Here is a 288,358-nt window from a genome sequence, read left to right as displayed (position 1 = left end):
ACGAAAATCACATCATAAACATGCGCACAAGTGATTAATTTATATTTAGGTGTTCTCTTTTCATGAATGAAAAAACAGCTTTGGAAAATAAGAGAAAAAAATATTGTTTGTATTACCAACAAGATAAGGGTCATAAAGGTTTTAAGTCATATTTTAAACAACTTTAAAAATGACTAGGCATCCCAACAAACATTTTGTACGCATAAAGTAAGCTATATGGAAGTAGAGAGTATACCTATGTCGGCTATCTGTACAACTTCCTTTTCGAAATAATCAAAGAACCTACATACATCCGTTGGCTTTTGTATTATTTAAAGCAGCTGACACTTAGTATAATTAGTTGAAAAAGAAATTATATAAGATTTTGATTTATATTTGTACGATTAAATCAAGGACTTGACCATTTCTTTAATATCATGTATTTTACATTAAAAACTTTTTTGATCTTCTTCGAAGTAAATTCCAATAAAAAAAAAATATTTTAATAGAAATTAAAATCTTTACAATTGTTTTAATATTATACATTGAAATTTCTTTAATCTTGTTCAAAGTATATTCCGAAGGAACGAATAGTTAGTCGCTAATATCCTGTACATATAGGAATGAGTATTTCGTAGAGTGCAAGGAGAACGTTAGTGAGACTTATCGTGCTGTTGAGTTAAAAGCCATTTAAACAAGAGCTACTTCTTATACAATTTTTTACCCTTCAACTTTTTAAATTGTAAAAATTTATTTTAACAAATATGTTATTATAATATAATGAGTTTTTAAAAAATACACCAAAAGTAGTTGGGGATTCATCAATAAAAGAGAAAGATGTTAACAACAAGACAATATTATAAGGAAAAGAGAAATTGAACTATAAATCTAACCTTATCTTAAAAGTGATTTTGTTTTATACGTTTTTTGATCCGTATCTAATTTTATATAGAAAATTTTCGAATGGAAAGTAATTAACTATCTTCCCTTATTTATTTCTTTTTTCTGCCACCGATGCAATTTTTTAATGATAGATGCTTTGTTACGCGTCATAATTATACGTTCGTTTATAACAAGTACCCTTCTATACTCATTCATTATTTATATTGCGGTAAAATTACAATTATTAATACAATGTTTTCAATTCAAAAAGGCCTAACAAAGGGTTGGTCTTTCTTAATAAAACGTAATTCGATAAGTATTTTTGTATCTTTTTTTTTTTTTTTTTTTTTTGGACAAATATAACGTGCATTATTTATTTTCCAATCAAATTCATTTCATATTACAGTAGGAAAAAGTACGATTGTAGTCAGAAAATTCCAATCACCGGTTTTGAATATCACCGTAAAGTAGCTACATCAGCTTACCAATAGAAATAGTTTATCAAAAATTTGATTAGAGTTTGTCATTATTTTTAATATCCAAGAATTAATTTTTTTTAAAGACACAAAAATGTTAAGTTTTTTTTTCTTTTCGGGAAGGAGGGTGTGGGAAGGGAGAAAATAAATCATTAAAAAACACAAACACGGATACCACATAATTTAAACTAATGCTAACAATATATTATAACATTAAGAGCAGTGTATGTATTCCAATTGACGCGCTCATTACCAAATAATAATATAGACAAAAATACGTCAACCTAAATATTAAATATTAATTAAAGAAATACTGCTTTTTAGGTTTGGATTCCTATACTATTGGGTTCCATCACTCAAAGATACTCAAAGGATTTCAGGTTTTGTTTTATTTTGGTCAGTGCTAGTTTTAAGCCCAGTGTTTTCTGAACGTTTTTTTACTATTGCCTGAATCACCATCGTTTAGAATTGAAATATAGATTCATTTACTAGTGCATCCTATTTATTTTTAAAATAACCCCAAATCTAATCTCTTTTTCAAATATTCCTTAGTTAAACTATATTTACAGGGTCTGCTTCAAATGTTTAAATGTTTTTTGATTGTTAGGCAGCATCCCAGAATATGACTCACAGTTTTCTTCATTCGTTTGCCACACCTCAAACACATCAATCAATCCTTTTCTTTCTTTTCCCAGATTCCCTATGTATAGTGATCCCGTTGCTTCCCTCTACTTCACAAGCATTTGAGACGTCATCAGGTCCCTATTAAAAATTATTTAACTATATCCCCTAATACTGTTGTTGATAACTCCAGTTCTTTTAAATAGATGAAGAAAGTCTATATGTCTCACTCTTCCATTTAAAAAATTTCCGTTTGAAGTTGATATGTGTGGTTCTTGGTATTTTTGGTCAGGTATTACTAAGACAGGCATTATTATAATTAAAAATAGTAACTATTGACATAATTTAGGTACTACAAACTCTATTTTACCTGCGTTTAGAAGCATTAAACTCCCAATTTGTCCTAGAACTTAGATGAAGTCTTCAAGAGTATCTTCTCAAAATATTTTAGTGAACTAACGCCATCAAAAGCTCGAGTTCCCACCCAACAAAGACATGATAAGTAGTCCCAATGTCCTTATAGGTAACCTCTTCATAAATCGGAAGGAAAGGGGATTTTGGTGCAGAATGATAACGTCGTCCCTATTTGTGAATAAATCGAAAAAACACAGGAAGAAAGACTGTGTCCCTTTTGTAAAAATTAAAGAGAAAGAATAGAGCATCTATTATACTATTGGAATTACTTTACTCAACTAAGAACTGTAATTTATGCATTTATCTGGGATGCGTACGGGATTCACCCAAAAAAACAAAAAAAAACAGTATTGAATGGGGGCTTTTAGATTGAGTCAAAGCTAAAAGGTTCTCCTTATAACGCATGATACAAGTTCTTCCGGGTCAACTATGTTTAGAGGTTAAGAAGAGATAATAAAGATGCATATATGAATTTTTGATGTTTTAGACGAGAAAGGAGCCACGTCACGTTGGGCTCGGAATTGTAAAGGAATAGTAATATTTATCAGGTTTTTAAAAAATAACTGGCTTGATATATAGATGGATATTGTTATGAAATAAATATCATTATTATCAAAATAAAATAAACAAAGTTAATCAAACCCGTAATTACATTTTAATATGTATTGTAGGGTAGACTACTAAGAGAAATGATTGACACTAATGAAATAGTATCTATTGCATGACATTGTTATCATATTTCATTAAGTGTTTAAATGTATTTTCTTTCAGATTATTTTATGGTGTGTTTTTGTAACAAATTTTTCATTCCCTATCTTTGAAGCTTTATTTTTGTTTTTTATAGACCTGTCTACCAATATTTTTTTTCATATAATTGTGTTTTAGTATATCCATTTTTTAGTTTAATAAAATTAAATGAATACCACAAATAATGGCCGAGAAAAAAAAAGAGGAAAGATATATCAGTACGTTTTTTTGTACTTTACCAATTTAACTTAAGGAAAATAAAGTTTACGTATATTCAACCCCGACATGAGTGTATGATGGCGAGGATATATTCGGTACGTTAACATAAAAACAATCCAGAACAAAAATAAAGAAAATGAGGAATGCCAATTTATTTTTTACTTCATATACCTAGATACAGGGAGCGGGGATCAAATTGTCGCCAAAATATTTTTCTACAAAAAACAACACAAAATATACATTTTTTAACTTTTTTATTGAAAATCAAAACTATGACGAGCATATAGGTATAGAGTAGCCATTCATATGATATCATCACCGTTGGCATCAATAACGGCCTCAATACGGGCTCTGAACCGGCCGCAGGCTCTTCTGACCATCTCATTGTCCATGTTGCCGAATCCCTCCTTGATGGAGTCCATCAGGCTGGCCTTGGTGCTATGGGGATGTCTGTTGGTATGTCTCCTGACATAGCCCCAGACAAAATAGTCCAAAGGATTAAGGTTGGGAGAGTTAGGAGGCAACAAATCCTTGGTCATAACAGTTCTCGGTTAACCACTGCATGGAGATTTTGGACACATAGCAGGGTGCTGAGTCCTGTTGCCACACCCAGGGCCTGTCTCCAGTCACCCCTTGGATCCAAGGCAGAACCACCTTCTCCATAACATCCAGGTAGACCTCTGTATTGACCTTTATACCTATTTCAAACATGTGGGGAGGCATAACATGACCTTTAATGCTGACCACCCCGAACACCATGACCATTGCAGGGAACTTGGTCTTCATTACCTTCCTCACATGGCTGGTGCAGGTGGCTATCCACCTATTGTTCTGCTTGTTGACTTTCTGATCTTGACAGAAATTATTTTCATCAGAGAAGAACCACAGCATCCCGGGCTGCTTTGGGTGCTTGAGCTTGTTGATCAATTTTGTTGACTTCATCAGCCTGTTGTCCTTTGCCTTTTGGGTCAAGATCTGGCCCACCTGCATCTTGTAGCTCCTGCACCTTAAATCCTCAGATACACAGTCCCTTATTGTTTTCTCATGGCAGCCCAAATCCCTTCCCATGGCCTTCATGGACCTGGTAGGGTCATCCTCAACCATCTTCTTCACCTTGTCGACAAAGTCGGTGTCCCTGACCTTCCTGTCGGCGCCCTCCTCCTTGGGTACCCTCTTTATGGTGGCATCAACATCCCAGGTGTCCTCTAGCTTTTACGGATACGCTGAACAGTCCGTGAATTCACTCCTAAGGTTGAAGCAATCGTTGAATTGGAGATTTCACCTCCATTATTAACCAATGCCATGACTACGGCGGACCTTGAAAGATCCTCGTTCCACTTATAGCTCTTTATCTCTTCATATCATGACGGCATGATGCTAACTGTACTACGTATTGTCAGCTGACGAGAATAGCTTTCCCATTTGGTAATCGGTTTTTTATTTGATAATGTTGTTTTCATGTTATCAAGGTTTAAAGTAGGCGACAATCTGATCCCCGCTCCCAGTATATGTAGTTCTTCTATGATAATAAAGCAAGTAAATTATGAAGTTTGTCTCTGGAAGACTCATTTTCAATAACGAGTTTTCTGGTATTCTTTATCTCTATTTATCGTGTCGAAAGTTGCAATATGGGACGATAATAACAGTCCTTTTTTTTCAAGCACCAAAATAGCTACAAATACAAAAATCAAATAAAAGTTGGATTATATAAAGCAAATTATTAAACAAAAAATTGAACAATTTTGTTAATTTTTCTTTAAGATAATGTACAAATCTTGATTTGATGAAACATAATACTAATACAAACAGTTAATCATTATTTTTGCAATAGCTTATTTTCTTAATTTTTTTTCCTTTTGCACTCCACATTTACTTAGTGAGATATTTCCAGGAAACTCTTTACATAAAACATGCACTCATTTTTTCTTTATATTTTTTGACCAACTATGGTCTAATTTTTCTTTTTTAGGTGTATTAATACAATAGTTAATAAACTGAAAGAATGAATTGAATAAAAATAATAACGTTATTAACGCCCTAAGGAGTTATTAGAACCTTAATTATTAATTTTTATTCTGAAGACATAAAATAAATTGATGATGCCAAAAAAATATTTTTACTCCTTTAATAATTCATTATATAAATGTTTTATTTCGATTTATCTTTCATTTCAAAACTATGTTACTCTAAAAAATGCACTATATTTTGACCAACTACAGGGAAGAAAAGGAAATATGTATAGAGTATTCCTTGGATATTGTAATGCTTACAACAGTTGCATTTTAAGGTCGCATATAAATGCGATTTTTGGGAAAACTAATTGATGATATAATCTTAAAGTAATTTCACAAATTAGCAAACTTATACAGCTTGATTTTTAAATTCTAGAACGCCTACTTCAAACCAACTATGAGCAATTTAGACAAAAGTTAAAAGCCACCCCGATCTCCCCTAAACATATTTCTTTATAAATAGTACAACTAAAAATAACATGAAAAATAATGATGTTTTGTTATAATTACATTCCCTTTTAAAAAATATGTTATGGCTTTAAAATATGGAAAAAGGGTGATAATCTAATTTCAAATAAACAACTTTTTATTTGATTTATATAAATAATTATATTTGTATATGCATTAAGTCAAAAAGGAATTGTTAATGTAAATTGCTTGCGGTGAAGGAATTCAAAATCATATTTTTTTTCTAGGTAGTCAGCACTATTTTTTATTACTTTGCCAAGTTTGAGTGGGATGCGTTCGTCAGTTTTCTTGTAACAGCTGGATAAGTCCGTCTACCTCACTAGTGCTCTAAGATTTTTACAATGATTTTTTTTTTCTCCTTCCATTCTGATTATTATTGCCTTGTTTGCATGTCATATTTGTAGACCCACGTCTCATCACCAGTTATAATGTGTTCCATGAACGTTAGGTCGGAATTTGCGCAATCAAGTATGTTCGAAAAGACTTGCTCACGGTACTGTTTTTGCAGAAATCTATTGAAAAAAAACTGTGCAGCAATGCATTTCATGCCCAAATTTTCTGTCAGAATGGTACGAACAGACTTGTGAGAGATGTTAAAGAAATGTGAAATGTCCTTTAAGCTTGTATGACGATTTTTTTGTTCAATAACTTCGTTCATTGTAAAAATCGTGGAGCACTAGTGAGGTAGACTGACTTATCCAGCGGTTGCAAGAAAACTGGTCTACAGATCACACTCACACTTGGCATAATAATGAACAACATTGCTGCTAGCCTAGAAAAAAAATGTTCTAAAATCCCTTCCGTACTATTTTACCTAATTAATTCATTTGAGAATGTTAGAAGGATATTTCTATGAAAAATATATAATTGGGGCTCCAACGAAGATAATTTTAGAAAAGTTTGTTTGTTCTAAAAATCAGGACTGCAAAGGATATTTTAACGTTTCATCGTTTATATCACAAGAAGGTTTGTGGCAATATGAATCTCAAATCATTGTTATTCTACCTACATGAGTAAAATATAATTAAACTGTCCAAAAGAGACTCCTTTAATCAATAATTGCTCAACTTATTAGAACTTTTTCTTTCGGGTAAGGAAATTTAGAATAGTATCTCCCTGCACAATATGAATAATGAAAATGGAAAGTATTTTAAGGACTTTATGAAAAATACATTTTAGAAAATTCGAATTTCAGAAATATGTTTACATTTTGTTTAAAATTATTATTATTAATATCACTTCTCGCTCCCAATCTCTTCTGTAAACATTTTGAATTTAAAACCCCAACACGATATATATATATATGAAAAACTGGTACACTTAATTAATAAATATGTCAACTAATGACCCTTAAGATAACGTTACTTCTTTCATATGTCATTTTCTTGACTTGTACTTAAGATTGAGAGCTCAAGTTTTTTTAGTTTTTTATTATTTTTAACTAATTGTTTATGCTTAAATATATCGAAACATGAAATAATTTCAATTACTCAACCTTCCTTAATTATTAAATTAATAATTGTTCAGATTTCAATAAACCACTCATTTTATTACTTGTATGTTTTAGTCAGTCCTTAAATTTTATACATATAACTCACGCCAAATCAGAGTAAGAAAGTGGGGTTTGGTCAAATATACTCTTGTACACTATAACCTATGATTCTGCGCTTCAAACATTACTTTAGAATCATACCCATTTTTCTAAAATTGAAATTGTATGTTATACAATCGAATATGGATGACATAGGACCAGAGTGTATCATATAATAGGAAATTGTCCTTTAGAGAGATAACAAGTCATTTCAATATGATATCTATTATATCTTCTATCTATCTGTAACAGAACATCTATCTCCATAATATTATAGTATACAATAGAATAAAAAAATAGAAAAAAGAACATCATTCAATAGGTAAGTATAGAGCAAAACGCACCACCTATTTACTTTAGAAAATATATGGCTGAGTAGTTATCTTTTTTCCTATCAAGATATCACTTTTTATGATACAATAGATATCGGCACTATATCATTTTTGTCATTTTCACTAATGATGTAAGCTTCCCATTGCTGAGTTTAGCTTTTTAATTCAATTAAAAGAGTGAATTCATTGAGTTGTGCAGTTAGTTATGACGTAATGTTCAACTTTCGTAATGGAAAAAGTATTACTCCTACCACAACCTTTCAAAAAAAATTGTACCACTTTATCTCTATTTTCTACTTTGGTTTAAAGCCTTAGGAAATATAAATCTTTATACTCATAAACGTGAGTATCGCAATTTGTACTTCCAACTCCCTTTTCGAAAGGAATATATTACCGTGGATGCTATCAGCTATCAGTATTTAATACACGTTTAATTCCTTCTCAGGATTATAATACTTAAGGATTTTATGGATTATCTGCAAGTAAATGAGCTCTAACTCATCGACTTGATGCTTGCCTCAGCGACTAGTAAGAAATGATAAATACATATTATACAAAGTGTTATTTTTTTTTCAATTCAAATTTAATTAACAAGAAATTATCATCTACAACAAGTAGTAATCATTATAATAATATCATAGACGTAAGATATACGCAGTACAACCCAAAACAACAAACAATATATTTCCATCAATATTCCCTCTTTATTCCTGTCTTACTTTGACATGCTAGATTAAATTAGATATAAAAAAAACATACACTCAAAAACAAAAATAAAAACGTAATACATTTCAAAATTAACTGATTAAATAATATCAAAACCTATGTTAAAAAAAGAAATTCATAGATTAATATGCTCTATTCCTGCAGAGTTTAACATCTCTAACATTTGCTGGCGCCATTATATTTTACAACTTTGTAAAAGACTTGCATTAAATTTGGAATGTGTGGTATTTCTTATATTTAGTATTTAGTAATGATGTACATGCTTATTAGAGTATTCTATTTTCAATCACGTAAGCAGTCAGTTAGATTTAACTTGTAGTCAAAGATAGTCGAGTATTGCCTTATTCTATGTAATTACAGAATGGAAGTGCCAACTTCTTGAAAAACCTATATTTTTTATTCTTGGGTGATCCCTATCTCTACACATTGGGATAGTCCCTAGCACATGATAATTATAGATTCAAAAAATATGATGATGGAAGAGGGAGTGGGTTTTTGTATTTGCAACCTACAAAGTGTTTTTTTCATTTTCAAAACTGTAACCATTATTCTTTTTTTCTTGAAGGGAAAAAATATAAAGTAATCCAGCCAAAAAATAACATAAAGATTCGTTGCGGAGTTATGTGCATGATTCCTTGATGGAATCGGAGTAGAATGGAGGACAGAATCGCAGTAATTATTTCCTATAGTATTGCTAGTGGGATTGGTCTTTATTTCCTTCTTCTATTAGCTACTTGCAGCTAATTCAATAAAACATTATGACAGCTAAGCTACTTTCTTAAACCATTTTTCTCAATGTCGGAGGGGCTACGATAATTTACGGATTCTTTAGTTTTAGCATACTGGCAGACCATTATAAATTTCATTTATAATGGTCATCAGTGATGCATAAAATCTGAGCTTCCGGTACCTTAAACAATTTTTTTTTTTGATAATGTTCCTTTAATTAGATAGATGGAGTTAAACTGATTAAGTATTAGTAAACATTATAGTTTTACATTTATTCCATCTAACCTAGGAATCTATAGTGGATTCCATACACAAAAAGTTTATTTCTTTCTCTAGGAATGACCGGGCGCGAACCTACGCATATTTAATTCATAAGAACCATTTCTCCTGAGTGTGTTGTCCATTAGCTACGTCGATTCTAACCTATTTTATCGTAGTCCTGTGGCTATTTGAAGAACGTTTATAAGGAGAGCAGCTTAGCTGTTATAATGGTTTATTAGATCAGCTGAAAGTAGTCGTAAGAGGAAGGAAACATACACAAATCACATTTAGGCTGGAATTACTCAGTTGCAAAACCTCGATTCTACTAGTATTCCTACAAGGAATTTCTACTGCCTCCATTTTTCATGAGCACTTGCACTAGTTTTTCTTTTAAACTTATGTGTTTTGTAGGACATATTCCATAAAACTTTAAACATTACCCAAATATTCTTAAATTATTCACAGTAACGAAAAGCAAAGTAAATATTTTTTTTTTTGCTGCGCCCTTTGTATAATGTCTATTTATAACAAACCCCCTAAGGTAAACTAGTACTTTAAGTATACTTGTTTAAAAGTTAGATATGGATCGAACAACCACGGTACAATAGGCAAAAGGCAAGACAGTTAAAATGGGATGTTATTGAACATTTACAAAATATACATATACACAAAAAATTTACTTCCTGTAAATCATCGATTTATGTATTCATCTTTTTATTTAACAAAAATAAAAAGGAAAGCTTATATAATATTATATAAGAAATAATTAAATATGGGATTTCCTCGGAAATATATTAATTAAAATGAAGTTTCTCGTAATTATAAAAACCTAATAAATACCTGGAAAACGGGAAGATGAAACTCCAACGAGGGAAAACTTGCAAAAAATAAATATTTAAATACTGACGGTACAGTATCCAAGAAGCGGCGCTGGATTTATTTGGAAGATTTTATTTGGGATGTGGGTAGAACCGTGACTAGGGATTTTTCTTGCAGAGGGAGTGGGGGGATTTTTTGACAATATTGACAAAATCTTTTTGATTTTTATAAATGCCAAATATGAGAAATAACTCTCATCCAATTGTACGATTTATGAAATTATGTTTAATAGACCTTCTGTTAGTGAACATCCTTTGGATAAACATGGTTAGTGAACAGTCTAAAACATAAAACGAATTTAATTACATGATAAACATTATTTTAATAACTATTTACTTGTAAATATCAATTAAAATGCTAAAACTACTTGAATGAATATAAGGTATAGATAAAAATACATCATTATTTTAAAACAATCTTAACCTCATATGTTTGGTGTTTCAGCAAGATACAATTTGTTATTATTATTTTTTTTTAAAATAGATTTTTATCTTTGATAATATTTCTTACGAAATATTCATTGCTTTGATGCCAATTTTGGGAATCAAATGAGTACCCATCAGTTTTTGGGGAGGTTGCTTGCGTTATATAAAATAATAGCTGCAATAATATATAATAAAGAACAATCCCAGAAATTAAAAGAAGAAACAAAGGAACGACATTTAAACAGAACACTTAATGAAATATTTTAAACCTCAATTTAAAATTTGTAAATCCTAATCAAGACATTCTAAAGACTATTAGAGAATTGCATATAATATGAGTTTACAGGAACAAACTAAAAAGTATTGGCGATAAAATGTAGATTTAAAGAAATAAGAAGCAATTTTATAAACCTCTGACTGTTTAATATCCCAGTTCACTCACAAGGGGGCAAGTACAAAGTAACATAACTAACTTTGGCATTTAAGAAGTGATTTAACATGCATATGCCAAGACGGATGATTTTAAATTACTAAGTTGATGATATTTCTTTTATTCATAAAATCATTTTTTTGAGGGCATTTGAAAAATCATAAGGATGTTTAACATCCTCAAAAATGGACTAATACCATCATTGACCAAAAGAAAAATCAAAATTGTATTTTTAAATAATTTAAAGGTAAAATCAGAGTTTGATAAGTTAAACTTTTTACAAATGCTTGAGTAAGGAAAACAAATATCTAAAATACAATACCGATAGGAAATATAAGACATTTAAAATATTTGAGGGCCGTAAATCTGTGCATGGAGTTGTCTGCAACTATACTAAACCGCAATCAACCAATTTTGATATTTACATGAAGTGTAAAATATTTTTTTATAGTTTTTTTATATATTTGAAAGAAAAAAATGATGGAATTAAACAATTATATAGGAATTTACATTTGTATTTGTTTTCTAAGTTATTAACAATGGTGCAGTGTTTTCAATTCGTGTTTCTTGTGAAATGACCCTAAGATTTCGGCATTATATAATTCATATTGTTGACTAGAAAAATGTTGCACGCGTTTTAGTTAATATTTTCTTCACCTTTACTGATATCAATATTCGCCCAAAATACATATCTACTTACATGCAATTTCAATGAGTATTATTTAAATCATGCAATTTTTAAATAGAGACTTTTCTCAACATCCTTTAAATAAAATTAGAATATACATTCTCATATCCTCTTTGACTCATAAATTAATGCATGTAAGGGCTTGTATAAAAAATATCAATCTAATTATATTTTTCTATATTCTTTGCAAAATATTATACGTTAGAGTGGGTCGTTTTGAAGGGGTATAGATCAACTTTTTAAATGAAAGAAAAAAAAATGCATAAGGTGGACGGAGTTGGTTTCCGAAGTTTCCTCATTGCATGCATATATACTTTTAAAAAGTCTATTTTTTTTCATATAATTGATTTCTTATGAGAGGATTACACCTTTTATTAACTCTATCGTAAAAGAAAAGACCATGGTAATGATTTTTATGAATATAAAATATTTTTTAGGTTTCGATAATGGGGAAAAATTATTATGTGTGAATAAGTGGGAAAATTATTGGCTGACTTATGATGAATAAATTTTGAATAAAACTTTAACATAAAATAGAAAAACAATATTTTTGGAAGCTTTATTTTTATGAACAAGAACGAAACTATTTTAATATTATAAGTCATTAATACAAGGAAAGTTTCTCAAGGAGTCAAATTTATGACAATAAATGGTAATAGTTGAATACATATTTAAAACATTTTCAACTGAATTATGAACCTCTGAAGTACGTTCAATTGTCTGGACATTTCACAAGTTTTAAAATATTGCAATTTTTTTAATACCTCCATCATCAATTTCTAACGTTATGATATTCGACCCACTATATTTTACATAGATTGGAGTAAGATTAGCAAATTATATGATTTTTTTAATAATATGTAGCTCATCTTCAAATAATACCGTTGTTTGTATTTTTATAACAATGGATGATGTCTAACTATGATTACGAATGTTCAAACATGTAAACCATTTATGCATATAGATTGAAATCAGCTTCTTTTTTTGACATTAAAGCATTTGATTGAAAATCTTTTCTTTTTCTGAGATCGAAATCTCCTTGATTTTCTATTTTAAGGAAAGTTGAGATAAAGTACAATGAAGTTTTTCGAACCAGCAACTTTTTAGTACATATTAAATTACTTAATTAAAAATCTCTGAAAAAACTTTGAGGGCGACTTGCAAAGTGGTTACAAAGCATTTGACCAAAGTTAACAAGACTAAGAGGGGTATGTAAAAAAACTATTTTACTTTATTTTATGTCAATCTGTTCATACAAATGTAACTAATTAAGCATATTGTTACATTTCATACTGCAATAGAATTGCCTTGTCAAATTTAGCATTTTCTCTCCCCCCCCCCATCCTTTATCAATTAAATGTCATTCATTCTATTATTACATGCATGATTTTTGATTAGCTAATGAAATGCATAGTGTAAAAAAAAGCATAAGTTATTTGACATTTAGTCTTTCTTTTTTTAAATTGAAGTCATTGTAAAAAATGCATTAAATTAAGAGGGAAATAAAATGTTAAGCTTATACACTGCGGTTTATTAAAAATACCATGTATTTATGTTAAGTCATTTAAAATAATTAGAACCAAACATACACTAGATTGAGGTTTTTTTTAACAACAAATTGAATGTCTAATGTATATATTATATAGCTTTATTAACAAACTAATTATGACATTTCTTATTTCATTTCATGCTTTGAAATAAGTTAATTTTTTTAATTGAAAAACTTTTTAAATTTCCTCATACTTTTATACTCTTAAAGTATATTTTATACTTTTAAATAATAAGTCATTTAAAAGAAGTTGATATAAATAATTGCATTATGACATTAACTTTCACTTGTATTGGATTGGTCCCTATTTATTCAGTCTTAGGACTAGTCCTATCGGTTCTAGGAAACGGTCTGAGCTCTTTTAATCATAAATGTAGTCACCCATTGCGTCAATGATGACTTTCAGGTTGCAGAAAAAGGTCCACCACCCACTACAGATGTAGTCCTGAGTCATGCTGTCCCAGTGCTGACTGACTGAGGCATTGAGGGCCTCATTTTTAAATGATGGACACTGCAGGCCTTCTCTCGACATACACTCAAAAGTTTTAGTCGAGGGGGGTTAGCATAAGGGTTGTATGCGGACCAAAAATGTCAAAAAAGGGTTCAAAAGACTCATTCAAAAGTAGCCTGTCCACCCTCACAAGGCTCTTTTCACCTATTTTTTTTATATTTCTCCGGAGAGTCTGATATAATACCCCGAGATCTCTTACATGGGTGCTCGTGGACGTGAGGGGATTGCCCTGAGCTGTTTTCTTTGCCTCACCTGTGTCCAGTTTAGCTTTTTTTGATAGAACCATTATTCCTCTCCAACGTTTCGGGCTTGCTGACTACGTAGACGGTTGTCTTAGAGACGTCCAACTGCTTGGAGTGTATGAATGGAAATTCGTTGATCCCATTCAAGTGTCATTTTCCAGACTTCTACGTAAGCTAGAGAATATGGTTTATTTTGTTTCGTAACAAATTGCTTATGCTATAATCTATCGAAATATGAATTAATTTTAATCTCTCAATATGCAATTTTATCTTTGGAATTGAATATGTAGCGTGTCAACCTCAAAATGATCTTGAACAAATATCGGAAAAAAAATCCCAATTAATTTTTTTTACTTTATACATATGTTACAGGAAACTTAAGCTAAAATGAGTAATTCGATAGCATGTCCAAACATTGATTGATATGAAGTTACCCCAATACCAGAATGAAAGCTTCTCGACCCGTAGTTCAATTATACGACCCATGAACTGAGGTGAATTTTAGGATATCAAAAGGGATCCTGTATGCTCAGGGAAGCACTTGCTGTGTTGATGAATCACCTTTTGGCCAATGGTTCTCTTACACAACCCGTGGGCCGGGGTGTATTTTAGGATATATTAAGGGTCATTGATACTCAGTATAGACACAGTGATAGATTTCGATCAACCTTGTGGATATGTGGTTCACTTGCATAAGCCGTGGCCCTGGGTGTATTATAATATATCAAAAGGAGTATTTGATTCTATGAATAGTAGTAGATATATATTTGTATCCCCCTTAGGAAGCAGCTGTCCAGCTAAACAATCTGTTGGCCGTGGTCCGTTTTTCAAAATAGAATTGAGATTATCATGACAATTTCTTAACATACAATAGTTTGATTGTGTGAATACAATATAAATTTAAATGAAAATAAACTAAAGTATCAAATTGCTTGGAATAAAATTGAATCCTAATCAAATCCTTAATGATCAATTTGCTAGGCAATGAATTATTTAATAATAAAATTACCCACAATGCTTTCACCTGACCTGACCTTTGACCACTTTACTGGAAATTTTATGGATTGCCCGGGTATTTTGTACATTGCCCTCTGAAAGGAATTTTACACATTACCCGGGCATTTTCAAAATGTCCAATTTTCTATACTGTCCGCAACATATACATAACACCCAACATTTCATATTTGAGTCAATGCTAGACTTTGATTTCAAAATTTTGGGAAGAGATTAAATGTCCAATATTTTATCTATAGTTTAACTATTATTTGATTTTTGATAGACTTATTTTGCCCCAATATAGCCTTTCAAATAGAATTCATCAATTTTTTATTCTTGCATAATGAATATAAATATTTAAGTGCAATTTGAGGCGTCTCTGGAGAATTTAAATAATTCTAGTTTGTTTTTATGTTACCAGGCCACATTTGCTATTTAAAAAAAAAATTCTAAGTTTTCCAGGATCCTGTTCAGATAAAACTTCCCTGAAATTAGAAACCTTAATAAGTATATCGTGTTAAACATTGGCGATTACAGTTCAAATCAGCTTTCAACAATCCAGAAAAATAAAACAAAATCCTACTGTTTGCAAATAATTGTAAAAGCACAAGAATCAGACGAACCAAAATTTGATGAAAAAGCCAGTAAAAAATATTTTTCATCACCCCCCAAATGTCTTAATTTTAAGATCATGTACAGGAATTTTTCAAGATTAACTTAAATCTAAAATAATAATAAAATGTTTGTCATTTATAGCACTAGGAAATATTAGCTCTTCATGTTCAATTTTTTGAAATGAGATATAGGTACAAATTCAATATGATATCGATATTTAGTTACAAGAAAATTGACCCTGCTCTTTTCACCCAGAGAAAGTTCACCTCCCTCTTTTCATCCCAAGGCAAGTTCATCCCAAAACAAACTCATCGAGAAGCAAGTTCACCAATAGGAAATTTCATCCCAAGTCAAGTTCATATCGAGGAACTAACACATTTTTATATAATCTAAATTATAATTATTAGAGAAAGTAAAATGAGTGTGTTGTATTCTACATTTGTAATATATATAAATATATATATTCAATTTTACAAAATAAAAATAAAGAAAGGTTATGTAGCAAATTTGTCGCAATCAGTGGTTAAGGGTTTAAATAAAGTTTTTATCGTTAAACTTAAGAAATTTATAATCTTATTTCAATTAGGAACATTTTTACAAAGAAAATGAGTATATTATTAAATGATTAAATCTCCGCATTAAAAGTTTAATAAAAAATTACATCAAAGCCGACTTTTTTCATTAAGATATATTCCGAATATGTATTGTTGGGGATGAATTTTCCTTGTTTGATTTTGTCTTGGTATTAACTTGCTTGGGGTGAAAAAGGGAAGTGAATTTTCTGGGGTTTAAAAGAGCGCAGTTAACTTTCTGTATATCAAATATTTTATCAAAAAAACACTCTATCACAAAACTACAAATTCAGGGTTATAAAGATATTTTCATGTTTTTTTTTCGAGATAAAATCATTTAGGAACACAGAATGTCAATTTAAGGATTTACAAAAGATTAAATTTTGTTGATTAGTGTAGTTTATAATTATTTACAGACCCTAACATGAAAAAATAATTAAATCTGGGAAACAGTATGTCAGATTTGACCGACGACTGAAAATATTTGGTTATCAAAGGTAAAAAAAAAAAGAGATTGAAGTATGAATTCTAAAAAAGAAAGAGATTTAAAATAACCTGAGCCTCAACTCAAAAATATATATTCGGTCTTTGATGAAGTATAATTGAATTACACGTATACTATGTTGTGTTATTTTTTTTATTTTCTTTCGCTATTTGGAAATAGTTGACTTATATTAAAAGTCAAATACTACATTGTGACTTGGACTCGAGACTTGCAGCTCAATTTGGACTCGAACCCATATATAGAAAAATTATAATTTTACATTCAATGACTCTATAGATGGTATTAACTCGAAAACTAAGACTCAAGACTGGATTTGAACTTAGGTCTTTATTATATTTAAGACATTTTTCCACAACTTTTCTTTATATTCTTTCTGAGAGGTGTATACAAAGACTCCACATACCACCTAAAATATTGGAATAATTAATACATACATATAATATATTTCCCCCAAGAAAACATTTTCACGGTCATTTAAATTATTTCACTGGATTTAAAGTACTTGTTAATATTTATTTTAGAGAGAAAAAACATTATTCGAGTCAGATTAATGAACTTGAAGGGAACACAAATAAAATCTGAGAAATCAAAACTGAATTTGATGGAAGTATTGAAAGATAGGGCTTGAACTTGGAAGCAAAAACTTGATACTCGACTTATAATGACAATAAGTATACTTTTTCCACCTTTGCTATGTGTGACTGATTTGTATTAGTCATTACTAGTAAAGTGAAAATAATTGCATTACTAAGTGTGCGAGAATAAAATTGTATCCAAGTACGCTCAAAATTGGCTATATTTTCACTTCTCTAATTATTAGGAATAACCACTCATTTTCGAATAATGTTAGTTCAAAAAATCATTAATGACTCATTCACTGAAATTGAAAGTCATAATTTTCATTTGGTTAAATTTCCACCATTTTGTGAACAAAATAATTTTTATTTACAGTTTGTCCAATAAACATTAACTTGCTTATTTAAAAGTATTGTGTGTAGCAATTTCGTTACCCAAGTCTGAATTATTGCCAAAACCTTTTATTTGAAAAAACATTGCAGTGAATATGGGAGTCCAATACCGATTCAACACTCAGCAAGGACTCCTTAATGGAAGATGGAGAGTCTGCACAAGCAAAAAAGCCAAAAAAAGTAGTGAGTTTTAGCTGCTTGTCAGTGACGAGGCGTCTTTGTCTAGTTGTTCAAGGCAACTCAATAATATTATTGTCAATTGTACATAGGACAATATATAACATGAAAAAAGTCTAAATATTTATTTTAATACAAACTATAATCTTAGAATAATTAATTTTATTGAGGGGTCTCTAGTTCAGGACCACCCTGTATAAATAATAATTTAAATCCTTTTTCTTTGTCTTGTAAATTAATTAACTTGGCATGGAATAAAAATATATACAGAAGAAACTTGCTAGGTTTTAATTAAATTGAGTCAAAGTGAATATTGTTGAATAATTTTTTTTCTTCAAAAGGCAAACAATATTGAAATCAATTGCTTGTTTTTTTGTTTTTGTTTTCACCTCAATTATCGATTTAAAAAATACAAATATTTACATTATATACACATTTTGAAAGTATGTTGTGTGTTAACATAAAAATAATTTTGAACAAAACTCAAGAAATTGAAAAAATCCAATTTTTTACTTTCTTCATAATTTATACACATATTTGAGCTAATTATATATCTTATATTCCTATTTGTTTGATTTTGTCTATAATTCTTTATTTTAATTAATAGACTTATTGTTTGTCCACATATGGTCTTTCAAATTAAATCTGTCAATTTATCATTCTTTTATTGTTATGATCAATTTTGGATACTTTAAGTCCAATTTATGTGACAAGCAAAGGATTAGTAAAAATAAGTGGTTGATGGAAATTGACGACTTGTCGAAAATTACATTTTTAATCCACTCTCAAGTTTGACGAAAATAGTTATTGATTTCTTCTGTGACCCATATACGAGTATATTCTGGAAGAAATCTTGTTGTAATAATCTTTATATTTATTTAATAGAGATGTACTGCTCCATAAGTTGTTTTAATAAAAAGTTGAGTATAAAAGATATATATATATATTCTTAGATAACAATGTACATCCTTTGTTCTCTTTCTTTTTTCTATTAGAAGAATAGTATTTAAATGAAAGAGAAAATTGAATAATAATAGTCGTATAATGAATGTACTCAAGAATTAAAATAAATGTCTTTATTGATTATTCTTTTGATGACTTCAACTTGTTCAAGGAATCAAGGAATTCGAAAGGTCGTACAGAGGAGCATTTTTGTGGAATACAGGCTGAACTATACATCATCAATTGGCTTATAATGAAATCAATTCGGCATCCCTGGGAGCATTGAATTACGTTTACATAGTCTTAATACGATCAACCAGAAATTAATTGGAGTAAGGTAGATATCATTTTCTCTAATGGAAGGATCCTTTATTGAGCAGATCACATTAAGGACTGGGATAGTGACTTCTGACCTCGCCTATCATTGATCTCTAGACGTATAGTAATTGCTGTTGAAAGTAAGATAATTTTGTAGTAATCACTGTCACCAGAAAGTCAGAATATATTTTTCATCTCAGATGTCACAAAAATTAGCCTTAGAAAATCGTTGATTACAAAAATTCAAATATAGAGGATTAGACGAAAGAATTTTAATGAATGAGATGGAGGATGGAGGGTAAAACCTCTCTTTGTTTCTCATTAAAATATAGAATATTTCTTGATCTCTCATATTTATTTTTTAAAAACTAATCATTCAATGGATCTTTTTAAATATATTAAAGAAGTCTGAGACAGTGATCTCTCATATGTAAGAGGGTGTTCTAAAAAGTTTTTGACCTCAACCTGAAAAGGTCAGCACTCGAATAATAAAGCTAATCACATCTATCTATAATTTTTGAGAGTTAATTACCGAAGTTTAGTTATTTCCTTGTTATATAATAGTCGTTTGAGTGAGTTAATGTGAGTACTTTTATGAATAAAGTTCTGAATTTTTATTCCAGAATTTTCAACATAGTCTCTTTGTAACTCGACACACTTCTTTAGGCGAAGTTTCTGACAGGGCAGGTTACAAAGATAGGAAAACTGAATAGAGTTATTTACATCGTCACTTTAAGGTCAGAAAATTATCATACCATCATTATATGACATAACCGCACTAATAAGTACAGATATTTTTGGGAGTCTTAAGTAAAATAAAGTATTCAGAAGGATAATCAATCCAGTGGTGGAGTGCAAGGGAGAGAAAAAAGGTCTAGTGCCCCTCTGCAATGAATATTTTATAGGGCACCAAATTACAGGGAAAATAAATAAAAATTCGTATAGTTTATTTAAGTCTCCAATATAAAAAAATTGACTAGGGCGGTCAAATCGAAAGCAAGTCTGATATATAATTTTGTAAATCTGTAGCCTCCGCGGGAAAACTTGTGCCACTCTTTCGATCCTGGTCTCACGTTTTTCAATATTTAAAATTTTATGCATTATAAGTAAGTAATGTATTTTAAATGTTGCATAAAATAATGAAATGGCTTTAAGATGGACCAGCGTAGGTTAGTGGACATCACTTTTGGGAAATATTTTTCTTCTGAAATAAATGAATCTGAGTTCCATACCAGTTTGTCTAGAAATGGAAATTTACATACAATATGGGATTGGATATGTAAAAAAAAGGGTGGCAATATGTTATCAATTATTAATAAAGTGGCGTGAAGATTGAAAAGTAATTTAATAACAGAGTTGAAGTTTATTTAAATGATTGACTTTAGCCTTACTCTTTATGTGTTAACTAAATAATTGTTTTTTTTTGTTAAATTAGTTCTTATAAATCTACACTGCATACAATTATGCAGTGTCAAAAAGTCTTACTGTTATACGTTTGATTTTTTGATATTACGTCAATTACAAGGGACATAGGTCGTTGTTGGAAGCCAAAAAAACTGCTCAGATTTGAGTAAAACCAGGATTGACTGAGGGGAAGGGATTGCGGTGTATGAATTTATAATATGCTAAAATATTTCAATTTTGTAGGTGATAATTGTTCCCTTAGAGGTGGTGCAAATGAGTGCAGGTAGAGCACACTTTTCCAGAATCTCATTCTGATAGCATTCAATGTTGGTCCTCTTGCTGCAGTCTACCCATGGTCTTTTTTTGCAATTGGCGAGATTGAAGAAGGATGACTGAGAATTGGTTTGTCTTCTTGACTCTCACCACGCTCATGAGTTGATCACCATCTCTCAACAGACCTCAAACTATCCCCAAGTTCCTCGGCACCCATCTTCTTCGAAATTCCACCGAGTAATTTAGCCACACTCATCTCAGATCTGGGCGACCTTACTTTTTCCTATGGCATTTTTTCCCCAATTTGTCACTTGCACACAGGAACAATAAAATACAACTTACTTTAATTTTTCAGCATTATTAACATCATTTTGTCTTAGCAAACAATTTAATGAACAGCAATATGGTTTTTATTACCTAATTTACAAGCATATTGAAGTATGAGAATATAACAATAATATACTATAGTCGAGTTAAAGTTTGAAGCTTCGTACACAATTTTGAATAAAAAATCGATGCATTTGAAAAATGTAAATATTTATAGTAAGTTTTCGTAAGTTTTTTATATTTATATAGAATATAATTTTATTTTTTTTGTATTTTGGAAATTTTACTATTTTAATAAATAAGATTATTTATATACCTAGTGTTTTAGTATAAAAAACAAGTATTTATAGAAAATCTCAATGAAATTAGTTAGATAAATCAATGAAAAGTATAACACTAAAAAAACCTACGCATATTTGTGCACTTTTCTGAAATAACGATTTAGCTTGGTATCCTACAAGATTGAACATATTTTTCTTCACCAGCTAATCAATCAACACGAGCGTGAACGTTTGCTACATCACACTGAAAGTAATGATTTATTATTGTGATTACTGGATAGACCTTCATTATAATTTATCTAAGTGTGTAATTATAAATAATAAATAAATCTCACAATCATGGGAATTAAACTTACTGCACTTCTCTTATTGATTATAGTAAAGAAATATGATATAAATATCAATAATTTACAATCAATAATATTTAATGATATATTAAAATCTAATAATAGTTGTAGATATCAATTTGATTAATGCTAACATTAGAGAAAAAAACTAAAATAAATTACTGTGATTTGGAAAGAATGTGAAACGATTTTATAATGAATATAGTCGTCACTATGACAGATTGGAAACATGTTATTGTGAATAATAGAATGTAAATGTAATTTTAACAATTATTAGAAACCTTGGAGGCCATGTTAATTTTGAAGATAAGGATATAAAGGGCGTCCTTTTTTACAATGGGATGACATGCCAATTTTTGGTTTAAAAAGCTCCTTCTCAGACATATTGTTTTCATGGCTTCTGTCTGTTTTGCCGAAGTTACCCTACTAAAAAAAATTGACTTAATTATGAAACAGTCTATTGCATCTCCAACAAGATCAACAAAAATTAAACGAGCAATGACATTTGATTCTCCAATTACACATAATGTTAATGATGCTTTAGCTGTATCAATGTTAATGGGTTGGACGCAAAATGCATTTAGGATATTAAGGGACTCACTAAGAGTACAGAATGTGAATATTTTGCCTTCATTGAATAAAATAGCACAAGCCAGAAATGATTGTTGTCCTGATATAATTGTAGTTAGTGAAATTAAAGCAGAATGTTCCCTTAAGAGTATGTTAACTTATTCTTCTACAAGAATAAGAATGTCTTATTAATACAAATACTGACTTAACTTGATCACATGAAAACAATATAATATGTGGTCGATTATATTCAACATGAGGATTTGATGGAGCATTGGGCCAAAAGATATAGAAACAAAAATTTGACTTAAATGTATTTTTAGTACATGTCTTGTACAACTTCAATTGAACATTGAAAATAATATAGTGGGGTAAAATCCTGTCCTATCAAGGAAATTTTATTACAGGCCTATATGCTTACAATATTCAAATGAAACACTAAAGCTTGGTAGACGGGTATACAACAAATTAACTACTGATTTAGAAAGTATAAGTAGACTTTACTTAAAATACCTTTATTTGCGAAGGGAAGGAGATCACATTCAAAATCAAACATAATCTTACAATTACTATGTTAAGTGGAGAGGTAATTAATACCCTACGTCATCTTGATAAAGTAATACAGAAATTAACAAATATTGAAGTAATGAAGTTTGGGAATTCTGTCCTGTATTGTTGGATTCCATTTTTCGAATTTATTCTCCATCTAAGATATAAAATGGAAATAAAAAGTGGAGTGCAAGGACAAAGAAAGAAAAATATTGTGTTGCTTAGAGAAAAAAAATAATTCAAGAAGATTTAAAAAAACAATTAAACTTAATTGTAGATCAACCTAGAGTGGGAAAGGGAACTATAAATGATAGTAACACTGCACGAAGAGCCTTCCAAAATTACTCAAAGTTTGCTAAAATTACTTTAATTGACCTTAAATTCATTGAAATACTGTAATGTGGATAAATATCATGACTACACTATCAAAACTGCCGAAACGTATGCCAATCTACATAGTTGATACCTCTCTCTATCCATAAAGTCTTGATTAATGGAAATCAGGTAATTGAAACTCTTGTTTTTTCAATTTGGCAATACTCTGAAGAAGCTGGAGAAGCATAAAATAAACAAATTAAAAGTGCCAGACTTAATCACATTAGAAAATCATCAAGAATTAACACCCTAACCGATCAGATTCGGCATCTTCTAATAGGCAGTGCCCCCTTTATATCTCACCTCAGAAAATATAATTCTTAATGAAATAAACAAAAGGTATTAGCAGATACCAAATCATTAGTGTACATTTGACTTAATCGGACTAAAAAAAAATATTTTGTTGACTTTTTTTCTCAGCGAACTTTAAGACTTTATTTTCATACACCAAAAAAGTGATTGTAATTTATACAGTTTATGAAATCGATCTGGAGAAATAAAGCAATTTTTTTATTTAACCTTTCAAATGCATTTCAATATATGATATGTATTTCCAACTATGTAAATATACATCAAGGATATACATGAGTATGTATATTTCTGTAATATTGCCATATCTTTCCTATATATTTTATTATTTACCTTCATATAAACTTAAGAAATATGCATGTTTTTGCCCACTGTCACATTAATCAAAAATGGGGAATGCCAATATATAAACAAATATTTTTTACATATTGGAAATATTGATTTAGCATACCAAATATGTTTACTGTCAGATGAAAAAAAAAGGAACCATATATATTCTGTAGTTCGAGTATTGATGCAATTTCACATTTCCCACTCCTCAAAAACTCCTTCTAATTTCACGTGAACATCTCAAAACAGCTATTTGAATCATCTTCTCGATATTGTTTTTGTTCGGGTGTGAGCAAACGCGGCACCCATTTGGAAAACAGATTTTTCATACCCAAATATTCGTTCATGATGGTGTAAACACTATCTTTTGATAACTTCAGAGTGTCAGCTATCTCTTGCAACTTCACTTCGCGAATGTCCATGATGATTTTCAGGGTTTTTCAATGTTATCCAGAATAACCGCCTCATTTGGCCGACCAGGGTGTTCAGCATTGTCCCTACGACCACGGTTGAAATCGGCAAACCATCGCTTGATAGTTGTTTTGGAAAAGGCGGGTTACAAATAATATTTTCAAGCCAAGCTTGGTCTTGAAACGTGTTTTTCCCCACCAAAAAGCCATGATGAATCAATACAGGAAATTGTTTTGAATCCATCGTTTTTAAGAAAGACAAAAATAGCGTCACTTAAAGCCCTGTAACTTGATAAATAATAAACCTAACGTCATGAAAGTTTGGCAGTAACCTTTTGAACTTTTGTACTTCCGAAAATTATTTTGTTAGTGGCACCATCTGGTAGTTAGGCCTGGGACTTATTGCCCAATGTGTTATAACTACTAAATGGTTATCCAGCGTTGCTTGGGCCATAGACATAGCTAAAAATCATATAGACTATGTTAAATCAAATTTTCTTTCGTTTAGATTGGGTGGAGTCGACCCTTAGAATGTTCTGAATAGTGGTTAATTTCCATATTCTACGTTTCTTTGCAATAACCGTGTGTGCCCATTTAAACACCCATAGGCGATGATGGCTCTGATCATAGCTTCGTAGATCCATATAACTCTATCTGAGGTTAACCCCCACTTTTACCCAATGACTGCATTTGGCATGCTCTATATACGGAAATACTTTGCAGCTTTTTCTTTTAGTTGTTCAATCCAAGTGAGTCCTTGATCAAACACAACACTTATGTACTTCTATTGTGTTGCATATTTCATAACTTTTCCATCCAATAGATAACTTTAGAAAGTACTTAGATCTTTATTTATCTGCTTTCGAGAAGACATAGCACTTGATTTTGATATATTAAAGGTGAAAACACTTGTTTTTCTCCATTCCATAACCCAATTTTATAATATCCTGCTTACCATCGACAAGGGTATTAGGATATTTACCACTTATTAATAGAAGAATATCATCTGCATAACTTACAACTTGGGCTGCACCTTCTTTAAACACGGTCAAAAGGGTATCCATAATTATATGTCAAACCATTGGAAATAAAACTCACCCTTGAGGACTACCACACGTGGATTGACGTTGATTTGTTCACCTTTTAATTCAGCCGTGGCTGTTCATGTGTTGAGAAGGTCCATATACCAAGATTTGATGTTTCCTGGTATTCCCAGCTTTGTCAATGCTATCTTTTCAAAGTGAAATTGTATCTAATCAAACCCTCCTGTGCAGTCATAATTAATTGCAAGTGTGCACAGTTTCTGATAGATGGATTTTTCGATTAAATATGTTGCTTGTGACAATGCCGTTTCAGTTGATATACCCTATGTGCAAGCATATTGCAAGTAAAGTCTAGAGATAACTTTTTCTACATTCCACTCTACAGTTCTTCTGAGTCCTTTAAAGATGTAGTTATGAGAAGGTAATTCGTCTAAATGATTTTGTTGAGCTGTAGTCGTCTTTACCCGATTTCGGCAAAAATACAACTTTCATTTCTTGGCAGATCCTTGGTGTGTGGCCAGTGCTGAGAATCACTCTGTTGAGTTCATTTAAGAAAAAGATTAAGTTGTCCCTCAGTTATTGCTGTAATTTTTTCGAGTTTCTTTCACTCCTACGGCTTGATCTAGCAGGGCTTCTCGAGGTGCATCTGGTATTCCATGGTCCTCAGTAGCAGTTTCTGCAATACTGAGAGTTTCTTTGGCCTTTGGAGTATATTTACAATTACTTGTATTAATGCCAGCATCAACACATACATTTACAATTTTATAAATAATGGTAGTTGTTGTGTGTTAATTAGACTTATCAGCATAGAATTCACCATTTTGGTCTTGCTCTATCAACACAGATAAATCACTTTTTTAAGTTACGGTGGCGTTCTGAGGATCCTGAAATCGACCCTTTCCTGCGGAAGCAACTTTTAGGGTGAAGTCGATACCTTGTAGATCTTCAAATGCTGCATGATCCACATCAAGGAGTAGGACTTTTCCTTTATGTGTTATTTCAGATTTTGTCCGTTCGACCTTACCTCTAACAAGAAGGGAGTTACATTGACATGTAAGGATCTGAGGTATCATCAGCAATGTTTCTTGTGATCCCTCTGATAAAGCCAGTAACCCTGTTTTAGGCATTTTTTTCCTCTTGCATTTTCTTCACCTCTCCCAACGAGACTGGCTAGAAAAGTGTATCGTTCAAGCTAACCTTTCATTCGTTTTGTTTCGAAGCATCATCACTGACATAACGGTAGTTCCATAAATACGCGGACTATTTGTCGTAAATAATTAATTGTGTAATAAAATTCGTATGACGTATTTTTTTTGAGAATTATATCACAGAGAATTTATTCTGGTATAAAATTTAATATAATTACTGAATATAACCGTCATCAGCTCCTATGACACCCTCCAAGCGCCCACGGAAGGCCTTGCACACATTGATGATGTAATGGTCTTCCATGGCTGCCCATTGCTCATTGACGCTAGCTTTCAATGAGTCCAAATTCGGTTAGCGGATAGCACAGGCCTTCTTGTCAATTTGCCACCACACACTGTAGTCAAGGGGATTCAAATCAGGTGATTAAGGGGGCTAAATGTTTTTTCCCCATAATGGCTTGTTGGCAGTGAGCCAATCCTGAGTCATTCCAGAGGTATGGGCAGGTCTTCCAGATCTTTTCCCTCCTTGATAAGCTTCTGTACCTTGAACACAGTAGTCCTGGATAGTCGAGTGTCCTTGATTATCTCCTTGACGGACCTACCGGCGTGGAAAAGAGTGACAATCATATGACGTTTGACCTCGTCATTAATCGTAAACGACTTTGTTTGATGCGAGTAAGAAAAACAAAACAAAGCCAAAAGATTTACCGAGTTACTTGTTCTAGAATTTTTGTTTCCGGTCTCGGAACCTCGAAATATAAGCGTATAAAAATAAGTCCGCGTATTTATGCAACTACCGATAAATTACCGCTCTTTTATTGGTGTAGCGATGACCTTCATAGTTAGGTAACAGTTTTGTGGAGGATTTTGTGGTGAAATTAGGAATCATTTCGTTGATATGGTGAAAACTACCAAGACAGACGTGGGTATTTTTGATATTTGATATCCATCATTTTTAATAATATTTTTTCTTTCGATTGTGTATAAAACGGCTGAAGCAATGTCATACAAAAATGGGCAATCTTTAAAATACATTGTGTACCTTCCTTATTTAAATATCACCATAGATTTTGCTGAACAAGCAATTCTGATTCAATCTGTTATTCTGCAAGTATACCAAGAGAAATTTATCCATTGATAAATATGAAATTATCTTCTGTCTACATCGTACTCCTATTCTGAACTTGATGATTTCAAATTGGAACAAGGTGAATAATATTTCCAATCAGCTTAATCAAGTTATTTTGGTTACTATTTTGAAGTTTTGACAAACCTGTTGGTGATAAGTTTTGTTGAATATCATTATTAGTTTTCCATAATTGATAATTCCAACGATTGAGTAAAATCGTTACTTAGAACTTAAAATCTTTTTCATATTTCTTCAAGTATTTTACATCTAAGCTGAAGTTATAGAACAAACCTTATATTTGAATTTTTTTTTAAATGGTCTTTAAGAAAGTCAGATTTTGATGGATGTTTTGTCAATTTAATTTTTAAAATTTATTAAGGAATTTTAATAAAATAAGTTGTTTAGCTTACGTTGAATACGGATTACAATAATATTCTGGGGGAATTTGAGCTCTTCCACAGTTTTTGAGTAATAATTTATACGTAAGGGGCTTAAAAAAAGTTTGAATATGCTTCATATTCAAAATAATATTAATCGGTAGATTTAAACAATTCAATTAATTTTCCTCTGAATATTAAAGCAATATATATTGCAGGTCCCATTTGGAAGTTGGAGGTTTGGAGGTCCCATGGTCGGAGGTCCCCATTAATACCTGAAGACTAAGTTGTATAAATTTTGCAGGTAAATCAAGGTATTTATTTTCATCTTTTAATTAGTCGTCATATCTTGAAACGGATTAACATCAGGACCAACCGTAGTTCTAAAGTCTCAGAGGTAAGTGTTTAAATTGGATAACAAAACAGAGGCCTTTTTGAGTATCTCACAAGAGAATTTAAATATATGTTTATACTTGGAGCTATGTCCAGCTTATCTCTACATCATGATGACAATAAATAAGGCGTTTGATTTTCCAATGTAGAACTCTGGAGTTTTATTGAGTATCAACTCTTGAGCATTTTTAATACCAATTAAACATTTATCACTTTTTGAAACCATCTTAAAATGTAAGGAAACAGTTTTCTCCTTTATATTAATAAATTGAACAACATCGTGATTGAAATTTATTAAAAATTACTTAAAATAGTCTTTAATCGATATTTGTGTGCACGGACACTCTGCCAAATGCTATTTTACCAACCAAATATCTTGTTGACCACTTTGTCACAAAAAAAAAAAAATGTATTTGATGTTCTTTCCCATTCATGTTAATCCTATTTCAAATTTATATTTTAAATAGTTTGTTTATTGTAGTTATTGCATTAATTAAGTTTTCCTTAAGTAATAATTAATTATGTAATTTTCTTTAAAAAATTATCGTTCTAATTTATTTATTAATTCATCAGTTATCATAATTTTGGTTTGTAACGATTCCAATAGCAATTTGAGCCAAACGTTGAAATAATGCGATTTTAATAAATAAATAAATAGCATTTCGTTGGGCATAGTTCAACAAGAATAGAGTAAAATAGGAGTAAAACTAATGGGAATTATAATTATATAGTATTGCAGGATGAATCATAATGAAATATATTTATTATTTTTTTCAGTAAAGTGTTCAGTGAAGCGGCCATTCGGCAAAATATCAATTTGGCTATGTGGTCATTTGGTTCATAATCATTGTTACATATAATTTAACAAATAATTTATAATTAGTGCAATGTTATTATTTTGAGACAAAACGAAGTAAAAAAATATCACTTTAAATTTTTAATTTTTTTCCGAATGGAAACTCAATTGTTATTAAAGAATTTGATTGTGCTAAAATTTCAACTTCCTTTTTTATCATTCAACTTGTTTGTGTAAATTTTTGTATATATTTGATATTCAAATAAGTTGGATCTATACAATTAAAAGTCTTACATATTTGTTGCTTACTTTTGTTTAATAAAGTATAAGCATTATTTTATTATATTACATTGATGAACATTAGAATTAATTGAGTTATTGCTCTAACTTACTGTTACAACGAAAAAATATTTAATATCTTGGGAAAATGAATTTGGTTTTGTATATTGAAAATAATTTTTAACAAACAAAATTCACATATGTGGAGAATCTATAAAAAGTTTTCATTTTGTGGCAATTTTTTGTATTTTGCTGACTTGAACACTAAAATATAATTATATGGTTTTTTTTGGTTTTTTTTAATATTTGGTTTATAAACGTTTAGTAATACTTTGTATATAGAAATTATATTGCATTTGTTGTTATTATACCCAGTTTTTCTTTATTATTTATAAACAAAGTTATTTAAAACATAAATTGTCTATTCCTCGAAAAACATTATGATAGACGAACTTATTTCTATTTTCGAATACCTGGAATTCATTTTCATTCAGTTCATTAAAGTTAAATGATATTTTTTGTATAAAAAAGTGAAATATATCCAAAAGAGTGTATATTCCTTCTGTAGAGTGCTCTTTATTGAATTTTAATGATGCTGTGTTATAGGACATTATGTAGTGCATAAATTATGTTCCCTCAGCATGTAAAATAAATGATACAGAAAATCAACTTGGTCACTTTCAGAATTTGGAGATTGTTTGGAAGGAGAGCAGTTTAGCTGTCTTGACGTTTTATTACACCTACACCAACCATCTGTGGGAGGAAGGAAATAAACACCGATTCCACTCCGTATCTTACAAGAACATAGACTGGAATTTCTGCAACTTCGATCCTTAATTCTAACCCAAGTCCAAGAAGGACATACCTTTATAACTTCCGGGGAAATCCTCATTGCTACTCTCCATCACTAGTTATTACTTTATACTTAGATGTTCTGTCTTCAAAATGGAATAATTATAATAACAGTTTTGGAAAATAAAAAAACCTTGTTCAAATTGCCTACTAAAAATACCTGATCCCCCTTTCTATGATATTTTTTGTGTACTTCTGCAATAATACGACAAATATTTCATTATCTTTTTATTACTTTTTATTTGTTCTATTATTTTTTTTTTTATCAAGTGTAAGTAAATTAATAAACCCTTATACTGTAAGACGGTTCAACCACTTTGGGCCCAGTTCAAATAGTTGAAATAGAAAAAACAACTTCAGTAATAGTATTTAAATATGCAGTAATTACTAACACAGTTCATCAGCCATAACTTCACAACATTTAAATAGTCAAATTTGATCCGCTGATTTCAAATATAGGCTTAGTTTTTCTCAATCCACATCATGCTATTAAAATACTCTAAATCAATTTTTAAAACTCTAAAAATGGTTTTGGAATCTTTCAAAAAAAAATTTATAATCAAAAAAAAAATTTTTTTTTTTTTAATTTTTTTTTGTACCGATATAACAATGATCCAGTGCATTTTATTGGGCCATGTTTTATAACTAAACATGTATATTGAAAGGTTCAACTTTTTTGAAGCAAAATACAATTTTGTTAATAGACAATAAATTTTATAATTTGCATTTCATACAATTTAAATCAACAAAGGTAAATTACCCTCATTTACTATGAGCTTTATGATAAATCAATGATCGTATTTGAATCATTAAGCTTAAAAAACATATAGTTAAGAAAAATATAATAACGAGACGCTTATGATTTCAACTGATTTTGAACTATGCAAATATTTTTATATGTTAGTGAAACATTGACAGGCATGTTTTTACACTTAGAAACAATTTTCGATAAGTTATAAATGTACAAAAATCAAACTATTATACTGTATGGTAATGATTAAATAAATGATATTAAATCTTTCTTAATGAATATACTATTTTTATTAAATACACACAATCCATTGCCCAAATTGTTTAGGCGCCGACCCAAAGACAAATTTTGTCTTAATTATATAGGCAATAACTACCAAAGAAATCATCACTGTTAATCACTGTTATTGATTAGAACACTCACACGTAGTTATTTAGATGTTCTCGCCTGAAAAATGAAAGAATAATATAAACAGTTTGATATATAATAAAATATTTTGACGCTATGACCGATGAGCTAGGGTCTACTGTAGTCTTTAAAACTCCCCATAATTAGCCTTAAATTACATTTAGCCCATATTTCTTGAATATGGCTACATTTTTATTTTTCGATCATTCGACATTCAGCATTATATAGAGTGTAATCTATATACACGCCTGCGAGATTGTATTAATATGTCTATACGGTTATTTATTTATCAAAAATATGTGTAGGATATAAATCAAGGATCACTATATACGCTTAATTATTTTTTTCTACCGAGGTACAACTTCATTAATATTCAGGTCTGGTGTAATACAGGAAAACATCAATATGGATATCTCAATTTGAATACATAATACATAATCGTAAGTAAAATCAAAACAGACATTCATTCATAGTAATTATCAAAATAAGAATTGGAGATTAAAAGGTTACTCAGGAGGGGCTTTGAGTGTAATTTCTATATAAGACTAATCAAATATTATATGTTTTTAATATACAAAAAAAAATTAACAAAAGAAAAAACTACATTCATTCCTCAATACTTTTCATTATGCTTATTAGAATGTCCTCTTTTATTTTCTAAAGTGGTGGATTTGTTGATCGAAATTTATATAAAAATACTATGAATTTGTTTAAAATATAGTTTATAATATTCCATTTTGGTCCTACATATATAAAAGAAAAGTGACTCGGTTTTAAGATTGTTCTAGACTTCACAAATAATTTGATGGTATTCTATCACGGATCTCTCTTGTCTCTTCACATTCTTCGAGTAAGTGACTCACCTTGCAGAAGAAGCATAGTCTCTCCTTTGGAAATTTTCCAAATATATTACCTGTTGTGAGAGTATTGGGGATTATACAGTATTTCATCCAATACAAAGTGTGTTCGAAAAGTTTATTTGGTAGGTGTAATTACATATGTATAACTATGGTTAAATAAAATACTACATTAATACAGTAGATTTATTTAATTTTTAATATATTATATACTGTATGTACTTCTACTAGTTTTTAGCATAAAGCACACTCTCAATGGTGCATACCAAACGTGAGTGGGATTTCATTAATAAAACCATATTGTTATTACTTATCATATAGCAAGTCACTTTTTATTTCAAACTTCCTACGTTCCAGATAAACTTTATTCTATTAATATAAATGTACTCAGTATTTTAATTTCAAATAAGAATCTAACATTGACACACTCTATGTACATCTCACGCTTCATTATGACAATCTGTTTTATGTAGGAAAGTACCTTTGACAGATGTGGTGCAAGATAATTATATAAACTATAAAATCTGTTTTTCAAATATATGTATATGAATAGTTGAGAACAAAAAAGAAGATGATAATTTAATACAATTGAAAAAAATATAGCAATATATTTAACCGTATTTAATGCTAAATAATTTTTTTTATCAAATAACACATCACTTAAACTGTAGCATATGAAGGACATTTTAATAAATGTTAGATTTCCCTGTAAATGTTTTTCTTTCTCTCATCAACTTCCCGTATTTTTTTTTTTCTTGTTTTTTAATAGTTATGTAATTGAGTATATTTGTTCCTCATTAAATGCTAATGACAGGCCACAAAAAAGTATTGTGTGGGGGTACAAATGTGACTTCTATATATAAATTGAATTTGAAATGTGATCTAAAGTAGAGAACAATCTTTATTTTTACAAATTAGATATCTTATACAACCCGGGGGCTGAAAAGTACTGGGCATAAAAAAGATTTTTTTTTCCTTCAAATTAGGATTTTTTGTATTAATATTTTTTTATTCGCTTTATGGTAAAAAAAAAAAGCCATAAAGCCATTGCTTAGCTTGAAATATATGCCTTCCCATCAAAAAGTAGTAAAAATTAACACTCGAAATGGTTTTTCATCCAGTGTTTTGGTAATAAAAAAAATAGCGTCACATGTATCTGGTTAGCAACAAAAGAAAAATACTCACATCCCATTAAATATTTAAGATTTACAGCCCTAACCATACTGATAAAATACGACCTTAATGCTTGCAATATTTTTTAATACTTGATAATTTGTATAGTGTTTCATATTTTTTGAAGTTGTCATCCTTATTCTTTCATTCTTGAAGAGAGAACATCTAAATATAAAGTATTTATTAGATGGTGTTATCATGAAAGACGGAAAGTAATACTGATGATTCGATGTAGAGTTATAAGTTTTATTCCTTGTTCTTATGCATGTCCTCGCTAGATTCGGTGTACGATTAGTGATAATTTATTTTATCTCATATTTAGTCACAACTAATTTAATGAAATATTATCGCAGTTAAGCGGCTATTTTTCCAAACATTCTTGAAATTGTCAGGATGATCACATTAATCTTCAGTTTCCTATATTTTAACATAGCGGGAGATCATATTTAATCCAACTCTAAATATACTCTTGCTGCAACAAAGAACCAATAAAAAATATATTAATCAGGAAATTGTTATTTTAAATCTGCAAGGTCTTAATTGAGGTTCCAATGCATATTTAAAGTGACTTATTTTTCATTCTCTATTTACTACTTACTTTATATTTTTTGACTTTTACTGCTTTACAACACTTACAAACACAATTTCCTTATTTGGGAAATAATTGCTTTCAAATATTTGACAAAGAATGACATTGCAAATCTTGCAAGCAATTTGATTAATGAATCTATACATATAAATTTACAGTACTCTACTTGTATAGTTTACAAGTACTATTTTTTACATATATTAAAGTTAATTTGAAGTAATTGATGTGTGCAATGTATGCTCAATTTTATATTCAGCCCATATACTACGTAACATATAGAACCAAATAATCAAACTAAATCAAATCAAGAAGAGTATTACATTTCTTCAATCATATATATGTACTGAAAATTAGCGTTCCATAAAGAAACAATTATCAACAGCTTAATACAACTACTTATAAATCCTAAAATTTGCTTGTTACACCCCTGCTGAGCAACTTGGGACAGACACTTTGTTACTGACTTGTAGCTAGTACTCAAAATTATTTTCTACAATATTTTGCTCACGTTGCCGCGATGGTCAAAATTAGGGAGTCCTTGCTGAGCCAGGACACTGCATTGACCTCCTATTTGATCATACTCTAGATTGCAAAGTCAATGGGGTTAAGATCAGGTGAGATTTTACGAGAACAAAATCGTAGGAGCCATAGCTTTGCTTTTGTATTCGGTAATGTATTGGGTCCATTACCAGCACAATTTTTTTGCCCGCCTGCTCCGCCTTTTCACCTTGGTCGTAGTAATAATAAAGAATGTAAAATAATTTTCTATTTTTTACTTCCATTGTGGAAAGCTGTAACACACAACTGGATTCACCAAACGCAAAACCTTCAAAAAACATAAACTTAAGTTTTATATGCAAATTATTAGTCGTGAGATATAGCTCACGGAAGACATCTAGCGAAAAAAAATTATTTAACCTTATAAAAAATATGTACATTTATCATTATTTCAATTTTAATACCACTCAAAGTAATGCCAATTTAAATTATATTTTTCTTTTTGGAAATCATAACTCCGCCTCTCCGTTATGTTTTTGTAAATACAGAAAAGGTCTCCCCACATAAATGTTTTACTTTTCAAGCTTTAGTTGTTGTTTTTTTCATTTTGTTTGAAAGACACAACTAATATACTGGTAGTTCTTTACTTTTCAGTTCAATTTTCTTTAGCCTTTTATCCACACGGAGTCTATTGTCCAGTTTGATATAAGCCGAGATCATAATTAATATTAAATACTGAATATGCCCTTGTTTTCTTTAACAACTTTTAGCCAGTATATCTTATATAATAGCCATGACCTTCTACCATGTTTTTTCGTCATTTAGTATTTAGGTTTTCAGTTTCTATAGATTCCTTAGATGTTTTGATAGAGTGATCATGCCTGTATTGTAATCTGAAAAGTTATGATAGTAATTTATTTATGGGAACTGGGTAGAACCAGTTTGTATAAAAAAATTGAGAATAATTTTTTTTGTTCTAGTGTGTTTTTGTACTTGTCGCTATATCTTCTAATCCTAGTTTGAATATTTTTATGTTGCGGATTTCTTGTTCTCATTTTTTTGTAATTGTAAGTATCTCTATTCTGATCTATTACTGTATTAAAGTCTCTCATTATTTGGACTTCGCTAGTTAAATTCTATTTGTCAAAAGTTTAGATACAATAAATTTATAATAGAATGAGTCTATTTTTAGGCAAAATATACTGAATATTATAATTCTTCTTTCATCTCGTGTAAAAGTTTCTAAAGAAAAGTACCATTACCTCAAGCACAAGTTTGAATGATTTTTTAGTCACCAGAAAGACTTCTTTTGAAATATATTTATAATTCCTATTAATATGTGATTCTAATCCCTGTCTTTACTTTCCTTCCCCGTATTTCCAAAACTCTAATGTCATCCAATTTCAATTCTAAATCCCTACTTTTCATTTAAAAAAGAAGATAATTCCTGTCCGAAGATTCATTCTTAGAAGATTATTTTAGTTCTCAATCGATCTTAATCTTAGTTCACAAATCCGAGTGTACCTTATTTAAATTGATATAAGTCAGACTTTGTGAAAATTACTTCTTCTCTCTTCAAGAAAAGAAAAAAAAAGAAATTTCGTTTAAAAAATATATATACACAATTATAGCTTAAATTTGAAGTTTATCATGCCATAAGTTGAAAAAAAAACAACAAAGAAAAATTGATTTAAAAACAACAAAAGTCAAAGAAGTGAGAAAAAAAAAGTTAAAATTTTTTTTCAAACTTATTTAGAAGTTTAATTGAGTTTAATAAAAAATATTCTTAAATTTGTACACTAGCACTTTTAAATTTAGGAGTTTACTCATTTATTCTACATATGTTATCTATCTTAATATAGATAATTCATTCTATTTGACCTTGTTAAAGTATTTTCTTGTCTTTCTTATTGTCAACGTATTTTCCAGATCCATGCATTGTCTGATCTTGAATTAATTCGTAATAGCGTAGATAATTAAGTTAGTACTACGGATCTAAATGTCTTTCATGGGCATTATCATTTAACAATATTGTAATTGGTACATTGTTTTTTACTCATTTTGAGTTGGAAAGACTGCGTATAGCAAGTTATTGTATTATATTTAATCAATGTAAAAGTTTTTTTTTCTTAAAACGAACTTGCAAAACTCAATTCTTGCACTGATAACTCAGGTTATGATAATAAATTAAACCAGGAACAAAGTTTCTACTATAAATGGATTGCTTTACAAATTGAATATGTCTAGACTTTACCTATCTAAAAATTTAGATTTAATAAATAAATATTAATCCCCTGTGTGTGAATATGTTGATATGTTATTAATTGAACAAAGTTAATCTAAGTAGTCCCTCCAATTCTAATATTTGGATTTTGAGTAGAAAAATTAATGCTCCAGATAAGACCCAAGCAATAGAATATGCCATTTTAAATTGCAATGCTCTTATCGCAGAGAAACTGATACAGTTGAAACCCATGAAAGTGTGGCAATTGAGAGGGATTCTCATTTCTGCAGCTACTTGCTATACTGTATTTACTATTAAACTCCTGATAATAGCATGTTAACTTGTAAGTTGGCGGAAAATCTTACTAAATTTCATCTTTCATTCTCAGCAAGATGCATAATGGCTTTGTATGAAATTATTTGCAACTTTAAAAAGCTCAAAACCTATGGATCAAAATAGTCTTTTGCTTATTTTTTCGTTATTCTATTACTTTTTCTTAATTTTATGTTTGGTTTTTTAATTTTTATAAACTTGTTGTTTGTTGATTTTTTTGTCATCGTTTTAAACACTTTTTTTGAGTGCATTTGTGTTAATTTTTCAATGAAAGTAATTTTAAACTAAAATGTTTATTTATTTCTGTATGATGCAAATTTTCTGGTTAGATAAGGGGGACAGAATTTTTTTCGTCTGTTGATGCCTTATTTTTGTATTGTGTACTTAATATATTAGAATTTTGTGACTATTTGATTTAAGAAATAACAATTTAAGAATGAGGACGTCTTACTAAAGCTCAGTATGTCATTTTAAAAAAGAAAAGAAGATTGCCCATTATAATATCTAAACGATATTTGTTTGTTTGTTTATGCCTAATAATTCCAGACAATGAGGAAACCCCTTTCTAAAAATTGATGCAATAATGTTATAGTTTATATTATTTGGCATTTTGTAATTTAATTTTCATGTTTTGTGCCATTATATTTCTATATTTATTTTTATACTAAATTGTACATAAATTATAGTTATTTTTTGCATTGAAAGATCCAGATAAAAAATAAAAGCATAAAGTAAAGTTTACAAGAAAGATTCAAAAAAATATAGTTTATTAAAAAAAATAATGATTTTTTATTAAGCTACATAGATTTATTGATATTAATTAAAAAGTTAGTTTTTTTTTGTTTGCTACAAAATCAGAAACTTGGCTTATATAGGTCATGCTTATTGTAATAAAAATACTAAGGTGCATACCGATTCAATCCAAGGACCAAAGTTTTGGAATGGTGTTATTTATTGGTTTTTTTGTAATAAGTTGTCCATTCCTAAAGACATTCCTACTTTTACATTTGTGATAAATGACGTAACTCTCATTAAATAGTCGTGATGTTACTTATATTCGCGGCTTATGTAAGAAAATACACTATTATATGTAGTTTAAAATATGAGGTTCGGTATATGTTAAATAAGAATATTCAGCTCTGAAATATGATATATACATAGATAGATAAAGAGATTAGAGAAAATGAAAAAAAGAATGTGCGTGTGTCAACAAAATGAAGAGTTACATTTTTAATAGAGTAGACTAAGGGTTTTTATAGCTTTTTCTCATTATTTGATGTTAACACACTAATACCACTTTAATTGCATTATGCTTTATACTCAACTCTATATGGCAATATTGTAATTATACATATGATATTTCATTTTGCATTTCATATTTTTTTTTTTTTTTTTGTAGGATCTGATGAAAATACTGGGTGTACCGATTTTTTTAACCCTTTTTAACGTTGGCTCACCGGCGCTATAGAATAGTCACGTCATAAGAGGCACCTGCAAATCTGCTTTTTGGGAGGCTGTACCATTGGTTTTTCTTTGACAACTTAAAAAAAATTGGTTACTTTTATAAACAAATAAATATTTTTTCTTTAAAGAGACTAATAACTTTTTTTGGTTTTTTATATAAAACGTTTCAGTAGAATCTAAATTAAAACAAATATATTCTTTTTTTTAAACAAGGAAAAATGATTTTTTTTTCGCAAAAATTAAGTAATATAATATTATTTTCACAAGAGGAAATGATTTATTTTGATAGTCATAAAAAAATATCCAAAAGTGGGGGAGCGAATGGCCCCTACGTGAGTTTGTGATGGAGTCATAATGATAAAAGAAAATAATGATTACAGTTTTTGTAAATAAATAACATATATTCAGGGAAGGAGTACTCTCACTAATTGAGGTAACAGCTGCAAAAAGGGTATGTTTCTTTTGGGACTTACAATAGAATTGAAAATAGACATTGGACTAATTCCCACTAATAATTTTGGTAAATACGAACTAAGATTTATGTTTATTTTCTTTTATATAAATACTGAAACATCAAACATACTCATAAATACTGGAACATCACGACAACTATCCTGTTTTTCTCCCAAGCCCTCTTCAAATGGGTAGAATTCCATGTTGAGTATATTCCATGGAACTTGCTACTCCAATAGGATGACTTACCAGCCTGCATATCTTCTACATATAAGACGAACCTTCGTTATGTCAAGCATTGACTTGTAGGAGAAAGATATGTGACCTTCAAAAATACTGCTGTTAATAAGTTGGAATATAACAAAGACAGCATTCGAGGTCAAGGTTTACGACACCCTTAATATCATTGATCTGCTTCAAGGATTATATTTCTTCTCTCTTATTCATTCAGACGTGTTTCGCTGAAGGGTAGGACTTAGAGGTATATTAAATTTAAAATATTAGAAGATATGTCATATCTAAGTTTTATTTCAGTAGAGCTGTAAAAAAATGAAATACACCGTTTTAATTGAAGATTTTTCAGTCTACTTGAAGCAAATATGAATTTGTATGTTCAATAAATGGTTAATGTAAGTACTAGTTGAAAGAATAAATATTTACTTTTTATATGAATGTAACAAAAAGATAAATTCTCTGGTATATTATATAAAGGAATTTTCTGTTTCATTCTATATTAAATTTGTTTTTGAAAATAAATGATAATTTCTCATGGAATGGATATATGTCCTTGCACCAATTTTTCATTTCCTTTATTTTCTTAAACTCAACTTAACCTTAACAAAGGTTGTAACCTGATGTTTCAAATTAGTACTGTTCTTGTCCTAACTCAGTCGGGACTGAAGTCACGAGGGATGGATTTTTACTTTTTTTTAAGATATCAGATTGAATTTTACTTGACCCCATCACAGTTTTCAGGTTTACATATGGATCAACACTATTCTAATTCAAATTTCCTAATTTATATTATTTTAAATACATCATAAATAAGTTATAATCAAAATATAGATTGTTGAAGTTTCTTGTGTTTTGTGTAAAAAAATATTATTCACATCCTACATAGAGGCTTGATCAATGGTTAAAATATAGCAATAACTTATTCCCGAATTACAAAAAGTATATAAGTATCTGAAAGTTAACTATTTCATCTTCATAAAACAGTAATGAAAACATCCATCAAAATGTACAAGAAAATATATCTTTTAGATACAACTTCTTTCTGTCCAGGATAGATTCAATAATTTATTGACATTATACATATTATGAATCGTTTCTCAATTTTTTCAAAAAAAAAAACAATTGTAAATTTATTCACTGAATTTCTTGATCATACTTGGAAAAAAACCTACATATAGTTTTAAAATGATTCATTAGTGTTTATACGAATGGAGCACATACAAGAAATCCTTATTGAAACAAATTATTTGATATAATTATGCAAAACATAGGATAGACCTGGAAAAGTAGCAACAGGTCCCGTTTCTTGACCCTAAAATAAGCTTAAACCAAAAAAATTAAATCACAATTGAATAGTTTGGATTTCAATTATGCAAAAAAAGTTATTTTTAATTTCATTTCCTCTTTGAAATATTGAATAAAAACTTACTTTTAGGGGTTCAAGTAATTTTCGGTAGATAAATATTTATGTAATGATTAATAATGAATAATGATTACTTGTTTGTTTTCTGTAGTTTATATAATTTGAATTATTGATTATTTTGCATCAATCGATATTTTTTTATAATATATTGAAAGTAATAATTCAATAGATTAAAAAACATAGTTATTTAGTATTAAAAAACTCTATTAGTCTAATTTTCGTAATTTATGATGTAATTTGTGCAAAAACTACAAACTGTTATAATCTTTAAGCAGAATCAAATATTAGCAGACATACAGGGTAAATCAGGATAATTAAAATTACATATTTAATTTTGCATTATAATATATTAGTATGTTCATGTTGGTGTAAAAAAATTTCCTCCATTGACCAAGGCCTCATTCAAGGTACTTGTCTTTGTTTTATAGCAACATGGGGAGATCACTTGTAGTTATTATGAACAGTTTTATTTTGCTACATATTGCCTCTGCGGCTGACCCTAGGTAGTCCTTACTAAGTCTAGAAATTGGATTTGCCTCCCTTCGACAATATCCTACACTATAAATAAAAAAGAAGTTAAGATCAGGTGAAGAAAGAAGCAATTTCTTCTACTTCATTTGCAGTGTTTGCAACATTCATGATTGTGGTAACATAATCTCTAAATACAATACTCCTAAGTTAATAGTGCTAAGGTTAACGTGGTCTAGTTCTCGACCACCCTGCATGTTGGTGTGTTTATATCAAACTAGCTCTTTGTAATGAATTTCATAGCAAAAAGTGTTGTAACTCTCTCCGGTCCCTCAATACAAATAAAAAAAGAAAAGTTTTTATTAATATCTATTAGTTTATGTCAAGGACGTTTATTTTTTAATCAATTCTTTTATTTTTCTTAAAAACATTACCCTCAAACGTATTTTACACTAACTAGTGGGAAATATTTGTTAGGGCAAATCTTATGCTGAAATTTATAGCTCAAATCAATCCAACAGTTGAAATAATACAAATCTACATCTCTTAGAAAAAATAATCGGTCATTGGGAGTTATGTTGTTTAAAGGGGAATAGTATAACCTACTGTAAATAGAAAATTGTCTACATCTCGGAGACTAGACAACATTTTAATCAATATACTGTTTATTATTAATAATACTTATGATTAAAATTGGTAATATTAATTAAATAAAATGTCATGAATACCTCATACATGATGATCAACCAAACATTATTAAAAGATGAGTTATACAGAATGGTATTATTGTTTGTTATGAAATAATGAGGGAAAATAAATAATGGCTTTCAATTAATTGAATATTTGGAGAGTTTTAGTTGTGTATTGACGTCGTCAAGAAACAAATACTTTTGTTATGTAAAATTGTAAATATGTAAAAATATTGTAATCCTAGACAAATTAGGTAGGCAATTTATATAATAGTCAAGTGTATAAATGCAAATCTTGTTTGTAATAAAAGCTTTTTTTTATCATTATTCTCTGAGTTATCAGAATGAGCACGGATACTCATAATAAATTCAGGAACTGAGATCAATCAAAATTTTTTTTCATATATTTTGGCTTCTTCAATAAAAAAAAGAAAACGTATATATAAAAAAAATACTGAATACTGGCGAACTTATGATAATAATAAAAATCATTTGGCAATTTACTTATTGTTCAACCTACCACCATTAACAAAAAAGATTATTAAACAAAATAAAAAAGCGGTTTAGAACACAGTTTTACTTAAGATTTTTTGAAAAATATGTATGTAAAAAAAAAAAAAGAAGCTTAATGAGATCACAAATACAAGGTTAATTTAAGTAGTTATGAAGTTTCTCTGCCCTTTTTTTAATGTTACAAAAATCATTTTTGAGTTCTCTTCTGTGTGATGTTCAATGTACTCTTCAGAAGCTTGAGTTATCTCTCGGTCAAAATATACCTCTGAGAGGCCCAACATTACAGATTCTTAAGTCTTTGCAAAACATTACAATTGTTAACACCGTAGGGGATCTTGGAAAATTAATTGGATTTTTGGCTAAGATGCATTATAAAAAAATCGTGTTTGACATAAAGAGGAACCCCAATAAATTACTACGGAAAAAAATAATGTTTCGTTTAAGCGAGAATCAGATCTGAAGTCATCGTTGAAAAGATCTAAAGTCAAATTAATTGAAGTGTGGGGAGACGAAGAGGTCTGAGTGTGACTGCAAAGCAAAGTTGTCGAGGCTTAACGCACATATTTTGTCTTTGGCTGAAAAGTGGTTTACTTACAGAGTCTGTACAGGTACACTTGAAGTGTCTTACATAATGAAACCAGAGGAGCGATGTTTTTTCTGAAAGGTAGATGAGGAGACCACATCTCACATTTTATACGACTGCAAAGCTCTCCGGGCAGCTTTTAATATCGTTGCAAAGGCTGTGGAATCATCATTTGGAGGGAAAATTCTGAGGGACGGCTTTTTCGCTCTGACGTTACAAAAAAAAGTCCTACATCATGTCGTTATAACGAAAGTATAATATTACCTTCATTCCCTTAGAGCTATTAATGACGTCACAAATGTTCCATTGGAAAGGACTAAATTAGATTTTCCTCCTTTAAAAAAAAAAAAAGAAAGTAATTAAACTTTCAGTTTTTTATTTGGTTGTTTTTATATGATTTTTTTTATCGCCACGTACTTATTAAGGGTAATTGAGTGTTCTTTAGGTTATTAATCTTTTTATTTTGTTAGCTTGGTAATGTTGTACCGAAATAAATGATAATTTAAAAAAAATCAACCAAAAATCATGCAAATAGAAAGACTAACTTATCAATTTATAACAACACAAAAATACTGTTTTTTGATACTTAATATGAACTATATGGAAGTGAGGTTTGCTAATTAATGGGATTTTTTACACATCTTTGAAAGTGAAAGGGAAAGAAGATTGATCATAACAAAAAAAAAAAATATTCTTCTTCATTATAAAAACAATAAGGATTTTTGTTCTATTTAGTTATTACTCATTTTATACATTTTTTTAAATATTTTGTTGCCAAAATAAAGATTATCTTTTTTCATGCACCCTAAAAGCATATAATTATGGAAGATAAAATAGTAAAAGAATGAAATATCATGATGAAAACACAAATTAATTAATTAGTAGAAATATCTAAATAAAATTAATTCATTTTGGTGTTTAAAAATGCTCTAATAAGTCTGCCAAAATCGATAGAATTGGCTCTCCTGAGTGTGAATATGTGTATTAGTATTTTAATTCTTTAAACTACAGGGTGTCCACGATATATTGGAACTACTTTAAACTTCATCCAGATCCATAATGTAGATATTCGGGGTTAAATCATATTAATATAGGTTGCGTTAACAATACACTATAACTTCCACCACAATTGTTTTGACAGCAAACCATAGTCATCATGGAACAAGCAAGGAGAGACACCATCTTCGAATTGGCTCGCGTGGGACACAAGTCCTCTGCTATCTACAAGCTTCTTAACTACTCCAAGACCATGGTGTACTGGGTCTTCAATGCCTGGGAGGTTGAGGGGAAAGTCTACCGCAAGGCCCACAACATGAGAAGTGACCGAATCCGCACTCCCTGCTTCCTTGAAGGCCTCCAGAAGTCCATCAAGGCTTCGCCTGGGACTTCCTTGTCAAGGTTGGCCAAGAACCGTGGAGTGAGCAAACAGCTGGTCTCCAAGGCTGTGAATGAGGACCTCGGGTACAGATCATACCGAATGGCCAAACAACACATCCATGAAGGCCACCTGGCTTACCAAAGTGTAAGCGTCTCCTTAATGACCTGAAGTGCCATGGAGGAAGAATCATCTTCTTCTCCGACAAGAAGAACTGGACTGTCGACAAAAGCTACAACGTCCAGAATGACAGGTGGCTTGCCAAGGAGAGAGAAGAAGTCCCTGCAGTCTTCACCACAAAGTTCCCGGGCTCCATTACGAGGGAGTTGAATGCTGTCGATTCCGCGGAAGTCATCAGGCCATGCAAATCCTTTAGGGACAGGATGGAGAAGATGATGGCTGCTGAGGGAGGACATGTTGAATAAATTTATTGTTTAATATCATATCTAACTTTTTCATATTACCAAATACACTACAAATTCCCTTTTTATCAAGTAGGTTGAATTTTAAGATAGTTCCAATTTATCGTGGACACACACCCTGTAAGTATTTGGTTAGATAGGCAATACTTTAAAAAAAAATAGATTTATACTTTTTGACGTTATATTTTGTTCATTTTCGTTATATGTCACATCTTTTAAAATCAAAGATAAAGTTATTAAAGAAACATTTATACGGTATTATTTCCACATAAATATTTTTTATTTACTCACTACCTCGAGAGGGAAAGAATTGCATTTTAAAAATATATATATTTATGTTTTTTTGTTTTTGTTGTTGCCAATTGTTAAATATTATTTAGATATTAATGATTATATACATTGAATTGATAGTTTATAAATATTTTAATCAATAATGGGGTATGAAATAACACGAGATAAAATACATAGAGTGATAATTTAAAGAAAAAGTTAAAGCCGTCGAAAAGAAAGAAGTAGTTTACCCAAAAACCCATATTTTCATGGAAATAAATTATGTTTGATTATTTTCATAGTCTTGGATGGTTTTTAGAAGAATAAAAATGTCCTACTTTGACTCTTTGAATTTCCAACTTACAAACTGAAAGATCATACCTACTACTCTTAAGATGCATTTGTTAGTTAACTCATTTCAAATTTTGAGCAAAGTCTGTCAATTAGCTTGTGATTTTCGGTTAGTGATAGCAGACAAACCCTGTAAATTGTGAATTTTATTCTAGCTGTAATTCAATTCAAGAGTTAATAATTATTTATTATTACAGCTATAAAAAAATGTAACTTATCGTCATCTAAAGAAGTTAGTTAGTTATATTTTTATATAAATGATAAATTTTGTTTAAGCTTACCCTTTTCTGCAGAAGTCTACTTGAAAAAAAAAAAAAGAATTATTATAAAATTATAATAATTAATTTATCGTGTCAATTAAAAAAAAAGAAATATCTTAATCCAAAGATACAATGAAATTTCGTAATGAAAAAATATTGTTAATATACATTTGACATGGAATTATACGGAGGAAGGAGATTGGAATGAGTGAAGGACTTGAAACAATTTTTGAGACACACCACACATATTATTGACATAGTATATTAACTTATATTAACCCAGTTTAACCTAACGTTATAATAAGTGATTTTTTGAGTAACCTGATTGTGATAAGAAAAGAATCCTTATTAAGTTAAATGATTCTCTGTACATTGATTATATTTTTATATAAATGGGTATTTTCGATAAAACCTTTTTTTAGATCATATACAAAGGGAGTTATATTGTTTATGGATCACAACATTATTCTTAATTCTATGAACTTTTTACTCAAGAGTTTAAAAATATAAGTGTTTATATGGTTTAAATTTTAAAAAAATCAAATGAGGGTAAACAATTAATGTAAAACTTATTTTTTTACATAGGTTTTGCTAAGGTAACTGATAGCTTTTTAATTATGTACTATATTTGCTTATAATTGCATATCAAAATACTTTTTTTTTTATCTTTAAGGCCTTAGAATTCCAATTTGGATTCAGTTAAAGAATCCAAATTTCATGGGTTAGCTTATCTACTGTCAAATACCACATACCAAAAATAAGTCAAGTCCGTTTGCTTGTGAAAATTATAACGGAATGACCCATATTTATTTAAATAATATATGCTTGTAGTATTGATTTGATATAACTACCAATGAGATGCAAATTATGTATTTAACCTGAAAAAAATTTTTTTCAAGCTTTTTGCGAAAAATACTATGTTTTTGACTGTTTTTGTGTCAACTATCATTGTTTTCTTGTTTCTTAGCACGGCTTCAAAGAAATTTCCTTGGTTTTCTGTGAGTGTCATAATTTTATGTATTTTCTATAGCCTTATAGCCTTTTATATAGCCTTGCATGCTGCTATGAAGGGAAGGAAATATACTGTAATCCTACGTCTAATCTTTTGAAGGCAATAACAAAAATTACTGTGATGTCAATTATCAATTCTATCAGTTTTCAAAATTATCAGTACTAATCTCTGTCATTCAAGAGATTTATGCATTGATGATCCCTGCTCAAAATTGAAAGAATGCTAGTAACAGCAGAGGAACATATAAAATACTGATCAAATTATAAATACAAAAAGTCTTGCACTAATGTAAATTTATATTTTTTAACACCTTTAATTATTATGGAAATATTAAAATTTACAGAAAACTGTAAAATTATATTTCTATGTACTTGAAAAATAGCATTTCCAGAAAAAAAAAAAAAAAGTTAATTTTCTTAACTTTAGAGACATAAAGTAAACTCTAAATGTCAAGAACATTAAAATTTATTCTTTCTTACATATGAATTGACTCTCTAAAGGTACATATTTACCGACTTGTTAGATTAAAAACCCATTAAAGGACCGAAAAAAAACCTATTCTATGACTCATTCTGTATGCAAAAATGAATAGAAATGTAATTTTTCAAAATTGAAAAAAAAAGAAAAAAAAAGGATTTATTATTCATGAAATCTGCATATATAGGATAAATGCTTATCTAGGGCTTAACCAAATTTCAAAATAAATATAAAGAAATAAAACCATGTTCTTTTTTACTCTTTTAAGAAAATATAAAGATATGACAAACTCTTTTATAGGGTTACTTACTTCAGAAAAAGTGTTATTTTATAGGTATCTAAATGAGTATAATATGTACATGACCTATAAACATTAGAGTTGGTAGAAAAAAATAATTTAACTAATATACGATTTTTAAGATACTGAAAAATTGGTAATACTAAGAAATCTATTTACAACAAAATTTTAAAAGGATCGAACGTTTTTTATAAGCTCCACAATTAACATGAAAATTTATTTATGTTATTTATGGGGTTTCAAATAGTTTTTTGCTATTTTTACCAATCATTGGTATATTTAACTTTACCATACAAGCTTCTTTCTTATTGAAAAATAAATATAGGTCCAACATATATAAATTTGTTATTGTTTTTTCTGGTATATTTGAGTTATTTTTGGAAAACTATAATATTTCAACTTTTTATAACATACTAATTATTAATCATCATCAATACCTAGGAAATAGGTCACAATCATAAAAACAATTATGATCAAATTGTCTTTACGATTAATTAAATGTTACTACCATTTAAAGAATATATATAATGTAATAAGGAACCTCTTAAACGAACTCACTTGAACTCATTTCTCACAAACTGTTTTTATTGTAGTACGCCTCTTTTCCTGCACCATCAATTTCAAAATTCGAAAAAGTTGAACCAATTTCCTAAAAACGATTCACCCTAATGTATATTACAAATATTTATTCTCAACGAGTATATTAAAAAATAAATACTCATTTAAAAATATTTACTGGACCATAAATAATTTAAGTAAGTTGGTTCCTTTAATGTTAACATTTTTTGCATAAGATATTACATCGTTTACCTACCAATCTCTTTTTTTAATTCAAGAAAGGATCACAAATGAAAATGTCAGGTATAGGGATGAGGGCGTGTAATAACGTACTCTGAGAATCATTGTAAGAAATACCTGCAAAAACAGAGAATTAACTCAGTGGAAAATATGCTCAGGGGAAATTGAGAGACGTCCGCAGAGGGTGGCGTTGAGGGGCTCTTCCCCCTCAAAAAAAATTAATGAATTTTCTTTTACCGGAAAATTTAATATTTGAATTTTTTTTTTCAAAATGTATTATTTGAAATTTAATTTAATTTTTCAAACTTTTTTCTAAAATAATTAAAACTACGTGAATACCTATGGAATTTTGAAAATTTTCTCAAAAATTTAATATTTAAAACTATTACGAAAAAAATATTTTTTTGTTAACAACTTTGGCTTTTTGAAATTAAACATTTTTTCACCAGCTGTGAATTTTGAAATTTTTGTGAATAAATGTGAATTTTTTTAAAAAAATTTCAGAAAATTTAATTGTTACAAACTTTTTCAAATAATTTTAAGAAAATTTAGTTCTGCGAATATTATTTAGAAAATGTAGTTTACCAAATATTTATTTATTCAAAAAACAACCCCCCTAAATATAATCCTGCCAAACGGTCTTGAAGTATTTGGGTCATTATTTATTGAGTGATCCTGTTTTTAAACGGATATTTGCCATATATTTATTCCTATGAACGGGTAATCTCTCGTATTTCTGTTTTTATGTGAGTTCTTATGTGTACACAAATGATTAGTAATGTATAAAGTATTATTAAGGATGTAAATATTGCCTAAATTGCGGTGGGTGTAAAAGTTAAAAATAAGTATTTCTTGGTAAGAGCAAAATATGGATCCTCATATTAATTAGTCTTCTCTATTTTGAAAATTTTAAAGTATCCAAGAGTATGGAGCACGATATTTTATAGTGAAATCTGTCTGCAAATGTCTTGTCTCTAAAAATGACAATGTTTTTACTAACGGTAGTTAGACAAGATAAACTTTTCTTTAATGATATATAATTACTTTATTATTATATAAGATAACCCCCCAACAAATTGTCACTGTTACCCCCCGTTTTTCAGGAACCTATCCACCCAAAGTTACCCCATACTAAGATTTTCTTTCATCAAGAATGAAAGTATAATGATTACAACTTCAGAAAACAAAAACATTGTTCATGTTGGTAACTACAACAAAACAGGCACGTCAAAAAAATGCAAAATGATTTTCAACCTTAAATATATGTAATCCCTTCTACTTTTTTAATAGGGCTCACTGTTCATAAACAGGCTTGTTGTTAAGGATAATCTATGTCACATTTTTTATATTTATATATATATATGTACACCTTTTTTTAATTTTTAATATAGTACACTAAGCAATAGTCAGTGATGAATATTATATGAGAAAAAAGAAACCGAAAATTAACATGGTAACCCTGACAATTTGAAAAATATTTGGGAGGAGAGTAGATTGCCTATCTAGTAGTTTTATTATATTAGCTGTAAGCAGCCCTGACATAGTTGGGAAGAAAGTAAGCACAGACAAATTCAACTCCATATATATAAGAGGAAAATAGTCAAGAGTTGTATATCTTTAATTTAAATTTTAGTCCAACGAGGATTTACACAAATAAATCTCCAACAAATCTGCAGTGTTGTTTAGCTTCTTTTATAATCATACGCTAATGTTAAATTCGACTCTGTGTCAATCAATGTTATATATGTATGAAAAGTTTCACTATGGCATCAAATATTCAAAATTAACCCATTATCTTACTCTGTATTTATCAAAGATGAACATCTCGCCAAATGTTAAAATAAGATAAAAAAGAGCCAACGTGGATCGTTGGGGATTTGTACTATAATGTTAATCCTTTAAACTAAGCATGGGGAGAGTTGATCCTATGGATCAGCAAATTCATATTCATCTACCGAATCCCAAGTCATCAATACGTTTGTATTTAATAGTTTTCGTTAATATGGTTAATAATGCAAAGGTTAATTGCTATATTGTTATCGTATTCAATATTATGAAAAACACGACAAAAAAAATTGATGGTCATTACCAAGACCAGCAAAATTCTAAAAACGTTATATAAATTCATACTCACCATAGTTTGATAAAAACATAATTGAAATTATTTACTATATTAGTAAAAAATATATGTTATGTTAATTTGACAGTTTATAATTTTCCAGATTCCATGTTTTAATTATGAAATGGTTTCTATTTAATTCGCTTATTACTTATATTTTCAAACAATTTTTTGAATTGTGTTCATATAAAAATACTTTTTATTGTACCTAAATTATTCATTTTTCCATTGAAGAAAGTATAATTTGTTTAAAATAAAAAATGTATTTAAAAAGAATTAATATTATTTTGTTGCAAATTAATTAATATTTTATATTTATTTAATATCTTTTAAAGGGTATTTCTTTAAATGATAATAATTATTTTTGAAATATATTGAGCTGTCAACGTCTATAATGACCTAAATTTCATCCATCAACGTAGGAAACGGTTCCAATAGCTAAATTAAAGTATCTAGAAATGTAATAAATTAAATAAATAATAATAATACGATACATTAGATAATTTAACGATTCTGATAGTTTAATAATTCAATGTTCAGCTTCATTATCATAATATCTTTGATGTGATTCTCCGTTAAATAGAACCTTTTCGGTATATTTATGTCTGAAAACTCTCTTAAAATCACAGTTAAGGATAGGAGTGTTTCTGTATTTAATTGTGTTCTATCGTGATTGACGGTTTCAGGAAACAATTTTCTCAATTTGATGTATTGATATTAATACTACTAATATTATTACTCTCACTATTCTGTTACGATCATGAGCTAGACAAGAAACAAGAAAATTGTTTTTTTAGGATTTCGGCTACTTTAATTCAATATAATGATGCTTCATTGGTCATGAAAACCTTCAGTCTTTCGACTCTCGGCTTTTGTAACATTTTTCAAATTCATAAGATAAGGACGACCCAAAAATAACCATTGGAAGGACCAACCAACATTGAAGTCATGGATTGCTGTTGAGTCTCTGTAGTTTCAACTAATGCCAGAAATGTACCTACTCTTCCCTTCAAGTTCATTGAATATTTCTTTATTTTGGATAAAACTTCTGTACTTTGAGACTCCATTAACTTGGTGATGTAGAAGTGTGGGGAAATTTACTTTTCCAAAGTAAATTTCCATGAACTTAACAAAATTTAGATGATTCAGTGGAGTCATGCAGAAGATAAGGATCTTTGTTAAATCACTAATAAAAATGGAATGTTCAGAATTGGAATTAATTATGTGACTTGTATATAATACCAAATTCTATTTTGAATGTGTTAAATGTGAGTTCATAATTACAAAGACGCTATGTCAAAAATCTCCAATTCTCTTTGTAAATCCTTACATTTTTACAACTGTTATCAGCGATCCAGAATTTAATATCCTTAGTTAATAATTTATGTCAAACTTCATCACGATACAACTTTACAAGTTTCTATGACTTAATTAAATAATAGATACGTAGTTGTTATAATTTACTTAATTTTATTATGAATTCTGATATGTGTCCTCCTCAATAACATTATAATAATGATGGCAACTTCTATTGCTAATTTGTTGTAATAAGGATTGTCAAATGCAAAACGCCACTTTAAAGGACAAATAATATTCAAGTCTGGCAATAGTTATACACACTCGTTGTTGAAAATTAGTTCTAATGAGACAATCAATCAAATTAACTTTACTTTATTATATTTTTTATAAAATTCTATCGTCAGTGGCTTTTAAACTTACTGCAATTTAGCCAATATTCATGTCCCTAATTACTGTTATATACATGAAGCGCACCTTTTTTGTTTAGATACGCTTTCATTCATCATCACCTCCATTGAAAACCAATTCAAAAATGGAGAGCTGGAAGCAGTTTTATGAAAATATTAATGACAACATTATATCGCAACTCTTCACTGTTATAATCTTTCAAAAAGTAAAATGGCCTATTTATAGTTATATGTAGGTACAAATAACTCAATGTATTAAAGTACCCGCTTCTACCCGAGTATAAAGTTCAATTACATGGATCTACCAGGTTTTAAGAAATATATGCAAAACTCATCCCTGTTCAATCATTTGGAAATTATATGTACAAAATTAATATAACTTAAAAATTATAAATTGAAACGGGGTAAATAGTTCTACGACATTTCGTAGAAAAATCATATATATTACATTCATATGTTTTAATATAAATTATATTACAATAAATATTGTTCACACTCCTTTAGGTTTACTATTAACTTTAAAAAACAAAATTAGTATTTTTTACGTGACTTTATCAAACTTATAAAAGTATTCCATTTACAATATACATACATCAATTTAATATTGTCAAGTCAAAAAATTGAGACAAAACTCTCTTTATCCTCTATACTACACCTACAAACAGTTCTTTTATAGTAACGTAGATCGAAAGGTTTGTTTTTGGACTCTAGAGCTTATGAAAAGTTTGAAAATAGGGAAGCAGTTATTATAACATTATGGAGTATTTGACAGGAAAAAAAAAGAAACTGAAAAAAAAAAGTTTGTTAGCTCTGTTGATAGTTCACCATCAATTGCCAAAGATTGTCTTTATACCATTACAAGATTCTAGTCTGATCTGGTGAGAGCAAGGAATATGGATAAAGAAAATTGCACTCTAACACACACCAGATGGCTTCTGTAGCATCATTTTTGGGGTCTTAATACTATTTATATTGATTTGGAATATTAAAAAAATGCTACGTTGAGGAATTTGAATTAAAGTTGGATAAAGCAAAGAATGACCATTTGATACTTCATTTGTGAAAATATAGCATGGATGATACGCCCTTAAAGGATGAGAATAAAAAAAGTAATAACTGATTCAACCATCAACAAATTTAATCCAAACCATCTTGAAAAGTAGCTACTTCAAGAAAACGGAAGTCCTTTCGATCATCGTGTTTTTCTGATTCGCGGAATTAAGATATTTGTGGAAAAAATGTTTTCTTATACTGTTTTTTTCTTCTTTTTTAATTGAATCAGTTACTTTACATATATATGATCTCAACTTTTCTTAATTTATATTTAAACTACTGGACTTAAGGGATCAAAACATTGTGAATGAATTAATTCACTTTGTCATTCATAAAATTTACTACAGTTAAATATCATTTAGGAAAAATGTTTTAAATCGAATTGTCCGATAATTATTTATTATACATATGTATGATATATTATAGAAAATTTAATTATATATAATTGATGTTTAAATTTGTATTATTGTTTTTCCCAAAAAGATTTATATCCCTTTTTCCAGTTTGTGTAATATTTCAATATTAGTTATTACTACATATGTATGTTTTTTGAACCAATTTGTTTGTTGATGTTTAATATTTATAAATAAAATATACATAATAATAGTTAAAATGACGAGAAAAAAAAGTCGATAAATATCTCAAATACCATTTTTATCATCTTCAAATAATCTAATCCAAGTAGTTAGATAAAATTCTGGGTTTTTTTTTCTATCATGAACCAGGAGTGCAACGAAAGAGAGATCTTATTGACAATATATCACTTGTAACTTCTGAAATAGTTTGCATGGTTGATCCAATACATATATATAAATGTTAAATTCAATTGTGAATAAATTTAAGTAATATTTTTTGGAATAATAAAACATTTTCTGTACGTTTCTTTTTAAATCCTATTTTAGGGTGTTTGGTGTCTTCATTCGTAAGTATATATTATGTATCTTTGACAAACTGCTGAAAATCAACTTAAAATATTTTTTTTTATTAAACTACCAAAATATATTTTCTAAAAAATTGAAAAACAAGAATTCAAACAAATTAATTTTATAATATTGACCCTCTCCTGCCTTTCAAAACAGACTCTGACAAGATAATGTTTCCTTCTCTTGGAATTTGAAATAAGGTCCCCCTGCTAGAAACACTACTATTCAATAAATGTTTGTCCGCGAATTGAGATAGTGTGTTCTTGGTTGTTTTTACCTCAATAAACCTAAAAATAACCTTTATAATCTAAAATATCTGTTTTTCCGGCTTACAACGAGCAAAAATTTAAATACTAAGAATAAACATTGATAGCAATATGAATATTCAAAAATAACTTTTGAAGCAATAAATCAAAATATAACTTTTAAAATATTAATTTTTTAAGGCACTCCATATTTATTATAAAGTTCTATAATTTACGATAGACTTTGGGAAAAAGAAAGCTGAATTTATTAGATTTTCAACATAAGGGTCTTTATTTGTTTTTATTTTTTATTACAAGACATTTACGACGATTCAAAAAAAGATAAAAATACAGTTAATATATTTTTTGAATCCAAAAATGTACGTGTACCTACAATGTATATTCATTTATTTTTTATTTTTAGAATTTTCTTTATCTTAGCTGTTTTCACTTTTATTTAACTCCTGAGTAGTAATATTCTTCTCTTACTGCATTCAAAAGCCTGATTGAACCTTCTTGTGTACTCATAAAAGATAGGGAGAGAAACATTCAAAATTTGTTGCAGAGTTAAAATTTTAAATCCTAGATGGACTGAGAGTAGAACTGGATGTTAATTAATTCTTGTCAATGTCCTTGTTTATTTATTTATCTCCCTTCTCACTGCTGATTGTAACAGATCTCCACACATTTATTTTTCAAATAGTCAGGGGTTCAATGTTCTTTTTGGGTACCTTATTTTTTAGCATTACTATTGTAAATTATAAATTGGTCAGATGGAGTTGCTAGTTTTGCTTTAACTCCATCTGACCTAGGAATTGTTTTGGATGTCCATATGTACAAGCTATATTGCATTAAGGAACATCCGAGTCGCGAACCGACACACATTGAGTTCAAGAGAAAGCTTTCTCCCGAGTGCGTTGCCCATTGAGCTACTTGTTTCAATTTTAACTGACTTAATTATTAACTGACTTGTAAAAAAAATAGTATCTTTACAAACGTATACTGTTTAGAAATCTAGGTACATTGTAATTTCAATGTGTATTTATGAATAATTAAACAAAATGAGAAGAAAAGCGTATGTGGATAAAGAAAGCAAAGGCAGATGCTAAAAGAAATCTACTTATTTTTTATTCCTGTTATAATTAGTAAGAAGTTCTTTATTAACATTGTTAGATTTGTATCATGGTAATGTTGAAAAATCTTCATAGCTACTCATTAAGTTTGAAAATTAATATGAGTAGTACACGAAGGAAAACGAAAAATAAGCATGGCAACCCTGACAATTTGAAAGGTGTATGGGACGAGAACAGCTTAGCTGCCTTTACGTTTTATTAGATATTGTGCTGCTAGTTGTCAGAGGAAGAAATAAACACAACTCTCACTCTGTATTTTGCAAGGACATAGGCAGGAATCACTTAAATGTCGCTCCTCAGTTATAATCTAAGTCTAACAAGGAATCACATTAATTATAAATCCCCAATATATAATCCATGATACTTTTTGTCATTCATGAGCTCACGCACGCAAGCAAGAACTTTATACGTTGTCTGTTCAAGAATGATATAATATTGATAACACCTTTGGATAATAATGAACACTTTTTAGATTTCAAACTACAAAAAATCTCCACGGCGTTTTATGCCATACATTATATCACTCTGCGTTGCGAATAAATTAATCAAAGAGTACTCTTGGAACATACACTCAATGTTTATGAAAACATTTTGTCAACCCACTTTATAAAAATACATATATAGCCTATTCATTGATTAATTTCTTATATGATATTATCACATTAGTAACATTGTTTTGTATTAGACCTAAGTCTGTTGCCCATAAATCTCTTATGTCTTCCTCATCTCAGTATTACATTTATTTCCTTACTAATTGTGTGCTACTCAGAGATTACAATAAAGTCAGAAAATGTTTCCTATTAAATCTTTTCTGAACGTATTAATATTTTATTAATACTTAATCATTCTTAGCATTTCCCAAATAAGCTTCCTTTTCCCAAAATATTAATACATAAAAGTATTATTATTAAATCTTGAACTAGGTACAGTTGTCGTAGATTTCGAATCCAAAATATATAAACTTGAAGGAAACATTACATTAATTAAATTGATAAAATCCTGTCATCCATAAATGCAGTGCCGACCAGTTATCAAATCTTGCAGAGTAGATACGTTAGTTTCTTATTATCTTATACTTCCTTGACTGGTTGATTATGAGATCCCTTACTTTGGTGGTCCTTTCATGATGTTGTGATGTGCATGCTCATGAATGCTAGAGTATTTGCTTGATATATAAAGTCTATGTGGCTGTCACATATGCAAATTATATTATTATCCTTTCATCTCTTCGACTATATCTATAGAACGTTATTGAGTTTTGTGTTTAGTTATAAACTAACAATTATTTAATTTTAGTGAACGCATTTATTGATTTTGAATTTTAATAATCGTTCAGAAAATATAGGAAATAAGAAACATTCTACATTGAGTTTACATCCAACAGCCTTGCAATCATGTAAAGGACATATTGATAATTGAATTATATCTGCAAAAATAAGATTAAAAAATGATTTGTCAATTTTTTAAGTACCTACTTCTAGGAATGATCGCTTAATATACTTTTGAGTGCAATTTGAATACAACCTAATATTTTTCTGGATCTTTCATTAAAAATATTAAAATTAAATTAACTTAAATATATTTTTCTAATTCTTAGTATAGAAATATAAGGTATTTTTTTAAATATTACCATTTTTTATTATTATTAGCACAAAAGCAAATGCACTACACTAAGCTAAATTGAATCAATCCTTTAATACAGTTTTGAGCGCATTTGAAATATAACTTAATATTTTTATAAAACAATCTTTTACGAATTAAGTATTTTCCAATGTGAAGATGTCAATAAAGGACGAGCAATTTTCCACACTGTCAATTTCCTCAAAAGTTTTTTTTTCCAAAGCAATTTCTCAAGAACCAAAAAAATTAAATTCCTCATAAGCATTATCTTTTTTATAGAAGGGCCACTTTTCGATGCGTAGACAAAACGTCAACCGTCAAAACGTCAACCAATAGAACGTCCACCGAAAAAACGTGGACTGGACAAAATGTCGAATAGACTATGCTTCGAATAGACAAATCATCGACCAAACCAAACTTTGTACTGACAGAAGGTCGACCGTAGAACATAAATGGAGGGCTGCTCCAAACGGTGTTGCGATACATCCAATTCAGACATTTTCCACCGGAAATTAACCCAGCAGCACCATTTCTATATAACCTACCAATAACGGGCCCTCCTAATTCCCCTTATTTCGGGGTATTTTCAGTAACCACCGTATCCCAAAATGGGATGAACCCCACCACCACTATTTAAGCAACCACTAAAAGCCCCTCACAACCCATATGTACCCTCTTTCCTAAATGTTTGAGCTGTTCTCGGGTACAACCTGGCCCCAAAATGGGATGAAAACCACCACCACTATTTAAATTTACTACACCTCCATTTACACCTCCCAAAAGGCACCCTAAATTTGAGAATGTTTCGGGTTTCATCTCATTTGGAGGCCTGGTTTACATTGCCAACCATATTAGCAATTTTTATTTAAAAAAATATAGTTTGAAAAGGATAACTTAAAGTAATTGATATTATTTTATATTTTTCATAAATTGTGCATAAATGTTATATAGACAAATAATGATTTTATAAAGATTTTTATCTATTAATTTTTGCCTTCGATCAGTACGGGGAGTTTTAAATATAGTAAAAGACCGTTCAATTTCCACATTAGTAGTTGGAGGCATCTCACATTACCACCACTGATATTATGTTCATTCCTTTTCATTAATGGAAGATCATGATTTCTAAATTTGAGGCAAGTTTCATTAGTCCATTTTGCGCCAAATTAATCCTTCCTGTAATTGGTGGTTTTTGGAGTCTGGCTCCTCACATATCCGATCATGCAGTCATAACTCTAATTTCATCTTATATATACTTTTACCTCCAAATAGAGTGACTAATGAAAGAGAGTTTTTGAAAGTAGATTTTCCCATGAAAAAGACGATTAAAGAATAGGTCAAAGCTGTTATGTAATCTAACTAGAATCCAAATATTCTGTATTTAGTTCGAACCAATTTAGAAGGGTAAAATGAGGTGTATTTTACAAGAAGGTCAATATGATTAAATTTTTTAGTGATTGAGCGATCGCTCTCAAAACCTAATTCTACTCTTCATAAAATTATTTGTAATAGACAGATGCGTCTGCAAGGCGTTGGCTGGAGGGTGGGTTAAAAAGGTATAGATCTGCGGAATTTTTTTTAATGGCAAAACAGGTAAAAAAGAAAATGTTAAACAAACAGAAAAAAAAGATCACTAGCTCAAACTCAATCAATCTAAAAATAATTATTTTTTTTTTTTCAAAAAAGTCTTTTATTTCTTTTGAAATGTTACGTCAGTCTCAAACTGAAACCCTGCAGACGCCCCTGCTAGTGTATTATTCTATACTTCTGAAGGTTTTTTGTAATTAATGCTAGTTAAAAATTACACTCTGATTGGATACAAAATCAAATTGTTTCTGAGTCCAATGAAACTATCCGTGTCTACATGGTTAAAAAAACTATCCAAATCATATCCCTACTTTTTACAAATAAGTGATATCTTTGAATTCATTTATAAAGTTCCTTTAAATGAAAAAAAAAAACAGTTAAATATATTATTATTTTTTGTGAACTGGAAACATAATTAAGTTTGTTTTTGAATGTGGGATGATATTTAAAAAATATACTAAGAATTTAAATCTAATTAATTCGTAAAACCAATTTACTTTTAAATAAATTAATTAAAAACATCAAATACATGCATGTATATTTTTTGAAACATTAATTTTGTGGATATTTTATATACATAATTTATGTTGTTCAACAAAGTATTTATAGAACTGAATATAAACTTTCCATTATACAAAAATATAGAAATCTTCTAAAAAATGAGGACAAAAATGGAGAGAAATATCTAAAATATCAAAGATAATTATCTGACAAACTCCTCAGTGTCACTTTCTATTTATCATGAGCACACTCACACATAGCTACTCAATACAATAATACTTATATTTTGTAATAAAAATCCTGGTTTGAATGTGTTTGAAAAAATAAACCAAAAACCAACAAGGTAACCCTGACAAATATGTCGTTGTAAGTACCCTCATTGTCCTCCGTCAACATCATGTATACATACAAAAAAATCTGACTCAAGATAGTTCTGGCAACTTTATCTTAAACATTGACCTTTTGAAGATGCTTGTTTCATGAAATATACCTTTTTTGACAAAGGAGAACACCAATTTTCTAAATTTATGGACAAATATGTCGGTAGATCTGTCGCTAGTAGAAGAACTAAAATATAATTAATGAAGGTTGTTAGCAAGGATGTAATCTCCAAAATTTGACGGGTCGCATTCAAATGCAATTTATAGAAGGACTATCAAAATGATAATACTTTTTAATACATTTAAGCTATAGAAAAAAACCGTTGTATATTGTTTTAAAATCTGGCAAGTCTAAGTTAAACTATTCTAGAGTAATTTGGCGAATTTTTTTTTTTCATCTATCTATGGTCTTCCCTAATTAAATAAAACATAATATTTGCTTGGAAACTAAAAATTCAAATGATGGATTTACCTATAATATAACGAATGGGTAGATGTATATATATAAAGGCATTCCCAGCGAGTATCGATCACTTCGGAATCATGTCAGTTGGCAAGTAGTTTTATGAATATTATATTTTATTTTTATATATAGCTATACTCGTTTTTTCTTATTACACATTTCATATAGGACACATCTGTTAAATGGATATGTTTTAACATTATAAATGAGCAAAGGAAATTTCTAAATCACATCCTTTGTAATGAAAAATCCAACAAAAAATACACATATTATTATAACAATTTCATTTTTGTAACGTTATACTCTATTGGGTTGAGTTAAAGCTGTTTCTAGACTAACTGGTTTAATGCTATAACATTTCCTTGGTTGATGCAACTTGTCATTTTTTAATTGTTTAAAATTAAAATTCTAGTTCATTTTAAGAGCAAATGTAATTTTTTTAATATGTCAAAATCGAAATTTTTTAAGTTTTTATGGAGTAATTCATAACTTTTTAAAATGTAACACCACTGATTGACTGTTTTTGCGAATGGCTATGAAAAAAATCTCCTTATAGCACATCTAATATTAGATTTGTAACTTTTCGAGAAACACCACAAAAATTTATAGCTTCTTTATTCCTTCCCTAATTTAAATCTCAGATGAATATCAACCTAAATGATGTCTGAAAGTATCGTCCTGATTTTATCATGTCATTTGAGGCGTGGTTTTTACACTTAGCCTGAATATTTTTTCTGTTACATCTCCACCAGTGGGTTAAATATGACTAATTAAATGGTAATCAGATCAAGTCGATAATTTTGTATGATCGATACTTCGTAGCTCCAACCTGTATAATAATATTTTCCATTTTTGATTCGATATGCTTCTGTTTCCTGTTCTCAAAGAAAGGAGGTGATCATGATTTAGTAAAATTGCATTGGCCAGTCCCTGAAAAACGTACCCTATTTAAAAAAAATTATTTCCTTCCCAAAATTAATCTTAATATTTCAATTAAAATGGGAAATTCATAAATTACGTTGTTAGTTTTGGTTCGAGGATAATTGGACAAATTATCTTTTTGCCTAAGGAAATTTTACGCAATGACATTTCCTGATGGCTAGTACGCGGAATAATGATTTTGCAGAAAGAAAATTTGGGAAATATACATTTTTGCTAATTGAAATTTTGACAAAGGACCATTTTGGACATTTGGCCGAAAAATGATATCAAATTTATTGATATATTTTAATTCAATTTAAAAAGACGGTATGATCAATATCTATTGTTTATATGCTATATACGCCATATCATTTTATAAACTCAACACAGTAGTCTATAGTTCGAATGTAATTCAAATCACCACCACCGCATTTCTAAGCAAAAATGACTTCTTTTAACATTCTAGAATACAACCTGGCCCATGGGTTGTGCAGATGAACTGTTGAGTCACGCTACAAAAATATTTTTTTTGTCTCTGTTTCTCCAAGTATAAAGAAACCCTCATAATATCCCAAAATACACCCTCGGCTTCTAGGCATACATAAGCAACAAAGACCCCATCTAATATTTTAGAATACACACGGATCGTGGGTTTTGTATATAAGCTCGTGCATCCCAAATTAGGGTAAATTCTTCCACTGACGCTTCCGTGCGTATCAAGGAACACTCAGGTTGTACAAGGAAAGGGCTGGGCCAAAAGGCACTTTAAACTCTACCCCACTGCGTTTCTTAGCACCAAGGATTACTTATAATGGGTTATGATTCAACCTGTGCATAATCTATCCCTTAAAAGTGTATATTTATAATACTTCAATAGTCCAATAGATAAGAACGAATAATAATAACATACCTATTGCATTTCCATGTATATAAATTTATATTTAACACTCACATTAGCATTGAACAAAAAAGTACAAAGTACTAGTGTAGACACATATGATTCACAACCCATGGGCTGGGATGTGTGATAGCATATTAGAAGGGGTCCTTGGAGTTTAGGATTTCAACAGCGGTAGATTTTACAATACTTTGTTGTCCAGCACTTCACTTGTACAACCTGAGGACCAGGGTGTATTTTTGGATATTTTAATGGTTTCTGAATGCTCAGGGAGAGGTGGTTAAATAAATTATCTTACCTCGGGGCCCACGATATTATCTACACAACCCCTGGGTCTGGGTGTATTCCAGCAAATTCAAAGTGACCCTTGATGCTTAGAAGCAGGGTGGTTCTTGAGTTTAATCTGCTTTGAGGGCCACTAATTCAACTTAACAACATGAACGGTGTGTTATATTTTCGGAAAGAGAATCTGCAAATAATGGAATTTGACCTACCTTGGGTTCCAACTGTTTACTTGCACAGTCCAAGGTGTGCTCTAGTATTTTATAGAAGGCTCATAAATGCTTAGACACGCGGCGACAGTTGAGCTTAAACTGAGTTAGGGCCCAGTGCTTCACCTCTAAACATGTGGGTCGGGATATTAAATTGGGTATTTCATGGCAAGTTTCTTCATCCTTCAATAATTTTATCGTTCTAACATAATATAAGTTGAATCGAAATTGAACTACATAATAATGTCTTGCATGAAATTACCCAAAATCATATTCGATACAGTGATGTTGTGTCACGATGATATACCCCAAAATAATTTTATCTTACAATGAAAATGTACGGTATAATTTTACGACACAGCGATTTTTCTACAATCTTTTTAACACATTCATTTTACAGTGAATCACTACTTTTGTGCAAATGTGATGTTTATTAATGAATATGAAATATTTTTCTGCAAAAGAATATTCAATAACATAACTATATGGAATATATAGCATATGAACAATACATTTTATCATCATCGTATCATTTTAAATTTAATTAAAATATGTAACCGTATATGTTTATAAATTCATTTTTTGTCAAAATATCAGATCAGTAAATTGTCCTTCACCAAAATTTACATTTGGCAAATGCCCCTATGGCGAAATGTCATTCGACAAATTGTCTTCCGGGTAAAATATTTCTGGTCAAAAGTTCGTTTACAGTTAGTTATTGAGTAATTTATGGAAGTTCCACTAATGGTCAAAAGTGATTATTGTATTCTACTAAACTTTAGATAAAAAATGCCCACATTGTCAACGTATTGTCATTTTTGGGCATTGTTTTTTTTTTTTTAACAAAATGTTAATATTTTTATTAGAAATATTTTTTTTTAGTATTTTATATATCTATAATTGGTCAGATTGAGTTGCACTGATTTTATAAACATAAACATCATAATATTACAATTACTCCATCATGCCTAAATATTTTCTGTGAAGTCCATATGCATTTTTTATATTTCCTTTTCTAGCAGCAACCAACTATCGAACCTACGTCGCTCCACAATATTATTTTTACCCCATCAACATGTATAAAAAAAATTTGATAGGAGAATACTTCTACTTAAAGTTAGAGGACTGGGTGAGGGCGCTGAATTAATTCATTTGTAGATAAACATCATTTTGTGAATTGACAACTTTAGGAGTACCTTAATCAGTGATACATCTTTCTTGCCGTCCATGATACTTCCTAATATATGTATAAATGAAGAAAATAGGTAATGGTTCCTCACATGAAATATCTTTTAAGAATTTAAATATTAATTTACAATTATTGAATATTAGTTTACTAAAAAAAGAAAGGCGTAGTACGGGGTATAATCACTTAATCAACAATATTGAGGTTACTATAGTAATAGATTGTGCATTCGTAAGAGGTATGGCTTTGACAGGCTACTATTGAAAGTTATTAAAATTAAGACAAATTATTTAAAGGTGCACAATGCACATGCTTGGTTCGAAGAAACTTAATTAATGTAGAGATAATGATGTAAGTAGGTAATATTATTATTTAAGCATCTTTTATTTATGCACTCTCCTTTTGAAAACTTAAAGTTGATATAAAGTTTTCGGTTATATCATTATTATTATATTAACACTTACTAATAACACTATTCAACAAAATCACACCTTTTTTTTATGCACAAGAACAGCATATGCTCGACTTAATACAGTTTGACCTCTGATTCCAAATATGGCTCTGTTTTTTCTCTCATAGCCTTGTGGCCTGCAGAACAGTGTTGAAGATAGGGATAGATTAAGTTAATATATTTTAAAGCCAAATTTTGATTTTTTTGGCTCTTAGACTGTGTAATTAATAGTTTTTAATTTATATAATCTTGTTATAAGAATAATAGAATTTGATTCTAAAATTTATTGCTTTCTATCAAGTCATGATCTTTATTGAACATCACAGCATTTATTCCAAAAAGAACCAGAAGTGAAAGACACAAAATGAATTGCTGGTAGTTTGCCCATTCTTTCCAACTTAGGAATTGTTCATAGCATCTTTACATGAACTGATTCAAATTCAACCATTCAACATTTAAGACGATGATTGATGAAAAAGAAGCAGATAAATACACAGCTGGCAACGATATACAATTTAAAATTTTCTGTTGGTGAGAGCAACATCGTTACAATTATTGTATTTTTCTTCCTGAAGTATGTCATTTTTTCTTCCCTTCGTAGAGTTTACCTTGGTAATAATTAGACCGTTAAAAATAATCAAAAAACCCGATGCCTTTGCGATTTTCTTATAAATTCCCTATGTCGATTCCGTTTTTTGAATATTTTAAAAATAATATTTTGCTATCCAGGGCGTTCACATAATTATATTTCAGGGAAAAGGGCTTGGTTTTTTCAATGTTTTAAACCAAAAGATCCAAAAATTAAATTTTTTGTGAAGATAATTTCAAAAATTAAATTTTTAGAAAAATATTTTTAAATATAAAATATGATATCTACAACTATTTTTCTAAGTTTAATTAAAAAAAAAAAAAAAAAAAATCCTCAGCAGTTGTATAAAAATAATTTTTTTGTAAAAAAATTGAAAAATTAAATATTTTATTTAAAAAAATTGCAATAGTAAATTTTTTACAAAAAAAATTAAAGAATTAAGGGAATTTTAAAAAATTATCAAAAATTCCAATATTAAATTTTTTTGCAAAAAGCAATTTTTTTTGGGGGGGGGGGAGGGCCCATTTTTTCCTAACTTTGGCAAGTAATAAATAATTAAATACCACTTTAATACTTAGAAAAATGATTGGAATCGCAAATTAAACATTATTTTACCGATTCTACGAAAATTACCCCTGATTCTCCCATTCTGATTCCAATTAATCATCCCAACATTAGTAACAATCAATAAAAATGTGCAAAAAAAAAAGGTTATTTAATTTAGTATAAAGTTATTCATAGTAGCTCTAAAGGACAAAATAGTACTCTCGTATCTTACTAAATTTTATAAAATACAATGATAGAAGCTATGTTCTCACCCGTGATTATTTTTAGATGTAGCAATATTATTTTGAACATTTTCTTGGGATATTAATTACTTATATGATGATGATGCTAGAAAAGATTGTAATGACAATCATCTTGGGGGTGGGAACTGCTGTCCAAAATATAATAAGACAACAATTGCATCTTTAGTGACTATTTATTGGGGAAAAACTTGTTGAAGTACTTAGATACTGATCGCTTTGATATTATAATTGACTCTCCTTTACATATCTCTACAATAATCTAATTGATTGAAGTCAAGTATTGAAGAAAACCATAATTGTTTCATCAAAAAGATCTTCAATAAGCTTTTTGCACAATAATTTGACAGTTTGTTTGTATTTTCATTTTCGCATAAACAAATAAACATTAAACTACAAAAAATGACGGACTACTAAATAAATAATAATTTTTATTTGTGTCAAATATGATGCTTCAGAACTTTTCCTTTAAATATGTATTCACTGTCAAGATGACAATAAAATACTCCATAATATTGAAAATACTTTTTGAAATTGTTCTATTTTGGTAGCCACTTGTTATTTTCTGTTTAAATTCAAAATCTTATTATTAAGATTTCAAAAGTTGCACTAATTACTGTCTCTATAATTATTCATCGTCAATTGCTGTAGATTCAAATAATATGATGACCTGTAAGTCTATCTAAAAAAAGTAAAAAAAAGGTTATGTTGTCACTTTTCATTAGATTAGGTGCAAATAGGTATGTGATGACAGAAATAAACACAAATCCCACTCTGTATCTAGTAAGGAGAGAGGGAAGACTTACATAGATGACCAATTGACAATAATAATCCGAGTACAACAAGGGCTCACATTTATAACTCTAGAACAAATCCTTAGGTTTACTCTTCACTTTCACGCACTAGTGATCTCTATATAATTAATGAACATTGATAACATCATTGAAAAGTATAGAATACATCTATCTATGTGTGTAAAAAGGAGTAGTTGACAAAAAAAACAACATTCAACTACACATGGCCACCGCTCTTCTTGTGTGAGGCACATATAAATTAGTTCATACAGGGACAACTTATCTTATATAAAATTCCAAGAAAATATATATTTTTTTAAATTTTGATAATTAAAAAGTTTTGTTAATTAAAACTAATGATATACATACTTAAATATTTCATACAAGTATATTTAAATTATTATTAAGATAACTTTTCACAAATTAATTGCAAATATAAATTAAGTAATTTTTTAACCTTGAAATTAAATTAATTTTAATTAAGTCTAGTTACTTTAGTATTGATGATGTCTTTATTAATTATTTACTCCAGTTATATATAAAAAACACACTCACACTTAAAAACACGTATTTTACAAGGAAATTAATCATCCTTTATCAACTAGAATTGAAAGAAATCTGATTTACTTAATGGAATAATCTCCCTGTTTTAAAAAAGTAATTATCCATTTTTAAGATAAGTAATTCTTAAAAAAAGGCAGACTAACCTTAATTCCAATTAATAAAACTTAGAGTACGTATTTCTTAAAAGTATTTATATTATAATAATAATATAATATGTTTTACAGAAAAGAGGTATAATCATCTAGGTAGTTAACAATACTAAATTTTAAAATTTTATTTTTAGGAAGAAAATTTTAAATATTCAATTTAAAAATAAAAAAATCAATACCTACGAAGAAAGAATTAAATCTTTAAAAAAAAAGTTTAAAACATTAAATTTTTTGCTCTGCTGCATAATTTGTCAGAATAAAAAATAAAAATTCTAATAGAAAACAAAAAATCATTAATTTGGGGAGGGCGACATACTCTCAAACCCACCCTTTGCAGACGCCTTTGTAAACCCAGTAGGAAATCAAATGGATCATATAACTAAAAAGTTTGGTAATACTCTAGAAGTCATATAAAAAAATAGTGAACTGGAGTTGGGTTATGAGCCCATTAAGTGCCCGCTGTTAAATTGCAAAACCTGAGGGCAAAAAAAGTAAATAGAGTCTCGAATAAGAGGTTCTTTGCCAATTACAATTATTTGGTTGTGGGCTATGAACCTGCTACGGGTCATATTTACATATTTTTTTGTACTTTAAAACCCTATTTTTTAAGTGTTATTTATTTCTAAGAAAATATAAATAAAATTTAAAAAAGAAAAATTGCTTTCAATGCAGAAGAAACTCTGACAAAGACGAAATTCTGACGAAGACGAATATTTGACAAAAACCATGACGAAAAAAATACTTTTACGAAGACAAAACTGTGACGAAGACAAAATTCTGACAAAGACAAAACTTTGAGGAAGACGAAACTCAGACGAAGAATAAACTCTGACAAAGACAAAATAAAAGATAAATACGACAAAACAATGACGATGTCTGACGAAGACATTATTAGACGAAAGCTCACGAAATAATGACAGAGACGATGACTATTGGTTGACGAAGACAAGATGAAGGCGATACGAAACTGAAAATATCTGACAAAGTTAACACTGGATAAAATATGGAGAGAACATCATGTTAGTGTAAAGTAAATGATGTAAACCTGTTTTCTAGGTGTTTATAAAATTGATCCAGACTACATTAGTTAGCCTTGCTTCTCTTGCAGTAAAAGTATTACTGGCATTGTTACAGCCAAGGGTGACAGAAATGAATAGATAAATAAATAATAGTATTGTAAATATTTTTGTTGCATGTATGAAAATAAATATTTAAAACATTTGAAAATAATTTGCAAACTGTATATACGTATTTTTTAGTTTTCATTGAGTTAATGTACTTATTTATGATGAAATGATTAATAAATTAATTAAATATTTTTGAAGAAAATAAATATAATATTGAACAAAATTATATATAAAAATATATATTTGCAATGACTCAATAAAATACTTAATTATAGGAAAATCATCAAATTACATGCACATTGTTATGTTTAAAAACTACTAATGCATATGTATTGGTAATTCAGCTATATGATATTATAGTTGATTAATATTATCGATTATTTGAGTTTGGATCAATTAGTTATTGATTAACATATATTTACTTTGGCCACTAAATATATTGTTAATGTTAATACAAGAATGTGCATGTAAATTGGGACATTTTTTAAATCTTTGTAGCTTAGAAAATTTAAATTTTACTGGGTTTGATTGTACAAGAAATGTGAGGTTGGGTGTTTAGTTTGAGCACATAAAGCTTTGTTCAAAGAGTTAAACAAACAAACATGTGGAGTAAAGGAAAAGCTTGGCCGTTGTCAAAATGATTCGTGTGGGGTACAAGCCTCCCACGATCGTCAAAACATTATTCTACACCTGGCTGACGGTCTATAGGATCTATCACAAGTGGAAGCGAACCAATCAGTCCGTACGGAAGTCATACAAGTCAAAAGGCGAATAAAAAAAAAGGCGAACTTCTGAGGCAAATCCGGCGATGCCGATGACCGTAATAGCAAAAAACCAAAGACTCAAAACGCGGATAGCCAAGCTTAGAACTCCTAAAGATGCATCTTGACATTGAAGATGAAGGAAGTGTGTTTAACACTTCCTTCATCTTCAATGTCAAGATATTATTGAACCTCCACAAGAATAAGCGTCGTCTTATAACTTTCTTGAGCGACGAGAAGAAGTAGACAGTAAACATGGTATACAACAACCAAGTTTTCAGTTTCAGTCATGACGTTGTGGCTCATTGTGTCCCACGGGATAGTGATGCCGCTAATTTTCTTCAACCAAAAAGAGAGGGTTGACGCTGAAAAGTACTATGAGGTACTGAAAGACAACGTCATCATGTGGATGAAATCCAATGATGTGGGCAACGGGTTCACCTTCCAGCAGGACTCAGTCCCCGCTCACAAGGCCAAAAATACCCTGGACTTGATCAAGGAGGAAAACGTCCACTTTTGGTACTCGCAGACTTGGCCCTTCTAACTCTCCCGATTTGAACCCTATGGACTACTTTGTTTAGGGCGAGTTAGAAAAGCAGTTCTCTTCGAGGCCCCACAAATGTTTGCCCGACTTCAAAAAATCGATTGTGAAGTACTGTGCCAAGGTAAGCCCCGCATACGTCGTCTCGGCCTGATCCTCCTTTTGGACCCACCTTGAATAGGTCATCGCTGCAAACGGCGGGTACATCGAATATCCCCTTTCTCCGTCAATCGATGAACAACTTTTGTACAAAAAAGTATCAGGTAAAAAATAAATTTGAAGAATTATATCAATTAAAAATTGTCCAAATTTACATTCACATCCTAATATATCGTAACACTAGTAGAACAAAAATTGTAATTCTATATTTCAAATACATATTAGGGTCTAATATATATTAAAACTAGATGTTGTTAAAATATATATATATGTATATACGCTAAATATAAAAAAATATTTCAAATACTAAATTTTTTGGAAAACAATTTCAAAATCCATAGCGAATTATAAAAATTAAACTTTTTGAAAAGAAATTTTAAATATTACATTTTTAGCTCTTCTGCATAATTCGCCCGAATGACGAAAAAAAATCTTACTAAAAGCAAAAATTATTTCATTAAGGAGGGGTTACAGAATCAAAACATATGGGAACAGCTTAGGAAATTATAAAAACATATATTTAGGGAGCATCTACAAAAAGCCTAGTCTTCCATTATAGTATTATTTTTATTTAGTATGTTGAGTTAGCGATAGTGGAAGAGCCAAGAAAAATAGTATATTAGCGTTTAAGAACATTTTTGGTCTATGCCCCCCCCCCCTTCCTACTCCCCAAAAAATTCCAATAATGGAGCACATTTTAAGAAACGATCTATTGTATAACATAAACCAGAGCTGAATATTTAAAATATCCACTATAGTTTTTTTATTTATAGATTATCCCAGTTCATTTTACAATTTCTTTACTATCTGTATTTCTCATATCTTTGAAAAAAAAATTGAAATTAAATTAATGCTGTATTCAAATGAACTCCTTATTATTTATACAAAACGGATGGATATCAAAGAATATGGTAATATATACTATATGTATATGTATTTAATTTACCTTTGACAAGTCATATTGCATAATTTTTCATAACTTATATTATATTTTTATGCATAAACTATACAAATATTCCTACAATTTTTAAATATAAATAAGATACTATATAGCTTTGAGGCAAGGTATAGTTTGGATTCAAATGGATATAGATGGTAGTCACCAAATAAAAAAAGCATTTTATACGTCTTAACAAAGTACTAGGAAAATACAAACTGTAGTCGGAAAATGGGAGGCGGAGAAAAGAAGACGAAGGGGAAGGAAATTAGCAAGGAACTGTCTTTGTAGGGAAACACCGCCTCGGATCAAGATTTGAAGAATTGATGGATATATAAGGGGAGAATTATAATTTATTTATATGGTTGTGAGAAAGAAGAGGAACAACGAAAATGAATTAAATAGGTTGATGGGAAGGAGAAATTGTACCTACTCAAAGAAAATTGCAAAACACGTGCGAAGTTGTTTCAGAAATTATATACATCGAAGAAATTGGACTTTCATCAGAATATAATGAAAAACTATATTGAACTACAAGATCAAAACACTCTCTCAAAAATATTTACAGCGAAGGAAGTATGGCAGTACGTTAGAGCAAAAAGAAAAAAAAAGAAGCTCCTTGATTGTTGGGGTTCAACGGATAATTTTATCAGGTTTTGACAGAGTTATCAGAGATTTTAGCAGAACTTTTCCAGAAAAACTCGTTCGGAATAGGATTACACGAAGCTCAACAGAGAAAAGGATATCTTTGTTATCGAAATAAAATAAGAATATTAAAAACAGGAGATCTGTAACAATCATGGAAGTAGAATAAAAAATATACTCTGGTATCTTAACGGAAAAACTGAAACCAGTATTGCATAAAATTCTTCCTAAAAACACAACTTACGATCAGATTAGGTAGGATAACGGATAATGTTCCTTAAAGCAGCAATTGGAGAAAAAATCGCTAAAGGAAATTTATTAGTCATTGTTTTTTTTCGGATTTCCATGTAGCATTCTAATTCTTTGAGCATGTGGCATTGTGGAGGGAAATGGGAATGTCAAGAGTTTCTTCCCGTATTTATATATGCAAAGAATATGCTAACATGAGCAAAAAAGGTACTAATATCAATGATGAATCATATAAAAGTCTTGAAAGAGGCACGTGCTCTCTTCTTCATAATTATAAGCCTCCTGCAAAATATGAAAAATAAATATCTAGCGAGTACAAAATAGGAGGACAAAAGGTTACCAATCTATTATTTGCCTATGATAGATCTTAATGAGTGAAAAGTCAATTGAGTCAGATTACAAATATTTTAACTGAGTCCTTAAAACATTTTCTTAGAGTTCGGTTTGAAAGAATAATGGAAAAAAGACTCCAGTCATGACGAATATGGAAGCGACCGACCAACTATTCAGGAGTAATGTTTAGTATAAGAAGCCATAACATTTAGAAATATCATTTCTATGGAAAACGTCTCTCTAAAAAATGTTTTTAAAAAACAGACAATAAAATAGAATCAATGATTTTATAAATTATAAAACATAAGCTCGAAACATCTGACAGAATCAAATATTCTAATACAACGATAGTTTTAAGGATTTCGTAATGCCTATAGTATAATAATGTAATATATAATGAAGATTCCAAGAAATGAAATAAGATGGGCATTGATTATGGTAATATACAAAACATATAGGACATAGGAGATTGCAAATGGAGAAACGCATAGATGGTTTGAGTATAATAGATATTATGATTCAATGGAAACTTTTTCTGTTTTCATGGTACACGAGAGCATTTCATGTCAATTTTCCTTGAAGAAAGTATTTATATGTAACCTGTAAGGGAACTTCATGTACAATAACATTAATATCTAAGCAAAAAGGATTGATAAAAGCCACGAAAACACCTACATACAAACTTTTCATCGGGCGAAGGAGAAAAAAAAAGAATTTAGCGTTTTTTGGTAAAAACAGTTCGTATGATTAACATAATCCATCCAATTAATTACTCCTAAGACAATAACGATGGCTTGGATGGATCTTTTTTGGGTTACATCCAGATAAATGGATCTGAGTCCACTCATAGTTACATTCAAGTCAAATGGGTTTATTACAATGGGAAATCCATTATGTTAAGGAATTTCATCGCTTTAGAAAAGGTTCTTGCCCCTTACTAATTGGATATCATCTCATTTAATGTATTAGTCATTTTGCAGATTTCCTTTAACGTCCAAATATTTTACATCATCATCCGTTGGCTCAAATACAGATCTGCCCCTTTATATCCTATATGAAATCATTGTATACTTCTATGATAACTGAAGATATGCTTAATCAAGATGGGCACTACTGGAATTAAATATACTATGAGGAACAAAAGACTAATCATCCTTCATTTGCATCTCTTCCATTCAAACTCCTTCCAATGTCTACACTATTTGGTTTCCTAATATTCTTAGAGAACTTTTTCATTAATTTGAGGCCTTAAATGTCATTGATGTCCGCAACAAAGAAACAACTCAAATCTAGCTGTATTATTTCTGTAATTCTAGACAATCCATCTTCGCTTCCAATTACATTATTACTTGAGAGTCTCTTTTGTCGTTAATAAAAAGTTAAAATACGATCCTGGAGTATAAATATAATGTGGTGCTCTTTTCTAGATAACTTTATCAGCAAAGCCACAAAACATGCCCATTCTAATTTTATCTTAATATTGAAAAGTATAGTAAAAACGTAAAATTTATGTCGACTACTCTGATTGGTTTAAGTTTTATTCATAAATGTATTTTCTTTGCTGTCGAATACCTTAGTAGTTTTAAGTTTAATAAAATTCAGTGTAGTGCTTACTTTTCTTTGTGCCTACTCTTCTTATTCAATATTTTCCATAATTAAAAAAATTATATCTTCAACAAAAAATCCAAAAGAATATTTTTCGAAGTATAATATTATAAAACTAATGGAGAAAGACCCATATTTGTTTGAAATTATTTACGTTGAATGTAATGAAGAGCATCATTTTCATTGTTTATATTTCGGTCAAATTTTCAAGTCCATAACAATACTTATTTAATAAAGAGTAATATAGGATTTAATAATTGAATGGTGAGGATTATAATAATTATTAATTTCATAAGGAATAATGATAATGTTCTTCAACTTTTATAAAATTTCGCTTCTCTGATTGTATTGTATTTTTCAATTATTATTCAAAATTCAATATAATCTACTTTATTTACAATAATGTGCCCTATCAACTTAAGAATACCCCATACTATATCTCCTATCGCAATATTTCTCTTCGTTTTACGTAAGTATTTATAGACACTATTAATCAAACACAATGGGAAAACATAGTAACATAATCGAAGATCAAGAAGACATATCCGAGAATGTTAGACATAATTTAGAATCTTCATTTGATATATCAGACACACAATTAGATGTTTTTTTTTTTTTTGCTTGAAATTGTTTAAATTAAAATTTAAAGGGTGTCATTGAGGTAATATATAGTAAAATACATGATTTTTGATATGAAAGAAACAATTATATTTTTACTTATGTAGAGTGGAGATCCAAAACTTTAAGAAAAACTTGATTTTTATGAAATTATGAAAAGCAAATTCAAAACCCATTTTTGACAGGTTTAAATACTATATTTAGCTATATTTTTTTATTCAATATGATCTCCTTCACAAGCAATAACAATCTCGAAACGCCAGCGAACAGATTGGCAGCTCTTAGCACTGAAGGTCGTGTTCATCACCTAACACAATGCCATGGTAGAATCTTGGAGCGAATACAAATTTGGATGAGAGTTGGGGCATAAATTATATTATAATCTATAATAATGTTCAAACCTTAACAATTCTCCATTTTGCAACAAAAATGTTCTGTGATTTAAAATGTTTCTTGTTTGGAGGAGAAAAAAATGATTCCTAATTTGAATATATCATGGAATTTTTGCTCCAACAAACAAGACACATGTTATGTCACAGAACTGATTGATTTGGAAAAAAAAGAAGGTTTGAAAATTAAAGTATGCAAAATTCTTAGACATCAATTGCTGATTAGTCAAGTTCAAAACTACCAACCTTGGGCGCGCTTTATATTTTAGTAAATATATTTGAATTAATGAAAATGTACCACATGAATTATAGATAAAACAGCCTCTTAAGATTATTATGATATGTGGTTTGTACCTCATGAATTATAGATAAAACAGCCTTTTAAGATTACTAGGATATGTATTACAATAAATATTTTTTAAACAAAGAAAAATAATATAAAAAATATTTATCTCTCTTGTTCTTTTTTCTTTCCTAGTTAGTTTGATCCATTAGAATGACAAATTTGGTTTCTGTTGTCATTATTATTTTCATAAGACACACACAAAAAGAAAAAGCTTCCAGTAAAACCATTGGACATTTTTCATTTGTCATCAAGTACTTTATCTCTTTTTTATATTAAATAACATCCTTGTTCATCAACCATGTCATATTTATCCATTAAAATGTCCTAGAACAAAGTAGTTTATTTGAAACCGTAGTCGTAGTCAGTAACAAGAGAACAAGACGCTTTTTAAATGGATTTGAAAAAACCAAGACGTTATACGGGTGCATGATTGTGTCTACTTCCAATTTGAAAAGTGATATTTTATATTAAAGTGCAATTATTGTTATTTGTTCATTCTTGGGGAGGGAAAGCTCTAAGTACTTTGTGCATGTACTCTTGAACGAGGGACTAGAATTTAGGATCTAAAAATGTGTAATTCTAGACCAGAGGTCGACAACTACTGGCCCTATGCCATATAGGTCTGCGAATGAAGTTTGAATGGCTCGCCATCTTATCATAGACAATCATCTAAATATAACAAACAAATTCACCTTTACTCTGCAGCGATAGCTATTTGACTCCAACTCCCCAAAAGGTTGCCGACCACTGTTGTAGACTATGTCATCACTTGATACCTTTCGGGGATTGTGTTCATTTATTTTCTCACATAGAATCTAACAATAAATCTAAGAGATGAAAGGTCATGAAAGTATAGCTCCTTTCCTTCAAACATTCTTCAAATTGTTAAGGCTACTATGATATTTTTATTTTTTTTCATAGCAAAAATTCTTAAAACTGCTACTGTATTCATGAGTGTAAGTTCTTGTTTGACTCTAAGTAGAATTAAGGATCGACATCAGAAATATTTCCTGTCTATGTCTTTACAAGATACGGAGTTGAATTTGATTTATATCTATCATTGTCCTCTCATAACTGCTAGTATCTAAAAATATAAAACATAATGACAGCTCAGCTGTTACTCTTCCAAATACTTTTTTTTTAAATTTACGTGAACATTATGAAAATAATAATGAAAACAGGAAAGGCGTCCAGAAAATCCTTTTTTTTTTGGGGGGTGAATTGTTTTTGAAAAAAACAACAACATAATATTAAAGTTTTTGGATAAAAATTCAAAAATTAATAATATTCACAAACAATTAATTTAAAAAAAAAAAATTAAAAAATTGATAGTTTTCACACACAAAGATAATTTTCTTTGAGAACATTTTTTTTTATAGAATATAAGAAGTATACTTTTCGATTTATAAAGTTATTGAAATTTTAGGCAAGAAAAAGCTTTCTTTGGTTTTTTAATAACAATTTTTATTCTATATATGGTCAAATTTTCTGAAAGAAGGATGTGATGGTGAAGACGTTTTATTTTTTAATATCCATGATCACGAGATCTTACATTTCCTAAATAAATATATTATATATATAATAATTCCTTACACGGAACAATAGTAAAAGATTTTTCACATAGCCTATACATATAACACAATACTAATATACACATTTTAATCCCCTTTTTTAGAAATTATTTCATTGTTTTAATGATAATAATTTATCATTATGAAATCTACCAGTCTTTTTGGGGACAATTTGGAGTTTAAGTAGTAAGATTTTGTGTGAATAAAGATTTCTTTTGAAGAATTTGCGGTTACTCTTGTAAAGTATTCCCCATGATATTTCTACTCGATAGCTACGATTTTCTCCATAATTAACCACTTTTCTTGTCTATTCCTAAAACTTTGAATGGGGGTTTTGAACTTGTACTAATGGATTTACGTATGTATTTTTACGGTTTACTTTTCTCTTATCCCTGAACATTCATAATTTAATTATATGTCTAGGTATATAAGTTACATTTAATTACAGAGACATGGGTGAGTATCTAAGATTGTAAATTCTGGGCAATTAATAAATAAATTTATATGGTTCCTGAAGAGTGTATTTCCTCAAGGTCTATGGATACAAGGATACCATCGAAAAACTCAATTGAAAAATGTGTTATCCAGCTTTTCCTAGAAGATTTTTCATTGTCTTAACTGATGCAACTACTTTGATATAATAAAAAGTCGAGGGGTATCAGACTACACCCTTTTCTTTTACAAAATCTTGAAATTTGTTTAAGGCATATAAACTTCCATTGTCTTCACAAAGACGTTTTGGGATTCCTTTTTCTGAGAACTACTTCTTAAATGTTAACACCATCTTATTTTTGTAAGGTTATTTTTTTCTTTATTTTTAAAGTACATAAATCATCCAACAATAATGTCATAGATAATGAAACACTGACTAATCCTTGAACAATTAAAAATATTAATTGGATCACCACTATTGATAAAATGATAACGAAAAAAAAAAAGTTTAACAAACAAATTTCAACACATTAATGTTGCATTATTTTCTGTTGCTCGTTCCTTTTATTTGGCAGACGCGTTCTCATTGTATTTATTTATGTATATGTAATCAGTTTCCCATTTTCATCAAAACATCCAATCATTGACATTGTTCTCTTGACTATCTCTTCAATTTCTTGAGGTATTTCATTTTATTAGTCCATACCGATTACCTGACGACTTTATTTTTACTATCAAGGATTTTATTCTGACTTAGTATTGCTCATTAGTCTCAAAATTGACACAAACAAAACATAATTATATTCTAATGTTTTTCTTGGATAAAGACAAAAATGCAATCAGGGTAGCTGAAAATGTGAATAGCGTTGATGGTCTTGATACTGTAATAGCCAACCACGTGCAATTTTGGTTTCTTCAATTCTATTCCAGTAATTTTGTTGCAAAGATGCACTACGCTCGGCAAGGCCTGTCGAAAATATTAAAAAAAAACTCAAACAATGATTTGACCTTGCAGACGGAATCTGGTGTGACATCGAATGATCTTATATTAGTGTGAAATGAAATTTTATCCTATTATTCGAAACTTTATAGATGTATTGCCTGTGAAGATTCTACTCTATGCATGTAAAGTATCCAATGCTGATTTTTGCGAGAAATTGAAATGTGAATTGGACAACGAGAAATGGCGTTTTATTTGCCTGCAATTTTACTACTGTTTTATGAAAAGGTAAGGGATCAAAGATTTTTTCCCGACATTGCTTTAGCAAATGCAAAATTGCTTTAGTTCCCAAAAAGGGCAAAGATCCAAGCTTTTTTAAGAATTCACGTATTTATTCATATATCCTCGCAAATTGTATTAAAAAGGTGTTCAATAAAATAAGACATTCTTCAGAATATGGCTTTTTGTAGAAATATTGGATTGCGTTCCTTTGACACTGCAGACTCTCTTATAAATAGATACCCAATACTTCAGTAATGGCCATCGATTTCACTAAGGCTTTTGATGGTGTATTGCATCCACATATTATACCTACCCTCAACAGCAAAGTATTTGGGGATTACATATTAGCATGGTTGGTGTTATCTTATCAAAATCATGAACTTTAATTCAGTACAAAAATAGCCTTGAATGTTTTGACACTAAGAGAGGAGTTTATCAAAGTGATCCTGTTTCATCACTGCTTTTTATTAGATGTATTGATGAGCTACTGCATAATTTGCATAATGAGTCCCTTATCAAAGGTTTCAACTTGAATATGTTTCAAATGAAGAGCTTGTGCAACACCGACCATTTAACAATAGTCTATTCTGGAACAGCTTTTCAAAATCTGAAATCGATTAGACCTTGGATGTGTTAAGTTTATTTTCCACCAAAACAGGACTATCAATAAATTCTAAAAAAAACGGAGTTGTATGTCCATATCACGGCTTAATTTTGAAAAGCCGTCACCAGAGTTGAAAATGGCTCAGAATGTAAGAATTTTCAGCCAGCAGCTTAAAAATGAATCTGCAAGAATGAAGGAAAAAAATGTTATTTTCTCTTCTTTAGGTTTGAAAATGTGGAATCAGATCAAGGCCTGGAATGTATATATATAATACCAAGTGCAGTGCATCTCTTTGCCGAAGTCCTCGTGAAATGTTAACATTCTTGAACTATAAAATATGGAACCCACATTTTTTTGAATTTCACAAGAAAAAAAATATCTCCAAAAATATAATATACACCCATTTAGATTATGGAAGCCTAAGCATTCTCAATTTAATTAATTTTTGGAAATCTCGGAATAGCATTTGGATTCGTAAACTATGATACAGGGAACATTTGTTGTATTAATATCTTAATCATATTTTGATCCAGGAAAGTACTGATTTTTTAGATCACCCAAAGGATGGTCTCTTAAAAGTATTATCAATATTGTTGAGACTTTCAGATCGAATAAAAAGTTTTTGTCATGAATCTAGAAGCATTCTGTAGAAATATGAACTTTCATTGAAATGGGTAATGCCGATGAAGGAAAGTTTAAATAAAATTAAAATAACAACCATATGCTTAAATATCGCAGGAGATGACATTTGTCCAAGTTTTTGCTCAATCAAATAGCCTATAAACGCCTGTTTTCGATTTTCAACTCTTATGTGAATCCCCAAAAACCAATTGTCTCTTTCAAGTTGATAATTTCTTCAATTTAAGCAGACTTCATAAGAAACTGTTCCAAAGGTCTTTCTCTTCTGTCCTTCCAAAATTATTTAAACAGAAAAAATATATCCCAAGGAAGCCCAGCATATTGTATAATTGCTATAATAATTAAATTCCTAACCTCTTATGAAAAATGGTTTAAATATCGCTTACTAACAGGCACACTTGAAGTGGCTGACAAGTTTTTCAAAGACGAAAGGACTTTATGCTTTTTCTGCAAAGAAATGCCTGAAACAACAAATAAGATCATATGGGAATACGTCCAACTATATTTGACATACATGGGTATTATAAAACTCATTAAAGAGTGACATGGTAAGAAGCTTGGAAGGATCAACTTTCTTACAACTAGTAAAAACCTTAAAAATGACGCCATTACCACCAAGGCACAGTATAATTTATTTAAGCTAAGGACTATAATAGCCAGTTATTTAAATTAAATCATTCCTATTTTAACTTTGTTTTCGACTACTTTAAATTGCGTTTAATTTGAAATTTTAATTTAATATTGCTATTAAATTTCTACCAGGAAATTTCATTTTTATATATTTGATGTAATTCCATTGTTTTTGTTTTTAATATTGTTGAATAATTTTTAATTTTATAAAGAATGTATCCTAATATAGCCTGAGAATAAAAAATTATTTATTACAAATTACCTTTATCAACTTATTTTCAAATTATAGTTTTTTATTGTTTGTTTAGAAATAACAAATATTTGTTCCAGAACGATATATATTGTGTTGAATCAATGTCAAGTGCTTCAAATTAGTAACATTGAAGGTTTTTACTCTTCTACCGATACGACCTTATAGCATTCCTTTCTTTTTAATTTTTCTCTGTTGGCGCTCACCATACAGACGAAAGAAGAAAAAAATATCCCTTTTAAGAGTAAGATGGTAAAATCAACTAGTTGCAAAAAAGGTTTTGTATAAGGATCATCTATAGACATTATATTCTTTAAAAAATTAATAATAATAGTTTGTGGGGGCAAAAAATGATTATTGGGTGACTATGATACAGATTTATGATCTATATAATGTGAAAATTGAAATGTGAACGAAAGGCGTTTCGTCAATCAGGTCAGTAGTTCAACTTTGATATCTATTCTATAAATATAAATGTATATACCACCATTACGTCTCTAGGTTGTTTACTTAAAGAGACTGACATATCCTTGTAATATCTATTGTAATTAGAATTTTTTCCCCACGTCCTAAGCAAATTCTTAATTTATCATATAATTCCTTTATCCATAGTTTAGAGTATACCATTTCACTTTTCAATGATGAATATGAAAACATATAAAACCTGTCAAATATTATTTTAGATTTTGAATTCATGGGTATAAAGCATAATAACAAAAAAGTATTCAATTTATTCAATGATGCTAATAGTAGGTGTCATATGATCAAATTACCTAGGGAAAATAAAGTTTTATTTACTAAATTTTCTACCTTAATATTATAGGGACTAAACACCCAAGGGAAGTTCTAACATTATCATACATCACTTGTGTAAATAATGCAATTTTTTTGCCTCACCTTACCATATGTAAATTTTTTAAGTTGCCATCCACTTAAAAGTATTTAACTTTTTCATATGTTAATTTAGTAGTTTCTAAGATATTTATTCAGCAATTAACAAATCTTTAACTCTTACAAGTAGAGATCCATAGTGAAGTCAATCACTCAATCCAACTCCCTCCAACTTTAACTACAACCTCCAACCTGACCCTGAACATGGTACAACCCTTGATGAGGAACTCCTTGTTATGTTGGACACAGCCTCAAGAATGGATGTCTGCAAGGCGTAAACATTTTTATGTTAACGTTTATTTAACTCTTTCTCCAAGACTTTCCGAGAGCTAGGAGGCCACATTTACTTTTTCTGAAACATAGTAGTCTTAAAAATGTTTATTTTTGACAGGTATAGATCCGTTTAAAATTATCCAACAAGGAAAACCCGTATTCATTTAAAAGTCTAATATGACACCTTATCTGTGAACATCAACTTAAGATCTCTAGAATAATTATTTTTGGAGTTATTTGCGTCCTTTTGTATGGGACCGGATGAAAGCACAAAATAATGGCCGCACAGTGTTCATATTCGGAGAAAATCTCAAGTATTTTTTTGTATTTTTTTAATACTGGTTTGCCAGCTGAATATGAAGAGCACACTTTCATAAATATAGATATCAGAGTTTCCAAAATATTAAGATCTGAGATTGTTCCGGATTTTTAAATCCCCACCCTGTGTATCCACACCAACAACGTTAAGTATTAAAGTTTTATTCTAGATAGAGAATATGTCTTGCTTGATAATAATTTAGAAATAAAAACAAAATGTAATATTCTTTTTTACAAATATTATTTTAGTTAATAAATTCAATGGTATTAAATATAATGATAAAAAGGTTTTGAATTTGTTCATTGATGCTTATATGTAGTAACATATTTAAAAACTATTAAGTGCAAATAATGATTTACTTGGTTAAAATATCCATTTTAATAGTTGAGTGGATAAATACTATGGTTGGTTGTTTAGAGGGGGTTGATCCAAAATTTTCGAGTTTTGACAATTGAGTATCAGGAACAGTTGTGTATTGGTAGATTAATTATTCTTTTTTCCATATGAGCTCCAGGGAGTGAGTTTCAGAGGCTTCCCATTACATTTTGAAAATGTTTATCCTTTCCTATAATTGATTTTTTATTCTGAAGATGACTAATTCTATTCACTCTGGCGTAAAGATCAAAGCACCCTTTATAATTTTATAAAGATTGATTATTTGTTAAGTATTAACGATGATAAAAGATAGTTTTTTTGTTTGAAACAATTTAAAATATCATTATATTGCCCTTTTTCCATAAGGATGAAAATAATACATTATTCAACAGAAAATACGAAATTCGACATGTAAAACCTATATATTTTTGTGTTACAATGAAAACAAAAATTAACAATTTGACTAATATAGATTATAAATACAAAGTAACTTGTATCAATAATAATATTTTCAACCCCATAAATGATAACCACAAAAATAACTGATTAAAAATATGTATTTTATTTTTTTAAATTATTTTTACTGAATTTTTATCTTTGAAAATATGTTGAAATGGCTTTGAAATTTGGCTAGGAATAGCCTTAAATAGTACAAATATCATATATTCCTCAATATTGATTTCTCAAATTATGATTTTCGACCCATTCTAATAAACACACCCAGAAATAAATATGTACGGTTGTAAATCGTAAGCATTTTCAGAAAGTAATGAAAAGAAAGCTAAATTTTAAATGATAATCATTACAATATTAAGAAAAGTTTGATAGGAAAGCAGCTTAGATACCATGGCGTTTGATTGGATTAGCTGTGAGATGAAGGAAATACACAAAAATACCAATCCGTCTCAACCAAGGAGATAGGCTTGAATTACTTCATTTTCGATCTGCAATTATACTCTGAGTTCAACAAGGACTTCTACATACTGGGTGGAAACTGGAAACTTACACACTTGTATTATATGGATTTGAGAGGTTCTGCGTGATAAATTGGAACTCTTTGTAATTTTAAATGTAACCATTTATGTCAAACACCTGCTACATTTCAATTTGTAATATTGAATGGGAAATGGCATCGCAGCGATATTCAAGGCATAGGCATCAACTCTTCCTTGTGTGGATCACACTCCAACAGAGGTGGTCAAACGGGCGGAAATGGTTCGTATGACCACCTATAATATTAAGAAGATCATAAAAATCTGGTAAAATCCCATCATTAATGCAGATGCACTCAATGGGAACCTTGATTTGGTTTCCGGAGTTTTATAGGCTCACGGCAGTCACAAACAGATAATTTTTCAAAACAAAGCTGTTTTCCTGAGTCCAGGCAATTTTCCCTGAGGGCAACACCGGTCAAGGAATGGGCTGCTATGGACCTGAATTTCATTTTCATTACTTGCAACTCTTTTCACAAGAGGCTTGTTGCCATCTGTGAGGCTAATGGCGGTCGAATAGATTATATAAATTTTACATTGGCTATGGTTAGGAAAAGATTAATAAAGATTTATGTTACATGTATTATTAAAAAATGGCAGGATATTTTCTTTTTTCTTTCAACGTTTCAAGTTTCCACATGGTATAACTCATCAGTTTCATTTATATGCACACATACTCGTGGTAAACACTTTACATTTAAATGCTCTCTCCTCAATAATGATAGCCTTGGAATCTAAAAAAATAATATTGAACTTGCCAACAACAACAACAAAACTTGCCCGTCAAAAAATATTTCTCGATTTACAGCTATAGCAATATGTATCCTATAAGAAATACATTTTTATTGCAAATATACCCACCGTATATTACGAAGTATAATTCAAATAATAAATGCGAAGAACATACTATTAGTTTATATTTAATAAGTCAAAATGTTTTAAATCCATAATTTAATTTCCATTCTACTCTTTTTTTCTTGAGTATCATATCATTTTTTTAGTTCTAATTCTATTTTGGTATCTAAATGTATGTTAAGAAAATTATTATTTTTTAAGTAGATATTTAACTAGGTTCACATAGTTTTGTTTAATATCATTAGTGTAAAAAAGAAATTTAAGTTTTCTTATAAACAAGAAAACTTTATTCCATTTACAGTCTCAAAGAATAAAAAAGAATAGAACCGACTTAGAAAAGTAGTACATACAGTCCTTGAGTAAAATAAGTTAAATTTGGAACTAAAGTAATTTAGTTTAATATTTTTATACATATGTAAAACAATATAAGTAGGTATGTATAAATGTAAATAAGGAAAATATGTTAACTTTTTCAACTACTATGGTGTGTCAACACAAAAACAGTATTGAACAAACTTCAAGAGAATATTTCCCAATTTATTATAATTTACTTCTTTAATATAAAAACCCTCTTATTGACATATCCATGATATACAAATGATTAACCAAAACTGTATGGAGAGGGAGAAGTGCTTGCTCATCTATTCTCCTTTAATGTATTGAAAAAAATGTAATATATTATTAACGGTATTTCTATACTTAGTACTTTATTCTATCATTTTGATGTTACGAAAACATGAATTAAGAATTTACCTGGTTGTTCATGTGGTTGAAAATATATTTTGAAAATATACCTACATATATTAAATAAAAAGAAAATCGCATTTTGTAGGGGCCTTGAAATGTTTTGTGGAAATTATTTGCCAATATAAATGTAAGATAAATAAATAAAAAATAATTGAAAAGCCTCATATTTTTGTGTATAGATAATATCAATCTACTTATTATCTATAATGCTCAAAATTTTGTTCGAAAGTTTACGTTTTAGAACAAAATGTTCCCATCATACCATATTTTTATTTAATTTTTTGTAAAATTGGCAAGAAAAAACGATTTGAACTCATTCTTTTTTTTCAAAAAGGAATGATTAAATTATACATAACTTTCCACAACGATCTGCTGTCAAAATTTAAGGAAAAAATTTCTACTCATTTAATATCTACCTTGATTCTAATTTTCGAATATAATTTCATTTTATCATTGTATTTGACACTGTTGCCAGTTCCAGTAATGACATTAGTCGTATTGTCAACACCAGGACTGTTTTTTAAAGGGATAAATTGACTGGACTCTTAATAGTTTTTTCACATATTCTGATTGCTAATAATTTACCTGATAAAGAATAAGTTCTCCATTTATAAACAATCTGACGAAAATCTGAAAGTGAGTTACCACAAATATCATCATGCTTGTATGAGATGACCGGAAGATTCCCCTCAAAAAGTGTCACCTTCATATATATATATATTTATGTTTATTATAATATAAATTTATTCTCGTACTGATTTTTTCGACCTTAAAATGGCTCTTCCTTCATTAATTTTTCTTATTTTTTATAACTTAAAATGAGGGCATTTTAATTTAACTTGGATTTATATCATTCATATTAAATGAATGTAGTTCCTTATTATGATTAATTAAAACCATTGTTGACCGGGGTACTTTATATGAGATAAGAGAGATGGAAAGAACATGAACATTAGAGTACACCCAGCCAATACTACCACTTCAACATTTAGGAATTTTGTGACTCTGACCTCTCCTGTCAGGGAGGTTAAAAACAACTTACTCTTGAAGGATTTGAAACATTGCTCGGATGATTTGTTTCCTTTTTGCAACATTTATGTTTTATATTTTCCATTTTAAATATATTAAAATTGAATGAAATACCCTCATTTTAAGCTAATGAATAGAAAAGTGCATTACAAATGCATTCAAGGCTAGCAAAGTATATTAAAGAAGAATAGTATATGGGCTCTATTCAGTAGGAATAGGAGATACTTAAGTATTTTTTTGTCACAAATTCGTTTATTCCTCCACATTCTCGATAGTAACATATATAAAAATTTACCCAAATTAGTTTGGCGTTTAATGGGCTCCAAAAAGTCTTTAATTTTAAAATATTTTATTATTCATTAACACCTAAAATGCTGTACTACGGAGTACAATGTAAGCCATAAATATTAATAAAAAAAAATTACACAAGGTTTTTATTGTTAAATATTCCTTTAATACAAACATATTTAATAATAAATAAGACAATATAATCACATCTGATATTGGAATTCTTAGACCTTATTAGATATTTAACTTCAGTCAGAGTCATCCATTAGGATAACATTCAAGTAATAATTTTTAGGAAATAAAGAAAAATCTTTCTAAAAGATATGGAAGAAATAGCATGAATCAGGTCCAACGAAGTTAATAATTGTAGTACCTTAGATAATGTAATTGGGAAACTTAGGTAGATAAAATAAAAATCCCTAATCCAACTCTTATCATATCCTTCCATACTTATTGACCAATGATAAAAGCTTAGACATAATTAACCATACTTAGAGTAGTAAATTCCATGGATTTAATTAAGTGAATTTATTTGGTAATTGGCAATCTGAAAAGGGGTTTTTATTTTCCAATGGTATTCTCATTTGTATTTAATTATTGAGGAGACAACCCCAAGTATTAAGTAAACATTAATTGATGTGCTAATGAATGCTGGAATTTAAAACTAAAGATTTTTTTTGGGGAAGGGGGGTGGGGGTTTAAAAGTGAGTACTTTTTGAACAACAGAGTAATACAAAGTAAAATTAAATTTACTTCCTTCCCATATAACGGATTGTAGCGAATCTAATAAAACTTTACAATAGTTGTTTTATATATTTGATGTAAAAGAAGTTCTGTTCATATAAATAAATCAATATATTATATATAACTACTCTCCTTTCAAACAATTTTCAAATAGACATGCAATTTTCCGTTTCGTTTCTTTTCTCTTTTTTTTGTATTGAGAGTGCCTAAATTTACAGTTTGCATAATTCTTTAATTCTTGAAGAGACAGCAGATGAAGAAGTTTCTATTATAAGTGCAAGACCTTGTTGGACTTGAAATAGAAGTGAAAATAGAAAACAAAGGCATTTCCACTGATGTCCTTGCTAGATACATAGTCGGATTTGTGTTTCTTTTATTTGTCTTATAGCTTTTGGTTTCAAATTATTATTCCAAATAAACTACTTTCATGGCAGAACAAAAAGTGTAGCACGTGTTTTAGGTTATATTTTATACAAGTATTATGTATGAAAATTACAACGATCTATAAATTCATTTTATAAATATGTAAAACATTGCAAATTTTACCTATCTAAAACTGTAATTATTATTATTTAATTTATGAGAAATGGAACCTCTAAGAGTAAAGTAATAACAAGTGCATGCCCTCATGAAAGACGTAGAGTAACAGTGATGGATAGCTTGGAAGTTTTGTCTGTAATTCCCTTTGAAACTCAGAGTGGTATGGAGGATTGATATCGAAGTAACTCCAGCCTTTATCCCCTCACTTTATAATAGTGGGATTTGTGCATATTTCCTTGCTCTTACGACTGCTTGCAACTGATATAATAAAACGTCATGACAGCTAAGTTTCTCTTCCTCCAAATATTATTTCAGTTTCTTTTTTGGTTTCTTTTCTATTCCCATACTGGCAAGTTATATTTTATTGAGCTTTAACTATTACATTGGAAATTATAACTGCTGGAAAATAATTTATGCTGTAATTTATAGCGGATTCCGGCTTTCACTTTTTCAAGTACCTAGGAAGAACATAGACAGAAAATTCACCTATATCATTCCTCAGTTCTACTTTGATTCCAACGTAGACTTACACATATAACTCCCAAACCAATCATTAGTGGTAATCTCCGTCATTAATAAGCACACACTCAGTGTTTATTTTATTCTTTCATTTTCTCTCGTCAAGAATGAAGGAGTTATGATAACAACGTTGGTAAATAAAAAAAACTTTAAAGAGTGCGAAATAAAAAAAATCTCACTCCCGTTAAGATCAAATTTTATACAAATCTAGTTATGAGTATTGTTTACTCATTAGTTGTTAGTGTACATACTTGACTTTAGTGGTGCTATCTCGAGTTTATTTAATTTCTTGTTTATAAGCTTAGATCTGCACCATTTTGCAAATATTATTTTTTAATTTTTTATTTGAATTACATACATTACAAACTCTGTACATTAGTTATTCTCTAACTTTTTACAGTGTTTACTGCCCGAAATAGTATAATACATTAATAATATATCCTAGTACCACCATTATGAATAAATTAATATGCAGTAGCGGAGGCTTAACAAATTTATGACTTTTAGTTATACGCATACCACAGTTTGAGAAGCACTGGTCTAATTTCTTCATTTCAATTTTAGATTGAAACTCTTAAGATTTGATTATGTAAGTTAATTTGTTAAAAAAAAATAATTTGTACACACAAAATATACAAAGGAGTCTGAGGTGCCAAAAATATGTCATTGCAGGAATTGTAAACATAACAGTATTAATAATAGAACGCAAAGAAATTAATAGAATCATCTGGATATTGCTGACTTCTATATATAATATTTTTGATCAAATTGACTATTGTATAATGCAAAAATTCTATATTTTGAAAAAAATCAATTTGGAGTATTTTTTAAAACTGTTTTTTAATGATTGAAACGTATGTGGAGAGATGGCACAAAATCAATTTCAAGCAAAAATTAAGAAAAGAAAAAAGGCCTTACTATTTCATATAAGAAACATATAGTTTAATATTTCATGGTCATATTTAGGCTCTGTATTCAAATTTTCTAAATATTTTGATATGGCCTGAAATGTACAAACTCAATGTGCTTATGTAACTTAAAAAGACTTCAATATGACCTTTAATATCTATTTAATTTATTATTGTCAATTTTTTTCACTATGTGGGGAATTTTTGGTAATTTGATGAAACAGTTTCTAAACTCATTAGAATATTTTGTTGATAGAAATTGACAATAATAACACAAAAAATACAAATGCAATCCATTGTAGGTTGTGGTTTTTTTTTTTTTGTGTTGACAAATCACATTTTTTTTTTTTTTTTTTTTTTAATAAACCATATAATTAGATTTTTCACAGAAGCATCTTAAGTAGCCATGTTTGTAAATTTGCAAATTGATAGAAAATGTATCTTAATGCTATACTAAAAAAATATATTACTTTAATTTTGAGACATTTGGTATCATGAATTTGTACATACTATGTATATACAAAATGTCCTATGTCCATTCATAAACATATTTTATATGAAAATGTAAATGTTGTATATTAACATCATCAGTCTTTGTCACAAACATGTACACTACTGATTAAAGAAAAAGTTATACAAGACAAATGTAGATTAAACATATGTACTCATTAATAAATATCAATGGGTATTTAATTCTTCATTTTAATAAATAGGCAAAAGTATATAAACAATTTATGTGGCCGTCAATAAAGAAGCAAGTTAATATGATTTTTTTTTTTTTAATTGAGTCAAAATTAAATTTTTATCCTTCAACGACTAATTATATTCCATTTCTATCAACAAACTATTATTTTTTTTGAACTTCTTAAAAGTACTGTAAAATATATGGAAAGTAAATAAAATTGATTGTTATAATATCAGAATGACAAATTTAATTTGAAAAGCCATATCGAGGCCAAAATACGTCTCTTAAATCAAAAAAAGGTTTTAAACTGTAGATAAAGTTCTCAAGTATCTGAACTCATCTTAGAAATTTGGATGCAAATCCTAAAATTGTTTAAAAATATGAATCATTGGGATGTATTTTATATGAAGTAATAAAAAATAAATTTCCCTTTTTTGGTTTTTGTTCAACATTTTGTTTATGTTGATGGACAAAATATTTTGAACTGTATACCATAAATAATATTGACAAAAATAACATGTTAATCATAACAATTGGAAACATGTTTGGAAGGAGAGCAACTAAGCTGTCATGCCGTTTCATTAAATTAACTGTAGCCATCTAAGAATTAAAGTAAATAAATACAAATACAGATCCGTATCTTAGAGGGAAATAGTCAAACATTACTGTCCGTATCAATCCTCAATTATACTATGATTTCAACAAACACTTAAATGTATATCTCCCCAACAAATCCTCAATGGTACTCTTCGTCTTTCACAGAATAATGATTACTTTACACTTAGATATTTTCTTTTAATTAATAATGTTAATGGCTTTGTAAAATAAAAAAGAACTGGTCAATTTGTTACTTCAATAAGTTTCTCACTATTATAATGTCATTTTTAACCACTCTAAGTAAACAAATAATCAGGTCAGTTCTAGCCTGAGACCCCACCCCTCCTTAGAAAATATAAAATATATATTATTTCTTTCATTTTTCTAAAAAAAAAAATTCCCTTTACCCTTTCCCTTTTTTCCAAATGACCTTTTTAAGAGAAGGATTGGGTTTTTTACAATAAATTTTGTGCATATATCATTAAATGAAGCTTTTTTTTAGAAAATAAAGTTTATTGTTAATCATTGATGGCCTTTATAAGAAATTTGCTTTTTGTTGTAAATATTCAAAAGTCTACCCAATCAAGAGTGGCCCTAGGATATTAGATCCCAAGAACCCCCAAATCCGGCCTTGATTAAAAATTATGGGCTTACTAAATAAAACTATTCACTACCAACTTATTTTTATAACTACTTATAACTTTCAATCTACTTTATTTTACATGAAAACTTTGACAAAGTAGATAATTATATATCTACATATCCATGTAAATTAATATAAAGCCACTTCTGGACAGTTTTAGACGTTTAATTAAATAGTTGGATTTATTCATAACGAACCTTTTGGGGTCAATTTTCTGAATGTTTTAGATCTGCACTTTTAGTGAATGTCTTTCTGTCCTCAAAAACCTTTTTGACCTCTAAAAAAGTTAAATTAATGCTGAAAATTGACGCCATCAGGCTGATTAGGACGAACTAGACTGTATCAATTCATACATACGTAAAAAGGTTTGATCAATCGTACCTTGGGTTAAGATTGTACCAACTGTAAATTACTATCTTTACAATAAGAAGACTTTAAGTGTAACGTTCAATTTTTTTGAAATATTGGAGAAGCTCAAGTTTGCACCAAAATAGTCCATGATCTAACTGTTGATCGTCTCTTCTGTTGTCATTCTTTAACTTACGAATAAAAAAAAACATCCCAATCACAACTTTCAGTGTGTACATTATTTTTGTAAGGCCCACTAATCCATAGATTGTTCATTCAATATTTTGTTTTTAATCAAATAATGTGATTCACTTTTAAATGTAACATTTTATAGGACAATATAAATATTGAATATATTCAATTATTAATTTTCTTACAAAAACTAATTAAATTAACACTATTATTAAAAATTAAATAAGCTGTGTATAGGTATCACAAATATAAAAGTTTTTTTTTATTACAAGGACATTTTTATCCTATAGCTGCTATTACTATTTTAAAATAAAATTAAATTCTATAAAGAAAAAGACTATAAAAATGTCTTGGTATTTAATTTACTACTATTATATAATATAATTGTATTTAAAATTGGAATGGCAGTTTTTATGGAAAAAAATATAATTCTGAGATATTTTTATTCCTAAACCATAATTAAAATTATATAAAATAGGAGGAAATGAAAGGGGGAGTCAGTCCTCTGTGATAGTGATTCTCAGACTTTATTACTGTGTACAAACTGAAAAAATATCAAGATTTCAAATTAACAACAAGTGCCTTAGTGTCTTAGTATCCAATAATTTGAGATATAAATAAAAACTACATCTCTTTGTGGTCGTTAAATAATAATAATAGAAATACTCCCTGTTATGATTGTGCGTATTCAAAAATATATATTGCTAGTATGTGAAACAATAAAATAAAGTAAAATGACGTCATAAATACCCATTTTATTACACAAAGTTTTTCCGCCTTATTATTTTTATACCTAGCGGCAGTGCTAATGATTTAAACTTCTTAAGTGAGGGAGTAATGCAGATTACCAGCTGAAATTCTAAATATTATTTGACATGTAACCATATAAAGTTTTTTTACTACGTCGCTAACAATAACAAAGACAAAATCCAGGCATTTTCAACAGGCGTCCTCAAAATAATTTTTTGATAACAATAATAAAATTTAGAAGAAAGTAAAAAAAAGAATGACAAAAATATACAGTAATTGCTTGAATCTATGGATTGGATGATGGTATATTTAGTTTAAATTGTGTGTTCAAGACAAATCTCTGATGCACTATTCTTTGATCTCGGATGGGGCGAATCAGTTGTCACCATTGTTTCATCTAGTGCAAGATAATATCGTAGTCCCTTTCCCATCACACACCTTTTCTATCAACTAACATTACCTCCAAATTAAAATATCTAATAGAAAAATTAATGCAAAGATCGATTTCAATATTCCTTGGTTTGATCCTATATTTATATAGGATGTTGTTTGCTTTGTTTCAATTCTGTAACATAATTACTCGTGAAATTTGAGTACATTTTTTAACTCGTTCATTTTTTTTTTTTTTTTTGAGTTGGTAAATTGAAAAATAAAGTTTTTTTCTTAAGACTAGGATGGTCGGCAACCTTAAAAAAACCTAACTTTATTTTTTGTTTCATGTATAAAATGTCATATCCATCTAATATCTGTTGACAGTTACTCACCACATTTTCAGCCATTTTGTAGTCGCAGTTAGTATGTAACAGTCGTTAGAGTGAGTTGATGTGAGTGATTTTGTAAAAATGGACAAAGTTGATTGTATAACTATGATTATATATTATTTTGGGAAAATACAACCTTTAAATAGATTTAAATAATAGAATACATAAAAAAGGTTTTTTGCTCTATGATTTCACGCGTCTAAATCAATCCAACTCAGAGTAATTAAGCCAAACACAAAAAGTGTGACGTAACATTTATTTTGTAGAAAAATACGCCAAGTACTATTTGGACGGGTTACAGAGATGGTAGCATCTCTGGGAGAAGTGTGTAAATTTAAAAGGATACTATGTTGAAAAAAATATAAAAAAATAATCATCGATCTTTTTTTGATGGGATTTTTTTTTTTCAATATACATATGTAATTTATCTTCTTGCATAACATTTAGCAAAAGTAACTTTAACGCATATTTTGCTCAAGCAAGCAAAATTGTTCTTAAAGTCATTATTTTGACATCTTTGACAAAAGAAAACCTTTGAAATTAAAAATTACGAAAAATGTTGTCGTGAAATGGTAAGTAATGGTTATATTTGTTTACGGTGTCAAAAATGACACACTGGCTATTGAAGAGTAATTTGCAATTATTATTTTTTTTTTTTTCAAAATTGTCATGAAATATTAGTAATGCTCTGATTAGAAATATAAATATATAGACTTAAAAAATGTGATGGTGTTAAATATTACACCTTGACCATCCTTGTGTGTCATTATTATTTCATTGATGAGAAATTAAATTCCTTTTTACTACATATATACAAAACTGGCTGGAGCTTTTCGTCATAAATAGGGGTGGGCATCACGCGACTGTGTTTAAAAAGCGGGAGCGAGACACATGGTAATATAGATTTAAAGCCACGGTTTTGGAGGATAAAATATCATGTGATGGTGGTATAAAAATGAAAATCTTTTATTTTTCATGTTACACTAGAAGAGTGAAAATAAAAAGGAGTTGAAATTTTCAAATCCAGGAATGCCTGAGGTACTTCGTGAAAATCATTAAAAAACTTCCAAATTGCTATATTATAGATTTATCCACAAATATTAACAAAAGTCGCTAATATGATGTCATACAATGAGTAGTCAAAAACTTTTGAATTTCACTTAACTCGTAGTAAATTTAGACATTCCGTCTCGAGCCTCTCAAGTTTTTAATAAATTTTGATATAGGGGGTTGTCTAAAAAATGCAACATCCCTTGAACACCTTCATTATTATAACTTATATTTGTGATATTAAGTTAAAAAAGTATGGGTAAAATAAAAAATGATTAATTAAGACGAAAAGTAATAATTAGAAATTTTAATACTAGCTATACACAGAAAGTGAAACTAATTAATAGTAGTTATACACAGAAACTCAAACTAATTAATAGTAGCTATACAAAGAGAGTGAAACAAATTAATAATAACAAAAGACACTAAATATTAAAAATAGATTCAACGAATTATTAGAGACAAATGATAAGAAATTGAAGTTATTAAAATTAAATATTACAAATGGATTCAACAAATTATTTGGGACAAATGTAAATTAAAAATATAAAAAAATAATGAGACATTTTTATACATAAAAAAATATGCTGATTATGAGTAAATCAGCTTTTCCTATCATACTATAAATTCCATGTAGAATCCTCATTTTTCGTCATCTAAATAATTTGTAAAGATAAGAAAAGAAAAAGTCAATTAATATGTTTAGTATTCAAAACGACTTATACATACTTATCTTAAATAAATTATACTTTAACATGTTGGAATCTATGGAGTATACCCAATTCTTAAACCTAAGAAACTTATGTAAGACCAACTATTTGCACGCTATTTGAAGCTTGAACCCTTTGACACTATTCATGTTGTTGTTTTTAGGAATAAATGTAATTTATTCCTAAAAAAGTTATTTGATAAATACTTACTATTATGAATATAATATTTCAATTTTCCATTTTATAATTAGCTTGTTCCTTACACTTTTTACTGACAAACAGGATCTTTTTTTTGTATGAATGGCTCTCAATAACTGAAAATCCTTTCTAAGTCACAATTTAAAATAAGTGTGTTTCTGTAGACTGTCTCCTCGGAGTTTGTTAGGTCTCACAAATCGTTGTACGCTGATTATTCATTTAAAAATGTATTTAATTTTGTGTTGTAATAAACTATTCAATAATAAACTAATCATTAATAGGCTTCTTAGTTTTAACGAGCGTTGGTGTTTTTTCATTACGGCTGTTTAAATATTCCCCGATTACTTTGAAGTTATTGAAATAGTAATAAACTGCTTTCAACCAAGTTTCTTAGCGTGTGACTATAGGTGCTGGAGGTAATGAAATTTGGTAAGAAACAGTAAAGTTATGTGATCTTAGACGGGCATTCAAAAACATTTTTTATTGATGAAATGAGCTCGTTTGTCTTGGAAATTCTTTACGTGAAAGTTCAGAATGTTATATTTCAGGTATATTAGAGGAAACTAGCATTTTTAAGAAAGTTGGTGTTAAAGTTGTCAGAATCATTATGAGTCAAATGCTGTTTGTAGGCATTCATAATTTTGATGAGGAACGAGGACATTAAGAGTCGTTTGACTCTGGGTAGGGGGGTGTAAGATTACTCACATCGGCACATTCGACAAAATATTTTTTTGTCGTCCGGTAGGTAGCTTCAAATTTCATTACCTCCATTAATTACAATCCAGGTGTAGGGAAAACTTATTTTTCGGCATTTCACTCATTTTATTGTACAAACTCAAAGGTACTTGGCCAGCAATAGACTATTTGAAGAGATGTTAGCACAACAATAATTCGAGAAAGTATGAATAAAAAAGAAAAAACGGATTCTCTACCAACTGTTTTCCTTTTCTAATACCTAAACAGTAACTTATTTGACTAAACAGCTCAGCTTTAGTCATAAAAGGCAAAGATTAACCTGAAGATTTGTTGCAGAGTTATTATAGCCATTCCTTGAGAATATAACTAAGAATGTACATTGGAGTGATTCTAGCCTTTGTTCTTATTAATTTCTTTTTTCTCTGATTGTAGCTGATCTTTTGAAAGCTCATGTCAGCTAAGCTGTGCTCCTACAAAACATTCTTCAAATGATCAGGGCTAGCATTTTGAATTTATGTTTCTTATTTGTAACATTGCCAAAAAACTCTCGACTAGTATAACTGGCCATAATTATGGAGTTTCATATTACTCAATATGAATGGCGATTCCTAGAAATAAACTTTTCTTCCTCTGGCATGCTTGGTTCCTAGAATGTCTCACAGAGGTGTTCATCCGTCTAAAATAAGGAAGTTGTCAGCAACCAAAAAAGGTTAAGAATCCCTGATTTAGTCTATGAGCATTTTTCAACCAGAGGGAGCTCGTTTCAAGAATTAAACAATTAATGCTATACTACATAACCAGTTGGTCTTAATTATGAGATATTGCTGCCTTGAGTGTACATATGTATGTATTTATGACTTGATAAAACTTTATAGTGCTTACTGAATTCAAGTTTGATGATAAATAATATAATGTTTTAATATTTTTTAAAGGTGTAATATTATAATTTATATTAGGATTGGGAAAAAAAGAATGTTTTTGGAAATTGACACAATAAAAATACATGATGTTCACATTAATAATTTGCCATAATTTCATGATATACAATATATTTTTTATATATTTTATACTTAAATGTTATTATCTCAGCAATTAAAGAATAATGGTAAGAGCTTTGGAAAATAAGCAAAAGCTATTCAAATTCAGGTTGCAAGAAAAAAAAAAAGAGCTAATATATATCTATATCTCTATCAGGAAATATGTTGTCTCTCAATTTACAAACGTGCATATCTTTTTTATAGTTTATTCGTTAACTTATCGAAATTGGGCATGATATTATTTATAAGTATTGTTTACAAATAGTCCAAATATAATAATTCCGGAAATTATTTTCTTAACAATTCATAATATTTTTTTCCTCTCTTTTTAAAATAAAACATATTTCCTTTAATGGTACTTTAGTACAACTTCTTTAATGGTTATATCAGGTCCATTATATGAACTTTAATGCATTTAAATATACTACTGTAATTGTATTAATGGATTTTACAACATCTTTATAAGACTTTGTACATTGATATGTATTTTAATGATAGAAAAATATAACGAGGATAATCAAAACATGTATTAAAGGTAAATATAGAAAAAAGTATAGAAAAAAGGGTAATCAATTCATTAATCCTTTTGTAAGTCTATTTATTCATAAAATACAAACAAAATAACTTCGATTTAATGTAAGAGTAGTAAAATAAATTCAAATATAATTATATTATTTAAAAGTAATAATAATATTATAATTTATTTGCTGATTTAGATTAAAATAACAATTTCCTTATAAGGGTATATTCTTTGTCAATCAGTAAATCTTTAAAAAATGAATAAATGATCTGATTTCTAATTTTTTCTGTTTTAATTATTTTTTTGCAGATGTAAGCAAATGGAATTTAAATTGCTTTTGTAAGCATTTCAGACAAAATTTTGATAATTAAGTTTGAACAAATCTTTATACATAACTGTCTGTTAGTAAAGTGAGGTATTATTTACTCTGAGATCAATAAATGCTTCTAATTACTTTAAATCTATAGTTGATCGCCAAAAAATTTCAGAATACTCCTGAAAAACTAAATCTGATTAAATGTAACTGTTCATATACCTTGATAATATATTGAATATGATTTATTTGTTTATCAAGAAATTTTCAATCGAAATTTAAAATAATAAACTGTTCTCTTTAAAGGCCCTTCTTTTTGCTTTATTTGATTTTCCTTTTTTCAATGTGAGAGCTGAGGCGTACAATGATAGCTATAAAAAGGTAATTTGGAAGCTATTATTATATACAATACAAACAATATCATCAAACACTAATGAGTACTAATTTGATTCCAAAAATTTCAAATAGTATAAACATTTCATTAAAATTTCCGTCAAAAATAAAAATTAAATGTTCTTACTTAAAGAATAACATATGATTTCTTGTTGAACCTGTTTAACATACATGATATAAATAGATGTGTATCCTAAATTTCGATTTGAAATTTAACAATAAGATGCATAAGCTTAGATCACCTCAACACGACAACGTTGACAAAAATCCTTTTTAAAAAATTATTATTCCATAATTATTTTTTTTGGTAAAAATTTATCACCTATTGAATATTTAGCAAGTATAGAAATTGAAAAAAATTAATAAGGTATCTTCTAAGAAATTTTTAGGGTGTGTGTTTAATTGTTTTTTTTTTATATGGTTGCGATCATAATTATTTCATTCTTGAGGAGATAACATTTAAATATATAGTGTAATAACGAGTTGTTGATTTTATTTACCCATGAATGATGTAAAGAATCACATAGATTTTTTTAGGAAGCTATAATTGTAGATATCTATTGGACTCAGATAAGAATTTAAAAGCCAAAACGAGTAATTTTTGCTATGTGATGGCTTGATACTGAGTGGGGATGGGGTGTACTTCCTTCATATTAGAGCAACTCTTAGCTAATTTAATGACAAGTCATGACGGCTGAGCGGATTACACATTCTTTAAATTGTCAGTGTGACAATGTTCATTTTTTAATTTATTTTTGACGTACCGAAAATGCTTACGATTCACAACTATATCAGTCAAACTTGTGTGTAAAAAACAGCAAAGAGAAAAAAATCATAATTATAAATTCTTAATATTTCATATTTGAATGTTTATTGTTCCTATTTATTCTATATTTTCTTCTTTAGTGTTTTTAAATGTATTACAAAAATTTATCAACTCTTATGATTCAATATTATGTTTAAAATAATAAATGGCTAGATGATTTGAAAAAAAAAATCTTAATATTTATAATATACCGGTAGTTGCATAAATAAGCGGACTATTTGCGTCAAATAATTAAATGTGTAATAAAATTCGTATGACGTATTTTTTTGGAAAATTATGTAATAGATAATTTATTCTGGTATAAAATTTAATATCATTACTGAATATAACCGCCATCAGCTGCTATGACACCCTCCAAGCGCCTGTGGAAGGCATTGTACACATTGATGATGTAATGGTATTCCATGGCTGTCCATTGCTCATTGACACTGGCCTTCAATGAGTCCAAATTTGGGTGGCGGTAGCATATGCTTTCTTCTCAATTAGCCACCACACACTGTAGTCAAGGGGATTCAAATCTGGTGATTGAGGTGGGCAAATGTTTTTCTTCCAAAATGACATCTTGGGAGCGAGCCAATCCTGAGTCATTCCAGAGGTATGGGCAGGTATTTCTGATCTTTTCACTCCTTGACAAGCTTCTGGACTTTGAACACAGTAGTCCTGGATAGTCCGGTGTTCTTGAGTATCTCTTTGACAGACCTACCGGCGCGGTGGCAACCATATGACGTTTGGGCTCGTCATTCATCTTTAACGACTTAGTTTGAAGTGTGTAAGAAAACAAAAACAAAGCAAAAAGATTTACCGAGTTACTTGTGCTGGAATTTTTTACGGAACCTCGAGATATAAGCGTTTAAAAATTAGTCCGTGTATTTATGCAACTACTGGTATATCATAGAATCAACTAACAGGGCATTTTAAACCCACTTATGTAAAAGAAAGTAGTTTTACATACCTAAATTGATAAAAAATGTACTTGAGAGAAGTTATCATTTCATCAAATACAGGTCATTTGAGGTAAAAACGCAAATTAAAAAATTAAAAAAAAACTCCCTATGGACATTTTATCACTCTTTTGCCGTAATGACTCAATTATTTTTTTAATTTCAAGTAGAGTGTAAAACAAGCGACAAAAGTAATTGTGAGGCATCCCCACGATAAATTTACTGCTATGATGATTAATAGCGAATCTAAATGACTGACTTCACCTTATGAAACTTGAACTTTTTTGTTAAGATAACCGTTATACATTTATACATATTTACATTATGTATCCAATAAATAAGTTATTAAGGTAAGTTTCCACATCCATTTCCGGTCCTGTTAAGTAATGATCACCCTATTTCTAAAGACTTTGCTTATAATAATCATCATACCTCTCCACTAATCCATATTTTTTAAAGAAAAATGACCTGTCAGTATTTAAAAAAAACACGAAATTAACATTTTAATAAATAATATTTTGTAGGAGAGCAGCACAACTGTCATGACGTTTTATTAAATTAGCTTCAATCACCCGTGAGAGGAAATAAATAAAAACAAATCCCCGCCGTATGTAGCAAAGATATAGGTAAGAATTACTCAGATTTTGATCCTCAATTTTACTCTTAGTAAACTCAACAACAGCGTTTTCTCTCCTAGAAACAAGAAAGATTTTAAATCATAGAATCTCTTTATATTGAAAAAGAGAATTCGTGAAGTTTGAATATAATTTAAGTAAATTTTTTCGATGTTATTTGTCTATTGGTTCCTTTCTAAAATTTGACACATCTTAAGGTGTATAATTTTGCATATATTTGAACGCACACCTATGCCACCCCATGGATAAGATATTTTTATCAAATATTTTACATTTGTCTAAAAGGTTTATAATGACATGAGAATAATAAATTTATTAATTTTTTATTCTTTATCTTTAAAGTGTGACTAATCATGATAAATAATTTACTCAATTTTTTCACCCTTTGAAGCAAGCATCTTTCTCAATTTTCTCGGAACAAACACGAACAGTATTTAGTTAAATAACATTCCACTCCCTCAACGATACGTTTATCTAAACTCCAATCAATTAATTAATATCTGGATGTTCTTTAAGGCCGGCTTTTTCTTTATGTTATGACCAAGGTGAAATTCAGGGAATTTATAAATGGGTTTGAAGCAGGTAATCCTTTTTCATTAATAAATCCATTCAAAATCTTTTCACACCAAGCCAGGGTGGATTTTGAGGTATGTGATGGGCTCCATCTTGAGTATGTGAGTATATTTCTTTTCTTGAAATATCTCATTAATCCAAAGAAACAATTCCAATATCAGCTGCTGGTATGTCTCTGAATTGAGTTTGACCCCTTATGGAATAAAAAATAAGTGTATACATTGAATCCTCACATACATAAGCCTAAAACATCATTGCTGTGGGGTTCTGACGCTAATAGAGAGTTTAGTTGTTTTGGGTATAAAATATTTTGGATTTTAAATGTAGCTTTGATATTGAAATATTTCTCATCACTAAAAATGATATTTGGGAGCTTGCTCTTTGTAGTACCATTCCAAATAATCTTGCTTTATTCCATGCTATTTGGTTTTTGTTTGTAGCTAAAGGATGACGCTTCTGAAAACGATGCACAGATATCTTCAAATCATTCTTTGTAGTTTAGGATATACTGGCCTGAGAAATACAATATCTTCTCTCCAATTCTCTTTGACGCCGTACATTATTTATTTGAATGGACACTTGGGTGGTCTGGATCCCTTTAAAAGTCTTGGATGGTGTAAAATTTGACTGATATTTAGTTTGTTTAGTTACAAAGATATTTATCGTAAAATATAATTTAAATATTCAAACTATTTAAAAGATAATAATATTTTTGTAAAAATACGTAAAATATATATATTTATAAAAAAAAGGCCCTGATAAGGTAGATACGAGACTTTTTTAATCATTTAGCACATTATTACCTTTATTATTTCTTGCCTCCTTTACCACAAAAAGAATCAGAAAAAGGCACAAAGTCAGTGGTAGTAGCTAGCCAATTGTTTCCCATATGGTATTATTATTCAATAATTGTTGGGGATTCTTCTCAGTACAATATGTTACATTACTTCCACAAAATTGTACTCTTTTTTCTCCTTATCCGTTATCTGAACATTTATTAATTCGATTTGCCTCATGGACGGGGGTGGAGTCTTGCTCCCATGCCCATAGCCTCTTTCCAACCACCTGCTGTATACACTGGAACACTACCTCCTTCAGAACCTTAAGATAGACCCTAGTGTTGACTCTAAGCCTAACTTCGAAGATGTGAGGAGGCATGACATGGCCTTCAATTGAGACGACACCGAACACCGTTATTTTTGCCAGGAACTTTTTATTCATGACCCGAGGCCGATTGAGGGTTTTGGAAGCTATCCACCTGTGGTTCTGGCTGTTGAAGATTTGGTCACAACGTAAGTTATTTTTATCCGAAAAAAACCTCAAGATGTTGGTTTTTTTATGATTGATCTTGTTCAGTAATCTCACATATTTAACTAATCTGAGGCCCTTGGTCTTCTTAGTGAGCAATTGGCCAGTATGACACCTGTAGGACCGGTACTTCAAGTCATTTTTGACACACTGGATGATGGTGGTGTGTGATGTATTCAAATCTGCAGTATTTTTATACATGGGGGTTGTGATCTCCTGGACCTTGCTAATGAATTCATTGTTCATGCCCTTCCTGCAGTTCTCAGGATCGTTCTGATGCTTCTTACCGTTCATTTTGGCATTTTCAGGATAGAAGAAATCTCATAGTTATTAAAAGTTTGATCATCAAAAAGCATAAGTTAAATATCGGCGCATCTTCGATCTCTCTCATTGAAAACAGTGTCCTTTTTTCCATGTTAGAGAGATGTATTTGTCACTGCGCATTTTTTGTAACTAACCAAATACTACAAGAATCCTTAGTAACAGAAAAATCCGTGACAGTACAAATTAATGTTTGTGGTGGTGCTACAAAGTTGAAGCAGATTTAATTTTTCAACCCTGTATAGTTGGGAAGAAATGGTCAATTTCTATCTAATATATGTCCTTGATTTCTGTTTATTTTTAATTAAAAAGTTGTGATAAATAATTAAAATAACAACATGAGCTAATAAAAATCAAGTTGAATTCAATTAATCAACGCTCAGAATATTTATAAGAGAAAATAAGCAGAAAAATCAACTGTTGACCACCAAAAAAGTCTATTTTGTTTAAGTAACACTTTGTTTAAGTTATTTGAAGTAAGAAAGGATCTTTAAAATTCCAGTTAAAAGTCAAATCGTCTAGTTGTAAAGAGTACAAAAAATGTTGTTGCATAAGCTTGTGGAAACAATATTTTCGTGAGGTGAGTTAATGAATTGATAAGCGTCACATAGATGTAACTCGTTTCTACATGATTATTTCTTAGGTAAAGTAGTCATGTATTCTGTGAATTTTAGCACACACTCCAACATGAGGCATCAGCAAATGGAATACAAGCTTTATTGATATAGATATGCAAAAGTAAGCTATTATGCAAGATAAAAATTACTGTTTTTATTAGTTAGTCTAACTAAGCTTTATTGTATGATTTACCCTTTTTTTTGAAAATGTTGAAGTTAATATATGGGAAATATATAATCAGCATGTGAAAAAATAATCATTTCACAAATACTCAAATATATTATTCTATTATTTGCTTTACTTTTTTTTTTTTTTTTTTGTAGCAAACAAGATGGGAAACGTTATTACATTTTTGTATTAACACAAAAGCATTAGTTTGAAGGGATAAACCTACACATATAGCACCCTACAAAAATTAAGTATTTAGTATAATACGTAGATAAACAATAAGTATGGAAAATACAGAGCTTAAAATTTTGCATACTTATTTGTATCTTGACTAACTCAAATATACATTTACTTATAAGTAGGTATTTGCTTAATATAGTTACAATTATGGAAAATAATTTATTATTTTTGCAAAAATGAATTTTATTTTTTTAAAAACTCTGTGATCATTTATAAAACTTACTCTACAATATTCTTAAAAATAAGTATCAGTTTAACTGTATAAAAAATTTAATATTTCAAATCTCATTTTCAAATTTTTTGCAAAAAATTTAATTTTTTCGATGATTTTTCGAATAAATATATTTTTTTGTGAATAACTTTGAATTTTTGAAATTTTTTTCCAAAAAATTTTTTATATTATAAATTAATATAAAATTAATTTTCGAAATTTTTTGTATTTTGCAATAGAGTTTTGAAATTTGTTTCAATAAAATGCCAAAAACCAAGCCCTTTCCCTCTATATAATCCTGTTGACCTTCTTACAATTATAATTTGCAAAAAGATTCTTATTGTTTCTCAATGTTGCTAATAAATTCGTTATTCAAGTAAGTTTCTACATCCATCTTTTTTAGTATTGATAACCATATTTCTAAAAATTTTGCTTATAATAATCTTAAAACTTATCCTTTTTTTGTTAAAAATATGACCTGCCAGTAAGTTAAAAATAAAGAAATCAAAAGTCAACGTGTTTGAGAGGAGAATAACTAAACTGGCATGACGTTTTATCAGACACGCTGCAATCAGCCTTGTGAGAAAGGATATAAACACAAATCCCCCTCCGTTTCTAGCAAAGAAATAGGTAGGAATTACTCTGAAGTTGATTCTCAATTGTTCTCTGAGCCAACGAAAACTTAAACTTATAACTACCAAAGAAATCAGCATTGTTACTCAGAGCATCTCACTCTGAGCACACACAATTATGACTACGTTATACTTATTTAGATGTTATCTCTTCACAAACTATGATAACAGCTCTGAAAATAAAAAGATGAATTAGATTAGAAAAAATTCGCTCGCGTTCTAAGCCAACTGATTTTAAACAACTTATTCAAGGGTGAAACTTTACATTTGGTACTTTAATATATGGATTGGATGTGTATTTAAGCACAAAATTGACCTCCAAGATATGTAGTTTCATAGTAATTTGAGACTAATATAGTTCGGAGTTATGTTTCACGCCTTAAGACAATACGAAAATTGATGATTTGATCAACATAACTTTGTAAAAGTTTCAAATGTTTTATTGTTTCTGTATCTACTTATGAATTGTTGATGTTTTTTAATGTACAAAATTAGGAAAAAATTCTCTTTCTTAGGCACTTATAATCTATTCCTCATTCTCAGTAATGGTAAGTATTGTTTTACATATTATACAAAAATTAACATTTTTTGTAAGCCTATTCAAAAATATGCCTTCTTGTCGACCTATGTTTGATTTTGTATTTTTTCTAAGCAATCACTCAGCTTCATCATTAATATATACATATTCACACTCAAGAGAGTAATAACTATTCATTAGGACTAACTTGTTGGATCATGCAGGGTTCTCAATTAAAAACATTTTTTAATCATAAATGATATTAACATATGCACATAATTTATATTCTGCTTAAAATATAATTTTAAAAAAGCAAAATAATTTTACATTCATTCTTTCTTTTTTTTAAACCTTAATTAATTTACGTGAAATACTCATAATAAATTAAAAGCTGCACTTAAATCATCCAACAATATTTCAAACAATAAAAATGTTTATAGAACCACTATTTAAAAAAAGTAACGAAATTAAAAAAGTTTAATACACAAATTTCATACTACTTATTTTTTATATATTTAACAAGCATCCCAATCTCATCAAAACTCTCTGCCATTTATATTGATCTCTTCGCCATTCCTTGAGCTATTACCTTTTTTTAATCCTTGCTGCGTATATGACAGACTGTATTTTTGTTATCAAGACATCTGTTTTTTGGGTGACTGGATGTTGTTCACAATAGCCAATCACCCTCTGTAATTCTGCAGTTCCATTGTTTTTGTACTATCTTCTCCACTCTGTTAATTAATTTCGACATGGATGGACATAGAAAGAAGAGGTGTTCTGAATTTGCCAAGGCACCAAGGCACAGAAAATAGTAGATTTATTTCCCACAGCTAATTTTTTAGTATAGAGTGAGGATGTAGCCGTTCGATATCAGAACCACTTTCATTAATAAGAAATGAAAGAGTTCCCAATACTGATTTGAGATCCCCGTTATAGCCAAAGACTGCAGTGCTCCTTACCAATTGATGCACCACTGTCTAAACTCTGAGTTATTGCCATTTTCAATGCGTCCACTATTATTTTTGAGGTAAATGTCCCATGTAAAAAAATGAAGAAAGAATGGAGTCAGTAGGTAGACAAATGGTTTGCTATCCCTCCACAAAAACTTTATGGGACGATCCTCACACCCCCAATTAATATTATCCATGGTTATCGATCTCGTTTATCAAAATCCCGCAATTTGAGGCAACGATTAAAATTCAATGGTTCTTCCATGCCCATTTGCTGTAATAGGGTAACTAGGGTCCTTTACCTCGAGTCAGACATAAGATTTGAGAAAGCCCCTTGTCACTTCTAGAAGTTATTCAAGACCACTCTCATTTGAAAAAGCTCCCAACTTCCTCTTTATACAGACTTCTCAGCCTTAAAGTCCATATAATTGCACTACTTCTTAACTTTTGGAGCCATTTTAAATTAAGAGTCATCCATGCTACCTCTACATACACAGATTCTGGACCCCACTTCTTTACTAGGCTAACAAACCTATCTTTTGATGAACTGTACCTCTTTCCATCCTAGATAAGGTCACTCCTCTCTTCTTCTATAAGAGAGCATATTTTTAGGGAGTTTACCTAAGCAAATGGGTCCAGTCATTTTCTTGGTAGTCATTGGCTAGCAAAATATAAGCATAAGTTAAACCAGAAAAAAAAGTATACTAGCGGCAACAATCATTGAGACATTCGCACTTTCTAGTTTGTATAATTTTCTTCGTTTGAGCTTTGCAAATTAAAAATCTTTGTAACATTGTTGTGTCAATTAAAAAGGAAAGTTCTTCGTCAAATAGTTGATGACACAAGCTCAAAAGATATATTCCGAGAACCATCTTCATACTCCTTCGACAGGTCCAAAAGGAAAAATCCAGGACTTTTCCTGCAAAATCTGTAAAAACATGTAACTGTATGTCTAGTTTTCGATAATTAAAGAAGCATACCTTTTCTTCGTACAATTTTGTGATAAAATAATTCCACAAAAAAGACTTAATGTTAAAATGAGCTTTTAAATTTATTTACTCTCCCCTCCCAAGCACTTTTAATACAATAAAATCGTTTAAAATCTTTTCTTCTCCCTCCTTCCCTCCCAACCAAGTATAATGCACTTCAAAAAAGGGACACAACTCAGTTCTAAATTTATAAAAAACATATTCTAAAGTTCATTTGAAATACAGTTCTTTGTATTGCTGTATGTAGGCTTAGATTAAAAGATGTTTCGATTCCTTTGTTAATGCAATCTTTAGCTTATTAAGCAATTTGGCTATTTTGTATGCAATATATTTATCAGTCGATGTTAGTATCTTTACCTTTTAGTACTGCCAGTAGGTGATAATCGATCGAAATATTGTTCAAAATTGTATTCTTTTCTACAATAACCCTTTCTTCGGCTTGAAAGCTCTGTATTCATTTTCTATCTACCATCAGTGTCTCTACCCCTACGAAAATAGGAATATCTTCATCTTCGGTTTTTACACTCATACCATATAAGTTTCGTCCAAAATATCAAATATCCAAGTCCTTCAATTCAGATAAGGAGAATAAATTTTCCGAACCGAATAAAAGTATTTCAAAATAAGGTCTGTTTCTTAAATGGGTATCTCATGGAACGTTTTTTTAAATTCTGACAATCTTGTATTTTATTATTTTATGACAAAAGTTTCATTTAATAATCTTTATCATATATGTACCTATAATGAGTTAGCTTATATCCCTTGGGTTGAGTTGTCTGTTTTTAAATTATAAAGGCCCCACGGGCAAAAATAGTTTTTTTATAACATACTATTTAAGTTTTTTGTTGCGGGTAAGATCGGATATGAAATTCAAAAAGAGAGACATGCAGATTCTTAAAACACTTGTACACTATCAGTGATAATAATATAAATTGAAATTAAGAGTATATGAGGAATATGAGATAATTATCATTTATCAAAAATATATAAATAAATATTTTTATTAAAATGTATTAATTATTTACTAAAAGGATCCCGATATTTTTTAGATTATTTCCGGGAAATGAGAAACATTAATCAGTATAATATCGATATTGAATTAAGGATATTAGTATTGATAACAAGAAAAAAAATCAATATTGATTTTAAAGTGATGAGTTGGAAATATAGATATACTCGTATTATATAATTACAAAATAACCTCTCCAGTAATTTGTTAACTAAAGTTACTGCTCATTTCCCATGATTTCAAACTTAGACATTAATGAAACATTATAAGGAATTTTACAAGCACGTAAGTATTGTGGATTCAATTAAGCCTAAGCTTATTGAATTATTCCCTGTTTTTATACACTAATACTTACCTGATAAATGGAGATCCAATCTATTAGAAACTTATCTAAATAGTCTATGCTTTTGGTATTCTGTATTCTAATACGTAAAATGTTAACATTAGTTTTTTGCTAAAATAAAATCAGTTTTGTACCTACGGAATTTTTATAAAGGTTAAATTTAATGTATTACATTAAATACTAATTGGCATACTAACCTACCAATTTTTAGTTTTGAATAAAGTTGTAATAGAAAAAATACAGTGAAGGGCAGAAAAACATTTCATATCTCCTAGATGCTGGAGTTGATGTGACGAAGAGTATGGACATTGTTGAGTATTCCAGGAGACTTGTTTTTAAGTTGACCAAGATGGAAAAAGGATGTTAGGAAATGAATGAGCATCATTTAAAAAAGGATACAAAGTTCTTGTTATGTTTGGAGAAGAATATAAAGGAAACTCCAGTTAATTTGATGAATAATCTTGCCAACGACTTCTCTGTGGCTTTTAGGACCATAGAGAGGGCTATAAAACAGTTTTGAATTAGTTTCTCTCACAAGGCCCCCACACTACTTTTTGACTGAGGAATTGTAAGTCAGGAGGCTTGAGAGGTACAAGAAAATCCTCACATGGATCAAGGCAAATTGGTCAATTGTGAAAATTTTCTCATACAAGAAGATTTTTACATTTAATCAATTCCACAGCCCCTGGAATAACTGCTGGATAAAAAAACAATAAAAAAACAAAAGAACAGGTCCAAGGGGTGTATGCCACCAAATATCCGGTAAAAACAATGGTCCTCCGCGTTATGGCCTTTGACAGAAAGAAGATACCTCCTCTCTTTTTCAAGGCTGGACAGAAAATTGGCCAGGAAGCCTACTATTAGGTGCTTAGGTACACAATCTTGACATGGCTGAAGACCAACTACCCGGAGAGTAACTATTTGAGGACACAGGAATGTGCCCCTTTTCACACGTCGGCTAATTACCAAAATTTCTGCAGAGATAATACTGCTCGATTCTGGTTGAAAGAAATATGGGCCCTTCCTCACCAGATTGGACTTTTTTATATGGGACACATTGGAGAGGGAAACGTATAGGACCTCACACCCAAATGTCGACTCACTGAAGTCCTCCATTGTGGCTGCATGGGACAACTTGTCGGAGGAGTTTTTCATCAACTCCTATATAGTCTTCAGGCGACGTGAAAAGCTTTTGATTGATAATTAATATGGCTATATTGACTGAAAAAAGTTATGCAAAAACCTTTTCTTCATGTTTTTTCAGCATTATTTTTTTGCTTATTATTGAATATATAAAATTATTGATGTCTTTTCTAAATCCATCTCTCGAGTGCACATTTTTCTGCCCTACCCAGTATATTAACTTGCTCTAAAGAACAATGATTTACATTCTTTACTTATTCTAAAATTGGATTGTTTTTATGGATTTTACTTAAGTTAATTAAAAAAGTTATTTATATCTTTTTTATCAACTACTAAAAATATATGAATCTAAATTGGGATCAGTAATATACCCCATATTCTATATTTAAAGCAACATGTATTTATAGTAACATACAGACAAATCCGAATATTCCACAATAGCATATAATAACAATATACTTATAATCAACATTCTCTCAGATATCAATTTTTACTATCAACATGAAATACTTTGCAGAAGAAAAATGAATAACTAATCTGCATAATGTCAACTTTTTTTTATTATCACCTTCATAGGAATTCATGAGTCTAATAAAAAAATAGAATGAAGAATTTTCACGAGTATCTTTACTTTTTTAAAGGTAGAAATCATAAGCTGACACCATATTTTTCTCCCTATGTTTCTTTTTAAATTCATTTCGCATTTCTTTTCAATCAATACGAATACATATCATGAGTGATCGTCCCCAAGGATACTTTTAATAACAGAAACAAATTTATATTTCATCTTAATAGTACAACTTTGCTTGTTTAGATTATTTAGTATCCAATTTTATATATATAGTTCCGATATAGTCAACTTTTCATTAGAAGAAAAGCAATTTCCTTTATTTGGATTTGACTGTAGTTTAATAAGTGGAAGCAAGCTTAGTTATTGATGAGTTTCCTTGATAATAACGTACTTTGAGATTTGTTTATGAAAAAATATTGTTTGACCTAAATGGAATTAAATACAAAACTTCTTGTTAAAATGTCCTCCTGTGGGAAAGTTTCAAAAGATATCAGATTAGACTTAGTTTTAAAAGTAAAATTAATTTTGTCACGTACCTTGGCTGTTATTTATCTGTCACTCCGACTATTAGAGACTCCATCATCCCTGAATAACTAATCGTCAAAAAAGAAAATCAATAGTGGGCTTAAATTTATGACGTGGAGGAGACATTTTGATAGGGAGATGTTTTTCTTCTGTATATTGTCATTTATCTAATGTTTCTCCTTCTAGAATTTGACTTTGTCCATGGTACATTTTTATATAATAATAATTGTTGCTAATATATAGATAGATGTCCTTAGCCATCTCTCCGATCATACAGTGAGAATTTTGTACAATCTGATCTTTGATGGTCTTCATGACAGCCTTTGTCATAATATTTTTCTTTCGTTCTTGACCAGGCATTCTAGCAATATTTGTACAAATGTTAAAGCGGTTAATAATCTGTTAAAACTGACGTTTTGTGGATGGACATATCCCTGTTGATATATTTGGGAAATTTCCCATGGGAGGACTTTCAAATACAATTTTAGTTTAAATGTGTTCTTTTAAAAATGGAACATGGAGCAGATATATAAATTTTTATTCCTCACTTCCTCCCATATTTTCTCATTAAATATATGTTAATAACTTTTTAATACCAATACCAGTATCAAAACTATTGTTTTCTAAATTGTAACATTCCTAATTATTGGGCAATCTGTATTTATAAGTCAATAAATATGTATTAAATTAATCAATCTTATACAATGAATAAATCAGTAGGATAAGATCTAACATTTTAAATGAAGAATTATTATTGATATTTTAAAAGGAATTTACATTAATATATTTTATTAATAATTTTTTATATATATATTTCCAGGAGATAACAAACATGAATTTGAACTTGTACAACTAGAGAAACAATAGACAATATTTGTTCTTTAAAACAAAATGATTGCTCATGATATTGTCTACCCTATTCTTCTCCTCGCCACTACAATCTTGTTACCTACAGAGGGACAACAACAAATTAATTTTTCAAAACCAATTTCCAGATATCGCCGCCGTGGAGGTTTCAAAGTACATTTAAATTCTCCCCCTCCCCAGTCTTTTTCCCCGACACCGTTTGCATCAACAGCATACCCTGGAGGTTGGGAAGATTCCCGAAATACTCATTTTCGTCAGCCTAAACCTTACTATCCTGCATCAACGTCATCGTCGCCAACAACTTCCTATACGAATCTTTCAAGGAATCGCAACTCAATTCCACAAGTCCCATATGATGGAAAAAAATCCGATCTCAAAGTAGGCATCATTCTTCCTAAGCAAATCTTTCAACAAAGAAGATATCAATCCGTGATTGCTCGTAGCATTGAAAATATTGCCATTGAGAGGAGTAGTTCTGCGCAAAATCTAAGCTATTTTCAACTTGTTAGTAGTAGATATAACTTTGATTGGAAATCTGGATTATTTCTACTCGAAGATCAATTTGATGCAATTAATTTTGCACATATGGAAGTTTCACCACCACCAGCAGGTAGGAAATTATTCCACCATCTTTGATATTACATAATTTATCTTACAGTAAAACATTTAATATATGTTTTAACCAAATAAATATACATTTCGAACAGAGCTTGGCAAACTAGCAAGTTCTTCCTTTCTTATTTTATTATATTTCCAGGAGCTGTAATTCAGTATTTCCCTAGAATAACATCCCATTAATGATACATTAGTTAACAATTTTTAAAGTTGACGTTAGTACATCAAATCATGCGTTGTAACTCATATTTATAGATGAGACAAATTGGTTAACAAATTGACTATGTTAGAGTTGATATCCCGCTTAAAATAAAAACTATACTGTGTCGTAGGTGGCAAAATTTGTATTACATTCAACGTAATTGTGCGAGTCATGTATGTATGTCTTATTTTTACCTTTTTTGCACATATTTCATAATTTATTTAATTGCATTCTATTAGTGTGTTAAATTTATTGTGCAAACAAAGGTAAAATAGTAGACATAGAATACAATGTGAAAAACTATGTGGTAATAAGGATGAGCTTCTAAGATGATAATTTTTTTAGTAATATAATAAAATATATGAAAGGCCTCTAATGAGTAATATGAGACCCACTAATTGGGGTACTATTGTTAATGACTTTATGAATGTTTTTGATATTGTCATCAGGCTTCTAAATCCTCAATTTGTAGGAGGTTCATCTAGAGTGGGCACTATTTTAAATTTTGGCATATATTTGTCTAACTTTGCAATGTAGTAGGTGTAGACGTATATGAAGCCTAACAAAGACATGTATCCCAAGGTATATGTGCTATGTAAGTCATTTTATCAATCATATAACCCCTTTTATGCATTACAACCTTATTACTATATACATAAAAACAATAAATTAATCTAGTTTCATTTATGCTTATGCAACTTTTGTAGCCTGTATTACTTTGAGCATGGGGTAATATGGGCCAATTGCATGTTTTCAATAAAGACTTCTAACTTCAAATACGTTTTTGTGTTCGAGATAAGTCCAAATAACTTTTAACTCACAATATGAAGGTTTTGAGAGAGTTCCGGTAATGGACTATAATAAATAAAAAATGAAGGTGATTTTGAAACAACGTCTTTTATTAACTCAGTTAGCCCTAGTGATACATGAGTAGTTTTTATAATTACTTGCAGGTCCTTCTATTATTTAATCTAGATTGATTGCATAACAACCAGAAAATAATCTATTAAGGCGATTATATTTAAATAGAGTTATAGTTTACTTAACTATAAATACCATTTGTACCTAAAATGTATCATTTTTATCACCTTGAGAAATAAGATACTAACAATATTTCATTATTCAGTTAAAACAATACTTAAACTCCCAATCTACCAAATAAAACAAATAATGATTTTTGAGGTTTTAATGAATAAACATCACAATATCAGACGAAGCTTCTTGAGAAAAAAAAAATTTGGATTTTAATAGTTCAGAATGAATTATTATTTTGAACTTAATACGCGTAGGTTCAATTCAAAATCTTACCCCTATAATGACCAATGAGTTAAATGCATGGTCAAAGTTTTCTGATTTTTTGACACTGGAATTCTTGTCCATTTCTAAGTAAATATATATATTTTTTTATTTGATCAAAATCAAAGATTTTTTGGTTAGAAATTGAGAAAAATGTATTCATTCAAAATAACTAACTGACTTTTTTTTACTGGTAATTATAACAAAAATGGATGAATACTTTCAAACCCTTAAATTAGTTCTTGTCCACTATTTTCAAGAGAGAGTGACAAAAAATATTCATTTTTTTACAATAATCTGCAATATATTGAACAATTGTGATATACAGTATGTCCAAAAATTGATGGTGGTTTTTAAAAAAAAATAATGAAATAACCTAAACAACTAATGTTTTTGGCAAAAAAACTTTATTTACTTCCGAATATGACGACCTTTAAGTTTATTACATTTTTTTATGCGTTTTGGCATCCCTTCATAAAAATTATTCAAAGTATCTGGAGAAATTTTTCCTTAGCTTTTGTCAGTTTTTAGTGACAAAAGTTCATCCTCTGAAGTTACTGGTGTATTTTGATTGAGTTCCCTCTGGACCAAGGCTCACAAATTTTCAATGGGAGACAAATTAGTACTGTTGCCAGGTCAAGTGCCTCTTTTGTGCCTTATTGGAGTGGTGACCAGGGGCACCATCCTGCTGGAAAATGGTTCTTGATGTGGCAGACAAAAGTTTCCTCTTCAAAGGAGGTCCAGTTTCTTCAGTACGATACAAAGTTGACATCACAGACTTGCGAGGATCTCCGTTACGTAGTACTCGGCTGTCACAGTTTGTTTGTGTGGAATCAAGTGAAGATCTGACACTACCTGGTTGCTGATAACTGCCCAAACCTGAGAATATTTCATAGTTGGAGTGAGTTCCACATCTCCCTTATCTCTTGCCCAACCCCGGTCCGTTTGGGAATTTGGGCCTGAAATAGCTCAAATGGACTTTCATCACTAAAGAGGATACATTTCCAGTCATCTGCAGTCCAGTGTGCCCGCTCACGACAGAATTGAAGCCGGGCCTTCCTTTAGTTTTCTGAAAGTTTGGGGTGCAGACGAGGTTTGTATGGTAAAGCATTTAAAGAGGGATTGAGGTAGTTGTGGACAGATGACTTGGATATTGGATAGCCCATTAAAATCAATCTTGTTGCAAGTTTCCTTGGGGATCGCCTCTTTTTGGTCAAATAGTTTGAAATCCCCAGTATGTGAACTGTGCTAATTTTTGTCTTCCTTCCTCGACCCTTCTGATTTGCAAGGGTTTGTCCATCCTTCCTTTTCTTACACTAATTCTCAATGGTACTGAGAGGAATATGTATCGTTTGAGCAACGTCTCTCTGGCTTGATCCAACAGCTTTGTCCCTGGTCTCTAAGGAGTGCTGTCTCACCATTTCGGTTGTTGAATTTTATCTAACATCCTGTCGTGTTTTCTGATACCTTTTATGCTGATGTATGATGCAATCATCAAAAATTATTGCATCAGAAAAATTTAATATTGCCTAATGATTGTATCAGCCAAATTTCATTTTATTCCGACCAAGAATAATGTCTTTTTAAATATAAAACGGATATTTTTAATTCCACCATCAATTTTTGGGCAGGGTATAAATTGTGCTATTATAGCTTTTGATGTTCGTAATAAAGTGGTTTGTTGCAACTGTCCCAGTCTCCCCTACATTATTGTATAGTTTTTAACAATTTATGTTTTTCTTAAGGATTTCTTGTTTACTAAGAAAACCATTTGTATAATCAATCATAGTAAAACAATATCGAGCTTTCTTTTCATGCATTATCAAAAAGAAATTGTCGACTAATTTGAAGTTTTTATTAGAACATTAGAAACGATCAATTATATGAATAATATTGATAAATCATCAAATAACTAATTACACACAAAGATGAAGTATTAAATTTCCATTTACCTATATTTACTTATATTATTGTTTAATGTTATATTTGTGCCTGATACTTTTTTTATGTTTGAGAAAAAAAAAGTAACTCTCCAGGATCACCTCCTTATTTTTCTTTATTTCTTTTTCAAAGATTAGTCATTCTTTTTCTTTTTCTTATTTTTAGCAAATTATACAATATTCTGAATAATTTCGATAGAAAAATCTCATTAAATTTTTCAAGATTCAAATACTTTTATGTTTAACTTAAAAAAGATCATTGCAAAATGTGACCCGTTTACACAAAAGCAAGGTAGAAATATTTTTCTCAATATTGAGTGGGAATCATATTTTTATTTTTCGACAACTTCCTCAATACCTCAATCTCTATCATTTAATCCTTTTTTACTCTTTGGGTGTGCTGCAAATTGTATTTATGGTAGACAATATTGACCATCACAATAAATAAAGATCCATTTTATTTAAAAGGCAATATCGAAGTCACATTAAGTACCACGGTCCAACAATATTTCAACTTATTATCCTAACAGAATTTTAATGTTGCCTTTTATAGACATGTAATGCATATATGGAGAATAAACCTTTCTAAATAACTTTGTAAATAATCAGTTTATTAAATTGAAATTTACTATAAAAAACGTTATGGAAATTCAAAAATTGATATCCCTAGTTTCAAAAATTGATCTATATTTTGAGAATAAAGATAAGAGAGTTGCTACTGTTTAAATATATAGTACAGATGGATTTAGATTTTTTTTTAGATGTTTACATAATTAATACAACTTTTAAAATTTGTTTTTCTAACTGCTTACAAAATTTATGATTTCCTTAATTTGGTCATTAGACTGAAAAGTTTACCCATTCTTGGTTAAATGGCAGCCTACTCTACTACTAAGAGTTATAAAAAATATGATTTTAGACGAACCCGATACTTTTTGTGTTTCCAATCTGAAATGTATTTTCTTTCTCATAAGTTGTGAATGTTAATTCTTGAAAAGATAGTATCTAAGTAAAATGTAGAAATAGTACAATTTCAAAAAAAAAAAATTCCGAGCATATTATAAATCCGTTTCTGATATCATTAATAACATTCTATATAGTATTTTAAATCTTACACAAATCAATCACGAGTTAGAGTGTAATAATTAAAAAACGAGAGGTGATGCTACTCACCTGTAGCTCGACCAATTTTACAGGAATACTAATGAGTCTAACGGATGAGCCGGCGCATTACGATAATTCTAGACGTTTAAAAACGTTCCTTATAGCACCAAATATGAAACAACATGCCATACATTTACAAAAAATTGTTTCGTCTAAGTCTTTGACCATTTTATGACAATCAATTGTAATGATTTAATATTTTATAAGATTATAAGACTAAAATCATAAATTCAAATGGTCATTTTTTGTATCTTGATGGGAATATTTCATAATTGTTTTAATTACTTAGAATCGTCTGTAATAAATAGCTAAATAATTGTCATAAATAATAATACTGGAATAAGAGAATCAGAAATAACACCTTATTTTCGTAATGCAGAATCAAATTCCAAAAAAAGTACTGGATGCCGATTAATTGCCCCATCACTACATGATCACACGTGATCATGAAAGACAGTCAGTTTCTAAGATGATTTCTTAGGGAATTATAAATGTTGCTTGCTCATATTCACGGAGTTGTATTTGTATTTATTCCTCCTCACAATGCATGCCAATGCTAATCTAATAAAACGTCACGACTGCTAATTTATTATTCTCCCGAAGACTATTTAAGTTATCAAAGTAGCCTAAACATTTTTAAACTATACTGTCATTTCATATTTTCTAGAATTTTACCAGTAGCCATCTTTTTTCTTTCTTAACATTCTCTGTTTCGTTTTTACTATTAACCTTTTTTTATTATTATTATACAAAATCTTCAATTAAATATGGTTTTAATGAATATAAAGATGTTTTTATATCCCCTTTGAAATTAAGTGAAACGGGGTTACGAATATACTTACACTTAAATTAGAAACAGCATGTTTCTTCAACTTTTACTTCACAACTAAAATATGTATTTATATTGTACAATATACATATGTAATTACATCTAAATATGTAAATGTAATTTTTAATGTATAAATTAATATCCCCCTCTTAAAATTAATGTTATTATGTATCAAGTGTTTCGCTTAATGGCTGCGTACAATTAAGAAAAAAAATTATTACCCTAACAAATGGTAATTACTTACTATATTCATATTTTAGTTTTATTTTGTTTACCGTAAATATTTTATGAAATTATAATTATACATAGTGTTGATGGAGTCGTTAATTATCCGATTCTATTTAAACTGTGTGTTAATCTTTTAATTAAAATAATCCAAAGTGGACTTTCTATGTCATCAATTTTAATCACTAAAACATTAACTAATCTATATAATATAATATTAAGTATGGTTGTATCACTGTAGGTAGTAAAAAGCTCACACAAGCCGTTTAAAACTCCTGTAGATGGGATTGTAAACGGCTCCAAGGAAATTTTTATGAACTCGAAATATAGAGGATTCTACTATATCATGGTAATTTTGTCACTCTTAATAAATATATCCGAGGAGAAAGAATAAGATAGGATTTGAACATTCTTTGGTTTGGCCTTAGATACCTTCTCTTGGCCTTTTCTCCCTCCCTCTTCTATGAATATATTTTTATTTTCCTTTAAAAACCACACATAGTCATTTTGCATATAAATAATAAGATAACTAATTCCATTATAGATTTAGATCAGTTCATGTGATCAAAAAAATAAAATAAAAGGTTGGCAAAAATATATACATATTGGATAAACTGAACATAGGTCCTGTCTTTCAAATGTCCTATATTTTAAAAGCATCTTTTATATGTCATATTTATGACAAACATAAGACTAAGATTTTTATGTTAAGAGATTTATTCAATTTTACGTATTTTGTGATTCTAAAAGTTATAGAAGAAAGAACCTTTTCTATAAAGAGTGAATTACTACAAAAGGTTATGGTGTTGGCAAATTGTATTATATACTTCTTTTTGTTGCAGCTGTGATCATTCTTTCTTAATTTCCGTAATAACACATCTTTTATTCAAATATGTTTCACCATTATAGTTCCTGCCAAAAAAAAAATTAAAATACACATTCTACTGGAAGTTTCATTCTTGTACGAATATTCTAAAATGAATTAGATATCAGTTACTTTCAGATAACAGAGCAAATTAATATTTGCTTCATTATTTAAAGCTCAAAATCATATAAGTATATATGATGTCCCTCATATTTTGAAAAATATTCTTCTAGGCGTGATTTTTATACTGACCTGAAATGACACTTTTTTCTCATCACTACTGATATCCAAGATAGTTAGAGAGACAATATATCAAACATACTGTTTTGAAGAGAAAAAAATCGAAAAACACTCCCAATTTTGTGACATATTAAGTGTAAATCTTACCAATATAAGAGACAAACTACACATATCGCCGGAGTTCCTTCACTCTAAGTAAGAATAAATTAAATTTATATTCCTTAGGTCAAGTCTGCCTAGCAAGGTATAAAAAAGATGAATGATTCACCTTGTCGTTACATATCTTGCTCATAAAATAGTTTACTCATTTTATTTATTTTGTGACGTTATAAAATTGTTAATGTGTCTAAACTAGTTAAAAATGGTAGGAAACGAATGTGATTACTTGATCAACTATCACCACTTATATATGACGTTTGATTTTGCATTCGTAGTTTTCGTTATCTTCCGATGAAGGGGAAAAAACACACAAATCTGGCTTGCACCTTTTCTAAGGAATCAATCAAGTAGTTTTTTGAAGGATTCCAGATCTCAGATCTGTATATGAAAATCGGGATGACACAAAATTTATATAGTTTTGCCATAAACAAACGGTTACGAGTTTTGGAAATTCTTTTAATAATTCCCAGGATTCGATTGGCCTTCTTTATAATGTATTATATATTTCTCTTAAATTTCAAATCACAGGAGATGTAGATTCTAAAGTCCAAGAAATAATTTAATTATTATTATGAATCAATTTATATATAAATGTTTTTTTTTTTTTAAAGTTTGTGAAAAAGCAGATATAATATGATTCTCAAACATATTTTAACATTGTCAGAATAAATTTAATTTTTTTTTTCTTTATAACTTTGCCAACAAAATATTGCAATACATACAATGACTATCTTCATATATAAAATAAAAAGAAACAATCCTAAATCACAGTCAACTTAAAACGATAAAATATAACAAAATAACTACTGGAAATATTAGATGATTATCGAAATAAAACATGAATAATATAAACTATTAAATATATAAATTTTAATAAAAGATCTCTATACCAGGACTTGAAATAAAAATTTGAGGGGGTGTATTTATTTTGTAACCGGCATGTAGTTTTAAACAAAAAAAATCACGTTCTGGGCGAGAAGACGTCATTAGGGAGTGCAAGAGATGGATGAATACTAATTTAAAATGCTGATATAGTTCTTTAAAAAATATTGTTTTTATGAAAATATACAATCTAGTAAATAATAAACTTTCTTTCCCGATAATACAAACAACTTTAATCACTTAAATAAAGAGATTGGATTAAACTTATGTCTTGGCTCAATAAATAACTCCTGGATAAAATTATTAAATATTCTTAATAATGTATCAAAACAATATAATTTTTATTATATTATATCAAATAGTAGTTCGTTTTAATATTTGAGAACTAAATAAAATATATGCATTACTGAAAATTAGGTCTGAATTTCATATACCAGTAGTCCTTGTTCTCTAGTAAGTAGAGTCCTGATGTTTAATCTGATGTAATTGATTATATATATATATATATGGGGCTACTTCCTTAGAAAATAATACATTTTTCATATTGAGAGATGTAAAAAAGGGCAAAATCCCAACCACGTCTGAGAAAACGTTAGGAAAATATGTTTACATTAAGAAAGGGCATATCCACTGACAGAAAACAGGATTAATTTGATGTGTCGTTCTTTCTAATAACATTGATATTATAAATATTTTGTAGATTATCTAGTTATACTTTCTTTTAAATTACGCTCGCCGGGATTTTCACCTATATCACATACCTATTCATATATTTAGGAATTAGTTATTCTTCCTTACGTTCTCCTAAAAGTTACATATACTACAAGACTACGTTAAGAAGTAGTAGTAAGATTTTTCATTCTTTTACAAAAACCCATTTTTTCCAAATAAATGTAAAAGCTTCGAATTGGAAGCCTACATAAAATACAGAATGTGTATAGTTTTTTATTCCTTTTAAACATTCATTATTTTAAATACAGCTTATAAAGTTTCAAAATGTTCCTTGGCACATTTAATATATATGTGTAATAAAATATAAAACCTACACTGTAATTAACAAACGTTATTACCATTAAATATTAAATAAATATACATATACTTACATATATGTATTTTAGATTCCTATGTACAACATATATGAGGATGTTCCAAAAAGTTTCCCACCTCAACGTGAAGATGGTAGCGCTCTTAAATAAAGGTTATTCACATCTATCTAGCATCTGTAGATAGTTACTCAACAAGTTTTACCAATTTTGGACGAGCAGTTCTTATGTAACAGTTGTTTAAATGAGTTGATATGAGCGTTTTTGTGAAAATGGAGAAAATCCAGCTTCGAGCTGTCATTGAATTTTTATTATTAATACTGCGCCCTTCAAATTCATTCAAAGAATAAGAGACATATAAAGGCTAGTTGTATTAAAATGTGACGCGTCTAAGTCAATCCAACTCGGGGTAAATGAGCTATAAAAAAAAAGTGTCTTGTGGACAATTATTTTGTGGAGAAATGCTCTGTGTACTGTTTGAAGGATTACAAAGAAGGAAATATCACTGAAAGAAGTGTGTAGACTTACAAGAAGACTATTTTGAAAGATAGAAATTCAGAAAAAAACGTATTGTATCTTTGTTAGGCCGGAAACTTGTCAGATCCCGGTGTATGTATGTTCTATCAAAAACGGTTAAAGGCTTTTTTTGCTTTTGTATTTTATATATCTCTAGAATGTCATATTTTACAAGATGTTTTATGAGGAAATAATTTTACAATGTTGGAGTATATCCACGGTAGTTGGGCTGTGCACGAGGAAAGTTGTCACCTTTCATTTTCAAACAAGAATAACCACTTTCTAATGTTTTTTTAGCTACAATTCTTTATGGTTGCGAGTACGCAAAATATTGAATATTGTCTCATTTTCTAATTTAACTGCCTTTGAGTAACTTTTTCATATTCATAAATATTTTATTACTTTAATTTTTATTTCTTAATATTTTATCAAATTGTTTTCTGATCGAGTTAATCAGTTAAGTATTCTTTGAGATATTATAAGCATTTACTATGTTTTGATATTCTTGCTAATAATTAATTATTGTTTTGAAGTTTGCCAAAAAATATAAGTAGAGTAACATTCTTAAGAGTGAAAACTGCATCATCTTACCTCGACTTTCACTAATTTATATTCATGTTTATTATATATTTGGAAATCCAGTAGTTTTCAATTCCGAATATTCTATATTTAAATTTATTTTTATTGACTTAACAATAAAGTCAAAACAAAACTCCAACTCAAAACTTTATAATATAATAACCAACATTTACGTTTTTATAATGAGATTTTTTTCTCTATCAAAATTCTAATACCTGAAGTCCTACAAATTAACTTTCAACTCTAACTACATTCTTTAATTTTTACATGTTGGTTTTAATTAAATTATACGTACTCCAAAAGTCTTTTTTAAACAATAAATGCAAAATACCTCAAATTTTAACAAGTTTTTTTTTAATTCCACTTGCAAACTATACATATCTCAAATATGTAAAACAGAATATTAAATTATTCATCACATTGTATCTTATATTGTCTAAACTCCACTTATTATGAGAGGAATATACTAACAAATGTTTTTGATTAATTAAATATGTTTACTCTTTAAAGTAAAAAGATATTACTTTTTTTATTTGTTAACATATTAATATATGTATAAATGTAGAGCCGACCTTAGACCACTGCAACAACTATTGGGCATAGTAAGCCCTTTATTTGATTAAAAAATGTCATGTTAGAATTTTTTTTATAACTTTTCTTAATTATAAGATCATATGACATGTATTTTATAAAAAAAGGCCGTCCATGTTTTCATTAATATTCAAATTTAAATTCCAGTCCAACCCATATGGGGATTTGGGACCCATGCAATCAATGTGGCTTAAAACATACATCGTAATAGTACAGCTCTCATAATTTGGTATTATGTTAAGCAATAAGATTATGGAACTAAAAAATAGTCTATAGATGGTATTTTACTTACTTTATTCTCATATCAGTATCTGGATATCAAACATATTTTGAGAAAAAAAAATGATTTAATTTGCAAATTTTTATGACTTTTTACTATTGAAGTAATTAACTACAGGATTTGTTATGGTATCTATTCTTAACTTTAGTATGTTTGAAACTGTGGTAAAAAAAATATATATTGATACTGGAGCTCCCTATATTTGTACGTGAAGATACGTCAACATTGGTTAACCCTTTATTATATTATATATATTAAGGGTGTGTCAGCCCTTATTTATTTGGTCCAGTCTATGGACGGGTCCTATCAGTCCTGAACACCGTCGGTCCTATGTACTTTCAGTACTAGAACTGACTTAAAAAAAAGGAATCAAGTTGAGGAACGTCACAATTTTAAAACTGATATGTAGAACTGAAATGGACCAGAACGAGACTGAACTGGAAAAAATTTACAGTCTTCAGTTCCAAATAAGATCTGACACAACACTAATATCTATCTAGAATGATTTTCCTTGTTTCAAAAATGTCAATTAGATTAAATGTGTTGTAACTTGCAATAAAAAAAAAAATGGACTTTACCAACTTGAAGAATGTATGGCCGTAGTGCTAATGAGATTTTAAAAGCCTTATAAATCCTTTTCGTTTCCATATTATTTCTTAAGAAATAAGGATAATTTATAAATATTAATAGGATATGTACAAAGGTTTTCACCTTTGTTCGTAAGAAAATATATTTGTTTTTGTTAGTAATAACATTACTTGTCATTTATTTAGTTTTTTATAAGTATTCTTGACATGTTATTAGAATATGTTAAAATTTTTTTGATTATATCATTATTTGAGGAAGTTTTTTTGCTGTTCATTTTCAAAATCCTTTCATCCTATACAAAAGTTATCAAGTATTTATGCACATGTTACATATTTTTTTATTTCCTAAACATGAATACAAAATATATTTAGGCAATACATAATGGATCGTATAATCATTCAAATATTTGTATTAAGTGATGTAAAATATTTGGCCCGTCAACAAAAAAGTAAGTTAGAATAATTTTTCTCAAAATTAAATCGTCAATCAACAAATTATCCGTATTAATCCTTTTGGTGTGTTACAAACTAATTTTAAATGGCTAAAATTGATCATAAATAATAGAAACATGAACCTCTTGAACTAAATGTGTGTAGCTTGCACCAAGTCGTTCAAAAAGAAGCAAATATACTTTATAGACTTCAAAAAAAAATCTAGGTCAGTTTTAGTAAATCTATAACCTTAATGTTAACATTTGTTCAACCCTACCTGAAAAATTAAAAGAACATTTTAAAAATACAAAATATATAAATTTTGTATGAAACGCCATATTGGGGCCAATATAAGTCTCTTAAATTAAATCAAGGGTTTAAACTATGAATTTAATTCTAGAGTATCTTGATTTATCCAATAAATTTGAATAGAAAAACTATAATTTAGTTAAATATGCACATGAAATATTAGCTTGTATTAATATATGTATGAAGTGTATTGAAAAGAGGGTTTATTATATTTTAAGAAGGACATTGTTTGACAGATTTATAACTTTATATTGGAATCTTCACATTTTTGTTCAACATTGATTTTATGTAAAGATACCATATATATTAGAACAGTTTTATTTGCCAACCTTTTCTCGAATTTTGATTACGTTTGAAGTAACAAAATAACCTATGAGAAATTTCATCCGTCTACGATGCCTTTTTAGATCACATATCTTGTTCAAATTTGATAAAATAAATAAAAATTATTGATTTATCCAATAAAGATTAACATCAAGGTTATTTGAAATAGAAGGTTATACTATCACGCGTGTACGACTGAGGTCTGACTTCCACCACGATTTTTAGAATTGACGTCATAGTGAATAAGTGGGAGATTTTCTTTCCCAGCAATTGGCACGATACATCAAACTGAAAATTCTATCAGAAGTGACGTCATGGACAATGATTGGTTACATATTATGTCAAAATCTATCTGTTTTGCCCTGCAATGGGTACGGTACATCAAATTGGAAATTTTAGCAAGCTCGATTACATAATGGTCTAACCTAGTGTTTATATTAATCCTGATTTTAACAAATGATTATTTTATTTTTGTAAATGAATAATTTTGATAGACATTTATTCAACCTATAAAAATGATAAGTAAAATTATTTTCGAAACTCTCTCCATGGAGCAAAAAAGGAAAACAACCTAAGTAACTTTTGAATATAAATTTATATAATGCAAATGTAAATATATATATATATATATATACACTTGCAATAATTAGGTCATCAAAATTTATGTACCATGGAGCAAACTAAAAATATATATATTGTTCGTAAAGTGATGTGATAGTCTATAGCTAGAAGATGTAACATATTTTTTCACAACACCCTTTATTTGCGTAGCATACCTATATTTTTTCGTTGAATAACAGCATCATCAGGGAGTCGCATTATTTTGCCGTAAGATGGCGCCACTCTCAGTCGCGTTGTTTACAAACTAATATAAGTAAATAATGTTCATGCCTCATTGATCATAATTGAATATTTTTTAATATATTTAAAGCTGATGGGGCATCTACTTCTTCGTCGTTTTGTGTGATTTATGTGCAGATATCTTAAACATATATGTATCCAAAAAAATGATTAATTACATCCCTGTTTTCCTTTTAATTATTACCATAAATATAACAGACATATGAATCTCTGTATAATTACATGTATCTACGCCTTACTTAAACGGTTTTAGCATAACGTAATAGTGATTAAACAAGACAAGGTATGTAAATGAAGGCATGAACGATTGATAATCATTTTGTCTTCTTATGTAGTAGTGTCTTATAGATACTCGACCAATATTTCAGTTTTGGACATAGGATACAAAAATAAATATAATTTTTTTAAAGTAACTTTATTTTAGGTAGTTAAAAGAATGTATTTAATTATAAAAAGAACAATGAGCAGATTTGTATAAACAACACGTAAACTTCTGAAAATAATGAAATTAGAGGCTTCCCCCTTAGCTTAATTTGGGGATAAATGATATAATGGGTGGTTTTTATAAAGTTTGATTCATGAAGTTTTTGAAGATCGAATTAGGCAACTACCTTAAAAAGTCAAATATTGTTTTCAATGTGTCTTTTACTAAAAAGTTGGGATTCTTTATCTTCTTCATGTTTTCGGAATTCTTGTCTGCGAGGGTATCAGTATAACTGATTTATTTAGAAAAATATTGAGCTGAGATAAATAATGTTGACCGTTCAATATTTTAGATAATTTATGCATAAATTTTATTCCTGAAATGTGATTGCAAAATGCTAGTAGTTTGGTATTATTATGTAATCTTTCATTAGCTGATAAATTTTACATAAGTATTGTATTACAGCTATAGTAATTTTTCGTATTTTTGAGTATATATAAATAATATCATCTCATTTTTTTATTTTATTCGACTAACTTTGCGATAAATCTTTTTATTTATTTTTTGTTCACAATTTTTAATGAACGAAACAAATTTCTGACTTATATAAGTGAATTATGTGTCATCTTATGATATATAAATAACAACCTTTAATGATAATTTGTAATAAATTATTTAAAAAAACGAGATAAATGACCCAATGTGATAATAATTTCCTATGTGAATAAACCCTCCGTGACTTTCATTTACATTAACAGTGGATATTTTAGCATTATATAGCTTTATTTGACGTAATAGTTGTTGTATATGATGTTATCAACATTATAGAAAATGAAGTATCTCCCATTTTCATATCCATAGTTTGGACAAATAAAATCAGAAACAAAAAAAAATTCTTTAAATGTGATAACAACTCAGTATCATCCTACCTAATTATATATAACAAATTATGATAGCTTAAGTTTTTTGATAGATAGAAATGTAAACATATTACAGCAACAGATTTAACAGTAATATTGTAGTTTGGGGGGGGGAGAATTTTTTTGCCGTTATATCTTTACTACAGCATAAAAGAATTTAGCAAAAGTATCTTTTCGGAGTTAATATTGTTAAATTTAAAAAAATTCAAGGTCTTTTTGCCGTTAATGTAGTTCCATTAGAATTTTTTGTTGATTTGAATTTAGTTTTTTATATTTTTATTATTTGCTAAAGGAATATGAAATTTGAGTTTTCAAGGAAAAAATTCACTTTATCTTACACTTTGATAAAGATTGTCTGTTTCTTTTATTTCAAAAAACATGAAAATTACCTTTATTGACAAAAATTTTTGCTTTTGTGGCTGACTGAGTTTTTTTTTTTTTAAATAGTTAGTTTCCAACATGGTGATGTGTTATTTTTAATTTTAAAGTAACCGAATAAACGAAAAAAACATCAAATATATTTTGTAGGTATATGTCTTTAGATGAAACAAATATAATTAATTTTTTTCTGTATATCTTTGGAATATGAGAACATGTTTGTACAGACACACAAAAATAAGGAAAAATAGACATTTTAAAAAAAATATTTTTTATATTCTTTATAACAATATAAAAGAAGGAGAATTGAAAAAAAAATTTTTTTTGTGATTTATGTCTTGTTTTTTTTTTTTTAAATATTTTTGTAAATTTTTAAAACTTGCATTGATTTTTTTATTTTATTTGTAGTGTAAGTCGCCATTCTATTCCAATACATAAATACAAATCAACAGCTAAATTTTCACTATTATATAAAAATACACAATTAAATAGTTAATAAAAATTGCAATAATTCATAAAGTTTGAGGTAATAGTACCTTCATAATTAAGACATTAAAAACCAAGGTATTAATTATCCTTTAAATATTTTCAATTTGATCAAATGATAATTTAATGACTGATAGTTCCAAGGAATTTTGTTAGATGACAAAGCCAGCAACAATTATCATGAAAAGGATCTTGCATGAGATATATTCTGCCTGATTTCTTGAAAATTAGTGCATATCCCACATGCTCTACAGTTGTAGGATTAAAGAAATTATGACTATCTGGAATATGTGCATGACAATTTGGATATTCCTTCAATCTCACAACCCCAGTAAAAAAAGTTTTTGATTAGATGTGTTGTTTTCTATTCATGAAAAGTATTCCGTTCACATCTATCAATACTTATTTAAAGTTTGTAAAATTTTTGCATTCTGTGGACCACACATTCTGATATTTTGTAATATAAAAGTTTTTTTCATTTTTCTTGAGATAAAAGCAATAATGAACAAACGATTTCAGTAAAATTTATATTTTATTATGAAAACACCCTACTCTAAACGTTCAAATATTTTAATGTAATTGAAGAATATAATTTTACTGACAGTAAATGAGTATAATTTTTGCTAAGCTTTTGTAAGTTAAAAACTTGATTAATTCAACTATCATTCTACTAAAGTTATTTAATTTAAATTAATACAATGCACTTATGTTAGATTATAAATTAAAGACGGTACTCATATCATGCATGGTTAATTTTAAAAAAATTAAAAAATCATCATTGAAACTGTACTTTAAATACTCTCTTAACTCAATTATGTTCAAATGAATGTTTTAATAATTCTGAATCGCTCTCTCTATTGGATTATTTGTATGGAGTTTTAATATTGAACTACTATACCGGTCTGGGATCAAATTTTTTGTCGGTTTGAACTAATGCAGTTCTTTAAAGCAATTCAGTCATAGAAAAAATTGGGATATATCAGTCCTACTAAATCAACTGCTCCTGATCCGTCTTATTTTTTGTCCGGTCTACGCCGATTTTTAGGCTGAATTGGAAATGACAGTTTTTATATACCAGGTGTGGCGAACAAATCTTTATATTTTCAGTCAAGAACTTTATCAAGATGTATTTGAGCAACTAGTTGTAATAGGGTATGTCAATCAAATAAAAATAACTAATATGATGTCATGGCTATATTAATAATCGATATAGCCCCCTCGGCAGCAATGATTGCTTCCAGACGGCTACAGAAGACATTGCACTCATTACGGATTTAGTACTCAAAAATGGCATCCCATTGCTGGTTGACAGTGTTCCTGAGGCTGTTGATATTTAGGTGATGGACGGTGCAGGCCTTGGACTCAACATGCACTCAAAAACTTAAGTCCAATGGGTTGACATCTGGTGAATAGGAGGGCTACATTTTCTTTTGACAGAAGGGCTAATTGTCCCTCCTGTAACCACTTCTGGGTCTTCTTGGAAGTGTCTTCAGTTGCAACATCCTGCTGGAACACCAAGTTCAGCGTCCTAAAGTGCATGGACTGAAATTCATTGGTCAAACTCAGATGGCATTTTCTCGGCTTCTAAGACACTTAAGAAGATCATGTTTTTTGTTTTTATGTTTAGTATTTGACCGTACAATTCTTACCATATTCTCAAAAACCTTGGTTTATCTAGCAAAACGAACTGTAAAGATTTGTTTGCTGCACCCGGTATGTACAACTCACATAAAAGGAAAGGGTAGACCTGGACAATTTATAACACAGATTGTCATAAACTCAATACTGAAGAAATTGAGTCATTGTATTGCCGATAATATCAAATAGAGTTTTTCTTGAATGAAAAAGATGACATAGTCAAATTTTCATTTTTTAAATCTGTCTATTTTAAAATATGACTTATACTAATGAATTATTACAAGAAAAGAGTATAAGACATGTAAAAATTTACTAATCCTCTTGATAAAATCAAAAACAATATGATAGCCCTAAAAATTCAACTGTCAATGTAAGGTTATAGATGCCATACTTATACCCTTAAGACTAGAAAGAGTGAAGAAAAAATTATAAACAGCTTGATAAAGGAATATTCTAAATATACTAAACAGGGTGTCAACTGATATTAATGTGTCTTCAGGTCTTTTCAAGCTTAAAAATGCGTGCCTTTTACAGGAAAAGAATCAGAGTATAGAGTAAAGCAAAAAAACGAAAATAAAGTGAAGAAATATACAAATATACTGAACTGGGAAAAAATATCTATTTTGGTCTGAGTTTCAACTTAATGAGCAGATTTGAGAAAAAATAATTTTACTGCAAAACGAAATCTAGTGTTAACTCTTTGCTCCGCATCCGAATCTTAGATTTTGAGTCAAGGCAAGTCTCAAGTATTTGTTTGTGTGATCAAATCGAGTTCAACGTCTTCAAAATATGGACTCATGTTTAGTTGCAAGTCTATACTATAAGTTTCAACTTTCTGCAGTTTTGATGTTCGTTTATGAAAACCTACTCTTGTAAATATTGTTCAAGTTTTTCCCTTGACAGATCCTGAGTAGGTATATCTTCTTATTTTAACCAATCATCATACTATAATTCAGATTTTTGATTACTAGCTTTAAAATTTTTAGTCTTTTTTTATTATTTGAATAGCTGAAACACTTTTTTTATGATATTCTTGTGTCTTATTTAATTTAAAAAAAAAAAAAAAATTGAAGGGTCGGGAAAAGTCTTTTTACTGCATGTTTAAGTCTTTCACAAGTCTTCACCTGCCAGACCAAATCCTTGGAAATAAAATACGATTGATAATAGTTCGTACCTTTGTGCCCCAAGAAAAAAATGAAACAATACTAAGAAAATTCGTTAAAAAATTGTTTAAAATCCAATAAAAGATCGAGTTTTAACTTTCACTTCCAAGTCTAGTTCTAGCTTTTTCAATCAATTTTAGGTACCATTGTTCAAAGTATGGATTTGAGCCCAAGTCCAGTAGCAAGTATCTATAACTTGTCATGTTGTAGACTATGTAAATAAAAAGAACACTTATTTAAGGATCAAAACCATAAAATTATCATTGTATTCCAAAACCAAAAGGACTCCACAATATTTCATGATTACACAGGAGAATACACCTTTTGTACAAATGAATTCAACCCAAAAAACGAAATTTATCTTAGAAAGCAGAATCTAAAATTGATCTCAGTTTTTCTCTCAGTCATCTGAAATATCTGAGATTATAGTAATTAGGGATTATTGTCGTTCAGAGTCCTTTTTTACCCTTAAACCAATCCCCAAATTAAAAGTAGAATTAATAAAACTTTCATAAAAGTGTGTCTTATGAATAAAAAGTATCTTTATTAATTATGTATCTTGTTCTGAGTTCGATATATTTCCATTTTTAGACTAAAAAATGATACATAACAATACTCATCTTAAGATCATTATAACTTATATATAATACATGGTGATGAGGAATATCCTAGTTCATTTTATAGAAAAATATTCAATGTATAATTTAAAAAAAAGATCTATCTATAAAATATGCATCTCCAAGCAGTTTTGTTACATTTCCCCCTCTAACTGTTCTCCTGTGTTACTTATGATGCGGTTAAGACCATTTTAATGCAATATATCTGATGAAGTTAGATACAGAGTCCTTTCTTAATAAAGCATTCTAGTTAAGTATTGTAGGAATGCAATTGAACATAATATAAAGGGAATGTGCATTATTTTAAGATCATTAACAATACCAATAAATAAAACGGACCTGAGAAGTGTGAGTATGTATACATAGCTATATATATATATAATGTATTTAAAATGTATCTCAGAATAACTAATTACATATGGGCAATAAATGAGTTCTCCTATAAAGAGAATTGCGCGATAGAAAATGTTACATCATTTATTTATAATTTATATGAGTTTGTTTCTGAATGTATCTAAAATAAAAAAATACAACTTTAGAATCTCAATATTAGGCTATTGTGCTTTATAAAAGAAGAATCAATTATACATGAGGTGTATGAACATATAAGTAGTTATAAAGAAAATTGAGAAATTCCCAATTTCTCCTTTATTTCCAAAATATAAATGACACATTATGTTATTGACTTTTTTCGGTATGTTACGTTTTAATTGATATCAATAAATACACTTCAAACAGACAGACCCTTTATTTCATGTATTAATACATATTTACACATACCAGGTGTCCGGAAAGTCCTGACTGATTTCTAACTTCCAACTTCATTAAGATCTACAAGGACTAGAAGTAGGGATACAGAAAAATGTTTTTAATAAAAAAACTTCGCTTGGTTATAATCTATAATATGTTTTTAACAATTTGGCCTTTAGCTTCCATAACAGCCACAACACGGGGATGTAGGTGGGGTCCATCTTGGCCCAGGCCTTGGTGATACTGGCCTTGAGAGAATGGGTACTGTTGTGGTGTTTTTTGCAAACCTGCCTCTCAATGTGCGCCCAGATGCTGAAATCCAAGGTATTCAGGTCGGGGGAGGGGGCCAGAAGTCCTTAGGCCAGAATTCCACATTCTCCTTCAACCACTTCTGGGTGTTCTTGGCAGTGTGTGCGGGTGCCCCATCCTGCTGGAAACACACCCTCTTGCCAGGATACTCCTTCCTGATCCATGGGACCACCTTGGTCTTGAGCACCTTGGTGTAGTCCTCCAAGGTGAGCCTGAAGCCCTCTCGAAAGAAGACTGGAGGCATGGCTTTACCATCTGATTTAACAACTCCAAGCATCATGATGCTGGCTGGGTGCTTGGTCATGGACACATATTTTCAGAATCCCACGTAACCATTAAGGCTAATGTAGCGATCATTTTTGCAGTTGAAGACTGGATCCACTGTAAAAGTTTTCTCATCGGAAAAAATGAGAATTCTGTCCCCATTACCTTTCATGTTTTTGAAAATCTTCTTGCATCGGATGTATCTGGCCTCCATATTGGCCATGGACAACAAGGGACGGTGGTGCAGACCAAGGACTTGCCCCCAATGTCCTTGACAATGTTGGCAGCAGTAGTCTTACCCATGTTGTTCTTCTTGGCAATTGTTCTGATGCTCAGAAGAGGGTTTATCTTGATCTGGGCCCTGATCTTCTTCTTAATGGCATTGGTGGCCTTTAAGACAGGTCTCCTACTTCGAGGCTTGTCTTCAAGGCCTTTCCCCTTGTCCAACCTCCTCTTGATCCTGCCAATGGTGCTGGCAGACATGCTGGTGGCCTCAGAGATCTCCTTGTGGCTGATTCCTGCACAAAGCAGAGCAGCTACTTCATGTCTTTTAGCCTCCATGTCAAAAACAATTATGAATTTGGAAATGTTATTGAAACAAAACTTGTTAATCAAAACACGATCTTTAACTTTTTTTATGCAAGATTTACGTAAAAAGTATCTGAAACCTCGAAAAAGTCCTCGAAGGTACCGGTCAAGACTTTCGGGACACCCGGTACTTCCTATTTACAGGTTGATACTTATATCATATCATCTTCCTCCCAAGTTCGATCTTACTCGAATTCTTTTCGACCCTCTGACTCCGAGTTCATGTGTACCCCCATTGTCCTTCTCACATTCCATTACTTCCCTTTTCTTCAGCCTCAAGAAAAGTCTATTTCGCGATATAATTCTTCCTGTATTTAATCAAACATGGTATTTTCCATTTTTTGCCTTTCCAATAATCCGGCCGTCATTTGTAATCCATAATTCTTGTAATTTTGCACTATCACCTCCATTCCTATTTTCAACTCCGGTAAATCCCTCTGATTATTATTATAACGGATTTTCTCCTTCTCCCTTTCCTCCTTCATTCTCTTCAAACAGTCTTTTTGTTCTCTTTCGGATCTTGGACCATAGCTCTTCCAATGAACAGGTGAACATGATCTTCCTTGATGACCAAATAAGATCTAATTTGGTGATTTTCTATCTCCCTGTGGAGTGTTTCGAAACTCCAGAATTCCATTAAAGAATTTATCAGAACTACATTTTCTTCCTGTTTTCACTAATTGATTCTTCATACATTTCACCAAACTCTCAGCATGTCAATTTCTTTGCTGAAAAGGGTGTGAAAAGTTCCCCATGTTATTCCCCACATCTTCAAAAATGTCGGAAATTCTCTGGAACTAAACTGAGGGCCTTGATCTGTTCTTATTTTCACTGGAATCCCGGTGTCACAAACTAGTTTTCTTGATGTCACTATCACTTCTCCCGGAAGATGAAACTCTTTTGAATTCCTTTACATATGGATATCCTGAAAGACGATTTCCATATACTGAGTAATGGGTTCGTCCATACTCCAACAAATCTGCAGACGTGCTCTCAAATGGCCTCATTGGTATCAGGTCCCTCATCATCGTTTCTTCTGGGAAAATAAGTATTCTTTCTAAACATTTTCTACATGTTCTATAAATGTTTCAATAAATCGTCTGCCTATCTCTTCTTTTCGTCTTCTAGATACCTTGATGTGAACTGTGCAATCCCTGAAGAACTTGAACTTGCCTCTTTTTGGAATTACCATATAAAGCAAGACCATTTTCAGAAATTGAATAATTTAATATCTTGGAAAATGGGTGTACTGAATCCTGTATACCATTGTCTTCATTTGCATTGACTAAGTCTGTATATGTTTGATCTTTCATGGCCTCTTTTCTAATATCTTCTATTAATAGATCAACGAATATGTCTTCATCTTCTAAGTGAGTATCTCTAATGACAGCAACTCTAACAACTTGTTCTCTGTGGTATTCAACATCTCTATCCAACTCTTTATTTTCCTCGAGATAAGACACCAGTGATCTCGATCATTTATCTGGAACTTCATGATATTTCCCTTTATCCATTTCGTTTCAAACTGATACATTGATATTTTCAATTTAAATCTAATTAGTCTAGCATTATCTAGCTTATCGATGGTGTAATTATTAAAAATGGGAACAATGGGTTTATGATCCGTAATTACAATAAACGTAGGTCAGGCTGCTAGATATATATGGCATTTCTTCATAGCCTACACTACAACCAAACATTATAATTCTTTCATAGAGTATCTTGTTTCAGCACTTGATAGAAATCGGGAGCCACATTGAATTAATTTCCATTTTTCTGTGTGATTCTGACATAACACATGTCACCATCAATTTATTCTCGATGCATCAGTTTCAAGTTTGGTTTATAATCTTGGATAGAACGGTGCTAATGTTGGTTGTGAAGTTAAAACTTATTTAATTTCCTTCATTGATAAAGAATGATTTTTGGTCTACGCATACTCTACTTTTGACGATAAAAGCTAATCACTAATCCCATAAAACTTCCCAATTTCTTTCTAGATGATGATTCTACAAAATCTTTAATAGCATTCAATTTACTTGCATCGGCTTTTCTTGGATAAAATGTAACCACAATATTTTAATTTAGGCTGAGAAAATAAGAATTAAGATGGGTTTAATGTTATTTTTTTCTCTTTTTTGTAGGGTCTATATCTTAATATGGTCTTCGAGATTGTGTGATACAGTAAGAATGCCATCTACGACTTTGTAAGTGTTTAATGAACCTTCCAATGCCTCATCTCCACGAAGACAATATGCGTCCCCAATTCCTATGAATCCCATCTGAGCTCTATTAAAAAAATATCTACACCAAGGAGTCATAAAATACGTCAGTCCTCTTAATTTTTCTTCCAGATCCCTGTCTTGCATCCAATGTTGTAAACAACTCAATGTTTGTTGGAATACTTGATATTATGTTCCAAGGTGTTCTCATGGGATAGACTGGTCTCTTAACTTGATCATTCAATTTCTTGACATCCAAACATTTTCTCACTTTTCCACTAGGTTTGGGTACAACTACAAATGGATGGCACCAATCTACTCCTTTATCACCGACTATACTTATTATTTTCATTCTCTCCATTTTGTTAATTTCTTTCTTCACTTCTTCTCTATAGGTAAATGGTATGTTTCTTGCAGTATGAGTTGCGTATGGTTAATAATCTTCTTTAAGACTTATCTTCATGGGGTGTCCCTCCATGGTTTTAAATTGTTCCTTATCACAAACCACATCTCTAAATTCTTCCATCAATTCTTTTTTTTTTTTTTAAACCTTTACCTCTTCTTTCTTCACAGATTGCATTGCAACTACACTTATTTCTTTTGGAAAATCCTTTGATATGATTCGCAGTTATCTACAGACTTGTCTAGACAAGAATATTACTTTTACATATAATTACATTTTCTTCACTTTTTTGCTGAATTTAACTCTGAATTAACTATCCAATAATTTCTATTTGCGATCCATCAACACCTGAAATCTTCTCTTCTTCCTACTTTTTCACCATTTTCTTATTTAGTCCCATCATCTTAACAAACTCTAGTCCTGCTACATTAACTTCTGCTCTTGTATCAGGAACTGCTTTAATTTCGCTAATAATCTTTATTTCACAAATTACATCCAGTAAACCATTTGATTATTACTATCTTCCTTATCCTATGTATTCTTATTGCAGCGAATCGTTTATCATCTATTTTGGACTTGCAAACTATTTCATAATGTCCTATTCTTTTGCATCGATTACACTTCTTTTCATATGTCGGACATTTTCCTCCCTTTCCATGATGGTTACCTCATGCAATAAGAGCATCTCCTGTATTTTTGACTTGTTATCTCTTTAACATTTTGTTTCTTTATACTAGATATTAATCCTAATGATTTTCTAGCAATGACTCTTCCTGGACTTTTCCCTTCTCTTCACTGCAATCAGATAAGAATTACTTCTGCAAGGGATAACTTGGGTGATTTAGATAATAACAATTTCTTTTTATCTTCATTTCTTATCTCAGTATAATTAAATTTGACATCCAAGCATCAAACGTCATCTGACGTAACCCAGCGTTTTTAGGTTGAACACATAATGATGTGCAGAATGAATCAAATTTTTCATCCTATTTTTGTTTTCGTTCCACAAATTTTATTCGTTCTAATGCCATACTTGTTTGTTTTCTTGGGTAATATTCTATAAGTTAAATAACTACGTTTATAGAATTTTCATTTTGAATGTAAATTTCCATGGCATGATTGATTTTATTAAACATCCTCAGACTACATAATGATTTAAAAATTGTTTTTTTATTAACTTCTGTTTGGTCATTTATCCCCATACTGTTCCCTGGAGGTCTCTCCAATTTATAAATTCTTTGAATTCCATATCTTCTTCGATCTGAGGTGGTAGATTTTATGTGAATTTTCACTTCTCTGACACTTGCTGATGACTTTCTGTCTCTGGCTTTCTCGTCATCTTCATTTCCCTCATGATCAATGAAATTTTCAAACATTTTCTCCATGAATTGTCGGTGTTCATCTCGAGCTTGTTTTTGTTTATCCATCATCATTTTCATTATTGTCACAGTAGATTCTTGATTGGTTAATTCCTCATTCTTTTCCGAATTTTGAATCCGCTCCATAAGTGATTGATTTTTCATTTCTAATTCGCTCTTTGTCGGCATCCTTTTTAATATTTAATTTTCTAACGTAAGTTTTCTCGAAATTTCTTAATTACCCGGCTACTGCGCCATATTACGTTTCAATTAATATCAATACATACACTTCCAACCCTTAGAACAGACTTATCCTTTATTTCACTTATTAATACATATTTACACATCCCGGGTGTCCGGAAAGTCCTGACTGATTTCTAACTTCCAACTTCATTATGATCTACAAGGACTAAAAGTAGAGATACAGATAAATGTTTTTATTAAAAAAACTTTGCTTGGTTAAAAACTATAATATGTTTTCACAATTTGGCCTTTAGCTTCCATAACAGCCGCAACACGGGGACGGAAGGAGGAGCAGGTGTTCTTGATGCAAGTGGGGTCCATCTTGGCCCAGGCCTTGGTAATACTGGCTTTGATAGCTTTGGTACTGCTGTGGCGTTTTTGCAAGTCTGCCTCTCAATGTGCGCCCAGATGCTGAAATCCAAGGTATTCAGGTCGGGGGAGGAGGGGGCCAGAAGTCCTTAGGCCAGAATTCCACATTCTCCTTCAACCACTTCTGGGTGTTCTTGGCAGTGTGTGCGGGTGCCCCATCCTGCTGGAAACATACCCTCTTGCCAGGATACTCCTTCCTGATCCATGGGACCACCTTGGTCTTGAGCACCTTGAGGACCTTGGTGTAGTCCTCCAAGGTGAGCCTGAAGCCCTCTCGAAAGAAGACTGCTTTACCATCTGAGCCAACAACTCCAAGCATCATGATGCTGGCTGGGTGCTTGGTCATGGACACATATTTTCATATCCCACATAACCATTAAGGCTAATGTAGCGATCATTTTTGCGGTTGAAGACTGGATCCACTGTAAAAGTTTTCTCATCGGAAAAAATGAGAATTCTGTCCCCATTACTTTTCATGTTTTTGAAAATCTTCTTGCATCGGATGTATCTGGCCTCCATATTGGCCATGGACAACAAGGGACGGGTGGTGCAGACCAAGGACTTGCCCCCAATGTCCTTGACAATGTTGGCAGCAGTAGTCTTACCCATGTTGTTCTTCTTGGCAATTGTTCTGATGCTCAGAAGAGGGTTTATCTTGATCTGGGTCCTGATCTTCTTCTTAGTGGCCTTTGAGACAGGTCTCCTACTTCGAGGCTTGTCTTCAAGGCCTTACCCCATGTCCACCCTCCTCTTGATCCTGCTAATGGTGCTGGCAGACATGCTGATGGCCTCAGAGATCTCCTTGTGGCTAATACCTGCACGAAGCAGAGGAGCTACTTCATGTCTTTTAGCCTCCATGTCAAACACAATTATGAATTTCGAAATGTTATTGAAACAAAACTTGTTAATCTGAACACAGTCTTTAACTTTTATTTAATGCAAGATTTACGTCAAAAGTATCTGAAACCTCGAAAAAAGTCCTCGAAGGTACCGGTCAAGACTTTCGGGACACCCGGTACTTCCTATTTACACGATGATACTTATATCATATCAGGTCAACTATAGGCTTCATATTACAATTTGTGGGATGGGTTGAGATAACTAGGAATAGTCACTATAGTCTGGAGCCTTCATATGATACATGGTCTTTCATATAGAATTAACTTGATAACTTTTCTAAATGATTGAGAAAAATTACTTTCATTAAGTGCAAATTACGATGTGTTCAAAAGATTTATCATTATAATTTATAATATAATTTTAAGATAATTAGATTCAAAATACAATTGTAATCAAGGATTCCCAGCTTGCTTTTGTTTTGACGGGCCACATATACACCTTAATCCATGGAAGGAATAATTTTGATATATTTGAAAAGTATTTAATAAACTTATTGAGCAAAAAGATTTAGAAAGTCTCATATGATTAATGAAGGACGTTGATCGTTGTGTAGGTAATATCAAATACATTTTTTGATCAATTTATAAAACTTTTTTGTCGATCCATCACAGACAGATTTTACTATATTCTAAATATTCCCTACTATTGTAAACGGGGAAATAAAATATGTCTTACTTTTATATCTATGATAAGTCAATAGCGAAAATGATTACGATTTTTTATAATTTGTAATCAAAGAATAAAACATCTTTAGAAATTTGACTATGTAATTTTCTTTGAATCTATGATAATTCCAGTTCAAAGAAAAACAAATTGTGTATACTTTCGTAAACTTTCTTCAATAAACATTAATATTTTTTATTTTTTCATTATTTGATATTTTGGTATCTTCTTCGTTCTTAATAATTTTAGGAGTTATTCTTGATTATTCATTCTTTAGGCTCTTTTGATTGAGGCTTTGTAAAGAAGAAATAGGTAATTTGACGTTGAAGTTAAAAAATATTTTTTAAATAGGTTAAAGTTCAAGACTGAAGTTCAAATAATATTTGAAGATTAACAGTGAAGATAATTAAGTCATGAGGATTATGGAATCCGTTGAGCTACTATTTGAGGAATCCTGTTAGGTAAAAGTAGTAACAATATTAGGATATATCGTTACTCAAAAAATGTTAAAAAAATAGACAATAAAATATAATCAATACTTTTATCAAATGGGTAACATAAGCTTAAAACACTTGACAGAATCAAACATTAAAATGCAACAGTAGTTCCAAGCATGACCCATATTATGAGATGTCTACCTTATGATAAATAATGTTCCAAGAAATATAATTGGATGGGGAATACTTAAATAAATTTATCAAAATACATAGTTAATAGGATATTTCAAATGAAGAAATGGAGAGGTGGCTTGGGTATGACAGATGTGATACTTCACTGGAAACTTCTTTTGTTCACCTAATATAAGGGAGTATTTGAGTTCATTTTTCCTGAAAAAATTATTCATATATAGCTTGTAAGGGAAACTTCATGAACAATAATTATCAAGCGGTATACGAAAACTTGGTAGCAGAAACAAAAATCAATGATCTGGAATATCATCCGGGTATGACTTTGATTATTATCTGTACCTAAAGACTTGTAACCGGGACATCATGGTAAAAAAATTATTTTCAAAAACTGTACTCGACTCGACGCGTAAAAAAGTATTCCAATCCTTATATTGGCGAGTAACATTTTTACCCGTGTATTTGTCATATATTTATCCCAATGGAAAGTAATTTCAAGTATTTCCCTTCTTGAATAAGTACGTATGTATTGTATAAATGATGATTAGGGAGCGGAAAAATGTCTGATCACATAACTCAAATATTTTTGTATTTTGGTCAAAAACAACATATTATCGCATTTGTTGGTGGAAAATCCTATAGTACATTTTGCCATTTATACTAAAATTTTTGACACTTAATTTGTGAATGGGAATTTTGTAACTAAAAAAGGGACAACATAATCAATTTTAGTCCAAATATAGGATCATACTTCTTTATACACAAGGAGATGCTTATTATGAGTTACTCTATGAATAACTTTAAAACCTCCATGAATTTACCTTTATAAATTAATTCACAAAATTAATTCACATGTGTCAACCCGGCTCGAAAAAAAAAAGATACATCAACTGCGTTTTTAATCAAATGTATAGATAAATCCTTTTTGTTTTAGGGGTGTCCACCAGGAAATATTCAGCATAAGATTTATAGGGAATATAATGATAGGTTGAATGTTCATAATTTTAAAGGTAGTTATAAAGTAATACGGAAATAGAAAGACGTTTAAAAACAAACAAACACAACTAGATAAGCATAATTTTTGCAGCCTATTAAATTCAACGTTGAGCATTGTGGTTCTGAAGTTGTAGTTTATAATTTTAATGTACAAACACAAAAAGAGCAACCTTTTTGAATTATGATTAATAGATGTTGGGCAATTTTCCACAGAGGCAATATTCATAATACTATGAGGGTCAACCTAACCATTTGACCAACGACTGTTGCAACGTCTACATTATTAATCGTTATCGGAGGAGTTTGCCAAGGGTGGGCTGGAGGGCTCTAACCCCTCCCCCTCATTAAGGAATTTTTGCTTTTTTATTAGAAAATGAAATATTTAAAAAATTGAATTAAATTTTTTGAAATAAAAATTCCAAAAATTGAAATTTTCAATTTTTTTTTCAAAAAATTTGATTTCCTGATAATAACTTTAGATTTTTGAAATTTTTCTCGGAAAAATTTACCATTTTAAAATTTAAAAAAAAATTTGATATTCAATATATTTGAATTTATTTTCCCAAAAATTAATTTTTGAGAATTTGCATGGTTTTTTGAAAAAAAATTTTAATCATTAATATTTTATTGAAAATAGCTGTGAACTTTTTAAACAAGTTTTCAACAAGTTCCAAAACCAAGCACCCTTTATTGTGGTTTCAAATAAGCTCAAAACAAGCCAACACTATTCTTTAATTACTTCAATTGTTAAATAATGCATGTTAATAAATATAGAATATTTGCAAAAACTTTTATACATATGTATGTATTATGTATATCTTTAGTTAATATACATTTCGTTGGGAGGGTTTTTTATTACTTCTTTATGTGGCATTATATGATATAAGCTAGGTTATTGACTTTTACTACAGAGCTACATCTTTTCCAAATTCAATTCAAGTCTGATTCCTCTGAAACTTTGGCCGCACACATACTATACTACTGTCCAGAAGTTGAGATGGGCATCTGTTAGATTCCATCAAGTTCCAATTCCAATACATATAGAAAAAGTTCCAGAAAGGGAGCTAGAGATTTGGGAAACCAGACAATGTTTTTTTCTTACTTTAGATTTTTAACATCTAAGAATCAAAAATTAGAATGAAGAATTCGAAAGTTTTATTAACTAACAAAATCTTATAATACCTTATTTTTTCCATTGATCTTCGTGTTTGGATATCAATGATTACATTTTTGATATTTTAAATTCCGATTTTTCATATCACGTTAGTTATGTTAAGTTTTAATCGATTTAATTTATATATTAAAATTGTTGGTATAGTTTATTTTAAATTTATATTTTTTCTTTACAAAAAAGTTGAGTCTTCATGCTCCAAGTAGAATGCAAGTCCAAATTCATGCTGGAATACTACATTTCTGAATAAATCAAATATTCATGTGGTTAAATTTTTTTTTCGATATGATGTAATACACTATTGCAATCAAATATAAAAAAGAATGGTTATAAATATATTGTATGTGTATTGAAGAAAAATGAATTGCTCAGGACTTTCCCAAGTAATTATTCTGAAACACTACAATTGATGTACATAACCAAGGAATTAAATTGACATTCAAAACTAATGGGTGGTCAGTTATCAACATCAAACTTTTTTTGAAGACGTAGAATAATAAAACGAGGGAGATGTTTAGGCACATGAAGCTAACCAAAATTACCATTGTGATGAGACCTATCTAGTGGTAGATGGAGTTTAACCAAGGAAGCTGTTGTTTCATCAAAGTATTTTTAAACTCAAACTAAACGTATGAGCCACCAGAAGAAATGGAAAGGGATTTGAAGACGAAAAGTGAAGATATAAGCATAACCAGGCTGTAAAATAAGAATCTTGGGTAGCTAGATGAAGATATTACCAGTAAGTTTGCAGAAGAAGGAAAGGGCTTAAGAGAAGACTGTCAAGTGGTGCTAAGAAACAAATCTAATGCTCCCAAAAAACCAAGGAAGATTGATGGTCTGCATAAAAGACTTTTACAGAGTCCCAAGGGGGAATATACGAAGAGAAAGAAGGAAAAAGGAGCTAGTAATACGAAAAAAACTTCATTACTACATTTGTCTCATATACAAGAATTTTGCTTTGATAAATCACGAGGGTAGCTCAATGAAAGAATATTTTAAACAAATATACCAATATTCAAGCTAAGTGAAAAAATAATTTTTAGTCTCTTCACCCAGAATGTAAGATCTTTAGAATTGATCAAAAAAGACATGACTACGTTGATTACCTTAGAGGCATAAATACAGATATTACTTGTCTTCAGGATAAAAAAGAAATCAGATAAATTTTTTTAAGGCTGCACTAAATGCATCCCAAAAGAATTTATAGACTATAGAAATAGTATTGATAATAAAAGAGGTACGTGGACTATGAGTAGAAAATGGGGAAGGAGAGAGAAGGGTGGCTATCAGAAAGAATTTATTGAGCCAAATTAAAAAAGTATTATGATTTTTAAAATGGATGGACGAATAAAGACTTTAGATTTACTAAAGAGCTGTTAAGCGTTTTACCTGTTGTAAGTCAACTATTTTAACGAAGAACTTTGTTTTTTAATGGACACAATAATTTTACAAAGCTTTTTAACTTGCCAGTAACGCCCGACATAAAAAGCTCAAAAGAAAAAGATCACCCATATGTGGAAGTGCGAACTTATTACTTATTTTTTTATGTAATCCTGTTTAAGATTACAGTTACATTGGGATAAAATATATATTTTTTTTAAAAAATCGGATATTTAATTAATTAGTCACTGATCTTCCCAGAAATCAAAAAATGATATGTAGTGCATACATAATTATTTTCATTGAATATCCAAGTTGGACCTTGTATCTACCATGTCAAGTATCGCTCTTGAGATCCTAATTTTCCGATATTTTTCGTTGTTTTGCACCTATTGGAAATTTCATGGGGAATCCAACATTTAGTTATTACATATTATATGTAAGCTTCGTTTCGTAATATAATAGTTAATTAAATTATGTGTTAATTGGATAATGAAAATAAATGTATATATATATATAAATATAAAGATTCCTTAAGTTAACTTTTTACGGTTTTATGGTTTGCAAATGATACACTACATGCATCGATTATAAATAATACCCAACAAAGTGCAAAAATCTTGCAAACTCTACTAACCCAACTATTTTATATGTTCTTAGTTCATTTCTTCATTTTATACCCAATAAATGTAATACATTAATATAAACAAGTGCACCATACTCTGCACATTATACGTGAAAAAAGGAATAGAATCAAATTACTCACGCATGATTAATGTCTCAAGTAAATTATTTTATGAACTGTCCTATATCTGCAAACAAATTCCATATTTTGAATATAATACGTGTTTTTTGAAGTAGTGTGAGATGTTTCGATTCTGATGCTGTTATTTTTTTATACGAAAGTATATTTTTGTTTTTATTGGGGATCAGATCGAGTAATATAATTTAAAAGCCAGGACCAACGTGGTTTAAAAATCGTGCTTTAAATTTATTCTATTTTTATAAAATATAGACGTAAATACTTTAATTTCATAGTATTCATTATTTACTATGAGGATTTTGTTATATAAAAATTTGTTAAATGGTAAATAAGATATGTTAGGATCTTGGAAAATGTCAAGATACCAGCAAGTGTAAATTCAAACTAAGAATCAATGTAGGCCAGCTTTAAAATATTAAGACCCATATTGATTAATTCTCCTTATTTTGAAAATTTACTCGTATTATAACAAGCAAGGTTGACTGGTATAGACTATAGTTTTCTCTGTGACCAGATATGTCGTCTCTTAGGCTACCCTGTTTTTTATAAGATCCTCTCAAGCTTTTTTTGTAGGTTTTTTTAATGTAGCATTAAAGGTATGCTTCACATTAAAATAGAAAAGTAAAATTACATCCAGAGTAGTATAAACACGCTATGTAAAAGAAAGGGAATCTCACAGGCCCTTACCTATGTCAAAAAAGTTTAAAACTATAGTATACAGGGTGTCCACGATAAATTGGAACTACTTTAAACTTCATCCAGATCCATAATGTGGATATTCGGAGTTAAATCATACTAATATAAAAGGTTGTGTGTACAATACACTATAACTTCCACCACAATTGTCTTGACCACAAAAAATAGTCATCATGGAACAAGCAAGGAGAGACGACATCCTCGAATTAACTCGTGCAGGACACAAGCCCTCTGCTATCTACAAGCTTCTTAACTACCCCAAGACGACGGTGTACCTGGTCTTCAATGCCTGGGAGGTTGAGGGGAAGGTCTACCGCAAGGCGCACAAAATGAGAAGTGACCGAATCCGCACTCCCGCTTCCTTGAATTCCATGAAGGCCACCAGGCTCACCAACGTTAAGCGTCTCCTTAATGACCTGAAGAGCCATGGAGGAAGAATCATCTTCTTCTCCGACGAGAAGAACTGGACTGTCGACAGAAGCTACAACGTCCAAAATGACAGGTGGCTTGCCAAGGAGAGAGAAGAGGTCCTTGCAGTTTTCAACACAAAGTTCCCAGCCTCCGTGATGACCCTGGATGTCATCTGTAGCGCTGGTGAGGTGATGCCTCCTTTTTTCTTCAATCCCAAGGAAAGGGTTAACGCGATAAGGTACTGCGAAGTCATGGAGGAGTTTGTCATCCCCTGGATGAAGGATACGGCTGCTGTGAGGGAGTTCATATTCCAACACGACTCAGCGCCCGTACACATCGCCATGAGAACAACTAACCTCTTCAACTCCCACGACATCACTTTCTGGGATCTCAACACCCGGCCTTCCAACTCACCAGACCTCAATCCGTGTGATTACTACTGGTAGGGGAAGTTGGAGAGGGAGGTGTGCAAGGTCAGCCACAAGAGCATCGCGGCCCTGAAGAGCTCCATTACGAGGGAGTGGAATGCTGTCGATTCCGCGGAAGAGGGCATGCAAATCCTTTAGGGACAGGATGGAGAAGATGGTGGCTGCTGAGGGAGGACATGTTGAATAAATTTATTATTTAATATCATGTCAAACTTTTTCATATTAACAAATACACTCCAAATTCCATTTTTATCAAGTAGGCTGAATTTTAAGATATTTCCAATTTATCGTGGACAACCTGTATGAGTTGAGAACTTATCTTGAACAAAGACCGCATGTAGCTAAAAATAGTATGAAAAAAAGGAAAATACATGATATAAAATACAAAATAACGAATATGAGACTTTAAATGAGGCTTAGAAACGTTTAGCTAAAACACAGAAAGTTACCTCTCTAAACACTAAAGTACTCCCCATTAGAGGTCAATCGGCCTAAAAAATATTGGGCCTAGAGTTAAGCAGGTATTTGGTTTTTGGGCCATCTTGGGGGCTTTTAGACCAAAATATGATAATCTATACAATAAAAATATTCCAATATATATTCATGAGAGACAAATAGTTTTAAAACATGTTAATCAATAATTAATTAAGTCAAATATCACAAAACAGGGGCGTCTGCATGATTATATTTTTTTAGATTTTTCATTTCTCATTAATTTTTTTCCTCTGAACAAAAAAATATTTTAGTATTCTTTATTTTTTTGTGAGGGGCTCCCCTCCTACGTACAACCCTGTACAATAAAATCCCGATCAATTTACTAAAAAAAACATTAATTTTGAAGCTTTAAATATTGATAAACTTATTTCAATATGTTTATAACTTTTTACGCCTATTTGTTCAATTTCTGACATTGGAGTTTAGTTGATAAGAACTTTTAGGTGTTGAAAGTATGTCGGTAAGAAATCAATCATAATAATACAATCTAAAAAAGATATTTGTAAGTGAGACACTTAAAATAATCAACTAATAATAACATCAACGTAAGTTCATTTTCATAGAAGGAAGGTTCAGAACATTTTTGGCAATTTTTGGGCTTGGATAAATGAGGTGGAGATCAGGGAATTTCAACTATTTGCTTACGAAGTTGTCAACAATTCTTAAATTATATGAAATTCCAATTGTTTTGTTTTTTGATACCCCTTCTGTAACGAATTAGACATTCAACAGCACTAAGTTACAAAACTTGAATTTGCATGTATTTACGTAGAAAAATGAGTAAATATTACAAACACTAATTCTCTTATATGCATATATTTTACATACATACAAATATATAAAAATACAACTTTCATTTGATCTTGAATTTAAAAAAGATATATTAGCATAATTATCAAATACATTTTTCTGGTTTAATAACGATGTAAAATAACAGACATTAATTACAAAATAGTCATACATAAACATTAATTTATTATTGTTTGTACAAAGTAGATTTCTTTGGGAAAAATATTCTGGACTCCTTCAGAAAATATACTATTATAAGGGGCACATTTATGAACTGAATTATCATGAATTCTAGTTTTTACACTCACACACACACAAAAAAAAAAGGGACAAATTTATCATTTGCTGCCCTGAATTATAAGTTTGAATAAAAGGGTAAGCATCTTCTTAAAATTTAGAATTTATTTAAAAAAAATATACTTTGAGCGCACCAAATGTACAGTAAATATTTTAAATGATTCTAATGTTGTTGTTTTTTAAATGACGTAGAAAGACTCAATTTTTTATATTCTATACATACTAGCGGTAGTATCCAATTGTAAGAAGTAATTAGGTGTCGACTAAAAAACAGGCTTTGCTTTAATATAAGAGAAGTGCCAATCAAATCCACTGTGTAATTCTCCATTTTTCATTAGGACAATCACCCGTAACTACTAAATACTTAAATTTTCTCTCCTCCAGAATGAAAACTAGATAATAATAGTTTGAAAATGCAATGCGCCAGGGAGTACTTTAGTATCTAGAGTAATCAGTGGCAGTGCTTTACCTACACACGCTCGTTGTTAAACCTTATTTTATTTAGGATTTAGTATTTCTTATTTTACATATGTACATTACGGCGCTTTTCTTTTTAAATATGAGCTCCTTGTTTAATTATCTTTACTTTCAATTAAGCAAGCAAATAAATAAACGGATAGACAGACAAACATTGATTTCCCAGAAATTGGGCATATGCCGAAACGCATGTTGACATGCCGGGGTGCCAAAAGCAATTGAGAAAAGATCCAAGACTTCCGTCTAGCGCTCCTAAATGGTATCGCACGAAGTCCACTAAATAGCTAAAAATAAAATAAATTATCGACAAAATTAAAAAAAACTTATACCTCCTACAAAAACATCATTGTTACTCTCTGCCTTTCATTAGCACAGGTACATAGTAGTGATTATTTTATATTTATATGTTATCATTCCAAGAATTAAATTAAATTAATAACATTTTTATAAAGAAAAAATCTTGCTCAAGTTGAGATTAAAAAGTCTATGAAATTCTATATATTTATGAAGAACTTGCACGGATGAGTTAACTTGATACAGTGACTAAAAGGTTCACGGTATTAATAAAAGATAATATCAGATAAAACAATTAAAACCAACAAACTAGAATCTAGAGTCCTTCATACATATATGTATATATATTCACTTTACAACTGTTTATGAGAAATACGTTAATGCAGATATAAAGCAAATATAAACACAGGTAAATAATAAATGAAGAAAACAATGTTAAAATCGTGGTGATAAATGAGGAAGAGTGTCAAAATCAATTTAAAAGTAAGGAGACAGCAATTTCATATAATGATGTTATATATTGCTAAAAACATAATCAGGAGTGTTGGATCGGTCTAAAAAACAAAAAAGTCTGCAGTCCTATCAGTTCGGCACTAATACAATTTGTCAGTCCTAGGACCGGACCTCATCGATATTTTATAGAAACTACAAGAGCTGAAATGATGTAGTAAGTACCAATTAAGTCATTAGAGTCACTGAAGTTACATCATAATTCATAAACTCTTTCAAAGAGACAAAATAGCTGGAGAAGATTGTGATTGGACATATTATTATAAGTCTTAGCTTTCATTTATTATTTTCTTAATTTTTATATTATTCAATATATGAAATAAAGAAATTAAGATTAATTAGGACCGTAGGACTGAAACCCCAATGTTTCATTCTTTAGGGTCGTTGAATGGTAAAAAAAAAGAAAGCCTGAAAGGGGCAGGGAAAAAGACTGATAGGTGATCAGTCCTTGGACTGTTTCAACAGTAATAATCAGTAATCACAAAATTTTTTATTAATATTGTGTTAAAAAAGCAGAGGATAATGGCCACACGTTTAGGTGCTTAGAATAGGATCACAGATATCAATTTATTCTCAGGAGGGATTATGTCTGTATCTCAAACTTTGAAAACCCTTAAAGTTTTTTTTTGTATGAAATTTTTTTCTAAAGAATTTAATTTTTGTGAAAAGGTAGCGAAATATACATCTATAAATGTATTTGCAAATACATTTATACTAGGAAAATACTTTAATGGCATTGACAATTTAATCATTCAAATTCAATTTGAAAAGTAAATATTCTCTTAAAAGGAACATAGTCTATTTTACGTTACAAAACAAAATAAATATAAATTAATTTCTTGCAAAAGCATAAAAGTCATTTTTAAGATTAATATATTAGATGCATTTATTTCCAGAAATAAGGATATACAAAATGTAATTCTTAATCATTTCCATTGCAATTTTCTACATACTCAAGCAAGGAATGCATCATCAAACATCTTGACGTTCAAACTAAGAAATTTGTAAGTAATGTTTTTATCGTGTCATAACATACATATGTAAGGAAGTACATAAAAACATACTACATACATTATTTTAAATTGGATTTGTCAGTTTGCGATTATCTAAAAATGAAATAAATTATTTTCTAAATATGTTTTACTTCATCAATTCTTTCTTATTGTACAACAATGCGTCAAGTTTTCAATTAAATTAAGTATAACATGAATATTATACATTAGAAATGTACAGTTTGAATTTTAGTCCCCGGATTGGGGTCGTTATTTTCTAATCGCAATTCCGAGAAATATTTGTGAGTTTATCCCTAAATAGTTCAGTTTTTTTAACAATTTTAATGGCTTACTTCGTACAAAATAAAAGTGTACCCTTTCTGGGCTTTCAATTTTGACAATTTAGACTAAAATGTCAAGCCAATTTACCCTTTTTCATTATTCTATACAAAACATTGTATTAAACACACATTTTTCCAAACATAAAAAAGGAAACCTTGAATTTGATGTAAGGACTTTTTTTTAAACTTGTATTGAATGTAAGGGTCGAAGCGAGGGCAGGCTCCATCATTTCTTTGACAAGTTTTTATACAAAATTATAATGCTATAAAAAGACTCATCTTTAAAACGTTACATCACACTAAAAAACGAATTTAAAAGGCAATTTCATCATGAAACATGTGAGGTTGTGAGTTGAAGGTTTTTTTTTTTTAATGTTTCTTTAATGGTTCAAATGGAGTCGAAGGGGTTAAATATAAGTAAACATTATAATAATACAGTTACTCAATATAATCAAGGAATCGTATCGCAAGTCCATTTCCACAATGTATATTTCCTTGTCTATGGAGGACCAAGACGCACACCTACACATACTGAGTACAAGGGTGCATTATCCACTGAACTACGTCGTTCCATTGAAGGGTGTATGTGCAAATTTGGGGGCTCTTAAAAAAAGCTAACCCGTTTAATAATCACAATTATTCATAAGTTTATTGTTATGATGTGTGCACTCCCACTATTCAAAAGTGTACAATTTGCTTAAAAAATAACGCTATGTATATAATACTAATAAAAAAGAAACCGTTATTTTGAAAATCAGATTTCAATTCTCAAACGAATGTACTTTATTATTATGGTATATATGTCCACAACGTATGTTAACAATATTAATAGAATGAGAATTGAATTCGGAATATTAAAAAAAACGGTTTCCTTTTAATCATTCCACCCTAATTTTGTGTTAACAGGCCAAATATAATAAGAAAAATTATTGGTATACATTTTGCCAAGTACCCTTTGCAATACCAATTCAGTGTAATAACATTTTGAATGCGTCAGTATTCCGATATTGGTACACCAAACAACTACATTTTTATATTTCTACAAACAGTATCCTATAACGGGGTTTTCATTAAGAACGCTTTACTTTTTTCCCCATTAGGGAAAAAAGACACCCTTTTTATTTTCTTCCTTTGACATTTAGAAACTTTATTACTTTACATTCCATCATCAATTGATATACACTTGATCAGCGATTGCAAATTATCCAAATAACCTTTTAATTTTTTCATCACAAAATCATCTTCAGTGATGAAGCTTATTTTTGGCTCAATGGCTTTGTTAATAAGCAAACTATGAAAAATATTCATTATTGGTAAGAAAGCAATCAACAAGTTCTTCACAGGACATTATTGAATCTCGAAAAATTAATGTTTGGTGTGGACTTCCTGCAGAAGAGATCATTAGGACATATTTTTTCGTTGACGATAATGATAATTGCCACGTAACAGTAAATGAAAATTGCTGTCGCACCATGATAACTGATTTTTTTGGCCCCAATTGCTAAACATGTGGTTTCAACAAGACGTTGCTATTTTTCACTCAGCAAAAGTAACATTCAATTTATTGAATAGGAAATTTGACTGACCGCCTCGTCTGTGCTATTTAACGCCTTTATATTATTTTCTTTGGAGTTATGTGAAGCCCTTAGTCTACAACAATAAGGTGGCATCGTTAGAAAAGCTCAGATAAAATGTCGAACACAAAGTTGCTTTTTTTTGGTCAATTTATTAGAAAAAGTAGTGGAAAATTGGGATGCTAGAGAAATCGATTTTCATATATAAAGGTATATGTGTATAGTTTGTACTTAAAAAGTAAATATTGCAAAATCCTTAACCGTTTGTGTTTTATAAATAAATAAAGTTGAACACTTTTCATGAAAACCCTTATAAATACTGCTAAAGAAATATAATAAAAAAGTATTGCTTTAATTGTGTATTATTTTAATTAAATAATGTAAAAATATGTATTTGAATTATAGATAAAAGGTAATTGTGTAAAAATATGTAATTACCATATATACTAAAATGTAATTATTTTCTTTATTGTAAGACACCCATATAGATATATTGATTTTAAATAGGTAGTTAATGTATATTTTTTTAAGTGCCATGACCAATAATCTACACCTGTGAATCCGAAGAGATTGTATTTTTGTAATTACATAAATATGATCGTATTTGATAATATTATCATTAGAGATATGAAAATAAACCATTTACGATGAGAGTAAAAACCACTTCTGAATGGATGTTATTCAAAATATGATAACCCTTCTAAGCTACAACATATTGAAGAAACTGATATTATTTTGTGGTTTTATCTCTAACAGTTTTTATTTTATCAATTTGAACATATTGCTCCGACAACGAAATATTATTCCCTATTAGTGTTTATATTTTGGTATTTTTCAAAACAAAGGATAAAATTTAGAACCCCTTTTAATGAACTTATTTGTAATGTCAAAACATAGTACTTTAATAGATTATCAGTTTTTTGGATAGAAAAAAACTAATTCTAAAAAAATGTTGGTTATTGAAAATCAAACTGTGAGTCACAATAGCACTATTTTGGGCTATAATGTCAATTAAAATAACCTGAAAATATATTATATTTAATAGAAACTATAATAAATATCAAATTACTAGCCACATACATTCTTCTTGGGACACATAATGTTTAATTATTGTGTTAATAAAGGACAGTGTCAATTATTTTACCAAGGAATAGGGTGCTCATAATCTTAAAATTTTGATATCATCACACTCTTAATATATACATGCAACTTATTCTTTTTCAACTTCTTTCGAAATATTTTATAAAAATAGTCTAAAAGTGTTATTTTTGATGAAAAATGAAGAAATAAAAAGTTTGAGCCATATTGATTATCGTTTAGAGTTTGTGCACACCTTTTTAATTTGTAAATTTTGCAATGTTTTTTTTTTTTTCTAAAAGTAAAACTTTTATCTACAAAATTATTCAAACTTTTTTGAATAGTTTTCTCCTAAAGTCATTATTTCTTTTAAAATTTAAGGACCCATATAATTTTTATTTTCATAAATAATAAAGATTTTTAATCTTTTGAAAAGCATTTTTAAAAAGAATAAGTAAATATCTATTTATATTTCTCCATTTTTAATCAACGGAGCATTTTTGGACTATGTCCACATACAATATCAAAAAAATAGTCTAACATAGATAATTCGTGTTTTATTTATTTTCTGGTAATTTTCTGACAATCATTAACTATCTATTAATGAATAAGCCTTGTAGAAATATTCTATAGTTTTTGATGAACTCCATTTAATAATTATTTATATTAGTTTTTATAGTAAACATTTAAGTATTTTATCTTTTCAAGCATGTTTACAATTTTAGTAAAAATTAAAAGCCGTTCAGTTAATCTATGACGATTCTTGTTTATTCTACAATAAAAACAAATTATTATTTATTAATATTGAGTATACTATTGCATTTCTCGTTTCGACAATTTACTTAATTTTGAGTTCAGTCCTGTCTTCATTTTTAAAAATTTCCACATAATAATATGTTATTTAGTTTTTCTTTTGAAATACATTAACAACTCTTCTTATAATATAAAAAATTGTCTGAAATAGTTTGTATTGTCTCTTTAATTGAGGGATATTCTAAATATAGATATTTATTACTAAATCGAACATATCTGGGTTTTTTTTATTTTAGTTCGAGTTCAAATAAATGAGGTTAAATAATTTTTCAAAAATATGTTGTAGGCAAGTTCGAGTAATTTTCAGAAATTTGTCGATTTTTAGTAAGTAGAGATTTTTTTCAATTTTAAGTATTACTAGAGTCTTACACTACTAAGAACTATGTAACTGGAATAATAAAAAAGTAACCAAAGTTTTAAAAAAATGCTGAAAACACACGAACATAAAATTGCTCAAAATATGTATTCCAACTATATAATCCCTATTATTTAGAAGATTAATAACAAAGTATCCTTAGAAAGTAAATTCATTTGTAAAAAGAGAAACAAAGTCTATTTTTGGTTAATACAATTTTACATTGTTATCCACACCTTCAGGAACTAATTTTAAAAAGTTATAAGACATTACTTGAATAGTAATGGATATTGATATTATACAAAAATATATTACATACGAAATAGAATTACAATATTATTATGTTTAACAGCCTGCATTACACTAAGAACATAGTTCAACCAGGAAATTGTAATAAAAGAGAAATATTTACTATAATAAATTGATATAAACTTAAATATCTAAATTCATTAATAAAACAAAATACATTTGATTTACTTGACAATGGGAGTATAATAAATGCATTTCTTATTCTAAAATATTTCACAACTTATGTTTTCTCAATTTTAATGTTCTAAATTTATAAAGCATATCACACGTCGTTACTTTTATCTTATCTCACAATCTCTAATTCGAAAAGAAAGAAAACAAAGGCCCAAAATCAGTTGATAGTAGTTTTTCCAATTTCCTCCAAAACTATCGAATTAATATAATATAAATATCAAAAATTGCTCAAAATATTAAAAAATACCATTTTAAATCCACCAATCAACCATCAGAACAATGATAAGGGGGAAGAAAAATATTCACCGCTGACAGTAAAATATAGAGTAAATTTGTGTGTTAATGAGATAACACTGTGTAATAAAATGAAATATATTTGATTTAATGCATCAATTTACTTTAAAACATGCAAATAAGTATTGCATCCTTATATTCAAAGTATTGTTATACTTACTTTACTTATTGTTTGCTCTAATGTTTAAAAAAATATATACTCATCAAATCTCACACCCATTCCCTTAATTACTTGTGAGACTTTCCTATCTAATTTATTTTGTTATTACACCCAAACTAGGTGTAACGGTCATCTTTTTAAGTGTATCATCGCACTAAACGACTATATTTAGCCTGTTTGAAAAAGTATCTTGCATTAAGTGGTTGATTTTTTTAGTTTTCCTTGTGTGACAAATTAATAAAGGTTTGAATGTATCTTCTGATTGGACAATAGACAACAAATTTTTGTTCTTGAATTGAAAATAACGCCCAGAGTTATGTTTACATAAATATAAAAAAATCAACTTAAAACTCAAAAATGTTGGTTTTGTGACCTACAAATTCCTTGTTTTTTTACATCTTTCATTAAATTTATTTAATTTTTTATTATTTTAACTATATTTTGGACTTTCAAATGCCATGTCTAGGGATATGATTATTGTGGAAATGTTGGAGTATAAAACCAGCCTGAGATAATGTAATAAAAGAATGGTTTTATAGAAACACATAAAGGATAACTATTGACGAAAATCGGTGTATTTTATATCTCCCCTGTTTTTGTTTTTTGGAGTTGACAAACTGAAGAATGAGTTTTCTTTTCTTAAACTGTTATTTTGTTTATTTAACTCCAGAAAAGTGAACTTCCTTCTCTACTACATTCAAGTCTATTCAAACCTAAATTAACATTCATTTGTGCCCATTTAAGACAAAGAGTATCCTTGAGGATTTGTTGTTATAATTGTAGGGTCTTCGTGGACTCAAAGTTGAATAGAGAATCAACATCGGAGTAATTATTGCAATTTCCTTGTTTGTTTGTTTTCTCCTCTCACAGCTGTTCGTCGCTTATCTAATTAAACGCAATGACAGCTAAGCTGCTCTCCTTGAAAATATTAGAAATATTGTAAGGTTTATTTTGTCAATTTTCCAGGTGGGGTGGGGCAGGTAATAGGCCCAAAATGATTTCGATTAGCATCACTAAAGATAACTATATATAGTAGTATTCATTGCTCGCTGATACGTTAGAATTTTCAGAATTTGAAAGAATCATTAGTAGGAGCATTACCATCTTCTTTTTATCAAATCTATAAGTCAAGTGGTGAAATGATTTGTACAAAGTAGTGGGGTATTTTTTCCATTAGGAGCGTTTACTGTACAGGGATATTAATCTATAACGTATTATGCAATCTCCATGAATTCATTCTTTTAACTGAATTAACGAGTTAAATTTTGCAAAGGGCAAAAGGGTGGTACGCCTTTACCAGAAATTATTTGTATCATAATATGTTGTGGTATAAAAAGATACATTTTGTGTGGGTAAAATTATATTGATATAACAAGGAGTCTACTCAAAGTAACAGGCACGTTTTACCAATTTTTCTTTATTGTATAACCCTTACCAATATATACATTTTTGTTTAAAAAAGCTCACCACAATTCAGTCAACTTTACCATCCATAGTCATATAATTATTGTGGTTGTATGGCATAGTCAAGATAGGAGAGGTTTTGAGAGCATTCATATTTTTAGTAGTTAAAATATTATTGCATATAATTTTACATGTATATGAGCATATACCTCTATACCTTCTACATATTTTGATTGTCATATGAATATTCCCATATTTTTCGTGAAGTATAAACAAAATTGCAGGAAAGTTTTAGCACTTTCAAATGTATAAAGTTAGAAAGACAACATACTTTTTGAAGTAAAACAATATTTTGATGACATAAAATATTTCATTTAATAATAGAGTGAGCTTGAAATAGCAACGTAAACACAATTTGCATACTTTTGTTTCAGAATTCACAATATTCCAAGATATGTGACATGCAAAAATAAAAGCAATCTGAAATAAAATAGTAGAAATTGGGGAAAAGGTATTTTTCTGCCTTTTTTATCTTATAATAAATCACCAAGGTCTTCTAATAGTCAGTTCCTCACTTAAATGATTCGTTAAAGCATTGAAATAATTGTACAGGATTGACCAACTATGCGTGCCTCTCGGCCTTTTGTGATTCGTCAAATAATTGTTTGTGGTCATCCCAAAAAGCTCCTATGGAGCGTTATAATTGTGATTCCGATGAAGCTTTCTAAATTTAAATAATTTACTATTTTATGTAATATAACAATTTTTATATTATCTCTACCTTTCTCTCTCCAAAAATAAAAAAAGATCTGAAATTATATAGTAATTAGTCAAATTGCCACAAATATATTGAACAATTATTTCTTTAATAGAAAGAAATTGTTCACACCTTCAAACAGCTAATTCGAGATGAATCATTCAACGTTCAGCACAGTAGTAAGGGTTAAAAATAGTAGAAAATTGACTGTTGACAATAAGCATAAGAGTTGTTGATGGTTTGGGGGTGCATTTACCTTTATTGGGTAACGCCCCTTTTCATCTGAAAAGAAATGCAAAAATGACGCAAAATCAATTTGTAGTTAGGCAATTATTCCACATTCCTATGGAATTATTATTCAATGCCTGTTGGGAATTGTTTAGAGCTTAAAAGAAACTAATAATAATTCAACTAATCAACGTTTTGAACACTAATAAGAGTAAAATAAAAGAAAATCAATTGCTAATAACAAAATAAATTGTCTATTTTATATAATAGATAGGTATCTCTGTGAAAAAAATCTATTGTTTTTCCTTATATAAAATCTATTATGGCTTTTTCACATATTAAATATTTTAATTTGTATACTTATAAAATGTGTTTTCCTAAATACAGTCCTTTCGAAAATAAAAATTACCTTAATGTGTCCCTTTAATTGAAAATTTGTTCACCCCTACTGTATGTTATGATGGGCCTTTAAACTCTATCTAACCTAGTTATTAGAGGGTTAATTTCTACTCCTTCAAGATGATCTGCTTGTTCTTTAATCTCAGAAGTAAAACTCTTTCACAAAATGCAAACAGGTGTTCCAACAAATCTATCACCTTTTGACTAAATATGCAGAGGGCTGAGTCATTTGTTTGTAAAGATTAACAATTTGACCATCCTGCATCTTAACCACTTCCTAGCTAATGAAATTTAAATGGAATACTAAATGATCAATTTCTATGTATGAAACTCCGATAGTAGTGGTTTTCGACTTTTTTTGTTCGAAAATAAGAGGTAGTCTAAATGATGTTTTTCGTCAAAGAGTTGTGGAAAAAAAGAAACAAAATATTTACAATTTCTGAATGTTTGGGTGAAGAGAAGCATAGCTGTCATGACGTTTTATTTGAGAATCTACGAGCAGCTACATTAAGAAATAAATCAACGGAATTACTACCTCGTATGTAGCAAGGAAATGGGTAGGAATTACTCCGATGTCGATTCTCAATTCTACTCAGAGTGCAAAAAGACAATAGTTATATTTTCCCAATAAATATTCATAGATACTCTCTATTTTTTATTAGTACGTGCAATAGTGATTACTTTATACCTAGATGTTATCTCTTAGAAGAGTAAAATAATTATGATAACGTTTTTGGTAAATAAATATTTACTATGTCACTTTTTAGTAAGAATTTTTGCTCACATTGTCATATAAACAAAATATTACACACGTTTTTTTCCAAATAAAAAATAGGGACCGAAGAAATTATTGCAAATTTTCTTAGCTCATATTAACAATATTATTTTCAAAGAAGAAATTAAATATAGTAGTTATCTGTGTAATTACTAGAAGAGCAAAACTGTCAAGTTGTCAGTTCATAGAAATAAATATAATACATATATTATGTACGATATATAAATATATTATATCCATGAAGCTTTACTTCATAATAGTGTATTTTAAAGGGGGGAGGGAACTTGCTTTTTCAAGTGTTTATATAATTAATGTACATTTTCTGGATATACTTTTTATTTATTTTTTTTTAAAAAACCCTGTCTAGATTTTTTTATGAATAGAAATAGCTTCAAAGAATTTTTTTTAAAGCTTTATATCTTATTTTATAAAATTCAAAGAATTTGATTTGATCCATCAAATTCCTTTTGTATTTAAGACAACTATAATATCCTTTATCCTTCTTTTTTTTTAAACAAAAATATAAATGTTAAAATAATATAATGGAGATTTTAAACAAATGGGGTATTGATATAAGCAAAGTGATACAAAATAATTCATCACATGGCATTGTATGCGAGAGCCAAATATAACAAATTCTTCATATCGAGCGTTTCTATTTTTTTATTCAACTTCAAATGGATGTATTGGGTATGAGATTTTTTTTTTTTTTTAAGTTATAAAAAATCACTATATTTTATATTCTAAAGATTTTCTTATTTTAATTATCTTCTAATTTAATTTGATTTAAACCGTCTATTTCACTATGTAAGATTACTGATGTTAAATAATAGCTTAATGCTGATAATTTAGGCTATACACACGGAATTAAATGTAACATTCTGTAAATGAAATCATTTATTTATCAAATCTTCAAGTCATATTTTTTTTTTTTTTTTTTTTTGTGAATTTCATAATATTTTATTCAACCCAGCATTGATGTGTGATCAAATAAATAATAACAGTTTCAACTCAGTGCCTTATCCCACTAATAAAATTAATGATCTATAAAATAAGGGGATTTTTAAATTTTGTAAGGAATAATTAATTATTTTTTACCATTCTGAAATCAGAAATAATATTATTTATTTACTAAAACTTTAACGGTGTCATCCAGATTAAAAATTAATAGAAAAGATAAATGTTTCAACAGTTAATAATAGGTCTTTAATTTAATATTTTTAATTACGAGTATTTTTTGGATGCGAATTTTTCTAGGTAATGCTCTTGACCATGGGCCAGCCCTGGATTTAATGGTGGTTTTTTTTACTTTAATTAATTAGATTTAATCTGTCAACATTGCTATAGGCAATTATCGTGCTTGATTAATCCTTTAAATGTAATTTTCAATTAATAAAATTATGTTTGGTATTATATATAAATGTTTTATTAAATTATATTGAAAACTAACAGAGTTTTATTACTGTATTTATAAAGAATAAACACCATCGTTGATGATTGAAGTAAATAATATAAAAATTAAAGAGATTTAATCTTTAATACAACTACTTGTCTATCAAATGAAGGCAAAGTTATTTTTTTATAAAACTACAACAGCGCTTTCTATATTAAAAATTAATAGATGTTAAAAAATTGTTGACGATTTTTAAGTTAATATCCAACGGATCTTATTTTTGTATTATTATTTGAAAGTTGTAAAGGAAATACATATTGTGGCTATAATTACAGAACTCTAAGTGAATATTTTTTGCTGTGAGTTACAAACCTATACAAGTACGAAAGACTATTTCATTGCTTTTACAAAAAAAAAAAAGTTATTGTTGGAAAGGTGAAATTCAAACTATTTATGTGCCCAAGTTTGCCTTACTGGAGATCCTGGATAAACAAATCTTGTAAAAAAAGAATTATAGTTATTTTTACGAGACTTGGAAATAGATTTGTATAGTTCAACAATCAAATTACTTATTTGTAGAGTTATTGAGAAACTAAATTTTCACATTGTTCTATTTTCTCAGAAGATTCTTAAACTTTGCTTATATTTCTATAAAGAATATGTTATACCATAAATATTCTCTTTTCACATTGTCTATATTATTTATTGCTTGTTTACTTTGAACCCAAGGGGGTTGCTCCATCTTAGGGTTTAAACATTTTATAAGCCTCTTTTCATGCATAATTCTAAGCATTTTGTTTTTATTCTAATCATTGGAATCTTCCAATTGATGATTAATACAAAGTTTTAGGATTCCTCATTTATAAAACTAATTGAAAAAGTAAATTTTTATAGCAAAATTTAATTTTCAAGAAGTTCAATATTTATCTGAATATATTTATTCTTTTATTCATATTAAATACGATTTATGACTTAAAATAGTCAAAAATCGGAATCTGTTCTTAATTTCAACCAAAAAAATAATTTGTAAAAGTAAAAATATGGGAAAATTTTAGTCTTTCCAACTTTTTTGGTTTTTTTGGAGGGACATGACCTTTGATCTTAAATTTGACATCGTGGATCAAATTTTCCCTATGGTCTAATCAGATTTATTATTTAGTTCTAAATGGCATCTATGAAATTAAGGAGAAAATTTAAATTAAACACTCGTATAATGGCTGTCTAAAAAATGAAAACAACTGTTTTTGTTAGTTGATTGTAACTAAATAACCCAATAAAAATATTTCAACTCCTCAGACATTTATTACATGACAAAAAAGGTTAAAGAAAAAAAGAGTGCGTGTACCAAGTATATAATATTTTTAGGTATGTATATGGGAACGAGATATTAATGGGATACTGAACGAAACATAGGTGCTAAATAACTTTTTAGGTGTAATGAATATTAAAGATAAAGGCTAGTATTGAGACTCAGTCCAAAATGGACTTTTATTCATTCTGTCTTAAGTGACTTTATCTAGATCAATTTGGAAAGATATTTTGGTCCAGATGGCGAAATTTCGACACATGTAGCGTTTTTTTTTCTGTCTCAGTATATAAGTGATGGGACAAATAATTGGAATCGGGTGTTTTTCTGAAATCGGGATCGGCATTGAGAAAATTAAATGTTTAATTTGCGATTCTGATTTTTATTTATGACTGGTATAGAAATATTTACTACTTTTCTTAGTTATGAAAACTATAGAGCCCCCAAATTAAGGAATTTTTACGTTTTACTAAAAAATTTTATATTAATATTTTGTGCCTAACAATAAAATTTTGAAATTTTTCTCCAAAAAATTTAATAATTGACTTATTTTTCCAATAAATTTTATATTGGAAATTTAATTTTTGAAATTTTTTTCCAAAAATATAAATTTTTGAGAACAACTGGGGATTTTTTAAATATATTAAAAAAAAAATTTCTTTAAATTTTTTTCCTAATTTTTTAAAAAGACATTATCAGATTAGGAGAGAAAAAATTATTTTGCTCATCTTTTAACATTATGTTCAAAAATCTTGTCTTATTTTTTTTGCCGATATGCAGCAAAAAAAATTTACATTTTATATTTTTTGTTTTATACGAAATAGTCGGTTATAAGTAAAAAAATGTTTTTTTTGAAAATTTTTATTTAAAGACTGCCTTGGCCTTGAAGGTCAATTTTTTAACACAACTATCTCTTGAGCCTTAAAATTTAATGGATAATTTGTACCAAAGTCCATTGACGGTTTTGGACGTGATTACCTGACAAACACAGACATACATTAACATTTAATAAGTGGAACTAGAGTAAGTTTGCACGGTGTTACCCAGGGCATTACGGAATTTCAATGATGCATGAACTCTACTGATTGATATAAACAGAAAATTAAGACCAGAAAATAGAAAAAGTTATTCTTGTCACATGTTTTGGACACTTTAAAAAAAAAAATATACTAGAATTGCCCGGTGTTACCTGGGATATTAAGAAATTAAGACCGTATAATTTTAAGAATTATTCTTGCTACATATTTAACAGAGATTTTAAGGTTTACAGAAGAAAAAAATACTTAAGTTAAATTATAGTTCGCTCATCTTTCATAATATTCTCAAAAATCCTTTACGATCTTATTTTTTTTCTTCTCTATGTTTTATAATTTCATATTTTAAATAGTGTGCAATGATACATAGCCACATGTAGGAAGAATTATTCCTAAAATTTGACTTTTTTTATTATTGTGTTATGTCAAATATTCGGTTGTTGGTCAAAAAAAACAATCCAGAAAATTGCTATTTTTAAAGACCATCTTGAAGGCCAAAAAATGGTTACCAGAACTATTTATGCAGTCTTCAAAAGTTACATAATATTTTGACCTAAGTCCATGAATTGGTTTGGCCTTGATTCTTGGACAAAAACTCACTCACAGACATTTGCATTTAATATATACATAACCGAAGATATAAATCATCATTCTTACATATTATTTATTTATTTTAACATGGAAATAATATAATTATTACTGCATCAATCATCGTAGAGATGTGCTTTCTATTCAATTACCATAATTGGAATTTTTATAATGCATCTATCTATATACTCATGTCCATGTATAAATATGTTCATTAAAATGTATATTTTTTTGTTTTTGTTATTCCAGATATAACAACCATACTTTGTGATCAAATGGCTAGTGGGAGCTCAGCAATCATTTATTTCACAAATACAGAAAAATTTGGTCGCTCTACAGCCTCTACTCAATATTTTCTACAAATGGCTGGATTTTTAGGTATTCCAGTAATAGCATGGAACGCTGATAATTCCGGGCTTGAAACAGTAAGAGAAACATTTCATTGTTTAAGTTGATTTATATTGAATGCGTTTCAGTGTTTTTGAGAATTTGTTACTCTTTTTTTTTAGCTATTCTTTAGTTATTTTTTATAGCTGTATTGAATCTCTCAAGTTTTTGATCTATGTTTAAAAATAGGAAGGTGAGTCTCTGTTAAAAAGTCCTGGCTCAACTTTGATAAAAAGAAGCTCTTTAGAAATAATACATAAAAAGAGGAACACAATTTCAAAAAGATTGAGGCTCGGCATGGTATACATAAATTTATGTTTAGACATATAATCAGTGATGTAAATCCTGTTAATTTTTTAACTGGTCTGTTTTTTTGGAATTGGGGATCTGAAAAATAAATTTTCTCTTCCTTCGCAGCTGTTATTATTTTTTAAAAATTACTCAGTAGTGAACATCCTTTTCTAAATAGATTAAATTATATTCAAACTCTGATTCAACGTTCGCGTGTGCTCATATCAAAAGTGCTTACCTCTGAGGATTTATTGTGGAATACCTTTTTGGACTTAGAGTAGAATTGGGGATCAACATAGGAGTAATTCTAAGAAATACCCTTCTTTATTTCCTTCTGGCATTCCTCCCCTATCACAGCTGATTGTATTTGATCTAAGGGAAAGTCATGAACATTATTATTTCTCTCCTTCAAAACATTATTCAAATTGTCAGGGTTGCAGTTTTAATTTTTGATTTTTTTAACATGCCCATTGTTCACAGGATTTCCATCACTACACATAATAAAAGAAGTTTGTTAGTGAAGGTTCAAGCACGCCATATGGGATTGAAGAACTGAAAAATTACTACAATGACATTACATATGTTGCAAAGGTGATTTGTCATATTGTTAAGGAAAAAAGTAATAATTAGATTTAAATATATATCTATGTATAAAAATCAAGTCATTGAAATACATAAATGAAAGTCTTTATGAAATTATTCAACTCCAATATCAACCCTATCACTCTTTTTTAGGTATACCTATCTAAATAATTGACTATTTAAATCTAATGAATGTTTATTAGAATATGACAAATGGCCTTATGAACTTATGAAATGACATTGTAGTAATATCTCAGTTCTTTTACTCAATTTTTCGCCCTGCCCCACAGGTTTCTTATATTGTATAGTTTAGATATGTATTCTGATTATGTTCTCTTACTAGTGTTTCCACGTTACGTCATCATTTTTGATGTCGGTCATTTTGGGTATCGTAATAACTCAATTTTTTCATAATTATAAAACTTTGTTATTCAAGCATAAAGCTGTGAATTTCGATGTCAAAATGTGACCAACAAATAAAGTAGCTTCAACTTTTTTCTTCTTTTAAAAATATATATTTGTAACGTCTAGCTTTTTTATACATATATTAGATCCTCATATATTTTATAAATATGTAATTACATTATTAAACACCACTATTTACATAAGACGATAAATGTATTATTAAATATGCAAGGATTAGAGATTTATCTCCAATTAATTTTATGTCTCTCGTTTTTAATCGACTTAAAACAGAGCTAATTAAAAAACCATTTTATTAGTGTTGTATACCTATCTGTATATTAATTCAGATATTATTGTTCAAGGTATATTCACTAAATATTTTTAATTCTTTTATTTTCATTTTTAATAACATTATATGAACTTTTGTCAATACATATCTGTAAATTTGGTAATGCTATTTAATAAATGTATCAACTTTATTTCCTTAAAATGACATCACTTTCGTCTTATAATGGAATCTAAGACCTCATTGAAAATACTGAATTAGTTATTTTGTATTTAAACCCCGATGATAAATGAGACAATAAGGAGAAAATATTCCAATAATGTTGTCACAGGCATAAAAATAATGAAGGAATAAATATGCCATCATAAAAAATCAAACTTGGCCCGATTTTCCAAACAATGACTTAGTTTTATTAATTCAAAATTGAAATATTCAAATGAAGGGTCCAATATCTATTCATTAAGTCAAAGGGTCACGTCAATGAAAACTCTCTTTACAACTTTCAGCTTATTTTGTAATGATATTATTTCACTTCTTTTAGCGCTCTAACACACGGATTGGTTCCAAATTTACTGGTTACTTACAGCTCGCTCCAAGCGTTGCACATCAAGTTTCTGCTTTACTTTCAATATTGGATCGTTATAATTGGAACCAATTCGGAATCGTAACAAGTGACATTGCTGGTCATGATGACTTTGTTCAAGCTATTCGTGATGCTCTTCATCAACCCTCGAGAAGGTAAAAGTTTAGTATCATACAAAAAAAGAATAATTGAAGAAGTAGTTTTTTAAACAATTTCTATGGGGCAATAATTATATTCGTAGTTACTATGTATAATATATACATTTTGTGGATATTGCAATTCTTATAACCTAATGACATATCTTCTATAATTATTTACATAATGACATACTTTATTAATATTTTCTGGTCTTATATACAATCACGTTATAAATTATGTATGTTAGAGTGTTCGCCATTTTTAAAGTTGACCAAATTCAAAATTATTATGGATCATGAGATGTGTTTAGGTGTTAATAATGACTTCCTAAATTATTTTTATGTGCCATCAAAAAGTGTTATCCTCTATCCGATCAAAGTTCCAGCGTTCTGGAACTTTGATCGGAGATCAACGTAAGAAAAGTAAAAAGTCTTATGATAATTAAGGCATAAGAAAAGAAAAACTTATTTTAAATTTTTTTGAACTTGTTAATAATTTTTTGGACGTTATTATTCAGTCGGTTTTGTAAGTAAAAACTCATGAAGTAACTATTAACGGTATACAAATATAACTGAATAATTATGGATTTTCTATTTATTTTGCTATTTATATAATTAAACTTTTTCAAGAACAAGATACAAATATACATAGTTTTTAAATCTTTGAATAGTCAGACAATTAATTAATGAAATCAGACTTTTGAAAATTTTTATTCAACTTTGATCTTAAGTGATTTGTAACAATTAAATTTTTTGTGTCTTCTCTCTTGATCATATGTTTTCTAGGATTTCTTCGTTGTTGATGCTATATATCTTTCAACGATTTGAGAATCACAAGGAATATTTGGTAGAGCTAAGTCTACCTTGTGCGCATTTTAATAATTCATTTTTTGTTGTATCAAATATTAGAGGAAAATAAATTTGGTAATTTTTAGGATTTGTATTCAAGTTTATTAAACCTGCCTATTTAGAAATTATTTTGTAGGAAAAAAGTTTATCATTTGACTTTTTTGTCTTTTTTACGATCTTCTAAGATTTTTTTATTTCTTTATTCAGAGTTGAGATGCTGGTTTGCTTGATTTATTGAAAATAAAAATTGTTTGATCTTTATTAGATGTGAGGGAACCTTTAAAAAAAGAAAAGTAGGACAATAGACATTTAAAATCATTATAACAAATCTTTTAAGGTCCACTGATGGATTTTTTGAACGTATAACCTTAAAAGGGTAGAAACAGTATAATCCATCTCATATCTTTTACTGTTCCAGGATGTTTTTTCAAAAAAAAGAGTTATATACATTATGTGGCCCCTTTTGTACAATCTGACAAATCGGGACAAAGTGAGATTGATCTCTGCTAAAACATTAATATAAATATTAATCTATCCCTGGTACATTTCCTTTGACAGCCACAAATATTAAAGTGTACGTTTTACATAAACAGTTTGAAATTTGAGAGCAGTATAAGATTTACGCCCTTTTGTTTTCGTTTTATAGTGTTCAAATATTCATGTCATTCATGTAAAATAAACAAATAAACATCCTCCAAAACATACAAATCCCAGAAAATATATGATCAAGAGAAAAGACAGAAAAATTTGATTGTTACAGAAAAATCAAGACCAAAGTCGAATAAGAACTTTCGACAGTATGATTTAATTTATTAATTTACTGATTGTTCAAAGATTTATAAGCTATATATGTAAATGGACATTTGTATTGTGGGCATGAAAAAATTTAATTATATAAATAGCTGAATAAATCAAAATTCCATGATTATTTATTTATATCTGTATGCCGTCAAAAGTTACTTCATGAGTTTTTACTTACAAAACCAATTATATAATAAAGTCAAAAAAATACTAACAAGTTCAAAAAAATTATAAAATAAGTTTTTTTTTTCTTATACTTAAATTATGATAAGATTTTTTTTAAGTTGACCTCATTTTGAAGTACTTCCGGAATGCTGGAACTTTGACCGGATGGAGGGGAACGGTTTTTGATTGCACAGAAAAAATAATCTAGGAAGTCAAAACCAACACCCAAGCACATCTCATGATCCATGATAATTTAAAATTTGGTCAACTTTAAGAAATAGTGAACACTCTAATGTATGTATGTTGTATATATGTAGGTTGTCAACATTAAATAAAGCTAAAATGAAATTTCTCAAAATTAAAAATGAATTATATTTGTATTCTTCGATGAATAATTATTGTAAATTTGTATACATTTTTTACGGAACAGTTACTTCTATTTATTATATGATTTGTTTTAAATAAAAAGAGTAGATTTTCAACTGCTGCTAACTTAAAAACTAAAAAATATTATTATTATGTCAAATATACAAATAACTATTTGAAAAAAAAGGAAAAAAAAATTGGGATTGCGGTCCAAAAGTTACTTTTCAATTAGTTACTGTTAGAGACACATAGGTTCATATTGGAGTCAAAAGGTTGCTCATAATTTAAATTTTTAGTTATCCTTCCTGGGCATCCCAACTAATTCCAGATATTTCAATACAAAGCATATAATTGACTAAAATATATATAATAACTATTAAGCTGTATATGATCATGTAAAAAATATAAAGGATATTTCTCATTTATTTTACTTTTTTTAATATCATTTTTGTGTTCAACCACTGTTATTATAGTCAAAACCTTCTTAACGATGTCCAGACTTTGAGTGATCAAGACAAAAACCAAAAAAAAAAAAAAAAACGAGCTTATTTTTGCTTAAAATCTAATTTTAATCTAGTTGCTTTGATCATGAGTATAATATATTGAACAAGACATTCAAAACTGGAAGTCAATATCTTTAATCCTTGATTTGGAGACTAAGTCAGATCTTTAGAATTACATCACTATTCCACAAGTATAAATACATATCAATTCTTGTACGTATATCATTAATATACCCTTTATGTATACATATAAGTGTCTTAATTATAATTTTGATGATAAATGATGAAACTAATAAAGCTAGATTCAATTAATATACATAAGCAAATTATAAATAATATTTTTTCTCCATAAGTAAGTGGGGCGCATAACATATACCACACGGTACAATTACAACACATCCTATTCAGAAACATCAAAAAGCCGCAGTTATCAAATAAACATTATACTTTTATAATACGGCTATGATACAAACTATTGCGAAAAAAGTCAATAATTTTTTCAACATTTCTTGAGGTATTGGAAAAAATGATTTTAATGAGTAAAATTAACTTTTGGGCAATTTTTTTTTTTTTTTTTTTTTTTTTTTTTAATAATGAAGCTAGTTTTATATTGTTTTTCCAGTAAGTGATATCATTAAAATTATTAAATATTTTGCTAGTACCGGATGAAATTTTATCAAAATTCAAAATTAACGTAGTGAAAAGAAATTTGAGATACTGTAACGCTAATTACAAAAAGGTCACCTGTAATAAGTATTGTAATTAGCCAAGTATTGTTTAGGCTTCTTTATTATTTAATTATTTACTATTCAATGAAAGTTTATTATTCTGGGCTGGTCGGGGGGAAAAAAGAGAGTTGTGTGAGTTAATTTATCCTATCTATAATAAGTATAATTGATTTATTGTATAACTTATATAAACATATAACATACTAATTTTCTCTAGTTAACTGACAGTTGTTTAAAGCTTCAAATGACTAGTTATTTATTCCTCAGAAATATTATGTACTATTTTTCTTAATTTATTATTCAAACTTGCCAGAGAGTGTCGAAACATTTGACTGGTTCTTCTCAAATTCAATTTTTGGGCAACTCTATAATCGCTACATAGATTATAACACTAGCAAATATATATTTCTTTGTTGTGCCAAATTTTGGCGTATCTTTATCAAATAAGTTTGGTAAATAGAGCCAAAAACATAATAAAAGATGTAATTACCCCTGACCTCTCCTAAATATATATATACGTAGATACCTTTATTTATATACGAGTATAACGATAATAATTTATAAATATATTTTATAAGAAGTCTGGAGTAAAGAAAAAATCTTTTGTAATACTTTATTATATCTTACTTTTTCAGTCAATATGTGATACAAAATGTCTTCAAAGTCTCTGAAAGTAACAATTGGAGTGTGGAAGAGTTAACTTCAAGTGAGGTTAGAATAATACTTTTATATTGTACTCAAAGTGAGGCTTCCATCATATTCAAAAAAGCTAACGAGACAGGCCTTACTTCTCACAATTACCTCTGGCTTGTTACTCAATCTGTAATTGGGGATCCAACCGTTAGGATTAGTCATCGAAAAAATTTACCAGTCGGAACATTAGGTCTGTAAGAAATGTCATTTTTACTAATTATAAAACGTCAATATGTTTTTGTTTATTTAGGAATTCATTTTGAAGTAGACCAAATGAAAATTCTTGATAAGTTTATGTCTCTAGCTCTTAGAGTATTTTTTACCGGTGTAGAGTCAATGATAGTCAAACGCAACAAGAATTTTATTAATAAAGGGCTTAAATGTGCTGATATCAATGATGCCTATCGATGGCGTCAGGGACCAGATTTTTTTAGGTATTTTTTTTTATTGCATTTTTTTTTAAATTTATACATAGGCTGTGTTTGAGATTATTTCCAAAATGAAAATTATTTTCTTTTCTTTATTAAATAAAAATTATTTTCTTATTTCAATCATATCGGGTCCCATTTATCTTCTGCTTCTCTAAAAACAGCTCAACCTCAATAATAAAAAAATATGAATTTCTAAAAAATTAATAGATCTTCAAAAAAGGTTGAGAAAATATATATATATAATTACGGGCTACGTAGTAATGTAACAGTTCTCAATCACTGTTTTAAGGTATTAGAATATCTTTAGCTCTCATTATTTTGTATTATTATAATTAAAGATCTTATATTACCTAAAGATGAAGATTTTAATTGATTTTCTCTATCATTGAATAACTATTTTACTGATAAAGAAAAATAGCCATGATAAAAGTATTTGTGTGAGGGGGATTTTGCTGTAAAAGTTGTCTTTAAGAAAGATAAATGTAAGGTCCCTTTTCTCTTTTACTAAATTCAAATTTTAATGTTTCAAATATTTTTTGAGGAAAGAAAATAATTTCAAACGGATGCCTATATGTTATGTTAAAGTGTAAGGTCGATTATAAGTGCCTGCAACACCTTATAAAACATCGGCAATGTCTATATATACCTATACAGGGTTGATCTTAACTAGTGGTGTACACTTTATTTTTTTCAATTTATCAAGAGTAAAATTTAAACAAGAGGTTTAGTGAGGGCATTTATATAAAAAAATCTTCTGAAAATAGTAGCCATCTAAACTTTTAATCATTATGTGAGTGCTTAAGCTCAAACAATTGCTTCAAAACGACGCTTAAATCCCTAGAAGTCCATAACTATGTAATCAGACTCAAGCTTGGTTCACGCCTTTTTAATAGAAGCCTCTAAAGACTGGAAACTTCTATGAGAAGTAGCACTCACCCTCTCCTCCAGACAAGCCAAGATAAATATCAAGGGGTTTCGTGTTTAGGGAGGAGCGCGGCCCCATGTTAATTTCTCAAAAGGTTGGAAAGCTTTATTTAAGGAAGGCTTGGGTCTAAGCGGTACAATGACATGGAGCTCCTTCTAATTAAAAAAAAAAGTTGTCCCGAACTTTTCTCTGGTCAAAAGTAGCACTTTCTTAACTAGAAGTTATATGTAAGCATCTGCATTGAGCTGCTCCCTCCTCTCCACAAAAATGGGAGGGAAGACTCCACAATACCCAATATCGTGATTATGGCTATAATTTTTGTTCTGAAGGCATGTCTCACTTAAGCTGAAACATTGTATGGATGTTCGGTTGTGATGTAACGGATGTTCTGCTTATTCACTGAATTTTTGTTGGTCTTGAGAAAATTTAGAATCTTCTTTACTCTTTTTAATTGTCTGAGCTAGTTCTTTTCAGAAATAAGATGTATTGTTGTCCCCTCCGTGATTTAGCAACCATGCCATTACGGATTAAAAATAATAAAATGTGTACCACTATATAAGATCAACCCTGTATGTATTAAAAAAGGAGTACATGGTGATTTTTTTTATTTAGACATTTATTAAATTTAACAATGAACATTGGCCACGAGAAACTATCATCTTTTGGCAAACAACGAGTATTCAACGTAGATGGCTCACTTCGTCAAACAGAAATGAAAATCATGAACTTCAAACCTAGAACACAGAATTCTGGATTAGCATGGGAAGAGGTATTTGTTATTTTTTACTTTACATTACATTGAAGGACTCAGAAGAGTGTACATAAGAGATTCAGCGTTCAATTTACCCCAATAAAAATGAAAGAATGAAATGCTCTCAACCTGAAGAGAAAAAAAAGGAATCACTAATAAATAAATACATGAATAGTGTAAAAGAAATATTGATTTGAGTTGAATTTAAGGAAAGAGAGAAAGAAAGAAACAAATTGGCATAAATACTATGATTACTATAAATTATCATAAACAAGTAATACGTAGATTAAGACAGATGAACCAGATAGCAACAATGTTCATTCAAAACTCAACAAAGGTCGCAACCCGACATGGAATGAAAAAGAAAAAGTGAGCTCTTCCATGTTGAATCATAAAATTTATAATTAATTTTTTTACATAATATATTTGATAATAAATCTTAATTTTTTAAATCAATATTGCTATATTTTTTTCAAATTTTGTGAAGGGATATCATTTTGTATTTTGAATATGTTCAAAATTGGGATCAATAATCAAAGAGGATACAAAAAAGAGAACTCATCGTATGATATTTATATCCACTCTTTTCCTCAAGTCCTCCAAGAATATTCCCAGAATGTTCTTCTTTAATCCCCCTTCTTTCAATTGTAGGTCGGAACATGGAATTCATGGAATGGTTTAGACATCAAAGATATAGTATGGCCAGGTGGAAGTCATCTGCCTCCACAAGGCGTACCTGAGAAGTTTTACATGAAAATAACATTCCTTGAAGAGCCTCCTTTTATCATTCTAAGCGATCCAGATCCGATTTCATCAAAATGTTCTATGAATAGGGGTGTTCCTTGTTATATGAGTGAAAAGCACTTAAGGTTAAGTTGTTTTTTTATCAATCCTTCTTGAAGATGACGTTAAAATATATTTTACAAATAATTCATTTACAGAAGTCATGCAAACTCATCTCAGGAGTCGACAAAGTGTTGTTCGGGACTTTGTATTGATTTATTGAGGAAATTTGAGGATGAAATGGGTTTCACATACGATTTGATTCGAGTTGAAGATCCAAAGTGGGGCACTATTGAGGTAAGTCGTATTTTAAAGGGTTGTCTAGAATTAGAGTTCCATTAAATTTAATCTAATTTACTTATTGTATTGGGTATCGAGATTTTGTTATCCAAGCAGCTTCTAGCCAACACTGCATAAGTATATATATAAATACTATTATTACCCATTTTAGGACAAAACATTTTAGCCTTCCATCTCCCCTTATCTTAAAACTCGCAAATCTGCAATATGAGGTATGGCTGAGGTGGAAACTAGTACATATTTCAGATATAATTCCCTAATTGCAGCCGTGGAGTACATTGTGCATAATAACTGCAATTTATCTGCCAAGTTGCGGAAAACAAGGACAAAAACAGTGAATTTTGAGAGCGCAAGGAAAAAGTGGTAGTAAGACTTATGATAATACACACCAAAGACCTTCCTTAAAATTAGCAGGATTATATATAATTTTGGAAGTAGAAAATGAATTACTGTTATAAAGAGATGACAGTTTACTTTTTAAATAATATTAGTCTACGGAAAATATTATAATTATATTTAAATTCATCAATATATATTATATTTTTAAAAGCATTTAAACCAAGATAGATGATCATTCGTACTTTAGATAAAGAATTTAGCACCACGTTCACCTATTAAATAATAAGTGTTGTTCCATTCCTAATTTCTGAACTGAGATTTTTCTTAAGATAAATCCGTTTTTTATGAATGAGATATTGGTCAGCGGTAGGAGTTTATTCATTTAAGAAATTTAATGTTTTCAATGGGACTCTATTTCTGAACAACCCTATGGGTATACTTATATATAAAAAAAAACCTATTCAATATATTTGTAAAAAAATCAATCCATTTTTACTACGGAAAAAAAATTAAATCGGAATATCGATCAATGAATCACATTCTTTATTTTCTCCTTAAAAGATAAAATTAAATGAATTTATCACGAAAAAAAGTTTTAACTTTCAGTAATTTTTTCTCTATAAAAACTACATAGAGTTTTTTTTTTTTTCATTATCTTACAAGAATAAATTTTACATACAAGAAATGAAGCAGTTGGTGTTTGTGGTACATTTATTACTATATGAAACACCTATTGAAAAAAATGAAATGAGTTTGATATTGATAGACTTGTGTCAAGGTAAATAATTTCAATAAAACCGAACCTTGATTATTGGATAAAATGTTACGCTTATAGATAACATTTTATATAAACTTAAAACTGTGTGATCTATAGCTTACTGCAAACATTTTTACTACTACTAAATATATCGTACTGCATATAACTGATGAATGTGGTGACATTCCTAAATTATGTGACCGTTAGACCCGTTTTGACGGTAAATTATTATGTGAACCAATTTGGAAAAGATAAGAAAATGGAACGAATGAGCACAGTTTTTTCAGAAAATGAACATATGAAGAAAATAAGTGAATAATTAAATTCTAAATGTTCATCAAAGAAATCTATTCTCTTAACTTCACTCTATGATTATAATGTATTACAAAAACTAATATAGAGATTAGCTAAGGCATTGTGCTTCATGTAGAAGGTTTTTTAACTATAATAAAAAAATCCTATTAAATTATAGAGTATCATCATCAAATTATAAGAAACCTGGCATACTCCCACATAATTTTTATTCTCACATGAGGGGAAACCAGCCTTATATAATTGATTTACAATAAATTTATGGCTTATAGAGTCAAAAGCCTTCTCAAAATCAATATAATCTTTATAAATTCTTTATTTGTTTTTCTAATCAATTCTATCTCATCTTGATCTGATCTTAGTACGTCCTCTGAGAGTTTTTTTTCATTAAAACATTTTGAGAGGTCGACTATATATGGTAAAACTTTCTTTAGAAGACTGTTCAAGATAACTGTTAGAACTTTGTAAGTTGTATCAAGTATTGTAATGGGTCTATAGTTATCAATGCAATAAGGATTTTTTTGGAATAAAAGTTATATTCCCATTATTCAGAAATTTGTGGATTACTTCCTCTTCTAATATTTCAACGAAGAATTCCTTGAGAATGGGGCTGAGAAGTTTTACTTGCAATTAGTAGAACTCAAGTGGGAGTTAAGAGGAACCTGGACACCAATTTTTTTATTTATTGTATAATTATTAATAAAATATTGAATTTCTTCTTTCGTTTTATCCTTGTACAAATCTTCAATTAAATGAACCAGTTAATTTTTTTTTATTTCGTCTCCCATTCACCCAGGGCTTTTAAGGTGGAGGGCATCATCAGTAAGGTGTTTGTTTCTTGCAAATGTAACAAAAAACCCAAGCCAACAAATTTGGAAGGTATAATCGAGGAAGAACTTGATATGTTAGCAAATTTCTACGACAATGGTCGTTATTTTGGACTTTTAGGTGCCTGTAAAAAATATATATATATGTGAAAAAAGTTTTGATTTTTACAGACAATTTTTTATATGATTGTTTTTTCTTTAACCTATAAGATTTTTTCGCAGCACCCGGTATAGGGATCGTGTTATTTTCAGTTATAATGTTTGTTTTTGATTGTCAGAAGTATCCCTATTGGGCTTTTTTTTTTTAAATAGGGGAAATTAAACAATCTATGCTGTATATGTGATTATTTCTTGATTCTATAATTCCATGGCAAACTGTACATCATTCTCAGCGGGGTTTATAATCGTTTATTCCGGTTTGGTAAACATTTAACGCACCTGGTTCCCAAAGTAGTATATATATAGACCCCTTGTCATGGGGGTTGATCTAGAACTATAGACATAAAGGGTCTATATTTAATATAATAAAAATTTGAGGGCTTAAGATATATAAACGGAGGTTTACAAATTAAAAGCAGGTCACAAAATAACGCATAACGTGAATTTTGTTCACATAATTCAATTCGTAAAATAATATTATAGATAACTTATGCTTAAATATTAATACCATTTAATATAATTATTTAAATGCTCATCTTAATTACGATGTGTTATGACTTCATGTTCAAGTAAAAACATGCACAGAAACAGATTGTCCTGGTAAGATCATATTTGAATAAGTGTCTATACCTGATTAGACTTGTACGGACTTGTGTGTTTGTGAATTATTGATGGCCACTAATGCTATGTACATTTTTATTCCAACTTATAAGTGAATTAAGGGAACTGCAATTGGTCATCCCGTCCAATTAATTGTTTCTGAGATATTCAATAAAGTTATTTCTTAATAATAGACTTACCTTCTTGAAACTTGGCGTTAAACTAAATATTTTGTTTCAATTAGTATATGTATCTATTTTGAGCCAATTTTGAATAGTGCTTTTTTTTAAATCCTTTATTAAAACACAAAGAAAAAAGATCTATCAAAATTTAATCAATTGTCATTCCAATGACCGGTAATAAAATATATTTTATAATATTATTTTAGCAGATAACTTATTTTAAACATTGCCTAGCAAAAGAAAATGTTAGCAATTTAGTGTTGATTATTTGAAAATCGGCTTCACTTATTCCTTTGGAATATAAATCCATACGTACATTATAGATTAGAAATCAATGAACGTGAAAACATAAAATTAATCCTGACTAATTAGAAGCAAAGTTTGTATAAATTGTTTTAAGAATATCAAACTCACACTCACCAAATGAATGATTATATATTGGATTCCCTTTTAATTTTATTTAAAAAATGATTTTCCTATTTTTGATTTGTTGCAACTAATATTCAGGTGCAACTTATAGATAAAAATTACGTGACGTCATCAATATTAATGTTGGCCATTTTTGGAGACCTAAAAACCAAGTATTATTAAATTAATAAACCTATTTTCATTAATATTATGAAAATAGTGAACTATTTGATGTTCAAATGGGACTAACAACATAAAATGACTTAAATCTTACGGTCATTTAAAAATATATCGATCTATTAGCTACTTTTATTATAATTATCACCATAACATGAATCAAAGACATGTTATTACATCTTTGCGTAATCTTATTTCCATATCAGTCTGTTATATTTACATTATTTTACAATGTGCAATTTCGAACATTTATGAAACTGATTATACAACAAGAAAAAAGGAATTTGTGTTATATGTGATATAACTTTGCATATTTTTATTTTCCTCAGTCAAGTTTAAGAGTATTTACATTTGACTATCATTGTATAATATCAAAAGGGATGAAAACTTTGTAAACAGAGCGGAAAAAGTGTTGTTTTTTTTGTTGTTTTTTTCAATGAGAAAAAAATATTTTATGAAAAATAGAAGTATATAGTTTTTAATGTGTACTTCCAAATAAATAAAAATCATTTATGTAATAGATTTTGGTGATGCATTGTATTTAGGCTCATATGAATCATTTGCTCGCACAAATGCACAAATTACAACTGTATATATATGTAGATTGTGTAAGTTAAGAGGAATAGCTCATTTTTACACTCCCAATGCCCTTATTTTCCCTTCTATAGTAATCTTCCATGTGAAGAACCCTTATTACAATGCGAGGCTGTATTTAATTTTTTTAAATAGTTTTTTGGGATATCGTAGTCAGTATTTGAATTTACACAGACTTGTAAAATATTGTAATTTTGAAGTGCAAAATTGATAAAGCAACAAAGGAATGGCGACAGTTAAATTCCCTGAGCAGAAAGTGATTCTTTGTGGTGAATATGGAGTGGGAAAGTCCTCATTGTTTCGGAGATTCACAACAGATACTTTCACAGACAAAAAATCTACACTTGGACTGGACCATTTTACCAAAACATACGCGAATGAACGTCTTCAAATAACACTTTGGGACACTGGAGGCATGGAGCGGATTGGCTCAATCACATCTAGTTACTACAAGTTTTCAAAAGCAGCTATACTTGTGTATGCCTTGGATTGTCCTGATACCTTTCATCTTCTATCCCAACATCTACTTGATATTGTCATGAATGCTGAAAATGCTATGATATTTTTGTGTGGAAATAAATTTGATTTAAAATCCAAAATACGAGTGTCTGATCATGATATGGCAATTTTCCATCAGCAGTGTCATAATTTGGTATCAGGTATTTATAAAATTTCATGCAGAACAGGAGAAGGGATTGAGCATATGTTTGAGGACATTGCTGTCAAAGTAGCAGAGTATAATAGATCACGAATGGAAATTTACGCATTAGAGAAAAATATTGGAATTGATATCAGTCGGTCTACATTAGAAGAAACTTATGATAAATCCTGTCCAAATTGTTGCAATAATTGATTATTACACAAGTCAACAAAAAAAAACATATAAAAATTATCTATACCATTTTTGTAGAACTTGTCATATTGATCATTAATCTCTATTAGTTTTTTCACATCAAATTTTGATTTTTGAAAAAATTTGATCTGAATTTTTAAAGTAGTTTGCCCTTTTTTATATGTAGGAGTCAACTTTAGTCTACAAAAAAAATCTTGAATTGACACCAAAGTTAGTCTGTCTTTCTCCATTTTTTTTGTTATTTTAATGTTTTTTTAATTGGTTAGATGGAGTTGCACTGATTAAGTATAAGTAAACATTATAGTATTACATTTTCTCCATCTATCCTAGAAACCTTTTGATGCAATCCATATACATAAAGTATGTTTTGCAAAATTTTATTTTACTTCCTAATATGTGTTTATATTTCACATTTAAAGTTTGAATCCTAAGACACTCCAATATAAATTTTTTTTAAACCTCAGAAAAGTGTTTAATAATCAAAAAGTTCGACTTGAAAATTCTTGAAATCTAGATTTAATACGGAAGAAATAGTTACAGATTCGTGATCAAGTCATAATTACTACTAGAATGAAATATAATACTTAAAAGATTTTTGACAAAGTATAATTTTGTTGACCTACGTTAATATCATCAATGTGTAGTAAATGATTGATTAAGAGATGAAAAAAACTTTTAAACAAATTATCTTTTCATATTTATACTCATTCATAGTCACATATGTAAACAAAATATATACTAATCTGTTTTTGATATTTAATTATGGTAAATAAATAAATAGATTTTAAAAAACTTTTCTTTGATTTTTTTTTTTGAAAATATAATGAAGGATAAATATTTTTTTCGTGAATTTATGGAACAATTAGGCACTAAAAAATATTATGTAAATTTTTTATTCTTAGAGTTTGTTTAAACCGTGAGTCATAACCCTTTCATATTCCTTCTGTGTACATTTTATATTATAAATTTCTCTAAAGGGAACCCTACATGATGGAACAAGTATCCTTAATTGAAAGATATGTATTACACTGAGTGACGAAATGGCTCAATTTTTACTATAGGATAATTACTATTGCCTTAATACTACAGATTTAAACAGCTCATTATCTTTTTTATATTTATTAACTTTAAAAATATTTTTATGGTGGTTAAAAAAATAAAAACCTTAATTTTCGTCTTGCCAGCCTCTGAAATATTTGTTTCAGAGGGGACAACGCCCCTTTTTCCCCAAAAATTAATTGACTCCACTGAATTGGAGTATTTATAACATATTAATTATCAAATTAAGTTTTTGCATAAAAAAATAAGCTTTTGAAGAATCAAAACTGATACTAATTCATGACATCAAGAAACAGTATTCATTATTCTTTATAACAGTGACGTCATATGCTATTTATTTGTCACCACCTATAACTCATTACAACATTTATAAGTAAGAATAAAGTTAACAAATACCAAATTATCTATAAAAAGTGAGGATATGACGTCATTGATAAGAACATGATGAAGTTAGAACCATAAGATCATACACCTAAATCATGAATTTTAAAAAAACTTCGATTTTCTAAGATATTACATTCAATTACAATACATATTTACATTTGGATTACAATATCTATAGATTAAGAATAACTATTAAAATCATTCCCTGAACCATGTATTACTTCCCTTTCAATCCTAACCCATGTACTTTCTTTGTGATTTTAGCCATCACAATTTCAAAATATTTTAATTTCTCCAATTTCTAATATAAAGGTCGGGGAAAAAGTAATTCCGTATTTCCCGCCCTATTTTTAACAAAGAATATCTTGTTCATTCTTGATAAAACAAACGCTTTTTAGAGAGTATTGCACTTGAACAGTTCAGTTGTGAATTATTTTGCGTCGAGTATAGAGGTCTCAAAGAAAGAAATTCGCCATATTTTACATTTTTAATACCTGAAAGAAAATTTGCAATGTATATGGAACCGACACTCATTTAGTTCATGTAACACAACAGTGGTTCAAGCTATTTTCCCCCTGCTCAATTCTGCCCTCTACTCTGAAAAAAAAAGACCATCTGAAGCTGGCAATCGAACCAAAGTGATCAACATTGGTGAATAGGAGGTTGCACACATGTTTGATGACGCGCTAGAAGTTCTATGAGTTTGGATGGGAATTTCTTATCCCTCCCCCACCCCTTCAGTCCGGAACTGACACCAGGTGACCACCACCTATTCCCGTCTATGGTCAACACGCATGGGGGTATAAATTTGGCCTCAATATAGGCCTGTGAAAATTGGTTGTCTGAGTGTCTTGCCAATAGGCACAAGGGTTTTTACGAGTAGGAAATTATGATGTTGGATTCTCGATATCCTAAGTTATTAAACAGAACGAGGCATACTTGGCTTAAGTCGGATGATTGTCACACTTCTTATAAAGCATTGAAATAAAGTAGAAAATACGAAATTACTTTTTCTCCAACCTAAAACAAAAAACCATTTTTCAATTCATTTTCAACATTTCGAATTTGTAAATTTCTTTTAACTCAAATAACTTCATATATAATTATGGTAGTGAGCTACAATTGATGCCAACATATTTGAAGTCATGTATGAAGTTTTACATTGGTGACATTTCTTCCAATTGGGTATTTTGTTGGATTTATACGTACAAGATTTTGATAACCTTTGCAATTTCCCTAATAATTAATTACCTAATCAATTTATCAAACGCAATAGTATACTGTAGCTTGAAGCTCAGTAGGTTAACCAAGTTTTCAAATTCTGCCATATCTGTGGAAAACTTATGAATATTTCATTTTCATACTTTGGAGTGATTAATAAGCAAAACGGATATATGTCTTCATTGTGTGTCAATAAGAACCACTCTATGTTACAGTTTTTCAAAAAAGTGTTATCCATCATGAAAAAATAAATCTTTGAGAATGAATAAAGTACAAGGCTGTATTTTTTGATATAATTTTCTTCAGATAGATCTTCGTCAAATTCTTGATTCTGAATTATTTTTATCGAGGATATTCTAGCAAGTTATTTTTATATTCAATTTGTAAACATGTATTTCATGAGCTCAATCAATTAATTACTTTTTTTATAGATGGTATCTCATAGCATTGCTCAAGAATTAAATAATAAAAATTAAAGCTTTGGAAAATAAAAATAACACATAGTTTATATATATCCCTCTTGTTAGGTCATATTTTTTACAACTCCAGAAATTATCTTTAATTTGTGTGGACGACACTCATAACCCATCGTTATCTTCTAAGACAATAATATATTCAAACGTTCATATACTTGTAAAAATGATGTAAAACAAAGACCACTTTATCGTATGATGGTCAGTGTTTTTTTTTGTATATTATGAAATAAAGTTTCAAACATATACCCACATAAATATTTTCTGAAAGAAAAAGAAAATATCCATATCTATTATTTTACAAGTTAGGTAAAAAAAGATTGCATAAACAATAAACTTTATATACATATCAAGTAAAAAGGAATAAATATATTTTTATACTAGAAAACAAATGGTAAAAAAAAACCAGTAGTGTGCACTATCATTTGCCATGGGAAAAATCAAAATCAAATTTTATTCCATTTTTTATGTATAAAAAAATGTGAAATTATTTTTGGAGAAGAGAGAAAAGTTATGGAATTATGTAATATATGAAAAAGATAAATATATCAGGAAGGGAAAACTACGACCTGCGGCCCCCATTTGGCCAGCAAAAAAACTTTTTATGTGAGTATATATTTAAATAGAAAATATGATTCATATTTCATACAGGAATTAAAACCTGTGCTTGACATACTTTCCAAATTGCAAAGGTCCCTCTGCCTAGCATTTTTTTCTTTGATATTACATTAAAAAAGTTTTTTCAGAAATTGATAATTATTCATGCTTGGCTATAACAGGTTTTTCATAAAATCAAAACTATTTTCCTATGTAAAAAAAATAATGGCCCAGTGAGGTCAAATAGTCTGGGGTTGTACGAGTATTGTTATTTGATAGAGGTTTATAATTTTTAAGTCCTGCTTATCAATATTAAAAAAAGTTTGAAACTCTTAAAAGCAGCATGATCAATAACATTGAAGTTAATTACCTCATTTTACTAATTAAATTAAAACTTTAATACACGAGAATAGTTTGCCATTAATCTTAATTTAGGACTAATTAAGTATATGATTCCTTTAAAAATTAGTAAAGATTGATTGATGATGATGTAATTAAGCAAAAATTATAGTACATGACAGATTTGGAGTCTGATTCACATGTGTCTTTAATATTTAGGGTGAGACTAGATGCTACATCTCTATTTTTAAATGTAAATGAATGAGAAAAATAAGTAGCATGTATTGATTCTAAGGAAATTGTTCCTTTTTTATGTATATAAAATTCAAATTAGACGATAATTCTATAGATGAGTGTTCAAAAGCTATAAAATTGCAATTGTTCTTGTGGTGACATTGAACGACGCAGAAATATATTTAAAATGTTTTGTACAATGTTATTTATCTACTTAATAAAAAATGTATTTAATATACATTTGAATACAATTAGAATATAAGATAATATTTGTACATGGAAAGTAATTTACTTCAAGTTGATATCTAACAAATAATGATAAAAGGTTATCTATTTTTGCCTTTACAAACTCACCACAAAAGCAAATGCAATGTTTGATACTTTTGAAACTAATTAATCGATTTTAGAGGTTAATTGTGGTCATTTTTTTGTACATAATTTCCATTGTAACACTAAATCTATCCTCCAAAAAGAAAAGGAAAAAAAACTTAAATTTATATATGGTGTAATTAACAAACACTTTGAAACTGTTTGACTCTTTTTATTTAATAAGTAGTAAATTTCACAGTTTTAATAAAGGTTTATCGATGTTTTGAGAATATCATTGTGAAAAATCAAAGGTTATTTTCTTTTATATATTATATTTGGCTTTTTCAAATACTAAACTTTTTTTTGAAAAAGTTTACCTACATTCGGTTAAACTATTGCTATAAATTAAGTATTTCGTTTTTGAATTTACAGCATGGAAAATGGAATGGACTCATGGAAACTTTAGTTAATAAAAAAACGGATTTAGTATTGAGTTCTCTAAAAATCAATGCAGAAAGAGAAGCCGCTGTGGATTTCACAATACCATTTTTGGAATCTGGAATTGCCATTGTTGTAGCCAAGAGAACAGGGATAATATCTCCGACAGCTTTTTTGGGTATGTGTGATATTACCAATCAACAAATTTTTGCCATTAGATTTAGATAGTGTGTTTATGATTGCTTATATCCCTAAAAACACGAAAAATACCTTTATAACATTAAAATTTTGTATTTGTGCACTACAGTGAGCAACATTTTATATATTGTCAACATACATAAATAGTTTAATATTATAAAATACTTTTTCAGTCAACAAATCTTAAACTACTTTTAACAAATAATAAACTTAAGAAACTTTCTTAGAAAATGTAGCCTTGGCCTTTCAAATATTTTCAGATTTTAACAAACATTTTCAGTTGACAAAAAAAACAACAGAGACAAAACAAAATGAAACATGCTAATAAATAATAAACAGGCACACTATACGAGCATAAAAACTACAAAGTGTTAGAAATATTTCAAAACACTCCTGTACACCTTTACAATGTTTAAAACTCTCCTAGTGAAGCCTTAAGAAGTACAAAATATGATGTGCTTTTGTAAGGTCAGCATTAACTTTTTACTGTCAGTCCCACTAAAAAAGGTTAAAAAGTCATCACTCTGGAGTTCGCAACCAAAACAGTCATCTAAAACCGAAAGAATGTATCTATGTATTATATTTAAAACAGAAAATTCTCACAAAAAGTGTTTGGTAGTCTCCATTAAACAGCAAAAAAGGGCAATTTCCACGTTTGTCTTCATAAAATTTACTTCAACTCCCAGAGTAACGGATAATTTAGGCTAAGTAAACCATTTTTCTGCAGAAGTTAGATTTTTATTACTACAGTCTCCGATAAATTTGGGTATGTTTTTTAAATTTTTCCTTGTTTCATATGTTCAATAAAAGGATTTTGTGTAGGGGATTGTGTACACTATCTTAACCATGATACTGAAATCGTAGTTAACTTTAATCTGAATGCCACAATTGGTCTTTGGACTTCAACTTTCTTGGGAAATATTGAATAATAGTGTCATAAATATATTTTGTTTACAAAAGATAGTTATATAGCAGCGTCAGCAACAATTTGTTATCATGGTTTTTAACTTCTATAGGATATAAACAATCATTCACCGGCATCTCCTATTCCAAAGATAGTTCATAACCCTGCATAATTTCTTTTGAGCCTTCGCAGAATCCCTCTAGTCTTGAAGAGCAAATGGAGAGTGCCTTCTAAATTTTGAACATTCCATTGTAGGGATTACTTTTATAATTTTGTCCATGTTTCATAAGAAACTTACTGAGATGATTGCTCCATAAATTATCATAATTCCAAAGTTGACCAATACAATAGAGATTCAAAGCTGAAAAATCAATAAGTGATAGGTCACCTAATTTCTTGTAGTTTTGTAGTCTTTTTGTGGATAAATTTCTTTTTTTACTTAATTGAAAAAATTACTTTCAATATGACACATTTTCGTTAAAATATCAGCTTGAAAAGGAGTAACGCGTAAAATGTTTATAACTTTTGGTACATGCGATTACTTTATCTCACATATTTAAAGTACACAAATTAAAAAACTTTACAGCATTCCTCATTTTAGAAATGATGTCATCCTGATTCATTTAAACATTTTTTTTCTCCTATGCATGACCCACGCAGTTTTATTTTTCCAGAGGTCTTACAAAGGGTCCATTCTTTTTGAAAAAGTTCTTACTATGGAATTAAAACTTATGTATTTTCTGCATTAATTTCAAGGCCAGAGATTATGTTTACAAGATTTTCAAGTTTGAAGTGGAGTATCAGTAAAATTTAAAGTCAAGTCATCTGCATAACATAACTATTTTAAAATAGAAGTTGAAGAATAAAAACAATGATTTTTTTTCATTTTGATGGATATTTTGAATCAAAAGGTCGATGAATAAAATAAAAAGTATTTCAGAAGAAGGGTCTCCTTGGTGCACGCCTCTTTTGTTGTAAAATAAGCATTTTTGTGTTCCGTATTAGAACCATGTTTGAGTTCTGAACAGTATAACTCCAACCATTCGAATCATATGGTCTTCAAACCCCTTCTTGTAAAGCCTTTGGATAATATATTTGTGTGATAGGGTATTCAATGTTTTATCAAAATCAATTGGCATCAGCGATACATTATTTTCAGAATCTAATAGGGTTAATATAGTAAAAGACACATTGTCCATTATTTTGCCTTTAAGAAAACCATACTGAATAGTATGCACTACTTTCTTTAAAAATATACTAAACCTATTAGCCTGAACGTAGGAGAAGATTCTGTATATTGCCTTTTGTACTGTTAAGGGAGGCAGGTTATCTAAATATCTGCAATCTTTCAGGGGTTTTGGAGTTAAAAAATATAAATGTCAGATGCAAAACTAGTAATATATACCTTGACATAATTTGTTCATAAAAAAAAAAGAATTGGAGAATATTGGTTTGAATATTTTTTTAAAGAATTCAAAAGTAAATCCGGAGGGCCAGGTGTTTTATTTTACTTAAAGTTATTGGTAATAGCTGTGTTTATTTTCTCAATATGACATTCAATGACATTGTTCTCTTCTTCAGACACATTGAGAGAGGTATGCATTTATCTAACATTGTCACAGTAAAAGTTTACATTGTTAATTTCACATTTAGAGCATTTACTCTTTTTCCCCATAGTCAAATTAACCATACAGTTTCGAATACAATCTTTCAATTTCATTACATTTAATTTTTGGATTTTCAGAAATTTTGCCATCCGTTTTAAATATTGATATATTTTTGTTAGCGTTTTTTAATTCTGTTGATGTAGAAGTTGTAATCTTGAGTGTGATAAGTCCTCAATATTGTTCAGTTTTTAGCCTTATTCTGTACAAAAATGCTTTTCTCTTAATATAAAATGGAGTTGTGGGTTTTTTTTTTCATTAGTAATGTTCTCTGAAGTATTTAGACGTCTAATTAATTTTTGTTATCTTCTGACTCCAGCTTTTTGGTATATTTTTTCAATTTTTTTGAGCATTTCCTCAAACTCAGGAAAAATATCTCCTATATTGTTATAATTGCCTTGGTGCATTCATATATACTTATAATTTCAATATTATCATAAGGGTCGTCTAATTAGAAAGAGTTATCTTCCATGATTGTTTAATTTTAATTTCCTTTGAAGAAGTGTCATTTTGGACAAAAATGTATTTATGGTCAGATTAATGTGTTTCTATCACACTGTATGACTTTAATGATTCTTTAAAGAAACCTTTGAATAGAACAAGATCTATATGATACTGGCCTCGAAAATTTGTCTAAGGAGGAGACAAATGCATGTAATTCCCAGATTGGCTACGAGCGTCAAGAAAACCATGGGATGCAATAATTGAGTTAAATGGTTTAGGATGGCTCTAGGATGAGAATTTTCCGTAGGTGTTGTTGAATCTGAGCTTGATATTAAAATCCCCTGCTATTATAGTAGGTCTGCTGGTATTATGGACAAGAGTTTGGAACTAAAAAATTTGGGAATATCATTATTATTTGGACCAAATATTCCTATAATATCAATTTGAGTGTCCAAAAAGGTGCATGTTGCCTTTATGAGGTTTCCGTCTTTCAACCGAAATTCTACGTCTAGAGACATTAGATTTTTGATCTCCTCTTTTTGGATTCACAAAGTCACTATTAAAAGATGCATAACAGTGGTCAAACAAAAAAAATTCTAAATTACATCGGGTATCACACAATACAATTATGTTGGGGATATCTAGGAACTTCAATAGACGGGACAGATTAAAAACCAAATTTTTACTTTGGGACGAACTTCTTGTATGACAAGAAATAAGTTGTTCCTTCTTCTTGACATTATCTTGAGATAACAATTCCCTTTCATACTCATCTTGAGTCACATTTTTGTGATATTTAACCTGAACTGCTTTATCAGGTGATTTAGTGAGAACATCAAAAATGTAGGATACCTGAGCCTCAGCTACTTCATCAATATCACTAAAACAGTTGCTATTAACCTCCTTGAGTGTTTCTAAGGATATAGGAACACTTTATATGGAGTATTAGCATTTTTATTTATCGGTGTAGAAATATGCTTCTTTCCATTTGATTCATTTATCTCAATTATAGCTCCAGATAAATCTCTTTCTCATAGAAAAAACACCTGTTTGGATAAGAAGACATCTATATTCAAAAATCTGAAGCCTTTTGACAGAGCTGTTAATTCTGGAATGACCAAGTGGAAGCATTTTTGACACTGCTGGCTGACTCCACTAAATCTTAAGTTAACAAAGTTGTCATCAACAAAAATAATTTGAGACATATTCGACGGGTCACCAATAACCTCAAAGATATAGTGATGATCTCCAAAGAGACTTGTAGTTTCTGAACTTTTTTTCAGGTTCACTATCATCTGGGCTAGGTTCTGGGTAGGAATTATTAACTTCAAAAATCTTCCTATACAATCTTCAAGTATTTTTTTCATCAACCTCTTCAAGGTGTTGACTGCAGTAATTTTATATTTCTTCCTGATATCAAGTTCAATGTTTGCAATGTCTTTTACCATCATGTATACGGATTTCACTTGATTATTGGGACCTTCAGTTTTTTGTGACAAAGCTTTTTAAGCTCTTGCAAACGGGGACGCAGGTCCGTTGCAGTTTTCTATAAAAAGATGTATAGCCAAAGCGTGTTTGAGCACTGGCTATTTCATCCTCTGTAAAACCAAAATGAAGAACAGTATTGAACACTTCTATAAATTACATGTTTACTTTATTGAATACACGATCATTTCCTAATCCAATTAAACAGATAATAAACGTTTCGCACCTAAACGTAAAGCTTAGATTAATTTTTTTCACGATATCGTTAATATTCTTCTCGCTTTTTGATAAAGCTTTTGCATACGACATTGTAGTCTTAATTAAAGTGAGATTGTTGCAAGGAGGTCGGTCATTAAGATTCTGATTCATAATAAGTGTCTATCACTACTTTCCTCCTCAATGTATAAACAAGTAATATAATAATGATATCATTATTACAAACGAAGTAAAAACCCCTCACTATAAATAATTGGGATATTATAAAAAAACTATTTTTCAAAAAAAAAACAATCGATTTATAGACTATTAAGACAATTTTTTTTTACTTTTTCTAATTAAAAGCAATTAAAAACAAACCATTATAACCCAAATGCAGAAAAAGGTCAAATTTTGTTGCCTAGTGTAATATAATCAGTAGAGAAGTGAAAATGTTAAAATTTTTAGCCGTAAAAGTTACAATCTACTTTGACAAGTTTAAATATTTACTTTTACATGTTGACTGTATATTTTTTATTATCATTAATATATAGAGATTACATACTTAACATATATAAACATACATTTTAGCTCATAATTAGGTCTGTATAAATAAATTATCCTCCTTGAACAATTATGATATTTGAGACAGATAATTATTAAAAAAATACTGGAGTAAAATACATCTTAGATTGAATTTTTAGAAATTAATTAAAAAGATGACTTAAAATGCATGACTATTAAATTAAAAAGGAACAAAAGTTTGAAATTAATTAAGCAAATGAAAACTATTAGACTAAAAAAAGAATAATAAAATAAATATGTGAAGTTGATTCATTTTGAAATTTTATAAAATTACGAACCAATCGACGAAGGAACATTAAACTTTCACCCTAACAAGAGAAATATTGTTTGGTTAGATCTCCCTGAAGTTCAACCTAAAACTTGATAAAAGGATTAATATCTTGCAGCACCTCCAATCATTATAGCTCTGAGATTTTCTACTTTGATGGGCTCTGCAATAGTTATTTTTTCTGCAATCAAACTTTTGCATTTGAAATAACAGGTTCCAATATTCGGTTATTAGCATTACAGTATTTCGAAGGTATTCCAAAGAACATTAAAGAGGCAACAAACTTCTCGGTAATCCTTTAGATTGTACAGTGGAATAAACTCCCTTACAATTTTGAGAGTCAGGCAACCGGCAAAAGCCTGAATTATCACATCAAAAATTTTAAAACAATCCTTACAGAGTACGTTTAAATAAATGCAGCCTTCTGACATTTGAGATTGGGAGTTAAATTTTTACCCATCCTTTTTTTTTTTTTTGTATTTTTTTTTAGATTGAGATTATCATTTTATTTGTTCAATCAAAAAATAAATCTGGTAACTCCAGTAAATATCCAAATATCATTTTAGTCACTAGCCATTGCAAATATCGTGAGTTGTATTAAAAAAAAAAATCAATAAAGCTTCAAATTATAACCTTTATGGGTCTAACTTATTTCTAAAGAAAAACTTTGGTGAAGTTTAAATAGTTACTTGTACCAATAGATTGTATCCTTGCACACATAAAAAATCAACGCAATTTCACTTTTCTAGTCATTATATTACACTACTCAACAAAATCTCTAATTTGTTTCTTGTTCTAAAATTAAGAATAAGTGCATTTTTTGTGCAAGTAAATATTAAAACTTTTACAAGTAGATTGTTCAACTGTATTCTTGTGTGCTTAAAAATGAGCGCATATTCACTTCTCCAATAATACATATGACAACACAAGATTCTGTTTACCATAGCATGTTACCACTTTTGTACATATGTTTTGTTTTTGTCTATCAATAAGTCGGATATAAACAAAAATTATTATACATTCACCATAAGGAGTCTATTATAAGATACCTTAAGACGTAAGTATACATATGTATCGATGTATGTAGATTTTATTTATCTCATATACAGTTGCACAGCATACATATATCTACTGATACATTAAATTAATTAAAAAACTTCAAAAAAGTTAACACATAGGTATAACTTACATACAAATATACTCGTATAAATTAATTTAAAAAAAAAAAACACGTTGTAAATCCAAATTTGTGGAATGTATTACAAGATATATGAAGAAAAGTTTATATACAGGGTGAGGACTAAAAAAATAAGAATGTTTTTCTAGGACGTCTAGCTTCAGTTCTAAAAATCTGACAATTTTCTACTGTCCACCATTCAAAAGAACTGATACAAAGATACAATTTGATGTTTGTTTTGTTTATGTGCTATTAAAAATGTCCGACAAAAAGCAAAATGGCAGAGGGTGTGCTATTTCCTCTGCACACAAGTTAATCCCAAGGAAATCTCAGCCATGGTCTAGGTGTCTCTGATCATCGTCTACAGCACTAGGAACTACTCCGACACAGTCTTTTGGAAGCCTAGAAGCGGAGGTCATAACAGGAAGAGGAGTGCCGAGTTCGTGGCCATGATCAAGGAGAAAATTGAGAAGGCTCTGAAGAAATCCATGAGGAAGATGGTGAACTAGATGGAAATCGACCTCAATAACATTATGAAGGCAATCAATGAAAACCTGGGCCTGAAGAAAAATGTCCAGACCCCGAGGTATCTGCTGACCGATTCCATGAAGGCAAAAAGGCTGGGGTGGGTGAATAAAGTGCTGTCATTCTTCAAGCAACACAGCGACACCATCAATATTTACTCCTACCCGAATATTTTCACAGAGAACGCTGTTCTGAACAAGAAATATGATCTCTTATGGGCTGAATCAAGAGCTCAGGTCTTGGGAATCTTTAGGAGTAAGCATCCAGCTCAGGTCATGGTCCTTGGCGTCGTGGCGCCCGACGACATCAAGGTGTCTCCTTACTACTTTTATGCCAACGAGAAAGTCAACATGGACGTCTACTACAAGGTCCACAAGTTCTATATGTTGCATGGTTGAAGATCATTTTCTCCGAGGGACAACTATGTTTTTAAATAAGACGACACCCCAGCACATAATTTGCACAATAAATATATGATTTTAAAAATGAAGGCACTTAAAATGGCTTGCCCATTAATGAAAACAATAAAAGCCAAATCAGTACCATGGTGGACAAAACATCTTGCCAGCTTGAGATACAAACTTGAACCTAAGTGGTGTTATAGCGCAAATAGGGAAGAGTACATAAAAATAGAAAATAAATATCGCAGAGCACTCAGAAAAGAAATAAAAGATTGACGGAGAGACATTTCTGTAGTAAAGCTGAAAGTTTTAAAGATATTGCAAAACTGATCTGAGTTCCGAAACCAATCGAAGACTCAATTGGCCTCCTCGAAACAGATAATGGATACTCACAATTTTATTCTCCATCCCAAAAAATACTGATATAAACTCCTTTCCTTCACTTCAGAATCAATAGCACCTATGATATACCATTGCAAGAAACCAAATTGGCATCGACCTGGGGAAGTTAATAGAGTCAAAGGATCATTCAACTCCTTCGACCTATTTAAAAGTTAAGTACCAGATAAACTTTAACCAGTTGTAATACAAAACTCGGGACAACTTAATATATTGCATCTCTGAGCTTGCTTTACAGAGTGAAGTTTACATGAGAAATGCAACACGGGTGTAGTATGGGCTATCACTCGATATAACATGTCAATTTATTAATCATCATTAAATAACGAAGCATCAGTCTTCCAGACAGAAATCATTGCCATCGCACAATCAGTAGTAGTCCTTCTTAACAAAGACAAGCCATCAAAAAACGTAATATGGAAATCCAATTCTAAATCGGCAATTACTGCTATTTTAAATCTGTTTACAAAAAGTGATATAGTTAATAAGAAATATTAAACATCAGAAAATGTGAAATGAACATATTTCTGGATTGGTGCAAAGGGCATTCAAATATTTCACGAAACGATTTTGCAGACTATCTTCCAAAGAGTGATACTAAAAGTCGAAATCTTTTGTGTATTAGAGGGCCTCTTAGCCACATAAAGAAGTTGGTGGAGGATGTCTTCTTCATGCAAGCAAAGGATGTAGATCTTTGTATTTTTAAATTTACTAAATGTACAAAAACAAAACAAATTATTGATAGTAACTATAAAATTAAGTAGGACTTAAGATCAACTTCTGCTGTAGTAGCACGTTTACTCCTTTGTGTGGTCATATTCCTTGCCGTATGTATGTATAGTTTTGTAATGTATGCATATCTGTACTATTTCATACTTTAGTATGTATTTACTATAGTAAACAGTCATAAATTCTTAACTAGCTTAACTAGTGCAAGGGATATCTTAAACAATGTTTCTTATTTTCTAACAATTCAAAATTTGAAAGCTGAAATTAAACGCTTAATGCAGTTGCACCCTCAAAATAGTTGGCCGTTATATAAGCTTAACTGTTTGTTATTTATATTGACATCAAAGTCAGATGTACTAATTTTCTATTTTTTGCAACTCCATCTGACGAATAACTAATAATTGCTATGCACGAACCAATGTAAATTATGTTACATACTCTTTTTTTAAAGAAAAAACCGAAGCAGACTAAAAAATATAAATAATAAAATCAAAAGTTTCAATATCTCATCTCGTTTGTGAAAGCAAAATTAAGTAGGACAACTTTTCCTTGTTGAAAAAAACAAGATAGAATTAAAAGGCATGATAAAGTATTGTTTATAAAATATATTTTTTTCCTTTTTTAGAACCATTTGATACCTATTCATGGATGTTAGTTTCTATGGTAGCTATACAAGCATCTGCATTTTCCATATTCTTCTTCGAATGGCTTTCACCATCAGGATATAATATGCAGGTATACTTTGTAATTATTCTAATAAGTTTTGATAAATTCAATTATGTAAATATTTCTCCTTTAAAAGGTTGTGCCATCCAAATCAAATCATAGATTCTCATTAGTTCGAACATATTGGCTTGTTTGGGCGGTTTTATTTCAAGCTTCTGTTCAAGTTGATTGTCCAAGAGGACTTACTGCAAGGTAAGAATAATGTTAGAAATATCAGCTTAATATGTGACCAAGTAATATATATAATAGCAATAATGAATTTTCTGAAAATTGAGTTCAGGATTACATTTCTTCTTATATATATTTTTTTAACCCCATTATTATTTATTTCAAAATAAAATGGTATACTTTTGAACATAACGAATAAATGCTAAAAATACACGACAGAACATCGTTACTTTAAATTTAAAAAAAAAACAAAAAAAACAGTACCATATCAATGATATCCTAAGCTGAAGGAATAACGAGATAGTAGGTCGGTCATTAAGTTTATTCCTAAACAAAAAAAACCACTTTTCCTGAAACTTATGTATAAATGAAATTATTTTTCAAACGACTTACCAAGAACTGTAGGAATTAATGACTTATTTGAAAGTGTAGAGTAAACGACAAGAAGGACTTTACTAATGATTCGTTCGATTTTGTTGAATTTTTATCGAAAAAAATTAACATCCCCCAACAAGAAGTTTTGAAGATCGATGTTTGAAACGAAGCCTTCAAAAGCCCAGCAGTCATGTTTACCACCGGATTTTCTTTCAAACATTCGTAAAATAAATGAAAATAACTACATTTGAATTTTTAATAAGAAATTAACTTTTCATAGGATGAAATTAAATTGATAAAGGAAGCATATAATTATGAAATCATTCAATGTACGATTTTTCAGCAAATATTTTTTCTCTGAGAATTTCACAAGCCACATGACCTCTTAGGGGGAGGTGTCCGGCTTGAAGCCAAGTCCATCTTTGTTGAAGCAGAGGGACCAACTTAAACCGTCGTAGACATGAAAAATAGGATCCAATATACGTCACAGGGAACATTGAATTAAAATTAGACAAGATAGAAAAATGATTAACATCTTTCCTTCCTTGATGATAGAGTGACTATTTATTAAAAAAGTCATGAAATAAAATATGAAACAATTTATTTTATGAAAACATTAATAGACTTGACGATTTTGAAGAAAATGTCATTTGACAAATATCTATAAATATGTCAAAAATAGACAATTTGAAAATATTTTGTTTTCAAAAAAAAAAACCGTCAAAAGAGTCCGGTATTTTTATAAATCTATGAAAGACCTTTTGATATTTAACCCCAAAAATCCAGGGGAAACAAAATCTCCGTATTGTATCAGATATAGCCTAATACAAATGATTTACATGAAATATAATGTACAGTTCTCCTTTTCTTGCTCTGTGTAAAGAAAAAAACACAGTTTCACAATTAGAAAGCAATAAACAATGGTTGCATTTCTTTTTTCTTCTTTCAAGTCTATATTTAATAGGATGTGGGGGTGTTAACATCTCCCTCGTAAAGAAAAAGTATTACCTATCTTCAGTGTAAATTGTTTTATATATACATATATTTAAATATATTTGAAACATTTTTCTTGCTTTAATGCTATTTTAATGTTGAAGGTTCTCCTCTTTATAGCAGTAATTCATTTTCTCCCCCACAAATCATATAAAAAGACAGTTGATAATAACACAAGTCTTTATTCAGGTGTACCCTATATTGCACTCTCGCCTTTTCCTTGTCCTCTTACAGAAATCACATTGCTATGTATCAGTACATGCCTTCTGAACAAAACAAAAATAAAATTGATATGGGTATATATATAATAAATTACACGTAGAACATATATGAACATAGATTGATAACACATTATTTATTCCTAATATACGTATAAAGGTACTTATTAATGATATTGTAACCAAATATCACTTATATTTACAGAATTTAGTTTATGGGAGGGAGAAAAGTGTATATTGTGTTATTGATTATAATCATTCATACAAAATAGGAAGATATGTTATAATCAATATAATCACATCCTTAATGAACTACATATAAACATCAACAACAACAAAGTGAGTTAAAACCCAGATATTATGAAGAGAGTTGTATAAAATATGACCTTAAGTAGTGTGATATTTTATTCTAGTTGGCAATCATTATTATTTAACCGAAAGAACATTTTTGTAAATAGGAATTATTAGTGTTTGTTTCCATAAATGAGAGAGAGTAACAATGGTGGGTGGTTATAAGGTTAATTCCTTGTTGGACTCAGAGTAGAATTGAGGGTGGACATAGGGTAATGAGTCAAATTTCAGGTGATTCATAATTCATTATCCCTACAGAATCCTAGTTACTTTTTAATTATGATTGCTTGGCAATCACATTAAAATGTCACAAAGGTTGTATTTTGGTGATAAAATTATAGACCTCACAAAAATTATAGTATTTTCCATTCCTGGACATTTTATTAAATATTTTTTTGTAATGTTTGCAAAAATGATCAAGTTATTGAGGGCATTTTTTTAAAGTTTTCCTAGTACAACAAACATCTTGGTAGGCCTGTTGAACACAAACCTACCAAGATTTGCAATACCAATAAATGCTATAAACTACTTTTTTTCAGAGCTCCGGTGTTGGAGTCAGAAAACGGAGAATTTGTACGAATTTTGACTACAAAAATTATTATAATTTATGTAAACACAGTGTAACTATAATTCTAAGGCTTATATTGAGTATTTCTAAAGTTATTTTCTAAATGGTTATAAATTAAGTACTATTAATTTATGAAACTTTTTGAGTTATGGGTAGTAACTACTATTAATTTATGAAACTTTTTAAGTTAACTAATTTATAAGTTTATTTTACTAATTTTACACATGCTATATAGTCCATGCAATCACAATTCCCAAACACTTTTAAAGTCAAAATTATTATATTGGCTAGAGCATAGCCTCAAACTATTCTAAATCATTAATTAGACATGTAAATAGTCAATTTCATCAGAAAAAAGTGTAACATTGCAGTGAGATGCTGTATGTATTGCCGTTCCTCGAAAACTTATGAAAGTATTTGCAATAGATAGATTTTGATCCATTATCATTTATATATCTTAGACTCCAAATATTTTCTTTATACATAGCATAATTATTTACTACCTAAAGCTATTAATTAAATCTATATGTAAGTACTACAATGACTCAATAGTACTTATATTGCCTACAGGACATATTATTTAAAAATAATAATGTGTGTTGGAATCAGAGTCGGTGAGATTCAAAATACTAGAGTCGGGCATTTTATTAATCTAATACGCAGCCCTGCGTTTATTTCTTTATTATTATTTTTTTTGCAAAATTAGTATAAAACAGTTTTTTTTTTTAATTTTCGAAGGATTTTAGAATTAGCCATTTTTTTACAACAATAAAAGATGATGTATATATGTTGGTGTGTTATTTGAAGTTTACAGCACTTTTTTTTTCTAATTCATAATGTTAATAAATTTTCAAGAAAAAGAAACTTGTCTCAACCAACACAATATAACATGGATATATATAGGATTAGTAAGATTTAATTGATTTTGTCTCAATTAGAGAAAGAATAATATAACAATATTCTGAAATTCTCAAGTTTTCTCAAAAAAAACATTAAAATTTAACACTAAGAATATATAAAATAATATATCAATAATAGTTACTAGTACATCTATATATTAATAATAAAATAACGAAATATTTTCCGTTTGCAGGATCGTAACCTTACATAAATTCATAAATTAACTTCGACTTATGTTACAAATTTGACCCTTTGATCCAATTTCGAGATTTTGAGTTAAAGTTATGTTATTCAATGCAAAAGTTATTGACAAGCACGAAATCTTCAAAAACTGAACATTGATAAAAAGTTGCTTTTATTTCTTTATCATTCACCAACTCTGAAAAAAAATAAACGTGGATAAAAAAAAATATAATTTTTTAATGTGTTTTTTAAAATAATGAGTTTTATTAACACATTTACAGAGTGAGTACTGAAATAAATTACCTTATTTAATCTTCCAAACACGAGGCATTATGAAAATAATTCACAAAATGAGTTTAATTAAAAAAATTACCATTTTTTTTTTCATTAAAGACATATATAATCAAATAATTTATTAATATTGTTAATATTTTTTTTAATCGGATTTTGTTCCCTTTTACCAAAAAAATTTACATAAGATTTAGATAATTATGTTTTGTATTTTTTTATAAAGGTTTATGTCTAGTGTTTGGGCACTTTTTGCTGTGGTATTTTTGGCTTTGTATACTGCCAATTTAGCTGCTTTTATGATTCCTCGTAAAGAATATCACGATCTTTCTGGACTTGACGATAGACGGGTAAGTACATTTGTAGGCTTGCACCAGTTTACAATTTTTCTGTTCAATGGCTCAATCCTTAATAATTTTTTCTTCAGTTTTTTAAAGACGATGTTGACTAAAGATCAACTTTTGTTCAAACTTAGTTGGTAAACAAAAAACTTTGTCCCTAGTGAGATGATATTTTTGAGATAGCAAAGATGACGTCATTTTAAACTTTTTCTCAGGAAGAATGTATTTTTTTCCTCCTTTTCAGAATTCATCATGTAAATTCATGGAGGTTACGAAACTAGTTAAAGAGTTATAACAATGATATATTCAGTGTTGTTAACAATCAATGAAGTGTTCTTACAGTCTTATAAACTTGTTAAAAAAATCATATAGTCATTGTTTCGCCACATGATAATTAGTTTTTGTCTTAAAGTAAAATATGTCATTGTAGATCTTTAAAAAAAAAAAGGAGCCAAGAAATTAAAAGCTTTACATTAACACTCTTCAAATATTTTTTTAGTTGATTGCTCATTTTTTTCTGCTCAAGTGCAAAAAAAGGAACAGAATAGATGAGCAGTGCTTATTTTCGTTCAAGTTCCAATCCTGTGTTGTGTTGTATGATATTAAAGATGTAGAAATGTAATAATAAAATATGTCCTTTCTTAAATATATTTAGATAAGCAACCCATTGAGCCAAAAACCTGCTCTTAAGTTTGGAACACTTCCTTACAGTTATTCACAAGTCACATTACAAAAACATTATTCGAGTATGTTTAGCTACATGAGACCATTTAATCGATACAACAATACGGAAGAAGCTATTAGAGCTGTGAAAACTGGGTAAGCTGATTTTTTTAAAGATTATTCCTGGGTTGTATTGGTCCTTCATATGGGACTTAAAATCTATTTTTGTTACTGGTTCTTAAAAAAGAGTCCCAAATTTTATCTCAGTTAAACAATTGACTTTAGTAAAACTTTAAGTATCTTTCATGCACGAGAATAGTATGTCATTAATAATGATTTAAGGCTTTTCCCAGAGTGTATTGTTATTATAAATATTGGACCCTAGATAAGTCGTTATCGTTATTTTATATCGTACCTTTCTTTAAAAAAACAATTAGAAAAAGGCCTAAAACTATTTTGTATTTAGCTATTCTTTTACAACTATAGAATAATTTGCCTTTATTCTTAATTTATGGTGAATTAGTTAGTATCTTAAAGAATAGTGTAAATTGAATGATAATGACGTCAATGGTGGAAAGGTTAGTTGTAAATTTTTTTAAGAGGAATGGTTTTGTTTAATTTTATCAAAATTTTCAAGAAACATTTCAATTTTTTAAACTCTGATATTAGTCTTTTTCTATAAAAATAAGATTTGTTTTTTCAACTTTTCCCAAAAATAATAAAAAGGCTTTTTGATGTTTGTTTGATTTATTTTTCATCGAATTACGTTTTTAAAAAAAATATTTCCTGCTATTTCTCCCCCTTCCCAAAAGCCATGATACTGGACAGTTTTTGTGTCTTAATGTTTGGGACGAGATCGGACATCAATATTTTAGGAACGATGAATTTCAATTTAATTCATTTTTTTTTTAATGTTCCTTTAATTGCTTAGATGGAATTGCACTGATTAAGTATATATTATACATTGTAGTATTACAATTACTCAAAGTAACCAAGGAGTCTTGTATGAAGTCCATATACATAAAGTATGTACATAAATTCATTTCTATGTACTTCACAGAAAACTAGATGCTTTCATCTACGATGGTACGGTGCTCAATTATCTTGTATCTCAGGATGAAGAGTGTAGACTCTTACAAGTTGGATCTTGGTCTGGTATGACAGGATATGCACTGGCCTTTCCACAACATTCCAAATTTAAAGCAATGTTTAACCAAAAAATATTGGAATTACGTGAAAATGGTAAGAGTCATTAAAATTTGTACATTAAAATTGAGGTAAATGAATCTACCTGATTAAATTTTTTAAATAAAAAATACGATATTTTCCTTCACAGAAATACAATGTAACTAATGTCATACTTTAAATTCATAATTATCATATTTTTCATTTTCTTTTACATACATGTTATCTACTTCAAAGGAATACAACGCAATGTTTCGAATTATAATTGCTGTTTTATATTTTTGATTTATTTATATAGATTTTATTACCAAATTTTACCCGAAGCAATTAAAATACATAAAGTGTTGTCCTAAACTACCTACCATCCTAATTTGCCCATCACTGCCTAGCAATAAGAATTTAAAAAAGTTCATCAAATAAGATTTTGTTTTTCATTGAATACTCTTTAAAAATTTAGTTAATATCTCTCCATTTGGTACAAACCACAGCCTTAAACCTTTTAAAAGTATAAGTATTCTCTCATAAATAGGGAAAAGTAATAATTATGCAGTTGGAGGTAATAGCATCTGACCTATCATGGAGGGTAATTTTTAAAATGTTTTAAATAGAAAAAATGAATGAACTATAATATAAGTATTATATTTTTAAAAAGTTTAAAAGTTCGTTGTTTATTATAATTCTTAGTTAAAAAGTATTCTCATCATAAGTGTAGCTCTAATTACAAATTAATAGGTGATTTAGAGCGGCTAAGTCGATATTGGATGAGTGGAAGTTGTAATCCAAATGAGCAAGAAAAAAAAGCTAGTGAACCCTTGTCAATATCCCAATTTTTATCTGCATTTTTACTTCTTGGAATTGGAATGTGCCTATCAGTCATTTTTCTCATTTTGGAGCATTTGTACATGCGGTACCTTCAAAACCATTTACACAAAACAAAAGCATCTGGTTGTTTCTCACTAATCAGTCTTGTAAATATATTTATTGCAAATAAAAATAATTCATTTAAAAAATATATATGTTACAGAGTATTGGAAAATCTGCAGCAGCTGAAAAAAACAATTTAAGTGCTTCAAAAATAGGGAGCGGGGAGTCCAGTAACGTATTAGACGATGAATCAAGAGAATTAAATGGTCCAACAACTATAATGACATCTTTGACACGGAATTCAGAGGGTGTGGAATCATGTTTAAGCAAGGGATGTGGTGATAATTACTGTAATATCAAATTATTTCATTTGGAAAATGAGCTAATTATAGCGCGAGAACGAATAGTTGAAATGGAGGAACAACTTCAAATTTGTGGAGGGATTTTAAAAAGTAAAAGGTGAGCCTTTAATGACAGCATGTACATTGTCCATCACACATAAGAAAATTTAAAATTAATTGAAGAGCAAATGTTTTTAAAAAGATGATGTAAAAATTTATTATTCATAACACTATAAAAGGGATACGATTTGTACATTTTTAAAATGTATAGTATATTTATAATATTTTTTTTTTTTTTGTGAAAGCCTGACGACACAAATATAAATTAAAACTTTTGATATTTTCAGAAAAGAAATGGAGGAAAAAGAAACTGTACTTTGACAAAAGATTGACTCGGAAGGAATTTAATATACCGAGTGAAATATTATATATTTATTACTACGATTGATAAACATTACATAAATATAATATGAATTGATTAAAATTTATATATAAACATCTATAGAAAAAAAATTATATTAATAGATTAAAATGCTAATTTAATTATATATGTGCATACAAAAAAAAACTATATTCATCCTGATAATACAAAAAATATTTTTTATGTCTTTATGTTCGATTACAAATATTTACATGTCGATTTTTTAAAAACTTGTGTTATGCTTATCTTAGAACTTCATAAATTCTTAAATAAAACGAATTTGGAATATCAATAATTTTGTATTATTATAGATGATTTAGAATTTATTTTCACTACTTTTTAATGCTCAAAGGGAATGACACTCCATTTATATAAAAAACCGGTTAGTTGGGCAAGTGAACCAACACAAACATAAACTATCCATACGATTAACCATTTGAATTAAAAACATTAAGATACTATACAAAAAACTTTCAAAAAATCGCAATCATATAAATGACCTAAAAAGCAGGTGTAGAAAACTAATGGCTGAATATGATCTTGCAAATACATATTTTGTCTAAATTACGGACTCTGCTCGAAAGAATATCATAAAAAACATAATAATTTTGAGAGACAACATGTTATGCAGAAACTATGTAAAAGGTTTGTCAGTAAGAGAGCTTCAAATTTCATATGAATTAAGCACAAACAGTTTAAGATTTGGCCAATTTTTTTTTCAGTACAAAATATAAATATATACATTTATGTATATAAATTGATTTCTCTAGCGTGACCACCACAAACACGTCATTAGAAGTCAAATCGCTGAACCCAATTTTCCACTTATTTTCCAATAAATGGATTGTAGCGTTTGGTGTGTGACAAGTGGTACTGTTTTTTTGAAACCACATGTTTGGCAAGTCCATACCTTGCAATTCGGGCAAAAAAAAATCAGTTATAATGGTGCAATAGCGATTTCCATTCACATTAAACGGGCAATTATTATCATCAACGAAAAATTACTACTTAATCATCCCGCCAGTATGGAGTCCACAAAAAAAAACTAATTTTTTGGGATGCAATGTTGTTTTGTGAAGCACTTGTGGATCACTGCCTGACCAATAACGCATATTTTGCGTATAAAGAAAGTCCTTGAGCCAAATATGAGTTTCATCTCTGAAGATGATTTTGCAATGAAAATCAATTTTGCAATTTAACACTTATTTTGATAATAAATTTGCATGGCTTGAAATCGCTGATCAAGTGTATATCGCTCTATGATCAAATATATACTAATGAAGTTTCTAAATGTCAAAGGAAAAAAAAATATGGCACCGGTTCTTCCCTAACGGGGAAAAAAATTTAAGTGTCCCAAATGAAAAATTCTTTATTTGATCCCTTACCGATTTTGTTAGGAAATAACACTTTACAATTTTATTTGTAGGCATATTTTAACAATGAGGGAATTAAATACATAAAAAAGTATTCGGAAGAAGAAAAATGATTAGTAGAATACGAAAAATAACACCCACATGACATGGGGGTGGTAAAATTATGTTTAGGGGTGTTTCTTTGCTAAAAATAAATGACTAATTCACTTCATGAGCAACAACTTCCTTCCCGTAGGGCAAAAAAACTTGGAAAGGGTTGTGACATGGATCTTTCCGAACGACTATGACCCAAACATAAAAAATAGTAAAATGAAAAAAAAATAGTGGCTCGTGATGAAGCACATTAAGGTCATAGAGTGGCCTATCCAGTTAGAAAGTCGTTATCAGCGGGAAACTTACAAAATCACCTAGAAATCAAATACTTTTTTCCTCCATTGTATATGCTGAGACTATTATGTTACCTGCTTGCTAATACGATATCATTTTCAAAATAAGAGTCATTAAAATTTTCATATCCTCCTCTAACAAACATAAACTTTTTTTTTTTTTTTTTTTATTATGCTCACTGCAATTTTGTCAATATTCACAACTCTCGTAGTAAATGTAGTTGAGGTAATTTAAATAGTACAATCCAGTGCTTCTTAATTTTGAAGGAACACCACTAGAGGGTGAGATAAACAAGAATTTAAACTTATAACTCTTCAACAATTGTTGTCTGTTCTCTTTTCATTAATAAAAAACTATTTAGAACATTAAAAAAATACTCTTCAAGTTGCAACTACAAAAAGTCTTGCACTCTCCCTTTGACATATTTTTATCAAATATATCAATAACCTTTACTGTCAATGAAAAATAATCTTACAATTTAGTTTTATTTTAGATTATACCCTAATATATTATTATCTTGTTAAACATTTTTATTTAGAAAGTGTATCTTGATCATTTATAATGATCATTTATTTCTTCTACAATAATCCGATTTTCCTGCCCATTATCAATCCATACCAAAATTAATTATAAAAAATATAGATACAGGATAAGAGCTTTCAGAATTTAGATATTTGATTAATCGTTGTCATCAAGTAGTATTCAATTTAAATAATAATTTTTTTTTTATTTTTAAAGCCATTTGTTGAAATTTTTTTAGAATTTTATAGAAATTGATCCTCTTTATGAAATATATCGTGTGCTGAGAATTGTTCTACGAGAACATACTAATTTTATTACTACGGTAGGTTTGCCCGGCGATGCCTGGGAAATTAAGAAATTCAAATTGATTAAGAACGATTGCTCTCCATATAAAATAACAATAAAGACTGTAAAATTTAAAGAATTAGTCTTGCTCGATGTTGGTGCTGGTATGTAACTTTGCACCTTTTTCATAAAAGGATAAAATAGATTAGCCCCTGTTTGCTCGGGAAATTATAAAATTAAAATTAATAATGAACACTCCTGATTTTTGTGGAAGAAAAGGTTTTAAGAAGTAAAAATATTGACGTTGAACTAGCATTCCCTCATCTTCCATATTATTGTACACAATTCTTTGGTTTATTCTCTCTTCTAGTATTTCTTCTTTACTTATAATATTCTTTAAGAAAATGTGCAAATACACGTACGAAAATGCAGAGAACATTCTTTATGTTTGGCGGTCTTTTATATATATATATATATATGAAATAGTCGTTTGTTTGTCCAAAGAAATCGTTTTAAGAACAATGCTATTTTAAGGCTACCATGGCCTTAAAGGCGAAAGAAATTCCTATGAAAACCATAAAATCTATAAAAAAAATTTCAAAAAAAAAATCCAATTTTTGGTTTCTTATACTATCTACGGATCCATAAATGAGCCAGTCCCATCAGTTTATGGAACAGATTAATAGATGAATCAAAGTATATATAGTATAATTGCAGGCAATTTCCCAATAATAACATTTTTCCGGAGGGTAATTTTCCAATAGCAATATTCTAGCCTATCAATCTCCCTATAACAGAAATAATATACCAACTCTAGGACCCAAAAATAGCATTGTTCTAGTTTATGATGCAGTTATTGACGTCCTTGAAAGAAATCGATTTAATTTATATTATTATAGCACATATCAATCTTTATTTAGTCTCTCAACCATTTATCTTTATTTTTTTTTATTTTTTAAAAGACCTCAAAAAAATTTGGTATAGCTAATTCTCCCAACTATGAGAGGATTCTTCACTTAACCAAAGGAAATTGTTTATTGCATCACAAAAGCTGATTTGTATTCAAGCAACCAATATTCAGGTGAGCTAGCATTTCCATCTAACAGAACTTCTAAATGGACCAAATTAGTTCGTTATCATATCATAAAGGTCTTGCGCGCCGTCCACACGGGAACATTTTCAAAACGATTTCTTTTTTTCGATTTCAAAAAGTTTTGCGTCCACATGACAAAAAAATCTACATGCTACGATCTGCCCAAAAATATCAATGTATCTAATAGAAATATTATTATTATTTTATTATTGAAAGGAAAATGAGTACATTAGGTATTTAAAAATTAACTCCTCAGATTAATTTGGACAACTTGCTTATATAGCTTACAATTTCAATAATCAGATTGTGAAAGTTATTTCACACGTAAATGGCGTTACCCGATTCTTCCACACTGGTCTGGTCTATGATTTCCAGATCAAAACTCTACAATTTGTCCAGCATTATTGCTATAATTATAACTCAAATTGGCACTCAGTAGAGACTTTTGTTTATAATCATTTAATCAAATTATGGACGATTATGTGTTTTTAACGTTTTATGTGAACTTAACATCTCAAATTTTTATTTGAGTTACTTTTCTTAATTTGTTTTGAAGTAATAACATTTTTTTGTTCCGATAGTTCTTTGTCACCTTGATCTTTTAACATTTTATTGTCTCTTATTGTTAGCTTCACTAATGTTCCTACAAAGTTTTACAAAAACTGATTTGTAAATTTGTAACCCACATGTACATAAACAAACAAACCGAGGTGAAAAAATAACCTAATATAGATAGTATTTCAAATTTACTAATGAATACAAGAACTTAAACGTATGCTGCATTAAATATCTATATATTTTGCATATGAGCTATTCTAATATAAAAATAAAATTGATAAGCATCTATCAATTTTGAATAGTCATTTAAATTAATTGAGTAATTATATATAAATCCTTATATAACTCTAATTTAATGTTTTTGAATACAAACAATTAATCATTGACTTTTTTGTACTATTTGTTGCAAAAATATTTAAATTCTTTATCGTAGTCTAGACTTCCACTAAAAATATGAGTCGTGAATAACCCTCTTATTAAAATAAAATATAAATATTTTCAATTTAAAACTTTGTAATTATATAACTTGTATCTGTGTTTATTAGTTAATATGATTATTTGAAATATATTTATATATCTGTTAAAAAAATTTAATTATGTAAATAACTTCTATAATTTTCAAGCATCATTTATAAACAATTACTGCTGAGCTAACTAACTAATTCTAATCGAAATTGAAGACTCTTTATCTCTACTAATTATAACAGCTAATGCAATCTATACTTTGATCTTCAATCAGGCAGGGAAGGTCTTTAATTATTCATGTCGTTAATCCTACATTATTTCATCTTTAAATACTACATACATTAAAAACTTTTCTTGTTTTTAATAGCCTAAAACAAAAATATAATATGGTATTTATATTATGAACATTCGGGAAAAAAAGTTCCCTGTCTATATATTATATAACGAATAATGAGACCCTTTTTTTAACTTACATCACATTCATTTTTGTATTAAAATGTTGTATTCAGGTTGTGATACCTAGCAAATATGAGTATTATATTTAAATTGGTCTTAAATTGAATATTGTTGTGTCTTTCTGATTTAAAAAAGATTTATTAGAAACTTAATTTTTCTTATTATATTGAAATAACAAACAAAATTAGATGAACCTATTAGAAAATAAATTCGTATTTTAGTAACATGTTTTGTGGTCACTTACAGATAATTTCATGTCATCCGACCCTCTTATATTTGCATAATTTTTGGCAGACAAGGTTAAATTAAGTGTGCAAAATTTCAGCACATAATTCTAATTAGTTTCTGAGATATATACACTCGTCTCGGACCAAAATTTTCAAAGTCACTTTAATGTCTTATTATCGTAGGGTATATTTTTGTTTTAAAAGAGCTAACCTCTTGAAACTTGGTAATTAACTATTTTGAAGTGTGAGAATTCCAAAAATTAAGTCAAAAGTAGAATATATAAATTTCTTATTACCTCAATTTTGATTTTTTTAAATCTGAAATACGCTAGAAAGTACTTGATCAGCAATAAAAAAATTGCCCAACTCTTAAGAATATCAAACTTTGCCAAATATTGTGTTGCCTTTTTTATCATAACTCCCAAGGTGGCATCTCAAAGTTAACTTACTTTTATCCACAAATTTGGTCAATTTTACTTATGTTTTTGTATCTTCAACATATTTTATGATTTATATAGACTAACAAAAGAAATCTGACCAACAGTAATTCATATTATTTATGAAAAGCCGACAAATCAAAAAATAAATAAATATTAGTAGTTTATAGTTTATTACTTATTTATAAAGTTGGACATACGTCAAAATAGATTGTTCATTCTTTTTTTAGACATGGAAATGCCGTCTTTTCGTCCTTGTTGCTGATGTTATCAAAACGGTGTTGATAACCCCTTTTTAGGGGTTTAAAGTACCCCCCCTTAAAAAAAATCATATATATATATTCATTCATAAACCTTTTTATACAAGTAATTATATTGCTGTATATATAATTTTTCGAGCTAAGCCTTAAATTATGAAAGTTTTCATCGATCCTGATCACACATTTAATATGGATATTGGGAATCCAACAAAAATCATGTCTAGGGGGGCCAGATAAGAAGAACATGGAAATAACGACGGAAAAAGTTCTTGTAAGCACCCAAAAAAAATTAAAAATAGTCCTTTTCTCTCTAAGTTTAATAAATTTAATTAAAAAAAAAGATAAAATTTACAGTTTCTCGTATAGTAAAGAAATACGACTTTATTATAATTAAAAAGACATGAATAAAGTTAATTAAGATTCGTTGCTCGAAAAAATATTTTTGTTTTGTGTCAAGGTATATGTATAGTTTAGGAAAATTTTCTCTCTGTAGGCCGCAACAATATAAATTTTGTTTGATATAGGTCAGAGATAAGCAAAATCTGTAATCCAACATATCAATTCAAAGGCAAAAATTGATTGAATGGTAAATTTATTTATTGTTGTTTTCTGCTAAAAGGGATTTTTTTTAAACAAGATGTTGCACATCAAATAATTGAATTTAATATTACTGGCTTGCCATTTTCAATTTTCTACTGGAAATAACTATTGCTTTTTTTAAGTAAGCAATTTGTAGTGCAATTCTAAGTCAAGCTTCAAGTCTTTGATATCAAGTACAAGTACTTGAATATTTTCATCGAAACCCATTCAAGTCTGTGATCATAATATAGAGTTAATACTTTTCTGGAGCTCATTATAAAACATCTTTCAAACACAAATCAAGTAGCAAGATTCGAGTTTTTACAGTTGTATAAAAAAAAAAGTAGGATAACTTTCTTAAGGAAATAAAGCTAATTTTTTGTATAACTGTTTCATTGAATATAAGAATTTATAATTCTACATGAAAATAGCACAACTGGAGGTATACCTACCTCAACATAAGCACTAAATGTATAGCTACAATAAGAAAAAATCATGTCTCTAAAATAGAGAAATGAAAGGGAAGTGGTTTAAGTTTCTCCTTGTGATTATAATAATCATTTAATACCTACAGGCTACGACATCAAAACTTTTTTGTTTCGAAAGGCAATAAAAAATGATTTATATTAAAAAAAGTTTATTTTTATATTATTATTATAGTAAATATTTACAGTTATGCTTTCCTCAGTTTTGAAAATCATAATCAATTTAATCATTGTTCAAATTCTGAATAAATGGAACTTTGGTATTTAAATACATGGGATTTTTTTCATCTCTCTTTAACTTAGAGGTTTAAGATGGGTAGTTATTTTACAAAAAAAAGATGCAAAGTTTAATTAGCATAGTATTGTTTTATGTAAATTTATTTAATCAGGTAATTAGATATTGTTGATTCAACCAAAATTTTATAAAAAAACCGCTCCAATTCCCCTACTTCAACAAATTGCATCAATTTAAAATTATAGAATGGCACTACTATGATAACTTCAATTAAAAATATTTAGAAATAATATTTGTGGAGTTATCTTTGTTCAAAGAATTTTGCAAATTTTAAATTATAAAAATGAATTTAAAAAAAAAATTGTACATCATAAATTGAAGCATTAAATTTATTTGCAAAAATTATCTCGATAAAACTCAGGATCTATAATTACAATTAGTTTAATTTGATAAAATATCATGGCAAACAATTTATTGGCAATATTTATTTTTGACAGCAAACTCGCATTCCACACAACTTCAACATAAGATAGCAAATAACAGTATTTTGAAGAAAAAAAAAACTTTAGAATCCCGCTACTACTTCTACAGTCTGACTCCCACGAATTATAGAAAAATGAAATTACGTTGACACACATTGTATAAATAAGAAAGGTGGAAAAGATATCTTTAATGATGTGAGTAAATTAGATAACAGTAAATGATGTAAATCCATTCCCATATTTAAGGGGGAAAAGTTAAGATAAATTATGCTGTTAATTGGGGGTGGGGAAAACCTTTTCCACTCACTCTATTTTACACTTTTCATAATTTAAAAAATCAAGCTTTAACACTTATTCATTTTTATCTTTTTTAACAAATAAATTTTGTATATTTTATTACATATGTAATTCATACCTTATCATTTTTTTATTCAGAATATTATATATTTTTAAAGATCTCGAAGGAATAAAAAAATATATCCTATAATCTTGCTCCTAAAAGATTAAAGTATAAATGTACAAGTTACCTACATAATCTTCTTACACTTTTATCGAAAAATACATTCCAAACAGAATATTAACTTTTGTATTGCTTTATATTATTATAATTTACTTAATGTAATAATTTTTTTTTGTGGAATATTTTAATCAATATTTTATTATCAATGCATATCTTGGGTGTGCAACACTATAATATGAAAAAATAAAAAAAAACATTTTTCAAAGTTAGATTAATTGAAAAATTCAATTAGTAGACGTGACAAACAATTATATTTATTAAAATAAAACAATCGATTCCTTACCATTGTATGTATAAAAGTACATACGTATGAGCAATTTTTTTTTTTTCGGCTGAGGATATTATATGCATTTCGACTATTATTACTATACCGAATTTTTAATTTTTTTCAAAGAATTTCATATAACACATTATTATATAAAAAAACTATTCATTATAATTAAATAATGTAATTATATGAAAATAAGATAAGTTTTATCAAAAATCGTAAAAATATATAAGAGTTGTGTCAAACAGAAACTTCCTTTGAAAGGTCCATGTCACAACCCTTCATACAAAGTTTAAACTCTTCGATATTTAAACAAGTTGCAATATTTGTAATTGACATTGAGGAAAAGGACACATTTTAGAAACTATAGCACAATATCTAATTTATTTATTTATGTATAAATATTGGGAAAAATAAAAATTATTTAATATTATGACATACATGTCTTAGTTAAGGTGTATTACTCAATTGTTTGTGTTCTTGGAAGTACTTTTTAGATTTTCAAGGTTTTTAGATGTTCCTAGACTTATTGTAACTTATGTAAAAACATCAACGACAGTTAATTTAAGAACTGAAAATTCATTCTTCGTATGAGACCAAATCAAATATGTCCATAGAGTGAGTAAAAAAAAAGTAGGTGCACATTTTGAGAAAAAGTACAATTTTGTTCACAGTCCAAGACCACAGTCTCCAACGAAATATTGGTTCAAATCTAGAAATAAAAAAATGACAGAAAACCGAATCGAATGGAGAAGCGTAGCTCTGTAGACAACGTGATCGGTAGAAATTAGTCTTCTAAAATCAATTTGCGTAGATTTGATATCTGATTTTATCCTTTAATTCCTAGATCAGATGGATTAAGTAATAAAATGTCAACATATACACCAAGCTATAAATCAAGTGTTGAAAATATTTATACAAACTAATTATGCAGCCTCAATGAATTCGTCCTTTTAACTGAATTAACAATGTGAATTCTGAAAATAGAAAAATAAGTTGCCTACGTCATTACGGAAATGAAAGAAAATGATCAAATGAGGTTTTCAGTGTTATCGTGAAAAGTAGTAACGTCTTACGTAGGGTGAAAAAATCAGTACGACCAAGAATGTACTCAAGCTCACAATTTTGATAACCCCCTTTGTTTTAACAGCATCATTAAACAAAGCAATGAAAGAGGGCAGAGAAAAAAATTGCTATTGGACCGTGTCTTAACACTAATATAAACGTAAATATACGATTTATTTATGTCTAAAAGGCAAAAAATATATATGAATGTATATTTGCTAATAATCTTATTGAAAAGATTTTTTTTAGGTAGGTATTTATTTCATTCAGGCTTATAGAAGTATGGTATATATATAAATGTATGTAATTGAACACCTTCATTGTATAAATATCTAGTTTTATCGGGGTTTTTTTTTAAATACATAACCATTATGGAAATACAATGAAATATCCTCTTGAGAGTTGCAGGAAATACTGAGTATTATGTTTGATCGTCTTTATAATACTAAAAAACTAAAGATCAAGTGTTTTCAGTTCTCATTCTCCTATATACACAATAAATAAGTAATATTAATACATCAAGATGAAATGATATCAGTTTATAGTTAATAAACTATGGCCGAGTCTATGATATTATTGGAGATTATAAAACCTTCAAATTGCAACTTCGATAAAATATATTTTATAGTGATGCACCGATTAGTCAGTAACTAATTGGTCACTTTGCCGATTAATTGGTGATTAGCAAATGCTGATAATTAAGTTTCATTTACAAAATGTATTATTTTTGTCTTATTTTCTGAAATATGCTTGAAACAATACTGTCAGAAAAATATCTCAGGCTTGGCATTTGTTAATTAGGAGTAATTTTAAACATTAGTGCATGAAAACTTAAATCTTTAAATTAAAATATGTCTGTAGATCAATAACAATTATTTATCTAATCAAATCACTGATATTTTTCGATCGATTAAGACTAAACAGGTCCGCATAAATTATGACTGACACAACTCTTATCAAATGTTTTATGGTCGATTTTGTTTTAAAATTAATTCAAGATTTTTTTAAAAATAAGTTGTTTAGGTTTATATTAAGATAATATTTCGTAAAAAAAATTAAAACTCTTCAAGCATTCTGTTAATAATATATTAATATGATTACATATTTAGATTAAAAGGGATTAAAACAAATTTATAGATGCTAAATATACAAAATCATTGAGTAATTTATTTATTTTTAACCATCTTCGATAAACAAAGCTTATCAAGGTCGACTTATTTGATAAAATATAAAAATTAACGTTTTTAATAAAAGTAATGCATTTATAATACAAATATTAAAATATAAAAGACAAAAACACAAATAAGTTAATACTTTTAGTGGTGGAAATTAAGATTGGATAATGATAGAATAAATTAATATTATTCAGCACTTTAGTGTTAACAGTAGAATTGGACGAGGGGAGCACCAGACCCAAAATATTTCCCTGAGAGTGAGTCACTTCACTGACTTTTTGTTCCAGGAAAAGATCTTGAAAGACTTCTATATACAGCCTACCACGAGACGAGAAGGGGATCCAAGATGTCCAATCAATATTTGGAAGATTGAAGTCCCCACAGATGATTGTGTCAGAACAATTTGATCTTAGATGAGTAGAAATTAATTGGTCTTCATTGTACTTGGTACTAGGAGAGCGATACATAGAAAGGATCCTATGATTATCACATTGGACTTCGCATATTTGGAAGTTTAATTCAGAGATCTCCCTAACTGAAGAAAAGCTGAGATCTTCTGAGCAAAACCCCGCCACACCATCTCCTCTTTTCTTGGAACCCATTAACCCGATCTGCACGGGAGATAAGTTTGTAATTAGTCAAAACAATTTCACCGTTGCTATGATCAACAAGTTTCTGTTATACATACAATTACAGACTTGAATTCGTCAGTAATACATCTTAAAAGTTCTAATTTATTAAAAATACTTCGTATGTTTATATAAAATATGGTTAATTTTTGGGGGGGACAATGTGGAAAATTCCTGAACTTCTCATTAATTGAAAAAGGCCAGGAGACTCTTCGTTTTTTTCTAAGAATGTATTCTTTTATGGGGTGTTCAATTCTCTTTGAGCTTTTGTGAGGAGAGGGAAAACATGTATCTCATCCGACTTATGCTGCAACAAAATATTTTTAATATTCATCATAAAAACCGGTAATGACTGGTGGATTAGTAACATTACAGTTATTTTTTTATTTATTCTGAAAGCAAATTTAATATCATTTGTCTGAATTTGAAAACAGTCAAACATAAGTTTTTTAATCTCCAAATCCTTAGAAAGACCATATATGTATGATGACTTTTCGTTTAATATTCTCCCTCTCGTTCATTTCGTCTATAGACCAAATCATTAGATCCTTGAGATGAGCAAAGTGTTTAATCATTTCATTTTCTATTTTATTTTGTCTCTCAGTTAAAGATGAGATAGACGATTATAACGAAGAAAATTTGTCAGTGAGTATTTCAATTTCAGCTCGTAGTTGAGAAATATCCTTGATAACTAGAGAAGTACTATCCATGATAGCATCCGATATTATATGTTTTATGTGAGACATAAAGGAATCACGTTTATTAGAAGATAGAAAAAGACAGATCCTCATGAACATTATTATCACTGTTGTTATTAACACTACTTTTCCTCCCGCGCTTGCCCATGACGAACGAGGATAAGATAATACAAAGAAAAGGACAACGTGCAGAGTATAGATTTCAGTGAAGAGGGATAAACAGGATTTACCTTCGAAATTAGGGTAAAGGGAAGAGAGAGGGAGAGAAGCCCGACAATTATTAGAATATGAGGAGGATTTCCACTAATTTCTCCTCACCGATGACACACCCCAGAATATTAAAATGCTTACGTAAAAGAGTGAGTCTTGACAGTATATAAGATGAGATGATCCAATCTGTATTGGAGTAATAAACCAAATAAGAATTAAGTATTTTTAACAGGGAGTTACACACGTCTTAACACCACAAAATGATTTTTTTTAAATTGATTGATAAACTACAGATTCAATTTTCCCAATCGGAATTATATTATAATATATTGTAACGTAGCCAAAATAGCTTATTTTATAGAAATTCTTTAATAAATATAAACACGAAATAGACTAAAAATCAATCAAAATAGACCAATTTTTAAATGCAATTATTTTAAATTAAAATGTAACGTCTATTATATAACTTCACCCAATATATGAAGCACTTCATGAAAAAATAAAAAAGATATTTGCTTCAAAGCAAGGTTATTAAGTTCACTTGATTTTTAAGTGGTTATGTACATTTTTTTTTATTGTAATCAAGATAAATTAATAAACAATTATTTTTTCAAATGGGGAATGTTTGTATAATTTGTTATTTGCTTTAATTTTCATCTATATAGGGTTTTCATGCCAAAATGTGTCACTGAATAGTAGCTATACCCTTAAGCTTTTTTTTTAATGCTTTACTTGTATATATTTTTTTATATTTATTTTCTCATAGATAGTATAGTCAGTTATTCTTACACTTTTCAACATGGCGCAGGGGCAGAAAAGAATCTATTCCCAAGGATTTAAGTTATAAGACTGAAAAGTATTGAAAGAGGATGTCATTGATTCAGGACAACTATGAAATTTCTTCAATACAATTCTACAATTATATTTAATGCAATGATGTTAAATTACAAAAACATCACATTACCAAAGTGATTGCAGGATCTTCTTCTTCAATACTCTTTACAAATAACGTAATCTAATACATTCATTGCCTATGTAATTAATTGGAGTTAATCATTCACCTATTAATTGAACTGTGGAAATTTTGAAGGACGTAACTCATTGAACAACAAACACGGGATAAATTATTTTCTTTTGCTCAAGGTGCATAGTTTTGCATTCCGGTCGTTTCCAAAGAAAAAAATATACATAATATATGGACTTCAAAGACAATTCCTGGGTTGGATGGAGTAATGGTATTACTATAATGTGTAATCATGTGTTAATCAGTGTAATTTCTTGTTTTCAAACTATGTCCTATCACTGATGACGTTATTCTACACTATTAGAAATATTTTCAAAAAATCTTTGGTCGACAAAATTGGATGAATCAAGAAAAATATCATCTAGGGTGTTTTATAAACAACCACAAAATGACTAAATTTAATTTTTGAATGAATTAAATTTCCTAGGAGTTCAAGTACCATGGTACTGATAAGGAGAGATGTTTATATAAAATTCAATTTCAGTCCTAATTGTCAGAAGCAAAAGCTCATTATAAGCACTTGGAAAACGAAATTTAATTTGAAGCCAACAGCTCAACTATTATGACACCAATATTTTAGTCTTGATATCCACTATATATCATTAAATCGATTCATATGAATTTGAATATAAATTTGTATTGGGATTTACCGTTGTGCCGTGATTAAGTGCATTAATATTTGATCATTTCACTCAAAATATGAGCGTGACACAAAAAATCTTGCTTGTATTGTCATTTGGAGTTGACTTTTTCTGAATTAATTTAGCTGAGAAATACACTGTTAGACGTCTATTCAATGAAACATTTCCTACGAATAGCAACATTTAAAAGAAAAAATTATAAAATAAATCAATAATTAAAAAGAAGAAAGTACTTCTTGAAAACAATCATCCTTGATATACTCTACGTATTTACCAGACAACCGTTCAATTGTAAAGGTAATTTTCTTCACAAACTTAAAGAAGGATTGTATCAAATGAAGGCACGTGTCTTTGGATTGGATGTGATCGAAGATTGATTATATCTAATTAAAATAAGTTCAGAAATATATTAAATAATTCCTTAGAAAAAGCAATTGCAGCATCATTAAACACAATTTCAAATGGCCTTGACAGGGATATCCTACAAATTTAATAAGCTGGTATAAAAATATTGGTATGATGACAATATTAATTTAGAAACTGCAGAAAATATTGATCCCTAAGATAAAAAAAAATAATTATGACATTTTGAAAATTCATATACTTATTTTATAAACAGTGTCTATGATTTGATTATAATACTTTATTGACATAAAATTGAGCAGTAGCAAATACAGAAATTCGGAAAAAATAATTTACAAAATATATCATTCTAAAACATATTTACTGATGTAGCATCTGGACATATATATTTATCAAATGTAGGATATTTAATGAAAAAAAGTTATTAACGATTTAGTCTATATAATAAAACTGTTAAATTGCCATAATAAAAGTTTCTTTATAAGACATACATTTATATGTAAATATATATTTAACTCGTAAATACATGTATTAGGCCTTAGGATAGAAACTAAAAAACGAGATCTCATGAATTTGAGTACTCCAAAAGTTGCAAATTTGCAAAAAAAGAACTTGTACATTTAAATAGAACTATATGAGTACATAACCGTCTAATCATACGTGCCTTTTTGACATGGTATATTTATTTAAAAATTAAAACTTTTTTTGCATAGCAATTCAATTTCAAAAAAATAAAAATTGCACAAAAGCAAACTATAATTATTATTTCAAAACTTATTGAGGATTACATATGGATTCTCCGAAAAACTAGTATCGATTTTTATACTTAATTAAAATCCTAATAATATTTTTAAGGCGCTGCTAATTTGACTAAAGGTAGCTAAAATTGATCGTCACAGTAAAATTGACAGATTTTATTTGAAATGCCATATTGGGACGATATTAGAATATACACTCAAATAAAAGCTCTTAAGTTATTACTCAAATTCTTGAGTATCATTATTCAATCCATAAGTTTGAGTACAGTAACCTATAATTGACTCAAATATGTCCATATAATATTGGTTCGTATTTATACATATATGAAGTTAAGAAAATAAATTGGAATTTTCTCATTTTCTGCCTATTTGTTCATGATTTTTACTAAATTAACCCAGCACAATTGTCAAATTAAGTACTTTTAAAAGTATAAATAATTTATTGATTATCCATTAACACCATTATGTGTAGATTTTTTCTCGATAAATATTCAGTTTATTTGATTTTTTGTTTTTGCTGAGGATGGTCATGATCATGGAAATAATACCTTCTATTTATATTCATAAGAGCTAGTTCAAAATCGGCGGGCCTCATATTTCAAACTTAGTTTAAGGACATTTTTTTTACTTTTTTTTTAGACATAATTGAAGAATAACGGGATATATGTACATATTTTCGTTAGCCCATTTTCTATCTAAAAATATCATTTCGATTTGAGGAAGGTTTTATCCATTTTTTTTCTTGTTTGGACATTAATTAAAGAAATTTCTTTAATTTTTTATGTTAACATTTAATTGTTAAGTAATAGTTAACGGATATTTGTTCATATTTTGAGACTTATAGGTTCATGTTTCAATTAAAAGATTATTATTTCAATAGAAGAAGGTATTCAAATTCAAAAATAAGGTTTAAGCTTCGGTCGTATTTGGTTCAAAACAATAAGTTTAAAGAATATGATGGCTTACAGAGTACAAGCACGAAATTGAATCCATAATATATCTTCGATAGAAAATAGTAGCTATTCAGTTAATAATTGATTTAAAAGCCTTGTTTCCTATATATAGAGACATTTATAAGTACTATATAAAAAGCTAAAGGAAATGTCATTCCATTGACAAGAATGCAGATCCGACGTGATCATGACTTTGGTAACTTAAAATGCAAAATATCCCAGAAGAAGGTATTCGAGCTCATGTATGTACTTTTGAGAACCATACCGAAACTCAAAATGGCTTTGATCCTCGAGGAGTGATCAGCAGGGAGGCAATAGCATGGTTGGAAATTAGATATAGTCGCTTTGTAATCCAGATCTTAATTCTATCGACTGTTTTGTGTTGAATTATTTTGAATCTAATTACAATAGATGTTTTATACTACTGATGCTTCTCTAGTGGCCAGAAGCCTCGTAAAAAGGCCTGTGTTTCCTTTCAAAGCAGGGGTTGAGAAATTTATTTAGGCTCAGGGAAATTGTTTTGATAGAGTGGATACAGGACATTCATAACTGTCTATTTTGTTATTTTTTTAATCTTTAATGATATCAATTTTATTTTTCTTGTATCAAAATAATTTTTTGTACGTTATTATTGAAAAAATGAGTAGGTGGGAGTTTCTGACAGATTGATTTGTATGGAAGATTTAATTTTGTCAATTGGCAAATTTAAGGATGCCCATATTATTGATATTTTGTAACTTACTTTAGTGATAACGGGTCTCATGGTACAATGACTTAACTTACACAATTAATTAAATATACATATACAAAAGATTTGTATATTTAAAACATTCCTTCTAAATAATTTTGGCTTGTTATGAGACGAAAAAGGTAAAAGATTATCTTATAATATACTGATATTTGAATATTTTCCAAAGTTTAATAATATGCTAAATTTATTCACTCTTATTTAATTCTTTCAAATGTTTAATTTTTTTTCTTCAAAAAAAAATATAAATAGTTACGTACCAGGAAAATACTTCATTTATTCTTTTACACCCTCCCCCCTCCTTCCATCCTTTAAAAGCATTTTGATTGTAACTATAATACCTAAGAAATAAGGAGACAGTTTTTTTAATATTATTTGACATATGTGTTTATGCATAGAAAAACGCATAAAAACTTTATTTACAATAATATACATATAAATATACATAATAAACAATAGTTGAATTTATCAACTTAACATCAACTTTCATACAAAATTATACCATATTTAAGATAATGTAATTACTTAAGTTATTCCATAAACTTTACATTAAAAGTTTTAGTTACAATTCTTGCATTATTAAATGGATATATGATGCGTCAATACATTACAATACAATACAATGTTGGTATCTGTGGGTTGTATACAGATATAAATGATTATTAGTCATAATCTGTAGCAAAGATGCCAGTTCTTGAGCCCCTCCCGATCTCGGGTTCTTGGGTTTTAGATAGAAAATATATATAGTTATGTGTTTTTGTATAATAAACAACAAATGCTATGCTATTTTGTTTACTTATTTCATTGAATTGTATATAATAGTAAATAAAGTATTATGCTTAAAATCAATTACTCGTTTGAAACTTTTTGAAAAGCAGAATTTTCAAAACAGTATGCAATCGTAAAACCAAACCTATTTTACTATTTCTGCAGTGTGTTTTGCAAAGGATAAGTAAGCTTAATATTGAATTTAAGGCTACGTGTATTGTATATAATGATGGAAGATATCATCAGAGTACAAAAAAATGTTGAGATTAATTTTACAGATCAAATACTGCAGTCAGCCGAACAGTCAAACATCAATCCAAATAATCAAAGTAACCATAAAATAATTAATAAAGTTTATATTAGAGAAAAGGCATTATCACATTTGATGAGTTGCCCATTAAATAAAATTACTGATAGAAAAAACATGATCGTTTTAAGTTCATAGTAAAGCTCTGTAATCAACTTTGAAGAATAGTCAATTTTGATAAAAAATGGTGTAATGCAAAGCTAATTTGAATATATGATTAAGTATCACAACCTCCACCTTTTAGCAACATAATTTATTCCATTAGTTGTCTAGTTCCCTTGACTTGCACTGAAACATACAGAAAACTATCTTTATGATACCTTTTATTTACACCCGATCATTTGCAATTAAGTACAGAAATTTCATGAAATAAGGGGAAAAAATATATCAATAAATTAATATTATTGCAGTCTTGGGGTTATTTTTAATTTTGAGTTTTAAATAGCTCTGTCTCGTGTTTTGTTGAAAAGTTACTCAGCTGCCCTGGTCTGAAGCCTTCATTTTATATATGAGACTTTGCTTAGCTCCAATATGACCGCTGAAATATAGTTTTTTTAATATAACAGATCGATAATTTTTACGATTTGCAGTGCCTCCAAATGATTTATTAATATATTTTTTAATAGAAAAGTAAGATAATTAGATTCAAGATACAAATATTATCTAGAATCTTTTTATTTCAAAAAAACCTTCACTGCTTGTTTTTGTATGAACAGGCTACATATATATAACGTATAATTAAATATAAAATTACATTTCAGAATGTTTGGACAGATTTAAAGGTACCTTTTTCCATCGGTGTCGAACAGTAATTTTCTCCTCATCCATAATACATATTCTAAAATAAAACTATGTATTAAAATCCATATGAATTAATGTACCTGTAAGTCCTCGGAACCGAAATAAATAGTAATGCACTCTATTTACAATTAACTTTTATACGTTATTCAAAGAAAAAGGAAAAGATCACGAATAAAACCAGCAAAAATCGTTTTATGCTATATCATTTTTATACAATTGGAAACTGTGATCCTTTTAGAACAAATGTAATAAACAAAATTTGGAAAATTCAATGAAAGGGAGACGGGGTCAATATATATAATAAAACATGTGGATATCATGTATGCCTCTTCATTACTAAATCAACCTATAGTAATTTTTGCTTAAATTGATTATGAATAAATTTATATTCTTCAACTAAATTATCTTCTATTTTTGTTTATAACCTATATTATAAATCCTTTGTAGGCAACGCAAAAGATACTTAGAGTTGTAAAAAATAACTATCATAACAAAAGAAAAAATGCTAAGTTATACTAATCTAATAATACTCGACTAATGGAGAAGCTAATCAATTCTGAAGTGAGCAACTTTAATGACTCAGAAAAGGAGGTCAAACATGACTTCAGAGAATTTTTGAGGTGGAGCGACCGTTGGGGAGTTCCAGTAAATCTTGAGAAGAGCTCCTCTATGATGTTTCAGGGCGGAGTTATTTAACTTGGAGGGATGAAGAGAGTCGATCCCTTTAAGGATCTTGGAGTGCTGAGATCTTATAATATGACATTCAGCACTCACATTTACAATATTTTTCGAAATACAAAAAGAGTGATTGGGCTTATTAAACGAAGTTTTAGAACGAGAAATTGAAGCTGATGAAGAAGCTTTATGAAGCATATTTTAAACTATACATCTCAGTCGTGGAATCCAATGTATAGAAAGGAAATCAAAACTCTTGAAAATGTACAGAAACACTTTATTAAGATGGTATACGGCAATGTATACTATGAGGTTGGTTTACGTCTAGTCAGACTGTTGTATCTTGAAAAGAGGAGGAAACTTCAGGATGTAGTGATGATGATTAAAGTTATTAATGGACCCACTAATTCTAACATCAAGCCCAAAGTATATAGTAAGGTGTACAACACTAGGTAGTCTTCCGATTTTAACATAGTTCAGTCATTGACAAATAGTAATTACCTCCAACAGAGTTTTTTTAATCGAACTATACGGATATTGAAATACCTCCCTAAAGAGCTGAAAAGAACGTCTTCACTCTACGGTTTCAAGAGATTTTTAAAAAAGTAACTACTTTAATTCCACATGTAATTTTGTTTTGTTTTTCATTCTTACATTTATCAATAAATTCTATCAATAATTTTACTAATCTGTTTTTAATCACAATTACCCGTTATTATTGCATTTAATTTTATTCATGTTATCTCATTTAATTCTACGATATTATATCATTTCATTTTACCATAAAATTTCATTAGATTTTATCATATTATTTTATTATACTTTATCCTATTGTTTTAATATATTTTATCATGAGTAGACAATATTGGTCTTTCTTTTTAGCCATTATAAATAGGCAACGATAGAGTCTTCTGATATGTAGTGCACAATTATTGGAAGGTTTTACACCAAATTTCAAAATGACATATATTTTGAGTCTGTGTGAACCAACAAACAAATTACCTATATCTGAGATGTAAAAGTATATCAAAAAATATTATTTATCTTGTTTACTTTGGGCCAGCGTCCTATAGTAAGATTTTGGATCATAACTTTGATCTTAGTAAAAGGAAAATTATTTATATTAATGCTTTGCTTTTGTTCGGACATACTCCGATTCAAATTAAAAATGAAATGCCGTTTATTATACAAAAACTCAATTTGAAATCTTATTTAGTGTATGATGTATGATGTAATGACTGTTTATAATTGGTATAATTTTTTTAAGTAAGACTTTTTCGTGTGAGTCCCATGATTTTGAAAAAATATATATATTCATCGTGTTTTAATAAGATAATATAGTGTAGATAATATTTGAATTTGTTACTGAATGAAAGTTATCATAAAACAGTCTTTTAAAAAAATAGAACATCAAATTTGGTTTTTAAGGTCAGATCATCAGACATAAAAATGTAAATGTTGAAACTTAGTAAAAACAAACAGATAAAAGTAGATTTTCAAGATATATAATTTATAGGTGTTGATTTGAAAAAGTTCTATAATTTATGCAAAAAATGTTTAAAGTTGAATTTTGAGTGAATAAATGTCTTACTACTTGTAAAAAGCTAAAACTGTCTTTTAGCCAAATTTGTATATATATAAATAAAGAATTTCATTAACGCCGTTGGTCTACAAATAGATATAACAGAAAAGTAATCTAAAAAAATACCTTAGCACGTTCACAGGAGAAGTTTTTGTTTTCTTTTTACCTTCCATGGATCCCTATAAATGAAATGAAGAAACATACACAACTTTTTTGTCTGGTAGTAAAGTTGAGGGTGTTAAATTTTTCTTTTTACAAATACGTCTTTATCGTTTTTTGCCCTAAAATAGAAAACTTCATTTAGTGAATCATTTAAGTGTAAAAAAATCACACAAAATAGGCATAAAACTATATTATGGGTACAAAATAAAATAAAATTTCAACATTCAAAGTTAGAAGTAGATTACCCAAAAATAACTAAATAAACGACAACGACAATGACGAAATATACGACTTTAACAATAAAAAGAGAGAACCCCCCCCTCCCTAAAAAAAGGAGACTGGAGTTTAAACAAAGTAGATATTATTGTTAAAAAAACATATTAATATGTTTTGATTTGATAAATTTTACACCTAATAATTGAATTTAAAGAGTCTGCTTTTAAATGGGCTCAATTCCTGAGATGAATGGCAACAAACCAGTATTATTTTGAAAGTTCCATATTGGTAGAAGAAATGCATAAACGACTCGTTATCCACTAAAAAAAAATTATGAATAAATTATGACATGGCGGTGAACGTATTAAATGAACAAGTTATGATTATTATTTCAACCATATTTTCTCAAGACTTGATAATGACAAATCTGGGTCATAATCACGCGGAAGGAGGGGAAGTTCAATAGTAGTAATTGTCCCCTATTAATAGTAAATCATCCATACTGACTTCAAACATCCCCTTATTAAAAAAAAATAAGGTTTCTTACTACAAAATTGTAATTACTTCACTATATATGAGGCATAATGAAGACAGATTACAAAAATTTTTAAAGAGCTCAAAAAAATAAGTTTACCTGTTTTCTTCGAAGAAATTATTTGAATATTATATTCATTATACATACTTTAAACATGTTGTTTTGAACAATTATCTTCATATAAAAATACTTATGTACATTAGTGTTGCTAGCCCCTTTTTGGTGCTGGCTAAAGCATTTAACTCTCCAAATTTGTATCATATGTATACGCTACTAAAGTAAAGTATTTTTTATGTATGATTATAAAACTAATGATCTAACAATGAACAATATATTCATAATAATGAAATCTTGCAGGGGTTTTGCATGAAACATAGAGCTTGTGTTTTATACTGAAGAAGAAAATAATTACATTATATAGAATAAAAACTAAATTTTGTTGAGATTTAGAAACGAGTGAGTGTTACTAAAACTCAGCCAAGTATTGCTCTAAAACCAAAATAACTCTTTCGAACGTAATATTATTATTTTATTTTTTTTGAGTAACTACGCGTGAGTTTGTTCACGAAAATTAAAAAGTAATGCCTAATATTTATTGGGGAATTATCTTCAATTATTATTTAAACACTTAATAACAACTCGTAGTATATATAATAGTAATAATATCAATAAAATGACTTATATCAACATTAAGGACTAAGCCCCCCAACTGATGGAAACTTGCAACGCAGTGTGCACCTATTGCAACATTGACCTAATAAAAAATAAAGCAAAACATGTATAAACACAAAAAAAAAATATGACCATGTTTTACAAATTTTGCCAGTTTTATAGTTTTAACACTTTTATTTAAATGTTTCTTAAGTTTTTCAGATGGAGTTGCACGGATTACTTAAAAGTAAAAATTAAAATATTACAATTACTCCATATGACCTAAGAATTCTCTTTGAAGTTTAAACGCAATAAGTATATTCCCTGATCTCGGAACGACCGGGACACGAACCTACACACATTGAGTTTAAAAAAATATCCCGAGCACGTTGTCCATTGAGCTACGTCGTTTCAAAAAATATTCTTTATTTTATTTTGGTTTCAATTAGCGGGTGCTGGATTAACCCATATCAAACCAAAATTTAAAACAACATATCAACGACCTCGTATTTTTGTTACTGTTTGAATCTATTAAAAGGTTGTAACAGTCTAATGTTTCAACTGTAAAAAAAATGAGAATGAGTTAGAAATAAATAAAATCATACAAGATAAAATTTTTTGGGGGTGAAATAACTAGACATTTTAAGGCGTTGTTGAATCATTAACATTCAATGTATTATAACAGTTTAAGATAAGTCATGGACTGAGAAGTTCCGGGCTTAACACATTTTAATACACCTCATTTTCAGTAGGTATCCATCTTCAAAAACAGCTTTTAAAATTCCATGACTATCTGTTGTTTAGTTTGTGAGTTATTGTAATGAGTGTGACGTTACTTTTGTTACTTCCAAAACAATGGACCCAAAACAATTTTGTGTTTGAATATTACACTGCTTCTTCATGGGGAAAAATACTACCCAAGCTAAACAATAGCTTGAAAATTTGCTTTATGGGGTCTCTGCTCCATAAAGCAAATAAAAATATATAATAATAATAATTTTTTTAAAAGCCCATTATGAACAAAAAAAAACATTTTTTCTTTATTGTACTCTGTACTTTTTAGTCCATGTACTATAATATGATTTATATTTTACATCATTATTCAGTATTAAGGATTGGAGAAATTCACTATCCCAGCCCTTACAGACATCCTTGCTGTGACGCGTAAAAATATTTCTAAAAAAAAAAGAAGAATATACCATTGAAGAACATTTGTAACACTTAGTCGTAACTGACCCTTATTACAATATCTTAAATATGTTTTCCCAGTAATCTGCATTATATTATACATTTTGTAGATTTAGCTTTTTAATATTGGAGAAAAGAGACTGTTACAACAGTTTCCGGTTGCAAAATATATTAAAAATACAATTATCATATCCGGTCTTCATCATTTATTTATATATCTTTGCAGAAGGATTTTGATTTATAGACTCTAATTGAAAAATATGGGGTGTAAGACATATTAAGTGAGTCAACTTATCAACATGAAAAGGATCAAATCCTAACTTCTTGATTATTTATATATATACACAAATAGGCCAATATTTGATAGACATACTTAAGTCAATTATAATCATTATATTCAAATTTGTAGAATGACTTAAGATACCCAGTAATTTAAACTATAGAGTAAAATCTTTATTTCTTAGTAAAAACTTGTCGTGGCCCCATTATGGCCTTTCAAATTTTATTGTGACGATCAATTTTGGTTACTTTAAATACAATTTGCAGTTCATCCAAAGCCTTAATAAGATTATATATTTAATAGAAATTGACGATTATACATCGAAGAAAACAATAGGGGTTTACCTCAATTTGAGAAACATCATTCTAAGTTGCTTTTGTGTAGACGAAAAACATATATAAATTTCTCAGCTATATATTATAATTATAGAAAACAACATATGAAAATCCACTTTTACTTTTTTTGTACAAAGGGTTTAATTGATAATTTATATAGCTGTTATGTAGAAATACTCCCAATTGGAAATTAAGAATTAAAAATATTTTTGAATCGTGGGATACAAATGGATTATTTTGACCTTCTAGGCAATAAAAGCAAAAATCTAGTTTAGTATGAAAAAAATTCACCACAATTTTTTAATTGTGCTTTTAAAGACTCATGACTTTTAAACTGATTAAACATATAATATAAAGGTTTGGTAAACGCAAATTATGAAAGAAATTTAAGAATTATATAATTATGAAAGCGATCTGTTATTAAATTACTTCTGAACATTTTTTTAAATTTATTTAATGACCGACATTTATAAAAAAATAAAACATTATTTTTATTCATATCATTCATGTAGATATACACAAAAAATAACATAATATATTATGAAATGTTTATCAGGGATTTCGTTATATTTACATAAATAAGCTTTTTAGCTTAAAATTACACCTCTTTGCCAAGAACTACACGTAAAAATAATTAAACATTCTAACGACTAAATAATGATATAAAACAATCACATACTAAATTATTCAAAACAGAATAGTCAATCCATTTTTCTCCCTCAATGAAAGCGTGCATACCTTCGAACAATTGTTTTTAAACTAATTATACATCTAGTTGGATCTGAGACAATCTCATATTTTTTCCGACTTTAAATAGAATGCTTCGCACTTTGGATATTGTGAGAGATATCTAACACCTTTCTTCTTTTTAGTAAACCTTTTCCATGAGTACCAATCATCTTATTCAATATTGGTTGAATCTGATCAGCCATTACTCCACATATAATTCGATATTTTTCATTTAGCACTGTTATCGGCCTCCAGTGACCAATGTCAGTTTCAAATCCATTTTTTAGAATGAATACTATTATTCTATCTGTGATTGATCTAGAATGCTTTCCATAGATTTACCAACACATAGTAAATAAGAAACAATCTCATCTTTAAATCATTTTCTGGAATGTTTCCTTCACCAGATGTATTTCTCCCTCATCTGAATCTACCACGTTATGGCCTTTATCGTCAGTTTTGCCAACAAAAATGGAACTATTATCATTATTTTCACTTGTTTCATTATTATCCATTGCAATGTCTTTAGATAAAACTTCCATAACTGACTAAAGATAATTTCCGCATTTTATGAAATGAATGGTTTTTTTTTTTTTTCGAAAGTGACCTGTTTCATAACACTTTACACATATTATTTACGTACATTCGTATTTCATTAAAGCCCTATAATCTGACATTAATAAAAGTAATTTTTAATGAAAGTTTTACAATTTTGCTAAAAATCTTTTAATGTATCGTCTATCTCTTGAGGCTTAACATCCTCATGGGGAGAGGGAATTGTTATTATTTTTTTTTTTCAAATGAAATAGGATTATAAGACTTGTCTTTACTCTGGCCTCTTAAGCCTCTTAAAACTCATTTGATTCCCACATCCCTGTAATTTGCTTCCCTTATTAAAAAGGAATCATGTACATGAGAAAAGACAATACTAATATCCTATTATTTTTTCAATATTGGAACAACCATAAGGCGATATCCTGAACAAATATGAATTCCTTGAAGAAGGAGTGTGTCTATTTTCAATTCTCCCAAAATTAAGTTCTCAACTTCTGGAACAGTTTGGCGTTTAGGAATGCAAACTCCATCAGTGCTTGTAATATTGATTATTATCTTCCTTCAAATTGCTTTTGTAGCCAACCTTGTATTTAAATAACTATGTTACCAAGGGATATCCCTACTAGAAGATTCCTTCATTATTAAAACTTAAACTCCTCGTAACTTTTTCTAAATGATAAACAAATATGTGCTACATCTTACCATCTGATCTATGCCAATAAGAATTGAAAGATGATATTCAATAATTAAAAAATCACTTTTTCTCACAACTATTCTACACTGCAAGATACCTGTAGCTCACTAGATATAGGCAAAATATATATAGTCTCACTTACACAAAAATTCAATGCAAAACTTCATCATTATTATATTTTTGAAGAATACAAAAATGAGAGCTCCAAATAATAAGACTCCTCACCTCTTTTCATATTTTTACTGGTTTTTCATTATTTAAAAAAAGTTCAATTCTTTTTACAGTATCAATACAAAATTATTTTGTGAAAAAGGTCCTCCTAGGAAAAATCCCTGAGGGACAAGGACCCCTTAAAAAAAATTATCTGATATAAAAAAGATAAATATATATCAACTCTAGCTTCAGAAATATTTAATCTTAAGACAACAATCAAGTCCAATTTTTAGGATTTTTTGTCTATTTTCCAATCAGCTTTTGAATAAGCTGTTTATATATATTTATATGCAATTATTAATCCGTGTAAAGATAAAGTTTGTTAGGAAGTATATCACTAATAAGAATTGTATGGGGCGTCTGTGATTCATAAAACATGTCATTCAGGTATTTAAAAATAAAAAAGCCGCAAATAAACGTGGAAATCCTTACAATTTTGAAGAATGTTTCGAAGGAAAGTAGCTTAGATGTCAGATATTTTATTAGATCAGCTGCAAACATGCGTGAGTGAAAGGAAATAAACAAAAAATCCAAACCGTCTATAGGAAGGACATATAGGCTGGAATTATTTCGTTGTCAATCCTCAATTATAATCTGACTCAAACAAGACTTACTTCCGAGAAAACTTGCATTTTTACTCTCCGTCTTTCATGAGCACATGCTCTAGTTTTTACTTTCTACTTTTGAAGAATTAAATAATAATGATAGCAGCTTTAAAAAATAAAAGCTGCTCAGATTGCCAACTATAATAGTTGTTCTCCTTTACTAGTACATATTTTATACACTTCTGTAAGCAACGCACTCGGGGGAAGTTATTCTCTTGACTTCAATATGCATAGGTTCCGTACTCAGTCGCTCTTAGAGCAGAAGTGTACTTTTTGTATATGGACGTCGAAGACCATTCCTAGAGATCAGATGGAGTCTTAGTAATACTATAATTGTCACTTATACCTCATTAGTGCAACTCCATCTCAACAATACAAGAAACATAAAAAAATGAAGAACAAAATTGTACAATCCTATATATTTTTCAGTAATATTTTTTGCCATCGTTAACTAGAATATTACTACAGTTTGATCATTTGTTGGTTGTTAATCGTGTATATTTATACAAATTTTATCATTTACCATCTTAAGACCGGGGTGGAGTGACTCTTTTTTGGAGAAGGGAAGCAGGAAACATTTATAGTAACACCCTAGTTAAGAAATTTGATATAAACCTCACCGACAGAGTTTATATCAGAGCAGAGGATTTTGGTATCATCAGCGTAAGAAAATAAATATTCCGAAAAATTATCAACTGAATTGTTAACGTAAATATTAAAGTGTGTGGGTGCAATGACACAACCTTGTGGATTATATGACGTCACATCACAAGGCTCAGAGGTAGTGGAACTGATCACTACACTCTGTATCATATTTTTCAACCAGGAATTAAGCCATTGTAACAACCGAACCTTTACACAGATGTTTCAATAGAAGTTCTTTGTTAAAGCCTTGCTGAAATTAGAGTATATTACAACACAGTCAAGATTAAAGTTATAACGACACACTATTACATTTCAGAAAGAAATTAGATTAGAAATGCACTACGTATTAGGACGGAATCTGTGTTTCCTCCTAGAAATAAGTGTATTACTCCAAAGGAATGATTGATGCTTCCGATTAACGATCGACTCCATTATTTTCCCGACATGGCTAGTAGGATATAGTTTTTAATTTGAAGGATCAAGAAAATATCCCTTATTAAAGATGGGAACTGTGTATCCATATAGCATAGATTAGCAATTATCTTCAAGAAGAAGGTGTTAATTCTGTCTAGTCAAATGGAAAAAGAGCAATGGATATGTAAAATTATACAATTAAATCTTTAGTAGAATAGAAAAATTTAGAAAGAGATGGGGCGCCATGAATCCTATCAATGTGATTCTATAGCAGTCGATTCAATTCGGGTTGATATACTGATGCAAAATACGTGTTAAATCAAGATGCGTTGTCAACATCATCTAATATACGTACACTTTCATTATTTCGTATCAAACCAATTCCATTGTTCCCAGAACCAACTCACTTCTTCATGATATATGAGAAAAAGAGCTTTCATATTAGAGTGAGAAAGCTTTGATAGTAACTCAATCTCATCTGCAATGTTATTTTTTCGAATAATTTGCACAAAATAATTCCATATTTTTTTTTGTATCTAAGTAGACTATTTTGACATGGAAACCGTCTGGCATTATCTGACATGAGTGTCGTTACATGGACACAAATAGTTCTTATATTTTTATCATACTTAATTTTATGTACTTGCTACCGGATATAGCAACTAAAAAGCACGCAATTATCATTAATTTTCTGGCAGTTTCAACATTGTTTGAGTGATGGGAAGGGGTCAAATGGTCCACCCAGTCAATTGTGCAAAGTAATTGATTGATTAAGAGATAGTAACCCTATGTCAGTTCGAACTATTCTCTGGAGCTTTTTTTTCTTTCATAAACGATAGTCTTAGTGGTGGAAATTAAGGTTAGATAGTGATTGCATATTGTAATACCATTCAACATTTGAGTGTCTAGGGTAGATTTGGAGGAAGAGAGTACCAGATCCAGAATATTGCCCCGAGAGTGAGTTGCTTCTTCGACTTTTTGTTCAAGGATTTTTTTTTAAAGACTTCAGTATAGAGCCTACCAATAGAAGAAAATGGGATCCAAAATGCCCAATCAGTATTAAGGACATTGAAGTACCACAGACGATTGTGTAAGAAAAAATGATTTTCTAATAATCTAAGAAAAAATGTATTTAAATTATTCATTGATCAAGTCTATTTAATTAAATAATTTTTTTAGTCAACGAAAAATCTAGTCCGATTCTATACATTTTTTTAATATAGATACATTATGAGTCTATATGTTATGAGTAGAGATAATACTTGTACCAGTAAATTCCTATTTGTAACATCCAAGAACAAAAACCTGTATATTACCCGCAATCAAAGGTATCGTACAAGTAGTTTTCAGTATTTAGATCCTCGTTTCTTGCAGGATACTCATTTTTATCCGGGTACTTGCATATATTTATCACCATTGACGTGTAATTTCTAATCTTTCGCTTCTTGTGTGAGTATTACATAGGAGTTAATGGTTTTGTGACATCATCATCTGTTTTTATAACTTCGCAATAACTCCTTAACATTATTTATTAAGTCATATATTTATAAAGGGTTTTCTTCCTGCACTCTTATTCAACATTAGGGTATCCAATACCAATTCAAAAGGGGTAGTAGTTATAAAAATGACGTCATAATATTAATGGAAACATAATCACACAACTTCTCATTAATATATTCTTTCAAAAGGAGTTGTGGCACATCATTGAGTTATTACTCATTAGTAACTTTATTGCATTAGTACACTATTCTGTACCATTGAAAGTTCTTTTTAATTAAGGCTATATAGCTAAAAAATAATCTGTTTATAGAAATACCCATCCCTATATAGATCCAGTTAGTTACAACTATACATACAGTAAAATGGTTTTTTATGATATATACATATATAAATAATAAAATAGGCATTGGGTTGTCTTATAACAGGATTAGTATTTAATTTAATTTACATATATCATTTTCATTGCTAAACGGAAATATTTTCCCTTTTTTTAATATTATATAGTATATTTACAAAAAATTGTATTATTTCGAAATAAAATACAAAATATGTAATCTTTTAATACTTTGATACATTATGAATTTTTTTTTTTTTTCCTCCTTTTAAATGTTGAAAAACCTTTTGAAGTTCTTATCATATTTAAAATCCACTTAAGATTTGCCTAAATTAGGTTGTTCAATCAATGCTAAATTTACTTTATTATCTGCGTTATATAAAAAAGATGATTGTACCAAATATTGATGTTTTTATTTTGTAGAAATTCAGGGATATGAAAAAACACAAATCTTGTAATGATTTATAGATATATAGGTAAGGGTGACCCGTTAATGTATTTTTTTGAGCCATGCAAACAAAAGAGATATCAAAATTTGTGTAATTTTAAACAGATTACGGAAATAGTAAAAAATAAAATTGTGCATAATTTTTATTTTTCTAAATTTTGTAAAAATTTACGTCTTCACAGATTTATATCGTATTTTTCTAAAATAATACAAAAATGAATTTTGAGAGTTTTTAATTATCAAAACAAGAACGAGCCCTTGGTAGAGCGCAAAAAAATCCGCTTAAAGGCCATTTTTTGGTGTGCCCTTGACCTTGTATGTTTACCTTGACATCTCAAAATGTAATATCCTCTTCCTGTGACCCTTTATAACGTTAGAGGCAGGATGAAAAGTCAACGAGAGAGAAAAAACATTTATGTTTCACTAAAGGACCGGATTTTGTCTCAAAAAATTTCCCTAATGATTTAGAGAGTATATTTTTTTGGGAAACGTGTCCAATAATAGAGGCTTCCCCGACAGATACACCATCGACTTCAACGGCAAATACGAAATTATTTGCTGTTGCCATTCCTGTTATGATAAAATAACCCTCATAATTAATTTTTGTATGATTTTAAACAAACAGTTTAAATCTGTGAGGACGTAAATTTTTACAAAACTTTGAAGAGTGGTAGAGCCCACCAAATAAAGCAAATTTCATTTTTTTTTTACTATTTTCGTAATTTGTGTAAAATTTTACTGTCTCTGAAATCTCTGCTTCACTATTGTTGTTCCAAACTTACACTACAGTTTCTTCAAACTGAGAATTTGACCTTAATACTCCAAACAGTAAAACAAATAATTAAAAATTTTAAGTCATCAGTAAATAGGACCTCATGCTTTTAAATACCCTTCTATTGATCCATAAAGTTGTTTCAAATTTGTTCTATCGTTTCTTCACTTGAAAAACTTTTTAGTATTCATTTTTGGTACTTATAACCAAAAGATGAAATAAAAAAGTCATAAGGAAAGATTAACATAACCTCCTCATCAATGCAGTCGTTGATCCATGGATAAAAAAATTGCTGGACTAAAAATGTGCCTAAAAAATAGTATGTTTTTTCGGGACCTAAGGTCCAGATTAAATATCCTAGTCAAAATGACCCGTAACAACACTTTTTTATAAAAATACACTGTAAAGTATTTAAGGACTTTTTAAATTGTTCTAATTTTTCAGAGTTATACTTGACTTTATATAACGAAAAGTGAAAAAATATCATACTAAAAAAAAAAAAAAAGCTAGTACATTAATCACTCAAAAATGAAACGTGTCAAATTGACTCTGAACATAGTACACGAGTACATCATAAGTTGCTGTAGAACAATAAATATAGCGTCAAGGGAGAGGAATCCAAGAAAAGTTTTTTATATATAAAGAAAATAGAGAAAAAAGGATGAGAAATGTGAAAAGGAAAGTGGTAAGTTGAAGTTCGAATATTATGAACTGTTATTACCCCTTGTGAAGCATTCGGTATTATTTTATTAAAAGAGACATATATACACCACATGACAAGGATATTATATTTTACATACTGATATAAATTCAAGAAGGGGAGATAATTATATTTAGTTTATGACCATTGGAAGGGGGCATGGTGCTGCCACCTTATGGTACATCATACCCTTGTATACGATTAAGCCAACTTTTGTTTAAGAAAAGATAAACAATCCAAATAGGAAAATACCAATTTTATACTGACCTAAAAAATGGGTTTATATTTGATTTGGGGGTCATCAAAAATATGTGTAAAACTTTACAATATGAGTATTTTTTTTTCAAATCTAATTTATAAACTCTTTTATACATACCTAATGGCCACATATAATTGAAAGGGAGATCTGACCCTTGGTTTCTGTGCCTTAACAGACAAATTGTACATGAATTAATAATTGATCCATTTTTGACTCCTTTTGCGGTTTTTTATTTTTTTTATTTCGAATTTACATAATTATAGAGCGGTTGTTTTGAATTTTCGTACAACATTTCCAATAGCAGTTTGAGTCCATTATAGAAGCATCCCCTTAATGAAATAAATCAATTATTAAATAGTTATTGCATTTTGTAGCAAATAATAAAACATTTTATATTTTAAAATTGGAGTAATATGAATGGGAATCATTTTTACCAAAGTATTACAGCGGAAATCATCATACAGTTTTTTTTTTTCTTGAAGTTATTGGGAGAGCAATTTAGTGATCAAGGTGTACTTAATTGAATAAAAAAATTTCAGACATTTTTTCTTTCAGTGTAAATACAAAATTTTGAATAAGATATATCATGTTAATGTATACATATTTTTTTCTTTTGTAACTTTGTATATAAAAATATTTTAATTTTGTAATTATATAATGCAAAATAAGTAATTCCAAATATTTGTGGTTAATAGGAAAATTATGTATATAATAACTTATAAATTTAAATATAGATCCTTATCAAAAATGTCTTTATTATGCAAAAAGTTTTTCATATTTGTAAATTGTAACGTTTCATTCCTAAGTGATAAGTCAATTTCCTTTCATACTCAGTATCTTTTGAATCGTAAATTATAAATACTGTAAATTTAAGTCTTTTTTTTTTTTTTTTTTTTTCTACATTTTAAGATGAAATCTTAAATTTTAAGCTAGTCTTAACAATATACTTTTTATCAGTATTACTAATAGTGTGTAGGTGTTTTTTAGAGCCTTTCGATCCTGCTTTTTTGAATTTCCTAACTCAATTCTGCTCACAACGACAACAACTTAGATAGTAATTTTTGGATGGAACTGGGGAAGTCAGTAGACTCCCTATAACTCCTTTATGCACTTTATAATATGAATTACTTAAATGAAGATTATCTTGTACGTGTATAAACCCGAGAAATTCCGGGTAAATGGAATCTCCGGAGATAAATTCAAATAAATATATATGCACATACACAATATAACCCATAAATAACTAAATGCTTTAATATTTCTCTTTATTTTAACCTGTTTCTTCTTAACGTGTCCAAAAGTCCAAGGAAATGAAGTTTCTTTGTTCTCAAATTGTGTCTAAAATCTGTAATTACTTGATTTATAAAGTACTCTTACAAAATATTTTTCCACAACCAAGGAAAAAAATCAAAATTAGTGCAGTTTTGGAATCAATAGATACTGTTAAGGGTTGGAAAAAATTTAAAGTTATATTTTTTGCTAAGGCTATATTTCAATAATTGTATATTTAATGCATATAATAATTTCACTCTTGCTAAATGTATAATATATTGTACATTTTTCTTAAAATTTCAATATTTTTTTGGCAATAGGCCTTTCTAAATTTGCAATTGCATTATTACGTGTACAAAAATAGACTCTAAGAGGATATACTAACATGTTTAAACATACTTGTTTTATTATAACACCTGAAATATTGGATAATTTAGAGGATGAGGAAGCTCTGTTTGATGTTTACATGAAGATTCCGGTGATGAACATGTTTTTTCGGCTTCTAACATCAATAAAAATTAGTTGATGGCTGAAGCTGAGATTGAAAATCCCAAAGAGGATGATTTGCCTCCTACATCAAAAGACTTTCGGCGAAAGTAAACCAAAAATGTCAATCATCTAATTCACGAAAAAAAGATTTCCCGTCATTTGATTCATCTGTTTATAAAGAACTTTCTCCACTAAGTCTCTCTGAGCTTTTCTTTTCGGATGATATAATGCGTTTGATAATCAAAGAAGGTAATTTATACTTTTTTTTTGTGTTTTTGTTTGTTGGCCACATTGCGTAACTTTATTCAGGTACAAAATAAACTAAAGGCTTTGCACATCGCATAAAATATAAAATTTTAAGCTTAAAAAAAACAATGGTAAAAGTAAGAAAATTATCAAACTAAAAACAAAGATAAAAAGCAATGGCAAAAACAAGAAAAATATCGAACAAAAAATGAAAATAAAAAACAAATAGAAGAACAATTAAAAACCAAATAACTTTATTAGCATAGTCTTCATTTAGCTAAAGAACTAGTTCATATCTTTAATTACTTTGATATGTAAATTAATAATGGGGGTAATATCTGTAAAGTTTAAGTCCTTCTTAGTCCTTTTTGCATATATTAATTGGTTTTTTTTGTTGTAATGGAGTTGACCTTGCCTTCCTGTATCCCAAAATAGTGTCCTAAAAATTCATCTCTACCAGTACTGCCCCAAAATTATCTAGAAGCCCACGTGAGATCCACTCATATGTTACACTTAAAAGCCAGCAGCTCCAGAAAGGATTATCAGTAGTCTGTCTTGCTTAATTACAAAACATTAAAATACTCCTCTGGCCATAAAAGAATTTTGCCCCAACCTCCAACGTTCCTGAGATAAATCAATATTTGAACCATTTCTCAGAATATATCAAATATTTACTTTTTATCACTTTGATGCTGTTATATGCGCCTTTGGTGATGTTTCCCCTTTCCAACATTGTCACAAAAAGGAACCATAGTTGATTTCTTGAAACATCTTCTGATCTGTGACGTAAAAACTATCGAGACTTTCATCCTGAATGGCACCATAGGTCTTTCAATGCCCTAAAAATGGCCTAATCTTTATTTAACGGACTTTTCATTCATTTTGTCAATTAGAGAGGTCGATCATCGAACGTCCACAGCAATATCGTTGGAGACAGTTCGCACTTCCGGGAAATAAAAGCTTCCTCCTATGTCAATTCCCAACTGAGAGACAACTCAAACTTCGTAGTAACATCTATGCATACTTTACATCGATACTGCATTCGTTTGGAGTATAATACAAGATTCTCCGGAACATTTTTAAAACAGGCATAGGGGTTACCCATAAGAAAGACTTGTGTCTATTTCAGGAAGCCACTGAGAATAATAGACCAGGGTTCCTCGCTATTCCACATTTTTCTAACCCTATAGAAGTTCAGAACCTTCCATATTTCTGAGATGCTACTAACAGACAGTCCACCACTATTCAGTGGACCGTGAAGCCTATCATAAGAGATGTTCCTTCTTCTTTTCTTTTGTAGAAATGAGGTCTCTATAGCAGATATATTTTTAAGAGTGTCGTATTTGTATGGCGTTACTCTAAAAAGGATGGACCACTTTTAGGACAACGTAAGAATTCCATACAGATATTTTGTCCCACATATGCATATTGAAGTTCGTGAAGAAAGAGGTAGCTCGATTAAATTTCCTGAAACGATTTCCTCACTATTCCTTTCACAACTCTCATTCCTCACCCCGACTTCAAGGAGTTTGATGCTTCTTGTGGTACGGAAGCCTGGTAATCCCTTTTCTATCAGTCGTCTATAAGTGCTCAATATCTCTGTTTTTCCTGGATCAATACTTAATCCGAAAGGTGAAGAGAGCTTTCTGAGTAAGGCCATAATTCTTCTAATTGACTTAATTGTTTCGAAAGGACTCCCACCCAATACCAAAGTTAGATTGTCAGCATAGCAGAGGCATTTTGGATGTACTGGGATCGCCGAAAATCAAATGATATGATCATCTTGCTGCAAGAAATCTGTCTATCCCTACGTTGAATATCAACATAGACAGGGGGTCCCCCTGCCTTACTACTCTTCTACTATCAAAAGATGACTCTTGATTTCCATACCTCACAATGGTATGGGAACCCGCTAAGATTGCTCCGACCATTCTAATTATAAAATTGCCGAATCCCTTTCTTATAATGCGTTTGAATGATTAACTCATGAGACAGCGTATCAAAGGCTTTGACAAAATCTAAAACGATCACAGAGGTGTTACTCGAAGATTCGAGGAAGGTCTGTATAGAGAAGTTCATCGTTCAGAAATCCGTACTGGGAGGAGCTCATATATGTGTCCACCATACTAACTATTCTGTTAGTCAATACATAAGAGAAAAAATTATTTATAGAATTCTACATAGTTAACGGTCGGTAGTTCTGCAGGTATCTAGAATCCTTGTTATCTTTTGGTATCAAGAGGATCCGTCCTTCCGATGCAAATTCAGGAAAAATCCAAAAGACATTACTGTATTTTAAAAAGAGAGTAGCAAGAGGTCTGTGTATATTATTTTTTTTTATTTCGATGGTAAAGTCAGATGGCCCAAGGATTTATTTAGCTTAGAATTTTTGACAATGCCATTTTTTAATCTTAAAGTGCGTCAAATGTTTTCAGTTAGATCTTTACATGCTTCTTATATCTCAGTATCATCGCCTGGTTCACACCTCTAGACCTCACAAAAGGAAGATCTATTCGTCTGGCATCTCCTACATTTATTATTATTTTGGGAATCTTAACATTTATAGAGTTTAGAGTATAATTTATTGATCTCAACGCAGATTAATTTAGGGTCATCAATATTGCTAATTTTCATTTGTACTCCATATTTCAGACCATTTTTCGTATGCCTCTGGTCTAACTTGGCTTTTTTTTTCTTCGTCAGTAAGAATGCTCTTGGAAATAGATTCGATTTTGTTAAGGTATCCCCTCTCACTTTAGGGGGAAGAGGAGATCATCTTCTTCTGCAAAAACTTTTATTTTATGTAACATTGATTGTACAAGCAGAAACACATCCCCCTCAAACTGCAGCTTTTGGGATGCGTCCAAAATTATGATTACAATTCCTTCATTAAGTCCAGGCTCGAGTTAAGTGTCCACTGCTCTTTATGTCTAAGTTCCTTTAACTGGGTTTTAATACTAAGTTAATTGCCTTGTGATCTGAAAGTTGAGTATGTATTACATCATAAGAATCAATTGCATCTTGTACAAATCGCTTTATCAGGAATAAGTCGATTATTGACGACGCTGGCTTTGAGTTCTTGTCAATAGGAAATAATGTATGATTTAAATTGGTCATTTTGCATTCTACGTCATTAAACCCGAAGGACGTAATAATTTACTACAGTACTTTTGTGGATCGAGTGTTGGGAGTTTGCTGCCTTGATTTTTGTGTCTCTGATCCTTTTTTTGTTTCACGTTAAAATCTCCTCCTATAATTGTTGGCACGTGTGAGACTATGTGAAAAGCATACCCCCCTCCTTTGATTGCTTACCAGTTTTGTTGTTTTTAATTTCATCAATTTTCAGGGGTTACAATTCAGATTCGTATTCCTTGATTTTTAATCGTTTTCTGTTACATTTTATACGGGTTTGTCCAAACTGGAAGCAGGTTTGGCATTGAAGTCGTACCCCTGGGAACCTTACGTTCACTAAGTTTCCATTTAGTGGTATTATTTGTGGTATAGTGTGGGGGTCAGTGTTGACCTCTAGTATATAATTCGACGTTCTCCAAATTGACTTATATTTTGTAAATTTTCCCTCAGCCTCTGGATTCTCAGGATTTGGTCCTGGATAGGAATCCAGGACTTCAGCAAAGTTACTAATACATTTTTTCAATTTTTCCTTGTCTACTCTTTTAAAAGTGGTTCATACTGTTTATATAAAAATTTGTCCCGAAATCCCATTCAGATGGAAGAGTGTAAGGTTTTCATTGGAAGCCTTATATCTTTGGATACAATAAACTACCTACCAAACCAATATGGCAGTCAAACTGTGAGGATGTGACAAATTTAGCAATAAGCAATTCAATGCCAAGGGACAGATTCGAATACTTCAAGAAAGTTTTGCATTTCAAATCAAATATTGATCTAGTAAAAACTGATAAATTTTCGAAAATTTGCGCTCTTGTCCAACACTTTAAAAAAAATACATCTTTATATACAGACAAAAAAATTCCCCATGATGGATCCATGGTTTGACATGAATGCCAGCAGGCTATACGAAATGAGCCAATCCCATTCGGATTTAAAACTTGGTGCATAAACTCTGATTCCGGGTATTGTGTTAACTTCGAAACTTACCATGATAAATCTAGTTTTGAAAATGAAGATTTAGTAAAATGTTATGGAACAAGCGCTTCAACTGTTTTACAAGCTCCTGAATGGACTTAAAATTTATAAAAAAAAGTTACTATATCACATCATGTTTGATAATCTATTCAATAATATACCTTTACTTGACGAACTACAAAAGCGAGGATATAATAGGACAGGCACCATCAGGGTTAATCGTTTGTGTAAAAAAATTCTGTAAAAAAAATGTTGCTCAAATTGAGAAAAAAGCAATAGAAATGGTTATATCATGCTCCAGGAACAACAATATTAATGTGACCCAGTGACAAGATAACTCAGTCTTCACCATTGAATCGACAATCTATAGAAGTCAATGGAGCGATCCAAAAAAAAAAATCTTACAAGTTCCTATACCTGAAAGTATTTTTGCATATAATGAATATATGGGGGAACCATGAACCAAAATATCAAGGACTACCGAATTGGTATTCGAGGGAAAAATGGTGATGACCAATATTTACTTGGCTTATTGATCTGTCTATAAATAATGCTTGGGAAATACGCAAAAAGTGCGGTAATACGATGTTACAATTAAATTTCAGCAGAGAGATGGCAATGTCATATATCAAAAAATATGGTCAACTTCCAAAAGTACCCGTGAAATAAAAGCCAAACAAGTACGGGCAAACAGAAAACCATTATGACGGCATTGGTCATTATTCAAGGCAAGTTACAGACGGGAAAAAGGCGATGCAAAGGCAAGGAATGTGCATTGACCATAAGAACTGAATGCTCAAAGTAGGCCTTTATATCCCATGCCTATAAAAATTTCTGAGTGAATAGTTTTATAGAATAAGTATATAGAATATTTTTAATAAGACCAAGAAATATCGTAATTAATCAACAAATACAGTGTTATTAAAATGTTCACATTAACTCCTCAGGTCTACTACAATAGTGATGTCATTTAAAAAAAAATACATTTTCAATATCTTCTAATAACAAACATTAAGACATAAAATTTTTATAAATATATTTCAAAAAATAAAATATTGGTTTGAATGGGAATATGGTGCTTAAAAGAAAATACAACGCGATACAAATTGAATATCAATACTAAGAAAAGTGTTCACAATAAACTGATTAACTCTTTTGTATTATTTTATACCTTCTTTTTTTTCATCTATATATACATATATAAAATAAAGTTTTTGTGTGTGTCCTTTATGCGTACCCACACTGTTGAACCAAGGAGGCTGAAATTTTCCATGGGTTCATTTTTCGAACTTGGTTAGGCTAAATCGGGACTGTCCATTTTTAGGGTGGTCATATAAGAGGTGCTTATTCTGTATCCAAAACACAAAAAATGTTTTTTGTGTCTCAAGAGAATTAGATAAATGGTTGAGTTATGAATTAAAAAGCGATTGGCGTCTCAAAAATATCTACTATGTTCATAATAAGGTCATAATTTATTCAATAAGAAAAAAAAATTACGGGAAAAAAAGAAATCGGTGAACATTGCAATTTCGTTTCTTTCAGATGCAAAAAAACTTTCAATTAAATATTTTATTTGTAGAAATTGTTCTAAAAAATCGTTTGCATATAAATTAAAAAAATAAAAATTGATGCTGAACTCAAATATCTTTCATTTTCTTAATAACTATTCTTCTCTTTTTTCAATTTTTATCATTTTTTTAATCTTTTTTTTTTCATCAAATGTCAATTCTCAATTAATAAGAAGAAATGCCACAAAACGATGCATTTTGTACATACAATTCTTGACTCTAACATTATTAAAGTATTTTCAATTTCTAAAACATTTTCTTGGATATTTTTTGCAATATTTATAAAAATGAACCTGTTGATTGAAAATAAAAATAATTTTTAAGTTCCTTATTACAACAAATATAGGACGTAAGAAAATGCTTATAATTTACAAGTGTAATGGTACATGAAATTTCAAGGTTTGAAAAGTTTTTGTAGTCTTGATAACGGAAAGAACCATATTCCCTTCTGCTTTATCTTTATTTCTTAATTAAACCTTCATTATTCAACACAAATATATGTACATTAAAGCATAATTGAATAAATATAAACATGAATGAGTATAAATGATGGGACAATAAATTACTAACTAAAGCATGAAGGTAGGTATTTTAATTAACATGTGAAACCAATCCTACAAAATCTCCAAGTGGACTGGTATGTACCTTTATGCTTTTATTAAGTAGGTCTACGTGTATACATACAATAATACAAATTATAAAACACTTACTCCATTAAAATTAGCCCTATTGGATCAGCAACTATTACCAATGAAACATAAAATAGGTTATCTATAAAATATAGCCTGTCATGGTAAGTATATATAACTCTATCAATATCTCCAGGCTGATCAAAAAATATAATATATGAAAACTCCATTGTTTACGCATATATATAATTGTATTTATGTGGCTCCGCTTTTAATATAATATAAAATTCCTTCTCAGCACTTAACCTAAGCATTTTTTGCATCAAAAATATTAAAAGCAAATCAATGAGATTGCTGAGCAAAATCTTTTCTCACATTTTTTTTTCTCTTTTTTTTTTACAAATGAAATACAAATTACTCATGTGCTCTAAATAAATTACTGATAATTAAAAACAAATGCAAAAAATGATGCGCTATAATTTTGCAAACAAAATCTTTCAATAGAGTGTATTTCATATTTAAATTGGATGATTGTATACTACTCTATATTTTTTTAATACAGATCTACCCAAAAACGGTTAAAAGGATTGAGTAGATATTTGACATGTGAGTTCTTTGGGACATTGTTGTAAACATAAGCTACTTCTTTTGATACCTTAATTAGCAGGGCAGCTTCATAATAATTATGTCAGTCTTTGTAGCGGCTTGAAATTGAAGCATTGGTACTTTTTGATAGAATTATTTTCCTGCAAAAGTATTGGCCTTATTGCATTAGGCCCTTGTAATAAATTTTAAATAGATAACTGGATGGAAAATTAAGATGCTAGGCCTAAATATGTAAGAAAAAAATGAATTTTTGGACAAGGATTTACTAGTTCCATCATGAATTAAATGTTACTTTGTCTACTCTCTCATACACTATAAGACCTATGAGCATAGATGAAAATAGTATTATCTGCCGTTATGTTTAAAAAAAGAAACCAAAAAGGAACTTGGTAACCCTGATAATTTGAAGAATGTTTGGAAGAAGATCCGTCAGGGCGTTAAGTTATATACGAGCAGCTATGAGGTGAAGGTAATGCACAAATCCGGATCTATATCTATCAATGACCGGATTAACTCTGATTTTGATCTACAAATCTACTCTAAGTCTAACAAAGACTTTTACTTATAACTACGCAACCAATCCTCAATATTGATTTTCGTCTTTCATACAATAGTGATTACTTTATATGTTCTTTCTCCAAGAATATAAGAATACTAACAACCGTTTTAACAATAAAAAAACAAAAATTCAGGTAGCTGCTACAAAAAAAAAGAGGGGCCCTTTTCCATTACAATATTGAGAACTGAAAATCTTTGGTGATGACCCTTATTATATTAAGATTTTTTAAGCATGTCAGTCATTATGGTGATATTTTTCCTCATTTGTATTCCTTAGAGTAAGTATATTTAGCATAGACTACAACTGATTTTTCCTGCTGTCTATTAAACTAACTTTTTTGAACATCACCATTTTCTAGAGAAAAATCAAGGATAATACTTAAAATTGTATAATAACTAGATTTATAGATGCCATTAAGATTCCCTTCCATAGAGCAAAAAAAAAATATATATATATATATTTTAATTAAGCACATTAGTAATAATTATTTAACTACCAATCAAAATTATTTAATTAATTTAAAAAACTTATTAAATATAAACAATAAATAGAGTTGAAGGAGTGATATAATCTTAAAATATTTGTTTTAGTCAAGTTCGTTATATATTCAGTTAGTGATCAATATGAATAAAGACTTATCTTTCCATAGCACATTTACAACTTAAATTAGAAAATAAGGATGGATATTTAAAATAAACATAGAGAGTTTGGCATCTATTTGCTCCTTCTTTTTTTTTTTTCTTTTTTTTTTTTTTTAAGGAAAACTCTCTGAATAGTATATTATTATTATTTCATATTTATCCAATATTACTTTTTTATTATTAAAATATTAATGAGAAAGAAAGACTAAAGTTGTCCAAATTCTTTATAAAAATAGCTCATATTGCAATATATTTGAAACATTCTGTCCTGCCGGTATGTAAAGATTGAAGAAACCAAAAAATGATATGGTAATTCTAATAATTTGAAGAATGTGTTCGAGAATAGAAGCTTAAATAACTCTCTATACGGAGTTTATTTGAAGAGGTTAAAATGTTATTGTTAGAGCAACGAGAAAAGGGAAGGAAGGGAACTATTGCTACTATTGATAGAAATATTTCTGTTAAGGAACCAAGAGCAACCGACATAAATGACAAAATTGTGGCCAAAATTTATGCCATCTGGTGCTATACACCATCCCTGAGGGCTATCTAAAGTTTTATACTGCTAAAAAATTTTGATTTTAATTCAATTAGGCAAACAAAGAGGAGCGAGATTTGCACAATATTTGTCTGTTTATAGTGAGAGTTTATCTTCGAGCCTGGATGTCTGCACCACAAGCCTTAAGTGCGCCTAATAAGAGCCTGAATATAATAAAATCCCTCTTTAAATATTCCTCCATTAATTAAGACATTTCGAAATCAACATTAAAAAATTATGCAAGCACTTATCTTACTTGGCCGAAGAACATGTTGGATTAGCTCCATTTGGCAGTGGATAATGTACAGAATTTAAAAGACTTATGGTTAAGGTCATGTAAAGTTTGAGTAAAAACACTCAAGAAATAACGTTCTTTACTCTTGATGAATTAAAGAACAAAAGTTGGAAGATTTCGTTACAAAGAAACTGTTTCAAAGTCTGCGCCTCCCAAAGACATTTCTGAGACAGATCCTTCCTTATAGAATGATCAGGATGACTACCAATATGCTCTTGATACTACCATTCATTTAATAGTTTTTAATGATCCTGTTGAGCTTAGAGTTGAACTCATTAAAGATTATAGTGATAGTGATTATAGTCTAAAATGAGAATTTTAGACTAAAACTATCCTACAACTATTCTTAATCATGACTACTACGAAAGTTTTGGACATATAAATTGAATTTAGGTTATAAAAAGGTAAAAAAAAAGGCAAATTTATCCTAACATAACCAGTTCAATCTATTTTAGGTAATAAATTCATCATTGCTAATTATTTGGGGCACAGAAATTGTAAATATGGATTTCATTTCTTTTACGATGAGACGGAAGGGCGTATAGCAAAAAATGCCATTTATGGCAGCCTTTTCTCTTTTTCAACAATTAGCACCAACAGCTAGTAAAAAAATATCTTTGATTGTAAATTGGTTAAACTAAATTTGATGTTTTTCAAGGCTTGTTGTAACACCAAGGGTTTATTTGATATTCAGGTCAAAACACTCTTTTTTGACAAAAAATCGTAAAATTTCAAAATTTTAGAGCCGTTGAGCTTCATTTAAATATTTTTTAACACCGTTCAAAATTTATATGCGAGGTCTTTAACCTGTGTAAAAGGAAAAATTTACAACCCTCAGAGGTCAACATTTATCAATTTTAAAAAATAAGCTCCACCTTAATATATTTATGAAAAAAAATATATTACTTGTTGACAACTTCCATTAAGGATAAAAATTATTTAATACTTAATTGCCTTTTAACTTTGTCAAAATAAAAACATTAATAAAATCCATTGTTTGACCGATATAGGGGAGAGCAAAACTATAAACCATGTAACAAAACAAAGACCATGTGCTCATTTTACTTAGAAAGAAATTAATTGTTTTTCCCGCTAGGGTGTATTGAGTATATTCGAATATTACTATATACGGAGGGTTGGGCATTTCAAGAGTACAAGGAGGGAGTTTGACTCATTGTTAAACAGAATAAACACACTTGTCAACATCAGCTCCCATTTATAGAATTTTGTATGGAGAAAATGAACTAGTGCTATAGATAGGAGAACCATCAATAATTAAAATAGTTTTACTGATTCGAAAGTATTGTAAAATTATATTTAACAAATATTTTATTATTTTATGAGCATTTTTTTTTAATTAAACATAAGAAGGGGGGGGGATTTCAACATTCAGAAAGAGAGAAAGATTTTAATTCCTAGTAAATCTATGATATAATCAAGAAAAAAGAATAATATCACAGATTGTTTTAATTTTTCAAATCTTAAAATCGTTTTTCTTTCTACGTTTTGCCCATTTCTATGAGGAAAAAAAATATGTAACCTTTCCCCTCTTTAATTGATTTAATAACAAGGTGAGTTCTGCGAAGGAAAGAACAAGTTTCATGCCTACTTTTCATGTACCATTGGGGCGATATTGTTTTCCTCTTATTTTTAGTAAATGTGAGATCGTGCAATTCGATGCAAAACCGTGGTAAATGTTTAGTCCGGCTTTTTAGAAGTAAAAAGAGTATCAGTAAAAATTTGTTCTCCTTTTTTAAATTATTCTATTTTTTTTCTTAGTAGATCCTCGTTATGGAATCATTTGCCTCCATAAGAAGTATTAGAGAATTTCCATGTACCATTCTTGTTAATAATAATTGTTTAAATGCATATTTAAGGTATTAATACAAAACTATATAGCACTAACGCTACTTTAAATATAGAAAATTATCTTTACTCTTTTGTCATGTCTAGGTAAAAATCACTAAATTCCATAGAAGGGAAAATAAGAAATAAAAAGAGTCTCATTTACATAAAATATGACTTTTCAAAAATTTGGAAATTAGCTTGTTTTACATGAACAAGGCAGTATAGCAATAATATATTTTCTTCCCTTCAAAATTATATAACTGACGGTTGAGGTTATCAAAGTTTTTTTTTATATCAGTGTTACTAAATATTGTTCTTGTCTTCTCCTAGCGTTCTAAATAAGTATCATTCCTACTAATCACCTTCCTTAACAAATAACTCATCAAGGTCATTCCATGCCAAAACGTCAGTACAGTATTAACCATATATATCAGAATTTGTTGCTGGATATATTTAATTGTTATGTAGAAAAATGAAACATTTTAGATAATCAAATCTAGAGATATGGGCATTTAAATTTAGCAAAATTAACTCAACTTTCTGAAGAAAAAGGCGTCACTTAGTTAAACATAAACAAATATTTCATTTTTTATTTAATACACTTTCAAAGGGTTTTAATACAAAAAATTCTAATTCAAAATTACTTCCTAAAAATTAATAAATGAGTAGCACTAATTTCCCGGCGTAGCCTTTCTTTAAATTTTTAAATTGTAGCGCCCCGAGTTCCAAACTATTTTTCCTCATTGGCGAGATAGATTTGTATTGATTAGGTAAGAATATATATTTTTGTACCAAAATCTAGAAGAAAAAAGGCAAAGGATCTCAGACCTTCTGGATCCCAAAATTGAAGTGCCAAAGATTATGGACATTGTGAAGTGCTCCATGAGCCTAATTTTCAAGGTTCCCAAAATGAAAAAGAATGGAAAAGGGATATTTAACGAGTTTAACGTGGACGACAGAAAAAACAGGAGGGCTGTGAAGGAGGACTTGGGGTTGACCTCTTACGCAAGGACCCCACGCCACCTGTTGAAGGACACTCTGAAGGAAAGGAGACTGCAGAGGTGCAAAAAAGCTCGTACGTGGAGAAAGGCAAACGGATCCACATTAAAAATTGTCCCTGGAGAGAAGATTTTCACCGTATACAGCCGTCGGAACAACTGTTGGCTTGGGGTATCACCAGAGGAGGTCAAGGGGGTGTTCCGTACAAAACATCCGGCCCAAACAATGGTCCTGGTAAATGAGTAGTGGAGAGAAAATCGGCCATGAGGCCTTCTAGAAGGTGCTGAGGTTCACCATACTGCCATGACTCGCTGCCACCTTCCAAGGGACAACTATGTGTGGACCTAAGATGGTGCACCCTCACACACATCGGTTAAATGCCAGAAGTTCTGCGCCGACGACTTGGCTGATTTTTGGCCCTAGGGCATGTGGCTATCATCTTCGCCGGATTTGAACCCGTTGGACTTTGCTGTGTTGGATATATTGGAGAGGGAGACTAATCAGACATCTCACCTGAGCGTGGACTTCCTGAAGGCCGCCATTGTGAAGGAGGGGAACAACTTGTCTGAGAAGTTCAACATCAACTCCTGCAATGCTTTCCACCACTGTGTGGAGGCTTTGGTTGCTGATGAGGGAAAGCATATTGTGTGAACATGTTCACAAAGGTCATGTGTCTCAAAGTTTTGCAAAAAAAAATCAAAATTATAGATATTTTTCTAAAATCAGTGATTCAGCCCACGTTTAGCTTCGGAGCCCTGTACATACTATATACAATTATACCTGTATTAAGCAGCAGACAGTCAGAGTATACTGGAACAGCAAATGCTTTCTGCATGTAACCTCTTAAACCAGTTCAAAAAATCCCAGGAAATTATAGAATTTGAAAGACAAGTAATTGAGAAAAAATTTTAATAATTTTTGCACATGGCATAGCACTTCAACTAATTCATAAATGGATTACATGTAATTTTTTTTTACTATAGAGAATATTAAATATCAGTAAGCTTCTCTAGTGTAGTAAATTTCGAGTAATTTGGTACACACAATTTCATATAAAATTATATAACAATATACAAACCAAGTAAAAGGAAAGATTTGAAAAGGAGGACTCAAGCTATTCTCTACTTCATGTAGTACGCCCCATATTTTATTTCAAAAATTAATGGTTCTTTCTTTCTTTATTATTTTCTAAGTTTTTTTTCTTCTTGTCATCTATTCTCCAAATGGAAAAAAAAAGTTATATTGCAAAATAATTATATTGCACAAATCTTTATGAATGGGTTAAGGGATAACTTTTTTTATAACTAAATTTCTTTAATTTATTTCAACATGTTTTTCTTTGTTTCTTCAAATAAGAAAACAACTAAGTCTATCAAGTATTGCTTTACATTTAACCTTTAATTTAATCTACATCATATATTTAATTAATATTCATATTATTGAACTTATGGTCATTATACAAAAATGACAATAAAATATTGTCGTGAATGGACAACTTGCCGAATTGATATATTGAAGAAAAATACTCTATGATATATTAATTAATGCATCTTTGATATTTATATTGTTTTTACTTATTTTCCTTAGCTTCATAATTTATGCATCAAATTTTTTTATCCTTTCAAAATCATAACTGACAAAAGTGAATAAGAAAATTAGAAAAAAAAACATAAAATATCTTGCCTTGTGTATTTTTCTTATTGCCAACTATTAATTATTATGGGTGGATTTATTATTTGTATATCACTATAGATATATAAATATAACTTTATCCATAGATATTACATAGAATATATGTACATTGAATTGAATAACTTGCTCTATATAATTTCACACAAAAATCCTATAAAATACCCTTTTAGAGATATTAATAGTGATAGGCCGTGAACTGAATTTTAATGTTAGAGTGATTCTGAGTTTCCAAAAAAGAAAACCCGAATAATTACGAGTTTTACTCGTTACTAGCCTAAATACTATTTACACGCCCTTTAACTTTTCCCTCCCTCATAAACTTGTCAGTTATGAAGTAATATTTTCTTTATTTCTTTTGAAAAAATTTCATTTAAATTTTTTTTTCGTAACTTAACTTCATATTCTGGACAATTAATTACATACGCTAACAACGCGTAAATATTGAACAAATATATATACAAATATTGAAGTAGCTAAACCACTTTTATAAGGTTCATTCGTTATGGTTTTTGTCGTTATCATTTACTATATTTTTTTTCTATTCATACATATTTGATCTAAATTTGTTGAAGATTACAATCACAGGAGCCCAAATTACCCCTTAAAAGTTATGAATGGTAAATAAAAATGCGTTTTACTAAAATAAATCCCGTAGTGATATTGCACGATATGTAATTTTTTGCTAAAGATAAATCCCTTACTTCTACAGCGAGATAAATGTTGTGCGCCCCCAGATTTAGTGCAAAAATAGACAAAAAAGATAAAAATTACTAATGAAAAGGAGAAAATTCTGGCAATAAACCACATAAAGCTTTTTTATTAATAAGAAACAAAAAAATATTTCATAAAAATCAATCCATGGGTATCCCTCGATGAAAGCTTTCATACATCCAGACAATTTTTTTTAAAGTAGCTCTATATCTTGTTGAATTGGACAATTTATATTTTACAATGTCAATAGTATGGTCCCAGGAATCACAACCCATCCGTGGTATTTTCAATGCAAATGTGCCATATTTGCTGCAGAGAATAAAACTATTGATCTCAGGTTTTCTCTGAGAATTGGTTCTCCACTTACCAATTTATTACCAATAAGGGCTTTGGCACTCAAAAGAGCGAAATGCATTCCCCGAAGCTGAAAAAAATATTTTAATATAAAAAAATTTAGAGAAACAAATTCAATTAAAAAAGACACCAAAGGGCACTCGACAAACGCATACAAAGTAGTTTTAAAAAACATTCCACAGTCTTTACAGGGATCGTAGTAAACAATACAGTCAGTGGAAATCTGGAATTGAGACATAAATTTTTTTGCTTCAACAACTCCACATAAAGAATTACCAATTGTATTAGACCAAGACTCTGATAGTTTTAATTTTCTGATGACATATTTTGTACTATATATTAGCACATGAATGCGAAATCATCATTTTTAAGTGCCCGGGGCCCTTATGTCAATGATATCTTGCAGATTTGGAAAGGGGAAACTAATATTTTCCATTATTTCTCAGGTAGTTTGTGGTTTATTCATCTTTTCTCACGATATCCAACACTGTTGATGTAGAATCAAAGACAGGATCCCCGTTGCATATGATTATGTGTACAGCTGCCCAAGTATGAGTGATAGACTCCAAAAAATTGTGTGATAGAGTATACACAGTCGATCTCCATTCAAGATATGGTTTATTAGACATGTCAATTAAAAATTTGATACATGTTTAGGGTAAAATTATGCCCAAGAGTATTCCAAGATGTTTTGTGAGTCTTTTCAGAGCCGGAAAAGAGGTTTGGTGAAAGATAAACAAATATAATTTGCTCTCCTCTTTTATTGCCAAATCTGACAATAATGGTAGAGCTGATACATTGTATAGGACTAAAGGAATGATAAATGTGTTTTAAAAGTCATTACGCATCTTGAGATTCAAACCTCCACAAAAAGAGATTGTTTATATATATTAAAACCCTAAGTGTAACCCAATTTGAATCAATTCCCCTTGACTTTCATACTCTATGCCCAATACAGTAGTTTTTTCCGTGATAGTGCAACCCACAAGCTTTGATCCTATAACTGGACTTAATTCCCCTAATGTCAGAATACTCCTTTTTCTTTCATTAATTTCTTACCCAGACTTCTTTTTAATTTTTTTGAAAAAGAAAAAATAGCCTCAATTCTCCTAATGAGTTGGGTTGATGAGTTGGCTTCTACAAAAAATCTTCGGCGTAGAGATCAATTAAATGGGGGTTTTCATCGAATAAAATACCACAACCACCATATTTTTGCTTAATTTTTATAGTGAATTCTTCTTTGGTCATAATAAACGATAGAGGAGTAGTCAGACATCTTTGACAACCGCTTCTATTTAACAGTCTCGAATTACTTTTTTCTACATCTATATTAATTGTAGAAGTCGTGTTAAAAATTAAAGATCGAACAGGCTTGTAAAAACGCTTGGAAGAAATTTCTTCGTAGTATGGAGAAATGTAATTTTTAGACTTGTTTCCCTTCTTATTAGAATGTACCTAGTTGTTACAAATAAAGCGAGTGTGAAAAACATATATATTCCTTAGTAAATAGCGAGTTCTGAGTAATTGATGCACTCCAAGAAATATTCGGCTTTTTATACCTATCATTAGGGAGTTTTAAACGGGACACATCACTAGTTCTTAATATAGAAAGTAAGTTCTTTCTATAGTACAAGAGAAAAATTAATGAAAAGAACTAAAAGGAAATACACTGTATATTTGTTTATTTCAAAAAGCTTGACATGTTATAAAAAGCAATATAATATTATTATCATCTTGGTTTAGGTAAATTAATTCGTTTTCTTTTGTAATACATATATGTTATTAATTATGTTTATTAATTATCATTATATATATACAATGCAATGTAGTTCGCATCCTATTGTTACTTAACTCTTTGGGTTGGTGGGAGGGGAAAAAAATGTTAAAAAGAGTTATCACAATATATATTACTTTTTTTGAAAAAATTAGTAAAGCTAAAACAGCAGGAACAACATTTATCTAAGACTAAGTATAAATGGTATTAAATTACATTTTTCCCCTATTCGTCAGATGGAGTTGCACTAATTAACTTATATAATTTAGGAAATTGAAATCAATATTCATATTTTTTGTGTATTTAACGACCATGTATTGGATCTATACACATCGATCTTAGAAAAATAAGTGGGAATGGAAATATAGCCAAACTTGAGGAGAGAGTAAACACCACGGCTGTGAGAATGTCATAAAGATATAGTAACTTTTATAGAAGATCAAATGTCTGCTAACAAAAATATCTATCAACTATAGCCCTAGTTCATAGATAATACGTTAGAATTTTCACACTAGGGAGGAATAATCAATAAGTGCATTTATATCTTGCTTTTACCAATAAATATTTTTATTTGAACTTACGTTTGCCAGATTTCAACAATATTATAATCCCAAAGAAAAATCTTTCTCCATAGCTCGTTGTAAACTGAGCTCTATTTGTTCTAAATTAGGCATGTATAAATATATATAAAAAGATATTTGTTGGTTAAATGTCTTTACCAAATTGCTTTAGAACCAAACAATACACCTCTTCCTATAAATTATATTTGATTTTCGAGGAAATAAAATTATGACTATACTGCTCCTTTTGCATAAAAAACAAGTTATCTCTGCCAAAAAAATGTTTTTTATTAGCCACGGGATAATAATCTATTTAAAAAAAAAAAAAAAATCAAAGATTTTCTATTTGTTATAAAAGTTCCACGTTTGGAATATAATTTTAATCCATAATATTTTTTGATTATTTATATACTTAGATTAAATTATTAAACTGTATGAACAAAAAAAAAAAACCTACTTATCTTATTAATTTATGGTCTTCTAATATGTTAAATTTGAAATTTTGGATAGCTAAAAACTTTTTAAATATTATAAAATTTTAATTTTATGTGGAATAATTATGCAAAGATTATTTAGAGGTTACTTTTTAGTTTCAACTTTATTAATCAAATGATCAGAGCAGTAATCCTGTCCATGATTTTTTATGTATTTAATAGATCTATTAAAGCATTGGCTTAGCATTTTCCTGTTAAGCTGGACATCACTAGCACTCCCAACACTTTTCCTTCAGGATATCCGGGTTGGATCCATAAAAAATTATATAAAATCTCTCAACATTTTGATATCTTTGTGTAGTGCATCTATATATATTAGCATGTTTAATTAATTTTATGTGTTGATATCATCCTGTTTCGACGTATAATTGATCTCAATACAATGAAAATATCCACGTCAGCCCTGCCGGATCTTAAACGTAGCAAAGTCAACGGCTGTTAATGTAGTCCTAAATGATCAGCAGTATTGCATATTATTTTACCTTTTGTAAATTTTTGGGGGTAAGTCATTCGCAGGTTAAATCACTTTTGCCAGTCATTTCATTAATCTCAATTCATTAATAAAGATAAACAAGTTTCTAAACTAGTTAATTAATAACCTAATTCAATAACTTAGTATCATAATTTTACGTTTTAGTAATAGAAGTCTAAAAAAATATGTAAAATAATATGAAATGTATATCATTCTGATTTTAAATTGATATTAGAAAAATTCTTTCAAAATAAGAAATTGAGATAATTGTAGAATATTTCGAATTATATAAAAATCTTTTTCCTTATAAATGACTAAATATAAGAGAAAATAACAATGATAGATGGGAGTATAAAGTTGAAGTACTGCGGTCCGCGCACCTAGATGTGTCTCTTTATTTTCTTTGTACTGGGTAATTTTGATACTTAGATAATAAAACATATACAAAGTACTATTCAGAAATGGTTATATTTTAGTGTAACGTCTTTTTGGCATTCAATTGTGTGTTTTATCTATATTTTTTGTTCAAAAATGACCTACAAACTTATACTCATATTGGAAATGAATTACATAATTAATTAATGTAATGTTATCTATATTTTAGATGAAAACAAGTTCATCAAGAGACACTCTTTTCCAGTACAAAAAAAATATTATGCCCTACGAAAGAACTGACAATCAAATAAATTTTAATTATTATCTATGTCATGGATATTCTTACAGAAATATATACTTTTAATATGTTTTACAAAGAAGTACTTCCTCCATACTAAGGAATAAAGAAGATCTATGTCTAGAAATTAGATCACAAATGAATAGTAAGAAATCCTATATGAAAGATAGTTTTTTCTTCTTTATGATTTTTGAGTACTCTTTCAAGTTTCACCTACAAAAAATGAAATTTTCCGACAAAAACTTTCATTAGGCACTCTCCAGCTCCGTTTTAACACGAATTAATTATTCTCTTTTACTATTGTTATTTATTGATAAAATTATTTATTTGCATAGATCTAATAACGAGGTTTCGTGTTTAATTTTTATCCAGATGTCAAGTAATCTATGATTAAGATACTCTTCTTCTAAATTTATCTTTTTGCGAGGGGAAGATTATTTCGAGTTAACTCGGGGATGCAAGAAAGATGCAAGATCCTTTGTCTCCTTTTCCTTATAGCATTAGATTATTTACATGAAACTCTACATTCCATCTCTTTAAATGAAATGCCAAATATTGCTCCCTTTTATGTGGATAATTTAACTGTTTACTACACGGGTTCTTTGAAAGAGATAATTTTGTATATGGGAGCAGTGTTTGAGCCCCTGGAATCATTTTCAAAGTCCTCAAGTCTAGTGATCAAAACCAACCAGACTGAAGTTTTATCTTCACTAGAAAAACTTTTGAAAAGATGTTTTCCCTTGTTGAACTTCTCCAGTAGATCAACTCTTCTTGGAGTTCCAGTAACAAAAGAAGATCATCAATACTAACGCAGAGAGGGTCCTAGAATCTATCTTTCGTACTAAGTTGTGGAAGGATAAGCACCATATAATTATCTTAGATGGAGTAAAATTATGGAATGCAGTCGCAATACCGCGATTAATCTACTTCCATAGATATACTTCTTATTAAAAGAAAATTAAAGACAAGATACAGATCATCTAGGGAAATTTATATGGGGTTAAAAACGAGTTTATCTTACAAAGAGCCCCCATTATGCTTCAATTTCATTGTGAGGTATAGGTCTACAGAAACTATAGAAACTATGTGGAAATCTTTAAACTTCACAAGACTGATTAGGCTTAGAAGTTGTTCAGATTTCTGAGGAAAATGCATCAAAGAAAATTTTAAAATAAATACCATAAAAATAAAATAAAAATAAATAAATTCCATTCAACAAAAGAATTTTCTTGGGTCCTGAAGAGCTGTTTAAGTCTTCGGGTATTGTTTGTGCTTACTGGTAGCAAATAATCAATTCATGTAAATCAATTGTGGACTCTGTTCTTCCTATGCTGTGCGTAGATGAACCACTGAACTTCAATCATAGATTGAACAATAGAGATGATTTCTTCAAGACATCAGGACTTTCAGCAATAAGACAATTTGAGAGCAGGACCACAGATACCATGCAAATGATCTTCTGTCTTATTAAAAGAATTAAAAAAATTGATTAAGCCTTGTGAACAAAGTTTTTTACCTACTCATCCCGTGTTAGAAACTATACCTATTGAAAGCCAATTTGTGGGTTCCCCGACTAATTTGGTGCGTAAACGCTACTTTCGTTTGGGTTGTAAACCGTCGGAAGATATAATGAAAAACTTTTTAAAAAAATAGTAATTTGCAACCCTCTCATGAACTCCAAAAAAAAAAGGGTTCCTCTACAGGATGGCTAGTTCAACTCTTTTTACGAATAAATCAAGAGTCGAAGATACAGAGAGAGACTGCAAGTGCACATTCTGTAAATACAGTCTAGAGAATTCTAGATATCTGTTTTGGACAACATCACCACTGAGTTTTTGAGGGAATATTACAAATCAGCAATAACGATTGGGGAGTTTCTTGTATTATAATCGCTACAGCAAGATTTCACTCTAAAATAGAGTAATTAATCACTAAAATGTTATTTATTCTTTACACAGCAAGTAGTAACAACTATTGCATACCTATTGGTCTAGACAGACTCCTCGTAGGATCCCACGAAGTGCTGGAAAGGTTCGATGTGAATGAAACGCTTATAGTGAATAGAAAACAACACATCTTATCGAAAACCTTTTTGACATTGGGTTTTGAGATTGAAGGAATGTCCAAATAGTCATTCACATATTGTAGATAGTCATGATTTATTTCATTGTACAACTGTAGAGCGTGCAGGATAATGTTATAATGCTCACGAAATCATACGGAACTTTTCTCATGTACGATCCCTTTTTTAAAATTGTGACTGACCCTTTCTTTTAATTTAAATTCTTTAAACTATCGGTCATTATCTGGTAATTTGATCAAATTGAAAATATTTAACGGATAAATATTCATTATGTTCATTTTTTTAACAAAATTATTTATTTACAACTGCATCAAACTTCATGAATTCTTTCCATATTCATTAACTATTCGATCATGTATGTACCAAGGTATTTATATTAGAGTTTTTTTTTTGTATTTATGTTTTGAAATATAATGTCAAATTAAACTGGAAAAAATAGTCATCTATTGTTTGACATAATAAAATATATTCAAATCTGATAAATAAATAAAAAAGTGTATTTTTTTCATGGGAACACCCATATATAAAATGTTAACAAAAAAAGTCCTCTTCAAAGATCGTTTAATTTTAAACTTTTCAAGAACAGATTAAAAAATACATAAAAAAAAAGTCACATCAGCATTTTTTTTCTTTTTCCTATACTTCACATATAAATTGATATATCGTCATTTATTACATATAAACTATATACATATGTTTCAAAAACATATAAGTGCTATTTTTATGTCGATGACATATTTAGTATATATATATATAACATTTATTTTTATCTTGAATGATGATGTTTCATGTACATCATAAAAATTTCTGACAAATTTTAGAAAAAAGCAAAAGTTATGTAACTAATTGGTTTGAAAAACTTTTTTTAAATATCTAACGAGCAGTTAAATATTTTTGACGGACTTTAAGTTACATCTATAATAATAAAGAAAAAAATTGTTTTTCTGGCTGTATTAATACCTGAAAAAAGGTCACTGGGAATATAGACATATACATCTCTATATTCTGGTCACTGGGTGCACAGAATATAGAGATGTATATGATAAACATATTTTGATCTAAGAAATAAGAATGGTGTTGGATTAATTAAATATTGCAGGCCTGTGCATATAACATTCAACTTGTATACAGGGTGCACTGTAAATAGTGCTGTCTGACGTAAATTATATGAATATTTATTAAATAAGAAATAATATTGTTGTCGTATTAAGGAAATATTTTAGGGTGTGCGTATATTAAGAGAACTCTTTCTGTTGTTTTTTTTATTGGCCTCATGTGTATTTCCAATGTAAATTATGGGTTGAGCTAAATATACATATACGCCGTTATAATAAAATTATTTTGTTTGTTTATATTAGTCAGCGCTCTTAAGACTAAAGTATTTATTTATCATACGGTCATTTTTTTTTTCTCAAGCTCTTATTATTATTCTCTTATTTCGTAGAGGGAACACGTCATATAAATAGATATAAGTATTGAGTAGCTAATGTGAGTTTAGTCATGAAAAATGGAGAGTAACACTTGGTCATTTTTTTAGGTTTACTTATGTATAAAATAGTTTTGTTTGCTATACCCAAAGCTTTAAGCCATGTCACAAGGACCACGCCATCAATATTTCTCTAAATGTTGTCTTCAACGCGATTAATTTTTTGTATGTTAGGGACGTTAAAAATACTTCTACGAATTCGCCCATTTAACTTAATTCAGAAGGTAAATTCTGCAAAGGTAAGAAAAAAGTTGCATACGTCCTATTCCTAGTCATATTTTGATCGAGGGTGTGTGAATGGTTGAATATAATATATATACACCTTCTTTTTAATCATTATCATATATGTAAATCTGGTGTGATTTTTAGCTGGCCCGTTAATCTGCAATAGGTAGTATAGAGAACGAATTTTCCTTTCTTAAACTGTTGTCATTATTTTTTAATTCCTGAGAAGATAACTTCTGGTTCTAATTGTGAAAACTGGCAAGTAATAACGATTGTTACATATTCAAATGTTATTGTTTCATTCTAGAAAAATACACATCAAATTCGTTAAAAGAACCTATACGGCACTTGTTAAGGTTCTCATAACTTGACCCCCCATGAAAATATGAGAGATATTAAAATAGCTATTTTGATCTCTGAAAATGGGGGGGGAGGGGTGGAAATATTTGGAGAAAGGACGATGCCTCCAAGTATTTGTCATGCCACCTATGTAATTTTAAGATTTTAATACAAAAACATTGTCAAAATTCGACATTTTAAGATATACAGAAAGTATTATTCACGAGAGGAATTTTGAGATGTATTCAAGGAATCTTATTGAAGCAAATCCTGAAACAAATAATTTCATAAATGACATGATCAAGATGCTTGCTTCTTGCAATGTCCCACTCAATATAGTTAATCATCCCAATTTTGTTAAATTCATAGAACTATATACTGAAAAAGCCGTTCCGTCTCGCTTAGTTATTAACAAAGTCAATGGAATCTCAAAGTCCAGTAGTGTTGTCCAAATTAAGGAAGAACTTAGATAAAATGATATTTTTCTTGCATTGGATGAAACTAAAGATCCACAACCAAGATCCATGACTGCAGTATCAAATGGTCCTCTGGATGGTCATTTTATAGGTCGACATTATTTAATTAATTTGGAGTATGTCAAAGGAGCCGACCGCAAAACGATTACAAATGATGCAATAAAAGTAATAAAAATGTTTTGGGCTCCGATTTCAAATACGAATAGCTGAAGATTTTCATTACAGATAGTGCTCCATATTGTATTAAATCAGCCGAAAACCTTAAGAAAAAAATGAAACATATAACTTGTCTTGCTCATGGTTTAAATAGGATAGCTACGCTCTGTCCTAATCAATTCCCAAATACCAACACTTTAATCTCTTAAGTTAATAAATTTTTTAAGAATTCTGGTGATGGAGATTTACTGCGTCATGCCAAATTCCCTTCCCCCTGCACATATTCTCACACGATAGGGAACTTGGCTTAAAGCCGTACAATACAACGCCAAGCACTTCAATTCAATCAAAGAATGTATTAATGGTTTGGAAGAAAATAGTGACGCAATCCAGAAAGCGAAAGATGTTTTGAATAATGAGTTTCTTTTTTCGGAAATATTGATGATTAAAGAGAATTTGAATCAGATTCAATTAAGGGAAAATGCCACTTCTTACAAGTGTTGCAATTCTTGAAAATTTATGTAACGGTATCAAACTTGAACCGTTCAATACTAAATGTATAGAGGTGATTGAGAAGAACAAGGGATACATCAAACTGAGAGAATGGGCACCAGAATCAATTAATAGCGATAGTCAGTTATTTAATTACAAAAACACTCCTATAGTAAACAGCGAGGCCGAGAGGGTGTTTAACATGATGATAGATATAAACGTACCTGAAAACGGAGGGTCACGTCAGGTAATAATACAAATATATATACTTATTGTAATTATATATTTTATTTGCATATATATTTCTTATTATTCTAGGTAAAATTTGACATTAACAGAGTCTTATTTTTTAATGGTTTTAATGTTTAAACAATAACTAAAATAAGTTACAAATATTATTCATATAATTAAAATATAGATATTAATAGTTTTATTTTCATGGTTTATCTTAAGGTTTCCGGCTGATTTTATACCTTTCGTCCAAGTTTTTTCTTTATCTTGGAGATTTCGAGATTCCATTAACTTGGTAATAAGGTAGAGAAACGGAAAGGCTTTTCCAGTATATAGTTCTATGAATTTTACTAACTTGGGATGAGTAACTATATTGAGTGGGGCATTGCAAGAAACAAACATTTTGATCATATTATTTAAAAAATTATTTGTTTCAATAAGATTTTTTGAATACATCTACAAGTTCCTTTGGTGTATGTATAATATATGTATGTCTTAGAAAGATGAATTTTTACAATGGTTTTTCAGTTAGAATGACAAAGGCGGCATGTCAAATACTCGGAGGCATCATGTTATAGTTTCAAAATTTGTTCCTCTCATGATGAGTTGTAATTTACTATATTTAAACGTCTATAAATAATTATATTATTAAATTAATTAAAATTTGATATTTCTTTTTATAATTTTACTCCGAAACAACTAATAATTTTTATAATTTACTAATATTAAATTTTTAAATGCTAAAATTAAAATATTAAGGTTTTGAAAATTGGTATAAAAATATATATACTTTATAAATAAAGCTTTTTTTAAACATTAGATAGAGAAAAATAACAAGGCTTGAATTTCTTTTAATATCTATATTTACATTTCTATATTGATCAATTATCTTTCTTTCATTACAATTTATAAAATAAAATATAATTATATAAAAGCGTCTCCATGATTTGCAATCCTATTGACATACAGTATTTCGTTGATGAATGAAGTCAATTCCTTTTGCTGAAAACGTTTCCATTTCAGAACAAAAAATTAATGACGTCTATCCTGATCCTTTTACTCATAATTAAACGTTCAATAAATCATTTATCCTTGATAAATACAGAGTAATATAATTGATTATTAGTGAAACTTAAAACATTCTTTTTTTTATCATGCCCATTCCACACCGGATTAACACCATTGATCATTATTATTTCAACCGTCTTAGCGTCTCTTTCCATAAATTTTCTTAATATTGGGATACCTGTGCATTCAAAATGTTACCACCCAAAATGAAAACTCTATTTTAAATGTGGTTACGTCATATATTAATTAAACAGTTTTTGATGTAACCCCGAGATTAATATAACAAGGCAATAATGAAAATTGAATTTTCTTTCAATTTATGGTCTAACCAATCCTACACTTCCTCTCTACCCCAAGAATTTTAATAAAAATCCTGCGAATGCCTTTGTAAGTGCATGCGAGTCTTTTTTGTTTAGTCAAAAATTATCGAAATACAGATACTAAATTTTTATATCCGAATCCGTACAAAAGTTATTTGTACAACAGTAGTTCTAATACTACTAAACCAATTTGTATATAAGTTATACGAATGTACCAACAAGTACTTCTATAATCTCATTTAGAAATTGTAATACATTACATAATTGACGTTTTCATTATTTAAGGAACATAAAAATGCGACAACTATTATCTTAGATAAAATGAAAAAGATCATACTATACATCAAAAGAATATGAAGACATATTATACTCGTATTATATATGACTATATTATATGTTTTTTATTTATTCAAGGACTCTTAATTAAAATTAAAGAAGGATTGTCAAAAATGAGAAAGTAACAAATATTTATTCTTGTAGGAAAATTGTGTTTAACGTAAATCATTTATATATGTAAACATTTCATATTTCAATTACTCAATGAGTCATCACGCTCAAATGGGATAACCTTTGATTGTAATAAAAAAAAATTAACTTGGGCCTTTACTTCTTGAAAGGACTCTGGTGACTGGGTTCTTTTTTTAACTTGCTTTAAATGGTTGTATTGTTTTGATTCCAAAAAATGATAATGATATGAGGTATTAAGATATTATAACTATACAAAATAAACTTTGCAATATTTTTCTTTTATGTTTGTAAACCACCTAAAAAGAGTTTTACAAAAAGTTTTAAGACTCACAATAAGACTTTTTTGAAGGATAAGCTAAGGGATACAATCCCTTTTACTCTGTAGACATTATTTGAATTATATATAAATCTGTATTTTATGGCTCTGGACCTTGGTAAAATAATTGACTCTGTATGTCAATCAAGATATTCATCTTCTCAATAAAAGAGGATCTTCTTTTAAAGTGCTAATTAGATTTTCATTGTTTCATATGCATATACAATGATAATTAATATATGCCCGTTGGGACGACAAAAAATTATATATAACTAATATATTATTTTTATCAAATGAATATAGAGTGTTTTCATATATCTTTTTATACTAAAAGATAAGAAAAATAATGAGTTACAGCCGTGCATTTGGATGTAAAATTGGAATAAACAAATAAAATAATGATTGTTATTTTTAATCAGATCTTAATATATCAATAGATATTATTTTTTAAATAGTGTATACTAGTGGTTCTCAAACTATGATATGTGAAGGCTACAGTAGGAGGCGGGAAGTTTTTATTTCTTTTATTAAAAAAATTTCATCAAAAAATAGGTATTTTATAATTATAAAAGTATAATTCATTCAAAATTCTGTAAAATGTATATCAAATATAAATACTAGTGGTATCTTAATATTTTTTTCTCTAGTGGTTTATAATATATCAATTTTGAGAGTCACTGGTGTAGACAATAAATTAGCAATTCATTTTCCATAAGCATATTTTTTATCAAATTATCCTACTCTTTTCATTCCTAGTAGATCCAAAACAAAATTAATTAAGAACCTATAGCCATTTCATCGGGATTTTCAGCAACTACAGGGTTCGGAAGGAAAACGTGGACTGTTAATAAATGCTTATGTAATTAAAATAAAGAGGCTTTGTGATTTCCCCCTGCATATTCCGAATCTCCTGTCTTTTCGCATATGTTTACTTATCTTTTATAATGAGTGAACAAGAAGCAAAAAGGCAAAGGATCTTAGACGTTCTGGATCCCAAAATTGAGGTGGCAGAGATTATGAACATTGTGAAGTGCTCAACGAGACTCATTTTCAAGGTGTCCCAGTTTAAAAAGGATGATAAATACCTCTCAAGCAAAGAAGGAAGTGGAGGATACAACTTGAAAAGGGATTCTGAGTTTCTGGGGGACCTGAAGAAGAAGATCAAGGAGGACCTCACAAAATCCATGAATCGCCTCTCTAACGAGTTTGACACGGACGAGGGGACATTCAGGAGGGCTGTAAAGGAGGACATGGGGTGTTCCTCTTACACAAGGACCCCACGCTACCTGTAGAGAGACACTCTGAAGGAAAGGAGACTGCAGAGGTGCAAAAAAGCTCGTGCGTGAATCAAGGGAAAGGCACCCAAAATAAAAAGTTTCTTTGACAAGAAGATTGTCACCGTGGACCAGGTCTACAAACCGTCGGAACGACCGTTGGCTGGGGGGATCACCAGAAGAGGTAAAGGGGGTGTTCCGTACAAAACATCCGGCACAAAGCAATGGTCCTGGGGGGCTGAAGCGTCCGACGGCAAGAAGATGCCTCCCTTCTTTTTTAAGGCTCAGAAGAAAATAGGCCATGAGGCCTACTACAAGGTGCTGAGCTCACCATACTCCCATGGCTCAAGGCCACCTACCCAGAGGACAACTTGTCTGAGAAGTTCATCATCAACTCTGGCAAGGCTTTCCGCCACCGTGTGGAGACTGTAATTGCTGCTGAGGGCAACTATATTGAGTGAACATGTTCACATAGGTCGTATCTCAAAGTTTTATAAAAAAAAAAAAATTATTGACATTTTTCTAAAATCAGTCATTCAGTCCAAGTTTTGCTTCCGAACCCTGTATGTATTTGATTTAAGACAAATTTCACTTCTTTTTCTTTGGCATCAAGTAGTATTTAATACGGGTGATTAGTCTTTTTTTTAAATTTAAAGCTATTTAATGAAGTTTCTTCAAGATATTTTGGATTTTTGTTCATTTTATTTAACAATTAATATCAAAAATAAGGCACTAAACAACATGATGTTCCTCTCGGTGTATGATGTAGGTACAAATACTTTATATTATACGGTACATAAGGTTAAACTAAGTTATACTAAAATGATGATAGTGCAAATGAAGTATAATCTACAAACACAAAAGTATGTAAGAAATATATATCATAAGTCAATGATTGGCTTAGTTTTTTACCTTCAGTTTATATACAATACATGGGGTGTAAGAAATTAAAGTTTTATCGCTAAAGGGTTATTCCTTTGAAAAATAATTATTTTCTAAATTAGGGTAAGCAAAAAAAAAAAACTATCCCGAGAGAAAGTCATAAAAAATACTTTGAGAGAAGGCATATCTGGTGCCAGTGATAGTTATAGTTGTAAAAAAAAAAAGCTTGGACGAGGGCGATTCTCTTTTTAGTTGCAATCTGAACAGTGTTTTTTTTATTATTTTCCGTACATGTTATCAATATTTTTTTATTTCGTAGAGAGAACAATACGTATAAAGTAATCATTAGTACGTGAAGAGGAAGAATAACGGTGAGGATTGGTTACTCGTAGTAAAATGAGTAGAATTGAGGAGATGCGGAGTTGGACAACTCTAGAAGACACGATAAACTATAACACTTTAGTTCTTTCTTTTCTTTTAATTTAAAATCAATACATTTAAGACAATATTCCAATTCTATTTTACGCCAATACAGTAACGGGGTTTATACCCCTATCTCAGTGTTGTTGTTTTTCCAGGATATACTAGATACTACTTAAGTATAACAATCCTGAAAATGTGAAATCAATTAGGTTCCAGAGATATGGCAATCTAAAGTTATCAAATATATTTTCCTCAAAAAAAAACCCCAAAATTTGAAAAAACTCTCGAATCCCCCTCAATAGTTTCCTCATTTTTATCCAATTGTTCAAGATTTGTAGAACCCCTTAAAACTGCAGTTATTTCTTATACAAATTTTAAACTCAACTTTGTCAACTATATTGCATACTTATCTATACTATGTTAACAAAATTACATTAAGAATATTATTGGTAATTGATGAAAGCTTTAATCATTCCATCGATCCCTCTCCCCTCCCGAATTTGAAAGGATATTAAAGACTAAAAATGTGATTATGTGTTTGGCAATAGGGTTACTATACTCCTTTTAAATTAATTTAATGTGTGCCCATTTTTATTCTTTGAAAATCTAAATAGTTAGTAACTTTTACTTGAACAATACGTCAAACTCAAACATCAATAAAAATTTATTAATTCAGCCTCAAAAAGTGTTTCCAGATATGTACCAGAAACGACCCATGATATTTGCCCAGAAGTTTTGTCACATGGCGGACGTGTGAGAGGGGTCACCCTCCTAAGTTCACACGTAGTCGCCCTCTGGGTAATTAGTCTTCAGCTATGACAAGATGGGGTGCCTAAGCACCTTATAGTAGGCCTCCTGGCCAATTTTCTCCCCAGCCTTCAAAAAGAACAGAGGTCTTTCCATCAGAGGCTACAACGCCAAGAATAATTGTTTTGGCCATATATTTTGTATCCTAAACCCCTTTGATATCTTTTTTTTTTTCTGCAAGCCAGTGGTCGTTCTGGTAGTTGTGGAATTGATCAAATGTGAAAATCTTCTTTTGGAACTTTATTCACAATTGAGCCATCTGCCTTTATCAAAGTGAGAATTTTCTAGCACATCTTGAGCCTCCTAACTTTCATGCACCCTGTCAGAAGGTGGCGTGGGATCCTCGTGAAAGAAACTAATGTCAAGCTTTGCTTTATGGCCCTCCGGAGGGTTCTAGGAGCCACAGAAAAGTCTGGGCGAGGCGATTCATCGGCATATTGGAATACTCACTTATTTTCTTTTCAAACTTAACAAGAACTTCTTATACCCCTTTAAAGTATGCCCTCCGCCTTCGGACATCCTAATGAGGTCTTCTCAATATCTTGAATATTTACTATCTTTAAAACCAGCCTCCTAGAACACATAATAATGTCGATAATCTTCATCACATCAACTCAAGCATCTACAAGATCTGAGCTGTGCTGCCTTTTTGCTTGTTGCTCGCTCATGATGATAAAATGACAAAATGATTAGCTCTATTTATTTATATAAAAAGAATTACGGAAACAGAATATCAAAAAATACTCACTAAATCTTTTCATGGTAATGAGAAAATAAAATTTAATTCACAGCTCACGTTTAACGTTTTACACGTTATAGTAAAATAGACAATTTAATATCATTATGTTATATTTAATATTAAATTATTTTAGGAAGATGTAATTTATTCGCTAATAATAGAAAATAGTAAGTCGACTATTCTATCAATTTATCATCTGTTTTTTGATTGCAATTGACTTATTACATTTCAAAATGTTGGTTTTCATTTTATTTTGTCGTGATTTACATAAAATTTTCTCAGTAAGAATTGTTTTTATGTAGGTGCCGATATAAAGTTCTGTGCAAGTTGCCACGAAAAAATGAGTTGACTAAATTTCAATGTAGAATTTAGAGTATTTGTAACGAGAATAATTCAAGCTATTGAATATTCCACAGATGGTTGATATATTAATGTTGTAATTATAGGCGGTGATACGGGAGTCGTAGATGTGGGAACATATGAGCATTAGAATCGGAGAAAATAAAATGTTAGACGGAATTTTTAGATTATTTACGCATTTACTTTTTTTTACAAATTGGAAAGCTTTTTGAAATAATATATTAATACAATTCTGTAGAAAAAAAAATGAATAACTTTAATTGCTTAAAAATTATAGAAAAATTAAATATTGACAAATAAAAGGGCCCCAAACATCTCAACTTTTTTTATAAAAAAGTTTTGTAACAAACATGATTTTTTATAAAAAGTCATCATATCAATAAAAATGAAAAGGTCTTAAATTCAATTTTCCGAAAAATTATCTTTATATTTGAGTCGGAAAAAATGAGTTGTGAGTCGGAAAATTGGAAAAAAAATATCTTAAAATCTAGCATCGATCCTGCGTATTTGTTTTTTATTAATTGATATATATATTATTTGGCATATTATAAAGTTCAAATTCCCACTGTTTACATTTCGCATAGACGAATATTGTGTAAATGTATTAAAAAACAAAGTTTGCATGTATGTATAAATATATGGTTGAATTATATACAGCCATCTTTAGTGTATCTTAACAATCTTTTTTAACAAATAGCACTCAGCCTGGTAGTTCTCGAAAGACTGAAGAACTTATTGTCTCATTATGTTGTATTAATTAAACTTTTCTGAAGTTGTTAATATTATTATTTTATCATTAGGGAGAGAACATCCAAGTATTGGGTAACAACGTGTAAGTGTGCTAGGGAAAAAAAGAGAGTGAAACTGAAGATTTGTTGGGAAGTTATCTTCTATACTATGAAAACAACTACATAAGGCGATAACGGACGTAAACATTTCAACTTACACAATGTCAATATACAAGTTGCAATCTGTTTTATCTGTTTGTTACTTTACTTTTAAACAAACTTGAATTGTGTTAACTTAGTTCTTAAAAAGACATCAAAGACCAAAGATGCATGGATAATTCTTACTTGTATAAATTATCTGCTGTCAAAATAAAGGCTTAAAAAAATCTTGTCTAAATTAAAAATACTAAATGGTTTAGTGTTTGAGTCTAAAATTATATATATTGAAATGCATTTTTTCTTAAAAACTGATAATTGACGTTTGATGAAGAAAAGAAATCAAAAAAATAAAAAAATTATTCAGAAAATGACAGATATTTGAGTTAAAAGTCAATTTGTATTCGTAAAATTTATATGCAAACGAATTTCCAGATATATTTCTGCAGGCTTTATTTTATCTACAAATCCAATATTCTTTCGGAAATACATTTTTTTCAACCTTGAAAAACATGAATGCAATTTTTATTGATTTGTCAACCAATAACTTTTTTGATTTTGAATAGATTTAGAAAACGTTGTTATTCGTATAGTTATTTTTTGAGAGGCCTCTCACTTTTTGATTTATAAATCAACCTCCTATCTAGTCTCCTTCAGTTCCAAAAAATAATTTATGGAGTTTAGATATAAAATAAGCCCCTTCAATGACCCCCCTTCTCCTTAAAAAAAAAATTGCACCCCGTGTTAACCTGACCAAATCCACCCCATGTTCATCAATAGAACCATTGAGAGGTACAAGGAGAATCAATTTATCAAGAAAAGACCCATATCAGACAGACCAAGGTCAAAAAGGAAATTCGGAGTCGCCAATTAAGGATTGCAAGAAATCCTAGGAGAAACCTCACCAAGATGGCCAAGGATTTCAACATAGGTGGAACAACAATGAGAAACCTAATCCGAAATTACCTTGGGATGTATCCTAAAAATTGAAGAGGAAAAGGGAACATGTCAAGGAAGGTCAAGGCTAAAATACTTGAGAGAAGCAATGTCATTCTTCAGAAACTGATGATGGGTACATTGTGTTCAGTGATGAGAAGATTTTCACTGTGGAACAGTCTTTTAACCCCAAAAATGATCAGAATCTGCCCGAAAAAAGAAATCATGGAGTCAACAGAGTGCAGAAGCCAGAGTTTGTGATGGTTTGTGACTGATACAGAAAAGTCCCCATTGGTGTGTGTGCCAGCCGGTCTGAAGATCAACACCAAGGAGTACTCGAGGAAGGTCTTGTTCCCTGAGGCCAACAACAGCTCCTGAATGAGCCATAGACCTTCCAACAGGATGGTTACCCCTCCAACACATCAAGAGAGACGCCGCGATAGCGTCAGGGCAATTTGAGTGGCTTCCAAGACAAGACAGTCTGGCCCCCTCCAGCACCTACCTAAACGTCATTGATCACTCCATGTAGTCAATTCTTAAGAACAGAGCCTGTGTAACTCCCAGCAAGAATTTGGACGCCCTGAAGGCCAAACTGGTGGCTGCCTGGGACTCTATCACATGGAAATGGTCTGTTTAGCTTTGCAGGTTCTTTCCAGCGAGATTTCGGGCTGTGGTCAAGCCTAAAGGTGATTATTTGTAATGTAATGTAATTTATGTTTCATGTTTTTGAAACTTGTGTCGACCTATGTCTATAATATATTAGCTAATTATTTATATCACTAGTACTTTAATAAAAATTTAACAGGAATTTCCATAGACCCTGTATACTGGTACCTAATGTTCACATGTGGTATTATTTATGAAGTCAGTAGATATTTGGAAATTATTAGCCGGTGAAGTTATTATGCATCAACAAACAGACAAAAAAAAAAAGAAATAGAGTCAACTTTATGTTTTATTGAGTTGACTTGACTTGAATAAAATGTAAATTAGAGTTTTTTCCCCATTATAGGGTAATAAAGGGAAGATAACCTTTTACGTTGAAAATAAGTTTAGTGCCATACGGTTATGAATTAATGCTATTCAATTGTAGATGGGAATTCTGTAATTATTTTTATAGAGAGAAATGTTTTCTGTCACGAGGACCTACCAAAAAATAATTACAGAAAACAAAAAAAGTTACAGAGGCTTTTTTTTTTCTTTTTAAGGTGCCAGACTAGACATGAATGCTCAAAAAGTACATAGTAAAAGTATGTCATGTAATATAAACTAAAAATGCGCAGTAGGTCCATGAATACCTATTTTTTCTATTTCCCCCCCACCCATAATTTATTGACTCAAATAGACACTAAAGTATTTCAATATAACCAAGATTTACATTAATTGCCCAGCAAATAAGGTACCACCAGTTAATTTGTCCAACCAACCAGATATTTCTGAAGAACCAGAAATAGAAAGGATAATTTATTTTATTTTTCTTTTGTTTATCCAGTCTTAATAAAATTTAGTAGATGTACTATTATTTGATATACTTAAAAATGAAGTTTCAGATCTGTAACTCAATCCAAGTCAAGTCAATTCTAAGCTCTTTATCATAATAAATTTGATCAAAAATATTGTTAAATATCCTTGTGTTTTGGACGGTTCTTTGGAAATCACTCATCTCATGGATTTATGTAATATATTATTTGAGAGCAATTGAGTTTTATAACAAAATACTTCCAGTATTTATTTTTTTGTTCGGCTATAAAATGTACCATATTTTTTTACCTTAAATATCTCAAGCATACAATCCTCTGATTTTGTTAAAACTTTTATCATAACAAGATGAAATCAATTTGTCACTTTAGGAAAAAAAGACCAGAGTAGTTAATTCATTGGCTTGGGAGATAAGAGAAGTTAAATTTCTTCATATACAAGGTTAAGGTATAAGTAATTTTGTATTTTTAACTTTATTGATATATTTGATAAGAAGTGTTTCAATCATCTGATTTAAGCCAAGTAAGCCCCTCTCTATTTGATAACTCGTTGTCAACGAGAATCCAACTTCATAATGTCCTTCAGGGAGAAGCGTTAGTCATTATTGGTAAAAAACTAGGACAACCATTTTTCACATCCCAATATTGAGGCCAAATTAGTACCCCGAAGCACGTTAACCATAGACAGCAACAGGTGATAGTTACTTGGTTACAGGTCTGGACTGTAGGTTGGATGCATAAGAACTTCCCATCCGAGCTCCCGGAGCTTATGGCGCGTCATCAAAGAGGAGTGCAGCATGGTGTTGCCTTGATGAAATACAATTCCTCTATTATTCTAGGTTCCTTTGTATCCATCCCTTTGCAAATGGTTCAAAACTGTTTCATGATCTATATTCATTTCCTGGCAGATCCTTAGACTGCTTACATAATTTTCTATCTTGATATCTTCCATGACTTCCATGATCCATGTTTTTTGAGACGACAAGCATGTCTGTGCATCATTCATCTTCAAGAAAGAAATTGCACGAATCAAAATTGTACAACATGAACTAAAACATTATAAACCCCGTATACATTGCAAATTTTCTTAGTCTCTTTCGACGCGTTTTTTCTCATCAGGTAGTAAAAATATAAAATATGCCAAATTTATTTCTAAGAGACCTCTAATCTCGACCCAAGATAATTTACAATTAAAGTGCTCAAGCGCAATACTGTCGGAGAGGCGTTTGTAGTATAAATTCACAACTTTACAACGCCATATTGTATGATGCAATGTATCCAATAACGAACAAGGTATATTTTGTTAAAAAAAGGCATGAAATTTCGAAATTACTTTTTCCCTAACCTATAACATTAAATTATCAAATAAAATTTTACATTTAATGATTTTTAAAAGTACACAGTTTATGGAATCTTATGATTTTAAACCAACTCGAGTGTTATATAGATTATCATAAATGATTATTATATCAATATAGACCTCATCTAAATTAATATTATTTATATCGGGAAGCCATAAACAACGAAACTAAGCTTACACTTTACTAAATAAACATTTCCTTTAGTTTTATTTGAAGATTAACTAAGTTATATAACATTACCCTTCCAGAAAGCATTATATAGGAGAAAAAACTGACGTGAACAAATTAAACCTCTCGTATCGTTGACGTAACTTTTTTGGTACACTTATAAGAACAAAAACATAGGACATGAAACTAAAAATAAAGACAGTACCGATTTTAAGGAGATGCATTTAGGCCACTGATTTTAAGGGATATATATGTTTTTTTAAGTTTCAAAAAGTGCTAAAAAAACCTATAATAAAACAGAAAATGTAATTCTAATTCTCCCGTAAAAATAAATAAATACAAATGTCACCTCAATAAAAAGAAATTTAGTTACACCCCTGATAGGGCCCTCCATTTTTTTCTTTTTCAAAGGCCTCCCTCACGACATAAAATCGACTTTGAGTAATAAAGGTTGTATAGAAAAAAACAATGGCCAATATTAAAATATATTTTGTAGCAAAAATGAATATTAAGGAGCATAAAAGTTAGTTTTTTTCCTTTTTTTGCATCTGCAAAAAGAAAGTTTAAGTAAATCATTAAGTACTACTCAACACCTGTGTTTTTATTAAAAAACGAAACATTTTCCACATTATTAATAAAGTTTCAAAACATGTCATGTAAATTTTGATGCATTAAAAGTCATATTAAAAAAAAAACAATTTATTACTTTACTCCAAAATTCTAATTACCTTTTACATACCTATATATACTATTCGATGTATATATGTACCGAAATGTGCAGATAAATTTGGACAATTTTTAATGGGCTATAACAGGGTGTTTTACAAGGCGATGATCTTGTCGAGGCCGGTACGGAAGGAGGAGCAGGCCCAGACGACGAGTACGAGATTTACCTAGGCACAGTACTCTACCATCGAATTCTTGAGGTCGGCCAAACTGTTGCGAGGCCTCGAGCAGGCTTGCTTCTCTAACTCCCATCAAAGAAATAGTCTATATGGATCAAATCGGGAGAGTTAGAGGGCCAAGTCTGCGGGCAACAAAAGTCGATGTTTTCCTCCTTAAGCTATTCAAGGGCTGAGACCTGCTCGAAGGTGAACCCGTTGTCCCAATCGTTGGCTTTCATCCACATGATGACTTTGTCTTTCAGCACCTCACATTACTTGTCAGCGCCGTGTTTTTGGCTGTTTTATACCATGTTTACGGTCCACTTCTTCTCGTCGCTGAAGAAAATTACAGGATGGCGTTTATCCTGGAAGGGGTTCAATTTTAATGACAAATATTGTCATTAATATAAATATTGACCCTTCAGTTGGTATCAGAACAACATTTTTTATTTCAATGTTATCAAAGTTTTTGAATCTGTTTTGCCTTCAAAGGGAGGCCAGAAGCGATATAAAAGATGAAAAATTAAAAACTGAAGTCTTGAGATTCCACAACCATCGGATTTGTGTGAAAATCAACGAAGAGGTATATTTGAAGTTTTTTCAAGCAAGGGTAGCATTAGGAGGATATTAAACCTCCACAATCCTAGATGTTTACTTCTACGAAAATATAGCGCCTGTTTAAACCGCTTTTGATGTACAGGGCCGTCCACTACAATTGGAGCAAACTTTAACCCCATCCAGATTATGTATGAGTGCATCACAGCTTATTTTTTTCCCTTGCTCATACAAGAGTTCATGTGACTAATAAAATTAATTTCCGTTTATTTTCATTTTTAGTCAGTTGTCGAGATGGAGAAACATGATGATCCATAAAGTTGTCTTTTGCAAATTTACAACATTATTTCAACGCTTAAGTCAATAAATAATTATGCTAGAGTGCTATCATTGGTGGCATCTAATATTTTGTGATTTAAGAAAATTCTCAATTGTTAGGATTAGTCCAGATTGTTTAATTGAAACCAACTCTGGTCCGTTTATGCAAGATTTTTTTTTTTCGTTATAAAGTAAATGGTTACAATCGTTTTTACTTCATAAATTCATTTAAATGCAATTATAAACATTGAAAGATTTGGAATTGGATACAATGTCAATAATACTAACGGTTTAAAAATGGTACTATATGCCAAGTTATATACAAAGTTCAAAATATTTAATAAAGCGTCTATTCATTGAAAAAGTGCAACATAGAGAAAAATGGAAAAATAAGCCATAAAAAGCAAAAAAACAATTTTTTTTTTAACTGTTCATATTAAAAATATATACTAATGCTTTAAGCATTTTACCGTAAAATCAATGTTATTAACTCCGGGACCTCTTACGCTAAATTAATATTTTTCTTTATGAATGAAAATATTTAGTCTGTGGAAGAATTGAGGTAGTGACTGAGGCCTATGGAGGTCCTATTGAAAATTAATATACTATTATCATCTTTACAATTAAATAAAATCAAAAAAATCATCAAATTGTATTTGTTTAGGAACTGGATTATGTCAAATTTTGTTCCGATTTTAGGGCGCGACCCTGTTTAATCATTTTGCAAAAATTAATTTAGCATTTTTGAAACATAATTGATGAGCTACCTTTACCACCAGATCTGACCCCCTGGATTTTTCCATATAAGAAGTATTTGAGAAAAAAGTCAATGACGTTTCCCGAACCAGCACAAACAATTTTTGATCTTTTTTAATTTATTTGGAAACAAAATCTCAGAAAAAAACTAAACAGACCACATCCAAAGCAGTAACAAAGCGTTTGGCCAAGGTCATTTTTACCCAGGATGACCTTTTAATATTTTGTTTTACACACTTAAATCATCAAATATAAATTTATATTATATATATATTATTTGTATTATACAAATATATATTAGCAAACTTTATCAAGTAACTCATTCAGATTTAATTAATTTTGAATTTACTATGGAACCGTTTAAAAACACACTCTGTATGTTCCTAAGTTTGAAAATTATTTTTTTAAATTTGTGTATATATAACTTTATAGAATGAAGGAGTAAAGAGTATCTTTAGTTTAGTAAGGATAAAAGAGACGTGAAATGAATAGAAATGACTTGTAAAAGGCACAAAAGTATAATCCTATCTTTTTTTTTTAACACTAAAAGTATTTATTAAAGACATAATAATATTATTTTCATTGTACAATCTATGTAGATGTAATTATTATATAACGGATAAATAGATAAAGCTGGCTAAATGAAGTTTATACCTATTTGTTGTTTTTTTGTTTTATGACTTGTGAATAGTTTTTTTATCATATTCCTTATTTTTTCGGACAATACAGCGTGTCCCAGGGAATCTGGAATGTTATTGGAAAATAACATATTGACTTACTAAATTGTTCAAAATTATTCAGCATTTTTTTTTCTCGTAACATCAAAGGGTAAAGTAATAAAAAAAAATGTTATGAAACAAATTCGTTCATCAAACGAAGGAAAACTAAGATAGAAGCCAAAAGAAATCATGTGTCAGCGCTTCCTGACGCAGTAAGGGGTTATAACGAGATCTCCTGCATCGTCCACTGCTCCAAGGGTATCATCACCAAGATTTAAAATCTTGGTGACGACATCAAGAGCCTTGAGAGGAAGCCTGGAAGTGGTTAACTAAAAGTGTAGTGTAAAGACAACTTTGTGAATTTCTGGCCCTGAACAATGTGAGCTCCTTCCTAACAAAACTGCAACCCTCTTGACTATAAGATATGGATACCATCAGGAGGAAGGCCTTTTCCACCTTCCTTGTGAATATGAATGCCTTAAAGCAGGTGTTCTCAAATGGGGGTACCCGTACCCCTTGTGTTACTTCGAGCCATTCCGGGGGTAACTTGAGATTTTGAAAGAATATTTTATAAGTGGTACATAACTCAGGGGCGTCTTCAGGGGTTGGTCTGGATGGGCTGTAGCCCCCCTCCCCAAAATAAGGTGTTTTTTTTTTTCAATATAAAACTCAATATTTGAATTTTTTGAAAAAAAAAAATTCAAAATATTTTAAACTTAATTTAATTTTCTGTGAATAAGTACGGATTATTAAATTTTTCTCAAAAAAAATATATATTATTTAAAAAAAATATTCGAAAATCTGATGATTGAATTTTATTTTTTCAAAAATTTAATGATTGAAATTTTCCAAAAAAATTAATTTTAGTGAAGAGTTGTGGATTTACAATTTTACTTTAAACTAAATTGTTGATAATAGATAAAGATTTTTTTTCAAAACTTTAACTTTTTGTGAGAAACAAAAGATTTCTGAAAAAATTTAATTTTTGAAAATTGCTATGAATCGTGGAAATGTTTTTCCAAAAAAATTTATTTTTGTGAATAGCTGTGAATTTTTGAATATTTTTTTACTAAAAAATTTATTTAGGATATTTTCGGATTTTTTTAAATTTTTAAATCAAAAAATTAAGTTGCGGGTAAGGTTCCGTGGAGAGTGAGTGGGCTAACATGTCCAGGGAATACGTGAAGAAGACCTTCACCCCTAGGATCGAGGCCAGGAATGGCTACTTTGAGATTTAAATGTTTATATAATATTAAAATGAATATATAATAAGTTTCATGGTCTAACTACTTGTACTTTTTGATAATTTAGATAAAGTTAAGCACGGGAAATATTGTTAACGAATATAGGGACACAGTATCCTATATGTTTAAATGAAGTTATAGGCCTCATTGTAAATCATTCTCATTATGTTTTATATACGTTTAGTCCTTTATAGTAACGGTTGAACATATTATAAAACATACTGGGTGGTCCATTAAAATCTGAACACTTACTAACTCAATACTTTATTAAAGTTGAGTGATTGAAATTAGTTCATACTTCGATATATCAAACCTTAAACAATTAATTACAAAACCAAACAAATTTGAGCTCTCTAGAATAAGTAAATTTCGAAAAAATGACACTTAAACGTTATTGACAAATTTCCATTCGCGCACTGCAAGCAATTTAGTGCCTCCAGGATCACTGTCTACGCCGTCAGCAAGTTTGAACCGTTGGAGAAGAAGAAGGGTTCATTCGACCGTCAATGACCCGGAAGAGTTCATGAAAACAGAAAAGTGCTTTTTTATTGTCATAAAAATTCATTTTCATGAACTTTTTTTCTCCCCATCATCGAAGTATTTCATTTTGGACCGATTCCCAGTCCATAAATGGTTTTATTCAATCGTTTCAAAATAAGGATAGGATTCATAAAACACAATGTATATGATTAGGACAACTAGAATCAGCACACTTTACCTAAAAGCTGATCTTAAGGTTGTATGGGATTAATTTTTTGCTAGGTTATATCTTATGGACTATTGGGGATCTATAGGTAGTTGGAATACTGAGGAGAATGAGGCTCAATAATACGGATCTTCAAAGTAATCTAAGATGAACAAGAACATCAGGGAGGTATTCAAACAGTATTTTCTGTTTCAAACTGAAAACTGTTTTTGAACTGCTTCAAAAGACTCTGAATCAACCTACATTTGGTCTAACTACTTGAATTCAGAGCTTATTAGATATGTGGGTCGTTACAGCAGAGAAAAACGCAAGAAGCTCTCAACACCATCCCTTAATTATATTATGGTTTACAAGACAAATATGGGTGGTTTTGACATGCTCGATAATACGGCAACTAATTAAAGAATCACATGCGCCGCTTTTACAGGAGAGTTGGAATCTTGAACAATGATGACCGCCAAGCAACAATGCCACAAGTTGAATTCATCAGAAGCTGATTCTCTTTGATGACATCGCTTCATGATCATGAAGGCCGCCTACCATGGCTTAGCACATATTTAGACTATATCACTAAGGCTTACTTGCGCAATGACGTATGGAAATATCCTGTTGTTTGCGTAACTGAGACGAAGTATGTACCTATGTTATTATTGCAAAGAAGTCGAAAAAACCATACAAAAACCCTTTTTTGCTCTAAAACGTAGGCCTTAACCTGAAGTGTTAATTTTTTTAAGCATATCATACGGGGAAATAATTGTTCCGATTAAAATATTTGATGAAGTATAAATAATGGCAATTTATGTCATGCTCTAACAGAAAATAAATTAGAATAAATTCTATTTATTTAATGAAATTATTCTTATGAGGGACTAGAGTTAAAATTTTATTTTTTTATTATCTATATTTATATTTTTTTTAAATAACAACATATCAAATTTAAGGGTTCGTTAGTTAGTTGGAAGTAATGGGCTTAGATAAGAAATCGTCTTAATAATGGAGAAGTAGTTAAGAAAAGAGATGGAAGAAATAAAAATATTGAAGTGGTGTGGATAAAAAAAAGCATTATTGAACTTGGAAATGATTTGAACAAAGATATGGAATGGATAAGACACAAAGAAGTAGATCAGATGAATTTTAATATTACTTAGAAGAATGAAGATATGGAGAAAATATGTAACAATAAAAATTATCGTATGAAAAAAGTTAAAGCAGACAAAGTGAGCAGAGAAATTCGAACTGGCTATATGGTACAGTTGATAATTACGGGGAGATTAATTAGGCTTGAAAATAAGAAAAATGGAATGGGAGAAATCTGTTAATTATTACATTATTGGAAGGTATTATCTTAAACTAATTTAATCTGATATTGATATAAGTGTTATAAGAATTGCCAAGTGTATTTGATCACGATAGATGTTAATGAGTTAAAGTAAATAGAAGCAAAACACACTTTATAAACATGTCTTATTAAAATAATTACTTAAAAATTCAACAGTCACAAGCAACGAGGAGTTTTTGAGGTATTATTTACAAAGGATTATTGTTATCAATATATTATGGAATATAACTTATAGGCAGTATAAATCTTTCCAAATTTCTGCGTGCTGTTAGAATATTTCTTCTCGAATTTGAGTGAAATATTCCTTCCAACACATTGGATCACTGAAAAAGTATTATATCAGATCTCCAGGGATGATGTACACAGGCTTTTTCAATTGTGAACTCCTTCATAATGTGTGAACTTAAAATTTGTGCAAATATAGTTTTGTATTTGTCAACGGACGTGGATTTTTTTATTATTAAATTTTAATTTTTGTTGAGTGAAGCTGATAAAACAAACTTATCCGTTAAGGGAGATTCTTTGAAAGAAGAATAAGTAATACGAGTAAAATTGCAAAACTTGTTATAACTGAATCCATTCAAAATTTCTACTGAATTAGTGAGTTTATTTCTTTGGAAATTTTAAATCAATCATTTAAAAATATCAAAATCATCAAAAGCAATAGTTACATTACTACAATATTATTGTTTTTCTAAAAAACGGCTTTCAAAATATAGCAACGTAGCTGAGACGACAATGCACTGGGGATAAATTGTTCTCTTGCACTCCATTTGTGTAGGTTCGATTTATGGTCGCCAAATGGAAGGAAATATATCATCGTTATACAATCTTATTTACATATTGTAGACAATAATTATTTAACAAATACAAAGGAAAAAATAATCAATTTTTCTATAATTATCATACTTTTCCCGATTGAAAAAATAGTTTTAGTACAAATTTGATCTTAGTATTGTAATTTTCAATGCATATTACTTTGGTTTAATTCAAATATCATCGTTTAATAAAGACGTCAAGTAGTATTATATGCAGATGTCAAGTCTTCTTTTATTCTAAAACTCATTTTATGTAGCTTTATGAGGATGTATTGGAAATTAGTCCATTTTATACAGTAAAATATCAAGTAAGAGCCCCCAATATGGTTTAACTTTCAATTATGATGCAATTTATGACATAAATGCAAATCTTTTATGAATATCTACATTTAATGACCTTCTTAGTAAAGAAATTCAAGATACTTGGTGAAATGGCAAGTGGGAATTGGTTCAACATAATACATGTATTATAGTATTAATGTATTACGTAATATTTTTAATTTATCATGATCGGCAAATTGACTAAAGAAGAAATACGTTTATCTCATTGCCACAAGTCCTTTTACCAATTGAAGCTATGTACAAAGTATGCTCGCTATTTAGGTGCATTCTCATTTTCTCGATTACTCTTTGTTCTAGTTATGACATAACCTGGAATTACAGTGATGTCGATCCTCCATTTTACTACGCGTAGAATTTACAGTTAACCCCCTCAGCAAATCCTCAGTGTCCCTCTCCATCATTCATGAACACATACATTGTATGCTTAAAATGGGCGTTTCTTCCTCAATAATTAAATTATAATGATAACAGCCTAGGAAAATTACATGGTTCACGTTGCGATACAATATTTGTGATGAATGTAAGAAAAGATAATAAGAGGGTTTCCCTAATAAACCAAGGACAGTTTTATATTCATTGTTTATTGCTCTACAATTTATATTAGAAAATTAATTCAATTATTTTATTGTACGACCCAATATTTAAGGTCAATTATTATGCAAATAACCTACTAAATAAAAATTAAGCTATGCTAATTGGTACACCTACATTTAATAAGAGGCACATCTTTAAGTGCACGGGGAAATAATCTTCAGGAATAATAACAAGAGAAAAAACTCAATCCCTACTGAAAACTCAATCACTACCGAAACTCAAATACTTTGTTCAATTTTGTTAATTTGTGCCTTTTCATTATGGTGTAAATTAATTGAATACCAGAGGGATCTCCATGACTCGAATTGGACTTGAGTCCATATTTTGAAGACTGGCGACTTGATGTGATTTCACATTCAAATAATCGATACTGGAATTCGACTCAATAGCTATGAATAGCAAAACAAAAGCTGGTTTATAAAGAACTTAGGAAATCCTCAGCTCTATGTAATATATATTATTTTTATGGACTTGAAATGTTATCAAAAGAAATCTGATTAAAATATTCAAGGACTTATGCTAACATTATAAGAACTTTTCCCCACTTTTATGGAATAATATTCAGCTTTCGACAAAGACTGAAGGAGTGTCTACTTGATTAACATTACTTTTCAAGTAATCTAAACTATTTAGACGCATAATAATTGCATACTACTGTATCTTCCACGATCCTATAATTTTGATTTAAAATAGTATCCTGTAATACAAGAAGAAAATATCTGTGTAAAACGCATTTATTCTCTCTTCCAGGATTACGAGATACTTTTTATATCTGATAAATATTGTGATGATAACGGAATATCTATAAATCAAAGTGTTTTGACCCAAGATTTGAAATTATTTCTGTTAAACTTACAAAAATTATAATTTAAAACGTTTAGTTTTTAAAAACATGCTTTTGTAGCCATTATCTACCTCTCAGATATAGTTTTAGCTTTCACAGGTTCAATTCATAAATAAATTCAGCCTTCCATTGGTTATTTATAAACTGATAGTTAATAATAAAATTTTTCAATGTTTCATGAATTGCTTTTAAACTTAAATAACAGGTATAAATTTCGCCTCATCGCTAATTTGAAAGTCGAAAATTGATTTTTTTTTTCTCTATATCTTACAAATAAATAGTGGAAATTTAATTTAGTTGAATATCGTAATTTTTTTATATAAAAATTTGATGAATTACCACAACTGGACTGTTAATATAACTTGTATTATGTAATTTCAGATTACATTAGTTGAAAGGGAGGATTGGATTGCTGAACGATTGGGAATATTCGAAGTATAAGTCTTATGATAATCTTATAGATTAAGATATATTTTTAGCTTACATAATATGATATTTCTTATTGAATAGATTAAGCTATTTGCTTGAAAAAAATAATTATTCTATTAATATTAATTAGTTAATAAAGTATTTCGGCTATATTTTAAATGTAAATAGTGGTCATGTTTGTTTTTGTTTTACAAAATTAATAATATGGAATTTAATCTAAGGTATAAGGACTGTTAATTCAAGTTTCCCGACTTTTTAAATAATAAGACTAAATTAATCTTGACTAAAATACTAAATAAAATTATTTATATGCATCTAAATATAGATAATACATCACATTAAAACAAAACTATTCATAAATTTAATAATAAACAAAAATCAATATTTGGTTTAATAACAAGTATAATTAATTACAAAAAATTAACATAAACATATAATTTTATAATGGGTTCTTATCAATAACCAATTATTGTGAATGTAGAAGGTAGACAACAAAAAACACTCAAATTAAAATATTTTTTTAATTCCTTATATAGATTAGGACTTGTATATTGTACAAATAAATTTTTTGTAATATTTTTTATGCAATGTGTGCAATATCCACATTTTTTATCTCCTTTTTCAAATATTAACTGTGCAAATTACATCCATCACATGTAAAGCACATACTTTTAAACATATCATTTTCTAAGTTCTCGATCCGGATCAAAAGATGTAGATAAATCCGTATTTGTGCTATCAATATTACATTATATACCTTATATTAAAAAAAAGCAAGAAAGCAAGTAAATTAAAATTTAAAAAATTAAACAACGGAACAAGATGAGTTATACCTTCAAATAAATTACTCAAAGATGATGAAGAAGTATATTGTACCAAATAATTCGTTGGTAGAGATAAAGTTAATCTTCGGTTAAATTGATAGACGGCGTAGAAGAAGAAGTTGAAGGAGAAACAAAATTATTATAGTGAGAAGTAGATGGAAACACAAAATTGTTATTTTGATAAGAAAGAATATTAACTAAAGACTTCAACTTTTTTAGACTTTAAGAAAAGCTTTTTTTTTTATTACAATAAACCAAAAAAACGATGTTTTTTCATTAGATATTCCATTCTTTCCTCCAGTAATTTATTTTTTATCAAAATATTTTCTTTAGGAATAGATAATGGAAAATTAGAGTACGGAATTCCAGGTTTCAATAAATTCAAAGGAATAGGAATATATATAGGAATAGTTTGTGTATTATTGGACCATTTTTTTAACATTTACAAATCCAGGAAAAGCAGATATGAAGGTAAATGTTTGTTTATGCTCTATTTCTTTTTGAGGGCCGAAATAATTGTCTAAAAAAGTTTTCCAATTATACCACTGAATTAGTGGGCATCCCATCTTCTTGGAAGATATCATACCAAATTTAATAGATGCATTTTCGACCGCTTCAACTAAATATTTAACACAATAAATTTTTGGCTAAATATAGTATCAATTTGAAATGGCACCGAAGCTGCAATTTGGCGAAAACTTTGAATGATTTTCAGTAAGAAAGTGAATAGAAATTTCCTCAAACATATCCCAAATAACCATGTATGTCACAAACGCCATTATAATGCAATTTTTATGCTGGACTCTGTAAAGTAAAATAAAAAGTTGGAAAGTGAAAAAACTTACTAACTTATTAAAACTTTTTAACCCACAATTATCACATCGAATGTCAAGATGCAGAATTGGACTTTTACTCAGTAGTTCATGGAATAAGAGAGATGCTACACAATTTGACTCTATATTACATGTTTCCTATAAATACTTAAGAATAAGAATATTATATCTAAGAAAATTATAAATAGCCTCATCAAACATATATATATTGGGCGTTCCTAATCTTTCATTGTCAATAGGAATAAGATTAACTTTATAAAAGAGGAATAAAATGAGATTTTCTCAATAGTATTGACATGTAAGGAATTTATTTAGGTTATTTAAAAGTTAATAGTGTAGCTGATCGTTTATGATTTTTGTTGTATTTAACTCTCAAAATGTAAGCTCTACGTTCATTTATATTTCGATTTTTTGGGTTATTAGATATACTTCCAGTCAATTTATGATGTTTATGTCTGAATCCATTCATTAAATAATTATAAAGTTTCTGAACTGTATATCTCCCATAGCCAAAAGGAAAGAAAACGTTGTCAAACAAACTCTCCGTCCACTAATTTGTAATTTGACCTTTTGATTTTCCTTATCCAGGGCAGCAAAATGTCCTAACATATAGGTTTCATGGCTCAATGGAGAAAAAGAACACATTTCTAAGCATTGATCTCGCCGATAAGAAACGTCTTCGTGGCTGAACCACTTGAAACAAGAAGTTTTCTTTCTAAAAGTATTCAAAGGTCCCAGAAAATAAGAACAACCATTTTCGATGTTACATTTCCATGTTCTGAAGGTTGGATCTCAGAGATAACGCTAACAGATTAAAAACCAATTGGAAAACTCGTGATAATATCAATATAACTAATCAAGAGAATGATGGTGTCAAAGAACGGAAAAAATATTATGAAGTAAGAACTTCAGTTCAGATAAGCTAGTTAAGAGCCTAATCCTACCAGCATAAATATATATTCTTTCCTATAATACAATTTCATTATTTGTCAACTTTGAGAGACTTTATCAGCTTCTCTAATGAATTAACATTTATTAAATATCAATTTAAATTGGACTAGAGATTCTAAGCAATAATAACATCTCCTGTTTTTTAAATTTTTTATGGGAAAAAGTGGTAAAGTATATGCTTTCAAAAATATCCTTTCCTTCTTATCGAACAAAAAAGCTAGAAAAATAAAAATCTCTTTTCCTTTCCTTTTAATTCTTTTGCATTATCAATCCTTGTTATTTCACACATATTCTCTTTTGGTACCAAGTAATATGCGCATCTACTTGAAGTTTCTCTTCTTTTTTACTTATCAAATTTCGTTTTTTGATACAAAGTGCATAATATATTTATATCAAATATACTTTTATTGTTCATTTATACCCTATTATACCAATTTATAATGTTGGATTACAAAAATTATCATATGTAACTCTTAATTCGGCCTGTAATGATCTACATATTTATGATTCATGTCATTTTTTCAATCTTAATTATTGATAGTTTATTCACATAAATCATCATTAGATATAGCATTTTCATACACGTTACTGCTGCCATTGCTACAAGTGTTTTAATTGATTACAAAGTTATTACATAGTACTAAAGAAGAATATCAAAAAGTAAAACTGTTAAAGAAATTTCTAAATAGCTTAATGAAAATCAAGAAATAAATTTGCATTCAAATATGCCAAATGAGGGTATTTTTTAATGGCCTATTGAATATAACAAATTTCATTATGTCTGGTAATAATGGCAAAATATATCCGAATATCCGCACAAGGATTCATATTGCTCACGAATGAAAAGATGCCAAATTAACGGCTAGTTCTATATTTTCATTTTTATCCAAACACAGAATTGATGAAACATTGGACTATATTAGAGGAGATTCTAAGCATGGGTTGACTGGAAATAAAGTAAAAAAAGTGCGTGTTATGGACGAGTTCATCGTGAATTTTTAGACAGGATGTGGTTCTAAATTAAAGTAGATTCAAATATTTTAGTTTCTCTGCCCATCACATACATAACAACAAATACAAGTAATTAGCAACATGAAAAAAAAATGATTCACTTTAAAAAAAGTAATAAGTATTTCCATGAAATTAATAGAGAAAGGTACGTATCATGCTCACTCTGAGCATGTTCTACAATCTTTAACGTCGAGTTCTACGCAAGTAAATGGAAAATTCAGAATATCAAAAATACGATTAATAAAAGACGGAAGTGAGATATATCAGCACATAGTTTTCGCCTAAACTCTACTGGGATACAACTTCAATTATTGATATCTAAGATGGGAACAACAACACTAAGCTTTTTATCGTGGCAGTCATTCCTCAAAGTCAAATGATTAGTTTTGTCTCTGCACCCATTCAAATTCCCAAAATACCATGCCACACACAAAGTTGTGAACGTACAGTAAAAGAAAGAACCATCGCTTCTGCTCAAGCTTATGGACAAGAGAGATTATATGAGAGCAAAATTATAATTGTGTTTGATTTTGCTTATTAATGAAACAAAAAACAATTAGAAGCAATTTTTCATTAATATATACGTTTTGAAAGGTTATCGAAAAAAAGGAATTAAATATTCAAAATAAATTACAATTGTAAAACTTTTAGAATATGGAAACATAAATATGCTTAAATAAAAAAAAATCAACCATAGAAATTAAGTGATGATAACTAAAAGTTCCTATTGTTATAAGTTTAACCGATTTAAAAAAAAAAATAACTATATATTATGGCATTTATTTGGCATAAATGAATAATGAAAGTATATTTGATAATAATATGTTATATACTCGGTGTTAACAAACGATATTTTAGTATTAAAAATGAAAAAAAAACATCAAAATAAATGCGCGTAATACACGGTACTAAAAGGGAATATTTATTTTTGGGTATAATGTTTGTAACCAAAATAATCCTATCATGAGTCAAGCCAATGAAAAGTTGTTATGATATAGTATTTAAAAATGTATCTATAATACTTAAAAAAATAAAAATCCTGCTATTTAATTCAAATCAATAATATTAATTTAACAACATCACCTTTTCTTTTTTTTCTATATTTTTTTTTATTTTTGATCCTGCAATACCAAATTCCTAATTTTTGTCTAATATCAAATCACATATTTGTGCTTAATTGTTTATAACCATAAAAAACAAAGATATATTTAAAGAATATATATGGTGGTATATCATTATAAGGGAGAAATTACATACAAAAGATTTAAATACCATAAATTAAGGTGATACTGATGTCCCGACTTCTTTTAGGCAGGCTGAATATTTGATGGTCTTATGTGTGTGGATCTAACAAACACATCTGTGCAATTTAATTGAAATATATAAATATTACTTGAAGTACCCGTCATTGCCTGAATTGTTTAGGCCTCATTATAAATACAAACATAGCTTGAACGATATAGAAGATAACTTCCACATAAATCCTTAATGTTTCTCTCTGTTTCTCAAAAGCACACTTACACGTAGTTACTCAATAAGTAGATGTTCTCTTCTTAATAATAAACGATGAATAATAACTCCTTTTTTTACTTAACAATGTTCGTTTCAAACATTGAGCATACAAAACGAGTTCGTCTATAGACTTAGATAATAATTTTTGTGGCTGCTGGCTGGGGATTCCAGAAACACACTTACAAGAGTTTTTTTTTTTTTTTTTGTTATTAAAATCCGGTTGAGGAACTGGATATGGCCACTTATTGTGGTGACACACTTAAGTCAGATGACCCTTAGAACAGATTTGACTGTATACATTTTATATGAAGATACAATTATTAAAAAATAGTCATTCTATTTTTCGAAAAATTACAATTTTCCTCACCAAAAAATTTATGTAATAATAAAAAAGGCAATATTTACTTTATTGACTGCTCAATGTATACCTAATATATTCTTCTTTTTAGTTCAAATAAACACCATTTGAGGCCGACATTTTCTTTTAGTTAAATACAGGGGCATCCGGAAGGGGTGTGCTGAAAGGACTTCCCCCCCCCCTAAAAAAAAAAAAAAAAAAAAAAAAAATTAAGGAATCTTTGCCTCCTCTAGATTTTTTTTTGTCATACAGAAAAATTAAGCAGAGAGCAAAAAATTAATATTTGATTTTTTTTTTCAAAACAATTTAATATTTGAAATTTAATTTATGGAATTTTTTCCAAAAAAAATTAATTTTTTTGTGAATAACTGTGGATTTTCGAGAAAAAACACAATTAATCTAATATTTAGTAAGGAACTGTGCATTTTCATTTTTTTTTTTTTAATATTTGAAATTTCATTTTGGATTTTTTCAACAAAAAAATTTAATATTTGATTTTTTATCACAAAAAATGTAATTTTCAGTGAGTAGCTATGAATTTTGAAGAAAAAAAATCAATGAATTTAATATTTGAAATTCAATTTTTAATTTTTGTGAATGACTATGGATTTTAGAAATTTTTTCTCGAAAAAAATTAACTTTTGGATTTTATTGTCAAAACAATTCCAAAAACCAAGCCCCCAAAAATATAATCCTGGACGCCCCTGAAATATGCCCATATATTTTCTAAACATCGAGTCCCTCATTACAGATATAATACGAAGATGTGTTAATTAGGGTCATACAATGTACTATTTAAAGGCTAGGTAATAGCCTTCAAAATCTAAGAATTTCTTGAGCTCCAGTCTCACCCAACCATACGTCTATACACAGCCTGGGTTTTGTCTGTGGCGTGGAGACATTTTTGTGTTGTTTTACTCCCCGGCTAGACGATCAACTGTAGGATTCCTCAATAACCACATTGATGATGTATGCAATTGTATATTTAATGTGAAAAAAAAAAAATTAGTGATGTCTTACCCTAAATATAAGGATACATATATATTGTATTATGTATATATGTTTATCAGGTGAGTAATCAAATTTTTTAAGAGCGGATGAAGATAAACACGTTCTTGGTATATTTACATTAACAATATTATATAACTAACATAAGATGTATCTTATATTTCTTTTAAGATTATAAGACACTTTTTTGATCACTTTTGTATGTTATTTTCTCATTATTTGTTTAACCTATCATTTTTTTACAGGGTGCGTGGACAAAACCTGCTCAATGCGGCTACGAAACCGAGAACATTTTGGATCTGTGCTGCTTCTATCTCACTGAATTTTTCCTTGATGCAGCTGATGAGAGACTGCTTGGTTTTATGGGAGGAGCGCTTGGTCATATTCTCCACGTAGGACCAGACTAAGTAGTCCAATGGGTTAAAATCCGGTGATGAGGGAGGCCAAGAGGAGAACGGTACGAAAGTAAAAGCATTGCTTTTCAGCCATTCTGGCGTCCGCTTAGCTTTGTTGGCCGGAACCGAGTCCTGCTGCCACATCCACAGCCTTTCGCTGACAACAGACTTGACACGGCCCCAAAGACCACGACAGTGGCCGGAAACTTGGTATTCATGACCCTGGGGACGTCTCTGTTGTTCACAGAATCCAGCGATGGTTGTGGGAGTTGTGGATTTGATCCTGAACATCCATCGGGTCCTATGACTCCTCCAGCTGCTTCCTGAGACTTCTGATCGTTCCAACTGGCGTTGACAGAAGGCCAGAGATGTCAGCATTGCTTAATTTCATGTGATCACTAAGCATAATCTGAATGGTAGCGCACCTACCTCATTGAACATAATGACTTTTCTTTGGCACTTAAAATGATGCTATCGCTACAAGTGGTAAACAATAAAAATTTGAACACCAAAAACAAATGGATCAAACATTAGCTGATGGAGTAATGTCGTCTTTAAAATGCGGCAGATTTTGTCCATGCACGCTGTATAGACTAGGGATGAGTTGGAGGTATTATAATTGAACTATATGTTGAACTGGCTATTTTAATGCCCGTGGGTTATTTCTATAATTTAAATAAAAAAGAACGTTTAGAAATACCGAATAATGTATTAATGCACCTTAGTTACTTATGAGTAAAGTTGACATGTTTGTAATGAAAAAAAGAGGGCTAGGAGATGGCTGGAACAAGAGATATAATATTACTGAATTAATACCCTCGTTAATTTCATCTAGCTTTTATATGATTTTGTGGTAAGAAAATGTATTACTGCTTTAGCAAGGAGAGCCTTTTACAATTTTAATCGAATTAATACAGGGAAAATATTGTAATTATATTTGAATTCATAGATATTTATTATTATTTTGATTTAAAACGCATAATTTACACATATATGTATTTGTAAATTATGCATTTTAAATTAATTTACACCAAAACTAGGCAATAGTGCTTACTTCGGAGGGAGAAATTAATATGACGAAGACCTGTTAAATAATGAAGAAAAAAAAGAGTAGACGCAGCAGCAATTTTTAAAAGTGGATACTTCATTACAAACATATCAACTCTACGAATCAGTGATGGGGCCCCTGAACAGAAATCCAAGGGGCCATTGACCAACTTACTTTTTGAAAGATCATAACTGTTAAAAAATTGCATGATAATGTCATCATTGATTTGTAAAAATGCACGTATTTGCAATTCTCTTGTGATGACCGTGCAAAGAAGTACAATACACTCAAATGATGACTCATCCTTTTGTTAAATAAATATCCATACAATAAGAGAAAGTCTTAAAATTACTCGTCAATTAGGATACAGATTTGACAAATGCCCGGGTAAAAACGGAACAACTCAAAAAATAAAGATCTGAATACTTTTTTTTTTAATTTAACTCATCGACGGGGAATTACCCGCCCAGTACAGTTTTTATGGATAATAGCGGGTATTTTGTACATTGATCTTCCGGAGTAGAGTTTTTGGGTACGGGTATATCCGAAATATCCCTACCATTAATCATAAATGTTAGAATACTACCTATTCTTACTAAAGTATGTTATCCTGTGTCATATTTTTATTTATTTATTGTTTTTGAAATGATTAGATGCTTCGACAGAAAGTGGAGAATAATTTAGTTTAAAGAAAAAAGGGGAGATGGCAATACTGCATAAAGTATCAAACTTGAATTAAAAAACCTTTAATTTTCAAAGCAACGCGGATTGTTAGTTTTGTCAATTTATAAATACATACTCACTCTCAAAAGATCTATCAATTATAGTAAGCATGTTTAAAAATAAACTCTTTCATTGTAGTTTGGGATTCTTGTTCCAAGAAACAACTTTTGTTGCAAATACTCAAACTTAAAACGACTCTCAGGAAAGATACTAATGAAAAAGTAAAATCATCTTAAATTTTGATGAATTTAAACTTTTTTATTGTGCTATGTTCTATAATTGTCTTGAATCAATGTTAGAAATGGGTTTTTCTAGATTATTTATTTGCACAGATTAATTATAAGTAAAAATAAAAGTATTTCAATTACTCCACATTGTTGTTATTTTATCCCGCCTGAAGTTTCTATGTAATAAGACAATTATTCTTAAGTTGCCGTCCACATTTTTTTCCAATATCAAGCTTTACTATAGCTCTCTAAAAGTACTCTACCATACCAAAGTATGAAAATAATTAATCCTTATTGTTGTGGAAATATTGGGTTTTAAAATGTGTCTGCAATATAGTTCTGATTTATGGGTAATTCTTATCTAATGTTTCAAGATAATAAATGTCGTCAAAGGCTTTATTTTTTGTTATATATACTTTTATTTTTATTTATTCTTGATGACCAAGCAGCTTTATGATCTCTATCTCTAATAATTTTTAATATTTTTGCTTAACTTCATTAGTAATTAGTTTTAAAATCATATTTTGCATCGACAATAATTTTGCCACATCATTTCTTTAAAAAAAAATAATTCGTAGATTTTGCATAATAAAATATAGCTTACGTATCTTTAAATAATTTACCTAAGAATGAACAGAACA

The 288,358-nt window shown here is 29.3% G+C and overlaps 2 protein-coding genes across 2 annotated transcripts; both read left to right on the top strand.

Annotated features, from left to right (window-relative positions):
* The first annotated feature begins 80,289 nt into the window (after window positions 1–80,289).
* Window positions 80,290–199,608, top strand: LOC121115632 (glutamate receptor ionotropic, NMDA 2B). The gene is made up of 18 exons (XM_040709714.2): window positions 80,290–80,461; window positions 110,743–111,399; window positions 161,979–162,154; window positions 164,222–164,418; window positions 168,448–168,695; window positions 168,756–168,939; window positions 170,474–170,630; window positions 171,264–171,481; window positions 171,554–171,692; window positions 181,952–182,135; window positions 191,557–191,666; window positions 191,734–191,849; window positions 195,928–196,051; window positions 196,698–196,861; window positions 197,766–197,947; window positions 198,623–198,858; window positions 198,915–199,213; window positions 199,443–199,608. The coding sequence occupies exons 2-18, from the start codon at window positions 110,814–110,816 to the stop codon at window positions 199,474–199,476; spliced, it is 3,354 nt and encodes a 1,117-aa protein (XP_040565648.1). The 5' UTR covers window positions 80,290–80,461; window positions 110,743–110,813; the 3' UTR covers window positions 199,477–199,608.
* LOC121115638 (ras-related protein Rab-30-like) lies at window positions 176,027–179,002 on the top strand. The gene has a single exon (XM_040709731.2). It carries the CDS (start codon window positions 176,277–176,279, stop codon window positions 176,901–176,903), a length of 627 nt encoding a protein of 208 aa, XP_040565665.1. The 5' UTR covers window positions 176,027–176,276; the 3' UTR covers window positions 176,904–179,002.
* Window positions 199,609–288,358: the final 88,750 nt, after the last annotated feature.

Source organism: Lepeophtheirus salmonis, chromosome 1 (genome assembly GCF_016086655.4).
Source record: "Lepeophtheirus salmonis chromosome 1, UVic_Lsal_1.4, whole genome shotgun sequence".
Lineage (NCBI taxonomy): Eukaryota > Metazoa > Arthropoda > Copepoda > Siphonostomatoida > Caligidae > Lepeophtheirus > Lepeophtheirus salmonis.
Note: the sequence above shows the minus strand (reverse complement) of the source record. Positions and strands in the feature narration are given on the sequence as shown.

Coding starts and splice junctions, on each gene's coding strand:
- LOC121115632 (XM_040709714.2), top strand. CDS start 110,814: ATGATTGCTCATGATATTGTCTACCCTATTCTTCTCCTCGCCACTACA. Junction 168,940..170,473: donor CAGGGACCAGATTTTTTTAG/GTATTTTTTTTT, acceptor TTTTTTATTTAG/ACATTTATTAAATTTAACAA. Junction 170,631..171,263: donor CTGGATTAGCATGGGAAGAG/GTATTTGTTATT, acceptor TTTCAATTGTAG/GTCGGAACATGGAATTCATG.
- LOC121115638 (XM_040709731.2), top strand. CDS start 176,277: ATGGCGACAGTTAAATTCCCTGAGCAGAAAGTGATTCTTTGTGGTGAA.